This window comes from Rattus norvegicus, chromosome 10 (assembly GCF_036323735.1).
Source record: "Rattus norvegicus strain BN/NHsdMcwi chromosome 10, GRCr8, whole genome shotgun sequence".
NCBI lineage: Eukaryota > Metazoa > Chordata > Mammalia > Rodentia > Muridae > Rattus > Rattus norvegicus.
In genome coordinates this window covers 53,356,391-53,643,719 of record NC_086028.1, presented here as the reverse complement: position 1 = coordinate 53,643,719, position 287,329 = coordinate 53,356,391, and the positions used below count along the sequence as shown (strand labels likewise).

The following is a 287,329-nucleotide window of genomic DNA, read 5'->3' as shown; positions in this document are numbered from 1 at the left end:
TGGGTTACGTTTCCCAGCTGCTCTTGTGTGCCCATTGGAGTGTGAGCAGACACTGACAGATGTGATTTCCAAAGCACACTGTTAAAAGGTTCGCACCCTACCATTCCCTGCCCTCCTCTTGATGGCCCAATGGAAGATGTAATTGCACTACCAAAGCAGCCATCATAGGCCATGGGAGGAAAGCTACATGCAGGGAAAAGAAAGAGGCATAAGATAGAAGGAAGCTTGGTTTCTGACCTGAGAGACTGTCTCTAACATGTGGCTCCCTTATACGTGGCTGTTACCTGAGAAGGAAATGAACCCCTGGCTCGTTTAAGCCACTAGCAGCTAGGGTCTCTTCCTATACAATAAACGAGAACGCGTTAAGGTCAGAAAAGGTCCATGCTGAGTCAGAAAACGGAATGGTTTTGCTTATCTGATACTGTGCCATGTTGATGTAAACAGTGGACTTTCCCAAATTTGTAGTGTATGATTATGGAGTGACCTTAAATGAAGCCCATACTGTGTACCCAAAATTCCCTTGTAGGAGGCCACCTCATAAAGACCTCCAGAAAGGTGGTGGGAACTTTCTAGGTGGTTTGCTGCCTGTGTGTCACCTGTTCTGTAGGCTGTGTAATGAAAGGGACTCTAGGATTTTCAGGCCAACTGCTCCTGGGCACATACGGAGTTGGCCAGGCAGTAAAGCAATTCTCTGTAGAAAGTTCCTGTTTCAGTAACGGAGTAGAGACCGTCTGCAACTGACCAATAAGAAGGCACCACAGAATAAATAACATTTCACAATGACTTTTCCTCCCTCTGAGGCAGCAAATGCTTCAGTGAAACTGATGCCCCCATCTTTATCTTCTGAGCCGATCTTAGGAGCTCAAAGCCCTGGGCAAGGCAATCCCTGTCTTTGAGAGGAGCATGAGAAAGAGAGGCTGAGCTCTAGACCCAAGGTGGAACTATGGTCATCATGCAATGATGACCCCCACCAAGTCCTTCCGCATCCCCCCAGAGGAGCCTGCTGACAGTAGAATTTAGCCTTGGCCTATCAATGCCAGCTACATCCATCTCCAAGGGCCGCTCGGAGCCTTGGGGAAAAGTGGGACATGAGAGGAAGAATGGTAGTTGGTGATGCCTATGAGGTGTCCTTATTTTAAGCATCAATGAGTTGTCCATTGAGGGTTTTGTCTGTCAGCTCCTCCATGTCCCCGCCATCCTGCTCGTCTGGCTCAGTAACTTTTGATGAAACTCCCAATAGTTCCCGTTTGGCCCTGGGCTTAGCCTCACAGGTCAGAACTGTGGGGTTTTGTTGTGGTGGTGGTGGTGGTGGTGGTTTTTGTCTGTTTGGTTTGGTTTTTTCTTTTTTGGGGGGGTTGTTTTGTTTTGTTTTGTTTTTGCATCTGCAGGCTGCTTTGACTCCGATTTTCATCTTTCCCAGTGTCCTCAGGGCAGCCTCTGTCTCTCTCTCAAGGAGGTTGTTTTTTGACACATCTAAAACTCATGGTAATCCTCCTGCCTCAGATTCTCAAGTACTGGGTTCACAGGTATGTGTCATCACAGCCAGTGACCGGATATTTTTATTAACAAGCCCTTTAAAGCCACACCCTTATCACTGCTCCCCCTACCTTTACTGTTCATAGCAAATGTTCTCACATTGTAACCCACAGTCCAGCCCATCACTGTCATAAGGTTTTCACGCCTTAGCCCTGAAGCTGGGTGGGTGGCTCATATATTCCATCCTTTCTCTGGTGGGTTCAGAGAAATAACACACTTCGAAAAACAGCCTCATATCTTTAAAATTGAGTTGTGGTTTGGGTCTCTAGCTTCAGAGAAACATGGGGGGCATTCCTATCCCCTTGGCCAAGAAGACCTAAAGAACCTTCCAAGATCTTTCCGGATACTCATATCTGGGGCCGGTGAGGGGACTCTGGACACATAAGCTCATGTTCTTGCGGATCCAGCAAGGAATCCAGGCAAATGGCTGGGTGCCCCAGAACTTGCTGTGGCCTGTGAGGAGACCAGAAGACCGTAACGGACTCCTCAGGCCACAGAAGCAGGTGTGGAGGCAGCACTCTCCACCTAGATGGACCCCAAATGAGAAAGAGGGGTTTTGTCTGCTGGGTTTTTCCCTTTCCAGAGAGAGCCCTCCTCCCTCTCCAAAGCATAGCTCCCCTTCAGAAAAAGAAAGCCATCTGCTTAGTCTGTGACATGTTGGTCACACACACACAATGACCACAGTTTGGATCCCCGGGACCCACATAAAGAGACTGGGTTCAACAGTGTGGAATCCCAGCTCTGGGGAAGCAGAGACAGGAGGATGTCTGCAGCACATGGGTCAGCTACTCTTGCTGCGCTGATGAAGTTCAGGCTCTGTGGGACACCCTAGCTTAAAGAAAGTAAGGCGGAGAACAATAGACTAACAGAGGAAGACATTGGGCATTGACCTTTGGACTCCAACAGCATGTGAACAGGCACATACGAGCAGACACGCGTGGGCACACATACAAACAGTCTACACGCACATACCACATACAGAAAGAATGAAGGAAAAAAAGAACAAGAAACAGAGAGAAGAAGCAGGGAGGGAAGAAATGTGAGGAGGAGGGAAGGGAGAGGGGGAGAATAAGGAAGCAAAAGATGATGAGAACCTCCTCCTCCTTATGCCGATCCATGGTCCCCTGGAATCAGAGAAGAAGGCTTGCTTTTGCTGGTGTTCTAAAGGATTACCGTCACTCTACAGGGCTACGTCTGTGAAAAATGCTTTCAGGTTTTGCCCTCTAAAACAGGCAGAACGTAAAATATTCATAGTCCTTTATAACTCCCCATTGAAACACACGTATTCTCTATCTCTCTTAACCTGTCCTAGGCCAGGTAGACCAGGCACCCCCAGAGATGTCTGAAGAACCCCCCAAAGTCCCCCCAACCACTTTTTGTCTGACTCCTCCTGGAAGCACTGCTCTCAGTTGCCCCACAGCCTACTTGGTAGGTGGGACAGGAAGGCCCTAGGCCTTGTAAATACTGTGTTGCAAACAGAAACTTCCCCAGCCTCCTGTACCCAAGCTTCACAGACTGGGGCTTGTCAGGGGTTGGGGAGAGGTTCCTCAGGACTTCCCCATCCCACCCACCCTCTGCTGATGTGACTGCAAGAGGATCCTCAGAAGAATCAGCACATGCCTTTTGCCAGAGCGGGGACCTGAAATGGCACCAGAGGACATCTACTTTGTCCTGTTTCCAGAAAGCACAGACACAGGTATCTGAACCTGTCAGAGCCCCCAGGAAGCCAGTGAGATGCTTAGAAGGCATAGCCCCTAAGGGAGTTGCAGTGAAACCCCCAAGAGAGGTCAAATATGGGTGGTTCAGCTTACCAGTCAGCCCTCACGGCTGAGTCTCTGGTCTCCCTGTGCTGGCTGCTTCATGGGCTGTCCGTCTCAGCCACCACTGACAGAACACGGCCAAGTACTGCTTCTCCCAAAGCACTGGGGACTCGGGAATGAAAAAAGGGCTGGAAAACATTCTTTACCAGGAAAGGCTGAGGGGCAAGAACACTTTAGGTCTTGGGGAGGGTCACAAGTTAGAGTCACTTTTGGGGTGGGGAGTGGAATTTGAAAAGACGAGAATTCATAAAGAACACAGTGTCACTTGTACTGTATCTTAAGGAACGCCCAGGACATTAGGTTTTCTCCAAAGTGGGATGCCATCAGAAGGTTCTGGTTGTAGTGATGGAGCTCACTTCCATGGCTCCTGGTAGAGAAAGGAAGAGACTGTGACAGAAGTCCTCCACGGGTCCACAGTGATGAAAATTCATTGACCATCAGAGGAAAGGATGGGAGAGGTCAGAGACAAAAGAGTCGTGGTGTTAGGGAGTATCATCACAGCAGGACAGAGTGGAGAAGGGGAGACATCGTTTGTCAGAGAGGACACCAAGGCTTCAGAGCTGGAGTTGGAGAAGAGACAGCAATGGGGAAGTCCTCAGAGGAAGTGTGTTAGGTTCCAATGCCTGTTTACAGTAAAACAGCGCGTCCAAGGGAAAGCAGCCAGCATGTCCTTAGGAACAAGGACTGGAATGAGAAAGACAAGCACGTCCAGGGAGGGAGGGGACCAAGGACAGAATAGGACAGGTTGACTAGAGGCATGAGTGGGAAGGGGATAGCTCCAGCCAAAAGCAGATGGACTCGGACTTCTGTAGAAACTTCCAAGAAGGAGACCCAGTGGCACATGCTTGCAATGCCAGGAGGGTCACAAGTTAGAGTCACTTTTGAGGGAACTGTCCAGCTTTAGGATCAGAGCTGTATCATCAGTTTCCCACAAGGTCTCATCCAGAGAGAAGCCTAGAAACTTCCAGGTCAGAATCCTGGTGTCAACTGGTCCAGGAGTCATTGGGCTCGGGGACATGAGGACACTATGTACAAAGATTGACTGTCGCATCTTCTGGTTCCTCTAGTGACCTGAGTGTCACACCACAGTGATATACTCCCCCAAACATACACATGGCTCTGAGTACCCAGTTCTCTCAAAATGAATCTCCCAAAATGTCAGTATAGAAACAAAGGCAAATTTCAAAGGCTTACGAAATATTGGCTCGAAAGCCACATATTCCAGAGGCCAGTCACTCCCGGCTCACCATGGAGAGCATGTGGCCGGCTATGAGAGTTTGATGGGTTCTACCCAGATGACTTTTAGCAGGACCGAGTGTGTCAGAGTTAGCGAAGAACAGAGGACCCCAAGCAGAGTCCCACTCCCGAGCTTAGGATGTGAGAAAGATCTAGGTCTCAAGTGGGGGTCGCCATGGGCACTGATGCTTTTTGAAACAGCGAGGAGGAACTCACCGTGAAGCAGATGTGGGACTTTTGAGGTAACTGCCGGGCTCTAGGATTTGTTCTCTCAAGTCCACCAGACTTCTTACTTACTTTTTCAACTTTCAGAACAATCATCTTGAGAAAAAGAATGAGGCATTCTTGCTAGGTAGCTTAGGCTGGCCTCAAACTCCTAGCAATTTTCTTATAGGCATGCACCACCACTCACAGACAGAGTAATCCTGCACAAAGTCAGACACGATCACTGAATAGAAAAGAGCAGGGGTATCTCACACCCTCTCTCACAGCTACCATGGCTGTAGGAGCAGCAGGCATTTTCCCAGAACACTTCCACCAAAAGGGAAATGACTGTCAAAATGCAATCTGCTCTGACTTTCTCTAAGATCTTCCTTGAAGTAAGCTGAATTCTATTTCCTGTTCCTTTTCTCTCACTGACTCCTTTCCTGTCCTGTTTACCTTTTTCAAAGGAAGCTGCCCTTCAGACATCCGAAGACAGGTGGCACCCCTCTCATCTTTTCTGCTTAGAGAAAATAATTTTTAAAATAATTTTTACATCAAGTCCTCACACCCCCCATTGGTTACCTTTCTCTGGGCATAACACGGGCTGTCAGTCAGCATTCCTCTGAAGGTGGCTGGGAGAGTTGAGTTTCACTCAGAGGAATCTGCCTGGCTCTCTGTGGAAATGACTTTTGCCTAAGCTGAAGACGCAGAGGCTGGCCGTCAGAGTCAAGAACCAGAGATGACTCCAGTATTAGCTATGGGTGGCTGGGGATTCTAGGTGTGCAGGTAAGAGAACTGAAAAGCAGAGGAGAGACGATCACAGTGAGATGCCAGGGGTTCAGGAGCAGGGGACCGCAGCATCAGAGCAGCTGACTGCCAAGGGAAGCGCTGGCACTGCCTTGCTCTGCAAGTCACCCCAGGGTGCGAGAGATGAATTGCCTCTAAGTTCACCTTCGAAGCCAGCACTAGAAATTAAGGAGAGCAGTGAGGGCCAACTTGCTTGGGGGTAATTTGAATCCTAAAGATATGTTCCTAAAGATATGTATATGCTAAATGCTTGGTCTCTAGTTCAGTGCTATTTAGATTAGGGGTTAATGGAACCTTTAAGAAGCTGGGGGTGGGGTGCATGCTAATGAGAGGTTGTTAGGTCGTTGGATTATAGTTACATAGGGGACTGCAAGACCCCAGAGTGTTCTCTGTGTCTATCTCTCTCCTACTGCTTTCCTCCCTTCTTCTCTCCTTCTTTCCCTCCCTCCCTCTTGCCCTCCCTCCCTTCTTCCCTCCTCCTCCTTTCCTCCTTCCCTTCTTCCCTCCTTCCCTTCCCCCGCCCTGCTTCCCTTCCCAGCCATGATGTAAGCAGTTTGATTCTATCATATGTTTCAACCACGACCCATTTCTTCACCACAGGTTCAAAACAGTGAAGCCAATCCATTACAGACTGAAAATTCCAAAACATGGAACCCAAGTCAGCCTTTCCTCCTTACCAGGTGATTATCTCAGGTGTCCCACAAGGATGGGAAGCTAGCACCTTAAGTACAGACGCAAAACTGCTAAAGAGGCTCACACTGAACAAACCCAGTTCTGTACTTAAAATAATAATTAAATTCGTCCCAGAAATGCAAGGAAGGCTCAGTGAGAGGAAGTGAATAATATGACGTGTCATATAATCCCATGCCAAGGTGAGAGAATTTTCTAGTGTATGTTTAAAAATGTATTTGATGGCCTTAATATTCAGTCATGCTTTTAACATTCCTTGTAAATGAGCAAGGGAAGGAAGACACTTTCAAACACATTAACGCAAATGTGTCACTATCACATCAAAGAAAGGAAGTCCCAAAACAAGTCAGTCTCCAGGAACACAGGGGTTTGCAGACATAACTGGCAAAGACTCGATAGTGGCCACTTCTCTGTCACCCATTCCTAGCCATAAATCTGGTGCCCTGGCTGGGGAGCCGAGTGGAAGTGCTTCTTATCAGGATGTCCTCCCCAAGGGCAATGCTCATCTGCTATCTTGGAGACAAGTTGGAATCAACTCTTCACAAGAAATCCGGAGATGGTAGATGGACATAGCGGTGCAGGCCTGTAATGCCAGTACTCAGTAGGTCCTCGGTACTCTGAGTGCAAGTTAGAGGGCAGTCTGAGCTACATAGCAAGATTTCACATTAAAAAATAAAATGCAGAAGACATGCTCACGGAGTTCAGTAGGCTCAGGAAGTTTAGCAGTCCCCTACCACACGACTCAGAGTCTCATTAGATAGAAAGTCACTAAGGTGTACCCCCCGACCCTGGTGCCCTCTAAATTATTCACCACTCATCTCCACGTGCAGCTTGTCTCCAATAACAGCTGCCTTTCCTCACTGCATAGAGACGATTTTGTTTCCTGGAACACAGTTTGCTAAACTGGGCTCTTTGTTGGACTAGAGAAATCTAAGAAGACCCTGAGGTTTTATGTACAAGAGACAGTGTATATGTGTGTATGTTTGATTATGTATACATGTGTGCTTACTAACTAGACCTTCCTTCAGTGTTTCAGAGGGACCCACTACCTAGAGCACTGTTTCTCCACCTGTGGGTTGAGACCCCTTGAATGGGCCTTTCACAGGGACACCTAAGACCACAAGCCCATCAGAGAACTGCGATTTGTAACAGCAGCAAAATTAGTTGTGAGGTAGCAACGTAAGTAATTTTATGGCTGGGGCCAGTACCACATAAAGAACTGTATTAAAGGCATGTTGAATTAAAAGCATTAAGAAGGTTGAGAGCTGCTGACCTAGAGAGTGTTTGAAACTCTTCTGGAAGAGCTGTAGGTGAGGCTGACGTGACCTAACTGAGGCAGAAAATCCCCAGAGGAGGTTGGCCACGTCGACCAGGTTGGGTGGAAGTGGTTGTATAAAGATTTGCCTGACAAGAGCCCACACCACAGAGCCACACAGGAACAAACATTCAACCGTATGTCTGAGTGGATGTTGGGGTTCTTGGAAGACAGCGTTACATGGAGAAGAAGGATCTGGGAGCTGACCAGGAACCATATTACATGATTCAGAGAATCAGGAGCTGGGTTTCTGAACGTGGCCAGAACAGGGTGCCCAAGAGACACCAGCTAGAGGCAGAGCTTCAATGGGTAGAATTTCCCATGGGTACAGATGCCCTGAGCTACTAACAAAAAAACGAGACAATGAAGGATTCTAAGATGGGTGTGTTCTCCAGCAAAGAACAGAGAAGAAGAGGGAGCCTTCCCCCACTGCCACAGTATTTAAGACTTTGATGTCCACAAAACGAACTTTGGAATATGGGAAGAGGGAGGAAGAGTATTAAAAGAGCCCTTGGTCCACATCAGAAATAGAACCAAGTCATTACCATTGATTGTAACATCTCATCTCAGAAGACGGAAACCCCTCATATACCCCAAGTTATTGGGGGACAAACTCATGAGAGAAGATATCCACAAAGCCATAAGCATCTGCCAAATGTCCATTGTATTATTGTCATGAGTATTATTTTCTTTTATTTCATATCTCTCAAGTCTCAAGTAAACTATGGCGTAACCCTCAACCCCAAACTCCCTTCCTGTAACCCCCCCACGGCATCATGCGTTTCTCACACATATAACTAGATGATCTCTGTGCCACGTGTCCTGAACCACTAGACCACATCTCCTTGAGAGCAGGAACCATCTTTGCCTTCCCATGTCTTCTGAGCCTGGACCGTGACTGTACACTGAACATTCTCCATAAGAAACTGCTATGGAAGGTTAGGCCTGGTCAAAGGCCACACTGCTGCCATAGAGTCAGGGGAAATACCACTCAGAGAGGCATCTGATTGTAATCAAGGCTGTGTGGCTAGGAGTGGAGGAGTGAGGTAGAAACAAGCAAGACTCATAGGCTAGAATCCATCTTCAATCTTCACATCCCAGCCCCGCCCACACCCCCATGAAACCACAATGCTCATTTGCCTAGGTCAACACAACAACAAGACTCCAGAGGACATGTTAATGGAAAGCACAACAGTCTCTGGGGGCCACACCCTGTACCCCAACACTCTCCAGCCTCTAAGCAGCTTCTACTGGTGTGGTGCATTGAGGGCTTCTTGTCTGTGATATCCTAGGGAGACTTGTGGTGCCCTGCTGATCACGAACAGGTCATAGCTGTGTCTGTCCCTGATAATTTCCCATGGAACAGGCCAGTCAGTGCTGTGCTGGGAGACCACAGAGGGATGGTAGCTTAGTGTTACCAGGTGAGAGCAGAGGTTGGGGAAGACTCTGGAAGATGGAGCTTAGATCCTTCACCCAAGGAGGAATTTCCAGTCCACTCGGCAGGTAGAGGAAGGGCCGAGCAGTCTGAGGAGATGAAGCAGTGTGTTCAAAGCTGAGGACTTCCTGAGCCTCACAAGAGAAAGCAGGAGGGTGGACCTCGGCTGGGGGCAGGAGGGAGATTCACTTAGACCTGGGACATCTTCCATTACTATAGGAACAGGATGCGGGAGGCTGGGGAGGCCAAGCTCTACTGGCCAGAATCTGGGGCCCAAATGAGAGTTAGGAGACTTATGCTCTGAGCTACAAAAGTTACCTACTTTCTGGTTTATCACCCCCATGTGATATCTATGCCTTCATCACCCAGAACCATAGAATCCCAATTGTCCAACAGCTTCCTGCCAGCCAGACTAGAAGCAAAACCACAGCCCACCACTGGAGCCTTCTCTCCTCTGGCCAAGAAAGAGCAGGTGCTAGAGTCATCCCAGGTCTGGCGCTTTCTGACTGAGTGGCTTCAGCACCCCATTTCCTTTTCTGTAAAGTGGGAGTGGTAGCCACAGCTACCTCAGAGTGTGGATATCAAGATAAAAGAGCATGAAGCCGGCTGGAGAGGTGGATCAGTGGTTAGAGCACTGACTCCTTCCAGAGGTCCTGAGTTCAAGTCCCAGCAACCGCATGGTGGCTCACGACCATCTGTAATGAGATCTGATGCCCTCTTCTGGTGTGTCTGAAGACAGCGACAGCGTGCCCATATAAATAAAAATAAATCCTTCTTAAAAAGAAAAAGAAAAAAGGCATGAAGCACTTTGCACGGTGTCCAATGCACCACAAAAGTGTAACCAAAGGGGTAGAAGTCATGTAGAAGATAAAAGAGATGGAGGGAAACGTATCAGAAGCAGGCCCAAGGTCCAAAGGAGAAGGGTGGGTTCGAACTATCTGATCACATTCTGGGGAAGCTACTAAATCAGATCCGATGTGTACCACTTAACAAAGCAGGCAAAGTCTTTAAACCTAGATCCCAGAGGACTGGGTGTGGAGGTGCATGCCTTTAATCCCCGAGAAAGCAATTCAAAAAAGCACTTGTAAGAAGTAGTCTGTGAGTTCAAGGTCAGCCTGGTCTACACAGTGAGTTTCAGGTCAGCTAGGGGATACACAGTGAGACTGTCTCAAAGGGCAAAACAAAAATCAACAATAACACCAAAAAAAAACCCTCCAAAAACAAACAAACAAAAAACCTAGACACTTCAAGATCTCAGCACTTATGAAGTTCCATTTTTTAAACACATGAAGACTAGAAGACTGACACGATTCAGTGTGTGCCCATGTACCTCTAAAACATTGCCCCTAATCTGTAAATATACCCTGTATTTAACAAGCTGTATGATGCCTTCAGTTGTAAAGATGCGTCGTCATTTTGTGTATTGACAAGAAAGAAACATGGGGGCTAATTATAATTGTAATATGCTAACTTCAACATTGCTACACTATGAGTAGAAAGTGGGACTTTTCACAGGGGCACTGCCTGTATCCTCAGTACTTGGAGCTCAAGGCCAGCCTCAGCTACATACTGAGGTGGAGGCCAGCCTGGGGCACAGGCTGAGACTGTCTCAGAAAAGACTAAACAGAGCAGGTGAGATGGCTTCCTACCATGTTTGACAACCTGAGTTTATTCCCTGGGATTCACAGAGTTGGAAGGACAGACTCCGTCAAGCTGCCCTCTGACCTCTACATGTACCAAGGCAAGCATGCGCATGCACGCTCTCCTCTACAGCCACGCACTAAGTAACAGATGTCTTAAATGGCGATGATATATAGCAAGCAGTAAAGTGTGGGCCACATGCACATCTCCAGATCGAGGCTACATCCTCACATGTAGTATGCATTGCTGTGCCTCTGCGCTCAAACCCCAGGCTACAAACACATGTATACATAGCTCACAGTGGAGGTTCTACTGGGTAGCTCTCATTGCATCGTGTCCTTGCATTTCTGACACGACACTGTAGATCAGACATAGACAGCCAGTGTTACAAATAAGGTTATCCAGGCAGTCGGAAGGATGCCATACGCCAGAACCTGGCTGGAACTCTTGTCTCTGTTTCATCTTACAACGGTTCCTAAGCAACCTCCACCTTACCAAGCGAGTTCCCCCATCCGGGCTTAACAACACTGTGTAAACTTTGTTTCACCTTGGAAAGATGTACGGTACAACTGGTTCCCAGAGATTCGGAAGAGGTGTTAAAGGAGCACAGCTCTGCTCTGGGAACCCGACCTCCCCCAGGCAAAGCAAAGCCCAAAGCAAAGTGGACCGCCATTCAGAAAAGGCCTTCAGGTGAGTTGGCCTGCTTTTAGCCCTCCGGTTGCCTCCTCTCAGCAGGAGGCTTAACTCACTTCATACCACATCCTGCTGCTTTCATCTCGCCTTCCTTTTCCCTCTGAACAGCCTCCTTCCCCCTACTGTCCTGAACTTCTCGTATATTTACTACCACCACCCTCGGAGGGGCCATCACGCCAGCGCTACCGTGCACACACGTGTATACATTCACACGCTCATACTCGCGTGTCTCCAGCGCGTAAACATAGCGCTGGGAGCGCAATTCCCTAGAACAGCAGCAGTGTCTGAGGGTCACTAACTTTAGGCAGCCTGAGGCTCGGGTGGAGGATAACGCCCGGGTCCTGATGCCAAACGACTCCGGTTGGTCCACGTTCCCCCAGAGAGTTCAGAGCCAGAGAAAGGCAGGTTCCTTTACTCCAAAGCACAGGGTGGCCTGTAACCCAGGAGGAGGCTGCGCACACACTTAGCGGCATAACTACTTAAATCTTGATGAACAGCCCTGGGACGCTCCTTCTGCCTCTGGGTTTGTCTCGTGGGTTTGTGGGTCAAGGTCCCCTAGGTGGACCTTAACTGTGGAACTAGGAGATCGCCAACTGTCCAGCCAACCGGCTGCAGTTAGGGCACATTGCTCTGCTCTAGGATGGTCCCAACCTGCTCTGGCTGTGCTTCGAACTCTCATACGTGTCCTCAGCACCCCCTGGCTGCCCAGCTACACACCTGCAGTCTCCGCCGGGCGCCGGGCGCTGAGCCCCTCTCCTGCGGCGACTCTCAGCAGTTGGGGTGAGTCCCCGACCACCGTTCAGTGGCTGGAGCCCGGCAGCAAGTCCCAGCATCTGCCGGGTCGCAATACCCTGGGGGGCGGGGCCTGGGGGCGGGCCTGGGGGCGGGGTCTGGGCAGGGCTAGCCACCTAGCCGAGCTCTCTCGCCCTCTGGTGGCCCGACCGTGTCAAGCCGGAACATCCAGCTCTAGGTAGGGGTCAGGACTCAAAGCAGTTGCCCTGCGCTGGGACCCCATCTGCTCCTGAGAACTACAAACTTTAGCTTGTGTACCAGTACTGAGCATCACAGCTCCCCAAGAGAAAGATTAGGTTCCGTGGGGCGTTTTGTCTGCGCAGGAGAGGTGGGTGGGGGCTTCGGGGAAGGAGAAGAAAGAGGAAGCTTCGATGAGCTGCTTCCTTCTCATATTGAGACCCAGCGCCCCACTTCCTCCTACTACTTCTATTTTTCGGGTGCTCTTAACCCTTAAAAGGACTGCACACCCTGCTGTGATGAGGAGCCCCCTGACTCCTCTATTCCATCTACAGGGACCTTCCTAGAAAATTCCAACCAGTCCAAACTTCCAGCACTGCTTCCGCAGCCTCCGATCCCACAAGCCACCACCTCTTCATCTTACAGAATCTCCCATCAGTTCAGCTGGGTTCCACCTTCCCAGGAGTAGGTCCAGAACCGACCGCAAGGTCATACGTTACTTTTGGTCAAAAGCCACAGCCCTACCTGAAAGCTAATGTTAAAACTCAATGGTTTTTCTTTTCCTGACTCCCTAAATACCAAGAAAAAGTGACTTCCCCAAATAGACAGAAACAGAAAGTACCCTTTGGGCTGGCACAGAAGTTGGAACTAGGTGGGGAAGGGGCTTAATGCCCACCATGGGTCTCCACTTTGTTCACAAAAGTGTTGACATTTGGAGGAGGGGGATGGAGGAAGCAGGCTCCACTGTAAAGAAACAGACAAGATTGACAGTGTGCGGGATGGAGAGGATAGAGGAGGACGTTTAACAATCCAGGAATGTGCTAGAGACGTCATGGAATGTTTGACTTCTTCTGCATTCTTGCTGTTTCCAAAACTGAAGGAAGAAGAAAACTAAAACCCCAGGAAGCTCAGAACCTCAGAAACCCAGCGATGCTGCCCTCCAATGGCACACTCTCTTTCTTATTAGCAGCTGTGGCCCAGATGTTGAGTTTGAAATTGTCCTCCCTTCAACACGGGGATGGGTTGTTGTCCCTGCAGGGCTGACCACCAGCCAGACCTCAAGAGCACCTGGAATCTTCTGGACAGAAATTAAAATGACAGCTACCAGAAAATACAACACCCACCCCACCCCACCCCCACCGCCAATGCAGCTGGCAAGACCCACGGGTGCCTCTGTCACTTGGCGGCACCTGGTCGCATTCCAATCACCGTATGGCTCTGTTGTTTTCTCTTATGAACAAGGCTATGAGTAAATAGCCCTGCTTCCCTTGGTTGCCTGATGTCTTCAAAGAGCACCCTGCCCTGTTTTGACTTCCTCATTTTATATTTATTCCACAATGTTCTAGAAAAAGGTCACCAGGAAAACCTTGAATACCAGATCCAGCATGCCAGTTCATGTGCCTTACTGTTGCTACCTTTCCGAGGAAACTCCCCTGGTCCCTGAAGACTGTTCACCTCAGACCTCTGTTTCTGGCTTCTTTTTTTTTTTCATCTTCCCTTTAGCGTTAGACATTACATTTTTGCATGAGGCTGCTTCTTTTCTACCAGAGCACCCAGGTCCATCTCTCCATCCCATTCATGGTAGCCTAAACTTCTCTCTTGAGTGGAAACCCTGTGATTCTGGTGTCGCTGCACCTCTGCACCTCAGTCATCAGTGCAGAGACACCCTAGGATCTCTCTGCTTCCCCACAGACTCTGGCTCTTAGCACCAGAGGACAACGCTTCCAACACAGGAAGCCTAGACAGCCAGCTCCCATCCAAACTCTCAGCGTGCTTTCCTTAAAGCCAAACGTTCTGCTCATGGTAAACCACACCTCAGCACACAGAACATGAGGCAGATCTCCCCTGGGTTTCCATCCCTCCTTGTCCTTCCACACTCTGATTTCTCTTTAGATTGCCTCGCCTCAGTTATTCAGTCTGTACTCATAGCCAGTCAACAAATCACTTCAGCTGCTATTCATTCCTGGGAAAAAACTGATCCCAGAGGAGCTGGGACACAGAAGACAACCTGGAGGGGCATTCAAGAGAATCTGACTTGAATTCTCTGAAAATGAGAACAGCCGGAATACTCTAGACTATACTTCCAAAGAAAAAAATGGTGGGAAAAATGAAGCATTTCGCATTTGTGTTTACAGTGTCTGGGAGAATATAAGGGTCATAGACTAAATTATTAAGAAATCACCAAGGGTGGGTATGGTGGCACATGTCTCTAATTTAAACTGGAGAGGCAGAAGTAGGTGGGTCTCTGTGAGTTTGAGGCCAGCCTGTTCTACACAGTGAGTTCCAGGACAGTCAGGGATACACGGACAGCCCCTATGTAAAAATAAATAAGTAAACAAACAAACAAACAAAACAAGCAAACAAAAAGAAAGGAAGGAAGGAAGGAAGGAAGGAAGGAAAGATTAGTTATCAGCAGAGGTTGAAAAGAGGGCTCACTGGGTGAAGGAGATCACCTCACAAGCCTGACCACCTGAGCTCTATCTCTAGAACCCATGATGGAAGAGAACAGACTCGGGAAAGTTGTCTTTTGACTTCCATAAGCATGTGCCATGGTACATATGGGCCTGTACCCATATATACACATCACACATGCATGCACTCACACACACATATACTCACATACACACACATGTACTCACATACACACACATGTAGTCACACACATGCAGTCACACACACATGCAGTCACACATACACATGCACACATATGCACTCACACACACATGCACTCACATGTACACACAAAAAATTTAAAAAGGAATTGCCAACAGGCAAATATCATCAGGGGGCCAGGAGGCTGGAAAGATGGCTTTGCAGTTAAAGCACTTGTCACTCTTCTTGAGGACCCTGGTTCAATTCCCAGCACCCACATAGTGACTCACAACCAACTGTAACTCCAATCCTAGGGGATCCGATGTCCTCTTCTGGCCTCCTTGGCTACCAGGCACAGATGCAGTACACAGACATACATGCAGGCAAAATACCTATATACATAAAATGAAATAGAAACTAAAAACTTTAAAAATAAAAAGTAAATGCAGCAGGCCTGCAAATGGTGACAAATGGTGCTGTATCGGGTTCCTTTTACAAACCCAAACCACCGACACGAGGATAATAGGATTCAGCCATCTTGCTCCTCCCTCGAGGGACCCACTGAAACTTTGTCACTTGGCCCCTGTGAGAACACATAGAAGAGCCATCTGTGGAGAACAGGCCCACACCAGGTGCAGAGTCTGCCAACACTTTCTGTCTTAGGCCTCCCCAGCTCCAGAAGTATGAAGAATGCTTGCTGACCTCCAGCCACTTCGTGTGGTGGTGTTTGTGCTACTTCAGCCTGAAGGGACTAAGGAAAATGAACTATTTGCTTTGCTGAGTAACTTCCCATCAGATCTACAAGAGTCACAAAGAGAAAACAGAAACTTAGCAGTGGAGAAACCAGGCAGACACACCCTGTGTCAACCGAACAAAATTGATGACATCATACAGAGTGACATGACTCAAGGGACCGAGAAAGGTGTGTCATTTCTGAGATTTGCCTGCCTAAAATGCTGTGCCTCCATCGAATCATGGGGGCGAAAATCAGACTAACCCAAATCAAGAGTCATTCTACAAAATGCCAGTTTCAAGCTTGAGGCACATAAAGATAGGGGGGCCATTGTCACACAATACTTAAGTGTAAAAAGAGGCTCAATATTGAGTCCTGGACCAACAGAAGGATGTTTAGTGAAACCAGTGGCAAAATTTGAATAAATCCTACTTATAACATCAAACTGGCCATGTTGGTGCATTCCAGCAATCCCAACACTGGACAGGCTAAAGGCAGGGAGGTAATGCATTCAAGGCCACCCTAAACTACACTGCAAGATCCAGTCTCAAAAAAAAATGCTACTGTATTTATACTAATCGTAAAATTTTGAAGGTTTATTTTTATTTCTTATGTGTGGGTATTTTGTCTGCATGCACATCTGTCTGTGTACCACATGAACACAGTGCCCTCCCAGGCCTGAGGAAGGTCTCATGAGAGACCAGAAGAGAGAGTCAGATGCCCTAGAATTTGAATTACCAAGGGTTTTTTTTTTTTTACATGGGGATGCTGGGAAATGTACCAGGGAAGAGCAGCCAGTGCTTTTAACCACTGAGCCATCTCTCCAGTCCCCAGTTCTAATTTCAATTCTAATTTCTTGTTCAATACTAATATTTGAGAGAGTTGCGCAAAGCTTTACAGAGACTATGTATTTACAACTTTCTTTTAACCAGTCCAGATTATTTCTAAATGTAAGCCAACATTTAAAAAAACAATAAAATTTGCAGATCTTAAAAAAAAACTACTTAAAGAGTTCTCACTTTAACCTGATACTAAAACATGGTGAACGGCTGATGAGAATGATAAAGGCACAAAATCTCAAATAACAAAGCAGTTTTAAGTTGTATCCAGCCTTAAATTAGAACAATGTGGGGCAGGGGCTGTAACTCCATGGGTAAAGTACTTGCCTGGCATGCACAAAGGCCTGGGTTTGATCCTTGGCACCACATAAGCCAGGCGCAGTGTACACCTGTGATCCTGGCACTCGAGAGATGGACACAGGAGGGTCAGAAGTTCAAAGTCATTCTCCTATACATGAGTCTGAGGCCAGCCTGGGCTCACAACACCTTGTTTCAATTTTTAAAAACAGGGAAAAGAAAGTAACTTGCTGTGCCAACGCAGTGTTTGTTATGGCTGGAGAGACGGCTAAGAGCAGTCCTTGGGTCTTTGCTGAGGGCCCAAGTTCAGGTCTCAGCCCCCAAACAGTGGCAGCTGACAACCATCGCTAACTCCAGGTCCAGGGGATCTGACACCTGCTTCTGACCTCCTCAGGCATCGAGCCGCAAATGAGGTAATAATACATGCAGGCACACATTCTTCTCACATAAAATAAAATAAGTAAATTCAAAAAGACACATCAAGTAAGCTTTAGGGAATGCTGCCATCCTGGATGAGCTTAAGAAGATGTCCTAAGAGTACTGGGAGGCACCCACCTTGAATGCCAGCACCCAGGATTCGGCAGCAAGCAGGTCTGTCTCTGTAGGCCAGCTAGTGAGGCTCTGTCAAAAACAAACAGCAAAATCAAGTGGACTAGGGGCACAGGAGCCACCCTGAGCACACTCGCCAGGTTGAGTTGAGGATTTGCAAGGACCGGTTTAAGGTTGGCCCTGGGTATGAGATGAGGGGAGGCTCAGGGTCTGACCAGTGTGTCGCCATTTTAAAACTCAGATTGGACTTTGAGGAACTGGTAGATGAGGAGACAAACCGCATCGTCGCTATCTCTCCCTAAATCGACCCCTGGTTGTTGCTTTCTCTATGGGTGTGACCCTTGCCCCAGGTCAGCTTCATAGGTTGATATCTGAACTTTATGGGGAAAGATTTCAAGGGCAGGAAAAAACAAAAGATGTTTCTGTTAGGGCCCCTGAGAGCTGAGGCACCACAGGGCAAGAGTCTAAGATGTCTGGGGAGGAACAGGCCCCAGTTTTGGCCTCTTAGAGAAGAGAGTAAAGTGTAGTTTTGAAATTTCAATGCCTTGTACTCTGGTCTACCCAGAGAGACTGACCCCAGCACTGTCACTGCTGGGAAACTCCTCAGAAATAACCAAGAAGACTCAAGCGGAGATTAGAAGAATAACATCTCTGCGAGCCAGGCAGGTCAAACTCAAGGACAGACTTGGGAGATGGGTTTTCCTTAACACATCATGACATTTCATAACAGCCTGGTTTATACTTTGAAGCTTCCTCAAATGAGGCTTGTGGAAATGTGCGTGTGTGCATGTGTGCCGTGTGTGTTGTGTGTGCCCTGTGTGTGTGTGTGTGTGTGTGTGTGTGCACGCGTGCGTGTGTGTTCTCACATCAATACAGCTTTTAAATATTCTTCTTGTAATGTTTTATTTTCTGGTGGCACTTTTTACATCAAATTCTTTCAACAGACACCCACTGCGTGTTAACCCTCTAGGGATGCTCTTCGCATCCACCACCGAGTATGCTGCCCTCTTCCTCTTGATGCACCAGAGCCCTCTTGGCCTCTTTTATTTCCCCTACATTTTCTAGAGACATCATTACAAGAAATATTTCACTTTTACCTAATTCCATTATAAGAAAAGCAATTGCACAAACACAAAAAAAACGGGTAACTGACCCTTGACCCCGGTGTCTGGCAAACAATTGGATAGGGACACAATAGGGTGCAGAGAGAATGCTAATGAGGTAAATGAAGAGACCTCTCAAGAGGGCCCCTGGGGCTCAGCCTCAGCCTGCTGTGGCCATGTGCAAAGGCAGGAACCAGAATGGCCAGATCTTAAGAGATTTAAAGACAAAAAAGGAAATGGGAATTCTTATCTGAAATTCCCTAATCTTTCAGTGCTGGTGACTAATTCAAAACAGTATTTTAAAATCCCTTCCTTATAAGCCAACTGGATAGGACACGCCGGCACTCGGCCGGTGACATCTGTTCTATATTATACAGGTGGGACCATGTGTCTCTGATCCCTGAGCTATTTCTGCTAATGTGAGCTCATTTGTTCCCACTGGAGGGGAGACAATTAGTTTATAAAAGGGAGAATCAATGTAAAGTTTATTAATGCTGTTCGTCATGTGAATAGGACTCAGGAGACCCAGCAATATAATTACCCTGATGGGATGTCCCCTGATGAGAACTCAGTGACTAGAAATACAAGGTGACTCTGGTGATAAATGGTATTTGTCTCCGTCAAACTGCGGCATGGTGCCTAATGAGGAGGAGGGATGAAGAGGAGATACGGCCTTTAATAATAAAAGCATCCTTATGAAAACAAGGATCATTGTCACTGTGAATGAGGAAAAATAATGGGAGAAGAAAGCAGGGATAAAGTTGGGAAGGGAAAGTCAAGCTTATCATGATGAACAAATTATGTATATATATGTATATATGTATGTATATATGTATGTATGTATGTATGTATGTATGTATGTATGTATGTATGTACGTGATTGTCTACCTAAGAAGCCACAACTAATGGGTTAGAAGAGATTTAGAACCAATAAGGGAATTCAGTAAAGGGGCTGTATTCAAAACAAACATACAATTTCAGTAATTCTCCATACACCAGCAGGGACCAAGTGGAAATGTAATAGGAAAAAATGCAGCTAATTTTATCCACCCTGGGCAACCAAGGTGCCTGCGAGGGAAACAGGACAGGGACTCAGAACAGGTAAAATACCCTGGGGGAAGGTGAAAGGTGGGAAGACTCACATTCTCTGATTCCAGGACTCTGAGGAACACTACAGTAACCAAGACACTGAGGTCATGGCCTAGGGTGACAGATGAGAGGGACAAGGCAGAGAGTCAACATTTAAATCTCACTGTACCACTATTTATCTATTTACTTACTTACTTACCTACTTACTTACTTAGTAGACACAAGTGCCAAGACCATTTGAAAGGGGAATTAACTGCCTTTTCCACTAATAGAGCTGGTATCACTGGATATCGTATGCAAAGCATTGAAGCTGGGTCCCTGACACACACACCACACACCACACACAAAGCTTATTTCAAAACACTCGAAAGACTCAAATGACAGAGCTAAGACGGCAAAACTCATAGAAGAGAACATGGGTATGGCTGGGGACTCTTGGCACAAGCCTTTAACTCCAGCACTCCTGAGGCAGAGGCAGGTGGATCTCTCTGAGTTCCAGGCCAGCCTGGTCTACAGAGTGAAGACTAAGACAGCTAGGGCTACACAAAGAAAACCTGTCCCAGAAAAAAAAAAAAGCCAACATGATCAGAAAGCTGCAAACCAAAATTGCAATGAACGATTACACTCTATTACTGGGAAGACAAATATCAGGTATTGACAAGGACAGGAGAAGCTAGAGCTGGTGGGAGCGTTCAATGGCACAGTCATCCTGGGAAATAGTCTGGTAATCCCTCAAAGTATTAAAAGTAGAGTTTCCACAGGACCTAGCAGTTCTAATCCTAGATATAAGCACAAGAGAACTAAAAACACATGTCCACACACAACTGCACATATGAATATTCATAACAGCATTGTTCGTGGTAGTCAGAAGTAATACATATGTCCACCAGCTGATTGGTGGGTAAATACAGTGTTATTACTTGGCCTCAGGGGAAATGAAGTTGTGAAATTTGCTAGCTGCAGACGAACCTTGTACATATTATAAGTGAGAGCAGCCATTTAAAAGGGGCCCATGCCTTGATTCCATTTCTATGAACTGTCTGGTAAAGACAGAAAGGTCTGGAGAGACAGAAAGTAGATTGATGTTTGATGATCGCCTTGGGGGGGGGAGCGGTGGAGTGATTGTTGAACAGGAAGTAAAAACCAATGGGTATTCGAATTCTTTTGGGAGTGTTGAAATGTTCAAAACTTGACTGTGGTCATGAGTAGATGATTTTGAGCATATTGAAATATACTGAAGTGAGTGAGTATATGTTGGTGTGAGTGCATGGGTGCATGTGTGTGCGTGTGTGTGTGTGTGTGTGTGTGTGTGTGTGTGTGCGCGCGCGCGCGAGTGCGTACGTGCGTGTGTTTTACTGGGGATTAAACCTGTTGTTCCTGGGCTTTGTGCACTCTAGGCTAATGCTCTATCCTGAGCTTGCTTCCTTACTACTCACTTGCTCTCCACCCCTCCACCCCTCTCACTAAGTTCCCAGGCTGACCTTGCCCTCCCTGGGGAACCAAAGGTCTTGTTTCTCCAGACCTGCCTGACTTTGGGTTGGACATTTTAAATGGCTAAGTTATATGATACGTGATATACATCTCCATAAAACTCATAGAAATTATACAGTTGGGCTGGGGGTGTGGTTCAGTTGGTAGAGTACTTACCTAGCCAAGAACGTCGTGGGTTCAATCCCCAGGGCTGCATTGGATGAGACACTTCGGAATTCCCAGCACTCAGGAGAGGGAGGCGGGAAGAGCAGAAATTCACAGTGATCCTCGGTTTCATAGTGAGGTGGAGGGCAGCCTGAGATACGAAAGATGCATAAGAGTTTTTTCTCCATTTATAGCAGGCAAAGTAGCCCTGGTTAGCCTGAAACTCATTATGTAGATCAGGCTGCCCTCAAATTCACAGAGACCTGCCTGCCTCTGCCTCCTAAGTACTGGGATTAAAGCCCAGCAAAAAGACATTGTGTTCTGAATTGTAAGGTGATGTTATGACATAGGCCCACTCTATCTTGAATGAATATATGAATACGGTATCGTTACACTCAAAAGCCAGCTAAGGATTAGGGGATCAAGACAGTTTTACACTCCATCATGAAAAACTATCAGATACGGACGGTCAAGAAACTCTGAGTCTGGGGTCTGGGGATTTAGCTCAGTGGTAGAGCGCTTACCTAGGAAGCGCAAGGCCCTGGGTTCGGTCCCCAGCTCCGAAAAAAAAAGAACCAAAAAAAAAAAAAAAAAAAAAGAAACTCTGAGTCTTAAAAGGAGTCAGGAAGCTGCCATCTGAGATGAAGTGTTCTAGAAGGCCTCAGAATTTAAATACTGTAGCATCAGGCACAGTGGCACATGCACGCGCCTATAATCCCAACAAGGGAGAGGCCAGGGCAGGGAGAGTTCAAGTTTGTGCCGCAGCCTAGAGCTACAGAGCAAGCTCCAGCCTCAAAATGCGCTGGCTTTTGTTGTTTTTTGTGTTGCTGGTTTTCTTTCTTTTTCTGTTTTGATTTTTGTGGTTTTTCTTTTCTTTCCTTTTGGATGGCAGAGAGGGAGAGAAAGAGTACAATATTGGTTGGGTAGAAAGGTAGGAAGGATCTGGGAGGAGATTATGATAAAAACATATTGTATGGAAAGGTTTAAATAAAACCTGAAAAAGGAAAAGCCAAAAATAACAGAATAGCGGGAGAGTGGCTCCAGTGCGGCAGTTCTCCTGTCAACAGTGCGGTCGGCCGGTCAGTGATACTTTGTTTGTCAGTCAGAGTGTTCTGAATGGAGTCAAAATACCTCACAGAGAATAAGATCCACTATTTGGTAAATGGTCTAGGTTGGCAACTAACAAATCAGTAGGAGGAAAACTGAGTATGGGTTGTACATCACATCTTAGACTACTTATAAATCCCTGACTGACTGAGAACTCTGTAGGCCAAAACTCAATTCAAATGAGCAAAGTCTAAAAGGAAAAGAAGAAAGCAGGTATATGATGTTGGAATGGTAACTGACCCCAAAACCAGAAATTATGAAGGAAAAGATTGATTTGAATATATGTGTGTAAAAAACCACCATAAACATTACATTAAAATGCAGGTGACATTCTGTGGAAAAATCTACAAAGAAAAAAAGCAAAGGTTTCCAACCTTAATAGATAGTACATTTGACATGAAATTTACTTATCCAAAATAAAAATGAACAAATAAGAGGACAGATGCCAAGGCCCTGGGTTCGGTCCCCAGCTCCGAAAAAAAGAACCAAAAAAAAAAAAAAAGAAAAGAAAAGACAGATGCCCTAGGTGCTCAAGGATATAGAGATGGGAAAAGGTACAGGTATAGGAAAATGGAAAGATGTTTAATGCTAACCAGAAAAATATAAATCAAAGTAATGGGTGTAAGCGTCCAGCTGACAATAGGTAAAGATAACAGAAATCATATTATGACAGCCTGCTAAACACTTGGAATCTGAAGTTTTCTAGTGGTCACAGGAAGGAAGTATAACTGTGGGGTTGCACATGTAGTCATGGATGCACATGCAATCATGGATGCACTTACAATCATAGATACACATGCAATCATAGATGCACATGCAATCATGGATGCACATGCAATCATGGATGCACTTACAATCATGGATGCACATGCAATCATGGATGCACTTACAATCATGGATGTACATGTAATCATGGATGTACATGTAATCATGGATGTACATGCAATCATTGATGTACATGCAATCATGGATGCACATGTAATCGTGGATGCACATGTAATCGTGGATGCACATGCAATCATGGATGCATATGCAATCATGGTTAGTATCTATGATCCTAAGTCCAGTAATTCCACTTTTAGCAAATTTTATGAAGGAAAAATTATTCTTGAATGCACAAGAACTTTAAAATTTTAATTGTCATCTTTTAAATACTTATTTTATTTTTAATTGTGTGTGTTTGTGGGGAGGGGGGCGGGTATGTGCACATGAGATCAGCTGCTCTTGGAGGTCTAAAGAGAAGCTGGGATCTCCTGAAGCTAGAGTTACAGGCAGCTAGGCACCTCCTAAGGGAGCAGCTGAACACTTCTTTTCTCTGTAGCCCTGGTTATCCTGGAACTCACTCTGAAGACCAGGTTGGCCTCGAACTCAGAGATTCACCTTCCTCTGCCACATAATTGCTGGGATTAAATCTGTCCACCACCAATGCCTGATGAACAGTAAGCTTTCTTTCTTTCTTTCTCTCTCTCTTTCTTTCTTTCTTTCTTTCTTTCTTTCTTTCTTTCTTTCTCTCTCTCTCTCTTTCTTTCTTCCTTCCTTCCTTTCTTTCTTCCTTAACTTTTTATTGGTTCTTTGTGAATTTCATATCATACACGCCAATCTCACTTATCTCTCCTTCCTCTTGTACCTGCCCTCTACCTTTGCAACCTACTCCCCAACAGAGAAAGAAATTTTGTCGTGGAAGCTGTAGGATGTCACAGTGCTTCACAGTATTCCCTTTTGTCCACACTTCTTTGCTTGCAAACGTTCATTGCAATGGGTCATTGGTCTGGTTCGAGACCTCTGGCTTCTGCTACAATATCATTACTGAATCCTCACTGGGACTCCTCTCAGATATCCTGTTGTTGCTCTGTGTAATGGAGATCCTGTAGTTTTAGATCTGTAGGACTGGCTTCTTCATGCACTCCAGCAGTTCATCAGTGGGATAGATATTGGTGTGGACCAACTCAAAGCCCTGGATCTTGGCCTGAGAGGTATCTGAGCTGGTTAGCCTGCAGGGTGAGCTCTCCTGCCCTACCCCAGATAGTCCATCCAATGCTGCAGCCAGCAAGGGACAGAGCCAGCTCTCCTGTGCTCATACCCTTGGGGCTGGCTGACTGTTGCCCATGCCATCAGAGCCAGCTCTACTGTGCTGCCCCTGTGAGGTGCAGGGCCCACTCTCCCAAATGTTGCAGCGGTGAGTAACATGAGCTCTCCACTCATGAGCCCAGGGCCTGCCCTCCTGTCTGCCGTAGGCGCTAAGGGACAAGAAAGAGGAGGGGGACATCTCTCCCTTGTCTGTCACTGCACAGCAGACAAGTGGCAGGGCCGACTCTCCTGTGCTCATGCCCTGGAGGCCAGCTTACCAGCAGCCCCCATGTCCAGGGCCAGCGCTACTGTGCTGCAAAGGTGACATGCTGTGCAGGTGAGGGGCAAGGCCAGCTCTCCTATTCTTATGACCCCAGGGTCAGCTCTCCCACCTGCTATAGATGGCAAGAGGCAAGGATAGAGGAGCAGTAGACATTCTTAACCACTGAGCCATCTCTCCAGCCCCAAGAACCTAATCGCCAGTTTATTGTCATTATAAGCTGTGAAATTGTAAACAGCATCAGTGTTTATAACTGGGGTTGAGATAGGAATGGTGGCCCCGCCTGTAATCCCAGCATTTGCGAGGCACAGGCAGATGGATCTCTGAGTTCAATCTCTCAACTGAGACCCCCTTCTCTGCTGACTCTAGGTTTGTGGTAAGGTGACAGTTAAAGCTAACTAGGACAGAGAGGTGAATCTTAGGCATGAAGATACAGACAGATTGGAAATAAAAGGATGGGAAAAGACACACCCTGCAGATTCTAACTGCACCGAAAGCCATGAGTCAAGTCGACTGCAGACTCACATAGGCAAGCCATGTATTTTGAACATGAGATGCTCAGGTGTGGGGTTGGGGATTTAGCTCAGTGGTAGAGCGCTTGCCTAGCAAGTGAGAGGCCCTGGGTTCGGTCCTCAGCTCCAAAAAAAAAAAAAAAAAAAAAGACAAAATAACAAAAAGAGATGCTTGGGTGTTGAACACTTGGTCCTGCTAGTAACAGGACATACAGCAACCTTAGGAGGTGAAGCCTAACTGGAGGAAATACAGCACTGGTCCCCAGCTCCTTCCTTATTCTCTTCTCCCTGACCACTGTGAACAGCCTCCCCCTCCCCCTGCACACAGCACCATGTTGCTGGGCCTCTTCACAGTGCCTGAATCAGCAGAGCCAAGGACTGTGGGCTAGACTGTAACCATTACCCCAAATTGATCTTTCCTCTAAGTTGTTATTTCCAGTATTTCTGCCATAGTAAGAGAAAACGACAGGTACAGCAAATCTTATGACAAGCAGAGATAGAGTTGGTGCACTGGCATACGTTCCTGTAGTCCAAGCCACTCCAGAGACCGAGGCAGGAAGACTGCTGGTCAGGAGTTCAAAGCCCGCCTGTGAAGCATAGCAAGATCCCCTTTTGTCTCTGTCTCAGTCAGTCAGTCTGTCTGACTGACTGTCTGTCTGCCTCTCTCTCTCTGCTCCCCCCAACTGGTTTTGTATGTCAACTTGACACAAGCTAGAGTCACCAGAGAGGAAGGAGCTTCAGTTGAGGATGCGTCCATGAGATCCAGCTGTAGGCACTTTCTCAATTAGTTATCAGTGGGGAAGGGCTCAGCTCATTGTGGGTGGCGCCATCCCTGGGCTGGTGGTCCTGGGTTCTATAAGAAAGCAAGCTGAGCAAGCCAGGGGAAGCAAGCCAGTAAGAAACATCCCTCCATGGCCTCTGCATCAGCTCCTGCCTTCAGCCTCCTGCCCTGCTTGAGTTCCTGTCCTGATTTCCTTTGATGGTGAACAGCAAAGTGGAAATGTAAGCCAAATAAACCCTTTCCTCCACCAATTGCTTTTTGGTCATGGTGTTCGTTTTTATACATTTTTTATAAAACTTCCCTCATCTAGAACACATCTAAAGCAATAATTAATAGCTCTCTCTATGGCAAAAGTATGTTAATCACCATTGTCGGTGGTTTCAATGAACGATCTCTCAATTATTTACTCTTCATAAGAGAAATCACATGAGCATGGTGGCTTATGTCTTTAATTCCAGTCCTTGGGAGTCAGAGACAGACCTCTCTGCCTTTGAGGCTAGCCTGATCTACATAGGGTACACAGGGAGCTCCAGATGGAGCTACATAATGAGATCCTGTCTCCAAAAACAGAAAAAGAAGAATTCCAAAAGGAAAAAAGAAAAGCAGCAGTAACACTTTAGGTTCGGTTTTTTTAACTAAAATGGATTTGATGAAAAAAATGTATATATATATGCAGAGATAGAGGGAACCCCAAACACAATATTTCTCTCAAATACACACAAAACATTGACTGAAATGAACCCTGTACAAGCCACAAGAAATGTTGCAAAACCTTTCAGAGGACTGGTGTCGTGTAGACTACATTTCTGACCATAGTGCGATTAAAGTAGGTGCAAAAACCAAAACCCAAAAGATTTCAAAGTACCACAGAACCGGACACTTCTAAATAGTGCCCCGTCAAAGAGCTTTGAAACACAATGGAAAAATGTTAAGTATTTTCAACTAAATGATAATGAAAGTATCAAAACCGTAGGGCACTGGAAAAGTTGTATTAAGTCCCCACCCAAGAGACAGTAGGGCTAGCATGTATGTAGCTAGGGGTAGAACCTGTATGTAACATGTCTGAGGGTCTAGGTTCAATCGCTAACACTACATCTAAAGACATAAAAGGGGGCCGGGCAGTGAAGTTACAGCTTTTATCCCAGCACTTAGGAGGCAGAGGTAGAGGCAAGCGGATCTCTACATTGAAGGCCAGCCTGGTCTACAGAGGGGAGTTCTAGGATAGCCAGGGGTACACAGAGAAGCCCTGTCTCAAAAAAAAAAAAGAAAGAAAGAAAAAAGACCAACTGTGGTGGGACTCGCCTTTGATCCTAGCTCTTGGGAAGCAGAAAGATCTCTGTGAGTTCAAGGTCAGCTTGGTCTCCATTAGCAAGTATCAGGTCAGCCATGCCTATAGAGTGAAACCCTATTCCAAAAACAATCAACCCTCTCCCCAGAAACCAAACCAAAAAGAAAAGAAAAGAAAGAAAAGAAAAGAAAAGAAAAGAAAAGAAAGAAAAAAAATTCTCGTAAAACCAAAAAGTCGGGGGAAGGGGGGGGGACATCGTCGAGATGGCTCAGTGGGTAAGGGTACTTGCCACCCAGATTGACCACCCGAGAACCAATAAAACTAGAAGATAGGGGTTGGGGATTTAGCTCAGTGGTAGAGTGCTTGCCTAGCAATCGCAAGGCCCTGGGTTCGATCCCCAGCTCCGAAAAATAGAAAAGGAAAAAAAAATCAAAACAAAACAAAAAAAAACCCCTAGAAGATAATTACTTGAAAACATAATCATACGTCTGGGAAGCTAGATAAGAGGTAGAGCGCACAAATAAATGCCATCCCAGCTGAGAAAGAAGACTCGACTACAGACGATGTGGAGGCTATGAAAGGGAATGAAGAAACGACAGCACACGTATGGAAAAGCTGGCTTTGGGCGGGCTGTGCGCCCTCTGGTGGAGGACGGCTGCTATGCAACCACGGTAAGTTTGATGGGTCTATTGTGAGGGTGCAGGAGGCGAATCAGCAGATCTTAGCGGGGAGTCTTGGGTTGCAGTCATATGGGAGCAGGAAGCTGTGGTTGCTAGTTTTTGCACACACTGTCAACATCCTCACATGGACCAGAGGAAGGCTTTACCAATTCCCACGGGTTAGGGATTGCGGTTCTTGACACGGCCAGGCTTATGTCAACAAAACACAGTCACTCAGGACTTCAACAGCTCTCTGAAGTACTGTGATTAACTTCACAGCAATAAATTTCAAAACAAGTGAAATGAGGATTTTGTTTAAAAAAAAAAAAGACAAACCAGAACTAAGAAGAAATGGAGCCTCTCTGTGTAAAGTTGTTTAACATGTCCAAGTACTGGACTGAGACTGAGGTCCGGTGGTTAGCACAAAAGCTCTCGCCTAGCAGGAAGCCCTGAGTGCCATTCCCAGCACTGCTTAAATGGGATGTGCAGACTCATGCCTGTAAGTTCAGAAGTTCAAGGTCACCCTCTACTACACTGGGACTCTAAGGCCAGAGACTGACTCACAACAAACCTTCATAATAATTTTAAATGCCATTTTCTTTACTTTTTTCTTTTTTGGTCCAATTGATAAGATATAATTGCCCACCTAAACATACAAAGCCCAGTACCATCCATCCCTTAAGAACATTAATAACAACCTGTAAATACACAGAGTGGAATCTTTTTTTCTCCATCTTTATTAAATTGGGTATTTCTTATTTACATTTCAATTGTTATTACCTTTCCCAGTTTCCAGGCCAACATCCCCCTAACCCCTCCCCTTCCCTTCTATATGGGTGTTCCCCTCCCCATCCTCCCCATCCTCCCCATCCTCCCCCCATTACCACCCTCCCCCCAACAATCACGTTCACTGGGGATTCAGTCTTGGCAGGACCAAAGGCTTCCCCTTCCACTGGAGCCTCTACTAGACTATTCATTGCTACCTATGCAGTTGGAGCCCAGGGTCAGTCCATGTATAGTCTTTGGGTAGTGGCTTAGTCCCTGGAAGCTCTGGTTGGTTGGCGTTGTTGTTCATATGGGGTCTCAAGCCCCTTCAGCTCTTTCAGTCTTTCCCTGATTCCTTCAACAGGGGTCCCGTTATTTGCTGTATTCTGGCTGTGTCAGGAGAGATCTACATTCGGTTCCTGTCAGTCTGCACTTCTTTGCTTCATCCATCTTTTCTTTTTTTTCGGAGCTGGGGATCGAACCCAGGGCCTTTTGGTTGCTAGGCAAGTGCTCTACCACTGAGTAAATCCCCAACCCCCATCCATCTTATCTAATTGGGTGGCTGTATATGTATGGGCCACATGTGGGGCAGGCTCTGAATGGGCGTTCCTTCAGTCTCTGTTCTAAACTTTGCCTCCCTAACCCCTCCTAAGGGTATTCTTGTTCCCCTTTTAAAGAAGGAGTGAAGCATTTGCATTTTCGTCATCCTTCTTGAGTTTCATGTGTTCTGTGCATCTTGGGTAATTCAAGCATTTGGGCTAATATCCACTTATCAATGAATGCATACCATGTGTGTTTTTCTGTGTTTGGGTTACCTCACTCAGGATGATATTTTCCAGTTCCATTCATTTGCCTATGAATTTCATAAAGTCATTGTTTTTGATAGCTGAGTAGAATTCCATTGTGTAGATGCACCACATTTTCTGTACCCATTCCTCTGTTGAAGGGCATCTGGGTTCTTTCCAGCTTCTGGCTATTATAAATAAGGCTGCTATGAACATAGTGGAGCATGTGTCTTTGTTGTATGTTGGAGCATCTTTTGGGTATATGCCCAAGAGAGGTATAGCTGGGTCCTCAGGTAGTGCAATGTCCAATTTTTTGAGGAACCTCCAGACTGATTTCCAGAATGATTGTACCAGTCTGCAATCCCACCAACAATGGAGGAGTGTTCCTCTTTCTCCACATCCTCACCAGCATCTGCTGTCGCTGGAGTTTTTGATCTTGGCCATTCTGACTGGTGTGAGGTGGAATCTCAGGGTTGTTTTGATTTGCATTTCCCTGATGACTAAGGATGTTGAACATTTCTTTAGGTGCTTCTCAGCTATTCGATATTCCTCAGCTATGAATTCTTTGTTTAGCTCTGAACCCCATTTTTAATAGGGTTATTTGTCTCCCTTTGGATATAAGCCCTCTATCAGTTGTAGGATTGGTAAAGATCTTTTCCCAACCTATTGGTTGCCATTTTATCCTAATGACAGTGTCCTTTGCCCTACAGAAGCTTTGCAGTTTTATGAGATCCCATTTGTCGATTCTTGATCTTAGAGCGTAAGCCACTGGTGTTTTGTCACAGAGTGGAATCTTAGCGTCACCTTCCATGTCGTCTACCGGCTTCTCTCTCCGCCTTTTTCTTTTTTAATGGCTTAGACTATTTTGCAGGTGAATTCTACAAAATTTCCAAGAATGGATCATTTTAGTTATGTGCAAACTTCAAAGAGAAGCAAAAGTCCCCAGGTTTATTTTGTTTTGTTTTGTTGGTTTGCTTTTTTGTTTTAGAGACAGGGTTCTGATTGCTCTGGAACTCTCTAAGGAGACCAGGCTGGCCTCAACTCAAAGATCTGTCTATTCCTGCCTCCCAAATACTGGGATTAAAAGCAAATGTGTGTAACCACACCAAGTCACCCCCAGCTCATTACAGCCTTAATATCTAAAGTAGATCAAGATAATGGAAGGGCTGGGTATGGTAGCACCCAGCACTCAGGAGGCTATAAGTTGAGGCCAGCCTGGTCTACACAGAGAGTTCCAGGCAAGCCAGGGTTGCATAGAAAGACCCTGTCTTTTAAAGAAAGGAATAATAATAATAATAATAATAATAATAATAATAATAATAATAAATAGCAGGCTTACTCGTCAGCCTACAGGCACCGACACTAACAGAAGTGAAGGCACACTATGACCACTCCAGTTTACCCCAGGAATACAAGGGTAATTAAAAGTCCACAGTTGTCATTCATTATACCGTGTGAAAGGAAAAACACCTTGTAATTATCTGACTGGATGCTGAGAAGGCATTGATAAAATTACCAGTTTGTGAAACAACAAAAACCTCTTAGAAAAGGAACACTAGAACTCCCTTAACCACAAATAAGGTATCTACGAAACACCTGAGACAATCTCACAGGAAGACCTTAGGGTGGGACACATAGCGTGATTGGTAGGATGCTGGTCTATCTAGAATACACCAAGCACAGGCTTCAATCCCCAGCACTCCGTGAATTGGGCGTGGGCATGACAGTGGCAGACCTGCAATCCCAGCTCAGGAGGAACAGAGCTTCACAATCACTCTTAGCTCCCCCAAGAGTTCATGGCCAGTCTAGACTCTAGGAGACCCTGTCATGAAAACAAAAACATTAGAGCATCCTCTTTAAAATCCAAAACAACAGGCTGGAGAGATGGCTCAGTGGTTAAGAGCATTGGTTGTCCTTCCAGAGGATGTAGGTTCAATTCCCAGCACCTATATGGCAGTTCATCACTGTCTGTAACTCCAGTTCCAGAGCACTGATGCCCTCTGGCCTCTGGGGGCACCAGGATTAGTGCACATATTAAATATTCATATGCATAAAATGAAAAACAATAATGAAATAAAAACATCTTCAGAAAATAAAACCAGGACCCAGGTAGTGGTGTCACATGCCCTAAGTCTCAGCACTTGGGAGGCAGACCCAGGATTTCCATTTGAGATGCTGAAAATGTTGATTCTGGTGATGGCTACACACGTCTAAATAGAACAAACCCACTGTGAACACACACATACCACATACATACCATACACACACACATACACCTGCACACACATACACCTGCATACATGCACACATGCACACAAGCATATACACCAGGCACTACCACACACATGCACACCAGCACGGCATGCACACATACATACATATACACACACATACACCACACACACACACTTCCTTTAGATACACCAGGCAACACACACACACACACACACACACACACACACACACACACACACACACACCAGACACAAGACAAGAACATACAATAGTCATGCTTCTGGTCAGCATTGCATTAGAGATCCCAGTGGGAGCACTGAGGCAACAAAACAAACAGTATATTTTAAAGGCATTGCAAAGAAAGAATTAAAAGGTTATTATGTTATTTTATGATTGCCTACAGAGAAAACAAAAAAAAAGAGGCAGAGAAATTATTAAAAGTAAAAACAGAAATTAACAAGATGTCTGGCCATAGGAAGGACCCCTGAGCAACAAAGAATCCATCACTGCGGACCAGCAACTAATAAAAAAAAATTTAAAAATTTACAACAATCCAAAAAAGTGAAAAAAACCAACAACTATAAAACATGGGCAAGGCAGTAAACGGAATACTGCAAAACTTCACCAGAAAACATTGAAAGGTTGAATTTTGACAAGGCATTCCACAGTCATGAATAAGCTATATTATAAAAATATCAGCTCTGCCCAAATGGATCTGAAAGATTCAAGTGCTTTCAAAATGTCTGGAGCTTCCAAAATGCATTCCTCCATGAAAGCAATGAGAACAGCTAAAAACCAGCTACAACGACCAACAAAACCCCCTGTGGAATCTATTTAACCACAACGGTTTAGTGACAGGAGAGCATTTACTCAAGGCAAATAGCTGACTTTCAGAACAGTGAGTTTTATGGGGTTTTTAAGCTCTCCCCATTTCTGGCAAAGACTTGAAGTGCAGGAAACCCCCTTCCTAAAAAAACTGGTACCTTTCAACCTGTTTCGGCAGCTCCCTGGAAAAGCCCCATTTACAGATACTGGGAGGTTTTTGTTTGTTTGTTTTCTTTTGTCTTCTTTTTTTTCTCCCCATTTTCTTCTTTTCTGTACTTCTTAGGTCTTATTTTGATTTGACCTGACTGGGAGCTTACTCTGTAAGCCAAATTCTACTAGTAGGGCCTTTGTGGGAAGCCATCAGTGGTAACTGTTTAACAGTGCAGATGCCCAAGGCAGCAAAAGCAGCTAGAACAGAAAAAACAAAACAAAACAAAACAACAACAAAAACCCTGGAAAATCCAGGGAATACACTAGCATAAGGGACACCTGGAAGCACATATGAACATGCTAGGTTGTGTGCATGCCCAGAAAGGTCTCCACATGTGTATTACTCTCCTCACTGTGATCATGGATATTGACAAGAAGCAACTTAAAGAGGAAAGGATTTATCTGGGCTGATATCAGTCAGTCCATCAGGACAAAGGCAGTATAATGGTAGGATAGTCAAGCAGCTAGTTACATTGTATCCAAGTAAGGAGACAGCTGTTTTAGGGTTTCATTGTTGTGAAAAGACACCATGACTAAGGCAACTCTTTTAAAGGCAAACATTTAATTGGGGCTGGCTTACAGTTTCAGAGGTTCAATCCATTATCATTATGGTGGGAAGCAGGGCAGTGTCCATGCCGACATGGGGCTCTCTTCTGCACTGGGTGGAACTTGAACGTTAAGAGACCTTGAAGCCCAACTACACACTTTCTCTAAGAAGGCCACACCTACTTTAGCCAGACCACATCTTCTAATAGTGCCACTTCCCATGGGCCAAGAGTATACAAACCACCACACTGCATGAGATAAACAATGTTGATCAACTCAGTCTCTTCTTTTCATTTGGACCAGGACACCAGCCCATGGCATAGCGCTGCCCACGTTCCAGGTGGGCCCTCACCCCCGACTTCTTCAATCGTACACTTCTGGAAATACTTTAACAAACACACTCGGTGGTGTGTGTCCTGGGTGATTTTAAGCAGCCAAAGCTGAAGGAAAAGATTAACCATCACAGCCTTTTCCTACCCTCTCACCTGCTGAAGTTCTGCTCCCAAGTGAAGACAGGTGAGGAGGGGCAGTAAACTGTCAGAGCATTGAGGAGCTACCAAGCATGGAAGGAAAGTGCCTCTTAGTCACCAGCTGACCTCTAGGCTAACTGAGCAGGCACTTCCTTGGGCACCTATAACAAAAAATGTAGGCTAAAAAATGAGTTCAAGAATTAGCAGGGCAGCTCACACCTTTAATCCCAGCACTCAGGGAGGCAGAGATAGTCAGATCTCTGTGAGTTCAAGGCCAGCCTGGACACAGTAAGTTCCAGGACAGCCAGAGTTTCATAGTGAGACCTCCTACAAATACATACATACATACATACATACATACATACATACATACATACATAGTTCAAGAAAGTCACAAAACAAATGAGCAATGGAAACAACAAAAACCATCATCAACAACAAAAACCGATGTAGACTGTGAAAGAGGTGTGACTGTTTTATACAACTCTGTTTAAGTTTTATGTTACCTGCTTGTTTGTTTGTGTGACTCATTCACTGAATGGTGCCTGAAGAAGTTAGAAGAAGGTGTCCGATCCCCTAGAACTAGGGCTGTAGACAGTTGTGGATCACTATGTGGGTTCTGAGAATAGAACCTGGGGTCTCTGGAAGAGCAGCCAATGCTCTTAACCACTGAGCCGCCTCTCCATGTCTCATTTCCCATTTTGAATGTCCCGTCGTGAGGGCTGGTGAATGTAGCTCAGTTGACAGAGAACTTGTCTAGCATGCTTGAGGCCCTGGGCTCAGTTCCCAGCACCCAGCACATAAAACGGGGTGCAGTGGTACATAGCTGTAATCCCAGCACTGTGGGGGAGGAGGCAGGAGGATCAGGTGTTTAAGGTCATCCTTGACTACATAGGGAGTGCAAAGCAAGGCTGGGCTATATAAGACCATATTGGGGATGAGGGAAGTTCTGTTACGAGACACTCTAAGAAAGAAATAGGATAGTGTGCTTCTTCTGTGGGAAATAAACGTCAATACAAATTGTCTGAGGAAATCCAGTAGCTAGAATGTTGCACTAACTAGACGGAGGATGTTAAATCAACATGGCTCTGTCTCAGTGGTAGAGTACTGGACTATTGTAAACAAGGTCCTGAATTCAGTCTCCATGTTCATGTATGTGTGTGTATATTCATGTGTGTGTTCATGTACATGTGTGTGCTCATGTGTGTGTGTGTGTTTGTGTGGGTGCATATGTGAGGTGAGTGTGCATGTGTATGGGAGTGAAGGTGGAGGTCAGAAGTCAACCCCAGTCATCATCCATCAGGAGCCATCCATCTTCTTCTTTGTCATTTATTTTGCTGTTGCTTTGAGACAGGATCCCACTACATAGCCCTGGCTAATCTGGAACTTGCTCTGTAGATCAAGTTAATTTTGAATTTACAGAGATCCACCTGCCTCTGCCTCTGCCTCTGCCTCTGCCTCTGCCTCTGCCTCTGCCTCTGCCTCTGCCTCTGCCTCTGCCTCTGCCTCTGCCTCTGCCTCTGCCTCTGCCTCTGCCTCTGCCTCTGCCTCTGCCTCTGCCTCTGCCTCTGCCTCTGCCACCATGCTGGGATTAAGAGTACACACCAACACACCTATTTGAATATTGCCTTTCTATCCCTGAAACCCTATTAAACTGACTTATTTTAAAAATATAATAATACTTGTATTAATTCTTTGAGAATTCCATGCGTGGTAAACTCATTGACTCGAGTAATAGAATCTCCTAGATTTTTAGAATATCTAAGACAATCATGTTGCCCCCCCCCAAAAAAAGAAAGACAGTTTTACTTTCTTTCTGGGCCTTTTGCCTTCTGTGCTGTGGTTTGTACAGACAGAAGCCTACTCGGGAGTACCAGTCCTGCCTTACACTGTCAACTCTACGAGGTCTCCACCCCAAATATAATTTTTGTTCCAAGATGCCTACTTGATGATTGTTAGCATCAAGCTCTCCACTGAAATCTTATTCATTTTGCCTTTTCCTATTTTCCCACAGCCATTTTAAAGTTCTTATCTACTTATTCCAACATTTGGATCACTGCAAGGTTACCACTGCTATCTGTTTCTTTCTCTCCGCTATTGGTGATGTGTTCCTCTCCCCATACATGCTATATTTCCTTATTGAATCCCAGAGAGTGTTTATGAAAGAACCTTAGAGATGCATTTCAGTTTGTTTTCCCTTCATGAGGGTTTGTCCTCTCCTCAGAGACATTTAACATGAGAGGTGATCACCTCAGTCCATTCAAGAATGAGGTAGGTGGGACGGAATTGGAACACCTCTGCTGTGAGACTTTGCTGGGCATGTAGCTCAGACATAGGGCATTTGCCTCATGTACACACACAGGGTTTGATCCCTAGCAACACATGTATACACACACACACACACACATCATACACACACACACACATACATACACCCACACATACACACACATGCACACATACACATACACACACACACACACACACACACACACACACACACACACACACACACTCGAGTTATTGTGACTTAACCAGTTGTTTTGGTTGATGTAACAGAAGCCTCCACTTCTTACTATATTCTGTTTGGAAGGAGTCTCCCAGATAGTGTGGTGGTTTAAATAAGAATGGCCCCCGTGGCAGGCTTTGGTGGCACACATCTTTAATTCCAATACTTGGGAAGCAGATACAGGATCCCTGTGAATTCAAGGCCAGCCTGGTCTACAGAGTACCAGGACAGCCAGGGCAGTTACACAGAGAAACCCTGTTTACAAAACAAAACAAAGAACGACCCTCATGGACTCATGTATTTGAATGCTTAGCCACCAGGGAGCAGCATGATTTGAGAAGGATTAGAAGGTGGGGTCTTAATGGAAAAGGTGTGGCCTCCACTGGAGGAGGCGTGGCCTTGCTGGAGGAAGTGTGTCACTGAGGATGTGCTTTTCAAAAGCCCAGGCCTCTCGGCCCCTCTCTCTCTCTCTCTCTCTCTCTCTCTCTCTCTCTCTCTCTCTCTCTCTGCTTGCTGTAAACTCTGCTTGATGTAAACTCTCTGCTACATCTTCAGCACCATGTCTGCTTGCATGCTGCCTTGCTCCCCCCACCAAGATAACATAGTAAACCTCTGAAAACTAGTCCCCAGTTAAATGCTTCCTTTCATAAGAGTTAACTTGGTCATGATGTGTGGCCCTCCCTTCTCCCAGGATCTTGGTCACCAGCTTGCAAGGACAAAGGGAGCAGAGGCAGGAGCAGGGCATGGAAGTGTACCTCTTTAATCCCAGCACTTGGAAGGCAGAGGCAGGTAGAGTTCTATGAGTTTGAGGGCAGTCTGGTCTACATAAGCAAGTCCAGGACAGCCAGGGTTCTGTTACCACAGAAACCCAGCGTTGAAAAACTAAGGTTTTAAAAAAACCAAAACACTATTGTGTAGAGACTTCAAACTTAGAGAACATATGTACAACAGCCACTTAACATTTAGAATATGTAAGATACCTCAGGAAGTTAAATGTGTCAGTTAAAAAAAGGAATGATGGCTCAGGACTCCTGGTGAGCCCCAGTTGAGGGCAGGGGTTGAAAAGAGAATTGGTAAGCAGGGAGTGGCCTGGCTTCCAGGACTTGCAGAGACCTAGGGTCATCCTAAAGCTGGAAGTCTTTCACCTTTGCAGATGCGGGACCTTTTCCCCAGCAGAAGGGACTCAGCCACGCCCAGCCTCTCTCCTCCCCTGTGCTAATTAGGTGATCAGTGAGGAGCCTAGGTGGGCCTGATGCTAATCATCAGGCTTCGTCAGCATTGGGAGGAATCCTGCGGCTGCCCTGCTCGTGGCCAGCAGGATGTGGAGAACCACAGAGACAACAGGACATCAAACTAAGGCTAGGAGTGGTGATGGGCCCCGCCTTCCACTCTCCCTAATCATCACCGGCCTGAATCTCACAGTTGGCCCCAAACTTAGAATCCTCCTGCCTCAGGAAGTTGAGTACTGGGATTACAGCCATCACACACAGTACACTTCTTTATTAATGTATTTAATCACATGATTGAATGACATCTCTAGGAGCCAGTAGTAACAGATATAAATGATACTTCCTGTTGTTTCCAACCAACGTTGTATGATATTTCTTTAAAACATGCTGATTTACTGGGGGCAAAAATCACAAGTACCGTTTTTGTCTAATGAGTGATAAATTCATCACTCAAGGGCGTGTTAAATTTCAGTTGGAGTGGCCAGATCTAATTGTGCAGACAGAGGCAGGTGGAGCTCTAGGAGTTTGAGACCAGCCTGATCTACAGAGCAAATTCCAGCACAGCCAGAGCCACACAGAGAAACCTTGTCTTGAAAAAACCCAAAACCAAAACAAAGCAAAACATTTCAGTTGGAGGTGAGTGAAAAATCTAAGGTTCAGAACCCTGCAGTGTAAATAGAGACTACCCCCACTAGGGGGTGCTAATATTGTAGAAAGAGGAGCGTCTGGCTCTCCTCAGACCTCACAGTTTCAGGCCATTTCTGCCCTTAACCTACCTCCAGGCCTTTCCAGGCACACTGTGCTGAAAGATTTGACTTTGCTGTACTAACGGGTCTGACTTTCAGCCAGCTGGGCTAACCAGAACACCAAAGAACACAAAAGACTCCGGTTCTGAGCCCAGGCTGTGCCCAGCATCTTTTGATAACTTGATGGACAACCAAATCTCAGATGGTGACCTCTGACGAAGTCTGAGAGGGTCACTAGCCTTCTGGAAAGGTCTTTCCACTGTTTATGGAGCCCCTCACCGGGGTCAATGGTGGGCAAGTTGTTTCCACCTTGAGTGTATTGATGTGACAGTCAGAGCTTCTGTAGCTCTCTCAGGAGGCGGGTGGGAAGACTCTCTGGAGCTGAGCACAGCAGCAATGCAGTTCATCCCCAAATGCAGAATGAGGTCAGCCATCCCCACCCACCCCAGCCCCACCTTGCCAGTACCTCAGTCCCCCACCCCACTCCCACCTCCCTTCCTACTTGCAGCTTTGAAAACACTCGAGAGCTCACGTGATAGGGTGGTCACACCCACAAGGCTGGCAGACAGTGCTTCCCTATCAGGTGAGAGCCATGCTTCAGTAGTCTCCACCAAAGCAGAGCCCAGACAAGCTCTGTTGAGAAACCCAGCCTAGTCACCTCCTTAATGCACCATCAGCAAGTCGTGGAACCTCTGTGTCTGTTTCCTAAGTCTAAGATGGACAGCGGGACAGTCCTGACCTTATGAGGTTATTATGTTGACAAGACTTGAAGAACAAAGTGCACTCAAAAGACCGCCCGGTCTACAGGAAGTACCAAATGAGGATCTGCCTGCTGTTGACAACTGTCGGCACACTGTGAAGACGATGAGAATGCGCTTACATCATCCTTCCTCCATGCTTCCTCTTCCCCTCTTCGTGGGTCTCTGCTTTTATCTGAGAAGTTAGCCTCTTTCTCTTTTTTGAAGAGCCTGTCCTCTGGGTGAGGATGTGGCTCAGTGGAAGGGTACTTACCTAGTACGCATCACCCTCTGATCCCATCACCAGCAGAACAACATCCAAACCAGCGGACAAAGAAAACCCCCTTTCGAGCCCAATGCTGTCCTTCCAGGCTCCACAGGTGCAGTGGGAAAGGGACTGTCTTTTTACATGCACCCAACATAGTGTTACCATTGACGCCGTGACTTCCTGTCTTTGTGGAGGGGCTCTGCCAGAGGGCTGAGGATCCAGGCCTGAACTCGATCCCCTGTGTCCAAATGTTGGCTCTGATGCTTTGTCCTGTTGAGACTTCAGAGTTCCTTGACCCCCTTATGACTCAGTTTCCTCCTCTCTGAAATGATACATTAGAGGCACTGTACTGGTGCAGCTCTTAGAACAGGCTGGACACTTAGCCAGGGATCAATGTGTGCTCACTGCTACACTGGCTTCTTGACCACCCCAGGCTGCTTCAGGGTCATAGCCTTTACCTGCCCTGTCCCTCCAAAGGAAAACTCTTCTCTATTCTCTTCACCTGACTAATACCTTCCCAAACCTCATTCCAACTTAAGGGTCTTTTCCCCAGTTGTGCCCAGAGTCCCAGCCCCTATAGTCCCTGTACATCTTTTTTTAAGGCTTACATCTATTTTTATCTTCTGTATATGCGTGAGTGTCTGTGTACATGTATGCATATCATTTGTGTGCCTCCTGGCCGTGGAGGCCAGAAGAGGCCATTCAGTCCCCTGAAACTGGAGCTATAGGAGGTTGTGAGTCACCATGTGGGTGCTGGGGACGGAACCCAGGTCCTCTGCATGAGTATCAAGTGCTCTTCACTGCTGAGCTGTCTCTCCAGCCTCACCTCTCTTCTTGTATTGCTTGTCTGCGTTGCAGTCATACAGATGTTTATGTTGTTGTTTATTAAATGTCTGCCTTTCCCACTGGGCTTATAGCCTGATGTGTCCACAATCGTGTCCGCCCAGTTCTGTGTCTTTGAAGCCCGACATGCCGAAGAAGTCTATAAATGTCTGCAGCCTAAATAGACCACAAAGGCTTACAAACTGCATGAGCCTGGGCGGGAAGCATCTGAAACTGAGGTTTGAATGGCAGCAATGGGGAATGTGGACAGTCCCAGTCACGGTTTTCCAGTCCCTTCCCTTGTGGATGGACTCCGGTCCCTCAGTTGCCCTTTTTAGATCAGAGGGTCTGGGAGAGAATTCTTGAACATCTGACTCCTTGCTCTGGGTGACCAGATGGCTCAGGGATGTCAACTGGCCAACATGATGGAATGCATGAGGAGGATGGGAAACACTCCAGTCTGTGTCTACTAGCACAGTTAAATTCCAGGAATACCAGTGAGGGGATCAGGCCATGTCATACCTGCCTTGCAAGACAAACAAGCCAAAAGTTGAGGGGACGGGGGTGGAGTGGGGGATATGCTATAACTGCACGAGAAAGGAAGGGCCAGATGTACAAACCGGAAAATGCCTCAATGCAGGTGGAGTTGAATGTAGTGAGCTGAGCTCTGTGGACAAGCCTCTGCCTGCCAGCATGTCAGAGCCGTGTCCGTAGGCTCTGGGCTCACTAGGTTTACTCCTCAAAAGACCCGGCAAGAATAGCTTGTGATTGACATACTGAGCAGGTAAAACACAGGTAATTCTCCCAGGCCAGGGCCCTGGTCCCAGTTACTAAAATCAGGACTATGTCTGTGCTGATTTACTTTCCAGCTGGGCTTTGCTAACAGCCTCCAGGAGACCGGCAGAGTGTGTGTGAGATTGACAAGAAAGGCCAGCCTCCTTTGGGTCTCCCTTCTTGGACAAAGGGCAAACAGGAGGGGAAAGATTCAGAGAAAGAAGTCCTCCTTCTTCTGGAACCCTCTTTGAGTGCCAGCTCTAGTCCTAAACAAGTGTATTTGTGTAGGCTAGAAAGAAACTAAATGCCTTTTGCAAGTCCAGCTCTGAGCAGAGCAAATGGCACCCTTGCTAGGAACGCCCAAGCAATTTTAATCCTGGACTACTAGTGCCCAACCGAGAGCCTATTGTTCAACTGGAAATTTGTGGGGAAGTGGTTTTGGCTGCCACAGTATTAGGAGTAGGGGTCACCATGTTTATTTAGTAGCCCTGGACAATAAGTGCCAGGTGCCTACAGTGTGTGGTGTGTAGGACAGTCATGTACAACAGAACTGTACAGGCTTCTCCCCGTATCTCTCTAAATACTTCACTAAACATCATGCAGATAAAAAAGAAAAAAAAATCATCTGTAGGCAAAGCTCAACCTTGCTTCGTCTTGGAACATTTATTTTTATTTGACCAAACACTGTGATCACTTATGTCTGTCTATAAGTGGCACTGTGAGTAGCTTATGGCAATGCTACTCAAGGGGGTTAGATCACATCCCTACCAGACATTGTCGCTGTGGTCTCCCTGGTCATCCCACCCACGGAAGAAAGTATTTACCCACTTTGTTAGGCCATCTTATGTCCTTATGCCCAGGTGCTTACATAAGCTTTCACTGCGTGTGCCTTTTTCTCATACCGATAGCAAGACATTTTAGTTGATATGAAGAGGAAGATAGAAATGTCGGGAGGCTATATCATCTATCAATTTTATTTAAGGATGAACAAGGGGTGTCATAGCTATTTATAAAATGAAAGGTAACTGTGGGAGAACTCCAGTGTGGGCAGCTGCACCATTCTTGCGTGGTAGCACAAGGAAGCCATAGTGGTGAGCTCTATCTATGCTGTAAACTCTTGATCTGTAGACTGGTTTTCTCTGCATTTAACACAACTTTTTCCAGCTAATGACACTTGTTAGAGAAAGTATATTGCTGCTATGTATAACTTACAGATGACCCACAACTACAGCACTGGGAAATCACCCATGTCATTTACCAAAGCCCACAGTTTACTGGTGCAGGACCTGGGTGGGAGGAGAGGGGATGGGGGGGGCATCTTTGTGGCCCGAGGTGGTGCGCCTGCGCCACCTAGTGGATTGTGGGGATGCCGCCTGAGATCTTTGCAGATGACAACCCCACAGCATGATTTTACATATATTAATTCATGTTTTACAACATCTTTAGGGCATAGACACTCCTCTCCTCATGTCTCACGGGAGGAAACTAAGGCACAAAGAAGATGAGTGTTTTGAGTAAGTTCGAGGAGTTAGTGAGAGGCAAGGCTGGGATTTGAAGCCGCACGGCAAGGGTTCCACACTTGCTGGCCACAAACATGACTGTGGGCTTGCACATGGCTGCTGTCCTCGGAATCACTACTGATTCAAAGACAGTACTGAGTCTGCAGAGAGCCCCTCAGCCATCTGTGTCCGTGCAGTAGAAGAGCAAAGACAGAAATAACAAAGACTCAATAGCTGGGTCTTAGGATCTGATTTGGTGGGGAAGTCTCAGCTTTCGTTGGCCCTGGAAATCTTTGCGCTACATTGCACCGAGGTTCTTTCCTTCTTCTAGAGGATCGTGGGACTCTGGGATGGCAAAAACCCACCAATTATGCTGTAGGGTTCATGGGTTCAGAGCCTGCATCCCTTCTGTGTAGCCTGTGCTTATCCTAGGACCTGGTATGGATGAAACAGAGTAAGTATTATTTAACATCTATACTGAGATATAATTCATATACCACCCTACCTATCCACTGAACGTGTTCAATTCACTGGCGTTCAATACAGTCACAGAAAGGTGCAACCATCCTGAAAACTGCTTCAGAGAAAACATCATTCCCATTAGTGACCCTTTCCCATTTCCTTCTATCAGTTCTTTTCCTAAGCAACTGCTAATCCAGTTTCTTTGTCTGTCAATCTGCCTATTCTTTTATAAACGGGACCATATAATATATGTGTGGTCTTCTGTGACCAGCCTCTTCCGCTCAGGGTAAAGTTTCATGTAGCATACATCAACCCTTCATTTTGTTTCGTAGCTGAATAATGCACCATTGTATGGTTATCTGATGCTTTCACTTCATTATTTTCTTGCTGGTTGCTTGAGTTGTGTTGAGGTTATGAATAACACAGTTACAAACATTTGTGTACATGTTCTGTGTGGATGCGTTCTTATTTCTCTTGGGTATATCCCTAACCTGAAACTACTGAGTAACGGGGTACCCTCCCTCCCCCATTTTCTGAGAAACTGCTGGTCTGTTTTGTGGTCCTACTACTCATTAAGGCAGCGGTTCTCAACCTTCCCAATGCTCCAACCCTTTAATACATTTTCTCATGTCGTGGTAACCCCAACCATAACATTATTTTCATTGCTACTTCATAACTGTAATCTTGCTACTGTTAGAATCATAATGTAAATATCTGTGTTTTCCCATGGTCTTAGGCCACCCCTGTGAAAGGATCATTCACCTCCCCCAAGGGGTTGAGACCCACCCATTGAGAACCACCGCATCAAGGGTTTCCAATTTCTTTACATCCTCTCCAAAACTTTCTACTATCTGTTGTTACTTCTTAATTATAACGTACAGATTCCTAGACAGTGTGGGCAGAACAGGGCCACTGCAACCACAGAGAGGGGTGGAGATGAAGGGAGAACAAGGGACTCATTCAAACCATTAGGAATGGAAGTAGCAACAACACTATAAAGTTCTCGAATTTTCTATGTAGGCCAAGCTGGCCTCAAACCCACAGAGATCTACCTGCTTCTGCCTCCTGGATGGGGGATATGTATTCCAACATATTCTGCTCTGCTCTTCTCTTCTCTTCCCTTCCTCCTTCCTCTCCTCCTCCTCCTCCTCCTCTCCCTCCTCTTCCTCCTTCCTCTTTGTCTGTCTCTGTGTCTCTGTCTCTCTCTGTCTCTGTGTCTCTGTCTCTCTCTGTCTCTGTCTCTCTCTGTGTCTCTGTCTCTGTCTCTGTCTCTCTCTGTCTCTCTCTCTCTGACAGGGGTCTGTTTTGTGACTGGAGAAATGGCTCAGTGGTTGCAGCCACTTGTTGTTCTTGCAAAGGACCAGTTTGCGTCCTAGGTGCCACATGGTGGCTCACAAATATCTGTTAACTTCATTTTTTTTCTTTTTTTTTGGAGCTGGGGACCGAACCTAGGGCCTTTCGCTTGCTAGGCAAGCGCTCTACCACTGAGCTAAATCTCCAGCCCCATCTGTTAACTTCAATTCCAGGTGATATGATGCCTTCTTCTGGCCCCATGGGCACCAGGCACATACATGGTGCATATATGTACATGCAGGCAGAACACTCATACACATAAAATAGAAGAATATTTTTTAAGAAGCAAAAAGTGAGGGGGGGGCAGAGAGGTGGCTAAGTAGTTAAAAAGCGGTTACTGCTCTTGAAGAGGACTTGGATTCAGGGCCCAGCATCCACATTTGAACCAGGTCTAGGATTTCCAATACCCTCCCTGGCCTCCAAGAAAACTGCAGGCATGCAGTATACCTACAGACAAGCAGGCACCTTACATACACATAAATTGTGTGTGTGTGTGTGTGTGTGTGTGTGTGTGTGTGTGTGTGTGTGTAACAAAGAAAGCAGCGCTGAGGAGGCTGAGGTAGGAAGAGTCCCACGAGCCTCAGGTCGGCCTGAACTACATAATGAGTTCCAGGCAGGAATGTCTGCAACTAAAGCCGAAGACGGTGATCCAATAACTGGTAACAGAGAACCATGCCTTGTTAAGCTTACTGGTCCCCTGCTATGTTTTAGTCCCAGAGAACAGCAAAGGCGTCAACTTCCGTCTGGTTTGTTGCTAACAGCATCCCTACTGTGTAATGTGAGTGAAAGACTGAGGCTTCAGTATCCTACATCTAACCAGGGGCCTGGGAATAGAGGCCTCAGAACACTTCTGAGAAGTGTGAAGGCTCAAAAAGTCATCAGAGGTACAGTGGTGTGACCTCTGATTCCTCAGCTCTGGGAGCTGAGGCAGGCGGAGTTACAGTCAAACTGGAGCTACATTGCAAGACCTGTTTGGAAAAAGAATAAACACTGGTCTCCGTGATGTGAACCATTAATCCCAGCACTGGGGGGAGGCATAGGTAAGTGGATCTCTGTGAGTCTGAAGCAAGTCTGATTTACATACGTTTGGAGCTCTAAACCAGCCAGGGTTACAAACTGAGAACCTGCCACAAACAAACAAACAAACAAACAAACAAACAAACACGAACAACACAAGGCTCACTACCAAATGCCTCTCACCCAAGGTTAGTCACAGCAGCATTTCAAGGGTATGAGAAACTAATCAAAATACAGGGCTCGGAACAAGAGAGCCTGCTACGCAAAAGGAATGTCAGTCAATAACGAAGACCAAAAAAAAAAAAAAAAAGTTAATAATGCAGTATGAAGTGTCAGTGAATAACTATTGATTAAGAAGGCCCACGATGTAAAATTTTAATAATAGCCTGAACTCAAATTCTAGGTTAGCTCTGCAGCGTTTTTTTTCTGGTGCAAGGGTCCGATGTGAGCCGCCAGAGGTATCCACAGGTCTTAGAGAAAGGTCAGCGGAAAGGTGTGGCGCACTCTAGAGAAAGGTGGAGCGTCTTCCTCCTCCTCTCAGAAGACCTTAAATCCCGCTCTCTGAGGTGTAAATGACCCATTTCCAAGAGTTAATGGAGACAATTCTCCATCTCCTTAGTCAGTTAAATGGTAATTGCTGGAAGAAGATCAGCTAGCCACCTTGCATCAAGGTTCACTTAGCTTCACTTGAAGGGAGGGGGAGGGTACAAATCAGTTGTCCTTGGACAAGACCCTCTGCTCGCCCATGCTTATTCCCAACTCCCGGCCAAACACTAGATTTCTTCAACTCCCAGACCAACCCATAGCTAAGGTGAGTGGCTGGTTTTCTCATGGTTTTCTCTCCGGTCCTCCTTAACTGTCAGAGCTCCTTCATGGCCTTCAATTTGGAGCTAACCTGGCAGGCAACAAGACAGGAGAGAACCATTGAGAGCTGGCATCGTGACCCGTGAGCAAAGAACCGCAAAGGGCCGGGCAGGCGTAACACCACCTGGCGGAACCTGGGGGAAGAGTCTTAAAAGAGGGCGCTCCTCCGCTCCCAGTGCAATCCAGCAGGATCTACCTAGTGCTCGCTTCCCTCCGATGCCCAGCAGTCGCGTCCTCCCAATCCCAACCCTCCCACCTCAGGTAAGTGTCACGGGCAGTGGAGTCTGCTCCGCGCTAGATATCTCTGACTGGGGCTGCGATCGGAGGGTGGCGCCCAAGTTTTTAGAAGGCCGCGGAGGGCAGCTTCAGCACGCACTGCTTGTCTGCGCGGGGTCGGAGGGGGTGGCCCTGGACTGGGGCGGTCTGAAGGCGGCCACCCGGGGCGGTGCATGGAGACAGCCGCCGGAGCGCTGCAGGAAGCACACCCGAGCCACAGCCCGGTGCACTTGGTGCGCTCTGGCAGCAGCAATGCCCGCCAGCCCCAGCCTGCTCCGGGCCGCGACCCCGGCTCTACGCCCGCCCGCCCGCCCGCCCGTTCGTCCCGCGGTCGCTCACGGTCACACCGGCAGGTCGCGCTCGGCGTCTGGCCAAGCCCGCCGGAGTCTCGCCGCGCCCGCCCCTCGGGCCACCCCTCCCGGTCCTCTGCGCGCTGCGCCCCTCTCAGTCCCCATCTCCGGCCGCTCGCTATTTTCACACCTCCCAGTGCCCCGGCCCGGGCGCCTGATTCAGTGCTTAGTAATTAATTTGGCGTTTCAGAATGGTCAGCGGGCTGGATAATGGGCGCATTCATACCCCGGGCTAATCTGAACAGAGGTGGGAAGAAAGGCTTTCACAGACAGAAAATGCCATTCGCCGAGCGCTCAAAGGGGCTGTCACTCCCAGAATAAATCGCCGCCGCGCCCGCCGGCTCCTCTGCCCATTTCCATACAGACCCGGCCCGCGCCTCGGACCCGCCGGCCTCCGCCTGCGCGCCGGGGAATCACTCGCCCAGGGCCTTCGACGGGAAAGTCGGAAAAGAGCTGGACCCAGGCTCAGGCCGAGGCGACTCTGGAAACAGGAAGCCGGGGTTAAGGGCACCGGGGACAAAGAGCTAGATTAGAAAAATCAAGTGCCAAGCTAGAAGGAGGCGCAGTTAATTTAACATGAGGATGTTAAAGCCGGGGCACTAGGATCAAAACTGGTCAAAAGCGTCGGTGGGAGCCCGAGGTCACACCGTGAGATCTTAGCTGTCCCAAATTGCGACTGGAATGAAAAGGTTGTGCAGAAACAGGGCCCGGCTGGTGCAACCCTGACCAGAGCTAGACTTTATTTCGGGGTCTCTGCAATATCTTGTCCTTCCTTCGTCCCTGGGCGGGAGGGAAAATATGAATTCACATGGCCTCTGTACAGCTCGGCCCTTCTACCTGGACCACAGAGTTCTCTCGGGGCTGGGGCTTTTTAAATGGCTTCTTAACTCAAGAGTAGAGGATTAGCCCCCACTTTGAGCCCCCCAAAGCCTTTTGGTTTGAATGTTGGGGCCTTTCCTTGGTGGTGTTCTCTGTCTTCGGGTGCAATTGGGTCCTGCGCTTCAGTGGTAGCCCTAATGCCCACAGCAGAGGTCTTGAGAGGGCTGAGCTGGCTTTCCTCCATCAAGAGAGAAGTTCCTGGGGCTTGACTTTTCTGAAGACAGGGCTGTGAGTGTCCACCAGGCTGGGTAGATTTGGCTCCTTTAGAGGCTGGACCAGCAAAGAAAGGGCTGGGAGGAAGGGGGCGGTTCTGGAAAGGCCCGGGTGTGCCCTGAGATGGAATTCCATGCCACTCACCAACTTCTGACTGGAAGTCACTCCTCCCTTCTGAGGCTCAGTTTCCTCGTTTGCAAAACAAGGGTAAATGAGATCACAGTTGGCCCCAAGTCCTGGAGACTCCGGGTAGAAGGATCCCACACACTACCCACACCTCCAGCCACCAGCCCGGAGAGCACACACCCCTGGCATCTTCCCAAGTCTTCACCAACACCTCCTTGGAGTGTTAGCAACCCCGCATGCTCTTTCAGAATAGCTCCGCCCACCCCTTGCTGCAACTGGGTACTAGACACCGACTCTCCTACAGACTGCTTTCTAAGGATCTCTGGGTCTCGGGGAGGGCATTGTCAGAACGCCACATTAATTTATTTAAATGTTTATACACCTAGGCTTTTGTTTTTATTTTTTCTCTGTGTAGCCTGCACACACTGTGTCCAGAACTTACAGCACAACTCTCGGAAGGCAGTTCTCTCCACTATGTGGTGGCCGGGGAATCAAAATAGGTCATTAGGCTTGGTGACAAGTGTTTTTATCCACTGATCCATCTCACTGGCCCAGAACACTACATTTTAAATGAACAACCCCAAAATATTGATACCAGTGGAACAGGGGTCATATTAAAGAAATGCAACCCACACTGGGCTCTTCTCACACGATCCCTCTCTTCCAGGCTCACACACTCTGATTGCTCTCCATAGCTCTTATTTGGTCAGCAAAAGTAGACTGGTGGCATAATGGTTATAGCCTACTTCTAGAAACTACTGTCAAGTCCCAAGAATTTGCAGCTAAGCAGAGCAGTAATAGATGAGCTCAGCATCCAGCTAGGTGAAAATGGCCTAAGAGGCTGACTGGACACTGAGTCCCCCAAACCAGCATGCTAACCTTACACGGCCAGCATTGCACAGACAGTAGAGCTGTGCTTGGAGGTTCTCTTAGCAAGGGAAACCTGTCCATAGCAGGGTCAGAGCAGCTAACCTCAGTAGGACCTGTGCCAGCAATAGCCCAGGTGTGAGCTATGGCCTAGAAAATGTAGCAACTGACCTTTTACCACAGTGGGCCAGAAAGACACAGGATAAGAGAGGGTTCGAGGTGGCAGAAAGGACTGAAAGAGTAGAAGGCAGTGGGCAGGGGGAGAGAAAAAACCGTTAGGAGTGGAGGGGGGCCAGGGAAGGGACAAGTCCCTATTTGTGTAAGCCATTTGTAGCTGTGGATTGTAAAACCGGGCAGGATCCTCAGGAGTAATTCATAGTGTTTGGACAAGACAAACATTGTTCTGCTTTAAACAAACCTCCAGAAAGGTCAGCTTGGTTCATCCCTTTGCTGGGAGTTGCTGAGACTATCCAGATGATGAGAAAATCAGATCTTAGGGGAGGGGGCCCAGGCAGGAGGCAGTGGTCTCCTGAACCCTTGGTATGCTGGGTGATGCTACCCAGTACAAGAAGGGAACCTTGGCTCCTGGTGAAAGAGCTTGGATCCTACCCTGGAGCCAAGGGACATTGGAGACACATCTGTGCACATCACAGATGCTGAGATTGCCAAGGAACATCCAAGTTCTTCGGCAAAGCCAAAACGTGTCAGGTCAGTGAAGAATTGATGGGAAAATAGTTCCTAGAGGAAGAACTGAATTAGACCCAATAGTCACGGTTCCAGACATGCTCCTGGATACCAAGAAATCCATGTTCCATACATGTAGACATTCTAGCTGGGCCCTTCTAAGGTCACTTAGCAAATAGTGTTTTTTTTTTTTTTTTCTTTTTTTTGTGCCTACTGTGCCAAGTTCTGTGCTAGGAGTTTAGGGTACACTAATAAGCGGCCATTCCTGGAGACTGCAGCCCAATTTATGGTCTCCAGCTCTGTCTTCCCTAAGACAATTTCACATCCAACTTCACCACCACCATAACCTTCCAAACACCTAGGTCTCTCAACGGTGAGCAGAGTGTGTCAAAAGTGTTAGCTGCCACTAGAGCCGATGGTTGTGACTGCATGACCAGTCACAGCTGCCGAGGACATTTTTTTCTTATCTACCATGTAGGTTCATTGTCTTATTAATTAATTAATAATTTACTAATTGTGTTGTCCAATATTTCTGTGAGGTCCGTTATCATTTCCCCATACATGATCTCCAATTGTCCAGGGCACTCAAGAGAGATGGTAGTGGTAGTAATGTCTTGCTAACTGGTTCTCCATGAATTAAAATGGTTAGTGCTTCTGACACTTCAAGATATCTTGACTACGATTCTGCTGTATAGGGATGACACTTAGTGCCTTGGGCTTGCTGGGCATATTAGTTACTTCTCCTGTTGCTGTGACAAATTCCCTGACCCCCCAAAAAAAATTTAAGGGAGAAAAGGCTCATTTTGGCTCACAGTTCACAGCTTACAGTTTGGGACAGCAGCAGAAGCTTAAGGAAGCTGGCCACACGGCTTCCATAGTCAAGAAACAGAGAGACAAATGCTTGTGCTCGGCTCACTTTAAAAAACACAGTCCAGGATCTTAGCCTAGGGAATGGTGCCCCTCACAGTGGACACGTCTTCCTGCTTCCATTAATCTAATCAGTATAATCCCTCACACACCTCAGCGGAATCCCTTCTCCCAGGTGATTCTAGTTCTCAACAAGTTGACAATTGAAATTAATCAACCTTCTAGGCGAGAACTTTGTCACTGAGCTTTACCCCTCAGCCTCTTGATACCCATAGAAGAAAGGGAACAAGGAAGGACCGAAAAGGGGGTTTCTATCCTTATTTTTTCTAGAGGAAGCCTGTGCTTAGGAAGGTGAAGTGCTTTGCCCAGAATCACAGGATGTTAATGCAGGTGCACAATTGTGGGTCAGCTGACCACCCACGGAGTCCCTGTGAGACCCCATAAGCCAGGTGCTCAGCCTCAGGCGTGGCAGTGGCCTTCTAGGCTGAGCTAGAGCCATCAGCTGTGTGTAGTCTCTGGCATCATTCTGGGGCTGGCATGGTGGTCTTGCTGATGTCAGCTTCTGTCGTGAGGAAAGGGCTCCCTCCTGCCCCTCCACCAATCCTAGTTTCCTTTGACACCTTATTATGGTTGAAATGTCCATGTACTTACCCAATCTGTTTGGAATCAGTGATCCGTGTCTGTTCTCCTGTACTGCCTGCTGGAGTCAAGTCTCTAGATTTTTCTCCATGTGATGTATAAACCCGTAATACCTCATTTTACTGACGTTTGGGAAAAGTTAAGTGGTTCCATATAATTGAATTTTGTGGCTAACAGAAGCTTACACCTTTAAGCATAGTGACTTTCTAATGTCATCATTCTTCAATAAAAAGAACTAGTTTCCCCATCAAAATCATGATCTACCCCCTTCCTCCCCCACCATGCCTATATTAGCAGTGTAGAGAGGAGCAGGTGTTCTCAGGGTGGGGTTGGATGGGTAACCCACAAGCCATTCAATGACTTAGAGTCACCTTTTAGGAATATCAGTGTTGAACTCATTTGCTCAGTCTCCTTGGCCTTAGTTTCCTTCTTTGTAATCTGGGGAGCAGGCAGGGACAGGGTGGGGACACTAGAAGAGGCACTAAAGCCTGCCACTGACTTGACACAGTGACACTCTTGGGAACTCTGGCCTGCATCCCCAGGTTGGCCTGTGATATATTCTCCTGTTTGCTCAGTGTATCGCCAGCCCAGCAGTTACTAGTCATCAAGGATCCTCCTCCGGGAGTTCTCTGACCCCTGGAAGAATAGAGGGTTTCTGACCCCAGATTATAAACACTCAAAGTCCCTCCTAACCAGAGTCTCTTGCAGAGTTCTTTCTCCTCCCCCACACCCCCCACCCCCGGAGCTGGGGACCGAACCCAGGGCCTTGCGCTTGCTAGGCAAGCGCTCTACCACTGAGCTAAATCCCCCACCCCGTAGAGTTCTTTCTAATGCCAAAGTCACCATTCATTCACTTGGGAAAGGGTTCCGGATCAGGAAGGATGCAACAACCCAGAAGCTCAAAAGAACTCAGCACTGAGAGGAGATTAGGCACAGTAAGAGGAGACCACTGCCTAGACAGTCATGTGTGAACACCTGAGTGGTACCGGTTCCTTTTTGTTTCTTGTCTTTACCACAAGCCTTGCTTTCTTTTAAATTGGGATGGGGGGGGGGCACTTATGTCACATAGGTCTAAATTTCAAGTAGATGAGAATAGGGGTGGGTAGTGATGCAGCATGTATGTGTGCATGTGTGCATGTGTGCATTCGTGGAGGGAACCCACTGGCATTTAGAGGCCAGGGGCCAGAGACACTAAATGCTTTGTAGAGGGCAAGACTACAGGCACCTGTGGGTGAAGTCTGTTCTTAAGAAAACAGTTTGTATTGAACCTTGAAGAAATACTTTCCCCATCTTAGCTAATAACCTTCCATTCTTTTCCAAATTACTTGTGCCCCAATACACCTGTCTGTGTCCTGTGTCCACCCCCACAGGATGTTTGTCTAGGCATCATCTCTGAGGTGGCATCGCTCCAGGGTCATCTCTAAGCCAGCAGGTCTCAGCCAGGGCACCTTCTCCTTCCGCCGTAAATGTTAATGAGTGGAATCCCAGCCCTAAGCTCACCGCCCCCCCACAAGTTTCTCCACCCTGGACCTGTCCTTTCATTTGCACCCTTTGTTTCCTTCCTCAGGGAGGATCTCCCATCCATGACAAAGCCTCCCCCACTGTGACCCAGTTTCTTTATTTTAGGAGGACCTAGGGTGGGATCTTGTCAAAAGTGTTTTTGCAAATGAAAATAAATGGCATCTGCTGGCTTCTCTTATCCACATGCACTTCCCTCCTTCAAAGAGCCCTGGTAGATGAAAGGATTGGGTGGATTTGGGATTTGTACTGATTTCTGTGCCCAACTTAACTCCAGAATCCTCAACCAAGAAGCCTGCACAAGGTGGGGCTTGACCTAGAGATGCAAGCAAAGGACCCTGAGTAAAGGAGGAATCCCCAGAACCCTGAACATCACACAGGCCTGTTGCTTATGTTCTAACTTCCTCCCCAGCACCCTCCAGGGACCTGCAAGTCCCTTGAGCAGTACCCATGTAGTCAGACTGGTAAGCCAGACTCCAGAAGGCTCAACATGAAAGGACACCCCCAATTCTTCCAGGCTGAGAGATCTGGCAAGTAGATCTGAGGGTTGCAATTATTAAAAACAAGACAGGCTGGGGCTTGGGTGTAGCACTATTCTAGCATGTGTGAGTCCTTACATTAGATCCCAAACACACACACACACACACACACACACACACACACACACACACACACAATCACATGAACACACTCTCACATGAACACACTCTCACATGAACACACTCTCACATGAACACACTCTCACATGAACACACTCACACACACACTCTCACACACACACTCACATACACACACACTCACATACACACACAAACACACTCACACACACAAACACACACTCACACACACACACACATACACACACACACAAAAAGCCTATCATATATGAAACGTCCTCACTTTTCAAAGCCCTATATTAGGCCTATAAAAACCAGGTGTGGTTCCTTTCATTTCGAAGTGATTAATTAAAGTGATTCTCCTATGGGTAGAGCAACTTGTTTAAAATTACACCAAATGCAAATTGGTGAGCAGGAATCAAGCCTTAGCCTAAACCAACTTCTTTGAATTTTTCAAGGGAACATGATGAGTTTAGAGAGGCCAGATGCCTCACATTGCCTCTGATTACAATTTCTGATCCCTGTTGGGGTCCCAGGAGCCAGGTCCCCTAGGTCTGTCTTCTTACCTGCAGCAGAGAGGTGCTCAAAAGTCCAGTGGATTCAGGCCAAAACTCACACTTCTGGTAGACCTCAAGCTCTTCTCTCTTCTCTCAGAATTGAGGCCTTGATAGTCTCACCTTGTCCATAGGTGCTAACAGCTCCACACTCTGGTATCAGGCTTTTTCCTTTTTGAGACAGGGTTTCCTCTATGTAGTCTTGGCTGTCCTGGAACTCACTCTGTAAGTAGACCAGGTCAACCTCTAACTCACAGGGATCCTCCTGCCTCTGCCTCCCACACACTGGGATTAAAGGCATGAGTCACCACTGTCCAACTCAGACTTTTTAAATTAAAATTTATTTAGTTAATTTTGTGTGTATGAAGGTTTTGCCTGCATGCATGTCAATGTCCCATGTGTGTGCCTGGTGCCCATGGAGTTCAGAAGTGGGAGATGGATCTCTTAGAGCTGGGGTTACAGATGGTTGTAAGCTATCATGTGGGTGCTGGGGACTGAACCTGGGTTCTCTGGAAGAGCATCAAGGGCCCTTAACCACCAAGGCATCTCTCCAGCACCAATAAAACTATTTTAGTTCCAACATCTGCTCCTGTCCTTACCCACGATGGGTTAGTTATAGCCCTTTAAAGTAGAAATAATGAAACCCTAACTTACATCTACAAAGATGACAAACTCGAGACTGCCCATGGGCTCATGAGAGAACTGTGCACCCAGTAGGCAATGGCATATGCTTGGCTTCAAGTAGGGCTGTGTGCTGGGGTGGATAGCTCAGTGGTAGAGTGCTGACTTAGCATGCATAAGATCCTGGGCTTTATCCCAAACACTGAAATAAAAAACTATTATGAAGTGATAAACGCATAAGACAGAGAGAGCTCTTGGGCATTTAGGAGATGGAGGCCACTCAGCTCCCTCCTCTAGGGTCTGTTCTGCCTCCTGGCCCTTTTCCTCCTAGGCCCTTAGCCCTGGCTCTCTGTGCCCCATCTCTTGGCGATATCCTTTGAGTTTTCATCCTGCGCACTAACTGATCTTCCCAGTCAGATGCTGCTCCACAGCCCATCCTCCTTGGGGACCCCACTCCTGCAGTATTCTTTCTGCTCCAAACTACATATGGTTGATGCTCAAGGCAGGGCCAGCTACACTCCCTCCGTCTTTATTAGAGCAACATCAGGAACAAACCCCAAAGGTGCCTGCTTCTTTAAAACCAGCATCACAAGGCTGTCCTGTTTCTAACACTTCTTCCAAAGCCACTCTAGGCCTGTACCAATTCTTACCTGCTTCTAAGGCACTTATGGAGACACTTGAGATTCCCTCAGCCTGATGCTGGCCGTGGGTGTCTTTCTAACATAAATAACACCTTGACCTCCTTGTCTTTAAGTCATTGTTCCTTCCAGGCATTCCCCCACCCCTTGCTAGTCCTCCTGGGCCTTATCATCCCCCAGGGGCCGTGTCCACCTGTGGAGCCCTGAGCTCTGGCATCCAATTTTGGATTTCGGCCTTCTCAGTAACCTCCCACCATGTTTCTTCTTTGTCTTCCCGAATCCTCTCCTTAGCTCTGTCCAGAAGAAGTCTCAGAGAGGGCAGAATGAGCCTTAGCAGCCCTTTTTCGAAGCGGAGGTAACCGGGCAACCGCTTTAAATGTCATTGCTTCGAATTCCTTGATGCTGCAATTGAAATAACTACATATAGTTCTTGGCCAAGTCATCGTGCAGCACAGCTGTCTTTTAAGGTTTACGGGGTGGTGGGGTGGTGGGGGTGGGGCTGCAGAAGCTGCATTTACGTATGTGTCCCAGGACTGTGGGGGCTATTATCTACTGCCTCTCTTAAAAATGATCCACAAGCTCAGTGGGCTCTTTATTCTTCCCAGCAAGCCATTGTCTTTATCTTGGGGAACAAGAACATAATGCAGTCCCAGTGCCCTCAAACCTCCGGTGTGATGGCCCTTCCCCCACTCTCAGCTGATGCTGTCACTTCCTATTTCATTGAAACCTGGGAAGCTTTCGGGCCACCTGACTGATCACAATGCCACCTCTCCTGCGGGCTCCTTTCTGTCATGTAAGGCATGCTCCGAATAGCCCTATCTTATAAACAATGAAGCCCCAGGCCTGCCCTCCTCCCATATCACCTTCCTGCTAGGCCCTGCTCTCTTTCCTACCGCTTGTCAACACGCTTACTGGAAGCTGTCCGCACTCCGCTATCTCTCCTTTCTCACCTCGCTTTCACTCCACAACCTAAGCGGACTGGCTTGTGTCCTCACCACTCCACAGCAATGCCCTGTCAAGGTCACCATCGGCTTTTCCCCTCCAGAGCTATCGTGACCTTCAAGGCGAGGGACGGTGATCACTGCACCTCATTCCTTTACAGCACCCTTGCTCATCAGTTGCTGGGACACCTGAGTCCCCAGATTCTTCTCCTCAGCCCACTCCTAAGTTTCCACGTTGTCCCCTTCTCCCTTTCCTAGCTTGTTTCATCTTTGAGCTTTTGCAGGTAGGGCAGGCCGTAAGCCCGGGATGGTGGCTCCTCCCTCCTAATGCATTCCTTGCAGAAACACCTGGGAATTTGCTTTCTCACCCAAGAGCTCCTCTGTTGTTTTGAACTCATTTGTACCCTGGATCCCGCTGCTCAGAGCCCGACATGCCTTCCTGGGGTGTATTTATAACCCCCACTTGGAGAAGGAACACTTGGACATCTGTTTTGTTCATTTGTCTCCTCAAAAGGCAGCAAGCTTCAGAAAGGGACATTGACAACTGAAGAGTGCACTGGGAGAGACTGCAGGCTGGTCAGAAATCCAAGTTCCATGAAATCACGGAAAGAAAGAAATGGGACCATTTTGCCTAGGAGAGGTGGGGGTGGGGATGGGGATGGGGGTGGATTTTTGAATAAAGGTAAAGAAAGAAGTTTTGGTATATTCCAGAAGATGCAGACCTCTTAGATTGCAGCTTGAGGACTGTCTTACCTAGTAGGAAAAACTAAAGATCAAGTTAAGCTTTAAATGACCATGGTATATATAAGTAAAAAGCACTGTCTCCCCGCTCCCTGCTAAAGCCCACTAGTCTAGCACTGCAGAAAAACCACACACCGTGGAGGGTAATTTCAAACTCACTGTCTCTCAGACTTGCTGTCTCACAAGCTCTACCGAAAGCTCTCTGCAGAAACAGCGAGGCAAAAACTCTGAACTTTCGTCTTTTGGCTACTCCAAGATGTACCGAGTTCGGGGAGCTGAGCACCCCAATTTGTCCCTTTTCAACCCCCACACCCGCACAGAATGTGTTTTCCTGGCTTGTTTTGGTGCGGTGCCATCCACCAATATGCAGGGGCGATCAGAGCGTCTGCCCCAGGAGCTCACTGCTCTGACTATTACGGGGACGTTTGCTCATTACCTCATACTGTGTTCCCTTTATGAGGCCCCCCAGGAGAAATTCCTGTCTGATTTTAGTACCAAGCAGAGTTGTAATTCTCTTGAGCAATAGCTCTGTTTTTATCTCGCGGACACTGGGAATTGTGTGAGGGACATGGTCTTCTTTTCATTTTGGCTGCAGGAAAGCTTAGAAACAAATTGGTCGCCCACCCACAGGAGGCGAATAGGCCATCCCAGGGTGAGTTTTGGCATCATTCCCTCGTCTACTTCGTCTCCCCCTTGCCTTTTTCTCTACTAGCTTCCCTTCCTATTGTACTATAGAAAATTGAGAGCATATCAGCAGAGATAAGTCAAAATCACGAGTCATTTCCCTTTCAGGACATAACCACCATTAACAATGTCTCCTAAGGAACACTTAGAAAAATAGAAATGACATTGGATTGTGCATGTTTTTTCAATTTGCTTTTCCAAGGCCACAAAACTCTTTCCACGGAATTAAACGTTCTTGAAGTAATTAAAATTTTCTGTGTCTCTTCAACAATTTAGTACTGATAAACTCATGCTTTTTTTTTTTAACCTACCATATGGCTGGCTCTCTGCATATGTGTTTATTCATTCATGGAGTATTAGCAATTGAATCAGGGGCCTTCTGCATGCTAGGCAAGCATCTCCCAGAAAGCTACACCCCGGCCCTGGGTCGATGTGTATTTACAGCAGGTTGTTTGAGTTGCTATGTAATGGCACTGTGTAAGCATATGTACTGTAAGTTGCAATATTCCTGTGTGTCAACTCATTTGATGCTCATGGTCCTATGAGGTAGAGACATTGGTATCCCCCTTTTATAGGCTGAGGAAGATGCAAAGACTTGCCAGGGCCACACGGCAGAGGCATTAGTTGGATCTAGTCACTCTGGCTCCAAACTGTGTTCTTCCAAGTGCTCTGTCTCCTCCCAGCATGACTGGGATGTCAAAGTCCACGATGGTTAAACATTTCTTTCAGTCCCTTCCACCTCATTTCTGATTTATGTTATTTTGCCATGTTTTAAGTACCCTTGTAACTCACCTGCAGTCCTTTCTACCACAAAGGCAAGGCATAAATAAACAGCACAAAGTGGTAAACGACGTAAACAGGCAAAGCTAAAACACAACCCCAGGGACCAAGGGTGAGTCCAGACTGTCCCTACAGTGACATGGATTTATTTCCTTGGGCTGTGGCTGGCTTGCCTCCCTGGAAGAGCTGGCTTGGGTGGCCAGCTCTCAGGAAGACCAGGAAGAAGGGCCTTCGTCCAAGCAGAATGAGCTGGGCCAGCCCATCCCTGAGGCCCTTTCTTAGGTTCTCAGAGTCTATGAAAGTGGAAGGAGCAGAATGAGGCAGGCGATAGAGCTAACAATTGAAGCAAGGAAGCCATTGGGCCAGAACCTGGAGTGGAGTTTTTTTCATCCAGGTCTGTTACTGAATCACATTTTAAATGAGAAAGAAACTTAACAGAAACTATGTTTCAAGCTCAAAGCTCGGTAGATTCTCACCTCTGAACTCTGGCTGTGGCTGCAAGACAGCCAGAGGTTACCATTCTGGCCCACAGTCCTTTTGTTAAGGCAATAGAGACCGGGGCCAGAGGCTGGGTGGCCTGAGGACACCTCATGAGACTGTAATTGGGTGAGATTATCCATTAGACAAATGTGGCAAGAAAGCTCAGGTTTCTTTGAGATGGGTTATGTTCCCCATGCTGGCCTTGAACCCCTGGGCTTAAGATAGCTCAAGCCTTGGCCTCCAGTGTAGCTGAAATGGCAAGAAGACACCACCCACAGGGGAACACTACTGCCTCAGGCTATGAGCCTAGATTTGATTTTTCTAGTAGCCAGGAGATTTGGGGAAGTTATCCCTAGCTCCTGAGACCTCAACGTCCTTAACTGAAAAGTGGAGTCAATTGGTACTATGTAAAGCAATTGTGAGACTCTCCCTAGGGATACTTAAACAAAAACACAGGATCTAAGAGGTGCCAAGTCAGCTTCAGGGGACCTAGGGAGGACTGAAGAGGCCCCATCTCTGAAGTTCAGGACAGACCTGAGAAGGCTACCATCCAGGTGCATCCAAGCTTCTTGGCCTTTAGCCTCGAGTCTACACCACAGCTTCCAGGCCTAAGAGGAAATTTTGTTTCTTACAGATGGGCCTAAGGCAGTGGCATCTCTGTGAGGTTTAGGCGCTGTCTCTTGTCACCACCATCCCCCTAGAGCCTAGGGGCAAGAGTAAACAGCAGAGAGTTCACATCCCTTTCCAGTTCCCCTTCCTCATGCCTCCGGGGCCGAGTGCCCATAGGGGCAAGGCCCTGTGCGCGGTGCCACCGGGGCCACCAGGCTGGGTTAGGGGAAGGCTGGACCTCGGCGAAGAAAAGAAAACAAACACAGATGTGTTTGGCTGGGACCGGGAGGGAGAAAGCCGTTCTCGCCCCCACCCCACCCCCACAGGGTGCGCGCCGGCCCTGCCCCCTCTCCGGGGTTTTCCCGGGCGCTCCTCTCGCTTTCTCTTTGTCTCTGCTGTTCTTTCTCTGGCTCCCAGGTTCCCACCCGCTCGCTCTCGCCCTCTGGAGCATCCCGGGCCCGTTGGCTTTAACTTTCTTCTTCTCGGGGTTAAAACTTTGCTCGCGAGCGGGCGGCTGCTTGCCGACGTTATTGGCCGGCGCCCCGCCCGGCGGCCCCGCCCCCGCGCTCCCCTCCGCCCCCCACTCCTAGCGCGAGTGGTGGCGGCGGCGGCAGCGGCAGCGGCGGGCGGCGGCGGCGGAGCCTTCAGGGGCGTGCGTGCGTGTGTGAGTGCGCGCCAGCGAGCGTGAGTGTGTGTGTGCGCCCCGGGCGCGGGCAGGGCAACACTCGGACCGCGGCGGGAGCCGGGCGGCTGCGTCGTCACTCAGTAGGAAGAGGCGGCGGCGGTGGCGGCCGGGGCCGGGGCTAGGGCAGCGGCGGCCGTGCGGGGCATGGAGCTGGCAAGCCCGCGTTGAGACAGGACGCTCCTGCTAGCGGCCAGCGAGAGGCTCTCTGCGGTCCGGCGCGCGGGCTCCCCGGCTGGGGCCAGGCAAACTTTTCTTTCTCTTTTGCCATCACTTAGAGGTAAAGTCTCCAACGCGGAGTGCCAAGCTGGGACGCGACTGGGGAGGGGGTATTTATGAAGGACCCCAGGTGGCGGGAGAAAGGGACCCCATGCGGGATTGGGGAACCTGGATCCCTGCTGCGCCGGAGACTTAGGGGCATAGCTGCGGATGAGCAGACGGGCGCGGGCATACTCCTTGGTTGGCCGGGAGGCCAAGGAAGCCGGGAGGAAGGGGCGCGTGCGGTACAGGCTTGGAGGCCCCTGCGCTCGGGATATCCCGGGATTTTGGGGTAGTGAAGCGGGTAATCTCGGGGTTGGTGTCCCGGGGAGCGGGACACACGCCCGTCACTCTACCGAGGGTTGTTGGGCGCGGGGCGGGCTGGCTGCTGGCTGGCTGAGCGCAGCTCCTCTTTCTCCGCAGGCGTCTGGTGCGGCGGGCGAACCGACTCCTCGGCGCGGCGCGGCCGGGGCAAGCTGGCCACGGCATGATGCGCGCTGTGTGGGAGGCGCTGGCGGCGCTGGCGGCGGTGGCGTGCCTGGTGGGCGCGGTGCGCGGCGGGCCCGGGCTTAGCATGTTCGCCGGCCAGGCGGCGCAGCCTGATCCTTGCTCGGATGAGAACGGGCACCCACGCCGCTGCATCCCGGACTTTGTCAACGCGGCTTTCGGCAAGGACGTGCGCGTGTCCAGCACCTGCGGCCGGCCCCCGGCGCGCTACTGCGTGGTGAGCGAGCGTGGCGAGGAGCGGCTGCGCTCCTGTCACCTCTGCAACTCTTCCGATCCCAAGAAAGCGCATCCGCCCGCCTTCCTCACCGACCTCAACAATCCGCACAACCTGACGTGCTGGCAGTCTGAGAACTACCTGCAGTTCCCGCACAACGTTACGCTCACTCTGTCGCTCGGCAAGAAGTTTGAGGTGACCTATGTGAGCCTGCAATTCTGCTCGCCCCGGCCAGAGTCCATGGCCATCTACAAGTCCATGGACTACGGGCGCACGTGGGTGCCCTTCCAATTCTATTCCACTCAGTGCCGCAAAATGTACAACCGGCCGCACCGCGCGCCCATCACTAAGCAGAACGAGCAGGAGGCGGTGTGCACCGACTCGCACACCGACATGCGCCCGCTCTCCGGCGGGCTGATCGCTTTCAGCACGCTGGACGGGCGGCCCTCGGCGCACGACTTCGACAACTCGCCGGTGCTGCAGGACTGGGTCACCGCCACAGACATCCGCGTGGCTTTCAGCCGCCTGCACACGTTTGGCGACGAGAACGAAGATGACTCGGAGCTGGCTCGCGACTCCTATTACTATGCAGTATCTGACCTGCAGGTTGGCGGCCGCTGCAAGTGCAATGGCCACGCGGCGCGTTGCGTGCGCGACCGAGACGACAGTCTGGTGTGTGACTGTAGGCACAACACGGCCGGCCCTGAATGCGACCGTTGCAAGCCCTTCCACTACGATCGGCCCTGGCAGCGCGCCACGGCTCGCGAGGCCAACGAGTGCGTGGGTGAGTGGGGCGCCGCGGCGCCGGGGGCGGTGGGTGGAGACGCGGGCGGGGGCTCCTGGACCTTGCAGCAGCGGATTCTCCCGAATTCGAGCATCGCGGGATTGTGGGTTTCGGGGACCTTAAAATTGCTACGGGACGCGCGTTCCGAGACGTATGGGACCTGGGAGGGGTGAGATTAGAGCGGTCTGCTCGGTCGGCCAACACTAGTGTGTTGCATCCTCTCACCCACTTCGAAGCCAAGAGGCGGCTGGTGAAGTGCCCCCGGAGGTCGGGGGTGGAGGGAGTGGTTTGGAGAAAATTTGCCGACAGGTCTTTCTAATCCCAGATCCAAACGGAAACACATTCACTGCCTTCCTCTCAGTTTGCTTAGTGCCTGGGGTTCACCTCCGCCCATCCCCCTTTCCTAAACTGCAGCTGGGCGCGCGGTTGGGGACCAGGGACGTTCCAGAGCTTCTCCCACGAATCCCTTGGGAGAAGGCAGAGAGCTCTTTGCAGCTTGGGACCAATTGGGTACCAAGCAAATGCCACTCTTGCACCTTCCAATTCTCTTTTTATGGTTTGATTTTCTTTTTTTTTTTTTCTCGTTTGAGCAGCGTGTTCGTGTTAGCAAAAAGAGAGTGATGTGATTTCAATTAATTACTATCTACAGATTACAAAGGAGACCTCAGTGACTATTTTAAACTAACTCAATCCTAGTCCAAAAAAGAAGTCTACCAGATTTTTTTTTTTTTGTTAGCTCCGGGGTTTCGTGAAATTGAGCAGTTTTGAATTAACTAAGGATCCCGCGTCTCGATTTTTAATGGCGTTTCAATTCCTGAAAGAGAAATCTGACAAAACCGGCGTTGGTGAATACGCCTGGGTCATAATGGAGGATGAGAAAGGATATGTTCAACTTCTAAGTTGTTGAATTGTACAACTTTGTTGATGCAGAAACTCCCAGGCACATCAGTTTTTCCAGAGAGAGAGAGAGAGAGAGAGAGAGAGAGAGAGAGAGAGAGAGAGAGAGAGAACGAACACACGTTTTCAGCATTAGATGTAAATGTCTAAATCTGACAGTAATTGTAAAGAAAATCACTTAGTCTATAATGTGCCATTTGGTGTGCATCTTTTGTGAACACACAGATTTCCCCCCCTCTCCCTCCCAACCCCAGAGAGCCATTGCAAGTCTCTTCAATCACTTCACCCTCGGAGGCACATTGCAGAGTTCGCTGGTCCCCACAAACACACGTTTTAAAGTCTGGTTCTGATTAATTGTGTCATGTTGTTGTCGAATAGTTTGTGCCTCGTGACTGTGGATGCAGGCTTTTGAGCGAGCGAATGGAAAGCATGTCTCGGAGGGTCGGTGCACAGAGGCCCAGGCTGCAGCCCTGGTCTGCAGACGCCTGTGCCTCCTGTTGCACTGCAGGGCCTCTCATTTAAAACTGCAGTGTGTCCCAGCCTTTGCAGACCAAACTGTAAGTCCCCTAACCTTCCAGGGATGGAAGAACTAGCTTCCAGTGAGAAAGAGACTTTTCAGGCATCTGTAAAGTGGTGGCACGGAGACTTAGTGGTCTTGGAGAAGAAAGTGTCTTTGATCTGTTCAGTTCCCTGAGAAATGTTAGTTTTTCCCCTGGTCTCTTCTTTGCCTTTCCTCTTTTCTTTTCTTCCTTTTGTGTGGAAAAAAAAAACCCTTTATTGGCACTTAAAGGGATTCCCAGGGTTTCGCTATCAGTTTTAGTTTGTATGTGCATATGAAAGATTCGGTCTCCAGCAGGGTTTAATTGGACAAACGTGAGTGGGTATATTGGTGTGAATAATCTGGATCTGTGCTATAAAAGTATTACGAGTGTGAAGGGTCCCTTGTCCCGGGTATTGATCACCCTCGCTCCCCTCCCCCTCTTAGGATTTGAAAGCACAACCTGCTATCTGTTATAAATGATGGCCCTAGACTTGGAATAATCTCCCCAGTTTAGGGTATTTTGTATTTCCACCAAAGCACTAACAACACACAAATTGGATTGACCCCCTCCCTCCCCCTTTTTGTGCCAAGTTGAGCAATCAACATATTAACTAATGTAATTAGCAAGTGGTTTTTGTTCAAAAAGTTTAATTAGGCCTAGTAAGTACATAATCTACATGACAAACGATCGGCTAACGATATTTTTTTCAGGGTTCTCACTGAAGTTATTTTAATTCTTCGCAGTTAAAGCATCTCTAAATCTTGCCAATTATTCAGTCACTTCATACGAGCCAAGCCCACTAAACCCCGTTGGAGTTATTTATAGTTTCCTTGCTGAATAGATGTTCTGATACCTGGCGGATAGAACTGGGAACATCAGATTGAAGTTGCCGTAAAGTCTTAATTGGAGTTCTAGTGATTCCCCCCCCCCCCATCACTTTGTTAGAAAGAAAGCCAACGAGGACAATTTAGGAGTGATTTACAGCTAAAGGTCCAACTTTTTTGGTGACAAGGCCCTAGAGTGGAGATATAGGGATGTGTTAGTGTTTGACAGGTGTTCTGAGATGCTGAAGGGCACCCAGCAAAATAAGTCCTTCACAGAGTAACTTTGTACCTCCAGCTACTCAGATTCCCGCCCCCTCAACATGAGCCCATTTCGTGAATTTCACACTGTAGAAGCGCCCAGTCTGTAGGCTATTTACAGTGAAGGCGGAGGATTGCATTTTTTTTTAATAAAAAAAAATAAGTCTTGATGAAATCAAGCTGCATCACTGTGCTTTTCCGACTCTCCTTTAAGGAGTAATAAGATATAGGCCTAGATGGGGCATTTCCCTGGGTTAGCCTCCACTCCTTCCTCAACAGAGTCCCTAAGAATTGAGACTACTGAGTGTCAAGGCCTTAGAGATTTCTAAGCAGTGTATGTATCTCACATGTTTTCTCAGGCCAGGCTCTCATTTCAGGATTACTTCAAAGCAAGTTTCTCTGCGGGGTTAACATGAACTGTCGTGAAGGCCAATGTTTTAAACGCAATTTTGGATTTCTTCTGGACAGGAAGAGTTCTTGAAGTAATATGAAAGAGGAGACTAGTATACCCTTACCTCTTGGATAGCTCTCGGAGAAATAACCATATGCTTCCTTCCACCCATGTGTGTTAGCAGTGTTCACGTGCTTTTATACACATGGGCATTTACACTAACTGTAAAGAAGCACTCATGCATGGTGTGTGTGTGTTTTGAGTGTGTATGTGTGTGAGTGTGTGTTTTGAGTGTGTATGTGTGTGAGTGTGTGTTTTGAGTGTGTATGTGTGTGTGAGTGTGTGCGCGTGTGTGAGTGTATGTGTGTGTGAAGGTGTGAGAGTGTGTGTACGAGTGTGTGTGAGTGTGTGCATGTGTGTGAATGTGTGAATGTGTGAGAGTGTGTGTATGAGTGTGTGTGAGTGTGTGAGTGTGTGTGAGTGTGTATGTGTGTGAGTGTGTGTATGTGAGTGTGTGTGTGTGAGTGTGTGTGTGAGTGTGTGTGAGTGTGTGTGTACACCGAAGGGAAAATGCGTGTACAGTTTTAAACCACCTGGATGTCTGGACCCTCCTTCTCCCTCTTCCTTTCTCTCTTTTTCCAAAAGAGCATCTAAAGACCGTATTGTGTTTCGTAAGTTATTGACATCGGTTTTAATCAGTGTCTCCCTGACATGGGAGCTGTGTTAGTATTTAGTGTCTGACGAAGCATGATGTTTAATCTTACTGTGGGGATGTCAAAGTGAGCCTCTGCTTGGTTTGTGACAGGTTGAGATTATGAAAACTCGTTTTGCGACTCACTCTATGGCTTTGCATTGCCTAGCTGTAACCCAAAACCCACACAAAAGACGTCTTTGCAAGATGAGCGCTGTGCTGGCCTGGCCTCCTATGGTCATGGGTGCCTGCAATATAATGCTTTTAATTGTTTAAACATGGCTTTGAGGAGGGGTGCAGTCCAAATGCTGCAAGGAGCCCTGGTGCTTGGGGCACCCTTAGCGTTCCTCAAGCAAGGGAGGTTATGTTGGAGGAGTTGCCATGAAAAAATCCAATGCCCTGCTAAAGACCCTTGCTATATCAGAAGGCCAAAAATATTTGCTGGCTCGTCCTGAGCCTGGCACCTCGCTCTGGAAGAGTGTATATTTTTAATACTCATAGTAATTATTATAATTACTGTCATTATGATGATTAACTCTTGAGGGCTTATTCTTTGCCAAGCACTCACATTAATTTAGTTATTTGATCGTTGTGACTCGGCAAATAATGGGCACTATTATTGTCCTTATTTTAGAGATGAGGAAACCATGGCCTGGAGACATTGCATGGTTTACTCTAAGCCCAGGGCTGGTAGGTGGCAAAGCTGGGCCTCCGGCCCTTGGATTACACTTCATTTTATTGCATGTGCTGAGCTGCATCCACATGGACTGGCTGGACGGACGATTGAAGGAATGAATAAGTGTGTGCTATTTACACACAGGGGGAAAGGCAGAACAACCTGTTACTTCTTGCTTGAGCTGGAGGTTGTTTCCTTAGGTATGTTGGCTTGTGATATACCATACTGTTATTGTATTGTATTAACCCATACTTAAACATGAAGTTGCAGATAACTTCTCCTCTGCCATAACCAGTGGACCTGGTGGGAGCTGGGAGAGCTATAATTGGAGAGGGTCCATATCTATCTGTCAAGCTGCCTGTCTATCTATCTATTTACTTATCTATCTATCTATTTATCCATCCATCCATCCATCCATCCATCCATCCATCCATCCATCCTCCATCCATCCTCCATCCATCTATCTACCTATTGTTATTTGTTAGCATTGCTTGACCCTGCATCTCGGTGCAAGCTTAGTAAGTGCCCATTACCAAGCTGAGCTAAGTTGATCCGTGTGTGGAGGTCAGAGGACAACTTGTTGAGTTCATTATCTTCACACCATGTGCTTCCTAGGTTTTTCCCCCTTCTCTCATCAGGATAGGAGGCAGGTTCCTCTGCTCTCTTAACCACTTCCTGGTTGGCCCTATTTTTGTTTTTATTTTGGTTTTTAGAGACAGGGTCTCTGTGTCTCTGTAGTCCTGGCTGTCCTGGACCTTGTTGTGTAAACCAGGCTGGCCTCGAACTTGGAGATCCACCTGCCTCTGTCTCCTAAGCTCTGGGAAAGGCATCTGCCACTATGTCGAGGCCAATCTTATTTACTTATTTATTTAGACAGTCTTGCTAAATTGCCCAAGCTGACCTTAAACTTAAATTTTTTAAAGGTTTATTTTTATGACTATGAGCAGTTTTTTGGTTTTTTGTTTTTTTGTTTTTGTTTTTTGCCTGCATGTTTACAGTGCTTTGGAACCATCTGGGCGCTGGGAATCGAACCATGCCCTCTGCAAGAACAAGTACTCTTAACTACTGAGCTACCTCTTCAGAACAATGGCCCTGAACCTTTGATTATCCTGCTTTAGCCTCCTAGATACCTGGGATGCTAAAAGTTGTGTGTCACCATGCCCACAGCTACCAAGGCTTGAACTCAGCACCTGTGTTAGTTCTCAAAGGTCCAGGGGAAGCAGAGCCGGTAGTCTGAAAATCCTCTTTAAAAAACCTTTCTCAGGCTGGAGAGATGGCTCAGCCGTTAACAGCACTGACTGCTCTTCCAGAGGTCCTGAGTTCAATTCCCAGCAACCACATGGTGGCTCACGGCCATCTGTAATGAGATCTGATGCCCTCGTCTGGTGTGTCTGAAGACAGCTACAGTGTACTTATATATAATAAATAAATCTTAAAAAAAAAAAAACAAACAGAGCTTATCACTCTATTACTTCTATCTGATATGGTGAAAAACAGACAAACCAGGAAGTGGCTGAAGGTGTTGCTAAAAAAGGGGACTTTGATGGAGGATGTGGTGTTCTAATTGTTAGTCTGATCCAGTCAGGACAGTCTACAGCACAAGGCTGTCACTGTCACTGAACTCTCTGGGCCCTAGGCAGCCAGAGTGAGGTCTCAGCTGGGGTCCTCATTAGCGCCTGGTGCGTGAGGAGGCTGCCCCCAGCTCTGTGCAGGGAAGGGAGGCGGGAAGTCAGGGCCAACCCCCTGGGGTCCTCGGGCCTGCATTTTCAGGCTCTGCCAAGCTCTCCTTTTAGCCCTGCCCAGCCTTCTCCCTGACCTCCTCCTCCTCCTGGAGAAAAATGAGATCCTCGGAAAAGTATTTGAGACTTTATGTCCAGAGTAAATATTGGAGAGGCAGTGGGTTGCAATGCAGACGTTCCCTGGAAGGAATCCCCCCTCCCCCGTTTGCTGCCCACAGCTGGTATCGATATTTCCTTCTTGAGATGAGTTGTGCTTTTCATTAAGTAAATTTTTTGTCTTGGGATTAAACCAACATTGTATTCTTAATAGACTTTTATGTTTACACTTCAAACGTCCACTGGGTTGTTATTCGTGTTATCTTGATGGCTTCTACAGCGTCTGCTATGCACACTGGCTGCACCAAAATAAATGGCTCTCTGGGGAACTGGATTATAAAACAGCTTTATCTGTGGGTGCACAAGGATGGATATTTTTTGTGAGCCAGTATTTTTTCTTCCTTCCTTCCTTCCTTCCTTCCTTCCTTCCTTCCTTCCTTCCTTCTTTTCTCCCTCCCTCCCTCCCTCCTTCCCTTCCTCCCTCCCTCCCTTCCTTCCTTCCTTCCTTCCTTCCTTCCTTCCTTCCTTCCTTCCTTCTTTCTTTTAGAAGCAACTACCATGCCTTGGGTTGCTGTAGCACCTTTTATTATGGAGAGACAAGAGGTCTTGAGGTGCTTTTGAACCGTTCAAGACTTAAGCCTTATACTTAAGAGAGTAGTAGCATGTAGCATTTCGCCTGTCTTCTAGAAGCCTCAGAAGGCAAGCACTGGTTTGGGTGGCCCTGGAACCGCAGTTTAGACCGCCATTCACAGGTGGTTGTCAGGTTGAGTCCTGAAGACAGACCACAAACCCCCACCGAGAACCAGTCATTGTCCGAGGTACTCTCTGTGCGCTTTGTTCAATTAATCAGATTGCCACAAGGAACAGAAGCCTTTCAAAAACAGATGTTGCTGCCACCAAAGGGCAGTTTGTATACACAGGGACCAAGTGGGGACTCGTCTGCAGGGCACATCGGAGAGAGCAGGGGGTATCAGAGGCATTTGTTTCTGAGGCTGATCACATAAAAGCCGTGTCCTATTATAAATGACTCCCGGGGACTGTTGCTCTGAATGGAGCTTGGAATAAGTGAACTTCCCAGGCCAGCGTGCTAGACTGGGACAGTTGTCTCAAAGCTGTCTGCTGTCCTGACACTGGACTGCTGGGCTGGAATGACCTTACTAGTCCCATGTTCTTACTCTTATTTCAAAGTGTATCTTTACTGTAAACCCAGAATTAGGTTTTCCATTTATTTGTTTACTTTTGGTTTTTGATACAAGGTCACCCCCAGGGAACAGGGCAGCCTGAAACTTCTGTGTAATCTATGTACCTTCTGAGTGCTGGGATTGTAAACGTGAACCAGTCACAAATGGATTAGAAATAAATTTTAATTTGCTTTTTTTTTTTTTTTTGGTTCTTTTTTTCGGAGCTGGGGACCGAACCCAGGGCCTTGCGCTTCCTAGGCAAGCGCTCTACCACTGAGCTAAATCCCCAACCCCTTAATTTGCTCTTGTTCTTAAAAAAAAATTTTTTTTTTTTTGAGCTGGGTGGTGGTGCAGGCCTTTAATCCCAGCACTTGGGAGGCAGAGGCAGGTGAACTCTATGAGTTCGAGGTCAGCCTGCTCTACAGAGGAAGTTTCAGGACAGCCAGGGCTGCACAAAGAAACTCTGTCTCAAAAAACAGACAAGTGTGTGTGTGTGTGTGTGTGTGTGTGTGTGTTTGTGTGTGTGTGCGCGCACATGTGCATGTGCGTGTGCATGCGTACAGGCCCGCATGCCTGTAGAGGCCAGAGGCATTGGAGCTCCTTGGAACTGGAGTTACAGGTGGCTGTGAACTGCTTGGGAGTATGGGTGCTGGGAGTCAAACTCGGGTATGTGCTCCTAACCACAGAGCCATCTCTACTGGCCGCCCCCCATTTGCTTTTAAATTTTTTATGGGACTGGAGAATGGACTCAGTGGTTAAGAGGATTTTTTTGCTTCCCCAGAGGACTCGAGTTCCATTTCTAGCACCCACACGGAGTATCTTACAACTGTCTGTAAGTGACTCCAGCTTCAGGGAGTTCTCTTCTGGTCTCCATGGTCGCCCACATACATGTGGCATACATTCACACAGACACCCAGACACAAATAACCCCTCTATAGACAGTAGACAGACAGACAGACAGACAGACAGACAGACAGACAGACACACACACACACACACACACACACACACACACACACACACACACACACCCCTGGGGAACTTGGAAGAAAAGTTAAGTTGATAAGATGCCTGCCATACAAACTGAGGACCCGTGTGAACTCTGGGCAAGGGCGCCCTTGTGTTCCCAGGACTGGGGAGGTGGAAACAGGAGGGTCCCCAGAGTCCACTGGCCAGCCTGTCGAGTAGACTTGGTACGCTCCAGAAATGCTGTCTAAAAACAGGTGGAGAGCTGTTGAGAAAGACATCCAGCATTCCACCTCTGGCTTCCAGATGTGTATGCACACACATAGACATGTCTCTACACCTGCATATACATATATACAGTTTATGAACAGGTCCTGGGTTTGAGTCTAGCCCTGCAATAAACCAAAAGAACTTTATATAAACTTTATGAAAAATTGCCCTGATGTCTAGAGCCAGAGACTCATTCAATGGTGAATTCTTTTTATTTGTTTTTTTAATTTTCCTTTTTAGCAGGGAGAAAGGTCTGGGGACTAAACATTAGGCAAATGCTCTACCACTCTATCATGGTCAGATGGTAGAAATATCAGTCCTGGGCTGTGAGGTAATTTACTGGGTAAAGTGCTGGACTGACCTCAGTCTGCCAACTTGAGGTCAGATTCCCAGAACCCTCGTGAAGAAGGTAGCTGTGGAAGAACAGGTCTAATGCCCGTGCACACCCATGAGGAGACAGAAGTGACAGGGAAGCCTGGTGCATGGGGGGAGGTAAAGAAAATTGCGATCCTCTGCCTCAAGCAAAATGGAAGGCGAGGCCTGGTAAGTTTGCCCTCTGACCTCCATCTGTGTGCCCTGGGACATGTGTGCCTGTGCTCTACACATGCAGCACATACATCACACACACACACACCACACACACCCATACCCAACCCACTTCCACACATAGTCTCTCTCAAAGAAACATTAGTCCTTTCCCATGTTCAGCTTCTGGGAGGCTCTGGCTGGGCATAGGTTCAAACCTGCATATGTTACTTGTGCCAGTTCTGTCTTCTGATGGAGAGGGACCTATGGCCATGGATTGGTGAGATGTGGAATGTCTCTTGTTGGAGCCTTTCTCCCTCTGTGTCTAAACTCCTATCCTTAGCCTCCCTCATGATGAGGCAGCTGCTGGTGTGTCATGTGTAAAAGGAAATGCCGTCTGAAGGGACAGGAGTACCAGCAGGAAGTAGAAAAGGTTCCTTCACCGTGGTCTCTGGGAACTCCTTGGGTCATCTGCCTGTGGGATTCATGCACTAGCTAGGTAGGCTGAAACGAATTCCACATTGTAGCACACAGGGGCTTATGATGAAGATGCAGGAGGAAGAAGAGTCCTAAATGGAGGAGACTTGTAAGGTTTCACACAGGTCACAGTAGACTGGTTGGGTAAGAAACTTTTAAGGCAGAACTCGATGCCCGATACATCCCAACATGGGTAGAGCTCAGCCAGAAGAAGGCTTGAGAATCTGTCTCTTGGAGGATGCAGAACCCACTCCTGTGAGGTCTCACTTTGCCGTGTGTGTGGCCACATCTTAGCTGGGGGAGGGGGGCAGTAGTGGCCCATTTCTGCCCGCCCCCCCCCCCCGTTGTTGCTGAAGCTTCTAGATTTCCCCCCTTGAGATACTTTGTTTTCTGCTACAGATAAGAGAGGTTATTAGCTGTCACATTCGATTTTCACGCATTCCTGAGGCCCCACACTTAAGTTTGACAATCTGTAGGACCACAGGCATCTTGAAAGGGGATGGCTTTGGGTAACTGAGTTCTAAAAAAGGAAATGAGACAGATCTCGTAATCTCTGGCGGCCCTTGTGTTCTGCAGCATTCCATATTTGAAGTCCCAAAGTGATGAACACTTCCTGCCTTCTAGGCTTCTGGTTTCATCGGTTCCTGTGTGGGATGGCTGTGGTGAGTTCCGGTCTCTCCCCGTAGGCACAGGGAACGTGTTCCAAGCCACCCATTTTAGATTCCTGTAATGGTGGATAATACTGAACTGTATATGTATTTTTGCCCACATCTACCGTGCCTCTTATGAAGTTTGAGGTATGCGTTGAAGTAGGCATGCTATGATGAGCAAAAATGAAAAGTAGTATGCATCTTTAACTATACGATTTAATCAAAAAATGAAAACTGAAATATGCTCTCTTACTATTGAGACATCGTACTATGGGTCTTATTGACCTCAGCATGCAATTCTCTCCTTCTATATTTGAAGACTTTTCTCCTTTTAATTTAAAGGAAGTGATTTAGGACATCTCTCTGACATATCTGGATTGTAAACACCACTCCTCTTGTGGTCTGGGGCCATTATTAAGCAGAGCAAGTCCTTGAACATGCACCCTGTGGTGTTCGACAGTAGACCTGTAACTGAGATAGAGCCAAGCGATCCACCGAGGGCTGGAATAGGCAGCCTGGTTGCGTCGGGTAAAGACCTGGTTCACATTCTCAACACCGTGAGACCCCATCGTAGTGCACGGTTCACAAGTCACGGTTGTCCGTTTCTGGACTATTTAATCATTTGAGACTGAAACCCCAGAGAGCAAATCCTCGGGAGATGGGAGATGACTGTGCCTAGTGAATGCATCCCCAGCCCTATCTGTAGCCAGGGCGGGCATTGCTCATTAATTGCTGTAGACTCTTCTTCTAAGTCCAGAACGCATCTAACGGTACCAGAGCTATATGGGGTGAACAATCACTTGCCACTTTTCATTGTAGACTATTTTCTGTGACCTCGCCCTTCCCCATGAGTACACAGATGTGTTCAGGAGCATTTAATGTTGAGGTAGTGCTGTTGGGTCTGGGCATGTAAGGAAATATTAAAAGATGCTCTTTTCATCACGGATACTGTGCACATAAGAGAGAAAACACTCGTCCACAGGCATGGGCCGCTGGGGACAAGCGGGGTTCAGATTTGGCTTCTTTACCAGGGAAGGATTGGATGGATGTCCACGTAATTTTCTCCTCCCAAATTTGTTCTGATGTAGTTCTTTTATTTTTGATCTTACAAGACTTTGAGAAACTACAGCTTCCTGCAAAGTGCGGTCTTTCCAGAGCGTCGGCTTGGAAATTCCCAAGCAGGTGCTCGAAGCTGTAGAGGGTGTTTTTGGACAAAAACTTGTCCCTGCCTAGCCCCGGGTTAGACCCAGGTGGTTGAGCGTCCCTGGAACATGTCCCAAAAGTTGTTGCCTCTAGTCAGGACCAAGTCTTGTGCAATGTAAAGGGGAATGGACTCTTCAGTGGTCACACTCTTAGCTCTGCTTACGTACAGGCCAGTGCAGAAAGTGTGGAACAATAATAACACCAAGCCCAGCATGAAAAAGGAAACACACTGTTTTTACAGATACAGAATCTGGCATCGGAAGCAGGGAAGTACCTTGGGGTTGGGCGGCCTCCGGCAGGAGTGTTGAACCCAGGCCTCCAGCCCACGGCCTTGTGGCCGACTTGCTTTCTCCTGGAAGTCAGACCTCAGAGGTGGGCAGATTGATCTCAGTCAGCTCTTTCTTCCCAGACACAACCCCGTCTCACTTAGTGGCTCAGTTCTGGAGAAAATTCACTGTGAGAAAGAGCTTGGCCTCTCAAGCTGCCACGAGGAAGGAAATTGGATCTCCTTCCAAGCCACAGAAATCAGCCCTTCGGAAACCACGGGTTTGGGCAGATTGGTCATCACGGGACCCAGATATACTAGGGGAGGAAGAGCAGGCAGGGCTGAGTGGTCCTATGCGTGTCTTAGCCTGGTTTATTTGACTGAATCGAGGGTAGGGAGCCGTTTTTGTTTTAAATGAAAGCTGTCTGCCTGGAAAGCAAAACTTCATTCTTCCTGACCCACGGAACATTCCCGTTCTGAACCAAGGTCAGGGCACACATTGTTCCGTTTAATAATGTGAGAGATCTCAAGGTGGATGTGGGGATTTTGATAAGGGAAACCCTTTCTGGCTTTAGGTGCCTGGATCTAGATCTCAGCCAGCACCAGGATTAGCACTTCTGCCTATCAACTGTGTCAGTTGCCTATCAGCTTGGAGGCCCAGCTTAAGACCACTGCATGCTAAGCCTCGAGAGGGGCTCTGAGGAGGGCTGTAGAAGAGGGCGTCGATTGCAGACTCAGGGCAGGGTTGCTCTGACCTTGTTCTAAGCACCTTGTAAATAATCACCTTAGTAAGTGCTCTACCAACCCAAGGAGGTTGCTTCTGTAATTAATGAGTAAACCTCTTTGTGGCAGTGCAGCACATGACCCCTCAATGCTCAGCCCAGTGACCTGTCAGGCAGTGCTCACACACTTGCATAACCAGTGCCCCTGTCAGGAACAGACCAGCACCCTGAGAGCTGGTCTCCAGTCCCTGCAGCCCACAAAGCATGGATCTTGGTTTTTGACTCTGTGTAGACAGGATTGCCCTCTGGGTTTTTAATTCTGATTAAAATACTGCCATCGAGGTGGTTGTCCATGTGTGGTCATGACTCACGAGTTTTATTTCCGTCCCAGAATTCTGTGATATAAGAGCATCACGGTATATTTCTCCATTCTACATAGAACAGTGGGTATTTTCTTTCCTGAGTTTGGTCTATTGGGAAAAAAAAAAGCACAGCTGTGACCACACTTATTCATACTTTTTGAGGCATATAAGAATGAATTTCTGCCAGGGATATATGAAAAAAAAGGGACTTCTGGGCCCTAGGGCATGAGCGTCTGGTCAGCTTGCATGGACAGTGGCAGTTCGTCTGGTGGAAAGCAATTGACCACTTGACATCGGAAGCTGAGGCTAGGCGACTTGTCCAAGGTCATAAAATTTGGGGGATTTAGAAACCTGACCTTGTGGCTCTGGAGTCTTGCTTTCCCTCTCTGGGCCTCTGGCCCCTCACCTTTATTCTGTGTCCAATCTGGCGGGAGAAAATGCTCATACCGGGAAGCAAGGGAGACTTGCTGGGGCCTCGATCCCCTGACTGGTGACCTACACAATTGGACGGCTGAGACCTTGTATAGCTCTGCATAACTGGTGTGAACAGTACCTGAGCCACACTGCATCCCCACTGCTCACTGCCTGCCTCCTTGTTCCCCACATCTCTGCATCATAATGCATTTTCTGTCCACTCCCCGTGGGAGTTCCCTCAATAGACTGCTGTGTCCCTGTTTGAACGACCTCCTTGGCCTTCCCTCCAAGAGTTTTCTTCCCTCAGACTCAACTCATGGTGCCTCCTATTTCTTGGGATGACGTGGGCCTTGTTCCTTCTTTGCTCTCCCATGTGTTGGCTAACCTGACATCTCTCCAGATTTGTGTGTTCAGCTGGATGAATTGTCACAAAGTGGACACACCTGAGTATCTGTGCTGAAATCAGGAAATAAGATATTTCCAAAAGGCCCTTAGTTTCCTCCCAGCCACTGGGACCCCAGTGTAGCCAGAGTTTAGACTTCTCACACCACAGAGCTTTGCTCATTTTCTGTTTTGGAGGGAGGGCCCCACTCTGTGGGTAGCTCAGGCTCCCCTCAAACTCCAGACCCTCTTGCTGCAGCCTCTCAAGTGTTGGGATTCTAGGCGTGCGTTGCTGTGCCAGGCTCTTGAGTCTCGCCTGCTTTTGAACTTTCTATAAATGAAATCATACCGTGTGTTCTCTTCAATATCGATGCCTTGTGTTCCGTGTTTTTCCTGTAAGTGCCGTCAGCGAGGCTTCTCCTATGGTCCTGGTTAGTTTGATGGATGATCTCAGGTTCCTGGGAGCACGGACGGATCGTCCTCATTTTCTCTGCTGACCTTTGCTCACAGTGAATGATTTCCTTATGTGTTTTGGACTTTCTGACTGTGAGCTTATTTTTATTTCAGATTTTGTGGAAATCCCTCTGGTCTCAGTTATGGAAATGACCCAGTGGTTTTTTTTTTTTTTTTTTTTTTGCACTGATTCTGCCAAAAATTGGACTGGGACCAAATTTTTCATTTATTAATTAATCACCACGGAAATTATTATTTCAAACAGGGAAGAGTATGCGTGTAATCTCCAAAACCGCCCAGGCCTGATGCCTCATTTCTTCCTTACCGAAGGGCCTCGACAACACAGAGACTGAGGGATAGGGACGTTCAGTGCCCTGTACTCAGAGTGCTTTGGGAAGGCCCAGCTGTTTGTCGTCTGCTCTATTGCTACAGTATTCAAGCCCTCCCGATACAGTCTATTCCCAACAGCGGCCACTGGGAACCGTGCCTGCATGCCAGTTGCCTGCTCATTGCAGAGAGCGCCTGGAGCTCTGACAGGGGCTGTAGAGCCTAGCCTAGTCAACGGCCCTGTTTCTCTGCCACTCTGGTCTGCTCTTCTCCAGCCAGACTCTCGATGTGCCAGGTCATACACTCCTTACATTCCTGCTGCTGGAACTTTTTTCCCTGTGGGCATTAGGTGTCTGTAGATGTCATGTCTTCAGTCAAATACCACCTTGGGGTCACCATGGGGATGACATTTCCCCCATCTTACTCAGTATTTCCAACAGTGGACCCATCCATGGCTGTCTATCACCCTCCCCACCAGATACCACCGCTATCCTGATCTTTCTTCCTGTAACTCTTACCTCACCTTCTAACATACATGTTAGATGACTCAGCACGTTTTGGGTTTTGTTTTTATTTGTTTTATTTACACGAGTACACTGTTGCTGTCTTCAGACACACCAGAAGAGGGCAATGGATCCCATTACCGATGATCATGAGGCACCATGTAGTTGCTGGGAATTGAACTCATGACCTCTGGAAGAGCGGCCAGCCCTCTTAACCACTGAGTCCTACCCAGCATGGTTATTGTTTTCCCATCCTTCCACTTGCTCTTTTTTTCTTTAAAACTGTGTGTGTGTGTGTGTGTGTGTGTGTGTGTGTGTGTGTGTATGCATGTATGCATGTATGTGTCTGTATGATTGTATACACATGGTGTGCAGGTGTGTGTACACACCACACAGAGACAGCACGCACACAGAGGCACACTGAAGCCAGAAGAAGGCATCGGGTATCCTCCATCATACTCAGCCTAGTCTCTTGAGGCAGGATCGCTTCCTGAGTCTGGGTCATACATTTTCTTGGGTCAGCAAGCATAGCGATCCTAGGATGCCTGGCTTGTTGCACAGGACTAGGATCTACAAGTGCAGTAAGCACCCTCAGCCCCTCACCCGTCCTTACTCGTCCCCTGCCCACCTGTTTTCAAGACAGAGTTTTCCGATGAAGCCCAGGATGGCCTGGAACTTGTGTAGACAAGGCTGGCTTGGGTCTCCTAGTGCATCACCCTGCTCCCGCCTCTGCCCCTCAGTGCTGGGATGAAGGAATAGGTACTGGGAACTGAACTCAGCTCCCCTGGAAGAGCAGGGATTGCTTTTCCCTGCTGAGCCGGATCTCTGGATCTCCCACCTGCTTCACTATAACACCTGAGTGTAAATTCACAGGAGAGCAGAAATCCTTGGCTATTTAATTTATAAGGCATACTGTTCATCAGGTGATCTCAGCACTATGGAGGGCGAGGCAGGAGGATTGTTGTAAACCTGAGGCCAACCTGGGCAACATAGTGAGTTCCAGGCAAGTCTGTACTTTAGAGTCTCAAACACACACACACACACACACACACACACACACACACACACGGGGGGGGGGGGGAGAGAGAGAGAGAGAGAGAGAGAGAGAGAGAGAGAGAGAGAGAGAAGGTCCTTTCTCATTTGCAAGGGTGTCTCTCCTAGCTTGTTTGCATGCTAAAACCCAAGGCCCACAGCATTAAGGCCTATTTCCAGATCTAATAACCAGTCCTTTCCCGTGTCTCTCTCCTTCCTCCTCCCCAGCTACTCACCCATGCCTCATGACCTCTGGGGACTCAGTGGTTCCCTGGATTTTCAGGCCTTCAGAGTCTCTTTGCCTCTGCCCTCTGAGGATTTCCTTTTATTTTACCCTCACGAGGTCTGCTGTGCATCACATGTATTTGGAAATTACATTCTGTTTAGCATTTCTCCTTGCTTGCAGTGGTCGGGGTTCTGCATTACCTCAGTCTACTTCGCTGCCAGAGCCTAAGATCATATATTTTCATCTCCTCTGCATCTGGAGTTATTTATGACATGCGGTGTGAGGTAAGGACGGCCATTGTTTTTGTCAGATAGTTAGCCAGCTGTTCCGTGACAGCTCTTGAAAAAAACCTTTCTTTGTCACTGCCTTGAGACACTGCATTTGCTAAATGCTGACGCATTGCATAGACTTGGACCCGTTCTCTGGAGTCTCCTCTTGGTTTGACAGCTCTATCTATTTTCCTGTCACTTCCTATCTGGACCGTGCATCCCGATATCTGGCTCGGCGTCCGTCCATTATTTTCTAGTTGTTCTCGTTGTTATTACCTAAGAGGTTCTACATTCATTTATGTGTGTGTGTGCATGTGTGTGCATGAGTGCGTGTCTCAGCAGGTATGTGGAAGTCAGGCGAATTTGCTCAGTTTTCCAAATATTAATTATCTTATATATGCATCCCACAATTACCCAAACCAAGAAAATTGATGCTGATGTTAGTGTCTAACCTGTAGACCTTCTTTAGCTCTCAATGACTGTTCTTTTTGTGTTCTTTTTGGGTCCAGGATGGAACCCACCCAGATCTTCTGTATCCTTGGACTTCAGGCTGGGGCAGTCCCTCAGACCTGCAAGGCCTTCCTACTCTTTAATAAAGAGAACTAACTGGACATTATTTCCTAAACTGTCTCTCTTTTGAGGCTGTCTGGTGTTTCCTCATGACCAAACTCAGATAATGTGCTTTAGTCAAGATCCTATAGAAGTGACATTATACTCTTGGGTCCCCTTTTCAGTGGCCGAAGGAGATCCAAGGACTGAGAGTCTCTTCTTTCTTTCTACCATGTGGGTCTCTGGGATTAAACTTGAGTCCTCAGATTCATCAGCAAAGGCCTTTATTTGACTACGCCATCTTGCATTCTTTTTGCTTGACTCTTCAAAAAAGTATTTATTAAAAAAAATTATCTCCCCCAAAAGAGCTAGGCAGAGTGGTGCTTGCCTTTAATCTCAGCACATGGGAGGCAGAGGCAGAGGCAGATGGATCTCTATGGGTTTGAGGCTAGCCTGGTCTACATAGCTCTAGGACAGCCAGGACTACATAGTGAGACCCTGTCTCAAACAAACAACAGACAAACAAACTAACACTGTCTGAGTGTTTTGCCCACATGTATGTGCACCACGTGCTTGCATGGTCCAAGGAGGCCAAAGGAAGGTATCGGAAGCTTTAGAATCGGAGCAAGTTGCCATGTGTGTCCTGGAAACCAAACACTAGTTCTCTACACGAGCAGTAAGTGTTCTTAGAGGCTGAGGCATCTCTCCAGCCCTTGGCTTGGCTTTTGTCTTTTTGTTCATTGGCCTTAGGTGAGTTTGCCATTTATTGTTTTTTTTTCTTCAGCTATTGTTCTGGCTTGGCTGTGTTTGCTGGCCAGATGAGTTGGTCAAGTTTCATTACAAGCGCCGTTGATTATCTGGTGAAGGTGTTGCTGAGGTGGACTTGGTTATAGTCAATAACTCTATAATTTTAAGTTATCACTGCACCAACACAATCCTGTATAATAACTCAATGACTTAAATGTCTCCGTTGGGGTCGTTAGAGCTTCTGCTCTATCCAGATAGATTTAAAAACAGACTTGAGATATAACTGCTGTTCAATGAATCACACATAATTTGAGAGTGTGATTTGATAAGTTTGGCCTGTGTGTGTCCTACCACCAGCATCATGAAGACAAAGGAATCAGCCCCAAACAGTTCCCCGTGTTCCTTGGTTGGCCCTCCTACCCCTCCCTACTCCTGTGCTTTTTGTTGTATTAGCGTCTTCTCTTAGGAATTAAAGGATGTATTAGCTGTGTTTGTGTGCAGACTGTGTGTGGTGGAGGTGCACTTGGGCCATGGACATGCGCAGAGGCCAGACTTACAGGAGTCGGCTCTCTCCTTCCACGGTTCTGTGGGTTCTGTGGATTTGCTCAGACCCCCACCTTTGATGGCAAGTCCCTTAACCCAGGAAGCCACCTTCTGGGCCCCAGTTTGCCTTTTCTTAACTTTTACATAAATGGAAGCCCATACTTTGTAGTTATGCGTGTTCACTTGTGCAGGCGTGTATGGAGGCCAGAAGCTTGACATCACTGAGAAGTCTTCCTCGGTTACTCAATGCCTCTTTTCTCCCTCTCTAGTTGTGTCTCCTTGACTCTCCATCTCTGTGATAACGCTCTTCTTCCTCCCTCCCTCTCTTCCTCGACCATACCCTAGGGTCATAGGTGCATTCTGCAGTACCTGGCTTTTGATGTGGGTGTCAGCCGCTCGCACTCTGGTCTTCACACTCGTGCTTGGGCCGTCTCCAGCTCTGCTTTGTTCTTCGTTCTTCCGCCCTGTGTGGTTGTTTGGGCTACTTATCCATCACTGCTGTGTGTGCATTGATGATACAGGATATGGCTACAGTACACAGTCTGCCTGTTGACGTTCCGATGGGCATCTAAGTTGTTTGCAGTTTGGGGCTAGTTTCACAGATGACGTAGCTGTGGACATTCCTGTGTGAGCTGTTCCGTCGACGTACGCTTTCATCTCTTTGGGGTAAATGTCTAAGAATGGGGCTGCAAGCCGATGCAATAGATGCATGTCCAACTTTCTTTAAAAAAATGTATGTGTCTTATGCATAGGAATGCTCAGTTCACATGTGTGCCTACAGGCCAAAAGAAGGCATCAGAACTCATTACAGATGGTTGTGAGCCACCATGCCTTTGCTGGGAATCAAACTCAGGACCTCTGGAAGAGCAGCCAGCGCTCTTAACTGCTGAGCCATCTCTCCAGCCTCACATGGTCAACTTTTTTTTTTTTCTTTTCTTTTTTTTGGAGCTGGGGACCGAACCTAGGGCCTTGCGCTTGCTAGGCAAGCGCTCTACCACTGAGCTAAATCCCCAACCCCGGTCAACTTTTAAGTAAGAAGTTGCAAACTATTTTCTGGATGCTAAGCCAGCAGTCTGTGAGAGTCCTAGTTTCTTTGCTTCTGTTTTCTGATGGCATTTGAAATGACCAGTCCTGTACAGTCATTCCTCTAGTTATACAGTAGATGGCTTTACAGCTTTGTCTAAAAGCAGAAGCATGGAACAAAGACATTTATTGGTGTTTTGTGTATACCTCTCAGGAGAATTGATGGATTTATTTATAATTGACTCATACATTAAAAAAAAAAGTTTGTTCCTGGTTGGGCATGGTGGCCATGTACTGAGTAATGCTGTCATCGGCTGTGAATGACAGCGTGAGGTTTTCCTGTGGATCTGTGTTGCTGTGGTTTGGAAGAATAAAGTCCCCTGTAGGCTCATGGCTTTGAACACTTGGTCCCCACTTGGTGACACTTTTAGACAACATTACTGAACCTGTAGGAGGTGGAACTGTGATGGAGGAAGTTTGAGGTCTTATAGCCTGGTCCCACTCCCCTTTCCCTTCCTCCCTCTCTGCTTCCTGTGTGCGGATGAAATATGATCACTCCAGACACCGGGCTGGCCTCACACTCCTGCTTCCATACTCTTACTGCCACAATAGATGGTGTGCCCTGAAACTGTGAGCCCAGATAAACCCTTCCTCTCTAAAGTTGCTTTTGTCAGAATATTCTATCATAGCAACAGCAAAATAAATAATACCTGTGTATTTAATTCCCCAGTCTGTACCCAAGAGTGGAATTTCTGGGTCATAAAAAAATCTCAGAGCCTTTTGAAGAACAGCCAAACCGATTTCTCCACAGCTGCACTGTTCCACACCCCCACACGCATCACAGAGGTGTGTGTCTTTTCTTAGGCATTACAGCATTGTGAAGTGGCATCTTACTGGGGTTTTGTGATTGCCCGAGTTTGAATTAGTCATCGCAAATTGTATGATTCTTTGCTAATATTTTGTTTGGGATATTTAGATCTATGCTTGAAAGCCAGAGGTGTTTCTGAACTTTCTTTCTGTCAGCCTTTGTATTAAGGCTGTTCTAACTTTAGGAAACAAAGCAGGGAGTTTCCACTCTTCCCAGTCCTCTGATGGTGTAAGTGGCATAGAAATAGCGGTTCTGGTAGTCTTGATAGAATGAGCCCATCTGGGCCCCTCCACTTTTGGAAGTAGTTATTTGATGACCATTTCAATTCATTCAATACTTCAGCGTTGGTTCAGGAATTTTCAACTGCTCTTCTAGTCAAATCTGGCCATTTATTTTCCAAGAAAATAATCCTTACCCAGATTTTCATTTTTAAGCAGAGTTATATATAGTAATCACAAAAATATATTAAAAATTTCCATATGTGGCCCTGTCATTTATGTACTGTCTAATAGTAACATTTGCTCTCACTCCTTGCCTGCGTTTGCTTGCCTTCCTGACATTCGTGAGAGGGGTAATGGTGGCATCAGATCATACTTGCTGTATGTATATTCCTGTGTGCTGGGCTCCCCTGTGCTTAATTAAAGTACCATGAATACATCGTTCAACGAATCTTTACCACTCTGTGAATCAGTAGTGCTTTTCCATGCTGGGTAATGAAGACATTGAACTTGTCTGAAGCCACACAGCTACAAAGTGTAGATCTGGAATTCAAATAGGACCTGTCTGTCCTCAGAGCGAGCGCTCCTACCTGCTAGAATTCTATTCCTGGCTGCCACTTCTACTGTTATTTCAAATCTTCGTACAGTTGGTGATTGAGTGCGTTTATGAGTGTGCATACATGCATGCCTCTGTGTGTGTGTATATATATATATATATTTTTTTTTTCAGAGAACAGCATGGGGGGCCTGGTTTTGTCCTTTGACCTGGTAGATCTTGGGGATCAGAACTTGTGTCGTCAGGCTAGGCAGCAGGTGCAGAGTATGCCGCGAGCCTTCCTGCTTTTGACCACAGTTCGTTTTCTAAGTTTCTGCTTTTTTATCTTTGCTAATTTATTACTTGGGCTATTTGTGGCTCCTGACTTTTGTTTAACTCTCAGCCCAATCATCGTCTTATCTGTGTATATCAAAAAACCGTTTAAAGCAAGGACTTTACCTCTCCACCATGGCTTTTATCACTCTTGACCACTTTCCATATATACATTTTGGTTTATACAGTTTTATTGACACTGGTTTTCTATAAGGATAAGTTATTATAATGTGTGTGTGTGTGTGTGTGTGTGTGTGTGTGTGTGTGTATACATATGTGTGTTTTCCTGGAGTTATTTATAAAAAATGTGTTCTTTTTTTTCTTTTTCACATAGGTCCTCGGTCTGTATTTTGGTCTGGCCTTGAACTCTCGATCTCCTGCTTCTGTGGGAATTATAGGTGTGTCTCACCATGCCTGATTCCAGTTTGTTTTACTGAAGCTGGCAGAGAGATTTCTTTTTTCAGTTTTGAGGACCTGAGGTTTGAACACAGGGCCTAACACATGCCTGACGAGCATTATGTGCTGCGCCGTATTCTGGCCTTTTTACTTTTATTCAGACGGGCTGGCCTCGAATTTGTTGTCTTAACCTGCATCTGCCATCAGGTCTGGAGGTTTGAAAAATACATATTTCTCTTAGTGTTCTTAAAATTTTCTTTTGTGTGTGTGGATATTTTGCTGGCCTGTATGCATGTGTATCACACGTGCCAGTCGGTGCCCACCAAAGTTAGAAGAGTCATCAGATCCCCGAGACGGGAGTTACAGGCAGTTTTAAGTCATCGAGGAACTGAGCCTGGATCCCCTGCAAGAGCAGCAAGTGCTTTAACAGCTGAGCTGCCCCTCCTGCCTGCTGGAAGGCTTCGTTTGTCTTGTTTTTTTCTCAGAATAACCCCATGAGTCTATACGATCATCTTCTCGGTGTCAGAGGGAACCAAAGAGCTGGTTTATTGTAGCAGTTCAGTATGTTGATGTAATCAATCATAACAGTGAATGTATTCTTCACATACCCTGTGACTTTTCTTTTTGTGGCCCAGGGCCAAAGCCCTTGTAGTGGAATACTCCAACATATACCAACTTGGCATGCTTCACGGATAAGTTGACAGAATCCTTTGACCTTTGGAGAATTTGGAGCTGTGCAAAAGCATCTACCCACAAAGTCAAGGCAGGGAGTAGTACTAGGAGAGAGAATTCGAAGCACAGGGCCTCTTGCACAAACCTGGTGCTGGGGCTGGAGCCTTAAGACTCATGTGTGTGCTCCACCATGGTGCTCCACCCAAGCCCAAAGCTGCTTATTTCCCACTGACACCACCATAATGGACTTTGTCCTGGGCTTGGGTGTAGCCTGACGGACGGCAGGACTAGTGCCTGACACAGTGGAGTTGGGTAGCCCCTCTTGCATCCTCCCTTGGTGGTTTTCAGATTTATTACTGCCTGCTTCCAGGGCTGCAGTGAACTGGGAGTGAGGGTTGGAAGCAGAAGAAACAGACCGGACAAGATGGTTAGAGTGAAGCTGGAGCCTTCTGAACTGACAGCTGGCTGAGTTCGTTGCTTTGGCGAGCTCCTGACTTTACATGAGTGTCTCCCCCGTTGCCTTCTGGCCTGGCAAATAGAATTCATTCTGTACAGAACAAGATGGTGGAGCCACTAGGACTCTCCATCATGGGATGTCACCTTGGAGTGAAATATGACCCCAAATGACTTGGTTTGGCTGGGGAAGTGCTTAGTTCCCGTGGCTCTGTGGAAGAGCGTTTCCACAGTCAGCTAGCTTCCTGTGGAACAGGCCAATTCCGTGCCTGCCTCTGTTTCCCCTCAGCCTCTTGCCAAGGAGTGATTGATTCATGGAAGGAAAGATGGGATGCTACAGAAAGGAGTGTGCTTCCCCCAGCACCATAAGCAAGGACAGGGATGAAAATGAATGAGCTAAGTATCTAATTTAAGAAATTAGAAGAAAAAAATTGAACAGAATAAGACAGAAAAGGGGTGGGGGAGGGAGAAGGAAGAGATAAAAAGTAGAAGCCAATGAACTAGAAGACAAATATTCAACAGAGAAGACCCACCGAAGAAAGCCAAGAGAGGGTGGTTTGGAAAGAGTAATACAAATAAACAAACATCTGCAGAGAGTAGTCAAAGAGAGAAAAAAAAGAGAAAAAAAAATACCATTGGGAATGAAAAGGAGCCCTAAGTACAGAGCTGGCCCAGAGGGTTTTTTTTTTTTTTTTTTTTTTTTTTTTTTTTTTTTTTATGAAGGTTAAGTTGGTTTTAGAATGCTTGCCTAGGATACCCAAAGCATAGGTTCAAGTCCCAGGCCATCTTTGAAGGGGAGATGAACATATACAAATCACATATGCTCTGTGGAGCCCTGGCTGTCCTGGAACTTGCTTGTAGACCAAGCTGTCCTTGAGCTCAGAGACCTACCGCTGCCTCTGGAGTGCCGGGATTAAAGATCTGTGCCACTGTACCAGTGCCACTGTGCCTGGCCATGCTAACACATTTCGAAAGTATAGCTCCTGTACTTATTAAGTCCTTGGAACACTTCCGTAGATCAGTCTATTGACCACTTGAGTAAAAAGTGTTATATGGAAACCAGGTAGAAACAGCTTAACTTGGATGTTATTGAAATTCCAGGCTTGTATTTAAAAGGACAGTGTCAGGGACATGCACGGTGGCCTGCAGTAGGAGAACGTAGTTGCAACTCATATAAAGACGATGTAAATAAAATTTAGAAATGTCCTTAAAAAGACAATGGCATTTATAACTAGGGTAAAAACCCCTATATAGTTCTCTAAAGAAGGTCTACAAGTGGCAAATCAGCATATGAAAAGGTGTCCAACTTCATGGACCATCAGGGAAATACAGAGAAGAAACGCCAGGACTAAAATCAAAAGAATGGATAAGGGGCTGGAGATGGCTCAGAGGTTCAGAGCTCTTGCTGCTCTTCAGAGGACTGGGGTTTGGTTCCCAGCGCCCCTAGGATAGACACATGCCAGTTATAGCGCCACCTACAATGCCAGCTCCAGGAGAGCCAACGAGGCATTCTTCTGGACTCCATGCGACCCTCACACATGGCACACGACATACATGTGTGTGTGCACACACCCACATGCACACCAAGAAAGGACATAAATAAATAAAAATAAATCTTATTTTTGAAAGGGCCATTTAGTAAGTAACAAGCTGTTTTAGTTCCTTTTCTCATCGCTGTGGCAAAATAGTTGACAAAAGCCACTTAAGGAAGAAGGCTTATTTTAGCTTGTGTTTAATAAGGCATGGTGGTGGGAACAGGGGTGGGCTGCTCATATCTGCATGGGCATGAGCTAGAAATACCTCAAGGGCTCCTCTGAGGGACCCAGGTTCAATTCCCAGCACCTGCACGGCAGCCCACAACCACTGTGTGTAACCAGTTCTAGGGGATTTGACATCCTTTTCTGCTCTCTGTGTGCACCAGGTGTGCATGTCATACATAGACACATATGTAGGCAAAACACTCATGAATATGAAAATAAAATTCAAAACAAAACAAAACCCTCAAGGCCCAACCCCAATACCTACTTCTTCCTGTGACGCTCCACCTCCTCAAGGTTCCATAGCCTTCCGAAACCATAACCAACCGTGGACCCTGTGTTCAGATATGTGAGCCTGTCTTTCAATCCATAGCAAAAGTATGATGAATATGTGGAGAGAGATTCTTATACATCGATGGGAATGTAAAATAGTGTGGCCATTTTGGAAAATAATTCCCCAAAAGGAATTAAATCTGCTATTGTATGACCCAACTATTCCAGAAGTACTGTTAGAAACAAAATACATACCTCAGTTTATCTACAAATGTTCATGGCCACAAAGCTCATATAGTTAGTCCAAATGTCTATCTGCCCATGAATGGATAAACAGGACATGGTAGGCGTATAATGTCTATATAGTGAAAACATACTTAGCCCTAATGAGGAAAGGACTTACATATGGCAAGGCAAGGATAGCCTTTGTGAACATAATTGTAACTGAAAGAAACTGGTCACAACTGTATACCAGTATGCTATATAGTCTACTTATAAAGTGGCCAGGCTAGACCCACAAAAGTAGAAAACAGATCACTAGTAGCCAGAGACTGAGGGAGCAGGGAGTGATGGCTAACGGGTGTGGCTTTCCCTTTTAGGGTGATGAGAATGTCCTAGAATTAGATAATGGTATGGTATGGAACTGTGCATTTTAAGTGACTATGTTTTATGTGAATTGCATCTTCATTTTATTTTTTAAAAAGCTAGAGAATGAGAAGTGCTGATTATAGTGTGAACTCTGAGCCCTTGCCGGGATCCCTGAAGTCCATGTTTGGACGTGGGCTAGCAACCTGCTGTGACGAATGCTGTAGAGGGAACGAATGCACACGGAGGTGTAGGACTCAGTGCCTGCTTCCTTCCAGCAGAATTCTGGATAGGAAGGAAGGACAAGATGATGACTGCGGAAGAAGTTTGTCAGGAGTTCCTAGTGATGGTGGTCGTGAGCAAGAACCATGAGTTCTGCTGGTGTTAAAGGGTAAGGCGTGAGCAGAAACATCTGCAGGGCTACAGCAGAGCCATAGCTGAGAACAGGAGAAAATGCTGTGGAGGGACCTGGTACCCTGACCCTGCAGTCTGCATTAACATGGCTGCTGATGGGTTCTATGACATGGAGACTCCCAGATAGGAGAGCTGAGGACACCTTAGTTCTCTGAGATTTCAGCTAAAACCACAGAATTTTAATTTGATAATGATCAGACAATCCCCAGTGAGAAATATTTTAGAAAATAACTGTCCACACTCTTTAGGAGTCTGAAGGCCAGGGCTGGAGAGATAACTCAGTCACGAAGAGCTCTTGTTGCTCTGCTGGAGGACTGTGATTTGTTCCTAGCACCCACATGGTGGCTCACAACCATTTGTACTTCAGTTCCCGGGTGTCTGCTGCCCTCTTCTGAGTTCTTTGGACACTGCATGCATATACCACACTTACATACACACAGGCAACACACACACACACACACACACACACACATACACACACACACACACACGCACGCAGAAAGAGAGAGAGAGAGAGAGAGAGAGAGAGAGAGAGAGAAAGAGAGAAATACATTTAAGAATATGATATTTGAGAAACTGAGCAGAGCAGTAGCAGTTGAACCATTCTGCAACTTTTTGCAAATCTCAAATTATTTAGAGTTGAAAGTTATTTTTGGAAGTGACTGTCCTTGAGTGTCTTGAGGCCCACTTTGAAGGGTGTAGTGTGCAAAGCTTGGGTTTGGAGTCTTGTAGGCCTTAGTTTCCTCTTCTGTGAACTGAGGGTTACCGGGTCTGTGTCAGAGCATTGCTCAGGTGGGGTAAAGGTGAAGGGATGAGATTCCAAAGCTCAGAACCTGCATTACAGTTGCTTGGTAAGTAAGTGCCAGCATTTCCCAGTCGTCCAGGAACTCAAGAGATTGTCAGCCTCAGTCCCCACTTCCCCTCTCTTGAGAGAAGGGGATGGGGGTGGGGGGACAGAGAGAGAGAGGGAGAGGGAGATGAATGGATGAATGAATGAATGAATGAATGAGAATACTCTCTTCTGTGCTGGTTCAGCCTGGCAAGGAGCCCTCTCAACATCCTGGCCTAGTATCTAAGAGAAGGTGTATTCTGGGAGAGGTGGGATTTTGCCTGGGGTTGATGGTGCAGTTGCCCTGGCAAGGGCAGAGAGCACCGTGGGGCCTCGGGAAAGTGGCCTGGCCTAGAGGCTTTCTCACAGGCTGCTTGGCAGGCTGCTTAACTTTGCACCAGCTTTCAAACAAAAAGAGTTTTTAGACACAAAGGAAGGCTCAACCTGGCCACTGGCAGGCCTGGCTTGGCGTTTGAGTCCAGAAATTCAACTCGTCGGAGTTCACAGACAGCCCAGGCCAGCCTGGGAGCTCTCCTGCCCTCACTCAGGATTGCCAGAAACCTGTGTTGGAGCCCCAGCCTGCTCCGTTGCTGACCTGGGTCCTTTTCATCAGAGGTAGATTGGAGCCAGCGCCTGGAGTGTGGGTTTGCTGACCGCTGTGCTTAGGCTGCAGGCCCGGGTGGTGGTCCTCGCACCTGTCCTGAGAGACAGCCTCTCTCTGCTTTGCAGAATGGGGGTGTTTGTGCGGGAGTGGTTTTCTTAGTGTATTACCCTTCCTCTAGCTTTACTGAAGTGCATTAATTACATATATTTACCATATACAATAAGGCATTTTGAAAAGCACACATGTTTTGTTCTCTGTCTGGGGGCACTGAATCCAAACACCAACCAGCTGAGGACAGAAAATGTTGATGAGTGTAGCGAGCATGGAGAGATGTCTTTTTTTGTCATTGTCCCCTAAACAGTACAGTGTACCAAATGTTTATGCTCAGCATTTATACTGTATCAGGTCTGTGTCCTTTAGTTAGGACTTAAAGTAATGGGACAACATGTGTCGTTTCTACACGAGCACTTCACCATTCTGCCCGAGGTGTGTGCTCCTCTGAGGGGTAGCGAAGGGAATCATGAAGCTGGTGCCCGGGAATACCGAGGAGACTCATTACATGTGTCGCCAAGCTTCACTGAGATATAACTGACAAAGAGAAATTATATATATTTAAGATATAAAAATGTTGTTTTGATGGGTCAATATATTATAGAGTGATTAATTAACATAGCCATTACCTTACATAATTATTGTCATATGTGGTAAGAACATTTAAGGCCTACTCTCATACTGATAGTGTTCTTTTCTGTTTGTTTTTGTTTTTGTTTTTGACAAGGTCTCAGTATGTAGCTCTGGCTGTGCTGGAATTCACTATGTAGCCCAGGCTAGCCTTGAACTCCGAGTTCTGGGATTAAAGGTATACACCACCATGCCTGGTCTCATAGCAGCCTTCAAGTATTCTAAATATTATCATTATTATTATTTCTGCAAAGTCAGGCCTCACACTAGGTAAGTACTAGTACATCTCTATCTAGTCCCCCCGCCCCCATATATTATCAAGCATTTTCAAATAAGGCAAAATAGGTAGCTAATTTTTTTCAGCTTTTGAACATGGGTTTTTCTGGCTCCTTTCTTAAGCCCTTCTCCCAGACCAGATGCTCACTCGGTACATAGACATCAGGCAATATATCATGGAAAAGCCCCTGGGCAGCCTGGAGAACACTCACCAGCCATGAAGGGAAGCTATTAACCAGCGAAATAGCCAGGTGTATGAAGAGGCAGTGACTGGGCAGCCTCATGTTAACTTGGCGGAGATCCCAATGGGGGCCTGGCACATGGTGTTTTAGGCTGTATGCAACATGTTAGGTTGTCATGGAAAGGAGGGCACCACAGAACGTTGGGGATGAAGGGTAGACAGTCCATGGAACTGCCTCTCCCAGAAAAAGAACTTAGCAAACGCGTTCGCATTTCCAGAGAGGGGTTTCTGTCTGGCTGCAGGCTGATGTAGGAGATGATTGGTGGAGCCGTAGCACTCGCAGAGTGGATTCCTGATGAGCTGAGATGCTGTTATCTTTCAGGGTAGTCACTTAAACCTCTCTGAGCATGAAAGCTCATGCTGTGACTATCACCCCATGTAGGTTTGTACAACCTGTTTCACTGGGATCATGGCTTGGGGGGGGGCTTCTGAGATAAAGAGGGTGAAGGGGAAGGGAGTGAGGGAAGAATTAATTTCCCTGTTTGTTCTGTAGTGGGGGGGGATATTCATCTTGAAGGGTGGGAGCCTTTCTTTGGGATGAAATCATTTTCAAATAAGGCAGAATAGATAACTATGTTCAGCTTTCGAACGTACGTTCTCTGGCTCTTTTTAAAGAGTCACGCAGGCTTTATCAACAGGTGTCTACAGGAGGTGGGGTTTACACGAACAAGAGTTGAAGAAAGAGAACTAAGTATCTGCAGTGAGCGGGCAGTTTGAGTTTGGCCAGCTAGCAGGGCCACCATGCCAAGTGACTGGGGCATGGAGGGGATGGGGGTTCAGTGCTGTGTCTCTGCAGAGCCCAGCTGTCCATCAGGAACACAAGCTTCCAGCAGGGCAGCACAGCCAGGGCTTTGGGATGCTAATGGATCTTTGGGGAAGCTAAACAGAGCATTTCTGTCACCACAAAGGGGAGAAAGGACGGGCAGAAAGGAATTTCAGTTCTGAAGTTTCCTTAGGGGGAAGGCCAGACAAAGGTGGTTTAAATGGACACTGTAAAGTTTTATCTGTTGTGACAAAGGGGAATTGGGCAGACATGCTGCCTTGGCAGCTTCCTGGAGGGGTTAAATGGCTACCAGGGTGGATCGGTAAACTGGGGTTCAGGTCCCGTGGCTAAGGGCAGCCAGTTGATTTGAGGACTCTGGCTGGTGCCCATTTAATAGGAGACACTCTGCTCCCTTTATTGCATTCATTCATGCATCCATTCAGTCACTCACTAACTCATTCGTTCATTCATCCATCCGTCCATCCATCTATCCATTCATTTATTCACTCACTGATTCATTCATTCATCCACCTAACCTTTAGTCACTATGTCCTGGAGCATTCCAGAAGGTACAAACACAACAGTTCTCGTGGAGTTTATGCTCATGTGAACAGGTGTTAAGGAAGGATGGAGAAAAGGAAGGAAGGAGGGAAGGAAGGGAGGGAGGGAGCTCATTTGATCAGAACACACCTTAGACAAGGTGGAGATGGCCTTGCCCAGGAGGCCATCTCTGCAGAAATTGGAGGCAAGACCATTCCAGGTCTGGAGAACAAGTGTGAAGTCTGGAGGTAGGAGGGCGCTTGCCTTGGTAGTGTGGGGAGGGAGAAGAAGGACAGGGAGACAAGAGGGTTGACATCCTGTGGGCACCAGGAAGAGCTAAGATTGCTTCTGAGGGATGCAGGGACTTGTTGGGGGTTTTCAGGTCAGACGATCTGGCTGGAAGATAACAGGAACCAAGGAAAAGTGGGGAAGGGTCCCTGGGTTGGTTAATCTGAGATCCCGGCCTGCAGGTCTGGTCCAATGCTACGGGCTCTCCCTGGAGGCTGGTGTCCAAGCCAAAATGCAACTCTCACTTCAAAGAGGATAAGAGGTCATTTATTCTAGAGCCAAATACGAGTGGCCGTAGCCTTGAAACACAGATTCAGGTTTCGACAAACTCCATGTTACAACACTGTAATGGTTTTGCCAAGTTTTATATTAACATAACAGAGATAAACCAAAACACTTCAAATACACTGGTGGGAACATCAGGTGGGCGGGGTACAGTGAAGCAGAGAAATCTCTTGCTATAGGCCCTAGATGCTGTCTGATACTTTTTTTTTCCCCCTTTGGAGCTGGGGACCGAACCCAGGGCCTTCCGCTTGCTAGGCAAGCGCTCTACCACTGCGCTAAATCCCCAACCTCTGATACCACTCTTAGCCTGATGTTTGTTGGTAGAAGCCAGTGGTCAGTTAAGTTAAACTCTAAAAGGTTTCACCTAAAGTTAGGTCAGGCACAGATGTGGGCAAGGAATGGCTAATCAGGGGCTAAAAATGGACAAAGATAAATTATGGTCAGTCTCTGGACCTGCAACATTTGTGCTCTCCACAACCATTGCAATTCTAACCGGCTAATCAGCCTTCCAGGTACTTTCGATTTTGTCTGTAATCCTGAGGGTGGCTCAGAGCAGGTGGAGGCTGAGGTGCGCACTGCTGTGGTAGGAGCCACTGTCCATGATGAACATGGCCATTAAGTCAGCTCACTGGGAACGAGTTTGTGGCCCTGGGGTGCGATACGTGTGCATTTGACCCAGCTTGCCCATGCTCTGCCCTGTGAGACGTGTTGAGGACAGAGTGCTCAGCGCCCATAGGGAAGACTTGGCATTGATGAAGAGGAGCCTCTTGCTAGGGTCCATAGGAAGGGATCCACACCCCGGCAGCTGGCTGTAGCTTTGCTTTCCTATAGGTATGTTCCCACCCCAGGTGGTTTTCCTTTTTGAAGTCAATCCCTCTCCCCTACAGGACGTCTCCTCTGTGTCTCAGTCTTGTGACTTGAGCACATTACCTTAGGTTTAAGCAGATATAGCAGGGAACCAGGAGAAGTAAAACAGTGACATCACAGAGGTGGAGAGCACCTCGCCTCTTTGGAAGCCTAGAAGGCTGGCTATGGCTTGGGTATAGTTTGAATGTGTTCCCCAAAGATTTATGGGTTGGAAACTCCTTCCCTGGGTGGCAGTATTAGGAGGCAGTACTTTAAGGACCTATGGAAGGTCCTTAGTGTGTGTGTGTGTGTGTGTGTGTGTGTGTGTGTGTGTGTGTGTGTGTATATGTGTATATATATATATATATATATACATATTCATTCTTCGAAGGGATTGTAGGATCCTATCCTCTCTCTGGTGTTCTGGTTTGAGAAATGATGCTATCCTCATGAGGCCTTCCCAGAAGCCAAAACCATGGAGCCAACTGCATTTGTTTGGACATTTAACCTCCAGAACTGTGATCTAAACAAATCTCTTTCCTTTATAAAGTATCTAGGCTCAACTCTCTCATTAGGGTAGTATGAACTGGACTCATACAGAGCTGCTAATGAGTGCGAGCCTAGTCAGAGTGCCCTGAGATAATTCTCTGACGCCAGTGAGAATGAATGCTTTCAGCTTTCCGAAGATGGTTTAGCAGTGCGGACAAACCCCTGGGGGTGGGGGTGTGTGGGTAGAAGCAGTACACAGGCTGACAGCAGGAAGCCAATTGGAAGATAAGTGTAGTTCAGTGGAGGGATGCTCTGGCCTGAATTGGCAGAAGAGGGCTGTGTTGTCTATCTTGAGGGGAAAGGGAGAGGCTTGGGGGACTGGTTCAGCGAAAGGTTGAAGAGAACTGGAGGCAAGAAAGAGTAAAGAGTGTTTAGTGGTTCAACCGTGAGCTCCACCTCCCTTCAGGGAGGCAGAAGGAGACCCCTCTGTTGTAGGGTGTGGGCTGTTTCTGGCCTCACTTGGGTTTCCAGTGCCTCCTAGCTGCAGGATTATTTTTATGAACAGACTCATATAGAAACACAGTTGGCAAACCAGGTAAAGGTTGAATGAGCTGCTACAGCTGAAGGAGATGTTGAAGGGGGCAGGGCCTCTGTGTGTCAGCCATTTTCCTTTTGTGAGGCTCTACCATCTACTTCTTCCCCTTCCTCCACTTCTAAAAGGACCAGAAGACCCCAAGGCTCCCCAAAGAGAACTTATACAACCTAGTTTTTGACATCACTGAATCAACAACAGTAGGTGATGGTCCTGTTTGCTAGCGATTCCGGATACTTGCTTGCTTCTCCTGGTAACTGCTCTCCAGGAGCAGTGGTGTGACTCTAGGCCACCCTCCTGGTTCTCAGGTTGGCAATACCCACACACCCCTGTTTGCATTGCATTCTCAGGCACCTTGCATTCTGCCTAGCCTTGGCTGTGGTGTTTCTTCTTTGTTTTTATAGTGCCTCTGGGTATTCATGTTCCTCAAACATGTCCTTTAAATCTCCAGTGGGAAGGCTGAATTTTTGACCCACATTGAAGCCACACAATTGGATTTGAGAGCCTGTGTAAGGAAATCCGTTTTCCAGAGCATTCTACCTGACTCCTGGAGGTGTAGCCTTTTTATTCGGAAGTTGTGCTAAAGGTGAAACTCATGAATGCTGGCCATGTTCTTACCACTGAGCCACATGGCCAGCCCCTTAAGCACAGCATTTATTTCATCTCAATCCTTTTCAATAATGGTTCACTTTACTGAAAACTGCACTTTTTACCAACCTGTCTTTTAATACGGAGTTCCTGAGACACCCTTCGGTCTTTTCTCAGTGACTCATGGTCATGTGTGAATATTAATCATTGAGGCAGGGTCTCACTGTGCAGCCCTGGCTGCCGTGGAACTTGATATACAGATCAGACTGGTCTCTGACTCACAGTGGTCCTCCTGCCTCTGCCTCTTGAGTGGTGGGATTAAAGGCGTGTACTATCCTGCTTGTCCTAGCTATCGTATTATATCCAATGTGGTACTATCTGGGAGGGCGCAGGGCCCTGTGTTCTGCCCCTAAATGCCCCCAAGTTAGCTGAGCTTTAAGGGTTGCCAGTGCCTTATTTTTCTTATCTATAAGAAGGGATAGTCGTATCTATCTGCCTTGAAGGATTTTTATAAGCATCTGGGCCTACATAAGATTACATAAGATAGTTGGTTCATGGAAGGGATTTTTTCCCCCCAATGCTCCCATAAGGTACCCTTAAGGAAAACCTCAGAAATAATGACATCGGGTTGAAGTAGGCTGGACATTTTCCATCCTGAATTCTTCTTCTGCATCTGACCGTTTTCACTCGGGAGCAGGCACAGGTATTAGTAAACTTTCCTCTCAGCCTTACTCTTTGAGGTGTGAGGGAAACGGTTATGAGATTGATGGTACAGCTTTTGAAGAGACCACATCTTGGAGCCAGATTGCTCAGAGTTCATGCATGCACAATGCTGGGTTTGCTAAGAAGTTATCTGAGGTGCAATTCTGCCCATAAATAATCCCTGGGAGAGAGCAGAACGGTATCAATTGAGTTTAGATCTGTCCTCAAAAAAAAAAAAAAAAAAAATCCAACATAGAGCGTGTTAGATAGATGCAAAGTATCATAAGAAAAGAAGACCTAATTATATGCAATGTAGGCGCTAAAGAAAAGCCACATCAGGGCTGGGGGTGTAGATCCGTTGCTAGGGTGCTTCCCTGGGATATCCCAGCACTCTTCAGAAGTTAGAGGCTAGCCTGGCTATGAGAGCCTTTGCCTCAGACAACAGCAGCAACAAAAACCACAAACTAAGCATAGAGTTGTTGTAGGATCCAGCAATTCGACTTCTAGATTTATCCCCTCAAAGACTCGGAAGCTGATATGCAAAACAAGTAGCTTGCCCAAGAATGGTCATAGTACCACACTCAAAGTGGAAAAGACTCAAATGCCTACCAACAATTGGGGGAGGTGGGGGAGAGGCGGGAAAGAAAGCAGAAGGAAATGTATTTACCAGCAAAATACCATCCAGCTACAGCAGAGATGAACAACAAGAGCATTGCACTAAGCACTGAAACCAACACAAAAGGGCACATATATGAATGTGTTTATGGTAAGAGTCCAGAAGAGGCAAAGATGAATGGTGGCCAGGGATTGGAGGAAGAGGAAAACAAGTACAAGTTATTCTTTGGAGTCGATGAAACTGTTTTGGACAGGAGTGGTAGTTGTGGGATATCATGAGTGTTCTAAATGCCACTGAATCTGTGTCTCAAATGGTAATCTTAGTGTTAGACACATTTTACGTTGGCTTAGAAGGAACTCACGTAGCTGAGAAGACCTAAGAGGGTGTCTCAGGTTTCTATTGCTCTGACAAAACACCACAACCAAAATCAATGTGGGGAGGAAAGAGTTCATCTTATCTGACAACTCTCAGGTCACACTCTATCACCGAGGGAGGTCAGGACAGGAACTCAAGGCAGGAACCTGGAGGCAGGAACTGAGACAGAGGCTCCACTGAGCAGTGCTGTTTACTGGCCTGCATCTCATGGTTTGCTCAGCCTGCTTTCTTTTACAACTCCAAGCAATCCGCTTGGGGTTGGCACCACCCTCCATGGGCTGTACCCTCCCACATCAACCACCCACTAAGAAAATATCTCATAGGCTTGCTTACAAAGAAAGTCTTAGGGAGGCATTTTCTCAACTGTGAATTCCTCTTCTCAGATCACTCTAGCTTGTGTCAGGTTGACTAACCCAGGACAACTGATCCCTTGCCATCTTGACACAGCAGTATAATACCATCAAACGATAACCTTTCATTTCTTGCTTATCCCCAAGATCTCATATTAATATCTCAATAAAGAACACAGAAGGCAAGTCTAACTACCAAGCTGTGTGTGGTGGTGTGAGCCTACCTGTGAATACTCAAGGATGAAGGGTGAGTGTCAAGGCAGCCAGGATGATAGGTGTCAGAGGAAGCTCGATACAACACACAGTGTGTGAATGTGTATGTGAATATTGATACAGACCATGCACTTCTTATTAGTGTAGCTTACTTGAGGATTAACGAAGAAGACCAGCAGTCTGGGGTGAGCGTGCTCACAACCTCATGAGTAGACAAGCAGTGAGCTTCAGGACATGGAGGTCAGGAAGCTGTAACACTTTCAGCAGAATGCCAGATTCTTTATCCATGTTGTAAGTAGCCATCAGGGTTTGAGAAAGATAACAAGGACTATCCAACCAAGGTTTGCAGGAAAGGTATTTTAAGAAGGATTAAATGGAGAAAAATAACCCCACCACAATAGTCTTGGGTGAGTGTTACTGCTTTGTTCCGCTGTGTTCTCCTGGACTGATCAAACACTCCCACTCTCCAGCGATGCCCACAGTTCCTCCATGGAACTAGTGGAAGAGGCATGGGAGGGGTTATTCCACAGAGCTTTTTTTTCAAAGTAGAGGACTAAGTGGCAGGAGAAAAATGGTGTGAAGAAGGGGCCTGATTTCTCGGCATGTGCACAGGATGAGGAGGATCGTCTAAAGGGATGGGTGAGGCTGGACTTTCTAGGGAACATTCATCCAGGAGACAGTTGGGCTAGAAGTCGGGCACGGGGTCTGGGGGATGGAGGAGTGTTATGACAGATGGCAGGCAGGTGGGGCATGTCCACTGTGTCTAGGGAGCCGTTAACTCATTTTGGCTTCACCAGAGGCACAGATTGGTGAGCCCTTCTCTGGGATAGTCTGGGGCAGGGCCCATGAGTGTCTGCACCCTGCTGGCTTCAGTAGGGATCCAGAATCAGCTCTTAGTATAGCAAAGAGGTGTCACATAGTGGCTGTGGTATACTGTTGGGAGAGCGATGAGTCTGGTGGTTCTGCCCCTTAATCAATCTTGTATCTCAGTTGAGTCTTAGGCCTCGACACTGACTGCTACTAAAGAATCTTTAAAGTTATCTTTGTGTTTTGATAACCCCAGACTTTTCTTGGAATGAAGTTGTCCCAACTCTAAATGAGAGGTCATGGCCCAACAAAAGACTTTTATACTTCTTCCTGGCTGGAGCAACAAACTAGAAGAATGTTGTTTCTGTGTCAGACCCAACAAATGGGGTCTTTCAGAGGCCATGAGGAGTTCACAGATTCTGGACAAAATGTTTGAACTTAGGCCCTTCCTGGAAATTTTAGGCTGAGTGAATTGTTAAGGGAGATTGTGTCTCAGGGTTTTTGGACACATTGTCTGAGACCCCTGTCCAATATTCTGCTGACGAGCTATGACTTCCCCAGGTGTGCACTTAACTCTTGCTTCTTTGCAGCCTGGGGAACCTTCCACCACGAGAAAGAGCCCTCCTACCCTCATTTGAAAAGGTTTTGAAATGCTAATTCTCAGCCTTGAAGCATTCTGACAGCCAGGAATGTTATTCAGGGCAATCAGGCACCTTGATGATTACCCGGTGTGAGAGGTAAATTGCTGCTACCCAAGAAGTCACCTGCTTTTCAAGGGAAAGCTCCGGAAAAATGGCACAGCAAATTGCACTCCAGGATGGCTACATTTCATGTATCATGAGATGGGGCCATCTGACACTCAGTGTGTCTGTGGGGTGTGACAGTGTCAGCTTGTAGCAGAAATTTAACAGCATTCACCGGCTTGTCCTTATGTTTAAAAAAAAAAAAAAGGGAAAAGAAAGACCAAGATTGTAGCGAAGGTTTCCAGGATTTGTTATAAGCTTATTTAAAATCGGAAAGCACATCTTGGCTACTTACTTTCCTCTCAGAAATCCTGTCCCAGGGAAGAAACTGGCAGTGCTATGGCTTCCCCCACCTCTACCCGCCGTGCTGAGAGGGTGGAAGCCGCGCTAGGCAAATGCTCTGCTTCTCAACCTCATACTTAGCCTTTCATTCATCTTTTTCTAAGTATCCCTCAGAAAGCTTTGTATTTTTGCCACAATCAGCACAAAGTGGCATTTCTTTTTGGTCCAAAGTTCAGGCAGGGTTTAGTCCCCATCCCAAAAGTCCACACTCAGTTCTGAGAGGCTAGGTTGGACAACAAAGGCAGGCTGGTGCGTCTCATGGAAAGAGCCCTTGACAAGCCAGATGAGCACAGGAGTGAATTTTCATACTGGGCTTTGCCTTGGGTCCTATTTCTTCAGTCCTTAAATAAGAGCACCCTGGCCACCAGGGCCCTGCCTCCCTCATTTGTTGCTTGACTGTTCAAGGTTGATCATATTTGGTTTTTCACTGTAGTGCAGTGGGAAAGAAGTTCATGTTACATTTTAGGTGTATGGAAGCCAGTTGGCCGAGTGGACCCTATGAGTTCATGGTGTGTAGTCCTGATTGTTGGTTAGGGCTGTGTGCATATAAGTCTTTATGTGCTTGTGTGTGTGTGTGTGTGTGTGTGTGTGTGTGTGTGTGTGTGTCCAATTCTCTGTCCACCCACCCATCCGTCCATCCATCCATCTCCCCATCTTATCCATCACAGCCTTCTCTCTGGTGTGGTCCTCCTCTATCTTCCTCTATATGATCCGCACCTGTTAGAACTCTCCCCCGGGTTTTCTTGACTGACTCTATAGTCATCCACGATTCACTTTACATGAAGACATGTGGCAGCTCACAGTTTTACTTCTGGTTCTAGTCTGTCATCTGGGCTAGACCCCACCAAGTCCCTACTCTTTACCTCCTCTTGGATGTCTGTCTAATGGATATCTCAAGCTGTCCAGATCAGCTAGGAGGGCCAGTGTAATCCCACTTCCACCTCCCATCAGCTCATTCCTGAATCTGGTTAGTACTCTCATACTCAGTCTGTTTCTTGTCTCTCGAAGTGCCACCATGGTGGTCTACCTGGATCACTGTGGGCCCCTCCTTGGGCTCCTGTGTCCATAAGCACCCCAGTTTGGTCCATTTTAAAAAGATCGTGATATACTGTAATTTAAAAAAATAGCATCTGTGCCTTTTCCTGCTCCCATCATGCCATGCAGTAGCCATACTACCCTCCTGCGGCCATTCTTCCCATTCTCCCTACTCCCTGAGCTTCTGCCTGTGCCTCTCCTCTCTTTCTTTGGATGGCCCTTCTTGTTCCTTGGGTTTTGATTGAAATGCCTCACTCAGACAGACCTCTCCTGACCCTGTACCTGCTATGTTCATAGCCTTTGAGTGTATGTATATTACATGTTCATGTGTGTGCATGTGTGTTCAGGTGCTGCACACTATGCTTGAGGGGGCCAGGAGTTTACAGTGGGTGTCTTCCTCTCTATATTTGCTTGTTTATTGATAGGGTCTCTGTGTAACCCTGACTGGCTTGGAACGTGGTGTAAAGTACGCTGACTGGCCTTGAACTTGCAGAGAGCCTGGGATTAATGGTGTGTGCCATCATGCCCAACCTTCCCTCTTGTTTTTTAAGACAGTATCTCTCACTGACCCTTGAGCTTAACTGATTCTCAGAAAAATAAGCTAGGCAGAGGGCTTCTGGGACCCTCCTGTCTCTGATGCTTGCACATGCATGCATGCACATGTATGCATACACATGTAAGGACCATGGAAGACAGGTGTGTGTGTGTGTGTGTGTGTGTGTGTGTGTGTGTGTGTGATTATTTTATCTTACATTGTCAGTTCAAAGAAAAGCAGGAAAGCTTTATTTATTTACCAGAGACAGGGTTTTAGATTGGCTTGGAACTCATGGCAATTCTCCTGCCTTGGCTTCCTGAATGCTGGGAACACAGAGTGAGGTCCCTCTAATGGCTAGGGAAACTTAATTTATACAGATCATTATAATTATCAGAACTTATCATAAATGCACAAACTCTTTATTTACCCTGTGCTAATCCTAGAGTCTCTGCTAGAATGTACCTTCAACCCTGATGGTGGTGGTGGGGGCTACAGTAACATTTAAACTCAGCAACAATGTAACATGGAGGAGAATGCAGAAGAATGGACACTCCAGTGTGGGTTAGTAATACATGGAACACAGATAAAATGTAACAGTATAGATTATTGGGCTAAGACGATCAAGGCTAGTGATATGAAAGACATCATAAGCTTGTATTGTTGCTTTCTGCAGAAATAAAACAGGAATCTCTACAACAGATGTACAGAAGGTAAGAATTGAACCCACGGGTGGCAGAAGTGGTTGTGGATGGTGGGAAGGTGCTCGGTATGACTGCTACTGTGCAGAACTGAGGTGAGCAAATAATGCATATTGAGTTTTAGAGAGACATAGAAGGACGATGAATATTTTAATTGAGGCTCTTGCTACCACGGAGCTATTTTTCATTGTGCTAAAAGTGTCAGTGATAATGTACATTTTCTTTAAATACATTCTGGATGCATCCATCTGCATACCCATCTTGTATATATACTGCCGCCATCTTTATGATTCTTTCTCTTATAGGCTCAAGCCCAAGTCCTTTGGCACAGAAGTTAAGATCTCGATTTGTCTCCAGCTGCCCATTTCCCTACCCATATCATCAATTTCCCCTCCCTTCTTTAAGTTTGTGCTGCCCAAGGGTCCAGGATTCTTCAAGACATTTCTGCCTGTCTGTCCCTCACCAGTGAGATAGGGGTTGAGACTCCAGACTTGATGCCAAGAGCCAAGCCATCGCTTACTGTTCCGGTACTAAAGCTACCAAGTCACTCCTGCCCCCAGAGCTTGGGCTATGTGGGGACACTTCATAAGTGTTTATTAACTGTATGAGTAAGTAGACAAGTTGAAAAGGGTTTGTACTTCTTTGGTGTGAATAGAGGTCAGGTTATGTTCTGTTTTTGTTTTTTTTTAATAGCTTATGTTTCATTTGAGACCTTTGGAGGGAGCTATGCCTTTGACTCTGGCTATGCCTTAGACTCTGGACACATTTCCAGCCCTCTATGTTTATATGAATAAACCCACCTGTGTTCCAAAATCAGAAGCTGGATTTTCCTCTCCTCGCTTCTGGCTTTCCAGCAGCTTCCTCCAGCCTGTGTGGATACTCTGTCCCTGGGGGCTGTGTGGATGGGCTTCACAATTCCATGGGAATACGGAGGTTGCTAAAGCACTTCACTCACTATTGAGTTGGAACCTCTTAGGCACCAGGATCCCACTTCCCCTCCTAGGGATTTTCCTATTAAAACATTGGAAAAGGTCTCTTCTGCTAGTTTATAGTTTTGGGAATTAAAAAAAGTGAATGGAAATTAAGTTTTAAGGACATTTCTTTTTGGTCTTCTGTAATGATCAGTTTAATTCCCACTTTATTGACTTTTTGTTATTCTAAAGCAGAAGGAGGAACACTTTTTTCCCTTCCGATTTCGTAATTAGGAAACCTCCACAGTCTCTGCGCACAGGCTATTTTGGTGACCTGGATTAATCACTTTCACTGTGTTATAAACAAAACAGTGGAGCCAGCGAGGTCATTTCCTTTTCCAGGCGCTTGGATTCTGAGCATCCTCCTCCCTTCTACTTCCCATATTCTTCAGCTTGGAGGCCTGGCCCTGCCGAAAGCTCAGAGATCGGACGTCTCTTGTTCCCAACTGGGATCTGAGGACAGAGTCTAGTCAAAAAGCAGGAGTGACTTGAAATAAGAACAATGAAGACTGAGCCTGGAGAGATGGCTCAGTTGTTAAAGGCACTGGCTGTCCTTGCAGTGGACTAGGGTTTGGTTCCCAGCACCCACATTGGACAATTTACATTTCCTATCATTCCAGTTCCAGAGGTCCTGACACCCTCTTCTGGCCTCCTGGGACACCTCCATATAGGTAGTACATGCATGAATGCATGCACATGCAAACACACACACACACACACACACACACACACACACACACACACACACACACAAAACAGAAGAATATGAAAACCAGGAGAAAACTTGCTAGGATTCTCAGTTGCTTCCAAGAAAAGGGCTGGTGAGACAGGCCTCCATTTAGCCAAGTACATGAACTTTTAATGTCCTTATAGCCTGCTATATCCCGCCTTTGCCTCTCTGGGAGATGCCAGAGTTATGCTATAGACCAAAGGAACCAGACTCAAGTCAGATAAAACCATCTCCCAGGAAGTTGGAGGGGCATCAGGGACACTAAACACCCTTCCTTTTTGGAGACTATAATCTGGTGGGGTCAGAAGTTGACTCTCAACCCCAGTCTGGTTTGAAGGCCTCAACTTAACTCTGTGACTCTGGACAAGCGTCTCAGCCACTCTGTGACTTAGTTTCTCCTAGCTGTTGGGAATATTATTATGCAGTCTTGTGATTGCTGGTGAGTTAACATTGAAGTGCTTGGAGCAGCAGGGCCCGAGTGAGTGTGATGTAAGCTGTGAGCCCTGTGGGGTAGTTTTCATGTGAAGTTTGACAGAAAGAGGGAGTTAAAACTGCTGAGTCTTTGGCCCAATGTTTCCACAGAGTTAAGCTGCCATTGATTTAGAGTTCAGTTTAATATTATTTATTTATTTGTGTTTTGAGTCAGCCTCTGTCTCTTTGTGTCTCTCTGTGTGTGTGAGTCAGCCTCTGTCTCTCTGTCTCTCTCTGTCTCTCTCTGTCTCTCTCTGTCTCTCTCTGTCTCTCTCTGTCTCTCTCTGTCTCTCTCTGTCTCTCTCTGTCTCTCTCTGTCTCTCTCTGTCTCTCTCTGTCTCTGTCTCTCTCTCTCTCTCTCTCTCTCTCTGTGTGTGTGTGTGTGTGTGTGTGTGTGTGTGTGTGTGTGTGTTGCTGGAGAGAGAATCCAGGGCCTTGAGTCTGTAAGGCCAGTGCTCCGCCCCTTAGTCACATTCCCAGCCCCTGAATTTCACCTTTAAATCAGGATGTACTTCAAGCTGCAAAACTATCATTTGGTTGTTGTCTGGCATCTGGTCTCTCATTTGATCCTATCCAGAATTTTGGAGTAGCTACTTTACCTCGTTCTGCTCCTATCCACTGTACCCTCCTGCCATGATGCCTCCCACCAGGCCTTTTTTGTGTCCTGGACTCTCCACTTATTTCTCCCTCATGAGAACTTTCTAGATTGGGAGAATAGCCAGAGAAGGGTATAGTATGATGAGCCCAGCTCCCCATTTTCTCCCTCCGTTGAGGAAACCTGCTTGAGATCTCTGGTAGCACATCCATTTTGGATGTGCCACGGTGGAGTGAGCACTGGTCAGAGTGAATTTCTTTCGAAATTCTCAGGCATCCGCAGGCAGTCCCTGGAACCACCATGCTAAGCTCCTGACACGGTCCAAGGCTCTCTCTAAGCCTGTTTTGATCACTTTCCTAATCTAATGATATTTCTTCACATTCTTAGTAATTAGACTCTGTAATCCCTTCATTCGACACTGTTTGACCTTTATCTTAAATTAAAATTTTAGAATGACTTTAAAAGAATCCCACGAGACATGTTTGCAGAAGAAAACCAGTGTATTAAAAGGAATTACAGTTTCTAAGTCCCAGACCGACTCATGCCAGCCTTGAAGGTGGTATGGCTTCAGGTGGCTAATGTGCCTACCTGCCTGCCCAGGGCAGTTCAGAAACCATCCATAAGCCTTTTGGCTGAAGCCTTGAATGGAGTCTTGGAGTAAGAGGAAAATAATACCGCACATTGGTCAATGCCACATGGTGTTTCCCTGGGCTTTAGAAATGGATTAAAGTCACATTCGGGGTCCATTTCCCTCCAGGATTCCTGAGACACTCCTGAGTCCCACATGAAATCTGAATGGCTGCTGGGGTTTGATCAAGGGAAGAGGGCATGAGAAGTGGCCGTCTATAGCGCCATGGCACCTACCTGTTCTAGCTCCTTTACGTGGTGCAGGATCAGATCCCTGCAGGGGCAGGAGAAGCTGCAAGACTTCAGGAAGTCTAAGCAAACAGGCAGGCCTGGGAGATGGGGAGGAATCTGGGCTAGAAAACAGCTTTGCTCTTCTTGTAGCTGAGGGCTGACAAGATGCTTCTGAGGCCAGAACCTCATGGGGGAGCGCCTTCCCCCTAGAAGCCATCATTTTCTTGGGGTCCCCATGTAGTCCCTCACCCCAGCTTTCTAGCTTCATGCCAGCACCCGCCCTGGTGGCCGTGGAGCCTGGGTTATTTGCTGTTTTTTCAAGTGTACACCACACCCTTGAACTGTCTGCCAAGAAGGCGCATTGTTCGTGAGAATTCCTCCCTGGCTCCAACTAACCCTTAGATGCACTATTCTGGGCTTATGGTCCTAAATTGTTTGCCTTTCTTTTCTTTTCCCCTTTCTTCCTTTCTTTTAAAGTCTTCCCAGCACTCCCCTCCCTTACTCTTGCCTTCTCCTAGCATAGTCTTCTCACCAAGTTTCATCTTATTGTCTAAAAGGCTTTGAGAAATGGGCAGGGCTGCAGGAACTGTGCTATAATCAGAGAGGCCCCTTGACCTGGTCTGCACAGCAGTTCTTCCTCCTGGCCCTGGAGAGGAGGCCCGGAGACCCCTGAGCTGACGGAGGAGGATGGGCAGGTCCCCTGGTGTGTGTGTGTGTGTGTGTGTGTGTGTGTGTGTGTGTGTGTGTGTGTGTATAAGCAGCTGATGGGAGGTGACTGGGAGGCGGAATGGCATGGAAGAGGGCAGAGAAAGTAGGCTGAAGAATGAAAATCAGTATTTCCCTCAGAACAGAGCAGATTAACCTGTAGAATAGAGGTCCTGCCAAACCCAACTTCCTTGTTCCCAGAAACCTTGGCACAGGGGCCCCCGCTCTCTGGCAGAGGCCCATCCTCATCAGAGGAACCAGCAAGGCAGCGGCTGTGAGTTTCTTTTGCCTGTCTTTTCTGGCAACCCCAGATGCTTACTTTTTCCTTCCTTTTTCCTTCCCCACCCTCCTGTAGCAGGGAGTTGGTTCTGGTTAATGTTGAAGATCATAACATGATTACCCTAAAGTCTCATGAAATTAAATCACTTTTCTTCAAAGAGAAAGGGCTTGGGGAGGGGACTGTCTGGCTGGTAGGCCAGTGAGGGGCGAGCGGATATTGAAAGCAGGCTGGCAGCTGCCTGGAGCTCTGCTTAGTGGAGGCCAACAGAGCCAGGGCAGCCACACATGGGGGACGGGTTTGCCAGCAGTGGCTCTGAGGCCTTGGGTTGCCCACCTGTGCCCTAGACACCTGTCTCCTGAGTGTAGGGTCCTGGGGGCTGGGAGGTGAGAAACAGAGGTAGGAGGGAGATGAACATAAGGATGAGTCACAGGAAAAAACAAACAAACAAGCAAGCAAGCAAACAAACAAACAAACAACCTCTAACTAAATACCCTAGAGAGTTCTTTATTAGCAACTGTCTGGGAATTTGTAGGGCCACAGCCTGGATTTAAGGACAGTTTTCCTACCAGACCAGCCTGCGATTGAACCCTTGTAGGCAGAGCACTGCTGCAGAGGTAGGCTGGGGTAGGCATGTTCCCTTTGTCATCAGACGTCCTGGATTTATGATATGTTAGTAGATGGTCCAACATCAGACATCTCACAAAGTACATTATCCTCCTGTGTACTTAGCCCCACAAAGGATACCCAGCTTCCATTCCCACTGGGTACGACTTCTCTCTCAAAGTCCATTTCTTGGGGGAGATTCTGGGAATTGTACCTGTTAATCCAGATTTTACCTCTTGAAGACAGAAAACAGTGACCTGGCTTAGGCAATGACTGGTTTGGAAAGGGCTGGCTGCAAATGTGGCTTTGTCTTTCACATATTCGCATCCTGTGGAGGGTCTCACAACGGGTATACTGGATCTCTTTGAGTGTTTCCCACCTCCCTTTCTAGGCTAGGTTTTCAAGGGGAACACAAAGGAGTGAAGTTATTTCAAGACAAGACCAAAAAGATACTTTATTCTTGTTCTGTTGACCCAACCCCCTGGGCTCTTTGTTGTGGAATAGATAGTATGTATCCCAGGAGGCTAGGACTCAGTAGATCTGTGAGTCACAATGAGGTAGCAAGTGAAAAGTGCTGGAAGGCCGAGCCAGTGCTCCCGATTGCAGGCAGTGAGGTAACGGTCCACCGAGAAGGCTGTGGAGTTGGTCAACGTGAGTTAGAAATCTAATGGTCACAGCAAGGAGCCTTGACATCTGTGGGGTGACTTCCTATGAAGAGTTCAGCAAGTGCATATTTCTGAGGGTTTAGGGATGGGAGGTGGCCAGCTCCGGTTGGAGCTCAGTGCTGTGACTCATTCTCATCAAGGGTCACTGAGCATCTTTCTGCGCTTGGCCTTGGGCTGAACTCCTCACCTGGCCAGCCTTCTCGAAAATGTGTGTCATTCCTTGCGAGGCAGAGCCTTGGAGCGGGCGAGCGAGTGTGCGCATCAGTGGAAACTCAAACAACTCCCGAGTTCCCCGAGTCGTTGCCTTCAGAGGTGTGAGTGTGAAGGATGGAACTGACTCTTTTTTGTTTTTGTTTTTCACAAAACAGACCCAGAAGGATAGGTCCAAATGAACATCCCATCCACGTTAGTAGCCACCTTGGGAGCCGAAACACTTCTTCCACTGGCTTGGAGCTCTGTTTTATCAGCTCCCTGGGGAAAGCTGGTCTTGTTACTTTATAGCCACAGTTCATTTTTATCCAAAAATAACATCACCCAAGCCCGATCCTGAAGTCTGCTCACCAGATTTGACACCCAAGGGTTGAAGCTGGATGTTAAATCCCTGTTCAGGTCCAGGGCCCATGAGCAACCACCATCTGGAACATTCAGAAGTCCCTGAGGACAGCTCCCCAAAACAAGTCTCAGAAAGGCTTTTGGCAGCAGTGACATTGTTGGGATCAGTGAGCATTCCTTATTCTGCCTTCCCAACATGCAATGATCTTTCCTAAAGGACTGTGTAGGTGTGGATAGGCATGATTGGGCTCGTTATCGAGGCAGCCCCACCTTGCTGTGATTGGGCCTAGTTGTCCAAGGACCCACCACACATTTGCAGAATCATACAACTCGTCCTGCGGTGATGGCGATTGTCCTGGCGATGATCTGATTTTCACAGTCATCTCTTGTTTAACTTACCTGCCACCATCCTGGGTAGGGTATCCCTGAGAACCCGAGTGGCCTGGGTCTGGGTTCCATGCTTTTGGAGGGACACTCTTGCCATGTGTCTTCCCTTGCCCTTTCTCCTCCTGAGGATAGCCAGCCTAGAGTGTTCTCACCTCCCTGAACTCGGGTGTCTGACTGGAGCATCTTGGCTCCCAGTTTAGAGTCACCAGCACTATATCAATACACCACGGAGCAGTCAGAGGGGAGGACTGGGCTCTGAAGCACTCCTCTCTTTGTCCATTGCTCTTGTCTGTGGAAGGCGTGGTTGGGCAGTTGGGTGAAGGTTGGCATGGCTGGGCTGTCCAGTACTTTCCTATGTGGAGCATCTTGGGATTAACAGAGAACAGGAAAGACTTGACAACAGCTAGAGATACAGGGTCTCCTAAGTGCAGACAGCTGGGCCCACATCTCCAGCTGAAAGTGGAAAGATTCAGAAGACAGAAATGGAAGTAACGATGTAGATTTTGGCCAGAAAGAGGGACAAGGCTGGGGCTGCATGTTTTTTGAGGAGCCAACCCAGGAGGACAGGAGTTCAGATAAATGGGAGGTGAGCGGGAGGGCTGCCAGAAGCAACAGGATAGCGGAGGTGGGGCAGTGGGCAGACAGTCAGAAGGCTTGGTTTCCATTCATACCATACCATCAGCTCATTTTAGCACTTGGAGCAAATCCTGTCAACTGTAGGAGCCTCCTTGTCCTTGTCTGGGAAATGCAGACAGTCACCCCAGCTCACAGGTTCACAAGATGGTTGTGAAAATAAGACAGGACTCAACTCATTGGCTACCTTCTATCCTGGCCATTGTGCTACATTGCCTCTTAAGGAGAGCCTGTGGAGCATACAACTAGACCTGACCACAGTCAGTGTGGAGAGCTGACTTTTTTAAAGATTTATTTATTTATTATATATAAGTACACTGTAGCTGTCTTCAGATACACCAGAAGAGGGCATCGAATCTCTTTACAGATGGTTGTGAGCCACCATGTGGTTGCTGGGAATTGAACTCATGACCTCTGGAAGAGCAGTCGGGTGCTCTTAACCGCCGAGCCATCTCTCCAGCCCATAGCTGACTTTTTAATAAACCAGAACATCCCATAGTCATACATCCCTTTTGAATAAAAATCCTCAAGTGGCTGGGCAGCAGTGGCTCATGTCTTTAATCCCAGCACTCCAGAGGCAGACACAGGCAGGATCTCTTGAGTTCCGAGTTCCAGGCCAGCCTGGTCTACAGAGGGAGTTCTAGAACAGCTTAGGCTACACGGAGAAACCCTGTCTCAAAGAAAAACAAAACAACAACAACAACAAACAAAGAAAAAAAACACACAACCCCCTCCCCCCATCAAACCAAAAAACAAAAGCAAAAAGCCAAACAAACAAACAAAACCCTTGAGTGTTGGTAATGCAGTGTGGGGGCTACTCATTGTTGCAATGAGGTTACCATGATCCAAGGTAAATTCAGAAGATCCATTGTTAGTCATATTATTAGAATAAAACGTAGTTTGGGGACGGAACCATCCAGGAGTGTCAGTCAGAGAGGCCCCATTTTAGCCATAGGCAGGACCAAGAGCTGGGGTGTGTATTTGGCCATCCATCATTCTGTATCAGCAGAATTCCTTGGTAACTCTATGTTCCAGCAGTGTCTTATTTTGAGTATTTCTTTGGGGTCCACAGGAGCTGATTTAGGGGGTTTGTGACAAATTCAGATGGGAAGAGGTGGAGCTCAGGTGATGCTTCTGGTGACTTCCTGCACCCTGCACAAGGGTTCTGTGAGGGGCGCACTCTAATAGAGAGCAGGGTCAGAAGCTTCATGGTTTGGGGGCTCCTGAGCCCTGTATAGCTCAGGACAGAGGTCATGGTGGAAGGGTGTCTTCTACATCCACTTCCTGTGCGTGGGGATAGAACCTCGCCGGAGGATGGTGGAGCAACAGGTATGTACGGAGAGCCACAGTGACTGGCGGTGTGTCATCTCCACTTCACTCTTTGTAATTTTCTTTCTCAGTTTTGTGGTCTCCTCCTCATTTCTCTTGAAAGATGTCTTGTGCCGTGAGATGGAGTTGACGGAGTTCTGCATCTTACCGATGCCGTTGTCAGCTGTGAGCATTGTTTCTTTGATTTTTCCTCTTCATCATCACCTTGTTTTGAAACAGAGTTCCACATGTAACCGAGATTGGCTTAGAACTCATGATTCTCCTGCCTTAGGCTCCATGCCTGGCTCAGCGTCCCTCCCTACCTCCAGCCCCCATTGAAAAACCCTTGTCTTCCTCTAGTACCTTCTGGCTTCTACAGCTTCTGTAAGGAATAGTCCCCCCGGGCAGCCATGCTTTCTGGCTCCAACCCACTCATCTTTAGTCTTCCCACAAGTAACTCCTGGAACCGTTTATCTGAGAGTTTTAATGACCTCCACAGCTAATCCACTGCCCTGTTGCCGATCCTTCCTCTCTGAACTTCTGTCTTCTGGGGCTTTAGGAGCATGCCCTTTATGTCTCCACTGAGGCCTTAGCTAGCTCCCTCCTTGATGTGTCCACCTTTTCTAACTCCCGGAATGTTTTGAAGTGGCCTACGCCAAACACCGAGTCCTCTGTTTGGTCTCTGTTGTGGTAGGTGGTGCCGATCATCCATCTACGTTCTAGTCTTTCTTGGAACATTAAAATGATTATCTTTGGGGGTGGGCAACATTTGGGATGTAAATAAATAAAACAATTAAAAATAAACAAATTGTTTTATTTAACTTAGAACCCTTGAAATTACATCTCATTAACCAAAATATACTTAATTTGACATCTCCTCTCCTTACACCCATGAGTGTAACCAAGGCGTCCCCTCTTGGCCTGATTTGACATCTCAGCCCGTTGCCTAGTATTACTGACTATGCTTTCATGGTATCTCATTTGCACCTTCCCGTTTAAATTGCCAACACCCAAGGCCTGTTCAGATAGGCCTTATCTTCTGTACTGGTCACTCTGTACCTCACCTCCCAGGCCCACCTCCTCTACAGATACACACTTGGTGACAGTATAACATGTTTACTTTTCGGTGAGGAAAATGGTGACGGCTGGATAGTTTATTAAGAAGGGTCAAGGGGCTGGGGATTTAGCTCAGTGGTAGAGCGCTTACCTAGGAAGCGCAAGGCCCTGGGTTCGGTCCCCAGCTCCGAAAAAAAAGAACCAAAAAAAAAAAAAAAAAAAAAAAAAAAAGAACGGTCACTTCCTCTACTCGCTAGCCAAGTGTGCTACCACTCCGCCTAATTCCCAGCCCCAAGGTAGGCACTTCTGCAGCTCATATTTAGGAGCTCAGGAAGTTTAAAACCATGGTGCCTGCACCTGCTGCGGTGTCTGGTGAGGTCTCTCTTTGCTGTATTACAACACAGTGGAGGGCAGCCCCCCATGGCAAGAACCAGCAAGGAAGCATTCGACTCTCTAAAGCAACTCATGCCTCCACTCTCATAACCCCATATAATCTTAATTACCCTCAAAGCTCCCCTTTCACATACCATTAGTATAGGGATTTGGGGACTAAATTTCTAATGTAAGAAGGGGGCACATTTAAATCAGAGCATAGGGCAGTAAGGAAACAAACCTGCTTGTTCACAGCTCTGGTGGTCAGGCCTGCCTCTGTCAACATAAACATATTTACTCCTTTGTGGCGTGGGGACCATTGATGGCAGAAGATAGACTTATGAGTGACAGGGAGCTAGCTGCCTACAGGGCAACAGGGCCTCCCAGTTGGAAGTCTTAGCTGGTTAGATAATTGAATAGGCCAGGGAAACATCTGAATCTTCAGTTTTAACTTCAGGCCTGGAAATGCATTTGCCAAGTTTTTCATTCAGAGCCACCCTCTTTCTTTCCCTTTGGGTCCAGTGACCAGGGTCTGTCTTGTCTTTCCTGTCTCCAGTTTACTTCCTTAAAGTGAAGTGATTCCTTAGAAAAAGCTCAAGAGGTTTCTGAGTCTGGAATCTTCTATGTCTTTGTTTTTATAAACCTCCAAGTCTTTTCTCGTTGCTGCCTCTGCACCCCATCTGACAACTCTATGCAGTCTTTCCTGCTAGGTTTTCACAGGAACAATGGCATTTCCTGTACTGTTTTTGTTCATTGAGAAGGGTCTCATTATGTAATACTGGCTGGCTCTGGAACTCACTAAGTAGACTAGGCTGGCCTAGAACTCACAGAGATCCACTTGTCTCTGGCCCCCCAGCCCTGGGATTAAAGGTATGCAATTCATCTTAGCCTTTGGAGGGTTGTCAATGATTTGTGTAATCCAGTGACGAGGGGTCATGTTCCTTGGTAGATGGCTGATCAACACAGCCTTTCTTGCCTGAAGAAACAGATGTAGGAATGGATGGGGCCCAGTTTGGTATGATGAGGCATGAGGGGACATTGTAAAATAACTCTTCTAGGGGGATTCTGGAAGCCAGCTCTCCATCCTGTTCTTTTACGGGTCTAGAGTCTGAAACTGGTGCACTCCTTTTGTCTATGAGGGACACCCACTCTGATGACACTCCGAGTGCAAAAGCCTAGAGAGGAAGGTGAGGGGAAACTAAGCCGGAGCTGCCTGCAATGATCTCACGTGCTTCTGGGCCCTGTCCTTTGAGACGCTCATGGAGCCACCACTGGGTTGCTCATAAAGACCCTTTGTGTGGAATGACGTGGAAGCCAGGGTCAGAAGTCCCTGGGATTGGGGTGATGGCTCTCTTATGACAATACTTTAAACACTAAGATCGCTGAGCATGTTTCTAAAAGGGTCAATGTAGCAATGAAGAATTGTCATCTTTCAGGAACAGTATAGCACATGAGAAAAACACAAATACAGCCCCCACAGACATATTCAGATAGGGAGAGAATGTTTCTGCAAAGGCATGGAAGGGTTTGAAAGGAAACAGTAACAGCAATAAAATAAACAAAAACCGAAACAGACTTAAACAACAACAATAACAACAACAACAACAACAAAACTCAACACAGCTGTTCTGTCTAGTCACTTTGTGGGAGGGAAACCCGAGCCCCCAAATGGTCACCATTCCGCTTTAGAAACAAGACACTGTCCCGGGATGGTCCTCGGAGGGTGTGGGAATCTGCCACAGATTTCCAGCTGGGGAACAATACTTTAAGAGCTGTGGCTTCGGGGCTGGGGATTTAGCTCAGTGGTAGAGCGCTTACCTAGGAAACGCAAGGCCCTGGGTTCGGTCCCCAGCTCCGAAAAAAAAAGAACCAAAAAAAAAAAAAAAAAAAAAAAGAGCTGTGGCTTCTTTGCTCTGCCACACTCTGGGGAGACCTCTGAACATTGCTGCTTGCCTTCGGGGTTCTCTAGCTTCAGCTCAGTTCTGGAGCTCTGAGCGACGGGATGCACCAGTCTGTAGCCTTGACCAGAAGGCTACAGAAACAGATACAAGTACTGAGCATGGGCCTCGGTCAGCTGCAGCTTAGTTACTGTGACCTAGTGTCCCCAAAGACACTGGCTCACGCAGAGGATGTGTCTCTCCCTTAATGACGGGGAGGTGGGAGGTGACTCTGTCACAGGGAGCTGTGTTCCATGATGTCATGCAGGACAGACGTCCTATCCGCCCAAAGGCAGCCATCTTTTTTTTCCTATTGTCCACCCATCCTCTGGGGTGTGATCCTCATCTTCCTGGTACAAACCCCTTCATCACTGCCCGGCTTTTACTCTTCCGGTGCAGACAAGAGAGGAGCAGAGAGCGGTTTTCCCTGAGCGAGTGACATTGCAGTGGTGCGCATCATTTCAGCTTAGTTCCCAGCACCTCAGACTTGAACCCCAGTCTGTGGCTGAAGCTAGCTGGACAGTGCCCTACCTGCATGGCCTCTCTGTCATGAAGCCGTGCGAGGTTCCTGCTTCTAAAGAACAAGGTTCCCAGGTTCCTAACAGTTCTCAGCCACACCCTGCCCACACTAAACCTCCACATAGTGGAGAAAGTTAAAATGCCTGTCACAGTGACAGACGGGCGAGGGCTCTCCCTGCATGGTGCACTCATGGCAGAGATGGCACTCAGGTGGTAGATGAGTCAGCCAGTGAACAGATAGACTGTGAAGGGTTACCTGGGAGCTCACGTTCTAGTGGGAGTCTGCAGGGGCCCGCTGACCCTCCCATCTGACCTCTCTTTCCAGGTCATGTTCTAGTGGGGATGCAGGTGTCTGCTGACCCTCCCATCTGACCTCTCTTTCCAGGCTGTCTCTCCTGCTGCACATAGGTGTCAAGCCAGGTCTCTTTGTAAGAAGCAAGGGCTCTTGCAGAAAGTAGTAGAACGAAAGTAAGGCCCCCTCCTTCTCCACACGGTAATTTATAAAGGTCACTGAATAAAAACGAGGAGATTCCATTCATTACTCATAGAAAAAAATCACTTGTTTTCTTTGTTCTTTTTATGAAGTTTTTCTTTGCCTCAGAGCAGCAGGTGAAAGTAGGGGAAGGCAGACAGGATGCCATGCCATAAATACAAACTAATAAATATACCGGAGAGACAGCTCGGTGGTCACAGCACTCGTGGCTCTTGCGGAAGGCCTGGGCTTGAGTCCTAGCCCCCGAGTGGTGGTGCACCGTCATTCACAACCCCAGTTCCAGAGGACGTCTTCTCTTCTTCTGGACTCTGCAGGCGTGAGGCACACATCCCTACGTGCAGGCAAAGCACACACACGAAATTGGATAAACATAAAACAAAAGCTGACAAGCAAACATTGAAATCATTTAACTAGTCAGTGTGTTGGTTGGTGAGGGACCACACGATGATCTCAGGGAGTCGTACCCTCCAGTGAGGACGCAAACATCTTAGTGTGCCAAGGTCACCCGTGATGTCTGTACAGTGATGAAATTGCCTAATGAAGTAGTTTTCTAAATGCATCCTCTGCGGTTGAGCAATACGTGACTACTTATCCCTGGTCTGATGCATTTTGGAACAGAGTAGAGAGCACTGCAGTCCTCAGAGGAATCCCATACAGAGGGGAACACATGCCAGAGGTTACAGTGTTGGGGACAGGTACACCAGAGACTACTCAAACAGGTGCCGGGGAGCTGGAGAAAGGGAAACCAGAGGCAGTCGTGAAATCGAGAGGCTTCCTGGAGGAAGTGGCATCAGCGTAGACACATTGTTAAACACTGTAATTGTCATGTGCACCACTGCCATCCCCATCACCATTATTGTCATTGATTATCACTATTCATCAATACCACCAATATGATCTTCACTCTCACCGTGGTCACCTACCCTGTGGTCACTGAGCACTTTCTAAATGCTGGGCACTGTCTTCTTTAGTCCTTACCATGACCTTAGGGAATCAAGTAGAAGTGAGAGCGAGGCTCATAAATGTTAGGCACCCAGCGTCATACGGTGATCATCTCAGTGGGCCTGAAGTAAGAGGTAAGGGCTGAAGCTAGAGGGTATGGGGGATGTCCTGGGAGAGGTCTCGACGGTGGAAGGTAGGATCGGTCTGAGCCTGAGAGCCAGGTTGGCCTTTGGATACATCTTGGTGACAACAGAGAGAAGCTACTGAGGGTTTCCAGAGGGAGGGGCCAAGACTGTTGAAGAATTAACCTGGTTGCTCAGTGACCGGCGGGAGCTGAGGACAGGGAAACTTAAGCAGGAGACAGTAGTTGTAGTATTTGGGACAGTGGCTCTGAAGCCCCCATTGCTTCCTCTGGATGGGAGTCCTGGGTGGGGCTGAGAGGAGACTGCACCTGACCTTCTGTATGTGGAACCATCTTTAAAGCTCTCTCCATGTGTTCATTTTCAGAAACACCCAGAGGATAAGCAGATCTACCCGGATCATAGATCAAGATGGTTATAGACTGGGTCTTCCCTTGAGTGTTCCTAGCCTGCAGCCACCAAACCCAGGCTTCTGGTCCAGGGGTAGCACAGTCTATCTGAACATGCCTCTAAGGGCTGAGAGTCTGCCCTTAATGTGTCAGGGTGGCAGAGATGAGGCCTTGTGACTCTTGCCTCCTGGGAGCTCACATGCTACTTGTAACACAAGTCCCAGCTCTACCAGTAGACCAACTGAAGCTACTTTGCCCCAAGCTTTCTGCTGTTGTCTGCCTCCACAGGATTGAACAGGCTTTCCTGGAGCACAAAGCTTCCGTGTCCAGCGCTAAGGGGCACTCAATAGTGCTCAGTGAGTAGGCCAAAATTGCAGCTCCTCTAAACTGGCCTTTGGGAGCAGACCACTCTGTAGGGAAAGGCAAGAGTGGGAGAAATAAATAGCTTAGGGAAGTCTGTGGGTGCCCCAGTGGGCATCTATCTCTATTCAGCCTCCAGGGTCTTCTGGCTACTTCTGTGACTTAAGTGACTCTTGACAATTCTGAGGGTTTCCTAATGAATTGGGACACAGGATTCTAGGCCCTGGGCCAGGCAGGGGTACAAGCTCACCTGGCAGCACTGGGCCAGTCTTCTGTCTCTGGGTCCCACTCTCCTTTAGGTGAGTGGCACCTAGCACCCCGGTGGCATGCGCTGCATAGGGGCGAGCCCCAGGCAGATGAGTGGCTGACCTCGGCACCACTCCGGATAGGTCGTACATTTGAGGACTGAGGCCTTGGGGCAGACCCGGGATCTGGAACAAGTTCAAATGTCACAGATGGGGGATTTTTCTGCATCAATTATCTTCTTTGCGGGCTGTGGGTTTTCAGACAGGGTTGGCAGCTTGGCCGAGTCACAGTAACTGTTTCCGAGCTGGCTGGAGACATGGAGCGGAGGACCTCGGGGTGGGAAAAATCTGTCTTCTCCCTTCTAGTATCAGGAGTCTAAATGGTTCCAAGCACAGAGAAACAGGCGCTCCCCGAGTTCCTTATGGCGGGGCACCATGGAACCCTTGCACCTGTTCACCCTGCGAAGCATGACGGGTCTGGACCATTTAAATGGCTGCCTTTGCTGATTAATTTCTCTCAGCACCATGCTGGACCATTAGTGTGGTGGTGACAGTCTTTGTGGTGGGAAGCTGAGAGACCAGGCCGAGGAACCCACACTATGTGCTACCTTTATTATTAAGGTAGCAGCATGCACTTTGGCTCCTTCCCAGTTCCCACCTCTTTATACCTTCACATACCCATTAGAGCCATGTCCCGAATGGCCTATTTCTTGTTAATAAGACACAGAATGTTTTTACCAGAAGATGCTCTCAGGTGCGCCCCCCTTCTTAACCCCCCACTGAGTTCCTCACTGCTGGACAGACGCATTTCAGTCACCCCTTTGAAGAACTGTTCTATGCACCCACTAAGTGCTCTTGCCTTCTCTAGAACCTTCCGCTGCTCTCCAGCTTGAACCTCCCGGCATAGGAGACAGGCCTCCCGCTCCCGGCTGCTGACATATGCTTATATCAATCTTGTCCAAGCAGAGGTCTCATCCCCCTGACCTGCCGCCAGCCTCCTGCAGTTTACAAGGAGTCTCAACTGAGCGTCAAGGAGAATTTTTCAGAAGCACTGTAGGCTGTGTGGTCACGGCAGTGGAATGACCAACCCACGCTACTCCCTCTGTGCCCTGAAGCATCCTCTCCTGGACATTTGAGGACAAGGCAGGATACTGAGGCCCAGGGGCAGGCCTGGCTGTGCTGGCAGAGATGGTGTCAATGCTGGACTCCTCCCACTGTTCAGCACTTATCACCTTGCTGTAGGAACCAGGCCACCAAACCTAATTTGCCTTACTTGGCAAAGTAGGTAAGGACTGGCTGAGTGAGGAAAGTCATTTAGTGCCTCTGGTAATTTGTAAGTGAAAGGGTGGGAACATCCCCTTCTCTTCGTCCCAAAGCAGTTTCTGGGGGCCTTGGTGTGGCTGGCTTCCTGTGGCCTGCCTTTGCTGGCCCTCTCTCTGCCTGGGTACAGAAACGAGGCCAAGTGCCTGGGGAACATTTCTCTTTCTGTTGTGAGGAGGGGAGAATTAGAAAGTCAAATTCTGCTCTCATCCCGGAGCCAAGAGAAGGGAGCGAGGAGCAAGGGACCCAAGTGGGCTCAGCTGTGCCTTGGGGTCTTGCCCATCCTGAGGCCCTTGTGGACCAGGAAAGGAGTGGCTGGGAGCTAGGCAGTCTCTCTGTCCCTTCTTGCTTCTCCTGAAGGATGGGACCTTCTGTCCCCATCTGTCATGAGCCTGGGGTATGTAAAGTTGACCAGAGGGAGATGAACTGAAAAAGAGCCAGCCTAAGAAAGGCTTTGGATGCCAGGTTGAGACTGCTGTGCCAAAGGAAAGGTCCCAGGAGCGCAGGTCATGTCTCACTTGCTACAGTGGGACGCCCCCAGAGAATGAGTTGCCTCTCACAAGTGCCTTAATCTGGAGCCCTCTCTCTTCCCGGACCTGAAAAGCAGAGCTACTCCTTCTGTCAAGCTTCCAGTTATATACTGCTGTGTGTGTGTGTGTGTGTGTGTGTGTGTGTGTGTGTGTGTGTGTGTGTGTGTGCGTGCGTGCGTGTACAGAAATTAGAAAAGGTTGTTGGATCTGCTGGAGTTACAGGTGATTGTGAGCTGCTGGAAGTGGATGCTGGGAACCAAACTCTGGTCCTGTGGGCTAAGCCATCTCTACAGCTGTTATGGTTTTTGTTTAGTTTTGGTTTTGAGCCAAACTCTTACTATGTAGCCCTGGCTAGCCTGAAACTTACCGTGTAGAGCAGGCTGACCTCAAACTCATAGAGATCTGCCTACCTTTTGCCTCCTGGGTGCTGGGATTGAAGATGTGTGCCAGTATGCCCAGCTTGTATTCTTTTTAATTGTAGTAACACACACACACACACACACACACACACACACACACACACACACACTTTTGCTTCTCTATTCTTGGATGTGTGTCTCAGCAGTTAGTACTTTGACATTGCTATACAACCACCCCTACCACCACCCGCCATGGAGGTTTTCATCCTCACAGAGTAGGAAGAGCCCTGTCCTCAGCAGACCCTCATCGCCCAGCCTCCGGGCCCTAACCACCATTCTCCTCTCCCCATCTGAAGCTGACTCTCTGGTTACCTCTGTAAATGAGTGTCCAGTGTTTCCCTTTGGAGAATGGCTTATTTCACTGAGCACAGTTTCTTCTTGGCTCATCTGTGTTACACATGGTATGTTGTCAGAATTCCCTTTTCAAAGCCAAATAAGACGCGATTGTACGGATAACCCATGTTTTGTTTATTCATTCATCTCTCTGTGGACATTGACTACTGTGAGCAATGCGGCTATGAATATAGATGGACCCAGACTTTCTTTTAAAAATAACGTTTTAAGAAGTATTTTCTTGTTTCAGAAATACATTTATTTGAAAACATTTAGAAATGCGGGCAAGTCAAAAGAAAAAAAAATCACACCTTAGTTTATTACTTGGAGACACATAATATATATTCTGCTGACATTTTGGTAAACAGATTGAACATTCCAAAAATCTGAAATCTGACACGCTCCCCAGTCTGCAGATGTTTGAATGTTGACATGCTACCACAAGTGGAAAATTCCACACCTGACTTCACTCTACAGGTCAAAGTCCAATGCAGGTGTGCGGGCATGGTGATGGTGTGTTTCCATAATTTCAGCACTTTGCGAGGCAGGAGGATCAGGAGTTCAAGACCATCCTCAGCTACTTAGTGAATTGGAAGCCAGCCTGGGCTATGTGAAACCCTACCTGGAAAAAAAATCAAACCAAGGACCTGAGACTGGATCTGCAGTTAAGAGCGCTTGCTGTTCTTGCATAGGATCAGAGTTCAGTTCCCAGCATACGCTTCACGTGGCTCACAACTGCCTGTAACTCCAGCACCAGTGGATCCAACACCTTCCTCTGGCCTCGTATGCATATAAGTAAAAACCAATCTTTAAGGAAGAAATCAAACCAAAACAAGACAAAGTTCAGGTGCCCTAAATATGTTGTAAGCAATTATGTTAGCACTTGATAAGATAATACATATGAAAAAAAGAAAAATCAATTTTATATTTCGACTTGAGTCAGATCTTCAAGATTATGTATTTGCAAACATTTTAAAATTGGTGTCACTTCTAGCCCCAAGCATTTTGGATATAGGATACTCTGTCAAAATATGCATGCATGCAAATTTATTTTCTCTCTGTCTCTGTCTCTCTGTCTCTGTCTGTCTGTCTGTCTGTCTGTCTCTGTCTCTCTCTCTTTGTGTCTGTCTGTGTACATGTATATTTGGAGGCCAAAGGCTAATGTCAGTTGTCTTCCCCTGACCATCTTGTTTTTTGAGACACTTCATCTGACTAGCAGTCACCAACTGAGTCCAGGGAGATCTGTTTGTCCCCAGCCACGTCCCTGGCACTAGGGTTACAGCTGTTTGAGAGCACCTGCCTGTCTCTGTCTCTGTCTCTCTCTCTCTGTGTCTGTCTGTCTCTGTCTCTCTCTCTTTGTGTCTGTCTGTCTCTGTCTCTCTCTCTTTGTGTCTGTCTGTCTCTATCTCTCTCTCTGTCTCTCCCTGTCTCTCTGTCTCTCCCTGTCTCTGTCTTTCTCTTGTTTTGATGATTTTTTTTTATTTAAGAGCCTCAATTGTGCTGTCCTAGAACTCAGTCTCTAGACCAGGCTGACCTCAAACTCACAGAGATCCCAACCTGCCTCTTCATCTTGTGTGCTGGGATTAAAGGTGTGCACCACCACATCTGGCTCGATTTGTTTCAATCCAAAAAAATACACACTTGTAATTTGGATATATATTATTAAGTAACTTAATTGTTTTTTTTTATTTTTTTAATTCTTTGCATGTAGCCAAGGCTGGCCTTGAACTCATGATCCTCCTGCCTCCACTCCTACATGCTGAGATTAGAACATGCTTTTTAAAAAAAATTTCCAATAACTTAATTCTCTTGCTGTAGGTTAGTTTTTCTGACTTTCTAGCATTTCAGTACATCATGCACTTCACATTGTAACATGTGCTGGGTCTGAAGATTGCTTCCAGTTTACTCATGACTGACAGTTCAGGGAGAAATAGCTTAAGAGTTAGATCACGGTGTTACATGTATATGGCTCTTTCCCTGTGATAGATTCCTAGAACCATGGTTGGTGAGTCTGTGAAATTATTACCACCCCCCCACTTTTTTCTCCCTACCCCCCACTTTTGGTTTAAAGAGAGGATTTCATTCTATCTATATCCTGAGTAGCCCAAGTTGATCTGTAATTGTCAACAATCTTCATGTTTTATCCTCCCCAATCCTGAGAACAGTTATGAGCTACACTAGGCAAAACCTTTCCAGACTTTTACATGTGTGGGTGAGTTGCTAGGTGGGCAGGTTTCACATCTTTGTCAGCAACACCAGAGGAGAGCGGTTCCCTGCTAATCTCTAGCTGATACCGTATGTTATCATTTAAAGATGTTGATTGGTAAGAAAAGATTGGTGTGTATTTCTTTGAATTTGAGCAACTAGGACACACCTCAAAATAACTTAACAAGCTGGGCGTAGTGGTGCATGCCTTTAATCCCAGCACACAGGAGACAGAGGCAGGAGAATCTTCGTGAGTTCGAGGCCAGCCTGGTCCATAGTGAGTTCCAGGACAGCCAGAGCTATGCAGTAAGACCCTGTCTCAGGTTACAGCCTTCATGTTGTTATTTCCATGGAGGGTTAATGTTTTGTTGTTATTTGTGTGAATTGCCTTTTGAGGCTAGAAATGATTTTCCCAGTTTATCCCTTGCCTCTGAAGCTTGCTTCGTGTGCTGTTGATATATAAATACATTTTACCAGTCAGTTGCGCTGGCACAAACTTAAAATGGAGAGGCAGGAAGATCCGATATTCAAGGCCAGCCTCAGCTTCATGGCAAGTCTAAGGCCAGAATGGGCTACATGAAACTACATCTCAAAACAAACCCACCAGGAAAAGCAAGCATTTTTATTTTTTAGTCTTTTCCAGGCTTTCCTCTTAAATGTCTCTCTCTGGTGTCATCCTTTGCATCCACGTTTTCCTTTACTCTAGGCACTGTACTTCATTTTTCACAGTTATATTTTGAATCCATTCCTAAAATGACCTAAAACCTATTATGGGCTGGAAGTCTAACCTGTTCTTTCCTTATCTGTTCTTCCCTGCTGCTGAATGCTTGGGTTTGTCTCTGGAATTCTTTCTGTCTAACGATAGAAATCTTTGTTCTTTCACCAGTACCACACTGTTTTAATATTTTAATTAGTTATGAATAATCATGGCATGAATCCCATGATTACAAAATTACTTGGCTTGGTCTCTTGCATTTTATTTCCAAATGAAGTTTAAAATGATCTGGTTAGCTTAAAAACAAAACAAAACAAAACAACTCCTCCATGATTCTGTTTGAAATTGCATTGTGTACATAAGAATTCTGAAGGAATTGGAATATTTATGGTTTTCAATTTTCTCTGGAGAGTCAAGGTCCACATGGTTTTCTGAGGTTGCTTTCTGTGTGCTTTGATACACTCTCATTTGAAGAATGGTAGTTTCCAGATGTCAACCTAGGAAAGAAGAAATTGTTATAGTTTTCATTTAGTAACTGATCTGCTTGCTGTACTTAGGGGCAGTCTTGGGTTTCACATTCAGCAATGACAATACCACCTCTCTCTTTCCAACATTTCTGTCACGCATTATCTTTTCTTGTCTTATTGCATTGGCAACATCGGCTAGAATGATTTTCAATACTAGGATGATACCAGGCCTCCTTGTCTTGATTTTGATTTTAACTGTAGTATCTCCAGGGCTTCTATTTTTTCCCCCAGCCTTACATTGATTTGTTTCAGAGACATTATTAATACTTGGTCTAATTCTGCCTTACAGTCATGTGGTCAGGAACCAATGGATTTTCCACATGTATTTGATTTGCGGGGGCCCCCAACCTCTCTCTCCCTTTCATCCTCTCTACTTTCATTTGCATCGTTGACTGACACATCCTCGTGTCTCTCCTCTCACCCCCAAGCTGTCTGTTATCAATTACTTCTACTTCCAAGAGTTATCCTCCCCCCTTTTTTCTTTTCTCTAAACTATTGTGTTAATTGAAGCCATAATTCACGGACGTGGAAAACATTTCAAACACCACAGAAGTGAAAACGCAGAGGCACCCAGACTCCAAACACTGCTGTACAGCGTTCGCCCTCCGGTGCCGTGCGCTTTTCGCCCTGGAAAAGGCAACCTTTGGTCTTCTTTCAGCTGTGTTCCATGAACGCACACAGAACGAATGGGTTTCGCAGCTCCTGACATTGCAGGCCTGGGATGAGGTTGGTACCAGTTGTCTGGCCTGCATGTGTTGCAATTACTTCCTATTCTCGGTTAGTCTCATCAGCCTCTGGTGTAGGTTTATGGAGCCTTGGGACCCTTGGCCATGCTACCCAGGTGTCTGTACAGGTAAGAACTCAGTCCTCTCAGAGTAAACTGAGGGGGCTGAGAAGAGACAGGTGCATGGGTTAAGCATCCATGAAGGGTAGGTAGGAGAAGGACTTGTTGTGGTGTGTTCTGTACCATGCAGAAACTGGCAACAGAAGCTGCTGGAGCCGCAGTAACAGGCAAGAACCTTGTTCTCCAGGCTCCATGACACGAGCTTCAGGGAGCAACTATGTCCACAGGACATGGGCTAAGGTGAGGGGACTTTCTGGGAGGAGGCTGAGCCTTCTCAGACACTCCTGCACAGGGGGAATCGTCACCCCTAGTGACTAGGATATAGGAGAGGCTAGTGAACTGCTTGCTAAAGACTACCATTGACTTTGACAGTACATAGATGAGGAATTTTTCTCTCTTCCCCCCAGGCAGTGTTTGCTTTTAACCTTTGATGCTCATTTTTTTCTGTTTCTAAGAGCAATGTGTTGATTCGGGGGATTTAAGAAAATACAGAAAGAAAAAGTAAATATGAAATCTTCCCACCCAGGGAAAATATTGATAACCTTCCAGCATGTTATTCCTAGTATTTTTCCCCACTTTTTGTACATGATTTCTTAAATGGAATTACATACATTATTTTATGTATCTCCTCAGGAGCCCTGGGGGTGGGGCTGGGGATCTGAATTCAAAATGCAAAGAGTGCTTCATTTTCTGCCCAACACCAAGCTGAAAAAGCCGTAATCCACTCACCGTAAGTTGGGACTGTATGGATTTCTTTTTTAACCAATGTGGCATTTGCCCTTTTGTTTGTATTTGTGGGTTTTGGTGGTTATGGTTTTGTTTATTTGTTTGGAGACAGGATCTCATGTAACCTGGGCTGACCTCTAACTAATCAAACTGTTGCTCCCATGTTCTGGGATTAAGGCACGTGCTGTCATACCTGGCTTTCAGTTATTTTCACTTTTTAAGGCAAGGTCTCATTGTAGCTCGGGTGTCTTAGTTACTGTCCAATTGGTGTGATGAAACACCATGACCAAAGCAAATTATAAAAGAAAGCATTTGATTGGAGGCTTGCTTACAGTTAGTTTCATCATGGGGGGGAGCATTGCGGCAGGCAGGCAGTCACTGAACAAGTAGCTAGAGGTCACATCTTGCCCTGCAAGTTGTAGGCAGAGAGAGAAAAGAGGGAGCCAGTCTGGCACAGGCCTTTGAAACCTCAAAACCTACCTCTTAGTGACACATTTTCTCTAACAAGGCCACACCTCCTCCAAGGCCACACCTCCTCCAACAAGGCCACACCTCCTAATCATTCCCTTACACTTCCAGTAACTGGGAAGTAAACTTTCAAACATATGAGCCTACGGGGTCCATCCTTTCTCAAACCACCACTCCAAGCCTACCTCAGAGTCTCTTTGTAATTGAGGGTGACCTGCAGCTCCTAAAAGCCTTCTGTTTTCACTTACAGAGTGCTGGGATTACAGCATATCCCACCATATCTCTTAATATTGTTTTGCTTTGTTTTAATCTGAAGAGTGTCGTTGTTTTTAAATCCAGAGGTGAATTTTTTTTTTCTCCCTGTGATCCTATGAATTAGTGTCTGTGGTGGTTTGAATATGCTTGGTCCAGGGAGTGGCACTATAAGGAGGTGTGGGCTTATTGAAGTGGGTGTGGCCTTGTTGGAGAAAGTATGTCATTGTGGGAGTGGGCTTTGAGACCCTTCTCCTACCTGTCTTGAAGAGAGTCTTCTCCTGTTTGTTTGCCTTTGGAACAAGATATGGAACTCTCAGATCCTTCTTCAGTACCATGGCTGCCTGGCTGCTGCCATATGTCCTGCTTTGATGTTAATGGACTGAACCTCTGAACCTGTAAGCCAGCCCCAATTAAATGTTGTCGCTTATAAGAGTTGTCTTGGTCATGGTACCTCTTTTTTTTTTTTTCCTGGAGCTGAGGACCGAACCCAGGGCCTTGAGCTTGCTAGGCAAGTGCTCTACCACTGAGCTAAATCCCCAACCCGTCATGGTACCTCTTTACACCAGTGGAAACCCTAAGACAGCATCTTTCTCCACAGGCTTTTCTTTTGCCGTTCTATTGTGAGGTTGCAACTTTTCCAGACAGTTCTTTTCAGTGCATTTGCTCTCCCTGCCAGCTGTTGCTTAGAGCCCTCCCATCAGCCATGAAGCTTCCCAGATCCTCCATAACTCAGCATTTGCTCTCCATGTGCTGTGGACTGCCTGCATTGGGTTTAGATGTTATTGAAGGTGTTTGTAGCATCCTCACTGTGTTCATGGACTATACAAGCTGCCTGAGGTCTAGAACTGGCTTTTATGAGAGTGAGCATTAATCTCAATGCTTACTACATAGTAGGACCTCAGGAGGTCTTGCTGGGTGGAGTCTGATTGAGTTTGAGTGGACTAAAGGATTGAGGAGCCTCAGAACAAGCCCAGACATGGGTGTCTGTTCCTTCACTGACGGCAGAATTCTCTGAATTGTTTGTGGTGTGTGTTCTGAAGAGGAACTTGTTGTTCTAAAGAAGTGCACATTTGTGTTTATGGCATTGTTGGTTTTTTACATCAGTCATTGCCAACCCAGTGATATCTGACACTCTTGGCAAAAGGCTTGGTCCCCGGGACACTGTTATAAGTAAGTACGGTGAGTGAAGAGCAGGCCAGCTGTGTCTGATCCATTCCAGGGGCCCTGGCAGCAACCTGGTCAGGTGGGTGGGGGAATGAGCCTCATCTTACGTAACATCTTGAGTCCATAGGAGCCATAGCTGGACTGCAGGAGGAGTTAACACCGCTGCTCTTTGTCATCCTGTTGGGATTTTACAACCTGTACCTAAATCACAGAAGGGAGTAACAAACCCGACCAAGTGAGCAGGCTTGAGCAGTCGTCTGGCAAACTCAAATAGAAGCCACAAGGTACTGCAGTGTACCCGAGATGGAGTACTTTTGATGTCGGATATCAAGTGCAGGTGAAATGCATCTCGGGAAGGGTATAAACCGGCCAGGCCAGTTTGGGGAAACAGCCTGGCACTATCTTCTAATGACCCCACTCCTAGATGTGTGTCCTTCAGGAATGTAGATATAGGCTTTCCAAAGACATGTGCTGCAGTGTTTGAGACAATACTATGTGTGACACTATGTATAAATGCCTTTAAAGACTCAGCAGGAAAACAAGTAGTAGCATAGCATATAGCAATGCTGTACAGGATGAACAAGTGTATAATTCATAAGGACACACAACCCTTGGTTAACCTAGCCCGACAGGGCTGTGTGAAGACAGGCAAAGCTCATGCATGCTGGAAGGGGCTGGATTTTGGCTACTCAAGTTGGATGGTGGATGATGTTAGAGGTTCATCTTGGCCTCATACATACGGGCAAGTGTTGTATCACTGAGCTACACTTCTCCGTCCGTCAGTCTGGGGCTCTGGTCTTATCTGGATGCTAATCCCTATGAATGGGCTCCGTTTATGAAACATCCCCCAGTAGTACCCTGTATGAGTAACTTTCTGACAAATTTTAAATGTTAATAAAAAGTTGAAAGGTAGAGGCTGGAGAGATGGCTCATTAGATAAGAGCAAATACTGATTCTGCAGAGGACCTGAGTTCAGTTCCTAACATCCTCATCAGACAGCTCTAAGGGATCTGGTACCCTACTGTGATTTCCATGGGTATCTGCCCTATCTTTCTCCCCTTCAATCCCCCCTCCCCCAGTCTGTCTCTCCCACACACACTTAAAGAGTTGAAAGACAAAGGTCCATGCCCTCCCCTAGTCAAAGCCTCATGCATGTGTACCCTTCTGCCCAGAGCATCCTATTCATGATACCAGGGGCAGAAGCAACCCCAGTGTCCATCGACAGTGAGCGAATAATCAAAATCTGTTATCAATCCATAGTGTGCTTAAGACTCTAGAAGGACGCTATGCTGACCCATGCTACAGTAAGAATAAACCACAAGCCATTCTGCTAAGCGAAAGAAGCTGGTCACAAGAGAACAGAAGCCTTGTGAGTCCACTTTCGTGAGGTCTTCCAAAGACAGAAAGTAGACCTTCTAGGTTGATGGGATTGCTGGTGGGGTGGGGAAATGGTGGGTTAGTGTGTCACAGGACTGGGTTTTGTTTGCAGGAAGACAAGAGTTCTATGCACGGATTCAGGTGACTGGATCCAAGTGTCAGTGTAGGTAATGCCACTGAAATAGACACAGAGAAATGGTTAAGATGGTCAATGGTTTGCTTGTTTGTTTTTGCTTTGTTTTTCGAGACAGGGTTTCTCTGTGTAGCCGTGGTTGTCCAAGAACTCACTCTCTAGACAAACAAGGCTGGCCTTGAACTCACAGGGATCTGCATGCCTCTGCCTTCCTAGTGCTGGGATTAAAGGTGTGTACCACTACCACCCGGCAAGTGTTCTTGTATATACTTGACCATAATAAAATATCTATGGTCACAAATGATAATGTGCACAAGGGTCTAGGACAGCCCGGAACAAGAGAGGCTCCAATAGCAGGTGTACCAGGGGAACCCAGGACAGAAGCTCTGAAGACGAGGGACCCAGTAGTAGCCTGGGAAGTAGCCATTCGGCCAAACCTGCCAGGCCAGCGGACTGGCATGTGGAACCTGATGCTCTGGCGTGGAATGCCATACACAGTGAGTGTGTAACCCGTACTGACTTTGGAGTCTAAGGAGCCTGGCCTTTCTGGCTGGCTAGATGTTTCATACCAGGACGTTCAGCTCTGCCTGTGTTCTGAACTCAAACAGCACCCCTGCCAGCTGCTGGAGCTGGAGAGGTGGCTTGGCCAGTGGAAGGGCAGGACTTCCCCCCTGGGCTTTGTCTTGCTCAGGGAAGAGGCTGGGACCACAGCCCTGAGCTGGCAGCCAGGGCTTGTTGCCCGCTGGACATTGCAGAGTTGAATTCCTGTATAGTGAGGGCATTCTTGTGCCAGATTTCTAAGTGGGGAGGGTGGGGGGTGAGGTTGGGAGCAGAAACTTGACTTGGTGGGGTCAACCAGAGACCATATTAGAAGAAGGAAAGCTTTACTGTCTGGTCACCAGGGACATGCCCAGACAGCTGCCTTAGTGCCTGACCTTTAGGGAGAGCCTAAAAAACAGCACAGCACCTGGACACAAGCTTCCAGGGCCAAGCATCGGGTCAGCCCTGGCCACTCTGGCTGCACTGTCCTAGGAAATCTGGCTTCCTTCCTCACCTCACTGGCCATCCACTGCTTGTTCCTTTGGGCAGCCAGTCGCCTCTGTGTGCCCATTCTCTCTTGCTCTCCCCACCCCTCTTCTCTCTCCAGGGTCTCTTGTAGCCCAAGTAGAATTCAGACTTCTGAAGATGGCCTGGAACTTCTGATCTTTTTGCCTCTACCTCCTGAGTGCTGGATTTGCAGGTGTATGCCATCACACTTAACATATGGTGCTGGGGATTGAACCCAGGGCTTTGTGCACGCTATGCAAATACTTGGCCCACTGGATTACATTCCTAGTCCTTATTCCCCGCTATGCTTCCTCCCCTAAACCCCCAAGGCATTTAGAGCTGATGTCTGTGAATGATGGCCCTGGAAACTTAGGAACATTTAGGAACTGAGGGAAAAACGTTTCCAGATAGATGTGAGAGGAAGCATTAATCCAGAATCATCCTTCCTGGTGAGATGGTTTTGTGAGACACCTATTGAGGTGTGGGAATTCTTCAGTGTTTGTGATACTGTGCCCAGTTTCTGTGGGGATGAAGGAACGTGAGCTGATGAAGCCATGCTGAGACATGGGTTTGCTGGGGGAGCTGCTCTCCTCCAGTTTATTCTTTCTTGTGTTATCTCTCCATGCTGTTGGTAGAGAATGGCCACTATCTCTAGGACTGGGAGCCTTGTCCTCTAACGTGTAGGATAGAAAAAGAGGCAGCCCAAAGATGAAGATGGGGGTGAGTGAGGAAGAAAAAACAGGCACGGGAATCACAGATCCTGTTTTGGTCGAAGCAGGCTCTTCTAGGCGGGTTGAGGTACCGAACAGATCATCTCCATCCAAAGCGGTCAACTGGACCAACTACGACCTCATTGCCTGGAGTAGGTTGACTATGTGGATTCTTGGGTCCACCCAGCCTGTGTCAGAGTCTGCATCTCAGCAGGATCCTCCATTGATTTCTGTGTGCATTGAAGGTAGAAGAAGCCTGTGTGGGCCACACTTCCTGGTCCAGAGCCAGCAAGTGACTTACCTGTGGTTGTGTAGATGGTTCATTGAGCAGACGGAACTCTTAGCACACGGTCTCAGCCGACCTATAGATTTATGCCTGGGTGAATTTTTGTTTTCAGTTTGTATCTTTGGGGAATGTCTTAGGGTTTTGACTGCTGAGATGAAACACCCTGACTAAAAACAGCCTGAGCATGAAAGAGTTTATTTCATCTGACAGCTTGTACATCCCAGAAGCCAGAGCAGGAACTCAAGCAAGGCAGGACCTGGAGGCAGGCACTGGTACAGAGGCTGTGAGGGATGTGGCTTACTGGCTTTCCCCCATGGTTTTCTCAGCATGATTTCTCACAGCACCAGGACCACCAGCACAAGGGCAGCACCATCCACTGTGAGCTGGGCCCTCCCACATTAATCTCAGTAAAGAAAATGGCCTATAGACTTGCCTACAGACCAGGCCTATGGGAGAATTTTCTCAGTAAGATGCCCTCTTCCAGGATGACCCTCAGTTGTGCTAAGTGACAAACGTGCTAATAAGCAAATGACATTTTTATAGAAGAACACTGCCTCTGAGCTGGCACTCTTGAGTACAATAGTCTAAGGTGGTGGTTCTCAACCTTCCTAAGGCTGTGTCCCTTTTAACATGTTTAACATGTTCCTCATGTTGTGGTGACCCCACATAAAATTACTTCCTTGCTACTTCATAAGAATTTTGCTACTGTTATGAATCATAATGTAAATATCTGATATGCAGGATATCTGATATACTTTCTCTGTAAAAGGGTCATTGAACACCCAAAGGAGGTCACGACCCACAGGTCGGGAACTGCTGACCTGAAGCTCTGGGTTTGGTTTTGACCACTGAGCATGGTCTTTCTCACTTCTAAACAATGTATTGTTCTGTTGTCACCTACTCAGTGCTACCCCTTTAAGGAAATCATGTCCCATGACACTCATGTCACCTCATTCTTACCTCTATACACTAGTCCCTAAAAGCCAAGGAAATGGAGACACAGAAAGAGAAGTGCTGGCCGATTACTAATCGAAAGAAAGAATGGCTTTTGGGAGGGTGGCCACATGATGTTAGCCTCCCACATATTTGTGCTTAAGCTTGCTGGGTAAAATGCTATATAGTTTGTATTTATGACACTCCAGATTCTATGATTCTTGGGCAGAAGTTATCTTCTAAGTGCCAAATTTGTCCAGCTATTATTACCACATGTCGGAGTGTTTCAAGACATCTTATAGCGCAAACACTAGAATCTGCGTCCATTTAAGCTTCCATTTGCATTTTAATTGTATTTTAATTGAAGACTGAAGTGGAAATTCTTTGTCTCAGCCAGTTGAGAGAAAAGAATTTTAGATGCACAGATAAAATGTGACGTTGGCTGTTTCAAAATACATGTGGGTGCCCACTCCCCAGTTAGAACCAAGAGCAAGCTGAGAAGGAAAGTTACATGTAAACATGGAGCCCCTGTTAGAACCCCAGAGCTTTCAGCCTAGAACTGGGCATAGAGGTCTGGGAGGTGGCTGACTTCTGTGAAGATCTTCATAGGTGGAGATCATTTGGTGAATGGTTTATTAGACTTCTAGTCTAGGGTGGGAGAGGGCGGCAAACTCCGGTTCCTGAGCAAAATCAAGCGGAATTCACACTACTATGCAGTGTTGAGACATTGTGACAAAAACATGTCGGCCTCCAAAGCTAAAAATATCTATGTATTCCTTTAGGAGAAAACCTTTGACAAACTGGCTTAATATCTCTTTGAGTAGTGTCCCCTAATATTATTTTTTTTACATGTTGCAAATGGTTAGAACTTATTAATTCACTGGTGCGCTCACTCACTGAATATGGTTTCATCATCGTAACAAGGAATCTTAGCTCAGAAGCTATGGATTCATGTGAGAAAAATATAATAGTGGATGTGGTAGCAGGTTCTGTGGGGTCTTGGTGCAAATAACAAAATCTGCTAATTCAAGTTGAAAAGGCTGTGTTTAAGGGTTTAGATGGTTTAGAGAATTACTGAAGCAGAGACACTGGACTGAGCTTTCAGAAAGAAGCATTCCCAATCACTATAGAACAAGCCACCAAGGACTGCAGAGCCAAGAGGTTACAGGCAATGGGGCCATGGTTTACAGCTCCAAGACCCCGGTTCCTAATGCATCGCTCTCCCCCATGAGATGGTAACTCACATTTTGACTCTCTCCCCATTGAGCCACCATCAAAACAAAATTAGAATCTAAATTAAAGCACGTAGATCCTAGCTGCAAGGGAGTCAGGATAAGATTTTCTATCTTCTAACTCATGGGGGTCTTAATCAAAATCCGCAGCTGCTTCCTGGGTTGTTTTGTCTTGAAAGATAGATTTAAAACATTCAAGTCATCCATTTTACATTAATTTTGGGGGTACTTAAAATGTTGTTCTGAAAAAAAACATAATCCATGAGGTTGATCAAAATGTCCAAGGAAGTAGTGGTATGAAAGATACTTCCAGACTTGTCTTTAAGATCTGTCCGTCATGCCCCAAGTTACCTCCTCTGGGAAGCCTTCTCAAGGTGGATTTGGTGTTCACCTGTAGTCCACATCCTCAGAGTGGTTTGTCCTATCTAAGGAGTTATGCCTTTCATTCAGTGGTTATGTCTCACGTTTATCTTCCATGTCTTTGTGCATGTGTGTCTATGTTCTAACAGGTTATCTGTTTTATTTCTGTTGTTGTTGGAGTTCTTGGTATATGCTGTTTTAAAATCCTTCTAAATGTGATGCCAGAATCGTCTCCCAGTCTGTCTTGGTCTTTTCCCTGTAGTTATTCTCCTCTTCTGACATGTTCTTTGCTTCATGTGAATGCTTAGGGAGGCAAAGGAATGCTCTGTGTCTGGACCCTTAGGTCTGTCTATGCTAGTGAAACCCCTGTTTCCTCATGGGAAGAGCAGAACTTCCCTCTCCTTTCCAAACCCAGGTGGGTTTGCTTTCTTAGGCTATGACAACCAATTGCCACAAACTGGGTGGCTTTTAAAAATGACAGCAGTTCAGTCTCTCACAGCTCAGGAGGTTTGAGGTCAGAATTGAATGTGTTAGGCTCCAAAGGAGACTCTGTAGTCCCATCGGCTAGCAGCATCGGTTTAATGGCAGGTCACCAGAGCCTTTGCCTCCTGCTCTGAATATCATGCCACGCCCGTCTGTCTCTGCCATTGGCTATCAGTTTAATGTCCACCTGAGATCTAAGATTATCTTCAGTCAAGAGCCACAGGTATATCTGTAAGATTGTTATTTTTAAAGAAAGTCCCATTTATAGGAACTGGATGTTAGTTCATGGGCCCACTTTTGAGGGAGAGTTAAAGTGACATATTCTTACACAAAACACTGCAAGTCTCAGGGGCAGCCAAACTAAAAGCCTGGCAGATGTATTGGGGGGATGGGTATGAGCTATGGATAAGGGAAAATGAATTTGGGGAAGGGCAATATATTCTGAGGTGCAGGTCCCCAGAGATGAGAGGTTGTACTTGGTGGACATTGCATGTTTTCACATTTTATTTTATTTTATTTTATATCAAGCCTGCATCTTGAGCAGGAACTAAAGGTAATTGCCTCCTTATGGCCACCAACCTGTCACCTATTATGGAGCTGTGCATGTGGTTGTCCCTGTGAGAAGGTAACCTCAGTAGGATTGAGGACTGGCTGCTGGTAAGCAAGTAGGTCAGTTTGTAAGGCCCCTAGAAATCAGCAGAACAGAGGGCCGGGGAGGAAGAAGGTTATTGGCCTTCACCATCTGTCAATATCACATTGGCACATTCATCTACTTGCGAAAATTTATTGTGTAGCCCCCTCCCAAATAAATATGCCCTCTCACGCTTATTTACCACAACTTGTGCCAAGAGGCGAAAGATTTGAGTCATGGCATGTTCACGTCCCCAGGCAAGGTCAGCCGAGGAGATGCTCTTGTCTCTAGTTCAAACTGTAAACAAGTTTGAGCTCTCAGACTGTAAGCAAGAGCCCTCTTCACAGTCTCTTTGCGGCTGTGTTTTCACATTTTGCTGCCTTCCCCCTTGGTGGTTTTGTTGTTTTAGATGGCACTCGAGCACAGCGCTGACATGCTGTCTAGTGTGCTGAAGTGGTGTGCCTTTCAGACAAAACGTAGGTGTTAGAGCCACTTTGTTTTAGGCATAGCTTACAATGCTAAGGGCCATGAGTTCAGTGCTTAGGAATCAGCTACGTGTATTAAGTAGGCGCCTTTTAACACAAGCTCAGTGGACGAGATTATGTATCAACCAATCTGCAAGAATGTTGCAACCAGAGGCTCACAGGAACTTAACCCGGTGTTTCCCTTTGGAGCGATGGGTGGATATTCTGTAACTCGGTGTTCACAGGAACTTTATGAACTGTCACTACAGCAAATAATGAAAGCCAGCTGTATCTTAAAGAACCCACTTCTGAAAGTGATTATAGAGCAGGATTGGGGAGAAAATGCCCTGAGATTGACAGCCTCCTGTTGCATGAAGAAGCTTTGTGCAATAGAAGCAGAGGTTGCTCTGTAGAGGCCCAAGACCAAAGGCAGCCAGGCAAGATAGAGGTAGAGGTTGGCAAGAATACAACAGATTTGAGATGGTAAAAACGCAGTCAAACCCTGTGGAGCACACAGCAAGGGGGCAGATCGTCAGGGATATTGGACTGGGCAATTCAGTAACCTATGACTTGCCTGGTATGCACAAGATCTTGCGTTCCATCCCCAGTAACATAAAAAAGAAAAGAATCTTCACTGAGGCATGGTTTATATAATAGCAAAAGTGTCCAACAATGGGGATGTACTTAAGTCGACTCTAATGTAGCCATAAAATGAAATATGTGTGATTCAGCTATTCAGATGTTGTAAATTATTTCTTGACTTAAAAGGAGTAAGACAGGAAAGGCGGGATTTAAAATAGTGTTTTTTATTTCTTATAAAAATGCATGTGTATTTATTTAGAAGAGATCTGGGTGACTCTACTAAGGCATTTACAGATGGAGTGAAAGTCACTTTAAAGGTTAGGGGTGTGGCTCACTGAGAGAGTGCTTGCTTAGCTTGTATGAGGTCCTGGGTTCAAACCATAGCATGGAGATATATATATATATATATATATATATATATATATATATGTATGTATAGACATATAATGTGTGTGTACGTGTGTGTATATACATATGTATGTATATATGTGTATATATGATATACGTATATATGTATATGTGTATATATATGGCTCTCTACAGTGGCTCAGTAGGTTAAAGCCTTTTCACTAAGTCTGACAACCCAAGTTTGATCCCCAGCATCAGAGAATTGACTCCCATAAATTGTTCTCTGACCTCCACATGTGCATTATGGCATATACCAAATAAATACCCAAATAAATATAATTTAAAAAATATAGGGGTTGGGGATTTAGCTCAGGAGTTGGGGATTTAGCTCAGTGGTAGAGCGCTTGCCTAGCAAGCGCAAGGCCCTGGGTTTGGTCCCCAGCTCCGAAAAAAAAATATAGATGCATATGTTTGAATAGTATCTGGTGTTATAAGTCAAAGAAAAAGTAGAGACAAATGGTGCTTTCTTGGGGCCCTTCTTCCTCCCCAGTTCTCTCATAATTACTAGTTTCATCTGTCTTGTTGTTTTAAAAATTAAATCATGGTGCCCCCCTGAAGGGCATCTGAAGGTAGACTTTGCATTTTCTAGAACTTGACACCTTAGGAAGTGTGTGGGAAGTGCTCCCTGCATTTTTCTTGGGTAGATGAACCGTGAGGGTGGAACCCTGTAGGGCTCTACGATGGAGCCCCAACTTGACATCCATCTGACAAGTTTGAGGTGCCCAGAAGGTAGAGGAAGGAGCCATTGCACATTCACAGTGGCACTTCAAGAGGCAGCTTGAAGGCTTGAGTTTGAGGTGAGCCAAAAGGAAAAGAAGCTCATCTAGATGTATTCTCTGAGCCTCATAATGCATGGTGCACACCCCCAGGGTTCTCAAGATAGGCGGGCATCACAATGACCAGCTATCTGTTTTCTACCTTAGAGCTCCTTGTCTGGAGAGTTTGCTGCCCTGTCCATATGTCCAGTCCCAGGAGCTGGACAGACCCCAGCAAAGGAGAAGTGTAGGATCATTGATGTGTATGCTGTCACCCTCGTGTGCCATGCTGGCGCTGATTCCAAAGCCAGCTTCAGACATGTGTCTGTGGCCTCAGAAGGAAAACAGCAAACAGGCAGGAGCTGAGATCAGTGCCCTGACTCATTCTTCCACTCGGGGGCTGGTGACACAAAGCTCTGACATTTCCTGCAGCAACAGCCCCCAGAAACAACCAGCAGGCCTGGGGTTGAGGTCTGTCTGCCCTGCAGAGAGAGCTCGAAGCTCTTGTTCTGCCCCAGTGTTCTGGAAGCCTGCAAGGTTATCAGAGCCTAGTTCTTACATCTCCCAAGCTTGGGAGGAAGGACTATGTGTGACCCTTTCTTGGTGAACAGCGGGAGAATTTTCCTCTCATAAACAAAACAAACATGAGCTGGAGGGGTGGCGGCCCCAGGGGCAGGCTGGGTGGCCCTTTCCTTCAACCTCTGCATTTGTTTCTCCATGGGGTAGATTGTGGAAGCCTCTGAGAGGCCCGAAAGCCACCCCGTGAGTCTCGTCATCATCACTGTGTTTGGTTAACTGAGCATACTGCCTCTTGTTGTTGGCCAGGGCTCTGTTACACCCACATCTAGGAGGCAGGTGTCTCTGAAGAACACCCAAGGGGGCAGGCACTCCTTGGTAGGCAGGCGGGGTAGTATGAGCAGAGAGCCCTTACACTACCATGAGGAGTGGAGTTGTGGCCCGCACCCTGCCAGCCAGGCTTCTGGGGGCCTTCCTAGCTGTTTTCAAGCTGTTGAGATAGCTGTGATGGTGGGGTACTCCTCTCTAGCTCCTACCCTCTCCTGTCCCATTCTTTTCTCATCTTGGTGATTGCTCCTGTCTCCTTTACAAAGCCTTTCCAAGCTTGCTGGAGAGCACGGGCCTCCACTAGGGACCCAGCAAAGGCTCTCATCCATCACATGCCATTGTCACTCTGGAAGGCCCCAAGAGGTCAGCTTCCAATGGCCTCTCAGCACTGTCTGGATTGTGCTGTTTGGGGCCTGAGTGCCCTTTCCCAGAGATGATATAGCTGCTTTTCCCTTCAGATAATATGCTGGGAAAGGTATTCTAAAGGCAGTCAAGAGGTAGAAGGCGGGAGCGATCTTGCTATTCAAATACGTGGGTCAGAGTTAAATACTTTAAGTAATGAGTACATCCTATTTATCTGCTGTGGGATGTCTTGTCTGCTGTTGGGGAGGGTCTTTGGGGCTCAGGAACTGGGATGTTGTTATGAAAGTGTACACTGTGACCCTTTGGATGGGGGCTGGGTGGAGGAAACTCGGCAGAGTGAAGGAGTGCTTTTTAGGACCTCCTGGATCAGACATGATGTTATAGGAAAATATGCTTTGGATGAGAAAATAGCATGTGAATAGAGAGAAAGCTGGGGAACAGAGCAGGAGGCCGAGGACATAAAATAAATTGTTATCAGGGGATAAGCTAAGATGCTGCCCCCCAACCCCAGGGTGATGGCAGGGTGGGGTGGTGGTCCAGGGGTGGAGGAAGATGATGGAGGTTGGTCTGTATCTAAGGGAAGGGCCAAGTGTTAGAGGACTGGTGTGCTGGTGATGGGGTGGCTGGGGATACTGTGAGCCTCCAGCACAAGGGCGGTCATTCGGGCATTAAGCCACTGGCCTCTGGCCTCTCCTTTGGCTGACTAAGGGAGTTGTTGCCTGGAGGCCCCAGCCATGAGGGGGGCTGTGTCCCCATGGTTTCTACCCAAAGTTCACAGTGAGGAAGAGGGCGTCTTGCATGGTAATAGCCAAGAGGGGAACCATAGCCTATGTCTATGGACAGAGGATCCATAGACATAGCCTATGTCTATGGACAGGGGATCCATAGACCATAGGGCCACACTCCCCAGCCACTCCAGGTATGTATGTGATTTGGCCCTCTGTGCCTCAGTTTGCTTGCCTATAAAAGGGATGCAATTTGTAGTTTACACAGTAATTAACTGTGTAAAATAGGCATTTCAGTGGTGTTTCCTATGTTCAGAGTTATGTAACCAATTTCCACCACCCTCAAATAAGCCCTGTATGTATTAACAGTTTTTCCCCATGGCCCCTGCCCTGTCTCAGCTCTTGGCAACCACTAATCTACTTCTGTCGTTATGGATGAGGACACTTCATAATACTGTGATCTTCTGTGACTGGTGATTTCTAAAGTCACATCTTCAAGGTCCATCCACATGTAACATACAAGTGCCTTATTCATTTTCACGACAGAGTAATATTCCATTGTAGGGATGTACCATATTGCATTTTTATCCATTTATCAGCCATGGAACGCTTGGGTTTGTGTTGGGGGCGTTGACGAATGAGGCTGCTCTGAACATTTGTGTGCATGCCCTTTGGGTAGACACGTGTTTTCAGTTTTCCTCGGGACTCATCCAGGAATCACTTGGTATTTATTTAACCTTATGTGGATCTGCCAGACTGCTTTCCTAAGTGGCTCGACTGCTTTATTATATTCCTACTGGTAAGGCACCAGGGTTCCAGTTTCTCCCCACCCTCAGCAGCATTGTGGCTGCTTGTTTTCCTCACACCATTCTGCAAGGCATGAAGGGGCTTCACTGACACTCTGATTTGTTTCCCCGTTGGCCAAGGAGACTAAACTATGGTTACATGTTTCCTCCTCCCTCTGCTCCTCCGGATCCTCCCATCTTCCCTCCTTTTTGTTCTTTTCCAAACTAACAGGCTCTTTCCCTTTAATGGTTGTTACTTGTGTATGTATACACATGTATATTCCTACCTGTACTCTGCTCTGTCTGTATAACGCCACTCCTTTATTTTCACCACTGAGCATTTGGCACTGGGAGACCCCACCCCCATCAGCATTTCTTAATCGCCTGTAGTTCTTTGTCTCAGGTTGAAAACTCACGAATCCCTCCTCCCCCACCCACCTCAGCAAGTCTATTGGTGCCGTCCTGTTCCAGGTTGTGTTTAAGCAGCCATGTTATGGAGACCTGACTGTAGTCTCTGACATTTCTAGGAGGCACACTCTCACAGCACGCTTCCTGTTCCTTTGGCCCTTACGGTCTTTGTGTGCCCTCTTCTGCAATGATCCCTGAACCTCAGGTGAGGGAGTCATTGTGGTATTCTGTAATGGTGTCTACTTGCTGCAGAGGTTAAACACCTTGTCTAATGTTTGGTGACTATTCAGGTGGCTTCCTTGGAGGTAGGTCTTAGAAGTGCTAGTAAGCAGAGCCCACACGCGATATCTTGCAAGTTGCCATTAGACTCCCTGGGATTGGCAGGCTAGCCTTTCCTTTCTGAGTGGGGGTTATGGGTGGCCAAACATGGCAGGGAGTGTGGTGGTGGCTCACATTTCCCTGACCTTTCTTCAAATAGTCCCATTTGGGGAGCGAATGGACCACTTGCCATCCTACCTCAGGCTGACTCCCATCTGACCCTTTTGAGTGTACTTTCAAATGCCAGGAGTGGGGCACACTTGCAGTGCATGCCTGGCAGCTGAGGGCAGCCCAGGGTCACTGCAGTGCCGCCCAGAGTAGCCAGGTACGGGTTAGTGAGAAGACAGCTGAGGAGTACAGGTGAGGCCATTTCTCTGACGTGTTGGCACTGTAGAGTATGCTTGCCCAAACCTGGACAGTGTAGATCAACACCATACAATCAAGAGATGGTAAACACCAGGTATTAGGCTGCTGCCTGCACAACACAGCCCAGTACTTATGGTGAACTGCTTTTTAATAACCAGTTGGAATTAACTTTACAATCGTGACAAAGGTGTGGCCAACTAGAGCCATGTACAGGTAACTGTTAAATATGTCATTAGCTAACATATTGTATTAAACCCTGGAGTATGTGCTCTGCTTTGTATGCTAGGGTGGAATATGTTTATTGACGCCAGTGTCCTCACACACAGGGACTGCCACCATACGTTACAGTGTTGACTTATTTTGTTGTACTGCATTATTTTGCACATGGACTAGATTTGGATTCTGGACATCAGCAGGCACTCCCAAGAGGCAGGCGGCTCCAGAGAGTGTTGGCTGATGTGTCCATTTCTTAGGGACATTGAGAATCCCCAAGTTCTGCCCAGCATAATCCTCCTAGCACCACCCACATGGTGTCATGGGGATGCCTTTGGTCCTTTGTCACTTTCATGTCCTTTGCTCGGGCTGGGCAGGGCATGAGCTTTGTTTTCCACTTGCCTTTTTATAACTAAACCAGATCCCTTGGTATTTCCAAAGGTGGCTGTGGGCTTTGGTGTCGAATGCCTGTAGGTCCAGCTTGATCCTTAGGCTTTCACGTGAGCCTTGCTGTCTCTCCATTCCTCCTCTTATTCTGGAGAAAGCCATCAGAATTTGAAGGGTTTGAGAGGAGCTGATTCCTGATAATGTGGTTATAGAAAAAGAAGAAAGCCTATGGCCCAGTGACTGAGTCAATGGAGAACCGGATGTGAGTTCAAATCCCCACAAGGGCAGAGCTGGCTATAGTGTGAAGCTGTTCCCACAACCAGCTGTCAATGGCACCCTTCCAGTGGCTACATTCCCTCCTCCTGCACAGTTCTCTCCCTAGGCCAGTGCACTGAAGTCCTAGTGCCTGCTGTTCTGATGGTTTCCCCTTTTTCAGAAATCTTGCCATGCCACGCCCTCTCCTCACAAGCGGGGGAAGTTCATGTTTCCTTCAGCCAAATGTCTGGCAACTGTGTCTCATCCGATTTTCGGTTTCCTCCCCCATCTTTACTGCGACTCCAGGCGTGCTTCCTTTGTGATTTCCCCCACCCAGCCCTATGCTCACTCTCTCTCTCTCTGTGGGGCCTCCCTGCAGCTCTCTGCATACCTGGCTTATTATTATTCTGGCTCTGAGATAATTTGTGCTCTCTCACGCACTCCGCTGAGGCCCCTCTGCTTCCTTCTATCCCTTTTTGTGCCTGTGAGCCATTTAGCCATCCCCCATCCCACCCCATCCCATAGGAATGTGGTCAGCAGAATGGTCCAGCTGGCCAGCTGGTCAGCCACACCAAGGTCTCAGCTCAGGGCTGGCAGCTGTGGTCATCAACTCATTTTTCCCTGGCAGTGGCTACTCCCTGGGTGCTAGGGAGCAGCTGCCCTTTCACCCAGCAGCCCCCAGCATCCTTTCTTCTCTAGGAGGTCTCACATCCTCCTATGACTTCTTCACAGGTAGCTCACCGCTACAGTCACTTCTCTTGACACCCTCCAGTTTGTCAGTGTCCCTCTGCATGTGAAAGGGCTGGAATATGCTCCAGTTGGTGCCAGGAGGACATTATCCTTCTCTGTCTACATGCGTTTTGAGGTTTAGGGAGTATGTTTTAAAATCTATCATCTATCTATCTATCTATCTATCTATCTATCTATCTATCTATCTATCATCTTTTTGAAATGTATCTCATACTGTCACTAGTGGACTTGAATTTACTCTTTATCCTAAGATGATCTTTAACTTTTGATCCTCTTGCCTCCACCTTGCCTAAACCAGTGCTGGGTTTAGGATTAGGAGTGTGCACCGCCAAACTTTTGTTTTCTTTTGAGCTCTGGGGACAGAACCCAAGGCTTTATGCACATTAACCTTGCACACAAACATTGAACTGAATGAACTGAACTACATGGCTAGCCCCGGAGTTGCTGCTTTAAACCAACGCCACTACCCTCAAACCCTGAAGTTTTGAACACTTTGGCTCAAAGACTGGCTTGGATTGGAATTTTAGGGGTTGGACAGTGGCTTTTATTTCTTAACAACACTCCCAAGCAGACAAAGGAAGGCAGCAGAAAGTTTGATCTGGGGAGGTTGGATCTGGGGGAGCACTAGGTACCACTTGACAGTGGGTGATACTCTAAAGTTGAGCTTTCGTTTGTGATCAAACTGTGACATAGTATCTCTTTGTTGCAAAGGCAAAGCTGTTCTGAGCAGAAGCAAGGAGGGTAAAATCCAATGAAAAAGGATAGAAAGACGTAGTGGGCTTAAGCCTGTTAACATCTCTGGCCCATCTACTGCAGGAATGACCAGACTCTGTGCACTTCCAGCCTGCGCAGGCCCGCTAATCTGTCCTTAGCACATGCATACTGGATTTCATCTTGCAGAACTGTCTGCTCTGCAGATTGCTGGGGCTGTATAGCACTTTGTTTCATGAAAGTATTTTTTTTTTCATTAAAGTATTCTTATACCAGTTAACTGGTTAGATTTGGAGTGGAATGCGTTTGTAGCCCCCACCCCCACTCCCCACTGCAGGCTTTGTGTTATTCTCAGAGTTCCCCTAGAATAAAGCCCTAGAATGGAATTGGGGGCCAAACAGAATGCCAATTAAAAAACTTTTTGCATGGCTGTTTATCTGCATGCAGGTATGCATGCCATGTGAGCACTCGGTGCCCTTTCAGATTAGAAGAAGATGTTAGAGGAACTGGTGTTAGGGATGGTATAAACCCTTTCAGATCAGAAGAGGGTGTCAGACTCCCTGGAACTGGTGTTAGGGATGGTGTGGACCATCATATGGATGTTAGGACTTGAACCCCGGTCCTCTGGAAGAACAGCCAGTGCTCTTAACTGGGGAGTCATCCTTCCAGCCTGTCCTGTCTATGTATTTAGACAAGTCATGTTTTCTGTGACTGGTATAATATTTTATACTTATTCCCAAGATGATATAAACATTTACTTGCATCTTCCTCCAGTAGATTTGTACTTTAAAAAAATTTATTCCAATCCATGTAAACACAAGGTGTGAAGTGATCCTGGTTATTCTCACCGGTTACATAGTTGCCTTGTCTCCTCTTTTTATAAATTCTGTTGTCTTTCTCTCCAGTTGTTTCATTTGGGACCTAGTATTTGACACAGTATTTTCTCTCTTTCTCTCTCTCTCTCTCTCTCTCTCTCTCTCTCTCTCTCTCTCTCTCTCTGTGTGTGTGTGTGTGTGTGTATGTGTGTGGGGGTGTCTCACAATGAAGCCATGGCTGGCCTGGAACTCTGAAGACCAGGCTGGCCTTGAACTTGGAGATCTATCTGCCTCTGCCTCTGCCTCCGGAGTGCTGGGACTAAAGGTGTTCAGGTGGGCCTCAGGATACGTTTTAGGATTTTGGAGCTGGGTGTGGTGACTTGTATCTGTGATGCTAGCACAGGGGAGGCAGAAACAGGCAGATCAGTGAGTTTGAGGTCAGACTGAACTACGTAGCAAGATTCTGTTTCAAAAAACCTAACTAGGCATGTAGCTTGGTGCGAGAGCTTCTTCTGGAATGTTCAAGGCCCTAGGTTCTATCCCAGCCTTGGGGGAGTTGGAGGAGGGCTTTGGGAAGCTTTCTGAATGGCACGCCATCAACAGAGAGGCAAAGGATGATTGTCCCTGTCAGGGTAAACCTTTGAGAGACATTTAAGATGCCTGGCCTCCATGACAAAGGCCAATCGGTCCGCTTCAGAGCTGTTTTACAGCAGTGAGCACAGTGACTTCATCTCCATGTGGAAGAACACTCAGATCTACTTGGCAACCTGTGACATATCCCCCCCTCCCCCCGACCTCAAGCTTTGTGAAGTGCATGCCCCCCAGGAAAGTACCCTTCTGTGGCAAACTATGTCCCTTGGTTCCACACCCAATCTCCTTCATGTCCATTTTTCATAAAAAGCAAAACAAACAAACAAACAAAACAAAACAGTGTCTCTGCTCTGCCAGCTGCCTGCCTCTCCTCCCGGATGCTTTTCTTTCTTCACTGGGTTTGCCAGGCCCAGTCCTTTGCTCTTCCCTCCTAAGGTGACGACTGTAAGGTGGAAGTTATTCAAACCGGGTCCCGATTTCTTCAGTGCATCCCTGGGCTGTTGCCATGGCAGCAGGGTGGATATACATGTCTTGCCTGGGCCCCCCTTCCTCCAGCTTCTCTCTGGATTCCACTTCCTGCCTTCTGAGTGAGTGTGTGGGTGGGAAACCTGCTGGGTGGTCTGCCCAGATTTCCAAGAGATTGGTGGCCACACCTTGTACACTGCCCTAATATGGGCCGAGGCCAGGCTCAGACCACACTCAGCTGTGCTTTCTTTTCCAACGATGCTGACGACAATGATGGTGGTGGTGACGAGAATGGAGGATGAGCAGTTCCCATCATGACCAGACAGCAGCCGGAGGATGAGCTGAAAATCCTACTCGGGCTTCCTCCCATGACTGAGCACCAACCTACTTCTTGCCCTAAAAGACAGATGTGTGTGTGTGTGTGTGTGTGTGTGTGTGTGTGTGTGTGTGTCTGTGTCACTTTTTGTCCCTTTGGTCATGGGGGTAGAGTCAAATGGTTGAGCTTCTGAACCCCAAGACCTGACTCTGGGCTTTGATCATTGCCCATATACCTTCTAGGCTATGTGGACAAATTATTGAACTTCTTCTGTGCTTTGTTCCTCTTAAATGGGGATAACACTTAATAGGTTGAACATAAGGAACGAATAAATGATTTTGTAACTAGATGTGTGCACTTTGCAATGCCTGGCACACACTGTGTTCACAGTTATTGTTGCTGTGTTTGTTGTGTATGTGTGTAGCTTTGGATGGCCTTGACTATGCTGTCCTCCTGCCTCAGGTCTTAGACTTACAAGTATGCCCCACTGTGCCACCTGACTTTATGTTTTTATAAAAAGATAGCTTCTTGTGTATTAAGGCCTTGAACTTGCTATATAGCGAAGGATGAACTTGAAGCTACTTCTGAGCTGCCTGCCTCTACCTGCTATTTGCCGAGATAACAGACACGAACCATCACATGCAGTTTTATGCAGCGTTAGGGATCAAACCCAGAGTTTTGAGTATGTTAGTCAAGCACTCGAGCAACAGAGCGATCTCCTCTCCAATCCCCAACTCCCTGCCTCTTTTTTTGTTTGTTTTGTTTTATTTTTGTTTACAGACAAGGTCTCCATGTATAGCCCAGTTTACGCTCTCCAGTCTCCTGCTGTAGCCTCCTGGATGCTGAGATAACCGGCGTCTACCGCCATGCCTGGCTAATGTGTGTGTGTCTGTTTTCTTCTTGTGGCATACCAGAAGCTCATGAGAGGCTTTTTTCCCCCCTGTCTGTTTTGTGTTCATCTTCACACACCCTTCCTCAGAATGGAGCTCTGGTGAGCCTTTTGCATTCTATCAGACATGACCGAATTGTCAGATCTAACCTACTTACAGCCTTGAAGGAAAGGTGTTAGGTCCATTTTATAGGTAAGAAACACAAAGCTTTGGGCTTCTGAGGTACTTGGCAGCATTGTGTAGCTGCCAGGTGACAGAGTCAGGAACTACCCCACCCTCAACAAGCTGCCTGCAAAGCAGAGTTGAGATGGAGGGGTGAGTGAGAGGAGAGCCGTTGGAAAGAGGACAGCGGAGCATTCCACAGACCGAAGAGAGACCATGGTGTGGGTGACACAGAGCTAGTTCAGTGACATTTCATTTGTAAGGGGAATGAAAAGACAGGCTTGGGGTATTGAAAGTCCTTTGCCCAAGGAAGAGGCTTAAATATTCCAGGCAGGAGGAGGAAGAGGAGGAGGAGGATGGGGGGAGGAGGAGGAGGGCAGGAGGAGGAAGAGGAGGAAGAGGAAGAGGAGGAAGAGGAAGAGGAGGAAGAGGAAGAGGAGGAGAAGAGGATGGGGGAGGAGGAGGAAGAGGAGGAAGAAGAGGAGGAGAGGAGGGTGGGGGAGGAGGAGGAGGAGGAGGAAGAGGAGGAGCTGTCACCAGGTCTTGATGAGTGGCTGGTGAGAAGAAAGGGAAGAGAGATGTGACACATGAATCCCTGTCAAATACTGGTATGGATCTGGAGTTTGATGTCACTGGATTGAGGACACAGGAGTAGGGGGCATGGTGTAGGGGGTAGCAGAGGTAGACCAGGCTCAGTGTTGAGATCCTTGGAAGCCCTCAATTCCCTTAGATATCCTTGGTCTTGGGAATCCTTGGAGTCATGAGGGGCAGAGGAGGCCAAGATCAGGCACCTCAGACTTCCTGCAGCCTGCTTTGGGATCTGGAAAGGCATCTGAAAAGGCCTTTGCGGGTGACCTAATTAATGAGTGGCTATGAGGAGCTTGGGTGAGTGACTTCTGGCATCCAGGAGGAGAGTGCAGGTTCATGCAAGGGCATCTCCTCATGCAAAACCTCTGCTGTTTCCCTGGCTCATCAGGGAAGTCTGGAGCTGTGGGAAGTGAGGGGGTAAGGACAGGGCGGGAGGTGATGACAGTGGTGCTCGTGTCCTAGAGCCTTCACCTAATAGCCAACTGGCCTGACACAAGGCCTGGTGTCCCTAAGCTGGTTGCCATCTTAAGCCTGTGGCCTCCTTGTTGTCTAGTGTAACAGGAGTGCCCCCATCACCTTCCACATCTCCTTGTATCAGGCTACTGTTTTAGCTGACTGTGGTGATTTGAATACGCTTAGCTCAGGGAGCGGCAACTATTTGGTGGTGTGGCCTTGTTGGAGTAGGTGTGAGCTTGATGGATGAAGTGTGTCACTCTGGGTTAAGATCCTCATCCTAGGGGCTGGGGATTTAGCTCAGTGGTAGAGCGCTTACCTAGGAAGCACAAGGCCCTGGGTTCGGTCCCCAGCTCCGAAAAAAAGAACCAAAAAAAAAAAAAAAAAAAAAAAAAAGATCCTCATCCTAGCTGACTGGAAGCCAGTCTTCTCTTGGCTGTCTTCAGAACAAGGGGTGAAATTCTCAGCTCCTGTAGCCCCATTTCTGCCTGGGTGCTGCCATGCTCCCACCTTGATGATAATGGACTGAACCTCTGATCCTGTAAGCCAGCCTCAACAGTAAATGTTGTCCTTTTTAATGTAGAGTTGCCTTGGTCATTCACATCAGTAAACCTCTAAGACACTGACTTTATCCATTAGAACCTAAGGCACCTAGATGTTTTCTGTTGACTTAGATTGTGAGAGGAGGACATCTGTATTGTTGCTATGCCTGGTCTCTTAGTGTCCACCAGGAAGACCTTAGTCACTTCGTGGGACCTTATAGAGGATTCTCTCCCAGCCCAGTTCACAGGGCCATCTGGCTGGAGTTCACTTAACCCAATTACAGAGTGACAAAGGTCAGAATTGCTTATGAGCTTCAGGGACTAATGGGACAGAATAGAAGCCAGTTAGTCAAGAAGCCCATTGACTGTACGTTCATCCACAGTGCTGAGACAGAAGGAAGCGGGTCAGAGAATGAATCAAAGAGCTCACAGCAACGTTACCAATGTGTGACCCTGTAATGCATTCCCCTCTCTCCTTGCAAGATAAGGGGTGCCGTGTGATCCTCCAAGTCTCTCCCTGCAAGAACACTCCCAGTTGTGGGGCTGATAAAAATGCAAGGCAGAAATGAGCACTCTCGCTTCACTGTTGCAGATTTACAACTGGGAATGTGAAAAGCACCACGCTAGTGTGGGTGGGCTTACTACAGGACTTTGGGGGTCATCATTCAGGGATCACAATTTGTCAGACCCGATTCTTACCGTCCAGGTCTTCATTACTTAAAAGGCTCTGTTCTGGCAAAGGGCCAGGGAGCTCAAGCTTCATGAAATCTCCAGAGAGCCAGGTCCATGTGGCTGAGCAGCCTGAGGTGGAGACCCTGAGTTGGGTATGGAGGAGGGTGCTGCAGAAGGTCTCAGGACTGGCTTCCAGCCTGAGTACCCTGGCTTGTTCATTCTCTAGCTTGCCTCTCTTCAGAAGGAATGTCTGCTCGGCAATCTAAGTGAGGTATTGCATTCCATTCTGCCTTAAGGGTCTACTGGGACCTAGATTGATTGCATGTGTCAAGAGAAAAAATAGATTAAATCAAGACCCCTCCCACAAGTACATCATATCCAGTGTCTTTGACCCCAAATCTCTGTTTGACACTGTCACCAATGCCTGTGGTGTTCCCTAGCCTGCCACTTCCTGAATGTTTTGGAGTGTGTTCTCTCTGGACCTTCTGGCTAACATCTCCCATTATCCAGATAGGACTTTCGTTGAGCATCTTGCTAACACAGTATGGGAAGGTATGCATCCCAGCATGGATGAACTATGGAAAATCTGTATCTAATGAAGGCATCGGAAATCTGTGACCTCACAGGGTGAGTGATGGCGTCCAGACCTCCTCTCCTTGCCACCTGCCTGGATACTGGGTCTGGAAGAGGGCACCGTGTTCAGACAGGCACCTGGAGTGTCGGTGCTTATGGTCCCTGAGAAGTTATATCTTGGTGCTTGAGAGCCATTGAGAGCTTGTTCAAATACCTGTGGCAGGAGTCTGGTGACTCCTGGGTTAGTGGTGGCCAGCTGCCGTCTAGCTCTATCTGCTAAGGGTAGCCTGTAGTCTTGGGTTCTCAGCAGCCCATGCTCTGGGCCCCTCTTTGTTAACCAGCCATGCGCTTTTGGGGAGCATTGTGCCTTTCCTCCTCCAGACTTCTGCTTTTGCCCTTCTAGCTGCCAAGCAGGCCCTTGCTTTTGACCTCCTGGAAACCATTTGTCACCCCTCACCTGCATTGAACCATTCTCTGGTGTATCTTAAATACCTTTGGTTAAGAGTTCTGGCTAAATCTGGGTACACTTGAGGCTGGGTATGAGGTCTCCCCAACCTATCATCATCGCTGATCATACACATCATGGGTCCCCAAGTGCTCTGCCACCTTCTTCCAAACCTGGGACAACTGTTAAATCTCTCCTTCCTGCCCAAGACATACATGTCCCTCAGAAGAGTCAGCTGCTGTGGACAAGTCTGTATGTAGCTCATTGCCTGGGCCAGTGAAGTACTCAGGGAGGCCTCTAGAAAGGCAATTCCACACCTCTCCTGTCTTGGCTTCTGGGGGGTCATTTGGTTGTTGTTCTCTGAAGGCTTATCTTACAGGGTTCTGGGCAGCCACCAGAGCCACCTTTCTTACTCTCAAGTGACTTATGTGGATGAGTCCAGCCCTCAGGTTTTCTCAGTGGTTAAGAGAGCTTCCTGCTCTTCCAGAGGACCTGAGTTACAGCTCTCAGCCCCCCACATCAGGTGGCTCACAACATTCTGCCCATAGCTCCATTTCCAGGGCATCAGATGCCCTCTTCTGCCCTCAGTAGGTGCCTGTGCATTCACTCTTAGACACACATGCAACACATAAATAAAATGGAGCCTTTAAAAAAAATAGAGATTAAAAAGTCCTACCAAACATGGAAACGAATGTTTCTCTCTAAACTGCTTGTGAGCCCTTCCCTTATTCAAGGGCTGTCTAATAGCTTGACTCGGGCCCCAGGGTGAATGGCTTCTCACCAGTGTGCCCAGTGCTCACTGGGTACTCACCTGCCCCCTTCCCTTCTCAATGTTCTTTGTATTGCCCAGATCTCTAGATCTCATTAGACAAAATGAATCTTTCTATTGCTACGAAATATACTTAAGCTAATGATGTTTAAAGAAAAAAAAGTCACTTAGTTAAGTTTTAGAGGTTTCAGCCCATGGTGGGTGGTCCATTGGGCTGGTGACGGGGAACAGAAGTGCTTGTCCATGGTTAGGCAGTAGAGCAAGAAGAGGCTGGGGCTCCACTGTCCCCTCCATGAGTATTCTCTTAATACCCAGAAGTCCTCTCAGGAAGTCTCTTTTGTGTTTCTACCACTTCCCAGTCATGCTAAGCTGAGGACAAAGATTTTAATGCATGGGCCTGTGGGAGACTTAAGAGCCAAACTACAGTAGTTGGCTAGATTAGGGCTTGGGTTCATGTTTTTCTGCAGCCTAAAAAAAATTGTGTATTTGTATGTCCATTTGTGTGTGTGTGTGTGTGTGTGTGTGTGTGTGTGTGTGTGTGTGTGCGCGCATGAGCACACACGCATTTTACACATGTATAGAGGCTAGAGGACAACCTCAGATGTCAATCCTTGTTGTCTCCCTTGTCTGAGACAACGTCTGTTGGGTGTTCTCTGCAGTATGTCCCAGGCTGGCCCCAAACCTTCCAGGGCTTCTGCTCCCATCTTCCATCTTGCTGTAGGACCGCTGCGATTTTACACGCACACTACCATGTCTTGTTTTTTGTGTAGATTCTGGGGATTCAAACAGAGATCCTCGTGCTTTCCTGGCAAGCCGTTTACCCACTGAGCATCTGGCCAGCTCCCCTTGGAATGTTTCAAAACTGTGGCACAAGGCTCAGCAGTCAAGAGCACTGGCTGCTCTTCCGCAGGACCTGAGTCTATCCCCAGCATCTATCTACATGGCGGCTCACAGCCATCAATAACTCCAGTTCCAGGGATTCTGGTGTCCTCTTCTGACTTGCGTGGGTGCCGCCTGTGGTCTACATACATAAACTCAGAATCATACACATGAAATCAAGTATTACTATTTAAAAATAAAGCTACATGGGGTTGGGGATTTAGCTCAGTGGTAGAGCGCTTGCCTAGGAAGTGCAAGGCCCTGGGTTCGGTCCCCAGCTCCGAAAAAAAAAAATAAATAAAGCTACATGTGTCAGATCTTTCCAGGCTAGTTAATGAAAACCTCAGAGGCTTTCCGGGTGAGCATACCATGCAGTAGAGAACCTTCAGAGCTAATAGCTTCTCTGCTCTGAAAACGACTTACTTTTCTGACCCTTGCCCTCGGGTTACACACGCATGGACACTGTCTTGCACCATGAAGGTGCAAGATGAGTGTGTGGATTTGATTGCTTTAGCCTGGAGTTCACAGATCCGCTGTGGAGACCCGGGCTGGGGTCTGCTTCATGGTGGCTGCTGGCTGGGAATCGGCAGGCCTGGAGTGAACCTTTCCACAGTGCCCTTTCCCCCACCTCTGCTTACCATGATGTGCTAGGTTAGGAGAGGAATAAGGCTTGTTCTTGGGATTGGCATTTCAAGTCAGGAGACCTTCCCGCAGTCCAGATTTATCTCCCCCCCCAATGCATACCTCCATCATGACCGTCACCCCCCATTGCACACATCCATGTTTCTATCCTCCAAATTCTGAGCCAAACAGTCTTTGAATGAACAATGAGGACTCAAGGACCCAATGCCCTTCAGCTTCTGACGATCTCTGGTTCCTCCTGTCTCTTCAGTGCCAGCTCTTCACCTTACCTTGAGGCCCTTGTTCTCCTTTTCCGAGTCTTTGAATTTCTGTTCTCATCTCTCCCTGATCCTGTGGCTAATCCCTATGCGAGGTCACCATTCTGTCGTGAAGGGTTTGAGGTCAGCTGCTGCCTGGGTCTGAATGTGTCCCTCTTCCAGCCCTCCCTTGCTCACTCCTTACCTGTGTTCAGAGGCTGCTCTAGACAGCTGTCCAGCCAGTGAGACCGCACCCGTGTTCTCATGGGCCACTCCTTCAGGTCTCTGAGTCTTTGTATATCTTCCCCCTATTCCTGGAAGACTTGGCCCCATTAGACATTGTTATGGGCTGCCTACCTTCAGGCTCTGCCAATCCTGGCTTCAGTGCCATACCCTCCAAGCCCCTGAAAGCTTTTCCCAAGTTGGTGGTCCAACACACTTGGGTGAGCCTGTGCATGTAGAGCTTCTCTCTCTTTTGATACAGGCTGGGCTTTCATTTTTCTGGAGGGCTTGAGGCCCGGAGCTCCTGCTGTGGGCACAGTGCATTGTTTACCCTTGAAGTCCTGTCTTACCCTTGCCTTCTAGCATTTACAGGGCATGTTGGGGACCTGAGGTCCAGTATGGGACCACCATTTGCCCTCTGAACACTGTCTCACACTTGGGTACTGAGCTAAGCCATACTGAGGGCATTAAGAACATCCCTGGGCCCTGCACCCTACACTGGTGAGATTATATTTTTGGTTGTGAGCCTAGCCTTTAACGGCTGAGCCATCTCTCCAGCCCCACTGGTGAGATTATGAATACCCACCACCCTCCCGCCCTCGCTCACAGCACCTGTCCTCAGCACCTCAGAGTGTTCTAGCTTTCTTCCTCTCCTCCCCCTGGTGTCCGGTTTATCCTGCTTTCTGGAATCCCCCTAGAGTCAATCAGCCCTCTCCTAGTTTTTGAGATCATCTTACGCTCTAGCTTAGGCTAGCCTGGGATTACAGGTGTGGGCTGTCCCATTTGATGTGTTTATTTCCAAAGAAATTAGTCTTGAGTTTAGGATGTAATGCATATTAGAATACTTGCCTCACATGTTTGAGATCCTGGGTTCAAATCCCCAGCATGGCATAAACAGAGTGTGGAGCCACTCACCTGAAATTCCAGCACTCAGGAGGAGGAGGTAGAAAGACCAGAAGTTCAGGGTTATCCTTGAGCACAAAGGAGTTCAGTTTCAACTGTCATGTAGCCAACCTGGCCTACATGAGACCCCCATGTTAATAAAAAGAAAAGGGAAGGGAAATAAATTGATTTGGATGCCCTTTCTTCCTACCCTAGTCTACTGGGAACACACACCATGACTCGGGCAAAATCAGGGAAGTGAAGGCCACGCTCTTCTTCCTGGAACTTAAGACTCATTCTCTAACTCCTCTGTCACCCCACTGTGGCAGAGAGAGGGAGGCAAGGAATGTATGAGGATGTCAGAAAAACATCCAGTCACTCCCACCAAGCTTGCCCCCTCTTTGAGGTCTGGAGAGTGGCCCATAGCCCATAGTTCCCCCCAAGAGCTGTTTTTCCTGTGTCATTTTCTTCTCCTAGAATTTCTGGTCGTCTGTCACCCAGCACCCATCTGTTCTCCAGGGCCTCAGTCAGATGATACCTTCTACAGGAAGACCCTTCAGATGCCACCATAGAAACGACCCGTTTTCTCCCACAGTGTTGAGGGCTGGAGTTTGGAATTTACTTATTCACTACCCTTCTCCCACCAGACTCTCAGCCTCTGGGAGCTTCGGTGCCGTTGCTGTTTCTTTTGCCACCGAGCCTGCCCTCCTAGGTCAGTTATGTGAAACCACTGAGCAGAGCTGGGTGAAAGAGGACTGTTTCCGGCTGTGTCCCTAGCACCTCTGTGGAACTGGCATGTGGCAGGCACTAGGGAGATTTTTCAAGGAAACAAATAATGAACAAAGGAACAAACAGATGCAGAGAGTATACTCTTCTTGGGGCTGACGTCCCAACCATTAAGAGTTGGTCACCACTTCAAGCTTCCTCGGTGTGTGATTTGGGGAGTGAGACAGATGCTTCTGGATGTCGATATCCCTGCAGTGAGTCAGGCAGGATCTACAGAAGTCAGTCACCCGCTTCCCCACCTCTCATGGGACACACGCCGCCAGATTTGCTAATGTTTCCTCCCCTGTCCTGCCTCAACCTTCCCCACTATAAGTCCAACAGATGTCCTGACCTGCTGGCCTGTATGAACTCTGTGTGTCTATGTGTCTGTCTGTCTTTGTCTCTTTGTGTCTCTGTCTCTGTATGTGTGTCTATGTGTGTTTGTGTGTCTTGTCTGTGTCTCTGTATGTCTGTCTGTGTCTGTGTATGTGTGTCTATGTGTGTTTGTGTGTCTTGTCTATGTCTGTATGTGTGTGTTTGTGTCTCTTTGTTCCTGTATGTCTGTGTATGTGTTTGTGTGTCTGTGTGTCTGTGTATATTTGTCTGTGTGTCTCTCTCCATGTGTTTGTGTGTCTATGTGCATTTGTATGTGTGTTTGTTGTCTCTCTGTATCTGTTTGTGTTTCTGTCTCTTTCTGTATATCTGTCTCTGTGTCTGTGTGTCTTGTGTGTGTGTATGTGTGTGTCTGTGTTTCTTTCTGTGTGTATGTGTGTTTGTGTGTGTCTGTGTGTTTGTCTCTGTGTGTGCGTATATATATGTGTGTTTCTCTCTGTGTGTGTGTGTGTGTGTGTGTGTGTGTGTGTGTGTGTGTGTGTGTGTGTGTGTTTCTATTCTAGCAGTGACTTTAAACTGTCTTTAAATGATTGCTCAACTTGAAAACCCCTGCAGGCTGGTGTCTGGGGTGGTTTGGATCACTGTTCAGCATTTCATTCCTTTCTCCCAAATTGCTTGTTATTTCATTTGCATAAATTTTAGTGGTAAGATAGTGCCCCAGGCCGAGGAAGCTCAAATAGACCTCTTAACGGGGCAACCGAGACCAGTGGTTGGGACGTAGTCTTGCCCCGCACACGCGTCTGCAATTTTCTTAGACTGTCCTGTACCAGAGCTCTGACAACTGTGAGCTCTGGGGGAGACAAGAATGTCCTACTTCCAGAAGACTAACAGAGGGCTTCACAGCTGCACCCCAGACACTGCCTCTCCCTGACCTCAGCCTGTCCCCTTCTCTCTGCACCTTATCACCATGTGGTTAGGAGACAGAGGCCAGATGGACCCTTGCTCCCACCTGGATTCTGGCATCTCCTGCTGTCAATCAATCTGTCTGCGCCTCCTCATTGGGCAAGGGTCTGGTGCCCCTCCCGGTCATGTGTAGGTTGATGTTAGGGTGAAATAGGGATGGGATAGCTAGGCGGCTGGCTGTATGGGCATAGCTAGGGGGCAGGTTGGTAGAGTGTGAGTGTGGGATGTGCAAGGGGCACTCAGGACTTGTGGGCTGAGGGTGGGGATCTGTAGAGGATCATGGAGGCTGCTCTTGACCCTTTCTCAAGAACTTTGCAAAAGGTGTGTTCTGAATGATGCTATGAGCAGACATATTCAGGGCTCCGATCTCCCCTTGGGTGGTAATCCAGTGGTTCAAATATTGCCAATTTTGACATGGGAATGGCAGAGGAGGCTGGGAAAGCTGAGCGGGGGTGCTTCTATGGCTGCCACAGGGCAAGAGCTTGGCCAAACAGAGCTGAAGTGTTTAGTAATCAAATTAAACTTTTAGGCTGTTTCCTAATGCATCATGACTTTGTTCATTTATCCATCTGCACCTGCTCACATACCTCATCCATCCCTCCCTCCCAGCCATCCAAGATCCATCTAACCATTCATCCATCTGTCCATCCATCCATCCATCCAGAATGGGTTTACTGCATTCCAAAATTTGTGGCAATATACCAGTAAGAGCTTCTGGTGACTTGGCTTAGAAATGGGATCCAGGAGAGACTACAGGTAAAATACAGGTGGACAGGAGTTAGTGATGGAGCAGATAATTGGACTGGGGTTTAGAGGGTGGGCAGGAGGTAGCAAAGGTGACTTTCAGGTTTCTAGTTCAAATGTGTGGGTAGATGAAAGACAATGGTGGAAGACCCCTGGCTTTGGGAGGGGATGCCATGACTTTGATCTTGGTCTGAGGAGAGCTGGAAAAGCCTTTGAGTGATTTAAGATATGGAGAAGGCATTTGGATAAAAGCGCCAGAAGCTCAAAGATATCTGGACCGGATACATAAACATGGGAGTCATCACTCCTCAAAACGATAATAATTGAGTTAGGTGAGATTACCAAGGAAGATAGTGCAGTGAGAGGAGAGGAGGCACCATCTCTCCTAGAAGCAGTTTAGCATTAGCTACAGGATGGAGCAGGTTAAGCCCGAAAGGGAGTCAGCACTACGGGGATGAAAAGACTTGGGTGCTATTAGGAAAATTAAAGGAAGAGAGTTAGGTCATCCCTGGGTATCTGAGGGACTGATTCCAACACTCCTGTGCTAACAAAGCCCTCAAAGTCCATTAAATAAAATGGCACTGGTTTTGCATGTAACTGCACATCCTCCTGTGTGGTTTACCTCATCCCTAGATGACTTGTAACACCTAATACAGTTACATGAACCCTTGTCTGTGTGTGCTCAGTCCAGGCACACCTTTTCTTCTTCCTCCTTCTCTTCCTCTTCTTCTTCCCCTCCTCTCTTCCTCCTCCTCTTCCTCCTCCTCTTCCTCCTCCCCTCCTCTTCCTCCTCTTCCTCCTCTTCCTCCTCTTCCTCCTCTTCCTCCTCTTCCTCCTCTTCCTCCTCTTCCTCCTCTTCCTCCTCCTCCTCCTCCTCTTCTTCTTCTTTTTCTTCTTCTTCTTCTTCTTCTTCTTCTTCTTCTTCTTCTTCTTCTTCTTCTTTTTCTTCTTCTTCTGCTTCTTCAATAATTTCACTCTGATGAAGCTGTTGTATTGGAATGCAGAGTAGCAGAAGCTGAGCTGACTGCGTTGGTGAAGAGATGAGCAGCCACTGTCTAAACTGCCCAGTGATCTAGTCAGAGATACAAAGCTATCTGGTAACTTACACTATAGCGCATACAGGTAACCTGAGATTGGGAGCAAGGAAGGTGGACAGTTGTGGATTGGAGTAAGTTAGTAGACACTGAGGGGATCAGTGAAGGCGGATGTCCTGTAGGGAGGAGAACAGCCTGAGCATCTAGATAGGATGAGAGTTGGGACCGAGGGGAAGAAGTTGATCCAAGGTACAACTGACAAACTGGCTGTAAGTAGGGAGAAGAAGGTGTTAGCCTTAATGGATATAATCTTGGGGGTGACTGGCCACTTAGTAGGGCTTCCTTTTATCCTGAAAACAAACATTGAGGGCGCAGATTCGCAGGAGGGACTTGATAGGAAGAGAAAGTTGACATTTCTCCAGGACAGACCCTTTTGTTCATTCAGTGACTCAGTTCTTACTGTGTACCTACTTCGTTCTAGGCTGTGTTCCAGATCCCAGGCAGACATCAGTGAGCGGGGATCAGTAAGAAAATCCCTGGAGCTTCCTGCTAGGTCAGGAAGCAGAGTGAATGAGTCTGTATGTAAAGTGTAGTTGGCCTTTTACGTTCTGGGGTTCTGCCTATGTAGATGAAACCAACTCCAGATTGAGACCAGTCTTGAAGAAAACTAAAGGCTGGGGGACAGTATGTAGGTCAGTGGTAGAGCATGTCCTTAGCATGAGCTGAGTTGTGGGTTAAGTTGTCTGCACCTCCATGCCAACAGCAGCAGCAGCAGCAGCTAGATATGTGTCTGTGGGCAGGACATAGTGGCGGACATCTTTAATTCCAGCACAGGGAAGGCAGAGGCAGTGGAACTTTATGAGTTCAAGGCTAGCCTGGTCTACATCCAAGTTTCTGTCTAGCTAGAGCTACCCATACAGTGAGACCCTGTCTCAAAAAAGACAAGTTCCATCTGTAGTGAACAGGCACAGAGAGTTTTCTTCCCATGGTTCCCCAGACAATAGGATATAGCAGATGATACAAGAAGCTGTGTGTGATTTCTGTGACAATCCTATGCCCTCTTACGAGACTTTGACTCGAACATTCTCAGGTTTTGTTGTCTCCAGGGTCTTGGCACTAATCTCCCATGGATACAGAGGGATGATTGCGCATGCTATACGGCTGCGACCAATAGAGTTGTCGTGTAAAGCCTACCGAGGTGCTAGGCTGATAGTAAAATCAGGGCGTGACTGTTGGTCGATGACACATAAGCACACTGTTATGCATGCTCTGGAGGAAGAGTGCCAGCCAGAGGACTGGGGTGGTGGGCTTAGTGTTCTAAGCTAGAAGGTTGGGGCGGGACCAGGAGGAGGGGGAAGCTGCGTTAAGACTGGAACCAGGTGGTCATAGACTGATGCGTGTGTCCATCTTCCTGGGACGGGCTTTGTGCAGGACTGGCAAGGCATGGGGCAGATGAGAGAGGAAGTCATGGAGAATCACTCACAGACTAAGGGCCCAGGGCTGCCACTTCTTTCCTAAAGTAGGCATGCATGACTCAGGATGGCGGCAAGGTGTAGAGTGGAGAGGCTGGGGGCTGCTGCTGGGCTATAGCTCATGAAGACATTTCTCTCTGGATCTACTTTCTTCTGCTGGAGCTCGAGGGGCACCAGCATCCTCCTGGGGACTCTGTCAGTCCCACTGCTCAGACGCCAGTCATTTTCATATGCGGGCAGCAGAGAATACGGAGGTAGGTGTGTGTTGGTGGCATGTCCCCGTCTGACACCTGGTGCCACCATGCTCCTTTCCGTCCTTGATTTAGCTTCTCTGTCTTCCTTCTTGCTGTTAAGTCTTGGCTCTCCCTTCTCGAAAGGCATTACATTCTGTGTAATCAGCTAGCAGGGAAGATCTTCGTTTGCGTGCTTGGAGAGGTGGCTCGCCCTCAGTGTTGCTCTCACGGATGTTCTAGGTGCTTTGAGTTCTGGGAAGGGTGGTAGTGACATAGCCTTAAACCTAGGGGTATGGGCACAAACCATGTCAGGCCGGTACAGGGAGCACCATACGAAAACCAGGAGCTCCTTGAAGACAAGCTGGTCGCACCTGAGGACTCAGAGATGCTGAGGCTCCACTGTGACCTGTTTGTGACCTTCCCCTGGTGTGGTGTCCTAAGCAGACTGCTTTTTTCTTTTATTCATTCTCCTGTGATGAACTCTAGTCCCTGGACCACCTCAGCACCCGGCGTCTCAGGCATCTCTGATGGAGATGTTGGGGATGCCTAAAATAAGTCCTGTCCATCATGGTCATAGTAATGTCAGCTGCTGTTGGCAGGTGGGCATCATCACTGCCCTCACTCCTAGATAAGGAAGCTAACGGATGAGAGGTTAACAGACAGCCAAGTTCAAGTGTCTTGCTCTAGCCTGTGACAGATAGGATCTAAACCTGTACGTCTGGCCCCAGACTCACCTCATGAAGACAAAGCTGAGGCTAAGGACCTCCGCTCATCTGATAAAGGGGGCTATAATTAGTCTTCTTTTCTGGTCCAGCAAGGAGGAACAGACAGCTCAGGTGACTGGCCCAGCTCACAGGGGGGGAAGTGAGGAAGGCTCAGAGTGCCTCGCTTTCTTTGCACCTGCTGCCTTGCCTCAGTGGCATTTGCCAGTGATCCCCACGAATGCACCGCAGTGATCAGGCCCATACTCCGGCCCAGGGAATCTACTTTGCAGCTTGTTTGCATTTGTGCAGTTAATTTGCTTTCCAGACAGAACCACAGACCAGTGTCCCAACCTCCTCAAGAACGCCCCTCCCTTAAGGGTCCTAATGTTTGCCCCATGGCTCCCAGTATGCAACTGCTGGCCAAGGGAGGGTCAGAGTGAGAAGCAGCCAGGCTGGTCAGGGCCAGGGGCCAGAGATGAGGCCAGCACTGCCTCCCCCTGAGGCCGGCCTGCTCCTCGCCTGGTGCTGGCGCATGAAATCCGAACTCTGGAGGGAAATTTACTGCACAATAAAGGAAGAATGGCCCACTTTGGGGACAATTAAAACCACATTACTGTGGAATTATAGAGGACGCCGGGGGAATTAGCCACATGCAAAGCAGCCAGGAGTGCCAAAGCCAAGAAATGTGGGCGATCACACAGGGCTCCCCTCCCCCCAGACTTGTACGAGGGACCTGTCTGGCTTTCAAACCCTGGGAAAACATTTGCAAAGACTACCAAAAGGTAGTCTGAAGATAACCTGGCCTGGGCTAGCATGTAGCCTCAGTACTTCTATTCTGGTTAGAGAACCAACCAAGTCACTGGGTTGAGTCTAATATGGACAGCTCACAGGGACTTGGAGGTTGTACTGGGTGGCTTCCAGGGTCTCCACATCTTTAGTTGTAGGATGGGGACAATAAGACCTCTCCCACCTGATTCTGTGGGCATGTTAGATGAATACGATATACAAAATCAGGCCCAGGATCTCCGTCTTTTTAAGATTTGTGGCTTCCTTTAATAGAATGACAGTCTGGTCAGGCCTTCATATACTTGGGTTCAATACTGGAAGAATCAACCAACCTCAGATCAAAGATATCTGAAAAACATATGCATCTGTATTTAAAAAATTCTTATTTTTTTCTTTCAAGCACTTCCTTAACTATCCAGTGTGATCACAGTACCTGTTGTAACAGGTGTTGGGGTCAGTCGGGGGGTGATAGGAGGATGTGTAGATGCTAAGTAAACACTGTGTCATTTCATATATGGGGCACAAGCATTCTTGGATTTCAATAGTCATGGGGTTCAGCTTGTCTTGGAACCTATTCCCCAGGGACACCAAGGGACTGTTGTGAAGATATTATGTGGTGTATTTGGCACTGTCTTTCCCTCCCAGCCTCCCAGTAGATGAGAGAAGGTAAGTTTTGCTTCTAAAGTCATGAATTGGATAACCTGATCCTCTTAGGGCTTAGGAATCCCTCAGAAACCTCTGACCTCTCTCACATATATCCCTCACTGATTTTCATGGCTCTCCTTCAAGGTGGTGTGTGTGTTTATGGTGAAAATATACAGGAAACAGTGGGTGGAGAGAGAGGCCTTACAAGGTGCAGGGTAGCAGTGAAGATCAAATGGCTCCAGGGTGCACAGAACCACTCCGGGCACATCATCTAGTCATGTGCTAGTGGACGGAGTTAGCAGCAGTGGCAGGTGTTGGCTGTGACTACCCATTCCAAGTGCTACCTGGTACCTGCTTCTCCCAGTTGTCCACTTCATCTTCCTGGTTGTGGCTTAGTCTGTGTTCTCTGTCTTCTCTTTTATAGACTTCCCATAAGCTCCCCCTCCTTTTGGACTTTCAGAGTTCTAGCATGGAGCTCCCTTCCAGTTTGGGGACAGGGCCTCAAGGAGGGGGACAGCCTTTCTTATTGACATGCACAGGTCCTATGCCTAAAGCAAGAAGCCAAGGAATTTGGTACCCTCTGTTTCTTGACACAGGCTCTCTTTCCTGAAAGTGTCTGTGCCCTTAGGGGTTCTTGCCTAGACTCTAGGATGGTGTATTATCCTGAAATCCAGGGGAGACGTTCAGAGTACCTAGCCGGTAACACTCCACAGTGCCCATCTTGAATAGAGATGCCAACTATGGGCTGTTACATTGGTGCAGTCCTATTGGCTTTGAATCCCCCAGAGGTGGCTGCATTTCTTTGTTTGTCTGTTGTCTGTGTGTGCCAGAGCACACGCGTGGAGGGCAGAGGTCAACTGGCAGGAACTGAGTCTCTTCCTTCTGTCACATGAGTTCCAGGGGTGAAACTCAGGTTGACTGACAGCAAGCGCCTTTACCTGCTGAGCTCTAACTCGGCGCCTCTACCGCTCAGTTACTGCGCTGCATCCGTAGCCGGTGCAGTACAGAGATGCCCTTGTACTCCAGCAGGAAGAGCTACCGCTTCCATGGGCCGTGTCCCGCCATAGTGAGACCCTTCCAGGAGGACCACAGGGATCCATTTTCTTTTTTTTTTATTTTAATATTAACGTTTTCTTTTTTTAAGATTTATTTATTATATATAAGTACACTGTAGCTGTCTTCAGATACACCAGATCTCTTTACAGATGGTTGTGAGCCACCATGTGGTTGCTGGGAATTGAACTCATGACCTCTGGAAGAGCAGTCGGGTGCTCTTAACCGCTGAGCCATCTCTCCAGCCCCAGGGATCCATTTTCTACAGATAAAGTCCCTATGTTGGCTTGCATGCTCTTCTATCTCTTTCTCACATGCGCAGTGCTCACTGTAAGGGACCAGCGGCCATTTCCAGATATTCACAGGGCCAGACCTAGTTGTAAACCTGTAACAGCCACTCAGCCCCAAGGCCCAAGAGGTATCTGTTTGAAGGCTCCCTGAGTCGGAAGGTTTTAACCTCCTCTCCAGAGCGCACCCTCCTGTATCTTGTGTCTCTAGGGATGGTTAGGCCACTCACTCCCTTGGTCAGTTGGAATTTGCTGTCCTCTGTCATTCTGTCTGTGTGGCACCTCATCTACTTTCTCTTCCAGGACATGATTTTTAATTAAAGTCTTTAATTATAATCCCATAAGCCCTTTACTGACCTCTAAATAAATCTTACCTACTGATTTGATTAAAACAACCAGATCCGGAACTGGGGCTCAGAGTTTGGTGAGTTCCATCACAAAGCAAGCCCAGATGAAAAGCTCTTTTGTTAACTTGTTTTGAGCCACTTAGATGGTATTTGCTTTCCTCCACCCTGCCCCGGGATAGGGAGATCTTTGCACGTCGAGGAGTTAAGGCCCTCTGGGGAAGAAGTAAGCTTCCTGGGTGCCTGGGCGGGGCAGAATGGTGTGTTCGTCATTTCTGTATGTCACACAGTGGGCAAGCTCCAGTTTCTTATCCATCTCCATGTGGCCTTAAGATGTCTCAGGATGCGCCAGGCAAGTGGTGCATGCGTTAATTCCAACACTGAGAGGCAGAGGCAGGCGGATCTCTGTGAATTTGAGGCCAGTGAGTTCTAGGACATCGAGAGCTACACAGGAAAACCCTATTTAGAAAACAAACAAACAAACAAACAAACAAACAAGGGGCCATAGGATTTCTGTTCCTTTTCGGCAGTGGACACAGGTACAGGGAGGAACAAGTTGGCCCAGAGCCCACAAGCACTACAGAACCAGACAACCCTTTGATTCCCTCAAAGCCTAGTGGGACTGTCCACTCGGAGGGACCCCTTTAACTTCTGGGACTCATCAGCTTTAAAAGTATGAGCTTAGGAGGGACCTGTTGGGAATAGAGGACTGCCAAGCAAACCTTGGGATATTATGACACTAAACTTCCTGCAGTTCATGCTGAAGTAGGCATCCTTTGCCTTGACTTGTGAAATTTAGCAACCGAAGAGTTGTCAAGTGAATTAGGAAAATGAGCGTTGGCCTACAGTGGCTCACCAGAACCCTGGTGTCAGCCTGTGTTCTTCATGATTAGGGCCCATGTCAGTGAAGCCAAGAGCTATGTGCAGTACAGAGTCCTGTAACACCGGAGGCTGACTTGTCTCTGGAGCTTCAGACCCAGGTCAGAGTTAACCAGAGGGTTGGCTTAGCTAGCTGGTCCAGTAGAGCGGGATACAGCCTGGGAGCTGCAGTGAAAGGAGAGCTGTGTCCCTACAATTGCACGTTGCTCCCCACTGGGGTAGAATAGAGTAGCTGCAAGTCATTAAGCCCTTGATGCCAGCCTCCCCCACCACTACTGGAGTCCCGCATGTGCCAGCCTCAGTGATGGGACACATTACAGATGGGAAATGACTCCAGGGAGCTGGGAGCCAGGCTTGGCCCATTCCCCTGGCAAGTCAACTGTCATATGTCCAGTGCATGGAGCCTGTGCACCACCTCTGGGGAAAGCCATTGGAAGGAAGCCTCCATGCTGCAAGCAGGCATCTGGCAGAGCATGTGAGTCACAAGGCAGAGGACTTCATAGCAGTGCCTTCCCCTCCAGCAGAAGGGGCAAGTTTTTCTCAGACCTTTGCTTTGAATATTAGATGCCCTTACAGTCCAACAGGCAAGGGGTGGGGTTATCAAGTTCGGATCAGCGAGCCTTTGCCAGGCGTGAGATGTGGAAAGTGCCCTGAACCAGTTAGGTGAAAGGTTAGCTATCACTAACCATTGCCAGGTTCTTGGCAAAGTCTCTGTCACATTCTTCCCATCTCTTCCATAAGAGGGTAACTTGGAAGGCCACTCCTGTCCCAAGCTCTGGGTTGCCCTGGGTGAACAACATCCTCTTTCCTGTTTAGCTCTGTCATGTGTGGGGATGGGGTAATGTCTTTCTGCTGGAAGTCAACCCCTGGACCTTTCTGGTTTTAAATGTATATGGGTGATTTGTCTGTTTGTATGTGTGTACCATGTGCATGCCTGTTGCCCACAGAGGCCAGAAGAGGGTGTTGGGTTCCGTGGATGTTGGGAATTGAACCTGGGTTTTCTGGAAGAACAGCCTGTGGGTTGGTTTTAGCTGCTGAGCCACCTCTCCAGTCCCTTGGACCTACATTTTTTAAACCAGTTTTTTTCCCCCTTCAGAAATGGGCAACTGTGGAAGGTTCCAGAACAGAGCAGCAACAAGTTGAGAAGACTGTTCAGAGATTTGGAGTGAAGGATTGCTTAGAGGTAGGGAAGGTCTAGAGTTGGGAATAGAACATAGTAGGCCAGGGATGACCTCTCTGGGTCAAGGAGGTGACTGGGACCAGGCTCTGGAGAGGATAGATCTGAGGAAGAGACGAAGAATTGAGGACTGCTCAGGGCTCACCCAGACTTCCGAATTTCCTCCACAGAGAGGGTCTGGGAGGGGTGTTTGTGTAGTACGCACTCTTGAGTTGTCCTGCACAGGCAAGGCCTGCGACTGTTAGGAGAGGATCATTTCAAAGCCTTAGGGGGAGGCGGAGCAGCCAAAAAAGGGCAGGGGAAAGAAAAGGCTAACATGTTTACAGAGAAAAGGAGTCAGTGGAAAAAATGACGGCAAGGTCAAGTAGATTTGGGAGATGGCCCTGCAGTCAACAGAGGGGAGGGGACAGTGGCCGTGTACAGGGGTGAGAATGAACCTCCAAGCCTTGGCTGTACTCTCAGGAATGCTCCAACTCTGGGGCCTTAATACTGCCTGTGGGTCCGGCTGGGCCTCAGAATCATCCTTTGCTGCCCATTCACAGGGACTCTGTTCGCTGGAGGGTCTCCCTGTCTGGCAGGAGGTGTTTCTGCTCGAAGAGGGAGACAGGGCTGGCCAGATTTCAAGCTGTCTGTCTTGACCCCAGGCCTTTCTCCAGATGCCCAGAGGCTCTGCTGGGTGGGGGCCCAGGCTTTCCTGGAAGCTTCTTTGTCTGCCTGTGGACAAAGGGGCCGAACATTTCCCAAGCCCCACAGGTGTGAAGAACTTGTTACTGTAGTGTTTGTTCAGCCCTATTAGTGGCCTGAAGGACTGTTGACAGAGGTCTGCTTTGTGATCAGACTTGGCTAAAGCTCCCTAAGCCCTCAACAAACACTGGCCACTTATCTCAGAGACTTTATCAGAAACCATCTAAAGCCCTCTTTGGCAGGCAGGCCTCCCTGACCCATTCACTCGGGACGCTGGGTTTCCAAAGCACTCTCCACATTTTTTTCTTCTTCTTTCTCCTATCACCACAGCATCCTTGCTATAAGAATAAAGCCTTGGTAGGGAAGAGGTAGTTAGGTTTTATTTTCAAATTGGAATCTTAGGATAAAGGACTTTTAAACCCGTCTTCTAAGAGGACACACTGAGAGGCAAGGAGCTACTTTGGGAGAATTTAGCTTCAGGGGCTTCCGGGCTGACAGGAGTGGAACCCTATTCACTTACCACTCTTTAGTCTTCTCATAAAGTTCTTCAGCCTGCTCCGACCTCTCTCAGAGGAAACTACAGTTCTCATGTGTTCTCTCTCTCTCTCTCTCTGTGTGTGTGTGTGTGCGCACGTGTGTGTCTGTCTCTGTTTCTCTCTGTCTCTCTCTGTCTCTCTTTGTCTCTCTCTGTCTCTCTCTCTGTCTCTCTCTGTCTCTCTCTCTGTCTCTCTCTCTGTGTGTGTGTGTGCGTGTGCGTCTGTCTCTGTCTCTCTGTCTCTCTGTCTCTCTCTCTGTCTCTGTCTCTCTCTCTCTCTCTCTCTCTCTCTCTCTCTCTGTATGTATGTGTGTGTGTTGCTTTCCAATATGTCCGCAGCTACATTAAACCACCATGGTAGCAGACACTGTGAATATGTATATAATACTCTCCTATGCCTGAGATTAGTAATAATAGTAAAACTGAACAGACTGTAATAAAAGCTATGTGCCCATTCTTTCAAAATATCTTAGCTCTGTGCTCTCCACATCTTATGGTGGTGTGTGTGTGGGGGGGGGCGTTGTGAGCTGAATGACCTGGTGTTGTGATGTATGGGTGGACTATTGACCCGATAAAGAGTCAGAAGGCGCATCATTTGCTCAGGTGATCCCAGATGACTGACCCAGGACAGAGAGATGGGAAACCTCTCCCTAAAGACCCCCCCCCAAAGCAGCAGGGGACTCGCTTTGTTGTTGCTAAAATAGCTTTCTTTGCCCAAGACTCTGAAGAGTGACCCACCATTCACTGTCCCCCGCCCCCAGGACCCAAGCACTTGGCATTTGCCACACCCTTCCTCCCAGCCCTGTATGAGGACCATGCTTGCCCAGTCGTTTTATTACATTGGAGTTGGAAAGTGGCGTCTTCAATGATTGAGTCTCAGGAACTTTGACTGGGGCCAGACTCCTCCTGTTTTGTGTCCCCTTTGTCCTCTTAGTGGTTACCCATGCCCTTGAGTTTACTCTGACTGGTCTCCACTACACTGTCTCTGGTTACAATCTAATCCTTGCTTTAGCAGTATGCCTTGGGCTGAACCAATGGAGACAACAGCATCAGCTGACCACACCTGGGCAGGTCCTGCTCCTTTCTGCACCCCAGTTCCTTGTGTAGCTCTGGAATTATAGTAGCATTCAATAAGTAATCACTGACCACCGAAGTGTGCCTGCAGCTGACTTCCCAGTTATAGAGACGCCTACAGTCTGCTGTATAAAGGGGCTGGCCATCAGGGTCAACCTGATCTAGTTTACCTTTAAACACAAATACAAGCTCCTGAGGGTAGCAGAACTGTTTGGGCCCAGCTTGCTTCAGCCTCTGCTCCAAAGAGAGGCCTCTCAGAGCTCAGCTCGGCATGAATTCCCCGGTGCAGACAGGAGCCAGATGTGTGCTGCCATGGCCGCTCAGCAGGGCCTTTTCACAAGTTGCCACAAACTAGGCGCAGAAGACACTTACTGAGGGAGGAATATTTACAATTAATAAACAAGAGACAGACAATTTCTAAATAAATAGTGTACCAAATAGAGTAGCAAGGTCATAAATAAAAGAAAATAGGAGTAGCCTCCAACTCTTAAAAATAGCTCTCAAATATTTTCATGACTGTGTGCCAATTGTTTAAGAAGGTTTTTTATTTATTTATTTATTTTTAATGAAGCCGGAACTCTTTCCAGCTCCTTATAGGCTCCTTGCTGTAAATGCCACCCTCATCTTGATGCAAGGCACTTTCTCTACAGGTTTGGTTCCATCATTCAACCTAAGTCTGCAGGCCAGCAGCAACAACATCACCCGGAAGCTTGTTAGGCACAAATCTGGAGGGGCTGGATCTGTTGCTCAATCTGTAAGGCCGGTGCTTGTCCAGCATGCATGCAGCTCTGGGTCCTGTCCCCTGACACTGCTTCTTGAACTGTGTATGGCGGCAGACATAATCTTAGAAGGGGAGGCAAGATCAGAAGTTTGAAGGATATCTTTGGCTACATAGTGAATTTGAGGCCAGCTTAGGCCAAATTAGACTATCTGAGAGAGAAGCAGGGGACATACATCCGGGACTTGGCTTAGTGGTACATGCCTGTACTCTCAGCACTTGGGAGGCTGTGGCAGGAGGATCACAAGTTCAAGGCCAGCCTGGGCTATACAGCCATACTCTGTCTCAGAGGAAGAGAAGCTTCTACATGGATCCCCAGCTGAACCAGTATGCAGATGCAATTGTATTGGTGAAGGTAGGCCATTCTGGCCCCTCTCTGGCTTTCTTTACAGGTCCTGTTCTCTCTATCTGGTCCCAGAAGGACCCAGAAAGATGGTCATCTGTCTTTGGTCTGCCCCAGCAACTCTGCTCATAGCTGGGAGACCCCAGGTCTTTCAAGGACCTATCTCCGCTCTGGGAATAGAAGCGGCACGAGGCAGGACTCTGACTTGCTTCTGAACTTCCTGAAATTAAACCAGAGTAGGTCTCTTTTTCTTTACACATAATTCCAGAAACAAGGAGAGGATCCAGAAGAGCTGATCATGTTCATGGAATCTGTGTGCTTCTGTAGTGCGCCTCTGAGAGGGAGCACAGAGAGTCTCGGGTGAGGGACCAGCTTCTTTGATAGAGAGCATCCAGTCTGGCTGGGCCTGGTGGCTCATGTCTGAATCTCTCTACTCAGGAAGCAGAGGATGATGGATTTCTGTGTGTTCAAGGCCAGCCTGATCTTCATAGTGAGTTGTAGAACAGCCAGAACTGTATAGTGAGTGAGCCCTGTCATTAAAAACAAGAGAAAAGAGTTGGGGATTTAGCTCAGTGGTAGAACGCTTGCCTAGCAAGCGCAAGGCCCTGGGTTTGGTCCCCAGCTCTGAAAAAAAGGAAAAAAAAAAAAAACACGAGAAAAAATAAAAAGAAAGACAAAATATATACCCATCTTGCAGAAAGTGTTTTGTGAGTTAATTTTGTCAGCCCAAAAGCAGGCATGTAAATCTAGAATTCTCTTAGCAATTGTATAAAGAACACAGGCAAGTTACTCAAAAGAACTGCTCCAGAGAGGAAGGAAAAAAATGAAGCCAACTGCCTGTTGGTCCGTCCACTCATCCACTCACCCATCCATCCATCCATCCATCCATCCATCCAATCTCATAGTAGCTGAAGGACACAGGAGGGGATCTGGAACTAAGACCAGGGCTTATGACAGGACCACGACCAGATGGCCTTCCTGTTTTCATGAACGGGCTGGAGCCCTGGGAATTTTGGAGTGGCAGGGTCAGGATTAAGTGCTACTGGGTGCTTTCTAGACTGGGATAGACTTGGTAGGCGTGTGGCTTAGTTTTTGAGGTGTTTTCAGCAGAGAATCAATACATCTGTTTTTGTAAACTCATTGAATTGCTGAGATTCAGGTCTCTGTGTTCAGAGCTCTGGAGAGAGGCTGTGGCATCTTCTCAAAGTACAGACGTCTATTTAAATGGGATTAAATTGCTTAATCAAAGCACAAAGATGAATTTACATTAGTTCAGAGTAAGAACACAGGAGAACTACAAGACTATGCTTTTAGGATGAGGGCCAGGCAGCAGATCCTCTTGGATCTATCAACCGATCTACTTTCTGACCTTCCTATCTGCCTGCCTATGCATGTACCCATCCATTTAGCCACCTCACCTAGCAATCCTCTTACCCATCTCTCAACCCATCCTACATCTACCTTTCCCTCTATCTATTTCATCCACCAATTCATCTCAGTCATTCATCCCATGGGTCCATCCATCAACCTGTTCCTCTATCTCCCTATCTACGCCATCCATCCATCTGATCACCAATCAATTAATCTTCCCACCCATATCAATTCATTATCCCTCAGCCCACTTGTTCTATACATGTACTTACTCTTGAGTGTTTGCTTTCTCTCAGTTGTACAACGAAAATGTAATCAAGGCTCGCTGTGGGCTTCTCCGTGTCGTCTTTAGTGAAGCAATAATGTTGATTAAGAGCATCTGGTCCATTGATCAGCATGAATTCTGAAGGGTCTACTCCTCGGTTCGGCCATTTCCTCTGTTAAAGGAGGAGTCCCTTGGGCAGTTAAAAGTACATCATGTCTCTGTATATCTCACACAATTCAAGCATAGACTAGCATGTAGCTAGAGAAGTTGTGTGTGTGTGTGTGTGTGTGTGTGTGTGTGTGTGTGTGTGTGTACATGTGCTGTCTATAACTCGGCTGCAGGTGCCAAATGGCTGGGCAAGTTCCAATTGACAGGAGACATGAATGAAATGGCTTAAAGTTGGAATTTAACAATGCAGAGGACATTTGGGTGGGGCAGGGAAATGGGAATTGGCTCTTGGTGCCCTTTTTGCTTTCCTGTCAGGTTTCTGGTTGAGGAGTGGAGTTGGGGAGTCCTTGCTCCCCATGCCCCACCGTTCCTCCTGAGCCTAAGACACAGCTATAGGGAATGAGGCTGGCTTATCCCAACATGCTAGCTAGCGGGCACACAGTTTACAGTCTTTATGAGAGACCAGGGGACCCCTAGATAGACTACCAAGTCACACCAGTGGTGTGGGACTCCTTGATCTGGGCCAAGCTGATTCCCCCAGGAGGGTCTCTGCTTCCCCACCCCCATCCCTCCTGGGTTGACCTCTGTTCTAACAAAGTTGCCCTTTCCTTCCCGCCTTGAAATCTGATAATGAAACTAATACCCAATATTTTTGCCTGGGAGAGAAGCAGGAGATAAACAGGAAGGCCCAGGGATTAGGGTGTCTCTCGGAGGCAGGGCCCACGGGTGGTGGGAGTTGGGTGACACCTCTTTGTGGACCTGAGAGATCCAGATGTGAGCCACTTTGCCCAATGCATTTTTCCCTCTGTGCAGAGAAAATAAAACAAAGAGAAAAGAAAACAAGCTATAAATACTTTGCAGAAGTCTGAGCGTGGGTAATTATCACTTGATGCTCCTTGACAGCCCCAAGGAGGGGCGGGGGTGCTTTTTGATGTTGGCCTCGGAGTTTTCTTTTGTATGACCAGTTGTTTGGAAAGAACCTTTTGTTGGTGTGAGGTGTGCATAGTAGGAGATCTGTCCTGAGCTTTCCCAAGGATGCTGGGCAGCTAGAGCCCCCTTTACAGAAGGGGACGTGAGTGTGTGTCCACCTCCATGAAGGATCTAAAGGTGCTTCTGTGAGGCCATCCTGTTGGCCGAGGAGAGCAGCGACACCCTAGCGATCCTTGTAGATTCCCGGTCCTGGGCAGGTGCACCAGGTCTTGGGGTTTCTGTTCTTGCAGGAAAGATCCAAGTTCTGGCCTGTAGTTCAGGTTCAACTGTTCTGTGTGGTGATGCTGGTCATCTCTGGGGGCAGTCTAGCAGCAGGGCGACCTGCCTGCTGCTGGCCATGACTGTCCTCACTGACTCTGGTGCTGGGCTGGCTGGCTGGTCACTGAGCCTCTCCGAGTAAGTCCTATTCCTTGTCTTTCTGAGTGAGTCCAAAGAGACAGTGTAAATGTGGCAACCCTCCATGTAGAGGGTGGGGCAGAGAGGCAGCTTCTGTGTGTCTGGTTGAATTCAGTCACCTGGGGACACCTGCTCAGGGACATTTCCAAGGTTCTTGGGAATCAGAGCTGTTGTCCAGTCCAAACTGGCTTCTAGCTGCTTCTGGACTGCAGGACAGGCACTGTCTTAACTCCACCTCTGCTTGTCAGTTGAGTGACTAATGGGCACATGGTTTGGGGACTGATTCCTGGAAGAACATTTAAAGAAGCTTGTAACACCAGAGAGCAAAAATCCAGAATTTCACAAGTAAAAATAGCATCCCAATCAGAAACCAGTAAAAAGCATTTACAGCTTATATAGTAGAAAAGACAAATGCCAATCACGGAGAGAGAGAATTTGGGCCCTGGCCTGAACATGCAAGGCATGCGTGGAGATGGAGGTGTAGACACAGGAAGACGGACCCCCTCTTCTGTAGTCACAGACAAAGACGGGTGTCCTCCAGCCTTTCCCTGTGACAAGTTGTAAACGTTTTTGTTTTTAAATGTTGATACCAAATGTTCGTTGTTATTCTTTTCAGGGGTGTGGTGAAATGAGAGCTATCACTTCCTGCTAGTAGGAGGCAAAGCCAGTTTGGCCTTCCTTGAGGGTAACTTGATGTTTTCTGATCCAAAGTTAAAAATCTGGAGATCCAAAACTTAACTGAATTCAGCCATGGGGAATGTACTTACCCATCATTAGTCAGAGCAGGGCCCTGATGCGCATGCTCAAAGCTGGTTCAGGGTTTATAACATGGCCAGCAGGGAACAACCTAGTGGATCAGCCTTGCAAGATCCTGCTTGCTCAGTGTGCCTGTCTCAGGCTAACAATGTCCAAGCACCAGACGTTCTTTAAAGATCATATTGACACTAAAAAATGATTGTTCTGAGAAAAAGGCTACAAAGCTTGAGGCAAATGGGTATGATCTATATTTATAAAGCACACTCAATAGTCCCATAGCTGGGCCCCACAGGAAGCCACTATGTTCCCAATGGTTGGTGGAAACAGGAGTGCACTTCCCCCTTTTCTCCTTTGGTTTTTAAGTGTACGGCATTAGACGCCATGTCTCTAGAAGTTCCATAAAATGTGTAGAGAACATGCAGCCTAAAGAGAGGACAGTGAACATGAGTAGCCCTTTGGAGGATGTCCTGGGGGCCTCATTCAAGTAAGGGCTAGATATGGGCTTGGAAATGACATTGAAATCACGCCCAGATGGTAAGATGGCTGCGGCCAGACTAAGGTGTTACCTGCAGGAAACGGAGACAAGCTAGCCTTAGAATGGGAGGGGCACTCCTACACTCGGCATGCTTTAGAAATTGACCAGAGTTCAGAGTAAATGAAGCAGAGGGGTTGGGAGGCTGGGGAGTAGAGCTGAGGCTGGGGAGTGAGTAGGTCTGGCTTGTTAACAGCCCCCAGGGATGTGCTGAGTGACTTTGACTTTATCCTTGTGAACACCCTCAGGCTGGTGCTTAGACTCTGGTCACAGCTGTCTCTATGAAGTGACTCCGGGACTACCGAAGATGCAAACATTCCATCCCTTCTGTAAAGTGGCATCATGATTGCACAGAGCCTACACACATCTTCCTATGTCTACATAAAAACCCTTATTAAGACAAATCCCTAGCTGAGCAGTGGTGGCACACACCTTTAATCTCAGCCCTTGGGAGGCAGAAGCAGGTGGATCTCTAATCTCGAGGCCAGTTCCAGGACAGCCAGGGCCATACAGAGAAACCGTCTTGAAAAACCAACCGGAGACACTGCCGGAACCTGAAGGAAACAGACCGGATAAACAGTTCTCTGCACCCAAATCCCGTGGGAGGGAGAGCTGAACCTTCAGAGAGGCGGACACGCCTGGGAAACCAGAAGAGACTGCACTCTGTGCACATCCAGGCGCCAGAGGAAAACACCAAACATCATCTGAAACCCTGGTGCACAGAGGCTCCCGGAAGGAGCGGCACAGATTTTCCCGGTTGCTGCCACAGCGGAGAGGACTTAGGCAGTACCCCACGAGCAAACTTGAGCCTTGGAACCACAGGTAGGACCAATTTTTCCCCTGCAAGAAACCTGCCTGGTGAACTCAAGACACAGGCCCACAGGAACAGCTGAAGACCTGTAGAGAGGAAAAACTACACGCCCGAAAGCAGAACACTCTGTCCCCATAACTGGCTGAAAGAAAACAGGAAAACAGGTCTACAGCACTCCTGACACACAGGTTATAGGACAGTCTAGCCACTGTCAGAAATAGCAGAACAAAGTAACACTAGAGATAATCTGATGGCGAGAGGCAAGCACAGGAACCCAAGCAACAGAAACCAAGACTACATGGCATCATCGGAGCCCAATTCTCCCACCAAAGCAAACACGGAATATTCAAACACACCAGAAAAGCAAGACCTAGTTTCAAAATCATATTTGATCATGATGCTGGAGGACTTCAAGAAAGACATAAAGAACTCCCTTAGAGAACAAGTAGAAGCCTACAGAGAGGAATCGCAAAAATCCCTGAAAGAATTCCAGGAAAACACAATCAAACAGTTGAAGGAATTAAAAATGGAAATAGAAGCAATCAAGAAAGAACACATGGAAACAACCCTGGACATAGAAAATCAAAAGAAAAGACAAGGAGCTGTAGATACAAGCTTCACCAACAGAATTCAAGAGATGGAAGAGAGAATCTCGGGAGCAGAAGATTCCATAGAAATCATTGACTCAACTGTCAAAGATAATGTAAAGCGGAAAAAGCTACTGGTCCAAAACATACAGGAAATCCAGGACTCAATGAGAAGATCAAACCTAAGGATAATAGGTATAGAAGAGAGTGAAGACTCCCAGCTCAAAGGACCAGTAAATATCTTCAACAAAATCATAGAAGAAAACTTCCCTAACCTAAAAAAAGAGATACCCATAGGCATACAAGAAGCCTACAGAACTCCAAATAGATTGGACCAGAAAAGAAACACCTCCCGTCACATAATTGTCAAAACACCAAACGCACAAAATAAAGAAAGAATATTAAAAGCAGTAAGGGAAAAAGGTCAAGTAACATATAAAGGCAGACCTATTAGAATCACACCAGACTTCTCGCCAGAAACTATGAAGGCCAGAAGATCCTGGACAGATGTCATACAGACCCTAAGAGAACACAAATGCCAGCCCAGGTTACTGTATCCTGCAAAACTCTCAATTAACATAGATGGAGAAACCAAGATATTCCATGACAAAACCAAATTTACACAATATCTTTCTACAAGTCCAGCACTACAAAGGATAATAAAGGGTAAAGCCCAACATAAGGAGGCAAGCTATACCCTAGAAGCAAGAAACTAATCATCTTGGCAACAAAACAAAGAGAATGAAAGCACACAAACATAACCTCACTTCCAAATATGAATATAACGGGAAGCAATAATCACTATTCCTTAATATCTCTCAATATCAATGGCCTCAACTCCCCAATAAAAAGACATAGATTAACAAACTGGATACGCAACGAGGACCCTGCATTCTGCTGCCTACAGGAAACACACCTCAGAGACAAAGACAGACATTACCTCAGAGTGAAAGGCTGGAAAACAATTTTCCAAGCAAACGGTCAGAAGAAGCAAGCTGGAGTAGCCATTCTAATATCAAATAAAATCAATTTTCAACTAAAAGTCATCAAAAAAGATAAGGAAGGACACTTCATATTCATTGAAGGAAAAATCCACCAAGATGAAGTCTCAATCCTAAATATCTATGCCCCAAATACAAGGGCACCTACATATGTAAAAGAAACCTTACTAAAGCTCAAAACACACATTGCACCTCACACAATAATAGTGGGAGATTTCAACACCCCACTCTCATCAATGGACAGATATATGGAAACAGAAATTAAACAGAGATGTAGACAGACTAAGAGAAGTCATGAGCCAAATGGACTTAACGGATATTTATAGAACATTCTATCCTAAAGCAAAAGGATATACCTTCTTCTCAGCTCCTCATGGTACTTTCTCCAAAGTTGACCATATAATTGGTCAAAAAACGGGCCTCAACAGGTACAGAAAGATAGAAATAATCCCATGCGTGCTATCGGACCACCACGGCCTAAAACTGGTCTTCAATAACAATAAGGGAAGAATGCCCACATATACGTGGAAATTGAACAATGCTCTACTCAATGATAACCTGGTCAAGGAAGAAATAAAGAAAGAAATTAAAAACTTTTTAGAATTTAATGAAAATGAAGGTACAACATACCCAAACTTATGGGACACAATGAAAGCTGTGCTAAGAGGAAAACTCATAGCGCTGAGTGCCTGCAGAAAGAAACAGGAAAGAGCATATGTCAGCAGCTTGACAGCACACCTAAAAGCTCTAGAACAAAAAGAAGCAAATACACCCAGGAGGAGTAGAAGGCAGGAAATAATCAAACTCAGAGCTGAAATCAACCAAGTAGAAACAAAAAGGACCATAGAAAGAATCAACAGAACCAAAAGTTGGTTCTTTGAGAAAATCAACAAGATAGATAAACCCTTAGCCAGACTAACGAGAGGACACAGAGAGTGCGTCCAAATTAACAAAATCAAAAATGAAAAGGGAGACATAACTACAGATTCAGAGGAAATTCAAAAAATCATCAGATCTTACTATAAAAACCTATATTCAACAAAACTTGAAAATCTTCAGGAAATGGACAATTTCCTAGACAGATACCAGGTATCGAAGTTAAATCAGGAACAGATAAACCAGTTAAACAACCCCATAACTCCTAAGGAAATAGAAGCAGTCATTAAAGGTCTCCCAACCAAAAAGAGCCCAGGTCCAGACGGGTTTAGTGCAGAATACTATCAAACCTTCATAGAAGACCTTATACCAATATTATCCAAACTATTCCACAAAATTGAAACAGATGGAGCCCTACCGAATTCCTTCTATGAAGCCACAATTACTCTTATACCTAAACCACACAAAGACCCAACAAAGAAAGAGAACTTCAGACCAATTTCCCTTATGAATATCGACGCAAAAATACTCAATAAAATTCTGGCAAACCGAATTCAAGAGCACATCAAAACAATCATCCACCATGATCAAGTAGGCTTCATCCCAGGCATGCAGGGATGGTTTAATATAAGGAAAACCATCAACGTGATCCATCATATAAACAAACTGAAAGAACAGAACCACATGATCATTTCATTAGATGCTGAGAAAGCATTTGACAAAATTCAACACCCCTTCATGATAAAAGTCCTGGAAAGAATAGGTATTCAAGGCCCATACCTAAACATAGTAAAAGCCATATACAGCAAACCAGTTGCTAACATTAAACTAAATGGAGAGAAACTTGAAGCAATCCCACTAAAATCAGGGACTAGACAAGGCTGCCCACTCTCTCCCTACTTATTCAATATAGTTCTTGAAGTTCTAGCCAGAGCAATCAGACAACAAAAGGAGATCAAGGGGATACAGATCGGAAAAGAAGAGGTCAAAATATCACTATTTGCAGATGATATGATAGTATATTTAAGTGATCCCAAAAGTTCCACCAGAGAACTACTAAAGCTGATAAACAACTTCAGCAAAGTGGCTGGGTATAAAATTAACTCAAATAAATCAGTTGCCTTCCTCTATACAAAAGAGAAACAAGCCGAGAAAGAAATTAGGGAAACGACACCCTTCATAATAGACCCAAATAATATAAAGTACCTCGGTGTGACTTTAACCAAGCAAGTAAAAGATCTGTACAATAAGAACTTCAAGACACTGAGGAAAGAAATTGAAGAAGACCTCAGAAGATGGAAAGATCTCCCATGCTCATGGATTGGCAGGATTAATATAGTAAAAATGGCCATTTTACCAAAAGCAATCTACAGATTCAATGCAATCCCCATCAAAATACCAATCCAATTCTTCAAAGAGTTAGACAGAACAATTTGCAAATTCATCTGGAATAACAAAAAACCCAGGATAGCTAAAGCTATCCTCAACAATAAGAGGACTTCAGGGGGAATCACTATCCCTGAACTCAAGCAGTATTACAGAGCAATAGTGATAAAAACTGCATGGTATTGGTACAGAGACAGACAGATAGACCAATGGAATAGAATTGAAGACCCAGAAATGAACCCACACACCTATGGTCACTTGATTTTTGACAAAGGAGCCAAAACCATCCAATGGAAAAAAGATAGCATTTTCAGCAAATGGTGCTGGTTCAACTGGAGGGCAACATGTAGAAGAATGCAGATCGATCCATGCTTATCACCCTGTACAAAGCTTAAGTCCAAGTGGATCAAGGACCTCCACATCAAACCAGACACACTCAAACTAATAGAAGAAAAACTAGGGAAGCATCTGGAACACATGGGCACTGGAAAAAATTTCCTGAACAAAACACCAATGGCTTATGCTCTAAGATCAAGAATCGACAAATGGGATCTCATAAAACTGCAAAGCTTCTGTAAGGCAAAGGACACTGTGGTTAGGACAAAACGGCAACCAACAGATTGGGAAAAGATCTTTACCAATCCTATAACAGATAGAGGCCTTATATCCAAAATATACAAAGAACTCAAGAAGTTAGACCGCAGGGAAACAAATAACCCTATTAAAAAATGGGGTTCAGAGCTAAACAAAGAATTCACAGCTGAGGAATGCCGAATGGCTGAGAAACACCTAAAGAAATGTTCAACATCTTTAGTCATAAGGGAAATGCAAATCAAAACAACCCTGAGATTTCACCTCACACCAGTGAGAATGGCTAAGATCAAAAACTCAGGTGACAGCAGATGCTGGCGAGGATGTGGCGAAAGAGGAACATCCTCCATTGTTGGTGGGATTGCAGACTGGTAAAACCATTCTGGAAATCAGTCTGGAGGTTCCTCAGAAAATTGGACATTGAACTGCCTGAGGATCCAGCCATACCTCTCTTGGGCATATACCCAAAAGATGCCTCAACATATAAAAGAGACACGTGCTCCACTATGTTCATCGCAGCCTTATTTATAATAGCCAGAAACTGGAAAGAACCCAGATGCCCTTCAACAGAGGAATGGATACAGAAAATGTGGTACATCTACACAATGGAATATTACTCAGCTATCAAAAACAACGAGTTTATGAAATTCGTAGGCAAATGGTTGGAACTGGAAAATATCATCCTGAGTGAGCTAACCCACTCACAGAAAGACATACATGGTATGCACTCATTGATAAGTGGCTATTAGCCCAAATGCTTGAATTACCCTAGATCCCTAGAACAAAGGAAACTCAAGACGGATGATCAAAATGTGAATGCTTCACTCCTTCTTTAAATGAGGAAAAAGAATACCCTTGGCAGGGAAGGGAGAGGCAAAGATTAAAACAGAGACTGAAGGAACACCCATTCAGAGCCTGCCCCACAGGTGGCCCATACATATACAGCCACCCAATTAGACAAGATGGATGAAGCAAAGAAGTGCAGACCGACAGGAGCCGGATGTAGATCGCTCCTGAGAGACACAGCCAGAATACAGCAAATACAGAGGCGAATGCCAGCAGCAAACCACTGAACTGAGAATAGGTCCCCCGTTGAAGGAATCAGAGAAAGAACTGGAAGAGCTTGAAGGTGCTCGAGACCCCAAAAGTACAACAATGTCAAGCAACCAGAGCTTCCAGGGACTAAGCCACTACCTAAAGACTATACATGGACTGACCCTGGACTCTGTCCCCATAGGTAGCAATGAATATCCTAGTAAGAGCACCAGTGGAAGGGGAAGCCCTGGGTCCTGCTAAGACTGAACCCCCAGTGAACTAGACTATGCGGGGAGGGTGGCAATGGGGGGAGGTTTGGGAGGGGAACACCCATAAGGAAGGGGAGGGGGGAGGGTGATGTCTGTCCGGAAACCGGGAAAGGGAATAACACTTGAAATGTATATAAGAAATACTCAAGTTAATAAAAAATAAATAAATAAATAAATAAATAAATAAATAAATAAATAAATAGAAAAACCAACCAACACAAACCTCATTTCTAAATGGTTTACACTGCCTCTTACTATACAAATGTATGTAAATGAATGCACTATAACTTTTAGGGACTAATGACAAGAAAAACAATGCATTCTAGTGTAGGTACAATATTTCCCCCAGATATTTTGGATCCACACAGTTGTCCGAATCCTACAGAATCAGGCAGACAGAGGCAGAATGGAGGAGAGGAAAGGGCAATGTGCCTCTGGGTCCAAGTAGAGACCTCAGACTCGAAGCTGGAAGTGAGGGTTTGTGGGTCATGAGCAGAGAGGTGATGTGAGATGCAGGAGTTAGATCCCCAGGGCATCAGGGAAGGTGGGGTAAGAACTGACCTCTGAGCATAGATCAGGGAAGTGAGAGGGAGAGCAACTGACAAGGAGGAGAGCCACAGAGAAGAAAGCTAAGGGTCCTGTGTGGTGCTGAGTGGTGGGAAGGAGAGGGGGCAGTTGGCTCCAGAGTCCCTGGTGGCGGGAAGAGGAGTAGAAGAAAGGAAGGTGCAGGTGGATGGTGCACACAGAAGCCTGGGCAGCTGGGTATGGCCCGTTTCTGCTGAGAGACTTAAACACATTTATTTCTCCTAGCTCAGGAGGCTGCAAGTCCAAGGCGGTGGTGTGGGAGGCCTTAGCCATGGTCAACCTAGCATTTATAAGTGTGCTCTAAAAAGCAAGGAAAGGCTCCCAGAGCAAGACTCCCCTGCCTGGAGATGGAGGGGGACCTGGGATGGGCCTCTCTGCAGGGTGTCTACCATCCCACCATGCCCTTGTGCTGATGGTTTCCGCTCTGCTCTGTTCCCCCCGCAGCCTGCAACTGCAACCTTCATGCTCGGCGCTGCAGATTCAACATGGAGCTTTACAAGCTATCAGGGCGCAAGAGCGGGGGTGTCTGTCTCAACTGCCGCCACAACACTGCCGGCCGCCACTGCCACTACTGCAAGGAGGGCTTCTACCGAGACATGGGCAAGCCTATCACCCACCGGAAGGCTTGCAAAGGTAGGTCATCCTGGGGGTCAGAGAGCAGGGGTTTTCAGGGACACGAGGATCCCTCTCTCCCCCCTCCCTTTCTTTTCTTTCTTCTTGTTCCCCCACAAAGGGGAGTAGACCGAGGTGTGCACCCATAGCCCACCCCCATCTCTCTTCTCTCAAGGCCTCCCTGGTATTTGGAGGTGAAAGGCAAAACAAAGGGCCGATGGAGACGCGGCTCAAAGAAGAAAGCAGTAGGTGTGAGCCCTTATGAGAGTCCAGGGCCAGGCTCCCGCCACCTCCCCCTTTGCCTCCCTCTTCCTCAGCGTCTCTGCAGCACAGGTGCGCTGCATACCAGAGGAAAGAGAGTCATGTTCACCAGGCTTACTGCGGGGACAAAGGACCCTCTTTTTCTAGCCCCTCGCAGACATGCTTCTTTGGATGTGCTCGAACTGCCTCCTGTCCCACCCCCATCACACACACAGAGACACACACAGTCACAGGGAGGTTGGCAGTTTCAGGATCAGGGTTTTAGAAGGAACATTTAATCCATCTGCAAATAGCTTTACTTTTCAGGACCGAGGGGGGCTTGGAGGGAAGAGGATGGGAGACTAGTTTTGTTCACCGGAGCAAGCACTAACGTTTGAGCTTTCTGGTGTTTGTTTTCTCCTGTCACCGACAAAATGAAGCAAGCAATGGCCAGAGACTCCGGGAGTGAAACGTAGCGCCTCCCACCCCCCATTATCCACATTAGCCTTTGGGGATTGCTGGGACTAAGAGTTTCTTGCTCCTTTGTTGGGGTCTAGGGCCAGAGTATGCCTGCACATGAAATGTTTACATTAGAGGGCTCCTGGAAGACAATGGGGAACCTTGACTCAGGAAGGTGCAAAATCCTGTCAGATAGCTTGGGTGAGGAACTGTAATGGATGACCTTTCTGGATGCTGCTTAGCCTCTGAATGAAGCAGAGGTGTTTTTCTAACCACAGATACACCACAGGTTGGGTGTCTATGTGCCCACTGACTGTATGTGACTGTATGTGACTGTAGGTGACTGTAGGTGACTGTATGTGACTGTATGTGACTGTATGTGACTGTAGGTGACTGTATGTGACTGTAGGTGACTGTAGGTGACTGTAGGTGACTGTATGTGACTGTATGTGACTGTAGGTGACTGTATGTGACTGTAGGTGACTGTATGTGACTGTAGGTGACTGTAGGTGACTGTAGGTGACTGTAGGTGACTGTAGGTGACTGTATGTGACTGTAGGTGACTGTAGGTGACTGTATGTGACTGTAGGTGACTGTATGTGACTGTAGGTGACTGTAGGTGACTGTAGGTGACTGTATGTGACTGTATGTGACTGTATGTGACTGTAGGTGACTGTATGTGACTGTAGGTGACTGTAGGTGACTGTATGTGACTGTATGTGACTGTAGGTGACTGTAGGTGACTGTAGGTGACTGTATGTGACTTGAGGGATCTGGTGCAAGATGAAAATACAGGGCTCCCTATGCAAAGATGACAATGAGCTTCAGTTAAGCCTGTGCCTTTCTGAGCAGGGAGCCACTTCTGCTCGTGCAGATGCTTCCTTAATAACCAAACAACAGCAACCAAAACCCCACTGGCTCTTCAGACTCCTCTCTGAGAGAAACTCTTGGATTCCTCATGTGCAGATGAGCCAAGTATCTCTCGGGATGTAGAGCCCCTCCTCCTTCCATATCTTTGGCCATTGGCTACCTTTGCTGGTTGCCAAGGGAATTTGAACATAAAGGAGGTGGTGGGGCTATTTCCAAATCAGAGAGAAAAGCAGATTCAGGAAAGACTGCTCCAGGAGACCCTGAGGATGGGCAGGAGGCCCAGGCAATGAAGTCCAAGGATATTCTCCATTGTCTGGAAGCAAGAGCAGGGCAAGGCTAGGGAGAGGTTGTGGGGTCTTCAGAGAACAGAGATGAAAGCTGTCCAACTCCTTTGCCTTTATCCAAAGTGGCTGCTGCCTCTTTTTACAGAAGAAATGAAAGCTAGGATCTCATAAACAGTTGACCAACCCATATTTATTGGCCATTTGGCCAAGAGATTTAACCTGTGTTAGCCACTTCAGTGGGCAGTCCTGTACCTGGGAGCAGGAAGGTCCAGGGTCTCCCTGAGGAAGGATGCTGTCTACTTCCTACCCTGGTTGGTTTTTCGCCTCCGGGGTAGAGGTGCTCAGCTTCCTTTGCCAGCTGGGGCTATGGGTGGGCAGGTACAGAGCAGGAAGAGGGGTTCTGTGCCTTCAAAAGCTGGAGCCAGCCCTGGTGGCTGTCTTCAGTTGCAGTCCTGGATATCAGCTGTCCCCAGCCTTGGTGGGAACCCAAGAATAACTTGGAGAGGGAAAACTGGGATGGATTCTGGTCAGGGAGAGAATGGAAAGAGTGTGGGGAAGAACGGCAGTGATTTAGGAGTCCCACCCCTTGATGAGGAAAGAGGGCGAGATCCTACACCTTGATTGGTGAGGAGGGGTATGGTGTGAATAAAGGCCTTGCCTCAAGATTGGTGAGAGAAGGCTCTCCTCTGATTAAGGGGTAAAAAATGTGACAGAAGTAGCCATCTGATTGGTGGAGAAGGAATCCCTAGAGAGGTCTAGGTCTCTACCTCGTGCCCTTTCCTCCCCAAGTGTCTTCCCCTTAGGAGATGTGAGAACTCTGAATTATCCTCTTGCCAAAAATTACCCTGGTGATCCTGGCAGGAAGTACCTTTAGGAGCAGTTCACAGGCTGTGTCGGGAGAGAGAGGTGTGTCTTTGTATCTCTTGGTGAAAACACCTACCCCTCTTCCACCACCTGTCCTCCAGGGCCACATGGTTTAAGCAATGGTTCCTTGCATGCAAGCTGTTTTGTACTCTTCTGACAGCTTGTTCTTCGAAGAGTCAGGATCTCTTTCCCCAGCCTCTGATGTACCCTGGAGGAGCCCCATACTAGGCCCTCACAGGAAGAGCTTCACTTCTTTGCTTTACCCTAATTTCACAGAGGAATTAGGACAACTGGCGCTCAACTCCCAAGTTGGCTTGGGAATGGCCGTGGGGCCCTCTTTACCCCTTGACTTCTCAGAGCCGAGGAGGGGCCCGGGCAGGGGGCCCGAGGCCACCCATACACTGCTGGCGATTGGCTGGCTCAAGACCTTGTTCAGTGTCGGGCAGGGGTGGACCCAGACAAGAAGAGCTTGGAGCAAGGGCATTTGATTCCAAACATTACTGTGCAGTCTCCCCATTTGGGAAGTTTCATAGCAACAAATTTGTTGGGGTCTTTCTCCCCTCCCCTAGCTGAGGAGCAAACCGGGCCTGGCAGGGTTGGTGCATACAAAGGGCTGTAATAAACATGCCCAGGGATCAGGCCGCTGCACTCTCAGCTATTCAGCACGATTTCACAGCGCTGGGCCAGCCTCATTATGGTGTGGTCTGTTGTCCTATACAAAGTCAGATGAGATGAATTTCCCCCCTTTCTCCGCAAAATGGTTTGTGAATGATACTCGTCCTGGAATCTGTCAGAAGATAGGAGTTTTTGTTTACCATCTGACTTCTTTATGGACTTAGCAGGCACTTTCTTTTTTTTAGAGCCTGCAAAGAAGACGTGGCTATTTAACCATCTCAGCCGTGCCTCCATTGATAACAATATTAATTTATCATTTTCCCAAACCATCTGTGATGGATAAAGACATTCCAGGAGGCTCCCGTGAACCGAATTGTGATGAGAATTAAGAAATTAACCACCACATCCAGCTTCCCCACCACAAAGGGCCCTCGTTCCATCTCACTGAGCAGCAGCCTGCTCTTCCTGCTCACTGCCCTGCCCCCTTCTCTTCTTCGCTGAATGTGGCTGAAAGAAGGCTGCTAAGGCAGTTGGGGAGCCTCAGGAAGATGCAATCATTAGTGGGACGGAAGCACAAGACAGCGCCCACCAACCCTGCAGTTCAGTCTTGAAGCAAAGCTCCCACCGATCTTTATTCCTGCAGCTCTGCCAAGGGTTGGGGGGAGGGGGAGAATGGAGAACCCCAGTCCAGCCTCCTCTGGCTTCTTGGGGCCACTGTATGGAATTCTCCTCCCCCTCTCCTGTCAGTTATTTATCTTTTGGATTTTTACCCCCTTCCTGTCATCATAGGCATGTTTTTCCCAACTCATCACTCTTGGGGGGGACGTGTGAGAATTACCTGGGATGTTGTAAAATGCCACTTGGGCCCCACCCCGGGGATTCTGGTTTCATTAATGTGTCTGTGTGAGATGGAGACAAACTGGCCTTGGAAAAGCTCTCCAAGGCTGAGAACTGCCAGGGCAGGGGTTGGCATATATGAGATAAAGGTGGCAGATTGCTTTTGCGGTGGATTCAGGAAGTCCTCAAGGGAGGTCTAGGCCCTACAGTTCATTCCTTTGAGGGGAGAGATTACTAATTGATGGATTCAGATGTTTTAAGATTCTTTTGATGAACACTTGGAGGGGCACTTAAAGTTCTTTTCATTTTAAATCTTGCCGGGTGAGACATGTATGTCATTTGTGTGCATGTGTGTTTAGACCTGGCCCTCTGAGTCTCAGCAGAGCGAAGACCCTCCCACACCCCTCTTCCCAACTCGATGGCAGTGTCCCTTCTCCCACTTTCTGGGTCCCTTGTGACAGGTCCACTTCCTGCCATAATTTGGGGGGTTCAGGGAGAAGAATTTTTACCTGAGGCAAGAAGATAGTCAATGGCTATTCCCTGCAGCTCTCCCTAAGGCACAAAGGTCCCTGAACACCAAGTGGCCTCCAGTTTGCAAGGAGAGAAAGAGGCAGCTCTGATCCTGCAGGCGGGAAGAGCTTACCTCAGCACGACCTTGTTGCCCTAGCTTTGCTATGCTCTCGTGGAGACATGAGAGTCAAGGCTCCAGCTCTGGGTGTGGCTCATGTAAACAGTCTGCACATCTCAGCCATCTTACCTGTGGAGTCCTTTTCAGGTTTCTGGCCACTGAGTCCCATTCAACTTTGATATTCCACACTCTACCTGCTACTCTTCAGGAGCCAAAAATCTTAACCTCTCCTTGATTCGACAGAGGTCATTCTTTAGAGCAGCGTGTTTGTGATTAGGAAGGGCCAGGAAATAAGGCAGGGTAACTTTGTTCAGACGTCTGGACAAATGACAAGTGTCCTTGATCCTGTGACTCATACTCACCCCGTGCAGTGTACCATGGGGAAACGGTATCCCTCAGCCTAGCGCTGGTGTGCACTCCCTAAAAGTCTTTGCTAGTTAGCTCTACCACTCTGGGTGTGAGTGTCCCTATCCTGCCTTTTCTCATTCCTAGACTCTCTCTACATGGACATTCCAGGGGTTCTCAGTGCTTGACTAGAAAAGACCCTGATCTTTGAGTTCCCTAAGTTCTTGGTGCTTCTGGGCACGGCAGTCAGAGTGTTGAGGGTATTTGACTTGGGAAACAGTCTTTCCTTGGGGTTTCTGCTACAGAACATCAGGTGCACCTGGTGTCCAGGCTCCAGTCAGGACTCAGGTTTCACTTCTGGGTGAAGCATGTTTCACAGTTTCAGCCTTTGTGCTTGCAAATCCATTATGGACAGTGTGCAACCATAGTACCAGGACCCATCCCTAGGACCCAGCTTCCTGTCTGGAGCTGGGCAGAAGGATCCCTCTTGTCTCTTAGAGTCACCATGCGGATTACATGAGGCACATAGCATACATTCTGTACATGTTCACCACTGTGAACAGACACAAGACACAAGAACCCTCACAGTCGTCAGTAAGCACCCAAAGCAGCTCTTTTGCTATTTGTTTTCTGTCCTTATTTATTGATTTTCATGACCCAATGAGTTTCATTAGGGCTGCTTATAGGGTTCAGTATGAGGGGTATTTACAGGAGCCTAGGGTCCTTACCAATGGCTGTACTGCTGAAGAAAATTTCTCTCCCTTCCCTGACAACCATTAATTATGTATAACTCAGGGAAGGGTGGAGCCTTGTGAGCCCCTCCCCTTAGTTACTGAAGTTGCCTGTATGTCTTGGGTGGGGGGAGAAGTGGGGTGGTTCAGGAACATCCTGACTTCTCCCGGTGATGGGATGTTGACAGGCCCAATCTTGGGTTTTGAGCCATAAATCCCAACCATTGTGGAATCAAAGGTGCAGTCTCAGTGGCACACTCTAAAGACAGCATTCTGTCCTACTTCCCTCCCTCCTTCAGCTCTTAATGTTCTCTCTGCTGCATCTTTGATGGAGATCCCTGAGCCACGGAGAGGGTGATAGAGAAGTCCCACCCACGGCTGAGAATTTAACAGTTCTTATTCTCAGCACTAAGGCCAGATAGGTGTCTCTGCAGTCCTCGGTACCAGCTGCAAAAAGATCCTCTCTGACCAAAGCTCACTAATCTACGGGTACAAATATAATTATTTAGGTGATAATTTGACGGGCATGTCCTATCCATTTAGGCTTGCCCAGCTCTTGATGTGGAATGTAGCATTTGGTAACTAGCCTCTCAGCCAAAGGCCTCAGCCCTTGTATAGACTCTCTGGCTGATTCCCACAGGATTGGACAGGATCCTAGGGATGTGCCCTGGCACTGGGGTTGCACACTGTCCATAAAGGATTTGCATGCTTTGGAAGCGCAAATGACAAACGAGCCCAGAGGAAGGAGGTGCCCAGCAGCTGCTTGTGGAGGCTCAGCGCAAAGGTGGGGACAGCTGTATACGGCCAGACACAGTTCTGAAAGCACCACTTGGAAGACTAGGCTGCATCTGAGGGCTGCCCACCTGGCCACACTCCAGCATGCAGTTCACCCAAAGCCTAGGCTGCTCCTCACTATACTTCTTGTAGCTGTCCTAGGTCGAGTGCCTGGGCTGGACCTTCCTTCCCATCTGCTGTCCTCCCAATCTAAGCCTATGTGTGCCCTTGAGGCAACAGTGGCACTCTGGGAATATGCTAAGGACCCGTGTGTTTCTCCTCCTCTGCAGAACAGGTGCAGGAAGACTACTGTTCAGTAGATCACAGCGGGTTGCATAATCCAGTTTAGAATTGTGGGCGTCCCCTCCCCCTGCCCCTGCCTCGTGTGCTTCCTGCCGTCTGCACCTTGATCTGAGAGTGTCAGAGAAAAAGCAAGGCCCTCTACCCTAAACCATTTATCCCTCAGTGCCTTTGTGAGCAACTGTTTCGAGGAGAGGAACGCTTGGCTTGAAGGAGGTTGGCACAGACAGCTGAAGTGAAGACTGGGGATTATCTGTGGGCATCCACCACGGTCTCCCCACACCCCATTAGCATGGAGTATGTGGCCTTTGAGCTTGCTGAGACCCAGGATGCGAGTGGATTGGCATTCCCATCCCCTGCCTCATTCTTTCTTCCTGATGCAGAGAACGGATGAAACGAGAAAAAGAAGCTAATTATAAGATAAGCTGAGTTATGTGGAAGAAGTAAACAGTTGGAAGAGAGGGTCAGGGAAGGGAAGCTTTTTATGAGACCCTGGGGTGGGACGTTTAGAGGAGACTGGGGTGTGAGGAGAAAGCCTAAGGAGAGAACAACAGTGCAGGCAGCCCTAAAGTCAAGAAGCAGCCGAGCTCTTGCTGAGCCCTTGGTCAGGAGGAAGGGAGAGAATGTGGGTCAGGGCCTTCTTACTGGCATCTGGTAGGTCCTATCCCCAAAGCACAGAAGGCTAACGCAAAACCAAGGATGAGAGTGACAAGGGGTTTGCAGTTACAGAAGCTCCTTCTGCAAGGAGAGCCACAATGGAGAAACAGTATTCATAGGTTCCCTATCTGGTCAAGGGTGAGCATCGTGGTGGGAAGAGCTCTCGAAGCCCAACAACCAGAAGGCGAATGACCCAATTCAAAGTGGGTAGGATATTTGAACAGACACTTCCTCGAGGATGGACCGGTGGCAAATAAATCCGTGAAACATTAGCTGTCGCTGGGGAAATGCAAATTGAAACCACACTCAGATTCCTCTCATTGATAATAAGAAATATAAGCCACTTAAGAATTCAAAATGCCTGTCGAGGACAAGGACCTAGCAGAGCCACCACACACTGCTGGTGGGAATCCCACATGGTGGAGCTGCCCAGTGCTTCCCTGAACAGTGAGACCCAGACCAGGATCCTGCTCACAGGCATTCCTCCAGGAGAAATGAAAATGTGGGTCCTACAAAAACCAGCCAAACAAAACAACCTGTGCAGACATTTATAACGGTCTTATGTCAGTTGCTCCTAACTAGAGACAGCCTCAGGGTGTGTCAGGGGATATACGGATAAAGTAGGTACATCCCCACTGAAGAAGACTGTTCAGTGTTACAGCAGAGAAACGAATTGATTCTCATGCTGCCACAGACAAACCTCAAACTCAGTTGGCGACATGCAAGAGGTTAGGCTCAACGGACGACGTACCCAGCAATCCCATTTGCATTGTAAATACTGTATAATTTTGGGATAAGACATTTTGCAAAAGGTGAAGCTGGCCGGATGGGGGCTGAGGGCAGAGGAAGAGACCCTATCTGTCTCCATGGACCCTTCTCCTTCCTTTCCTGATCTTGAAACAGCAAGAGGTCAGTTGATCCACAAGTCCACAGAACCCTCCCTACCTCTCTGTCCTTTGGGAACACATCCAGGTATACAGCCCAGTCTTGCTCTAGAATGATATACCCCTGTCCTAGTGAGGTTTCTAATGCTGGGATGAACGCTATGAACCAAAGCAACTTGGGCAAGAGTCTTTCATTCTACAGCTTATAGTCCTTGTGAAGGGAAGGCAGAGCAGAAACGCCAGTAGAACAGGAACCTGGAGCAGGGACTGAAGTAGAGACCATGGAGTAGTGTTGTCTACTAGCTTGCTCTCCATGGCTTGCTCAGCTTGCTTTTTTTTATACAACACAGGAACACCTGTGGCACCACTCAGATTGGACTCCCCTCCCCCATAAGTAATGAAAATGTCCTAGGGTTTGCCTGCAGGCTAATCTGATGGAGGCAATTTCTCAGGTCTCTCTTCCTATATGGTCCACTCTTGTACCAAGGCTGATAAAAAGCTAACAGTGCAACCCCTAGTGAATGAGCCTTGTGTATGAGCCTTGCAGGTCTTGGAAGCCCTGTGGTCTCCTGATTGACTCTGCCATCAAACAATTCCTTGGGGAATCTTGGAGATTCCTCATGTTCTCTGATGGGCCAGGGTTCTGATGTTCCAGATAAAATAGCTTCTCTGCCTAGCATATGGCTTTATGCTCTGGGAGGCTTGAGAGGTGGAAAAAAGGTTCTACCAGGCTCCTGAATTGGTGAAAGGTTCTACTAGCCCTTGGCTTTCTAGCACCTTCTATTTCTAGGACAAGAGTAGAGAATACTCCACCACAAATACAACACACACACACACACACACACACACACACACACACACACACACACACACACACATATACTGTGTGGGTCAAGGTTCTGCGACTGGGTCCATTAAAATCTCTTGCTTGAAGGTTTTACTTCCTGGCCTCGCCTGGCCTCTGATGGGCCTTGACACTCCAACTGCCCTCTACTCAGGCCTTTACTGGCCACTTCTTTAGAAATGGCTGCTAATATCCCTAGGTTTGTAGGAAATTGGAACTGGCAGGGACCCTAGGGATTATGGAAGCCCTAGTAAGTACCCAGTCAGTTTGCTACAGTCTCAGATCGCCCAGAGATATGACCTGCCACAGAGAAGGTTTCTCCCCATAGCAAAGGTGGTTAGTGACTTCACCAGGGGAGCTGGGCTACAAGAAGCTCTGTGGGCTGATGAAAGGCACTTCTTTAAAGTGGCTTGGGTGAGAGAGAGCTCGTATGGGGTGTAGCACAGGTGTGCTAGTCACCTTGAAACACCAGAACAAAGTGCTGTGCACCTGCCGACTTAGACAACAGATAGTTAATCTCTCCCAGCTCTCGAGGCTGGAAATCCAAGGTCAAGGTGCCAGCTGGGCAGATTCCCTTTGAGGGCCAGGAGGGAGGGAGAGATCTGCTTCAGGCCTTTCTCCTGGGCTTACAGATGGTCACCCTCATCCTGTGCGTTCACACAGACTTTTCCTCTATGGCCGCCTCATACCTCATCTTGTGCGAGGACACCTGTCATTGATTAGAACCTACTCCAGTGACCTATTTTTGCCATAATTACCTCTTTAAAGGATTCATATTTGTCTGATGCATGGGCACTTGGGGTTAGGACTTCAGGGTATGCATCCCAGGGGCTTGGCATGTGAGTCAATCCTTAACATGAGGCCAAAGTAGTAAGTTTTCTCTGCTCCTGGGGGCATAGGGGACAGCCTGGGCATGTCTGGATTGGGGACAGAGGCTGTGCTTGTTCTGTTTCCCAATTACAAAGGGACCAGTGCTCAGCCGGCCCCTCTCTTTCCCACAAGCCTGTGTGTAGATCGATGCCTCTTGAGGCTCCACTTGATCTCATTCCCTGGGGCCAGGGTACCCAGGAAAAGTAGACAGATTTCTCCATAGGAGCCCCAGAAGACTCCCAGCTGGCTCCGTGAGCTGCTGGAGGGGCCTGGTCTCTGCTTATGCACACCCAGTAGAAGGTGAGGGTCATGCTTGGGTGTGGGAAGCCATTGGTCAGTACCAGGCACTTCTCATCCCACTATACCAGAGTTCTTGGAAGTCCCCTCCATTGGTAAGATCCAGGCACAGTACTAGTGGGTGCTTGGATAGGACACCCTGCAACACAATCCCAGCTCCCCGCCCCCGCATAGGACACTGTGATAAACAGCAGTCATGAGGTTAAGGTCTACACTCTAGATCCATGGAGACAAAATCCTTAGAGAGGTGTAGACTGCTGCCCTTACAGAGAAGCCACCTGTAGTCCAGGGAGAAGGGGTACTAATTCAGAGTCTCTGGCAGGGACAGGCGAGGCCTGGGTCCTCTGTCATCTATCTGTCTGTCCCTGTCTGCTGACCCAGCACAAACACAGGCCTCGGTTCTCTGCAGCCAGCTACACTCGTGGGAAACCTGATCCTGCCATGTTCTCAGGGACCCACACTTCCTTCACATTCTCTCCTCATGGAAAAACTTCTGGTCCTATTTCCCATGAGCAGGTGCTGCCTGCCCCATGTAGACTGCATGGAAGGGGTTGACTTCCCTATAAAAACCATGGCTAGCTTCCAGGGAAACGGGAGTCACCAGGAGGGCTTCCTGTGACAGAGGATGTTCCAGCCTGGGTCATGTTCTCAGAAAAATTAGGAAAGCTTTCTGTTCACCCCTCATTGGAGCCCCAAAGTAAAAGGTCCCTTCCCCCTGCCTCATTCTGCACTTAAACCAACCTGCTGTGTGCTAGTCACTGTGTGAGTGTAGGTATGTGTGAATCTGTGTGTTGTGCATGTACCCACGTGTATGACCTTGTGCCTGTGTTTACAGGCTAAGGAGTTACAGCCTCTGACTTTCTCTTCCTAAGGTTCCAAGGCTTCCCTGGGTCCTGGCTCTCTCTCTCTTTGACAAAGGCTGTTGGAAGTCTGTTTTCCCTATTGTATTCTTCAGGGTTCTCTAGAGGCACAGAACTTACAGAATGAGTGTGTGTGTGTGTGTGTGTGTGTGTGTGTGTGTGTCTTTGTGTCTTTGTGTGTGTGTCTGTGTGCATCTATGTGTATGTGTCTCTGTGTGTGTGTGATTTATTAGAATGGAATTGCAGGCTATAGCCCAGCTACTCCAACAATAGCTGTGTGATCTACCTAGGGAAGGTCCAAGAATCCAGCCATTACTGGATCCATGAGGCTGGATGCCCCAGATGGTCTTCAGTATATCTCATCTCAGCTGCATGCATGCATGCATATATATATATCCCAAAGAAGTGGTAGGCTCTAATGCCAGTAAAGGGATGGACCTGCCCATGAGAATGAAGGCAAGCAGGGAGGGAGGGAGGGAGAGAGAGAGAGCTGGGGGAAGAGAGGAAGGGAGGGAGGGAGGGAAGGGGGGAAAGAGAGAGAGAGAGAGAGAGAGAGAGAGAGAGAGAGAGAGAGAGAGAGAGAGAGAGAGAGCAAGCTCATTTCCTTCTTCCATTTCCTTTAAATAGATTGGGAGCAGAAGATACAGCCCAGATTAAAGGTGGTCTGGGCTGGAAGCGGGTCTTCCCACATTAAATGATTTAATGAAGAAATGAAATCCCTCACCGGTGTACCCAGCTGTTTGGGTTTTAGTTAATCCCAGAGGTAGTCAAGTTGACAGACAAGAATAGCCACCACACCCCTGTAGAGGACCTTACCACAAGGGCACTGCCTCTTGTTGGCTTTTCTTCTCACACTTAAAACCCACCCTTTGCTCAGAGGGTGCAATTTGGGCCATTCTTCCCCCCCACCCCCAGTCTGTGGGGAAAAGTCTTACCCTGGGGCCATTTGCCTGGGCATCGGGAATGAGTGAAGGGTGGATCTCTATTGGGTTGCACTTGGCTGCATTTGGTGTTGGGCCATACAATGGCCTTACAGTGCCTGAAATAGGGCAGAGTTCATTTCCCTACTGAAGAGACAGAACTTCAGAGGGGTGTCCTGAGAGGCTGAGGGGTCTGGACATTCTCTGTCCTCAGGGCTCCAGATCCTTCCAGGTCTCACTAGCCTGTTGCCCTGTCCTCTGACAATCACACTGTTTCCACGGGGTATGTGTAAGAGGATGCCGGTGTGCTGGCATGGTCTGTAGGAGCCTTCATTGGTGTACCTCTGCTGGCAGATGCTCTGACAGTGGCGTGGCTTGGATGTGACCCTTTAGTGACTCCTGTGCATAGATAATGACTGGTATGGACATATACACCACACTGCTGCCTCAGTTAGACCAGATGCATGGCTTTGCTTCCCACAGAATCTTGGGAGAAAGATTTGGAACCCAGCAGCAAGTTTTACCTTACACCCAAGCTAAGGATGAACCCTTAGGATGAGCTGACCTTACAGAATCCATCTAGTCCCTGGCCTTGCCAGCACTGGGCCAGCCAAAGTGGATGCGGTCTCAGCTTACAGGGCTTCATGTATAGTCTTCCATGCTCCTCCATCCAGAGCTTGTGCTGGGCCAGCTCCTACCAATGTGGAAGACACTCTGGGCCAGTGCTGGTGTCTAGGTGTGATCTGGCTTATAATCTTGGGTTCCTTCTTCCAAGGAACCACGAGTTACTGTCACACAGTTGAATCCCATCGGCATCCCAGGAGGATGGTCACGGTGTGAATTTGATTGCCAGTGGGCTGGCAGAGCAGGCCAGGAGAGGTCAGCTGGCCCGAGAACCTGGTGTCCCCATATGCCTGTGTCCACATCTGTGGCTCATGCCTTCAATCCCATGCTGTGGTCCCCTGTTCACACATGGCCAACTGAGAGGCACGTCCATATCACTCCTACCGCAGGGAAAGGTCAAAGGTCCTTTGCAGCCAGCTCTTCCTCCCTGTCACCCTTTCTACAGGCCATCAAGACTGGATCTTACTACTCACTTTTAAAAAGGCTACAGACTTGGATCTAGGGTACACTGATGAAGACAATGTCGCCGCCAAGACATTTTCCCATCTACAGTGATGTATTAACTATTTATTTTCATGCTGGTGACAAAGGTAGCCCAAGGGAAGACTGAGTTTGGCTCATGTTCTCCGAGGGTTTTCCTCCATGAAGGCAAAAGCGACCATGCTGTGCAGGATGCATTTGAACTTGAGATAGCTTGTTTATGAGGAATGAGCCAAGAAGCGGAGAAAACCGGAACCAAGAGCAGATATAGCTGTATAAATCCCATCCCTGGTGACCTAATTTTCACCATCCACAGCCTTCAGAATCACACCACAATCCACACATAACAAATGCTCAAAAACACTGGAGATCTATAAGGGATATTTCAGAGTTGAACTCCAAGAAAGGGCAAGATGGGGAACAGCCCCAGGGCTTCTCAGAGATACCAAGTCAGGAGTCAGCAAGCTGCCAGCCCTCCAGGCCCCTCTGTCCTCCATCCTGTCAGGCCCAGATCCCTCCTCATCCTGGTGCTTCCCCATGGTTTCACATATTCTGACACCACTGGGCGAACATGAGTTCATATTACTCTCCTTCCTGAGCATTGGGGGCAGGCGGGCTCTAATGCACACATTTTCCTGATGCACCTCACAGCCACTCCCAGACTGGAGGCCTAGGGAGAGGCTGCCTTCTCAGGGCCAGCTGTACCGAGGAGGGGACTTTTACTTTAGCTCTTTTGGGATCTCACGTCTCACTTATATTCCTAGATATTTTTGTCCCCTTTGGGGACAGCAACAAAGCAGTTTGTGGCATGAGTTGAAATGACTGAAGATTGTGTTTCAGGGGCGCCCTGCCCTCCTGGGCTTCCTGAAGCAAGGACAGGCATAACACTGCCTCCTTTACCCTGTTCCTTCCCCAGCAAAGCCACTGCTCAGGCACAGGTGGTGGGCAGAACTTGGCAAGATGCCTTGACGGCCTCTGCCTGCGGGGGTAGATGTTGCTTGTAGCCTCGTGGTGGTGGCAGAGATCTTCCCTAAAGGTCAAGCTGTGTTATGACTGGAACACAGTGAGGGAGCTTTAGGATGCTGTCGGATGTGGGGCTACCCACCAGAGCTCACTCTTTAAAACCAGGAGGGTCCTAATGTTCATGCAGTGGCCTCTGGCCTTGCTTCACTCCCAGCTTGACCGTTCCATTCCTGGGAGGCCCCTAGGCAGTTCACCAGTTCAGTGGTTACTCTTTTAAGGTAAAGTGCTCTAGTGACCTAGAAGCTTGGCTTCTGGACATCTGGCTGTTGAGCAATTGGGGACAGCATCCCAGGTACCTCCTCCCTTTGCCTCCCTCTGGCCAGCATCCCTGAACTTCATCAGCTCCAGAGTCTTTTCCACCCAGGAACCTACAGAGAAATCTGGAAGAGAAGCCTTTTACCCTTCAGCACTGCCCCCCACTTCCACTCCTTGATATCATAATTGAGTACCCACCCTCCTTCAGGGCTTTGAAGGGGTTCCCTGGCTCCCCTCTTCTATTCCTCAAGCAACCCTTTGCCGTAGGTCCATTTTGATTTTGGTTCCCCACTTCTTGGTAGGTAGGCAATCCATCTCAGAACTTCTAGAACATGTGTGAGCTTGGTTAGGCCAACCTGTTCTTTTTCATTTTTCTTCTCTCTGGGGTAGGGTGCATGGGACAGGCCTGGGTGGAAAGGGCACTCAGTGCCCCTCTGATCCTTCTGTTTTATGTTCCTCACAGCCTGTGATTGCCACCCTGTGGGTGCTGCTGGTAAGACCTGCAATCAAACCACCGGCCAGTGTCCCTGCAAGGACGGCGTGACAGGCATCACCTGCAACCGCTGTGCCAAAGGCTACCAGCAGAGCCGCTCCCCCATCGCCCCTTGCATTAGTATGTGTGTCCCCTCGTGTCTGCTTGAGTGGGATGGGGGACCCTGTGGGGATGGGCTGCTCATGTCCAGTGAGTGGGTTTAGTCATTGCCAATGGACATCTCTTTGTTCATTGGTTCTCAGTAAGATCTGGTGAGAGACTCCAAGCCATAAATTTCTTCAGAAGTAACTATGTGTGTTAAAGCCAGACTGCCCATAGCTCTCAGTCCTACAAGTACTGAGTGGGTTACTGGCTCCAGGCTGGACAGCAAGACTCCTCTCCAGCATGAGCCTGACCCCTCTGTGGTACTTTCACCCTAGACCCAGTGGGGGTGGGGGCCTGACACAGCTGCAGATTCAGAAAAGAGCAGACCAAAGCCTTGGGCCTTTGAGAGAAGCTACTTAGGTTCTTGTGCATGGTCCCTGTGGTCCCTATGAAGGGTTAATAGAGCAGTGGGGTAGAGGTCCCAAAGAGGCATTACATAGAGAGGGTCAGTCATTCAGGCCTTGGCTCTGAGGGGTCTCTGTATTTTGCATCTGGCGGGTCATGCTACTGTGACCCTGGGCAGAAAGTGAGCTCTGGCTGGCAAGAAAGGCCTAACCCAGGTTCAGCCTCATTCTGGTGATTCCTTGGCTGGGGCTGTCCAAGCCAAGAAGGGACGTCCAAGGCAGAGGAGTAGGAGAGAGTCTCAGCAAACAAGCTAGAATCCAAGGAACCAAGTGGATTCTCTAGAGAGCAGGCTTGGCCAGCTCCGCCCAGGGAGCTGGCTGCCGACTGCTTTTTGCATGGCACGGTGCCTTGTACCTTTTTAATGATTTAAACACAAATCAGAGGAAGAATACTATTTCAAGGCACAATAAAAAAGCATACCAAGTCGCCAGGCATGGCGGTGTAAGCTTGCAATTCCAACACTTGGGAGGCAGAGGCTAGAAGACAGAAGGTTTGAAGCTAGCCTAGGCTACATACTGAGACCCCTGTATTGATTTCTTAAAAAAGAAGAAAAAGAAAAAGACATATTGTCTGCAGCTGCTTTCGTTTAATAGCCTAGCTGCAGCATAGACTATAACCCACACAGCCTGAAATGTTTACTACTTGGCCCCTTTCAGAAGTCAGTCAATCTCCGTTTCTGAGATTCTCAGAGTCCCTTGGTAGTCTCTATGACTGATTAGCGATGGGGTCTCAGAACAGCCCGAGAGGCATGGGGCCAGTGCCTGGAGTCACTTCATGCCAGGAGCCACCTCCGAGTCCTAGAGTTTCTTCATAGAAGTCACACTCATCCTGCCTCAAGTAGGTGGGAACCTTAGACAGCCCACGTCTCTCCTGTCCCTCTGCCTGTGCTTATCTGTCCTACTCTGTGTGGCCTTCGCTTTCAGAACAGGTCAGCTCTGTTGGTTCTGACAGCGATTCTGACCAGTTTATGAATCAGGAGTCTCTGTCAGAGTGTCCCTGTAGGTGTACTGTCAGCAGATGACCCAGTGCTAGCATAAGGCACTCCTGATGTCCTTTCAGGGTATGGCGGGTGGAAAGGGTGTGTAGACCGGATGTTGTTCAGTAGAAGTGCGCATGCCTAGAATACCCCAAGCCTCGGGTTCACCCCAGCATTCAAAGGAAGGAGTGGAAAGAAATCCCTTCCCACTATGGCATCCAATCACGAGTCTCACAGCCTATAGAAACCCCCTTTTCGGGGTTGGGGATTTAGCTCAGTGGTAGAGCGCTTGCCTAGGAAGCGCAAGGCCCTGGGTTCGGTCCCCAGCTCCGAAAAAAAGAACCCCCAAAAAAAGAAACCCCCTTTTCTGCACACCCATAAAGCTATGATACAAACATTTAGAAAGCCAGGCATATTTGGGCCTCTGGGAACCTGTTCTGTTGGTGAGTAGTGTCTCTCCCTCTCTCTCTCTCTATCTTTCTCTCTCTCTGTCTCTCTCTGTGTCTCTCTCTCTGTCTCTCTGTCTGTCTCTGTCTCTCTGTCTCTCTCTCTCAGCTGTCAGGTTGCTCAGAATGACAAGAACTAATCCCCCAGGGGAAAGAACATCATGAAGTGATCTTTCAAAGCCAGCGCCTGGGCCCTCTTACATGCTCTGCTCATTCTGACTTGCTTTGGAAAAGGAAGGGCTGATGTTCAGTACAACCCTCCTCTGCCTGCCCCACCCCCAACCCCGCAGAAACAGTTGATCTGGGCTCCATTCTAGGATGCCCCAGGGGCTTACATGGCCAGTGCTTAGAAAGCTTGTGCTCTGTTTTGTCCGAGCTAGGGGAGCCATGGGCCGTGTGTGGGCCTCTCCACTTTAGACAACTAGTTTGGCTGTCCAGTGTGCACCTTGGCCATTACTGTGAATACCAATTTGCAGACCCTCCGTTTCAGACTAGGTCATTCAGATATTGCTTCCTGAGAGTTTCTGCCCGGACCAACCTAGCCTCTTAGGGCTAAGGAAGGGCCTAGGTCCAGCTTCCTAATGAGCTGCTGTGACTGAGCACCTGAGATGTGTGAGTAAAGTCACTGAGAGCAAATCTGCCCTGCACTGTGGACTGTTGTCTGCCTTTGCTCCTAAGATACAAAGCCAGGATCCTCTAGGAGACACAGATCCTAGAGGGACAAGCCTCAGATTCTAGGTGTCTAGAATCTAAGGTCAGAGGAAAGACACCACAGTCAGATGCTGGCAACAGACAGGATTGGAGGTCACTCACCAACAGTTGTGTGCTCCTTCCCCTAGAGCAGGGGTTCTCAACCTTCCTAAGACTGTGACCCTTTAATACACCTCCTCATGTTGGGATGACCCCAACCATAAACTTATCTTCATTGCTACTTCACAACTGCACTTTTGCTGCTATTATGAATCATGATCTGACATGCAGGATATCATAATGTAATATGATATGATAATGTAACCCCTGTGGGGTCACAACCCACAAATTGAGAACTGCTGCCCTAGAGGGACTTTGGATCCATGGTTTGGTCTTGTCTAGAAAGAGGAAGCCCAAACTTTTGATAGCTGGTGGTTGAATCAATGGAGCTGACTGGCTGAACTTCCTCAGCTTGCGGGAACGCAGGGAAGAGTACAAGACGTACAAGGGATGAGCTGCTATTTTAGGTAGAAGAGGACAGTCAAAATGAAGGCCATGCCTTTATGAGCCACACCTCCTTCAGTCACATCCAAGCCTGCAGACTACAAAAGGCCTTAGCTGATGTGAGAGGATCCCTGGGGAGCTAGGACCAGGCTGCAGATACCAAGGGTAGGCTCCCTAGCCCCTCACATACCATCTCGGCTTCTAGACCCTTCTCACCTATACAGTTAATGTTGTAGATGACCAAGACCCAGGCAGTCATACTATGATGAACAGAGAGCCTGAGGAACCCCAGAGCAGGACCAAGTTGAGGACCCTTGGACAGCAGCACTGAGATGAACATCATGTCAGGTCCTGGGTACAAGATAATTGTGTGGACTGCCAGACCCCTACTCCTGACCCTTCTTACAGACAGGGCTCATGATATTCCTTCCCAGAGGACAGGAGAACACATTGATGTGCCCAGGGTCCCTGGGATCCTGCTGCCAGCTTCTCCTTCTCCCTTTCTCTCCCTTTTTGCTCCTTTGAGCTGTGCTGTGGAGTGGGTATGGGGGAGGAAGCTAAATACCGGGAAGCGTCTTCTCTGAGACCCTTATCTTTCCCAGGACAAAAATAATGACTCTATCTCCCCATTTGTCTCTCTTCCCTTTTCTGAACCTCATGAAGAGATTCCTGTAGCGCCACCCACCACTGCAGCCAGCAGCATGGAAGAACCTGAAGGTGAGACAATCCCCTTAACCTTTTGAGGGTTACATTGGCTGTGTAGTAGGGACATGACTGGGGATTTGGGGTTGGGGGTAGAGAGGCCCAGGCCCTTCTGTGACCTCTTCCCACTGCCAGCTAGGCTCTGTTTTGTATTCGTGGTCCCCTCAGCTGTTCTGAAGAAGAAGGAACCACCAGGCCCTTATATAACTCATTATAACTCTTCTCCTAAGAATAAAGGTAGAGGATGCTTTAAGAGAGCCAAGAGCCAAGAACCCTGAAAGTGGAATTCTCCCTCCTTGCCCTTGGAAGTTAAGAAGTTGCCAGAACCTCACAAATACTGGGCCAAGGACTCCTTGCCTTCCAGGGTTTGGGGAGAGCAAGGGTCTAGTGTGGGGGTTGAGAGGGAGTACCTGGGTACTGGGCCACAGTCAGAATTAAGGAGCTCTGAGACTCAACGTGGGAAAATAACCTCATTTTCACATCCACCTATTACCTGAAGACCCAGCCTCTCCTTCGTGACAAAGGTAGGTGCCAGCCATCACTGCTGGCAGTGTCTGCGATGTATTTACCATAGTTGGCCATACCTGTGTTCACAGTGCCGATGCCACAAGATGCAGTGTGTGCCCCTGGCTGCTACCTGAATTCCTATACCCACTGATAGATGCTCTTCTGCTGTCATTAAGAAAGCACACGTGTGAAAGGTTACACCGCCAAGTTGGGAGAGCTCAGATAACTGGACTTCCGTAGTATCTTCCTATGCACTGTTAGATGCTCCTTGCCTTAGGATGGGTTGACATCCTGGATAGGATTATTGTGAGTGAGAAAGGCTGTAAAATGTAGCAAATATAGCACCCAGTCCTCACACAGCTGAGCCATGATCTATCCTGGGGTGAGTGGGCGGAGCTCCCTGCTGCTGCCCAGCATCACAAGAGAAGGAGCAGATCCAACCTCCTCTGTTCACAACACATTCAGAGCATGGCTGGTACTCGAGGCCTGCTGTTTTCACACCATAGAAAATCAAGACTGTTTTAGCCTCAAGAAAAAAAAAATGCTATTCTGAGAAAAGGTCCACTGGACTTCTTGGTAGAGGAGAGGTTTCATATCCCTGGTTCAGGGTACACAGGGAGCTTAGAGCCCCACGGGATGTGTGCTGTGTTAGGGCCACGCCTGGAGACCCTGGTCCCAGGGTAGGAGTGGTAATGAGTGACATGAAGGTCCTCATGTCGGTCTGGGAACTTTGCCTTCTCTAGGTGGCTCTATAGAGAGCTGCGAGTGAGCATGGGCACTCAGGTGGTCACCCGATTCTGGATCTAGGGGAGAACTGGCTGTATCCTGGGAGCTTGAGGGAAAACAGACTCAGGACTTGACATATCTGCGGGAGCTTCCACTTATGAAGACACATGCTGGAAAGTCCTGGAGGCACACTGGGAATAGTCCAAGATAACTCAGTCCTGGGCTGTTATTGAGGCTTCTAGTACCCTTGGTTGAACCCCTGGCAGGAGAAGGGTAATAAGGGCCAGGGACGCCATCGTGAGTGCCTGGGTGCTAGATGCCAGACTGGAAGTATAAAGACTGAAATCCCCAAGTCACCACCCTTGACAGCCTTGTTCCAGAGGCCAGAAGCTGTTGTTTTCTATACTGAGCTTTTAAAATTGAAAATCTGTTCTCCCCAGCTTCTTGAGAGGCAGGAAGATCATGTGTTTACAAGTCTGAGGACAAGATGGGCAGTCCAGAGAGACCCTGTCTCATGAAAACCACAAACAAAAGAACTCCTCTCTCTTGCTGAGGACAAGGATACTTTAAAAAAATAAAAACACAACAAACCACAGGGGTTTTCCCTCCCTCTTTTTTTGGATTAAAAATTAAGTCAGATACTGAGTTCACTTGAGCACATGATCTGCCTGCTGGTTTAATCTCCAGCACCAACTAATTAATTAATTAAAATAAAAATTAGGGGATAATAGTTTTGAACTTGGAAGATGTTATAGTGGACACTGGATTATTTTTATGTTTGTTGTATATTTGGGTGTTTGTGTGTGTGCGTATGCATGTATTACCATGAGGCTTGAATGGCTACAGGTGTCTTTTTAACTGCTCTGCACTTTAATTAATTAATGAATTTAGAGACAGGGTCTCTTGTTGCACTCAAAGCTCTCCACTTCTGGCTGGTCTAGTGAACCAGCTTTCCTGAGCATCCCCCATCTCTGCCTTCTGAGGGCTGGCATGACAGGCAGTTGCCATGTCTGCCCGCTTTTCACATGGTTCTGGGTATCTGAACTCTAAGGCTGTTCTCCATTGAGCCATCTCCTCAGCTCCAGAATTTCAGTTCTTCTTTTTAAAAAGGAATTTTGCCTATGTGTGTATGTGCTGTGTATGGCAGAGTCTAGAGCAAGGCACTGATTGGACTCTGTGGCCTTGGTTGTAAATTGCCTAAAGTGGGTGCCTGCATTCAACTTGGGCCCTCTGGAAGAGTGCCCCATGCTTTTAACCACTGAGACATTTCTTCAGCCCCCAAATCTGATTCTTTATACCGTGATCATCTGACCTGATACACCTGAGTCGACTCACTGGATGGACTGTGCAGAGGCAGGATACACAGTTTGCCCAAGGATGAGATAACTCTAACGGTCTGTCTCCCGGAAGTTTTTCTAGACCTTGCAACTTGACTTTGGGTTTCTTGTAATTTTTTTTTTAACCTCCTAATACAAATGGACCCAGTAAAGCATCGGAAGGTTCTTGGCTTTAAGGGACAAGAGATGAAAACACCTGTGATGTTGGGGGATCAAGCCTGAGGCCAGGGGAATGCTCCACTCCAGCCTCACTTCCGAGCCACGCCTCCGAGCCACGCCCCACCGCTAAAACCTCTGAGCCACGCCCACTCCAGCCCTGCTTCTGAGCCACGTCCCACCCCCAAACTCCCGTAGACGTCTTAGCAGTCTTCCTTAACTAATTACCTTTTCTGGCTCCTTTGGTTTTGCGACTGTGGTTTCTTCATTTAAAGCCATAGCAAACAATGGCTGAAAGTGAACCACTCCAGTGCTTCTCTTGAAGAGAGAGTGGGAAAGCAGGTCTTCTGGGACTTGGGGCAATGCCTGAAGCCTCAGCCTAGTCTTTGCAGCCTGCCCTGCATGCTCTGCCAAGCAGGCGCCATTGCTAAGACTCTGGAGCTGGCCTTTGCGTTGACCTAGGTGACCTACCGCACAGAGACTGGCTGGCCAAGCTGAGAGTTGAGCTGGAGGCTGGGAGGCACTTCAGAAGTGAGGTCCTGTGCATGCGCACACCGAGTGGAAACTAAGATCACCTGTGGAAACTAAGTCACATCAAAGAGAATTAATAAGCCGTGGATTTATTCTCTAAGCTGAGGGATGAAACTTCACCCTGAACTCTAGCCCTTGGAGAGCCAGCTTCCTTGGAGAATGTTCTTTACTGCTCCCAGGCAAGGTGATAGGGGTGACCTGGGACACATCTAGTAACTGGGTAGAGGGACCTCCATCCTGGTGGCTGGAAGAGGAGAGCTGCTCTGTGGGAGCTCTGGGTGTTTTTGACCTGCTGTGATTTACTTTTTATGGGGTCACTTGGGTGAGTGGGAGGAGCTTGGGTTTGGAGTTAGGCATCTGCCAGCGTCCTCAGTGGCTCTGAGAGTATTGCTGGAAGTACAGCTTCTCCCCCATTAAACAGGAAGGGGCGGGCCGTGTGTTCCTTCCCTAGTGCCCCTGGGCAGGAAGGAGCCTTTGCTCCCGCTAGAACTTCCTCTTCTGCAGAAACACCTGTTGTCTCTCCTGCTGCCTCAGACAGCAGCTCCACCTGTAATTCTTCTTGAGGCACGTGGGCCACGATGGTAGACACGCCTTACCTTGGCTCATTTGCAGGACGAGTTGCTTTCCTTGGAGGACCCTCCTGCCTGTGGCTAGTCAGGATACCCCATTTGGAATCCTTGAGGCTTGAGTAGGGAAGAGACATGCGGGGCTGGCTCAAGAGACCACGAGAGTCCACCACAGCAGAGCCACTAAAACCCATGACATCAAAGAGCAACCTTTGCTGACCTCCCTCATTCCCAAGGCTCAGACAGCTTGTGACAGCTAGCCCTGGGTTAAGGTCCACCACCTCCCCCACCCCTGATTCCCTAGCTGCCTTTTCATAGCTTCCACTTAGGGTCCTCTGTGGGCTTTCTGCTGCAGTTAAGTGGCTCTGGGGTGGAGCCAAGTGGCTTTCTAGGGTACCAGGTAGCCTTTCAGGAGAGCCCAGAGAGACCTCATAGCTGGAGTGCTGGAGGACACTGCCGGAAATGCCAATAGGTATGCACTGGGGGAGGGGTGGCCTCTAGTTTTTACTAAAGAAACTGAGTTGAGATTTGCAGAGTGGGCCAGCCTGGGCTCAGAGCCACAGGACCCCACTGATCTGATCTCTTGACATTTCTTTCTCTATGTAACTTATACTAAATCTCCTGTTGCAAGGGGTTGTGGTGGGATTATACTTCAGGCACCGTTGGTTCAAGGGTGGACACCTAATAGGAATTAAAACCACAAAAGCAGCTGGGTTTGGAGGCATAGGCCTGCAGTCCTGCTACCTGGAGGCCTGAGGTGGGAGGATCACAATTCAAGTTCTGTTTGGTTCATAGAGCAAGGTCAAAGCCAATCTGAACAAATGAGGGAGACCCTGTCTCGGAGTACGAATGTGAACGGTGAACCAAGCGTAAAGCACAGTGGTAGGACACTTGCACGAGGCCCTGGATCCCTCCCACTGTAAACAGAAGCAAGGATTCCAGGGCAATGGAGGTGGAGGTGAGGCTGCTCAGCTCCTGTCAGCTTTTCTGTCCAGCCTGGTGAAATTGGGGCAGAACTCGTCATTTTTGTAATACCGGAACAGAATTTTAATCGGAGTAGTGAAGGAATGCCAGGCAAAAATAAGTGAAGCAGTAAAAGTATGGATGGATGTTTGGAATGGACACTGAGGAGCAGAAGGAAGTGGAGGTTCCCGCCATGTTAGGGAGAGCAAGACCCAAACTGTCAAAATGTCAGTTCTCCCACAAGTGAACCGTAGACTTAGCATAACTCTGGCCACAACCTCCATTAGATGGGGCAGGATTCTAAAGTTCAGCCAGGAAAAAAAAAGTCAATGTGTTGTAAGAAAAGCCAAAATGTTTTTTTAAAGGTAACTAATGAGGGTGATTAACTCTACTGGATATTCTAAGATATTGTAAGTGGGGCGTTTAAATGAGTGTGGCCGAGGAATGGGGAGGTGCCCAGAGGGACGTGGTACCAGGGCATTGTGTGACTAAGGAGAAGCTAGCAAATGCTGCTGGGAACACTGGCTGCTTACGGTGCCCACAAGCTTAGAGTCCCAGATCCTGCAGGATGTCTGCAGAGGGATAGAGAGCTGCAAATCATTAATGAGTGTATAATAATCTAAAATAAAGTATATGTATGTATGAATGGCATATCTACATGTCTGTATGACATCCACACCTATGTACATTTTCATCAATGTGATCTCAGGGTAAATAAGAAATCTGAATAGGACGTAAAAACCCAGGAATCATAAAAGGAAAGGTTTTGTGGATATAGATGGAAACTCTCGTACTCTAAGCAAGAATAAAAAGCAAACTTGAAGCTCAGAAAGCTATTGTGATGTGGCTGGCAAAAGGTCAAAATCCTCAATAAATGAAAAGCATTTACAACTCAACAAGAAATCCTAATGTGAAATTGAGTTGTAGAAGTGAACTAGAAACACAGAGAATTTGTACAAATGGCAATGAGTACCAGAAGTATTCTGCTTATATGACAGCGTTACCAAGAGTACAATCTTAAAACTTTCTAGATTTAGTACCCGTGTGCATGGGATACTAGGGATTCGAATCCAGGACCCCACACAGTAGAGGGGAATGCTCTGCCAGTAAGCTATCTCCATAGCCTTTTTTTTCTTTTTAAAAACTTTTTTTAAGATTTAATTTTTAAAATAATTTACACGGGTATGTGTGAACTTATATGCACCATGTGTGTGCGGGAACCTCCTGAATCCAGAAGAAGGCATCAGATCCCTCGGGGTATGGTTGTTAGCCACTATGTGGCTGCTGGTTTCCCGGTACTCTATGAGAGTAGCAAGTACATTTAACTCCAGACACTAGCCCGTTTTTAGTTTGAGGTAGGCTCTGACTAAATCACCCAGTCTGGCCTTGAACATTTTTATTCTCCTGACTTCACCAGCTGAGTAGATGGCATTATAGGCCCACCATACCAGATCTGGGAACTCTGTCAGTATTTAGGAGATAAAAAGCAATCCCCAGTGTTGAAAAGGATTGGAGAGGAAGGTACTCAAACGCTTAGTACTGGGGGAGTAACCTGTACCTTTTAGGAAGGGAGATTGAACATCATGTGATCCTTGTGACATACCTATGTGGGCTCACTTCTGCCTAAGGAAACACTGGTGATTAGTAAAGTTGGCGCCAAAGAGGATGATTACCACATTGTTGGTAGTAACCAAAGAGTGGCCTACATGTGTATTGTGATTTTGCTGTGTGTCCCGGACTGTCCTGGGACTCAACTGGATACATGGATGGGGTTGGCCTTGAACTTGGAGTAGTCTTTCTGTATCTGCCTTAGCACTGGGACTGCAGTGCACTCAGCTTGAAGCAGCCAGCAGTAATTCAGTGCCTGCAGGACACTCGAATGGAGAGATACTTGTGTCTGCTGCAAGGGACAGAGGCAGGCTGCACAGCCGACTGCATGTAGAGAGCCATCCTTAGTGCAGAGGTTGGTTTATAGAGTGTTTTGATTAAATCGTTTCATTATGTCTGTGTACTTCACTGCTTCTCAACCAGGGGCTCTTCTGTCCCCAGGGGACATTTGGCACTGTCTGGAGACATTTTCAATTGTCACAACTGGGGGTAGGGCGCCACAGGCATCTCACGGATGGAGGCTGCCAGACACCCCACATGCGTGGGACAGCCCCACAACAAAGAGTTAGCCGTCCCTCAAGGCTGACAGCACCAGGCTTCAGAAAGCCTGGTATATTTATACAGTATAAGTCCCATGTGTTCTCTGCAAATTTGTTGAGAGAGGCCAGTCTTCCCGGACGGACCGCTCACTCATTAGCTATACAGCCCACTCCATGGATGGGGCTGAGGAGTGGCAAAGACCAGGCTGTTAAGCCAGCAGACATTTTTGTGGGATTCTGTTTAGCTGTTTGCCTGATCTGGGTTTTTCCATGCTAAAATTCATCTTTAAGAAAAGTTGTCTTGGGTTTCACTATAAATTGATGTACCTCAAATTAATGTGATTTAACTCATAAAACATGTTTTACATGCATTTATTTATTTGCCGTGGCAAGAGTGCAGAGGTCAAAGGACAGTCTGCAGGAGTTAGCTCTCTCCTTCTGCCAGGTGGGTCCCTGGGGATTGAACTCAGGTCATCAAGCTGTACCCTCTCCCTAGCCTTTGCTAACCTTTTAATTCTGAGAAATTTCACGGAAGTAGCAGGAATGGCGAAGAGCAGCATTCTCATTGCCTAGATAACAACCCCGTCCCGTTGTGTTTGTTTCAGCCTCTCTATGCTTTAATGTTCTTTTTAAAGAAGTCTATTTGTACTCCTGGGATCACCCAAGGTCTTGTGCACGCATGCCAAGCAGATGCTCTCCCCCTGGGCTACACCCGCAGCCGTACCTAAAAGCCTTTAAAGAAAAATGCAGACATTACACCGGTCCACCCCTGAACGTTTCAGAACCCACCTCTGAAAAGCAAGTGGCTGGCGTGCGGTCCACGTTCGGGAATTTCTTGGTTGTTCCCCAATGTGTCGTGCAGCTGGGTTGCTTATGGATTCTTTATTAAGTCATTCTGTGATGATGCGACCCACTAAGCATTGTATTTAGAAAGGGTCCTGGGATGCTTTTGAGAATGTGATGAATGGGAAGTGTCACTGACAGTGAACAGTGCTGCCTATGTGGTGCCTGCTGTCACTAGTGACCCCATGAGCCCTTGAAGAGGAGGCCATGCTGTGTTCAGCCTGAGCTCAGGCCAACCCCTGGCTTTGGGGATGTGTGAGTTCTGAGTTTCCCTCTCCAGAGCTGCCTGGTGTCATCCTGGTGAGTGTTTTTGGGTTTAGAAGCTGAAAGATGATGAACAATTTAAAAGGGTATTAGCCATGCTTTTTAAATTGTGTGGTTTGTTTGTTTGCTTGTTTGTTTGTTTTGAGGTGCTAGGAGTAGAGTCCAGGGTTTCTTACACTCTGGGCAGGTTCTCTAACCCCATCGTGCTAGGGTTTCAGCTAGAGTTTCCACCCTCAGCAGTAACTGGCTTTGGGCTGGGGTGCTTGTGGTAGTGGTGGGGGCTGTCCACAATGGAACGTGTGGAGCTCCTCAGGCAAGTGATGATAATTGCTGTCCCCTTGGACAAAGCAGCCCCTAGTTGAACATCACTTGAGGCCAGACTGATCCCATATGTATTGTGGGATGTATTAGACCAGACCGATCCCATATGTATTATGGGATGTATTAGACCAGACTGATCCCGTATGTATTATGGGATGTATTATATATTAGTTTGAACTTTGCAGACTTTATTGCAACTACAGGTCACTGTTGGGGATCCCCAAGTGGCATTTTGATGTGGTGGGACTGTTTTGGGGTGGCTTGAATGGGGTCTTTTTTCTTTTCTTCTCCCACTCTAGATTCCCTTTCTAATTATTCTCTCTTCTGTTCTCTCTCACACGCTCTCCTTCCCTCCTCTCCTCCCTTCCTCCCTTTCCCTCTTCCTTCCCTCCACCCTTCCACATCTCCCTGTCTACTGCCTTCCATGTTCTCTTTGCTTTCCCTGGTGCCCTCCCCTCCCCCTCCCTACTCTCCCCTTCTTGAGCCTGCACAGAGGGCAGAGTGGAGGTCAGGCTGGGTGTAAGCAAGGTTAGAAAGCATCTGGCCCCACCCCTGCTGCCAGGGCTCCCTGTCACCCTATTGTTCCTCTGTCTCTGGTGGTTGCAGGTGGAGCCATCCCCAGCCTGGAGAAGGACAAAGGGATGAGTTGGGAGGTCAGAGGAGCAAGTGGGATAGAATGTTAGCCCTTTGTGGGCGTTCTCCCCTCTAGGACCCGAGGGGGGTGCTGATGGGCCAAATGACAGGTGTCAGGGGAAGAAAGAAGAAAGGAGGCTCTGGTACCACATCCCAGGGATCTCACTGGCAGGGGCTGGTGGGATGATGTGCAGGCTTGGCTGACCTGTGGAAGGTGATAGGGCATCTCAGGCTATGCCAGCCCGTACCTCTACCTTGAACTCCCAGACTTCTCATAAATACTGGGCTAGGCTGCTGCTGTCAGTGTTGCCCCTCAAAACCCCAACAGCCAGTAAAGTGGAGTGGGTGAGCAAAACCCCCTCCAGCCCCGAGGCTGGAGCATAGCACCCATGTTGGCCCCTTTGACTAACTACACTATCAGATGTCAAAGCATCTGTCTTCGATCTTTATTGCTGTGAAGAGACATCGTGATCATAAAGACTCTTATAGAGGAAAACATTTAATTGGGGCTGGCTTATAGCGTCAGAGGTTTAGTCGTTATCATCGTGGTGGGAAGCAACATCCAGGCAGAGAAGGTGCTGGAGGAGCCAAGAGTTCTCAATCTTGATGTGGAGGCATCTAGGAGGAGACTGTCTCCTACGGGCAGCAGAAGGGGACTGTGCCCTATAGGCAGCCAGGAGGAGTCTCATTCCACATTGGGCAGAGCTTGCTTGAGCACTAGGAGACCTCAAGCTCATGCCTACAGTGACACACTTTCTCCAACAAGGCTGCATCTACTCCAATAAGGACACACCTAATAGCACCACTCCCTATGGCCAAGCATTGAAATACATGAATCTATGGGGGTCAAACCTATTCAAACCTCCACACCTCCCCAGACTTAATGGTTGTAACAACCACCATTAGAGCCATCAAATCCACCCTTATCTAGGAACATACTTGCCCTGGCCCTGTGGAAGATTCTGCACACACTCCAGCCCTGGGCACAGTCCTCATAGACGCCACAGAGGTGGCCTAAAGGACCTACTAAGTCCCCTTTCAGCTCAAAATCCTGGGGCAGTGTCAGAGATGGTGGCATACACCTGTTAGCTCAGCCCTTGGGTGGACAGGGCAGGAGGACCAAGAATTCAAATTGGAGGCAAGACTGGGCTACACAGTGAGTTCCAGGTTAGCCTGGGCTATATATCAAGACCTTGGGGCCTTGTTGGAAGCCAACTGTGGATACTCTGAACTTCTGTCTCCCATTCTACGGTCAGCAGTTGGGCAGGGTCTGGCAGGCCAATGCTGGCCTTATGTTCCTAGACAAAGTATCTGGAAGTAGCCTGTGAGGCCCTTTTGGGGTTATGTGGAGGTGAGTGTGGGGGATTTGCAAAGTGGGCAGACAGCAAGGAGACAATGAGAAGGACAGGCTTTGCCTAGTTATCATGTGGCCTTCCTCTGGTTTGCACAGCACTTCACACTGCAGAGGACAACGGTGCCTGAGGTCGGAAGGCTACAAACGCTCCACTCAGTTACATGAGACCTACTTAGGCTGTCCCTGGCCCACCCCACCTCCTCTAAATTTTGAGGTGGCGAGGGAAGGGGAATGGTGAGGAAAGAGAATCTGCTGGTATGTCTGTGCCTCGGAGTGCATGTGGGGCCAGAGGACAAGTCTGGTGAGCTGGTTCTTACCTTCCCTCTACTGCAGAATTTCTCTCATTCATGCCATGCTAGCTGACCCACGAGCTTCCAGGATGTTCTCTTGTCCTCACTTCCCATCCTGTGGAAGTAGTGCTGGGATTCCAGGGTTGTGGTGTAGCATCTGCTTTTGTACCTGGGCTCTGGGATGGGAGCTAAGCTGAGGCTTGCACAGCAAATGCCTTTATCTGCTGTGCCATTTTGCCAGCCACTTAGCTCCCCTCCATCAGGACATCTTCTCTGCTGCTCTTCCTTGGCTCTCGAAGTTCTGGGTGTGACCATGTGAAAGCAGTTCCTTACTTCTGTTGCCAGCTTGCTTCTAGATGTGGCCAAACAGATCACAGATCTGTGTTAGTCCTGCACTTTAGATCACTGAGTGTCGTGACCCCCCCTCCCTGATCCCTCCTTCAGAGAAGGCAGAAGTTCCCAGAGTCTGGGACAAATGCTACCTATACTGTTTGATGGTCTCCGCTTAGGAGCAGGGTCCAGTTGGGTATGGTGGCACACACCTGTGATCCCAGGAGGTAGGAGGATCCAAAATTCCAGGCCAGCCTAGGCTAGGTAGTGAGACTTAAAAACAGAAGTACATTTTGGGATCGAGAAAGGAGAAACAACCCATCTTGCATGGAGAGACACCTGAAGTGGATGTGTGGCCATTGGGCGCACCTGTCCACTCTGGCACTCCAGAGCGCACACCCTTTCCTAATCCTGACCTCAAAGCACCATGCTGGCAGTTTGGGATTTAATACGCTGGGTTTATTCACTCTTTGGAAATGAGCAAACTGTACAGAGGTTTTCCTTTCCCTCTCAGAGTGTTGCTAGCCACTCTCTGCATCCTGTTGCTCCATCAGTACCCAGGGGGAGCAGAACTCAGGAAGCTCATAGTAGGAGAAGCCAAGAGACAGACAGGTCAGTGATATGGCTTCCACACTTGATAGATGGAAGGCTGTGTCCTAGAGGAGGGCAGAGACTTGTTCTAGGTCACATGGGAGATTGACAGTTTACAGTCAGCCTGGTTTCCTTGCAGGGAGAGATGGAAGCAGTGAAAGACAGACAGACAGACAGACAGACACACACACACACACACACACATACACACACACATGCACACACACACACACACACACACACGGGGGGAGGGGACAGACAGACAGACACACACACACAGAGGAGGGGGAGGGAGCTCTGTAATTCAAGGACCATTTGAGATAATGAGTTTTCTAGATTTTTTTAAAGTTGTACTTTATGTGTTTTTCTTATTTCTATCTTATGTTTGCATGTATGCCTGTGCCAAATGCCTGGTTGGAAGAGAGCATTGGATCCTCTGGAACTGAAATTGTAGGTAATTGTGAGCTGGCATGTGGGTGCTAGGAACTGAACCCTGGTCTTCTGCAGTAGCAGCTAGTGTTCTTGACTACTGAGTCTTCTCTCCAGTATATACTTTAAGGTTTTCTTTAAAAGCCCACACTGGGCTGGGCTCCACAAGGCAGAACCTCTTTTCCTTCCTACCTTAGCAGGTGGTAGAACCCATAGTCTCCATAGCCATCTCCTTCAGCTGCAGGGATGGGAGCTTCACCTGGCCATCTGAAGCTTCATAGGAGACTCCATCATCACCAGACGGAGAAGCCTCAAGGACTCTTTTTGGGGCCAGATAATCCACACTGTCTTCACTCTGGACTTTATGCCAGCCCTTTGTCCTGTATGTGGTAGTTTTATTGTGTGTTCAAAAGGTAAAAGGATGCCAGCCATTTTTTAGGTTATTTGGGGTAAAGTATCTTGAGTTTAGGTTCTCTAGAACCTCGGGACCCAAGACAGGGGTTGTTATGGAGGTAGTTTACTGAGGGGTACTCCCAGACAAGGAAGACAAGAGTGTAGGGCTAAAACCCCATCCAGAACTCTGAGGAGGAAGTCCTGTGGGAGAAGCTGACGTAGATAAGGCAGAAGCCAGGGCATCACACTTCTAACATCAGTTGATGATTGGCTGTGGACTCCCTACTGGAACTGGACTGGAGCTTGTGACTGCTTAGCAAGCAAAGCAGGGTGCATCAGCCAAAGGCTGCGAGCCTGTGTGATGAGCAGCCAGCACCTGCGGCAGCTGGGATGGGTGTGGTGGGCTAGTAAGGAGGTCAGAGGAGGACATCCGCCACATCTGCTACCTCAGGCCTCTGTGACCGTGGGTTTGGAGTGTGTGGATTCAGCCAACCATAGATGTTAAAAAACAAAACAAAACAAAACCAAAAAACCCCAAACTGCACCTGTACAGAACTTGTCTTTCCATGAATACAGTCTAATAGCCGTTCAACATTTGCGTTGCATCAGGCATTAAAAGCTAGAGATGGTTTAAAGTATGTGTGTGGATGTGGGTAGGTCCTCTCTGTTACTACACCAAAAGCTGAAGTTGCGTATCCTCAGCTTTTGGTCTGTGTCAGGGGTCCTGGACCCCTCCAGTTTTGAGGGCCAATGGTAGCAATTAATTTAGAAGGTTTTGTTAGGGCTCATGCATGGGTTTCTCTTTTGCCAGGCCCTAGCAGTTCTCTACTGCAGAAAGTCTTGGCTGTTCTCTAGGTTCCTCATGCCCTTCTCACGGCTAACTGGTCACTCAGATATCTCACAGCTCATCTCTGCCGTGCACGCCGCTGCCGCTGCTGCTGCAGTTAAAAATTTCTTAACTTCCTGTATTGATTAGGTATGCGCTGTAATAAACCTCTTGCAGTCGAGGGGTTGCTTCCTTGTGCAACAGCCACCACCCACAGGTGTCCCTAGTCAGATGATCTCTTCCCAACTCTGCCATCCCATGGAGCCACGGAGTCACTGCTGGGAAACCCTTGGGTGATTTCCACAGCCTAGAAGTGTTCAGAACCACCTGTGCTCGGGTCTCTTTAGTTAGAACCCTGTCACATGACCATAACTAACCGCAAGGGGTGCTGGGTAGTGCAGGCCATATTCATGCAAACATGGAGAATGACATAGTGGTTGGTTTCCATGTATAGTTTGCACATAAATCATTTGGACCATACCGATGACTTCTGGTGCATCTGTGGCCACCTGTCACTGTGATGCTGTAGTTATTGGCGTCAGGAAGCAGGGCCATTTTTCTCTGTAGGGAGCAGTTTAGCCCACTCTTAGCCAGCAGTGTGCTTCCTGCCTGACAGCTGCCTGGATTTTAGGTACAGGGAAACGGAGCAAGGGTGCTACCAGGTTCCAAGGCATGACCTCATCTATACTGGCTTAACCAGCTGAGATGGCCAGCCAGCCAGCCAGCCAGCCAGCCAGCCGAGGTGATGCTCTGGGGCTATTGACCATCCTCTTCTTTGACAGATTCCCAGGGAGCCCAGCTCAGCTCATCTGAATCCCCTTTTGGCATTGACAGCAATTCCAGTTTGTGTCCACCGTTGGCTCTCGCTGGAGAAATGTGCAGAGCCAACTGGATCCCTGTGGGGACAGCTTTGTTTTCCCCACTGAACACAAAATCCCCTGTTCACTAGGAGATCCGACAAGGAGACCCTGCGGGGCAGGCCTGTGGGAGCAGATACCAGTGAATACAGTGCCCCGAATAGCTTCAGCTTATTAAAGGCAAATACATGGGATAACTCTGCCCGCCGAGTGGGAGATAGAATGGGGGCACAGAGCTGTTACAGTGGATTAGCAGCCGCAGACAGACGGAGGCAGGTGCAGCCCTTCCCGCTATTTGGAAAGGCTTAGGAGACGCAGAGCCTGCGCTGTGAATCCTCCTCTTGGCCTCATTTGGACTACAGGCTGAAAGTGTGGGGTTTCTTGTTCAGCCTGGCTTGGGAGAAGGTTTTTTTTTTTTTTTTTAAATATATATTTCTCCTTGTTCACTCACCAACTCCCAGAATTCCTTGGGGATTCTGAGGAGGTTGTGCACTTGTCCACTCATTCATTTTCTGCCTGTTCATCCCTCCACCATGCATTTTTAGGGCCTGTCGTGGGTTCTGGGTTACAGAGCTGGGTAGACACAGCACTGTGGCTTCCAGGGACCCTTTGAGTTGTACTGTATGAGGAGGACATGTAAGTACAGTGAATGGTTCCATTTCCGGTTTTTAACTGCTAGCCAAACCCCAGATCCACAGATACCGACGTCACCTCCTGTGGCCTGACAGGCATTGCGGCAAGCCTGCTGGGTCCTTGCTGCTTAACGAATAAAGCCTTGGGTTCAGGGAGGCTTGCTGGTCTTCCAGATGGGCTGCTGTTTCCCAGTAGCACAGATGGTAGAGAAGAGAGGATGATATACTGGTCTCTGGGTATCCAGGACCTCAGGGTATTGGAGTCTGCAAATGCTCAAGTCCTTTCCCCAAGCTAGTGTAGTGTTTACATGGGATTGTCCTCCATCTTTCCATAGACTTTAACTCATCTCTTAATGGCCCATGTCTAGAATGACACAATGCTGTATAGACACAGGTTTTTTTTTAAATTTAATTTTTAAACTATAACTGTATATGTGCCTGTGTGTACATATGTGTCTAGGTGTATGCACATGTGAGTGCAGTACTAGCAAAGGCCAGCAGAGGGCATTGGATACCCTAAAGCTAGAGTTAACAGCCAAGGTGGGTGCTGGGAACTGAGCTTAGGTCCTCCAGAGTAGTCGCAAGCACTCTTACCCACTGAGCCATCTCTTTAAATAATGATCTTCTTTAGAGAATGATGATAAGAAAATGCCAATATTTGATACACATACTTTTTTTTTCTAAAATATCTTTTTATCTATGGTTTGTTGAGTTTTCTACAAGCAAAGCCCATGGTTATAGGGGGTTGATTGAATTAAGATTAGTGATATAACTGGAATTTGGAGTCTTCAAGCAAAAAAAAAAAGAAAGAAAGTCAACCTCTAAAACAGCGGTTCGAGACCCCTTTGGTGATTGAATAACACTTTCACAGGAATTGCCTAAGACCATCAGAAAACACAGATATTTACATTACAATCCATAATAGTAACAAAATTCGTTATGAAGTAGCAACAGTAATAATTTTATGGTTGGGGTCACCACAGCATGAGGAAGTGCATAAAGGGTCACCGCATTAGGAAGGTTGAGGACCACTGCTCTAAAAGACTGACCGTGGGAGACAGAATTGAAATCTTGGAAAAGTCTTAGGAGGCTTCGGAGTTTGTATGCAGTTTTTTGTCTCTGTGTCGTTTCCTCCTGTGACAGGTACCTATCTGCATCTCTCCTAGCGGACACCCTCACCAGCTGGGTAGCTCATCACAAGCAGAGGGAAGCTCTGTGTGCACCTCCAGGGTTGCAGAACTGTTAAGGTGGTGAGAGTTTTGGACTTTGATGGTTTCTGAATGCATGAGTGTGTTTCTGAGAGGAAAGAGAGAGGATGTGTGTGGATCAATCCTTAGAAATTCCAGAAAGTTCAGCTACCACGTGGGGAGGTACCTGAGACTAGACAGCTCTGGGGGAGCCTTGTGAATGCATCCCAGGGGACGTGGGTAGTTGCTTCCCAGCTCCCGATAGAAGCTGGTGTTTGTGGGTACCAGCATCTGCCATCCATATCCCCCCTCCAGGGTAAGTTAAAAGTGTTTTCTCCACCAGAACTGTTCTGGATTCTCTCTAAGAGGCCTGTCCAGGAACTTCCCAGCAGAGTTTAAGTGTGTTCATAGCCACACACTTCTGAAGCCAACTGTGGCAAAACCTGTTTTAAAGTGAGATATCAAAGGATTTGGTTGAAGTTTGGTGGTCAAGCACTTTCCTAGCTCATATGAGAGCTGGGTTGGATGAGAGGAGTTGGGGAGGGGCAAAGGGAGAGAGAATGACTATGAATGAATATTGCTCTGTGGTTTGCTTGTTTGTTTTGAGTGAGGGTCTTGAGCATCTGTGGATCTTGGTACCTGAAGATGTTCTTGGAGCCTTTGAGTCTTCCCTAGATACTGGGGTAACTTTGTATAGACCCCAGGATACTATGATGACAATATGGCAGTAAAGTTAGTTTAGTGTTTGTGAGACTAATTAATTAATGTTTCATTCATAATTATAACTATGATAACCTGAGGGGCTTCCCTTGTGGGTGGCAGCTCTGGCTCTTAGAAAGCTTTTTACCATTCACTGCTCCTCTCCAGAGAACTGAGGAAAACAGCTGAGTGGCTCCCAGTGTGCGCTGGCTTCCAGTGACACTTTTCCAGGAATCTGAGGCTGTTTCTGCCCAGCTCAGCTCACCACCAAGTGAAGAGGAGGGAGGGCTTTGTCCCATCCTCACAGAAACAGCTGGGTGAACCTAGACAGACACTACTTGGGTTCTAACTGCAGAGCTGGGTGTATAGGGGTCCACGCTGAGTCTGAATCAATGGTACCAGAAGCAAAAGGAGTAGGCTCTTCCTATAGCAGCCTGGAGGGCTCTCCTGTTGGCTCAGCGCATGGGTTGGTGTAGGCTATTCCAAAAGGTGGACAAGAGCACCTGGAGGGCTACAGAAGTCAGGTGAGGCTCAGCCAAGAACAATCCTAGCCTACCCTTGGACCAGTTGTAAACATCAGCTTGCACCAGAGGCAACAGGAAAGTGAGGATGAGTCTGCTGCTGGTATCACGAGAGCTCCTTTAACTCTGCCAGAGTGTGTTCTGTGTCCCGTGTCCATTCCCGCAGTCAGCAGAAAGTTACAGAATGGGTCACTGATGGCCAGAATCTGTCTGCTTACCCCCTGAACATCAAAGAGTAGCTTATCGAGTTCCAGGTCCCAGGTGGTGCTCTGGGTAGGGATGAGGTCCAGGCAGGGGCGTGGTCTGGATGACACATATTATCACCTGTGTTCCCTCTGTCACCCCTCATCCTATTTCCTGGAGATGCACTGTTTATCACAAGCCTTTCAACCGGGGAACCCCAAGTATCTTGTCTTCCCTCCTCGCTTCTTTCTGTCATTTTCTTTCTTTTTCTTTTCCTGTCTGAGCTCTCTTTCAGCCCTGGGGCCAGAAGTCATTTGTCATTTTGATAGAGGATTTTAGAAATAGTTTGGGGAAAAGGAATTTCCTCCCTGAGACCAACAACGCTTCAATTGCAGCGGGCTGTGAGTGTGGCTTGATTTCCCACAGGCATGGCTGGGGGTTGGAAGGGCAGGGGCGTCATGCACAGAGGTGGCAGTATTTAGGGAAGGGTATGACAGAGGGAATGAACGATACAACGGCAGAGCAGCCACATGAAGGTTCTTCTCAGGTCCCTTAAGAATGGGCATGCACTGGACGGGGACACTCAGGGGTCCGTGTCTTTGGACAGAGAGATCTGCCTTGGTTCTGGGGGTGGCTTGACACAGAGCTTTTTTGGCCTCTATCTCCTTGCAGGTGACAGCCAATACTGGCTCCTCTACTTCTTGGTGGTGCAGGTCGAATGGAGAGCAAGTTGCAGGGTCTTGCCATCCTGGTTTTGCCTACCACGTCCAGGTGTTCCTACTACCTGGATTGGACACCATTGCCCCCCAAGGCTGAGGCAGTATCTGCAGGTGGGGTGCAGGGCAGCGCTGAGGTCTCCAGAGGTCTTCATGCCATCTCCTTTGCATAATTGACATTGGCCGGGGACCTGCAGGAGGACAGCGGAGGGTCAAGAGAAAATTCTGGATGTCTGGGAGCTGGTTTAGCCAGCCAAGGTGTCCTTTCTCCAGTCGGGAGGGCGTTTTTGCAACCCCAGAGGCTCTGGGCGAGAGGCTCTAATCTAATTACATGCTTTATTTGAGCCAATTTGTTTTCCAATCCATCTTGTTCAGCAAGAAGAAAGAGCATGCTGAGGACTCATTTGCACCCTCTTGTTCCAAGGGAAGAGAGGGGCTGCTCCCTCCTGCGGTCAGTACAGCCCCTGACCTTTTCTAGCCCGGAACCCCATCCCCCAGTCAGGCCGCAGAACTTACAGGGAGAGGCCTGGGGCAGCCCTAAAACTGCCATCAGCCACAAGCAGAAGGGCCTGTTTGTTCCACTTCATGAAGATCAGCGTAGCTCTGTCTTTCCCTTTGGGGGGGATCCCAGTGTGTTAGGAAAGACTGAGGCAGGATGGGCCTTGGGCCCGAGTAGCCTGGACTGGAGCTGCTCACCCCTCAGGGCTTCCCCTACACAGACCTCCCATCTCTGGAGTGAGAGTCCAAGGGCTGGTATTTAGAATCTGCAAATATATTTTCATAAGAAGGTGGTGGATTTTGGATCCGAGTTATTAAAGTCCAAATAAAACACCAAAGCCCATCCAAGCTCCCAGGAGAGGGAAGATTTATCGGCTCCCACCCTCCTCCTCAGGCAAGGCTCCATGTGAGTCGAGCCTCACTTTTTATGTACTGTGTGCGGTGTTTCCCAAATTGCCTTTTCCCACCCTTTAGAATCTCGTTTTCCAGCCTTTGCTTTTCTGTGCTGACCCAGACTGGCTGCTTCCTGTGGGTTCTGATACTGAGCCTAGTGACTCCGCCCTTGGACTAAGGCAAGCAGGACCTAGGGTCTTGGCCTACCACACGCAGTGGCAGCCTGGCCTGTTCAGCAAATACCTGCTGAGAGCCTGTGGAGTTTCCTGGTCCTAGGGACCCAGCACACGGGCCTCTGACTTCAGATAGGAACAGGGACAACAAACAGATAAGCTGACAGTCCTTTCGTTGCAGTGTGAAGTGTGCCCTGAGGAAACCAATTCTCTAAAGACAGGTCGAGGTCAGCCATAACTCAGAGAATCGAAGGCATATTTGAGTGAGACACATCTTTGGATTTAAACAGAAATTGGATGTGACAGAAATACAGTAACATTGGGTTTCTCTCACCGGTCTTTGTGGTAGGGTAAGAATCATGAGAGCTTCCATGATCCTGGTGCTGATTACATGTCAAACCTCATCTTACCAGGATTGCAAGAGATGACAGTCGTTGCTCCATAGACCTAAGTCAGGAATCCGGAGCTGCAAGACACAGTGCTGTGCTCAAGGACACACAGTTGTGTGGGGCCCCAGTGCCAGCATCTCTATGCTTGGTAGCCTCCCTACCATCCAGGCTGTCATCTGCTTCGCACTCTCCCCAGCATCCTGTTCCTTGCAGGGTCCCTAGCATCTAAGACTGAAGGGACCAGTTGCCTTCTGAAGTCATCTGCTCCCCTCTCCTACCCCAACACACCACACCCTAAAGACACCACAGTACCCTGTACAGAGGCTAGTGGCGTTCTTTCTAGATGATAGTCCAGACCTTTGAAAGCGTCTAGGCCTCCTGACTTCTGTGTATCCTCTCTCACCTCTATCCCAGTGCCAGTGTGCACACATTATGATCAGAGTTCTCACAAGGCTGGAGAACTAGGCAGGTCCCTTGTGAGCAGCCGGCCATATCAGTATCATGGGGCCTATGTTAGCAGGTCTGCTTGTCACTGCAGCTAGCATCTTTTATACTTCCCTGGATTGTTGGTCATGAACCCCATGCCAAGTTCTGGGGCACTAAGGTCTGCTTTCTAGGAATAGACCATTCCAGACTGTGAAGTACACACTAAGAATGAAGAAAGCTCTCTGCTGAGCTCAGAGGAAGGCTGTCTAGCATGTGAGTGGGAACAGGCCCATTTGCGTCCCAAAGGGAAAGACACTGGACATGCAGGGGTAGAACCTGTGAAGGCCAGTTGCATGGTTGGTTGCCTCATACCCACGGGCATTGTTCACCCCACACTTCCAGGTGGGTCCCCCAGGTCGCCTCTAGTCCAACAGTCCCATCCAATGGTCTGTCTTTTCTCTCCACCCTATCATCCCTGCCTGAATCCTGCAATGTGTTGCTGACCTGTCATAGCTGCTACCTCTGTTCACTGTTGGGGACATGGATGTTCAGAATGGTCAAGGGCCACAGACCAGAAGTCATACTTGTAGGATTATTTTAACTGACAGTGATGGCTTTGGCTAGAGCCCCAACTCAGTTGCTTCCACTCAAAGCCTTGGTCTCAGAGTGAGTACCTGGCATGGTAAACCATATGGACAGCCTGGGAGAGGGGCCCTTACTGTTTGGAACATAGGTTTTAGGAAGAGGGGAGCTTAGATACCCAGGAGATTATGGCTGATCTGTGGGATCCTTGCCTGATGTATGATAAGGTTCTACTACATGGCTTTCCATGCAGAGTACAAAGGCCAGGTCCTGGGCACCTTACACAGTTGCATGTGTTCTCTAGCTGCTGCCTCTGCCCCTCTTGGCACATTAAGGGTTCTGTCAGATGGTGGCCACTTCTGGGGAAGAGGCAGAAGGAGAGGGCAGGGCTCTCCTGGGAGTTATCAGGTTGGGGTAATATACCAGCCTGTCTCAACCAGCTGATTCCCCATGTTCAGTGTGTGACGGGGCAGGGAGTGCATCCTTGTTCTTGGGTGCCCTTCTCCACCAGGGCACCCACCTACTGTCCTGAAGGAAGAAATAGGCTTTGGCAACAAGTGACTCTATTGGAAGTACAATACAGAGCAAAGATCACCCTCAAAGGTGCTGAGCTAGGCCAGGACCCACTCCTAAGAGGGAAAAAGAGCAGACCTGTCTCCTTGTGACTAAAGATCTGATGACAGGCTAGGTTTGAACCCTATGGTGGCTTTGCACCAGCCTTGAAATGGAAAGCAAGCCTTTTTTATTGTTTTTAGTCTCACATGCTGTCGGAGGCCTCACAGGATAGCCCCGTGCCCTCTTCTTGCTCATTCTCCGCAGGACACCCCAGTGGGCTATGCTAGGCTGGATCCTGCCTCAAGGCCTTGTGCATGCCAACCCCTCCACTCTGCTCTCCTCCCCCAGATGACCCTTTACACAGTTCAGGTCTCTGTAAGATGTCTGCAGCAAGCTCTTCCCAGCCACCCTGCCTATGACAGCGCCCTCGCTCTCAACACCATGTTCTTGTCATGTCCACAGTGGGTATCTGGTTAGCTAGTGGTACACTCCCTCTTGATCTCTTGGTATCATCTGTGTAGGTGGGAAAGGTGCCAGCCTCACATAAGAAGGCACCAGCCAGTACAGGGGTTAGCGAGGGTTCGAGGGTTCTTATCCTACAGGGAAACGACATTTTTAATGTTTTGGTTTTTGCAGTGTGGCGCTTGAAGCTAGGGCCTCATGCATGCTGCTACTGAGTTACATTCCCAGTCCTTTCACCCTTAAAATTCTGTGATAGAGTCTCAATAAATTGCCTAAGTTGGTGTTGACTTGTTCAGTAGTCCAGGCAGGCCTTGAACTTGTGGTCCCCCTGCTTCCCAAGTAGCTGGGATTATGGGCCCATAATGGTGTCAAGGGTTTTGTTTGTTTGTTTGTTTTTTGATTTTTGATTTTCCTTTCTGTTTTGAGACAAGATCTCCCTTCCTGTTGGCAAGGTGTCGGTCTTTGACATTGAAACTTTTGTATCTTTTTATGGACTTTTCCAGTTTACTTTGGTGAATCACCTGGTCACCTCCTTGAAGTTTTTCTAGTCTGTCTTATTGTCACAAGAGTTCTTTGCGTGTTAAGGACTCAATCATTAGCTTTCTTTGTTTAAACATTTTGGGACTTTCTCCTTTTAATTATTACCTGTGTGTGTGTGTGTTGTGTATAGTCTGGAAATATTCTCCTAGACTGGTGGTTCTTAGTGCTGCCTCACCAGGATGATCTTCATGTTTCTGTGGAGGTCAGAGAACCACGTGCCAAAGTAGCTCTTTCCTTCTCCCCTGTGGATACCAGGGATTGAACTCAGGCCATCACGCTTGGGAGCAGGGACTGTGTACCTACTAAGCATCTAGTTGGCTCCACATTTGGGGGCCTTCTTCAACTCGATTGTCACAGAGGTTGCCAAGCACATCCCCTTCAGGCCCTATGTTAGTCTGTCGCTAGGAGTGGCTTCAGTTTAGGGACCCCAGGACCCAAAGCGGACATTTTATTGTTGAGGCTATGGGTGTTGGATCAGTGAGTCAGACTAGCGCACACTAGGGAGATAGTTGCATGGAGGTTAAGGAACTGCATGAAGCTCGGATCTTTTGGAGAAGTGGCTTGATGCCTGGCCCAGTGCTTGGTGAAGGGCTGAGAAGGTGGTCTGACCTGACAAGAAGGAACCACCTGCAGCCAGTGACCAGAAGCCAGAGTAGTGTATTTTTTGCTACTTTATTGAGTTTTTATATCTACCCCCCCAACTTCACCCTTCTCCCTTCCAATTCCCCAACACTAGGTAGGAGAGAAAGAAGGTTAGAGGGAAAGGGGGTGCTGATGTCGCTAGCTTACTGATCAGGGGAATCCTTCCTGGGGGCAAGTCCCATCTTTGTCATTAGAAGATCTCCAACTAGCAATCCAGCAATAGGAAAAGCAGCGGCTGCCACAGGCCCTCTCAGGGCTCTTGCATTTATACCTTCTCGAGACTCTCTAGAATTCCAAACGTAGACTATCTGCAGCTGGCAAAAATCACACCCCTGCCAGTGCAGGAGAAATCATGGTTAGAGGCTGTGGACAATCTGAAGCAGCCCCATAGCCCACACCTGGGACTAACACCAAACCGTATTCCCAGAATTGTATTTAAAAGAAACCAAAAATTCTCACCACAAGTAAGAATTGTGCTTGCGGGAGTTGTTACCCCATTTCCCCCACGATAGCTGTTGTGAACGCCCCTGGTTTACCCTGGGTACCCTGGATGCTAACTAAACACATTCAAGTTGGGCTTGCTGACCTTGGCAGAGTCTTTGCAGCCTACAGCTGTGGGTCAGACAAACTGGTTCCACTTGTCTTCTATCACTTAAGGCAGACAGACAGACGGCAGCCGAGTGTACTCCCTTCCCTTGATCCATTTTCCTCTAGTTCAGAGGGACCCCCAAACTTTTCCCCCCGCACCTAGTCATTGGAGCCAAAGCTCACCCAAGTCCTTAGGATTTTCTGTGCAGTGTGGAGGACCACACTGACTGGGTGTTCCTTAGTTAGCTGCCCAGCCCACAGCTTCCCCACGGCAGTAGCCCAGGAGCAGCGGCAGAGGCATGGCTGAAGAGTGTGCCAGGGCTGTAGGAGCGAGACCTTTGCCAGCTCTCCGCCTTGCTCCGAGGGGAGGTACCAGCTGCGGTACCCCAGGCTCCTACCATAGGCCACCAGGTTCTGCTTGCCATATGCTTGGAGATGAGCCTGGAGCAGCGAGCAGGCTGGCCCAGCAGGGTTTTGGCACCTAGGTGCAGGAGGCAGAACAGGGGGGCCAGCTTCCCAAGGTGCAGGAGAGGCCTGAAGGGGCTCAGCCTGCGGGGCACCTCTTGGCTCTTAGCTGTGGGTTGGTCAGGAGAGCAGGTGGGAGGAATGAAAAGGAGGTAGGCTGCTCCCAAGAGGGGCTAGGATGCCAGCCAGACGGGATGAGCCGTCCCAGGCCAGGCAGATGGCCCCTTCTGGGTCCCAGCAGCCCTCTCCCGGACGGAGAATGTCCAAGTGGAGACCAGGCAGCACTGGGGCCAAGTCTGGCAGGCCTCGTCTTTGGTGGGGGAGGAGAGTAGAAGGAGCACCTTGTAGCAGGTGCCCCTTCAGAGCTGCCTGCATGTACCTGAACACTGTCGGAGACCTACAGGGTTAGCAGGAGTGTGATGGGGACCACTGGGGAGAGCGGGTGGGTTTCTAGATGATCACTGGTCCATGGGATCTTCTGTGTCTAGTCTGGGGTCTAGCAGTTTTGAGACATGTAGAACTTACGTTTTGTTGGTTTTGCTTGCTTGTTTCACACTGGGAAATGGTTCGATTTCAGTGCTTTTATGCAGTCTGTCATTTAATAATATTCCATATTTTTTCTATTTCTAAATAAGTCAAGTAGCATGAACTGGCTGTGCCCATCACAGGCTCCCGTGGTCCTGTCTCCGAACCCGACTCGTTCTAGACATCTCAAGTCTGTCTATTCAGTTCGGTCATTTCAGTTCTCCAGAAAATATGCATCTCAGCCAGATTCCAGGATTCTCGCCTAGAGTCATCACACAATAGCCTTCTAATTCACAACATTTCTCTAGGTCATGCTTTCCTCATTCTTCCGAGTCTGTCTGTTTTCTTTCTTTTATTCATAATTAGACATGACAGTGTTTTGTCTGGTCTTTTTTTTTTTTTTTTAAGTTAGTTTGGAGGCATTTCAGAGAGTCAAGCTTTGTGTTTGTGTAATTCCCCCCCCCCCCGTTCTACTCTTTTCTGCTTCTGCTGTTATTAATTCTCCCCCCCCCCACCTCTGAGTTTGGTTTTTACTCATTTTTTCTAAGTTTCTAGGGCTGAGTCTAGCCTATTTATTTTGATCTTCCTTTCTTCCGTCATAACAAGCATTATTAATTATAGTGTGGTCAGGAAGGGCGGTGTGTACAATTTCAGCTTCTTCAAATTAGCTTAATATTTTTCTACTTATATGTCTCTCTCTTTCTCCCCTTGATATATTTCAGTGAAATATTATACATAGAAAATAGTTAAAACACGTTTACATTTGTGTGTTTATTTATGGTGTGCATCTGTGTGGGTATAGTATATCATGGTGCGTGTATGGAGGTCAGAAGACAACTTACAGGGGTTGATCCTCTCCTTCCACTGTGTGGGTCCTGGGGATTGAACTCAGGTTGTCAGGCTTGGCCGCAATCTTCTTTACCCTCTGAGCCATCTTGCTGGCTACATAAACTAATTTTACTTGGTTTTTTTATTGTGTGTATTTTAAGCATGTTTGTTTTGAATTCTGTCTTCTCTGATATTAAGATTTCTACTTCTTGATTCGTTTTTGTCAGCATTTGCTGATAGACAATACCTTCGTCTCTATTTAAATTGGCTTTTAAAATTCCACTTATATCCCTGTGTATAAGTTACCTCTCTTGTCAATATTACAACTTAAAAGGAGGAAGAGTATATTTTAGCCCAGGACCTCGGGGATCAGTGCATAAGGGCATGGTAAGGCAATTGGTCCAGGGAGTGTCAGGTCATGGACCACAGGAGGGGGCGTGAGCACTCTTTGACTTTTTTCTTTCCTCCTTCTGTTGTCTCTGAGTCCCTGGCTGCTGGCCAGTGATAACACATTCATGTTGGGTCTTCTCCTGTCTGCCATTCCTCTGGAAATACCCTCATATGCAAACTTGCAGGTGTGACTTTGTGTCTCTGTGCGTGTGCCACTTGAGTGCAATGCTGGTGGAGGCCAGAAGAGCATGTCAGATCTTCTGGAGCAGGAGTTACAGGTGGTTGTGAGCTGTCAATGTAGGTATTGAGAAGGTAGGCAAGCACACATGACCTCTGTATCTAACCAGCGTGCGCGAGTGCGCGCGCGCGCACACACACACACACACACACACACACACACACACACTGCTAGGTGATTCTATGTGCAGTTAAATTGACTGAATAACTTGTCCTCATCTTCTTAGACAGTAATTGAGTATTGTGAAATAAGGATTGGCATAAGAGCATTCAATCCTAACTTTACTTTTAACATTTTATCATCAAATAATTGTGAGGTTTTTGTGATTTTTTTCTTTAAATTTTTATATAAATTATAGTGAGCCATCTTGCCCATCCCTCTTTTATGATCTTACTGTACCAAAGGCTGCCTGTTTATATTTTCTATTTTCTCTGGCTTACTGTTTTGTGGTATTTCAAAAGAATTATCTTACTTGGCAGAGTCAAGCATCAAATAACACCCTCGACATTTTTATTCAAGCTGTTTGCTTCCCTGCCTTATTCTGTTGCTTTTTGTTAATATGATCTACATTTTCAACTAAATTCTTATAATCAGATATTTCTAATGCTCCTCTGTAAGCATTTTAACGCTGTTTTGATGTTGCCTTAAGTTTTAGAACCAAATTTCAAACTTTTATGTTTAATGGTATCAGGCTACACTGTGTTATAGCATAACTTTCCTCTTTCAAAGCCCTTTTTAAAAGTTCATTTTATGGCTGGAAAACAAATATTGAATTATTTTCTGAGCTCTACCTATGCATTTGAGAGTGCTCTTCTTGTATGTATGTATGTATGTATGTGTGTATGTATGTATGTATGAATTTGGCCAGTGTGTATGAGAAGACTGTCTAGCTAGGTATAAAATTATTGTGTTGGAAATTTTCTCCCTAAAGACACTATAGACATCACTCAGTGAACATCTGCCCATTTTTATTGTTATTTTTTCAATCTGTAGTATATTTTATATGAAATATATAGTCATTTCCTGTGTATTACAGGCATATCTAGGCATTGAGTTATTTTCCCAGCTTTTGAAAAAAAGTGTACCAAAACCTTTCCTTCTGCACACGTGGTTTTTGTCTTGGGCTTAGGGGTCCTACCTACCCTTGATTCCATTTCTGTTTGGCCACTGCTGAAGCACAATCATGTGTCAGCTCTCCAGTCTCTTATATACCCATATTCCCTCTGGTTTTCCCACCCGTATCCTTTCCCTCGGCATATTGAGAGTTTCTGCAGCATATTCTCCATGCCGAATCACTTTCTACTGTATCATCTCCCCTGATGCTTCAGAAATGACTTTTAACTGTGCTACTGTGGCTTTAGTTTTTACTTTCCCAACTCTTATGCATCCCATGGCCTTTGAGTTCAGCCTTGTCACTTCCCCAGTTTCGTGGAAGCCATGTTCGTTTAGAAATACTTGAGCAAGTGGTTGCTTCTGAGCTGCCATGGGAGAGTTAAGTATACGTGAGGGTTTATGGTCCCCATGTGTTTATGGCTTGGCCCTTTGCAGATCCCTGCCTGCATGGCCCTGATGACTGGATCCCCATGTCAGGCAGGTAAAGCTCTACTCCCTCACCACCTAGCCTTTCCTTGGACTTCTGTTCTGTGGAGTTGGTGCCTTCTCCGTTACCACTGCCTGACTGCCTGACTTTCTGATTCTCTGCACCGGTGATATAGATAACAAGTTCAGAGAGTCCCTACAAATGGCTTACAGCCTTCCCTAAACTTTCCCTCCCTGCCCATGCTTTCTGTCTGTCTGTTTTCTGCTCATTGTCTTCCTGTCATCTCCTTCCCCCTTCCTCCTTCTCTTCTTCCTCCCCCTCCTCCTCCTTTTTTTTTGTGTGATCTTTCTGTTTGTCAGACAAAGAACTGTTTCTGGAGGTAAAAGCCGGATAGGCCTTGATTCATCCACCACCACCATCTGCCTTTAATTAATTGAGATTGCTCCCAGATTCCGGCATTGGGTCATCTATCAGCTTCATTCTTGGCGTCCGTGTGAATTTTCATTTTTTCACTCTCTTTATAGCTGTTTTGGAACAAAACAAGGAGAGGCCCTGTGAGTAGCTGCCAAGTAGATACCATGTTGTAGGAGTCAGAGCTGGGCTTTGAGCTCGGATTTGCCCATGTGTATGCAGTGTCTGGAGCTGTGTGGTGGTAGAGAAGGAAGCAGGTACAGCAGCAATTTCCTTACCCAGGGACCACTTGTCCAGTGACCTCAGTGATCTGGACCTAACACAGAAGCCACAGGCAGCCAAAGAGCTCTTGCTGCATCTCTGTGCTAAAGGTTACTCACTTTCTCCAGAGAAAGCTGTTTCGCCCTGTCCCTCCCAGCCTTGTTTACCTGTATTCTATACACAGCTCTAACAGGCTTGGTGTGTTTCCCTAGCTCAGTATTGAACTGGGACCTGAAGGAGTAAAGGATATTCTGCAGAGGAGACTGGCTTTTTTTCTTCTGAGTTTGACTTAAGCCCTTGTCTGGATTTCCCTCTGCTGAGCCAGGTGCTGGGTGCAGAAACCGTCAGCTCTTACATTCTGGAACCACCAGAGCATTCCGAATCCAGACACCCAGTGAAGGAAATTAGAACATGTCATGGGCAGATCAGATCTCAGACCTTAGTGGTATTTGAAACTCAAGGGAATTTTACTACAGGGCTGGCTGGAGGCCAGAGGTTAGGCTCACAGGCTGCCTCGGTGAGATTTTTCTGAACCATAGATTCTTTTTCCTACAATATACCGGGTACAGGTGGAAAGGAAGTTCACTAAGCCGCAGAACATTGCCAAGGCCTCCTGCGAGCTGGTCGTGATACCATGGTGAGATATACAGAGACGGCTGAGCCCTGGAAACCAGGTTCTGAGAGCACCATGATGTCAGGCCATGGTAGCCACTGCCCACTCTTGGATAATGTCTGTCCAGGGTTTGGCTCTAGAACTTTGGCTATTCCAAGGGTGTGGGCAGTTAAGGGGGTGGTTTGTTCCTTGGATTTGAATGTCTTCCTTCTAACCCTAAAGGATAGGGCTCCCTTGGGCAGCTCCAAACTCCGCTTTTCCAGTATTATAAGTAGGGCACCATATCTCTCTCCTACAAAGCTGACATGGCCAGAGTGTCTTCACCTGGGTCACCGACTGCGTATGACATACTGAGCCTGTGTGGAGGACTCGGGGCACCATGGTTTCTTCCTGATTGGACATGAAAGCACTCACTTGGACTAATAACTTCACATACTCACACACTACACAAAACTTCCAAGTAAACTCCAAGCGACTCCAAGTGGAGCCCACAGTGACGTCATTTGGCTCCGCTTGCTTTCTAGTTACCTCAAGTGGAGAGTGCCATTCAGGAGACCCACCAGCCAGCTCACAAACACCAGAACATATGCACAACCTGGTGGGTTCAGCCTCGGAGCGGCTGCTGCCAGTGAGATGGCATAGCCACTTGGCACAGATGTTCCCTGGCACAGCTCCTACCACATAGAAGAGCAGCTATGATGGGTGATGTGTAGCGGACATCTATCTAAGGGATGCACTCTTTCCAGCTTCACTTTGGGCTTCGCCACACACAGTAAAGCCTACACTCTGGATAGCCTGACCTTTGCTCTTCCAAAAGCTCCGTACTCCTAAAACTAACCGCCGGCCCAGCTGGGAGAACAGTCTGATGCTGCAGCCTCTACTGTCCCTGGTAGGCAGGGCTATCCCAAAGTGGATCCTAAAGGACAGACCACAGGGCAATGATTTTTTTTTTCATTTCTTGAAACTGGTTCCTGAAATTGGGCCCCAAGAGGCTGGCCCCAAATCATGGAGTTTGACTCCTGATGGTAGAATGAGCTGTGCTTGGCTAAGGGAGGCATCCATCAAAGCATCTGGTGCCTTGAGAGGAGAGCTGCGTGCTCAGGGCTAGAGGCAAGTTCTGGAGAGATGGCCACTGAATATCTCCTGCCGATCTTAGCCACAGGCCGGTGACAGTCACACAGTACTGAAATACTGCCCTTCCTGCTTGTATTCACAGACATCCTTCCTTTCTCCAATGTTGACCATGTAGATAGATAGCTTACCTAACTTTGCACCTCAGTGCCTCAGTTTTCTTACCTGCCCAATGGGAATAACACTGTTTACCCCAAAGACTAAGACTTGCTGGAGATCCAGCATGAACAGCGATGCAGGCGGGGTGGGTGGCTGGCAGTTTCCCTTCAGGCGAGCTTACAGACCTCAGGAAGAGATGCCATCATCCTGTGTCCAGTAGGCAGAAACCGCTGGCAGGAAAGGGCAAGGTTAGGCTGGAGCCTTAACTGTGGGGGGCTGCATTCGCGGGGAGTCGACCAGGCCACTTTCAGGAGATGTGAACTTTGCATCTACGGAATGCCTGGCTCTCTCAGAGCCTGGAACCCCCAAAGCTGTGGCCAGCAGGTATGGCCGGCAGCCAGTGGCCAGCAGTACTTCCTCTCAGCAGTGGGGCCCATTAGGGCTAACCTCCTTTCGTGGGCATTTTATTTGCACACTTCACTGGAGTGGACACCAAAGAGGTTTTCAAATGTTTCATGGGCTGCTAATTTCCCCTGTGACCTCTTTTGTTGGGGCCTAACCTCAGCCAGAGGCTTCATGCCATGAAAGCCAGCGCCTGACACGGACTCCGACGGCAGGGTGACAATGAGGCCTCTATCGGCTTTAATCAGGCTCCTGTTGAATCTTAAGGCCGAAGGAATCGGTGTGGTACTCAGAAACCCTGGGTGGCGTGATACAGTGGTCCCAGAGGCTCTCGTGGAGGCTGAAATATTCCACCGGGCTGAGGGAAGAGGGGTGGCCTTTGTCCCACTGGCCTCTTTAGAAAGCCAGCCTGCCCTGAATGGCCACCCACTTGGCCTGGCCCATGGATACCACTGGGTATCTAGGGAGGTGGCCCACTCGGCTACCAGCCTGTTCTTTAGTGGCCTAATGAGTTTCTATCTGTGTTCTCCCCTGCAGACTGTGACTCCTACTGCAAGGCTTCCAAAGGAAAACTGAAGATGAACATGAAGAAATACTGCAGGAAGGACTATGGTAAGCGGGGGAGACTCCTCAGGGGTGACTTGCAAGTGACTCGTGTCACCGAGTTCCTGGGATCCATGAAATCTCTTTTCTGAGAGAATACCAGTCCCTCTGTGTCAGAGAAGCCACAGGAGCCTGGATTCTCCCAACTGCCCTGCAAAGGGCATCTGGATCAGTGGGGGCCATCGAGGCTGGGATTTCTATCCTGGACTCTGTTAGCTCTGCCCAAAGGGCTATGTGGCTGCACAGCACTTGTTTGCCCTCTGGTCTTCTGTGCCCTTGTCTCTCACTCAGTGAGGTTCTTCAGCATTGCAGTGGGTGGGAGCTGTAGGGTGCTTAGAGATGCCCATGGGCCAAGGGGAGATGAGGAGTCTGCACCGTAAGACTGTCCATCCTATTCTGACCTTGAGGACCCTGAGCGGTTCCTGGGGACTTTCAAGGGGAACACATACATGGGAGGCCACACTAGGCAAGCTGCTTGAGCCAGACTTGAAGTTCTCCCCTTAGGTTCATAGCCAGGGCTTCTCCGCATATAAAAATGAATCATTAGGCTCAAAGAGATTTTGAGAACCTCTGAAACATCATTTTACTGTGAGCATGGGCACACACACACACACACACACACACACACACACACACACACACACACACGCATGCACGCACACATGCACGCGTACCCCTTACACTGAAGCCAGAGAAGACTCTCAGCATCCAGACAGCCCCACTTGTCACAGGCCACGTGGCTTCCTCAGAACCAAAGACAGCAACAGGCAGGTGTTAGATAGCAATTCACAAGTTGCCAGGCTATGGGCATCCAGGTTCAGGCCCCACCTTCTACTAGGGGTCCATGGTCAACTTCCCAAAGAAAGGGCCCCTTAAGGAATGATACCCCAGAGCAATGCAGAAGCTTGCAGCTCCCACTGAGGAACAAACCTGGGTTTCCACAACAAGCTTGTTGTCCTTGAGAAATAAAGGAAAGACTTGCCTCTTTCAAGCTGGGATAGTGGGTACAAGGGAGACCTCTCAGGTCTCGCCCCCACCTCTGCCAGAGACTAATGAAGGCAGGCCCAAAAAATGGCCTCTCCAAACCTCTATTGATTGAGAACTTGGGGCTCCTGTACTTTCCCAGCATTGGCCTTGAAACCTAATGAATGCTCTTGTTAAAGCAAAAGGCACAGTGCAGTGAATGTGACCGCTACCACCCCTCCCATCCCATCCTTAGCACCGGCAGGAATGGGAGTGGACAGGCCTGCCTGAGGAAGAGTGGGTTGGGGTGGGTAGCCTGCTTGAAGAAGAGTAGGTTGGGGTGGGCTGGGATTGAGTTATCTCTGAAAAGTGCTGGTCCACGGTGTCAATCTGTTCCTTGGATTCAAGGGGAGAAATCGTAACATTACTCAAATGGATCCCATGGTCCTGCCACCTGACTTAGCCTGGTTTTGTTCTCTCCCATCTATTATTCCAGAGCTACCCTGCCCTTTCCTTTATGGACTCAAGACTTGGGTTCTCTGACCCTGAATCCTGGGTGTTCCTATACTCAGCAGGAGAGGTCGGGCATCTTTCTTGGATGGGGAAGGGTTGGGTATGGTCTCTGGGGTCCATGCTGGCTTCTCTCTTTTTTTTTTTTTTTTGGTTCTTTTTTTCGGAGCTGGGGACCGAACCCAGGGCCTTGCGCTTCCTAGGCAAGTGCTCTACCACTGAGCTAAATCCCCAGCCCCCATGCTGGCTTCTCTTTTCTGGTACATCTATCTTCTCAGGTCTGACAAGGCCTGGGTCTACAGTGTCCCCCATCCCCAGCTGTCACTACCTGGCTCTGTTTTTTGTTGTTGTTGTTGTTTTGTTTTGTTTTGTTTTCCTCCTTCTGCAGCAGCCCTGGAAGTTTCCCCAAATTAGTCCATTTTCTGTTTCTCTAACAAAATATCTGAGCTCATGTTGGCTCATGGTTTCTGAAGTCCAAGAGTGTTTAGGCCCACTCAGCTTCTAGTGAGGGCCTTGTGCTGTGCCAACCCATGGTACCGTGTGACGTAGAAGAGGAGACACGGGGAGCCAGGTGCATGCTCGTAAGCTCCTAACTACCTTTCATGGGGTTGCTCCTCCTGACCCAGCACACCCCTAGAGGGCCCTACCCCTTCTTAGCCCTGCTCTGCTGGGGACCTTCACACAGGTTCTGGTAGAGACATACCATGTTCTAAGCACTGCAGGGCTTTCTGGTTTCAGGGCTTCCCCGGTTCAGTAAGGTCATATTGAAGCTCACGTAGTTCAGTCTACCGTGCTGCAAGGCGGGGTCACATGAGTTCCACAGAGGGCTCAGAGGAGCTAGGTACCATGGGATGTGTTGAGCCTTGGAGCCTGGTTTGGGAAGGTGGAAAGTGGCCTAGGCAGGGTGGTGGCACCTACAGGTTCGTGAGTGCTGCAGAGGGTTACAGTATTAGCCTTGCTCTGAGCCTGAGGCTTCTCCTTGGGCTTGGCTGGGCTGTGGAACTCTTTGATGTATCCTTGGTTGGACAGACACAGCCTAGGTGAAGTGTGGCTAGGTGGCTCTCCCATGCTCAGAAGACCCGGCCAGCCCAGAGGAAGATGGGCTGAAGGATGACAGGAGAGAACCTGCCTAGATACAGAGGAGGTGAGGCTAGGCCAAGCGGAGGAAGGGAGCTGGCTCAGAGATGGTCTAATCCCTGCTTGTTTGCTGACTGACACTCCGGCAGGGGGCCAATTAGGAAACACATTTCCTTCACATCCCAGGCACTTGGATGTTCCAGAAGTTGCTAATTAGAACCTAGGTTTTGCCACCCCTGCTGAGAGAGGAGCCCCTTCCTCTTCTAGCACAGAGATAGGCCTGACCTGGAGCAGCTAGTGAACTCTCTTTCAGGCTCCACTGACCCTGAGTGGTAGCCAGTAGGCAGAAACCAAGAGGCCTATGGGAAGAGACTGGCTGGCCAGCCCAATGTGTGTCAGCCCTGAACCCAGACCAAGCTTGGGTGGTGGGTGGATTTTAGGTAAGGCAAGGAAGAATAGAGATCAGGGAGAGCCTTATGCCAGGACCTTGCTGGGCTGCTGGCCCCCATATAGAGAGGACCCTACCCATCCAGTGGGGAAGAAGTGCAATCCTTTCCCATGTGTAAGCTTCACCAGTCTGGGCTTCCATTTCTTCACGTTTCAGATCAAGGAGATATAATATCCAAGTGCTAGGCACCATGTCTAAAGAGGCTATAAGTACCCCATGGAGGTCAGGTCATCCATCACCTAACCACCCCTCTGCTGAGCCACCTCTGTTCTCTGTTGCCCTCTAGGGGAATCCAGCTTACCTCACAAATGTTCCAAAATGTCAAAGCCCAGCCCAGTGTGGAACCCCTGCTTTATTCTTTGCAAGAGTTCTCAGAACACCTCACTCTGAAGAAACCCTTCTTTTGGGGGACAAGATGGGGGATATGTACACATGCTCCCCCTCACAACATGATTGCACCCCTGTCAGCCCAGACATAGGTGGCTAAGTCTGAGGCTACCGCCTGCCCTGAGCTTCCTTCACTTGGTGTCCCATAGCTCCAAAGACTTCTGCTCCTGAGGTCAAGTGCTCTGGCCTGGCACAGTAACGGGGGTGTCGTTGGCTGTGGCCATCTATTTCCTGGGTGTCTCCTTTCCCTTGTTTCTCTGCTTTTTGGGGAAAAGTTTCCTCTGTCTCATCTCATATCTTTAACTTTGTATTGTACAGTGCCACACACACACACACGATTGCATTGAGCTGTGGTTCATAGATCCCACCCATGTACAACACACATGTGCGTGCACACACATGTACAGGTGCACATGCATGTGGTAGTTCTGCCATAGGAACCTGGGGAGTCCTGGTACTTTATCCCATTCTCACCCTTGAGATTTTCCCTCTACATGCATTCACTAAAAGCCCTAGGCCCTGTCCTGGGTGCTGCACTCACAGATCTGCATGACACCGGAGGTTGGCCCTCAGGGGGTACACATTTGGAAGAGACACAATGAGAGCCGCAGAAGACGCCTGAGTGGGGTTGCCCGGGGCCCGGTAGCCTGTACCCACAAAGCAGGGTTCTCTAGTAATGGGAAAAGTCTCCATGCCCAGAAGCTGGAAACTGACTGGTAGGGCCTGAGAACAAGGAGGGCAAAGGCGCTGGATGCCGGGGGTGGGGGGTGGGGGGTGGGGGGTGGGTAGGGTTGGACACAGCCTCCTGGGCTGCTTACATTTACATGCAGGAAATATCATGACCCTACTATTGAGCGTGGTGCCTGTGCCCCTAGCAGCTGCCCAGAGAGCCTTAAGTGTCCTCTTCCTTCTCCCTAGGATGCGCATGAGCCCTTGTTGTGAAAGGTGAGATCATCTCTCACTAATTCTTGGAAAAATGCTTCATTCCCAGAAATGTTTATTAGTCCACCCCCTGTAGAAAGACATCTTGGCACTACTGGATGGAAAACTGAAGATGCTTTCACATGAGCCTCAAGTGTTCTACCTGACAGCCCTGCCAGTGATTTCCAAGGACTCGGCTTGAGGGGAAGTGCTGTAGACATCCTGGCCCTGTGTGGTGTCCATGCCAGTGTGCTGTGGCCCAGGCGGCTGAGCAGTGAAGGGCTCTGATAGATCTCGGCATGCCTTTGTGCCTAGGAACCTCCAGAGTCAGTGGCAATGCTGGGTGACCATAGCTGAGCCAGGACTGGGCTTCTCGGTGGCCCTTGTGAATATCTAGTGGCCCTGCTTTATCCTCAGCTGTGTGGGAGGGAGGGAGGTGGCGTTCTTTCTTATTCCTGTGGCTCACCGAGACCCGACAAGGTAAAACAACAAGCTGGGTATCAATGCTGTGGGATCCCAGGCCTGAGCTTCCTCCTTCCCCATGTCACTGATTTAGCATTTGACAGCCTGGAGTAGACATAGCAGCCCTCAGATGGCTCACAAATCCATACTGTAGGGGAACACTGGCTCTGGGCTTCAGATCAGACTTGGAAGAAAAGCCACACAAACATGCTGATGGGTAAGGAAGGAGGCATGGTTCCCCCAGGGGGGAGCCCCTGAGCTGGCAGGCAGAGGGGATGGCATAGTGAGTGATGGCCGTGGTGGTGGTAGAGATGGAGGAGGGCTGTGAGGAGGTGGACTTGTGGTGGTGAGCAGGGAGAGAGGCAGATGTGGAAGGGGGTGGATTACAGGGTGATGGAACCGAGCGGATAGTTGGCCATGGTAGCACTACTGTCACGGTGGAAGTTCTGCTTCGAGCGGCAGACAGAGCCCAGCCTAGCCCTTGTCTCAGACTGGGAAGAAAGGAGTCTCATAGCTGTGGGCCTGGAGCTTTGCCACCTTGTGAGCATTCTCTCTCCTCCTCCTCCTCAGTGGCCCTGGGATCGATGGTGACTGTCAGCAACCTCACTCTCTTCAGAGAGCCAGGTATCTTAGCAGCCAAGTCATAGAAGTGAACTTACCATATCTACTCCAGTGACCCTGGGTATGGACGCTGGTATTAGACTGATGTCAGGCTGCTGCCTTTTCAAGGCAAGGTTCTGATGTGAGCCGCAGGCTGCCGGTAGTAATTTCTGGGAAGAGCCATGTCACCCGGACATCCTCTGGTTGAGAGGATGGGGCACAGACAAGGCAGCAGCGTGCAGCACGGTGCTTCAGAGGCTTGCTGATCCTCCCTAGGGTCACTGGCCCCCTGAGGATCCACCCGTTTCTCCAGCCAGATGTGACCCCCCCCCCTTACTGAAGAGTGCCAACTACATATGGATGCCAGATGTGGAACTGGATCTACATGAGTCAGTCTGAGGTCGTGGAATGCGGGTGACCACCAGGTTGGGCAGGAAAGGCCAGGCAGCCCCAGTGACAGCTGGACAGCAAAGATTCTGTGCCCACAAGAAAGTGGCTCCCCTGGGGAGCCAGGTGGGGGGCTGGTAGGAGCAGCCCTCCCCAGCCTTGAGCCTGGCCTCCTGCCACTATTGCTCCAGCCAGCCCAGGAAGGAGAGATGGCTGTCCTCAGTCTGGGCAGCGCCAGGCTCTCATCTGCCTGTGTTCTGGTCTGCCATGTTCCTTTTTGCTCCCCATAGTTTCCTGTGTTTTTTAGGAAGCAGTGGTGGCTCAGTGGCTCAGAGAAACCACAGAGATTATCCAGTAAAGGATGTCTTTCTCCATTTTACAGAAGCTCAGGGAAGATGGTCTAGCCAGTGTCTAGTGATGCAGGGCAGAGTTGGGGTACACATCCCCAGGGACTGTAGTCTCTGTTGCAGAGGACCCCAGCATGCCAGGCTTTGATCCTGGGCTTCCTATCCAGCAGTCTCTGTAGACACACCAGTTCCTCCCTCCAGAGACATGGCCTGAGGTAACCGTATGTCCCAAGCTATCACACTTGAACTGCTTAATCCAGGGAGACCAGCTGCCAGGCATGGCAGCGCCCAGCCCTCCACAGGGGTCAGTATATAGCACCTATGTGGTTCCTGAAGTAGAGTTCAGATGATTTGTGTCTCCTGGGAGAAGCAAGTTTGGAGGGGGTTGGACTTCAAGGAACTTGTGGGATTTCAGAGCCAGGCCTGTTATGGATAGGGCACATTGGTTCTGCTCCAGCATGGGACAGAACTCCAGATGTAGGTATCTTGGGGAAGCTTGGTAGTGCCATTCCAGCCAAGGCATCTGGGAGGAAGGAGCTGTTCTTTGCTCCAGTTTCCTGGAGTTGGAGCCTCATGGGGGAAATGGAGGTTAGCAACACTAGACTTTCTTTGAATCCTGGAGGGGGGTAGGGGTGCTGGGACTTGGGCCTAAGTCACACAGAGGAGGTTGTTTGTTACCTCCTCTTCTTCAGAGGCCAGAACTCCGTCTCTGCCAAGACCCTGGCCTGGGGCTCACTCATCATCTACTTCCCTATGGGCAGGTTCTGAATCAATACCCAGAAGGCTTTGCTCTTCCCAGTGTCTAATTTGGATATAGTTGTATAGGTTGGGGGTCTAGCCAGTATGGGAAGCAGGTATGGATGGCTGGAGCAGCTCATGAGATCGTGCAAGGTGTTCGGAGGTAGGGTGTCCTTTTAGCAGCTCAGTTTATCTCGAGAGGTAAGCAGAGGAGCAAGGCCTGGCAGGGGCACTGCACAACAGAGGCCAGTCCTCCAGATTAGGCCACCACAGCCTAACACTTGTGGATCTGAGTGACGTGGGTGTTATGGTTTGCATAGGAAATGCCTCCCAAAGGTTGGGAACTTGGCAGGTGAGAGACCTGGTTGAAGAGAGTGGGTCTTGGGACTGTGTCCATGCAAACTTCACCTTGTCCCCAGTCCCTTGCTTGCTTTCTGCTTCCTGGCTGTCAGGAACTAAGCAATCCTGTTCAGCATATTCTCGCCACCATGCTTGGCTTTACCATCGGGACTTAAGCAGTTGAGCTCACTGGGAACATATCATACCACCTCTGAATCTGTGGCCCAGATAGAGTGTCTCTTTTATGTTGACTGCTCATTTTGTCACAGTGAAGCAAAGGTTGTTGACACACTGGGTTGAACCAGTGTGGCTGCCTATTGCTCAGGGCCAGGACTAATACCTTCTTCCAAGATGGTTCTCTGATGTCCCTTAACTCCAGGAGATGGTTTCTCCTCTCTCAAGATTAGAGTAGCTGGAGGCAGCAGCCAGGATTTCAAGGTTGTGCTGCTGGCTGCTAGGTCTGTCATGGTAGACAGGACTGATATACATATAGGTCTTACCATGTGTGCCCACCCCAGGTCTGTACTCTGACGGGTGCCACACTTTCCATATAGAAGCCCTGGGAGCAGGGCCTGACCTGGGCTGGCCTGGAAGTGCACAGTCAAGGCTACATTTCATGAAAGCAGCTGAGGATCATGACACACTCTTTCCACCTGGAGATTTACAGGGCTTTTGAGTTTAATGGTTTCTGTGGGATTCGTGTCCTCCCCCATCTTTCCTGGCTGCTGTCTCTAAGGCAAATGGGTGACAAACCTTCCTTTGCTGGTCTGGCCCAACAGGAAAGTATAGATGGGTAGGGAGGGGAGGGGGAAGAGAGGGGCAGCGGCCCTTAGGAGGGGCAGCTGTGGGTGGCCCCCAGGGCCCACTTTGAGCAACCTATAAATCCTGGAAGGCTCTAGAAGGGCAAGAAGCTTCCCCCACAGAAGCGCTAGAGAGAGGGGAGTGGCCATGGGGAAAAGCTGTTGCCCACCCAGTCTCTGCTCTCTCATGGCTAGCCCAGCAGGTGGCTTCTGCCCTACTGCACCTTCCTCTATGGCTGTGGGCTCTCAGCAAGCCATGAGTTAGCCGGCAGGGCATCTGCCTTGCTTTCATAGGTCAGGCAGCTTCCCCAGAACCCAGCCTCACTTAGATCTCAGGGGCAGGCCCTTTAAACCTTCGTGCAGGGCTATCTACTCCTGTTCCTACCTGCTGATGCCAGGTTCTTAGAAGGCATAGAGCTCCCTGTAGCCCTTGATGGCCCCTGGTCCAGAGCTGGAGTAGGGCTGTAAGGGAGGTGGGTTTTGAGGGAACTGGCTCTGGGCAGAAACAGCAATTTCCCCTGTGGAGGCATTAAGCACAGGATAATGGCCAGGGGCTCCCCTTGCTGCAGGTTGCCTTTAATGGCCTAAGAATTCCCCTGGCACTGGACTTAAGGGAGAGGTTGAGACCACTGGGAAGGGTGGCCACTCCCTTACTTCCTTGGTAAGGCGAACCTGGAGCTGCAGCTAGGGATATGTGTAGGCAGCAGATTGAATTCTGCACTCTGCGACTGAGAGAGACTGGCTGCCCTTGTGCTGCCTCAAGACACTCCTCCACACTTGGCCTTCCACTTCGCCCCTACACCAGGAGCAGCATAGGTGGCCCTTGTTAAATCTGAGTCTTGTGGGGTTGGCCCTCAGAGTCCTCACCTCCCTCTTCCCCCTAGAGACACAGCTGGGCTCTGCCACTGGTCTCAGTGGGCAGGGCACACAAGCTCGCTGGAGATGCTAGAGAATTCAGGTAGGGATGATAGGCTTTGTGGTTTACCCTGCTCTGGTAGCTGAGAAACGTCCTTAGCATTGTGAACTGGAAAATTGCTGAAGGGAGCTGACCACGCCCCGTGCAGTTACAAGGTGCTGAGTTCTGGGCTGCTCTTAGAAGCCCAAGTTTCCTGCCCAAGTTTCAAGCTCTCCCCCCACCCCCATTAGATTTTTCCCTAAGGATCTGTTCCATCCCATAGCTGGTTCCTCCCCAAAGAGCTCAGCTGGGGTTGCAGACAGCCTGGAAGAGCTCTTCCCAGCCCTGATTTTGTCTGCCACCAAGCGTTTTGAAGGCACAGAAGGTAGGAACAAAGATGCTGGCTCACCTCACCTGTTACCATTGAGCAGGAGACAAGGGAGGGAAGGAGGGAGGGAGGATAGGTATGTGGTGTGGAGCCAGTGTCTGTCTCGCTCATGGGCTCTTGTCTTTGCCCCCAGCACTGGCCCACTCTCAGAACTGAGGACTTCCATTCCACCAGCAACCTGTAATTTCAGGCCTCCCAGCATGCTCCCTGTGCCCATGACCACCTTGCTGGGAACCATCTCATCACCCTCCTTTCTGAATGGGAGAAACCTCACCTGAACCCCAACAGAGGATAACATCAAGACATAAGCCTAAAGATGGGGGGTTAGCACTCAGGCGGGTAGGTGGGCGGGTTTCGCTGCAAAGCTATTTGTCCTGCTCTAGCAAAGTGCAGTTGACTGTAGAGAAGTCTTCGGATTGCAGTCTAGGTGGCGAAGAAGTCTAAGATCAAGGTACCACCCCTTCTCTCCTTCTAAAATGCCACCTTGTTGCTGTGACACCACATGATGGGGGCGGCAGGGGCTCACTGAAGCCTCTTAGAGGACCACTGCTCTGTGTGTGTGTGTGTGTGTGTGTGTGTGTGTGTGTGTGTGTGTGTGTGTGTGTAGCCCACATACTGCTGAGTTCACTTTTTAAGGGCTCCCAACTCCTAAATACTGCCATTCGGGCGGGACACCCACACGAAGCAGGGTGTAAGAGTTCTGTGTGGCCCTAAGACTGGCAGAGCTGTTGCTCCACTTCCCTCAGTCGCCTGGCCAAGTGATGTCATGTATCACCAAGTGCTATCTAGGTGTAGTCTGGAGACCTTGGTCCTTCCTCATCAGAAGCAGCAGCCAGTTAGAGGTGACAGCAGCCCTGGTGTGTGCCACGAGGCTGCCAAAGTGTGCTCTCCCTAAGTGCACAGAGCAGGTCTGTTTGAGGTCACGTCTTCGATGTGTATTTTGAATCTTTTTAGTGGTGTGTGCACTGCGGGGACTTGGCCCATGCACTGTGTGTGCAGCTCATACGTGGTGGGCTTTGTAATGTGCGGAGACGTTGCCAAGGGCAGCGGAAATGTGGATTTTTTTTTTCCCAGCATAATCATATGAATCCCGATGTCACCCTCCCTGCTTCTGGGCCTGCTGTCTCAGCCTGTAGTTAGGAAGGTCCCTACCACAGAATTAGTTAGATCTTTTGGGGACAGAAGGAACACAAATGCTTTCTTTAACTTCTTAATTCTTGAACATAGCAGCGTCCTGTGGGGACCTTCAGGGCTCAGGTGAAGCAGGCCTCTTGAGGCCTGTGGTAGTTTCTAGGGAGTAGAGCCTGCCTCCACAGAATAACTCACTGAGAGGTCTGAGGTAAGCCAGTGATGCTTATCTTCAGAGCCACAGTTGCAGGACCATGAGAGGGAAAGTCTCCAGGGGAATCTTGGGGCACAGCCCAAGGCTAGACCATGTCCAGCCAGCTCTTCTCCTGAGTTCTTTTCTGTAAAGCTGAGACCCTCTCAAGCCTGTCCATCAGGCTGAGGGCCAAGACCTCTCTAGTTATACTGGAATGGGGCCCACACTCATGACCTCACCATAATTGCCTCTGGAAAGGCCCTGTCTCCAGATTGTTATTCTCTGAGTACAGGGATGTTAGGGCTCCAACAAGGGAGCTTGGGGCATCAATGCTCCGAGTCGGGATTAGACTACATCATCAAGGGCCCAGCCAGAGGGGCCTCCACGCAGCCAGCCCATTCCTCGTCAGGCAACACTGACTGGCCAAGGATTGCCACACAGGGAAACTGCTGTGTCCTGAGAGGTTCATTCTGTATTCAGCTCAGTCCCCGGGAAAGGAAACCACAGCTCTCCTGATCACTTAGCTGAGGGGGCACTCAGTTGCCACGGTGACCTCTGTCTGCAGAGTCACTTCTCTAGGCTGGAGGGTTTCCCCACCCCCCATCCTCAGAGTTCACACTGAGTGTTGAATCCCTTGGTGACAAAAACATGGAAACGGTTGCCATGGCAACCATTCTTTGGAGCCCTCAGACTGAAGTGCAAAGTTCAGGATACCCAGGAACAGCTGAAATGAAAATATGGGAAAATCCACCACTTCTCTCACCCAGGAGGGCAGGTTGGAGCATCCAGTGCTGCTCTGCCCCCAGCTGTCCACTCTCCAATCTTGGCCAGCCAATGTGGGCACAGGAAGGGAGCAGGGAGGCCCCCTCCAGAGACCCAGGCCAGCTTTCTGATTGTGGAAGAACCAGGGAAATTATAAGCTGGGCTTCCCCTGGGGTCTCCAAGTCACTGCTGCTCTTTGTCAGGGGGTGCTCAGCATAGTCCAGGGGTAGTGCTTCTCTGCCCTGTGGGGATGAAGTGTACACTCTGTGACATATGACATACTGGGTCAGCACAGGAAATCAGCCCTGGCTGCGGGGATGGAAACGATGTCTGCTTCCCTCAAATGGGGCTGAGCGTAGCTGAGGGCTTCCCTAGGAACCTTCTGGACTTTAGAGGGTGTGTGTTCCTTTCTCCCCGGCAATTCCTAAGTAAGCTCCAAGAGGCTCCTACAGCCACTAATGTTCAGGAAGCCAATGCATACACACTACTTACCACTTACAGCCTCTCAAAAGCCCCGCACCAAGGAAATTCTTGACGGGAACCTGGTGCTCCATACACTTATTTGAACAAAGTTCCTCCATCTTTTTTTGTTGTTTATGTGTACACAAGTGGGGTGTTTGTATGTGCATGTGTGTAGGTCAGAAGTTGAGTTTGGGTATGTTCCTGTTGTTCTCTACCTTGTTTGGGGATAGTCTCTCATTGAATCTGGAACATGCCAGTCCCCAAGGATCTGCCTGTCATCCCCAATGCTGTAGTTATACGTGCTGCTTTGTCCGTGAGTTCTGAACTCATGTCCCCAGTGTTTGCCTGGCAAATACTTTGCTGACCCAGCCTCTCCCTCATGAACATGCCCTTCTACTTTAAAGTGCCTTCCATGGGAGCGTCTTCTCACATATCTGCTGTTTATCCTCAGTGTCTCTCAGACCAGCAGCATCGGCACTCCTGGGGGAGCATGTGCAGTGGGGACTCTGGGCTTCACCTGGTTCTGTTGAGTCAGAAGCTCAAGGGTGGAGTCAGCAATAATTGCAGAAGCTCTCCAGGGGTGTCTGGCACAGTCTGGTTTGAGAACCCCTATAGCAGAAGACTAGGGGCAGGAGATGGAGGGATGGAGGGAGAGATAGGGCTGAACCCGAGAGGCTCCAAGGGAGGTAGCAGCCTGGTGGGGAGTGTTTGAGGACCCTGGCCCACCCTGGAAAAGGACTGGCCAACTGGCAGGCTCTTTTGATACTGCTGTACTGAGATTCCCTGATGGGCTGTTTCAGTTTGGTTGAAGTCAGGATGATTTGGGGGGCAGTGGGGGTACATCCTAAGGCTTTGTGTGAAGTGACTGGAGCCTTTGGAAGTATAGACATATGAGGTGCTCCTTGTTTCCAGAGTGGTCAGCACTGCTGTCATCAAGGCCACTAAAGTCTAAAGGTAGACTTTACCCAGAGAGCTAAGGGCACGCTTAATCTGTCTAACATACTTGCCTGGAGTCTCTATAAGAGATCTCAAATCTCTTCCAAGAGGCAGTGTTAGGGGGCACCTTCAACAAAGGCAGGAGCAACATTTCTTGGAATAGGGGTCTTGGCCCAGGTATTAGCTCAGATTCTGGGATCAGATTTACTACAGCTCACCTATTGCCCATGGGAAGCCTTTCCAGATCCCATTCCAGGTTCTTGTAAGACACGGTGCAAGTAGGGCCCATCCCATCACAGGACCTGGGCACCTGGCTGCACTTGCCAACTGTGGCCCACAACACCCATTTGCTTCCCTGCAGCTGTCCAGATCCACATTCTGAAGGCGGACAAAGCAGGGGACTGGTGGAAGTTCACAGTGAACATCATCTCCGTGTACAAGCAGGGCACAAGTCGTATACGCCGTGGTGACCAGAGTTTGTGGATCCGTTCGCGAGACATCGCTTGCAAGTGTCCCAAAATCAAGCCCCTCAAGAAGTACCTGCTGCTGGGCAATGCTGAGGACTCGCCTGACCAGAGTGGCATCGTGGCAGACAAGAGCAGCCTGGTGATCCAGTGGCGGGACACATGGGCACGACGGCTGCGCAAGTTCCAGCAGCGGGAGAAGAAGGGCAAGTGCAAGAAGGCCTAGCGTGGAGGTGGCGCAGGCTCCAGGAGGGCGGGCAGGGCGCTGGCAGGGGCTGGCAGCCTTGGACTTGGCCCGCCAGGGTTTTTCCGGGAGGGTGGGGGCGGGGCGAAGTCAAAGTGGGGCGGGGCCCTCAGTGGCTCCGCCCCAGCCCCACCCTCACACCCCTGGCTGTTCAAAAGTACCCTGTATTGACAGGCCAGGCCCTGGAGAAATGAGGACAAGACATAGCTACCTCACGGCGCTCCTTCCAGAATAGAGATGCGCTTCCCTAGGGCTAGGTGGGGGTCGCCGTGGAGGGGTTGGGGGTCCCGAGAGGCGGGAACAGAATGGCGCAGTGGACCACAGCCACTGTATTTGATGGTTATTGAAGGGGATGTGAGAACTGTGAATTTTCGGGCCTGCAGCCTGGGTAGGGGCAACCAATCCACCACCAGACACTAGTCATGCCCCCCTCCTTTCTCCATCACCTGCTGTCTAGGAATTCCCACAGGACTCCAGACTCTGACAACAGGTCCCTATGTCAAAGGGCCAGATGACACTGGGATCAGCCAGCTTCGGGTCTCCACTGCCACCTGCTGGGCTGGTCTCCTGGGCGGAGTTCACCATCTGTAGGGAGGAGAGGCTCCTCCTGGGGTCCGCCCTTCCCCAGTGAGGCTGGCCCAGGCTTCTGGCCCATCAGAGGGCCTAGGGCCTAAGGACCCTGAAGTCAAGCCGGGTGGTCACTGCCTCTGCTGGAGCTGCCTGTGGAAGGAGGCATTGCAAACCAAAACCTCCCAGAGAGTTTCCTTGCTGGAAACTTGGAAACAGCCCTTTTTATGACATTTTCCAGGGGAGGGGGAGGGGTACTGGCGGGGTTTAGGGCAATGACACTATTTGTGTAATGACATCAGCTCCCACAAGGCCTCACAGCAATGTCAACAGCTGGAAAGGGTCTGGTCAGGCCTGGAATGCCAGCGGCTGTACAGGCAGTTTGAACCGGGCTTGAGGGAAGGGGCTTGCCTGCGTCAGGACAGGGTTGCTGTTCAGCGAGGTGCCTGGTGTCCAAGCTGTAGGTAGGCAAGGCCAGGAGTGGTCAGGTTCCTGGGGCCCAAGGATGCTGTGACTACTTCCTGTTGCTACCCTCACTGCTGGCTCCCAAGGAAAGGGACAGGCTCCTAGGTTAAGAAACCCATTCTAGCCGCTAGCTGTCTTGGTCTAGCCTGGGCAGTCTGGTCCATTCCTTTCTGGCTGCCTTCTTTGTGGAGGTCCCCAGGCCTTCCTGTATGCCTAGCCCTCTTTTCTCTTAGAGATTTAATGTCCTCATGCAGGCAGCTCCAAGCTTCCCTTCTGGTTGCTTCCCAGGCCCCTTTAGCCTTTCTCTGCATCCCTGCACTTGGGCCTCTAGCCTCACGCCCCGCACACTGGATGAGAGGCCTGGGCCTCTCAGTCAGGAAATTTGTTTCATTTCCCCTGTCCATTTGGCTGCCCTGGAGGGCCATATGAGGGCTGAAGCTCAGCCCCTTAGTGACACGGCTCCCTCTGCTTCTCTCACTTCTGCCCACATCACCACTGCCACTTACTGAGCACCCTCTTGGTGCCAGGCACTTTACCCATTAGCTCCTGGCCTGTTTTCATTACAAACCCACGAGACAGGGATTCATTCTTGTCCTCATGTCTGCCAGTAAAAAGATGTGTCCACATGCCCAAGGTCACGCCAGCACTCTGACCTTACCACAGTTGCACATCAGCTATTAGCCCACTTGACACTCCCGCAGCAGCCGGAGAGAGTGGGGTGGGGTAGTGGTTATCACTGAGACCCAGGCAGCTTGTCTCTTGAGAACCTTGAGGCTATAAGCCTGGAGTATGGTCTGGGACAGATACAGTAACACCTCCAGAAGTGACATGGAGAGTGATAGGGCACGAGGAATGGACTCCCTAGAGGAAAGCCTCAGGTGTGGTCATAGAGAGAGCCTAGAAAGACGGCTTGGCTGCATCACAAGCAGGAGGAAGACTATAGGGTTTCAGAGAGAGGCTAGCACATAGACCTACCCTGGCAAGGGTCTTGTGGCTTCCCTGGTCCAAGCCTGAGACTGAGGGCAAGGGCCATTATCCAGGACAGCCACTGTGGTTTGTTGGGTGCCATCTGCAGTAAATAACATCCCAACTGCCTGGCAGCTCTTACTTCTGTACCAGCATGGCGTCTGCCCTGGCCAGCTTCCACCCATGGACCTTGGCTTCCAGTCTCACCCGGTGTCCAGTGAAGCCCTCCCCCAGCCAGCCCCCTGCGAAGCAATGAGACATCTTGTTAGAAATCCACCAAGGCCTCTTGCCCTGCCCACTGTGGCTATTAAATAGCCAAGATTGGCCAAGTTATGGATAAGGTCATTGCTGAGAAAGCAGAGTTTGTCACAGCTGCCACCTCTGTTCTGGGCTTAAATCCAGCCCACCTCTCCTCTGCCTGAGAGCCAGCCTTAGGAAGGCAGCTGTCTCCTGCCCACCCTGGGCCCCACCCTAGGGAGGAGATGGGGAAGGAGAGGAGACATCCTATTTGTACAGTTAGGAAGGCGTGCAAGATGGAGGTAGGTGTTTGAGTTTGCAAGTGTATTAACAGAGTTGTGATATGTAGGTCTTTGAAGAAAACCATACCACACTAGTCACTTACCAGTCAACCCTCCCCAGCTGTCCCTCTGCTTACCGTTTGAGTAGTCTGATCCCCTGCCACCAGAAGGCCTCCTTTGCTGACACACAGTGGCACAAAGGCGTAGGGTATGGAGATGGGGTGCTCCCGGGAACACCTGTGAGCCTCTCTGGCCTCTGTGGCCAGGGCTTCTGGCCTGGAAAGCAGGGCAGGAGGCAGGACCATCAGGCTCCTTCAGATGGGAGGGAGGGTCAGAAGCCTAGGGCAAAGCCCAGGGAGGCTGAGTGGCCTCTCCGAGGGCCTTGGGGACTTTCTAGAACTTTGCCTCAGTGGTTACATTCAGGCTCTCTTAGAATTGCCCCTGAGCTGGAACAGGACTGAAATGGAGACCCTTTGGGACTGACCTGGGAGATGGTTCCTTTAGGGTCTCAACACTGAAGGGCTCTATCCAGGAAACCTAGAGAGTGGGCAAGTTAGGCTCACGAATGGGCTGTGGTTCACAGACAGACATTCCTGTGGACCAGAGCCATGCCATACCCCAGGGGTATCAAAATTCTCTTTGTGGGGCCCTGCCCCAGCCAAAAACTAAGCCAGCCTCACCTCTTGTGTCAGTGGACATCTTTCCCCTTTCCCTGACCTGGGTACACCCCCGGCCTCCCTCCTGTGTCGCCGATTCTGCTCACACAGAATTGTAAATGTTTAGTTGTGACCATGACATACTGTTTGGGCCAGTGTCCCTTTCCAATGCGTACTAATATATTATGGTTATTATATATGAATATATTTAATGACATGGAGAAAGTTGTGGATTTTCTTTTTTTTTTAAGGTTTTTTTGTTGTTAGAGTTGTAATGGGCCCAGACGGAACTTGTAACGTGGCCCTACGTGATGGAGCTAAATTCATATCATTAAATAAACTCTTGTATACTGTTCTGTGTCCCAGCCTTTCTTGGTGGCCAGAGCCTTGGTGGTGTGGCATGTGGGGAGGTAGAAGGGCGGAGGCTAACAGTGACTTAAGGAATATGGCGTCTTGCCCTAGGACACCCCAGCAAGACAGAATCTTGTGTGTTTTAAACAAAGAGCCCTAACTACCCAAAAAAGGCAGGAAAAGTGTAGCCTTGTTTGGGAGGTCCTAGGGCTTGCTGGCTCTGACGGCTGCTCTAACAGGCTCTCAGATGGGGCAGTCCACAGTGCGATTCCAAAGTCACCACTGGGGCAGATCCCTCCCATTCCCTGGAGTTCCCAGGCAAGGGTATAAGAGAAAGGAGGTTCCTCCCACCTTGCCCTACCCTCACCTCTAGGTTCAGAGCCTGCAAGCCCCTTTCGACTTCTCTAACTGTCTCCTCTTTCCTCTATTCAAGATGAAGTATAGATGACAGAGGTTGATAAAACTCAAGAGATTGTGCAAAAAAATCCCCGCCACTGCCCAGCCCCCAGCCCACTGAGGCTTAGCGCTGAGCAGGGCCTGGGCCTGTGCCAGCACCATGCAGCCACCAGGAGCTGAGCTCAGTAGTTTTGGAGAGGCTATGTTTAAACTTCCAAATGGTTGTGATTTCTTGACTGAACAAAAAGCCAGCCCCCTGGGAGGATGTGCTGCCAGGGCCTGTGGACCAGACGCTTTCCTGTACCCAGTGGTTTTGAAGACAAGACTCACCTGCTGGCCTGCTCCAGCCCCTCAGCAATGTGGGCTTTGGAGTGCCCTGACTTTCAAGGCATGGAAGTCTCCCCCTGCTGCAGAGCGGATAGGTAGTTGGGAGTATGACACTGTTGGGTCAACCTCCACTGAACCAGCTCTGAGGAGCAGGGTTCCCAGCCAGGTCAGGCAGGAACACACTTGGACTCTTGTCCCCCAAACAATTTCAGAAATGGGTGCTTGCTGAACACCAATGCCTGGTGGTGGGTAGTTGAGGACAGAAAGCAGTTCCTGGTTGGCTATGCAGACTAAGGAAAGAGCAAGGCCTTGTCTGTGGTATCAGGCTCCAGGGGCCAGCTGGGGCTGAGTTCTGTGACTGTTTGGCAGTTTGACGTTCATCTTTGGTCATTTTAAGGTAAGAGTTCAGTTCTCAAGGACTTTCCATGATACAGCTTTTTTTTTTTCCCTCTCCACAAAGCTGTCTGTGTCTGACCCCCTCCCAGCCGGGCTCTGTGCTGGCAGGAAACACACGGTTGATCGGAGGCATGAACATGGACTGAACAGCACACTTGCCTCTTAGGGCCTTTCACCTGGCTGGGAAGACAAGGCACTGACATCTGTCCAGTGCTAAGAAAATATTACAAGCAGGGCCTCTGCTAAGCACTGGCCCAATGTGGAGGGGAAAGCTGGAAGAAGATGGGAGGAAGCCCCAAGGAAGCCGAATAGACCTTATCAGGACCCGGGGACTGGTTCAGTGCAAAGACCAGAGGCCTACCTGGGAGGGTTCATGCACTGAAGAGGCACCCTCATTCCATCTCTGCATTTCTCAGGAACAGTGCCTTGAATGGGGATGCCCACCCAGAATAGACACACCCTGTGGTCTCAGACTAAATATAGACATATAGTAACTTCTCCAAGAAAAGCTGGAGTAGAATAGCAGCCAGTGAGAAATACTGAACAGATTAACTCATTGCTCTTATCAACCTGGAGGCATGGTGGGACAGCAAAGCATTCTGGGAGGAGATCGGGGCCTTTAGTTGGCATACAGTTGGGAGGGAGCTTGGGAATCCTATGGTACAGTAAGAGGATGGCTAGTTTGGTCTTATATTTTAAGAGGTGAGAGGATACCCACTTAGCTTCAGCAGGAGCCATACAAAAGCTGCCAATGTCATTACCTGAGGGAACAGCTGTTTGGCCGGCTGCTGGTGGTTCTGACTAGTCAGGAAGGGCAGCTCTTGAAACTGAGGATCAGTTGAGAACTCTGTGGCAGCCCCGTGGTAGGAGAGTTCCAAGGATCCAGATTCATGGAGCTGATGCACAACCCCAGCAGGCTGGCTGGCAGCAGGCACCAGATTAAAAAGGTGCAGGAGTTTCTGTGTCAGATCTGCGAAAGACTGGTGGATGCTATGTCTCCATCCAGGCACTGCAGACCCGCTGAGAAGGTTTTCTTGGGGTTGACAGCTAGGGTTCGATATAATTATTAATAATCATAACACTTAAATGGAGCAAAACTGTGGTGGTGTCCCAGTATCTGGACTTCTTTAAGGTGCATATATTAATAGTCAGTTAAGTTAAACAATTCATATGCTGTTGTTTTAATAAGGTTTACTTTCATTGACAAAGTCCCTGAAGAGAGCGGTACTCTGGCTGCCCTGCCTCTCTGTGTTCTGTGAGTGGTGCAAGACCTAGTCGACCAGTTCCAGAGTGCTCACTGCAGGTCTACAGACCTGACATATTGAAGCTGGACAGGAGCTGTCACCTGGGGTTTGAGGCAGCAGGCTCTCTGGTACACCTCACTCAGTTGGTTATGCCTAGCTGCTTTTGATGGAGTGAGAAAGCTATCTTTGAGGAAGACTGACGGATGAGTCTCCCTGCCTGCAGTGCCTATGGCTGGGACCTCAGGTCCTCAGACCAGAACGTCCCAGGCAGCTTTCTCCCTACTCTCTGCTGCCCATGGGTGTACAGAAGTGAAGTAACTTGTCCGGGGTCACACAATGCCCTGACTGGGCCTACAGCCCACTCAGCCAGAACAGAAGCTACTGTGTGGCAGACATGGGCCAGTGTCTTCCTGAAAAGGGCTTTCAGTGCAACTGAGCCAGGCCTTCGTGGCTCTGGTTCAAAGTGTCCCACGAGTTGCCGGGGCTTCGTGCTGAGCAAGTCAAGAGGAGGTGAGAAAGTTAAACAGACTATCAATGCTGCCTCTTCTGAGCCCCAAAGTGGGGGGCTCCCAGGAGACACTGTTTGTACAGATTTGGGGTTTCCCACAAGACAGGATGGCAGAATCTGCAGATTCCTGGTCTTACATCGGATGATCCATTAGCAACCACCCTGCCCTGACAAATGTCTCTCAGGGCATACTGCATCTAAAGCCTTGGCCTACAGTCCAGCAAGGCTGCTGTCTTCCCAGTCACAGGCCCCTGACACAAGCCCACTCTTCTTCACCTCCAGTCTGTTCCTCACAGCCTGCTTCACACCCTCTCTACCTCCTGGCATACCATGCCCACTGACATCCTGCTAAGTCAGTTCCTGGGGCCTTTGTAGCCTCAGGAACCTGGATATCATTGGCTAAATCAGTAGAAACTTGGCTTGCTCTCACAGTTCATGTACAGTGAAGAGTGTACAGGGTCCTGAGCCCGCTGGACACCTGGGCTTAGACTGGTGTGACAGGAAGAGGCCTTTTCCACCTGAGCCACGTAGCACGCTGTGCTTCAGTTCCCTACCCAGTCCTCCCAGCAGTCCTATAAGGTGGGGCAGCGGAGGTGGCGGTGGGGGTGGGGTCACCTTTTTCTATATGAGGCCGCTGGCACAGAAAGGGGACCTGTCTGTGGTCACAGAACTGGTAAGTGGTGTGGCAACCCCTGGGGTGTCTGCAGCATGATCCTTGCTCTCTTGTCTTCTGTTCCTGTTGTCTGGTGGTAGAACGGGGTAAGTAGTTTGGCCAGAGCTGTGAGCTGAGGTGATGTGGTCTTGAGGTGAACATTTCACTGCTGACCTGAAAGCTCCCAGAGACCCTTTCCTCTGCCAAAGAGACCCCAGTGCTGTCCTGCCTGCCTGCATTTTGGTGTGAGTCAGCGTCAAGCAGGGGCCTAGACTTCCCAGAACACTTAGAATCCTTGGTCTCAGGGTCCCAGGAAAGGGCACCAGTCTAGGTGACACTGGGGCTTTCTTCCTGGTGCCTGACTCTGTCCAGCGAAGGCTTTGGGTTATGTTCTCTTGAGGAATGTTGCAGGACCTACCACAGGCCTCCTCACGGAAACCAATGCTATGGCAAGAGTTCTGTCATTAGCTTTAGCTCTTCCTTGTTCCTCTGTGATAAAGCCAGGCTAGCTGTCCACCCTGCTTTCTGTACAGAGAGGAGAGAGAGCATGTTGCCGGGGCCCTGCATTCACCTGTGGTCCCGGTATCTTTCAGTCAGGCTCACTCTGGGTCCACTCTCTCTGAAGTGAATATGCACCGCCCTCACTCTGGATGCACATGACTTCAGAGCCCGCGGAGAGGCTGGGAGAGGCTGGATGGAGGCAGCACGCTCCTGCTTTATCACCAGGCTTCCCTCTCACTGCTCCCTACCTCAAGCTCTAAGACTGCTTAAGGTGTCAAATTTGTCTTTTGTTGTTGTTTTTTGAGACATAGTCTCTCTGTGATTGTCCTCAAACTCAGAGATTCACCTGCCTCTGACTCCTGAGTGCTGGGGTTAAAGGCGTGGGCCTCCACATCCCGATTTTATTTTAGGAGGGTGTCAACCTTGAAGAATGAGCTTATTATCACTGCAAAATGGAAAAGGGTGCGTATCCAAATACGAAGGTGGTCCAGGAACTCTTCAGAGCAGATTAGCCAGCACTGCTAGGTGCTAGCTTTGTGGGCAATCACACATGGTGGCTGAAAGAGTGGCTGTTGTCCAAGTGGTTACGCCTTCTGTGTGGCTCTTGCCTTACTTAGGTCCTGCTATCTGGAGACCCAGACACATGATCACCCATTTATTTGCACAAGGGCACGTGACTTCCCTGGTAGAACCAGCCACCAAGGTCACACACTGCATATTAACATGATAGCCCTCAGGATGCCCAGCATACAGAGGGTGCCTGGAATCCACTGGCAGCTGTGGGGCAATGGCCACCTGAGGGACTTCTGGCTACTGACAATCATTGACAGAAGACAAGGGACACAACTGGGCCAGTGCTCTAAAAAGGTCTCCAGAGCCACTCTGCTCTGTTCTCTACCCAAGCAATGTACACCAAGAGCCGGGAGCGTGGAGAATTTATTGAGAGGAGGTGTTGTGTACCAAAAGGGTGCTGGGCTTTCACTCATTGTTGGCTGTGTCACTGCGGGTGGTCCCCTTATTGCCATCAGTTGGTTGGCCACACTGCAACCACCACAATAGCCACGAGCAGCAATAAGATCACCATTATCATCCCTGCAAGAGAGAAGCAGAACACGCCCCTTTTAATGAGCCGCACCAGAAAAAAAGCATCACACTCTAGAAGTACCTGGAGAGGGCGGTGAGCTCGGCTCAGGCTTTACAGGTCAGTGGGCACAGCAGACTCCACAGAGCCTGTAAACAGCCATTGCCACCTCGAGAGCTGTGCCAGTACTCCTGGGTTGCAAGACAGAATCCTGGGAGGGCAGGGCCAGGCCTCAGCATGTGGCTCTCCCGTGCACACCAAGCTCCTCGCTCCAGCTTCCCAATGTTCCCTAAGTGACAAGCATGGGGACTGTAGATAGTGGCCATCTTCCTTACACGGTTTAAAACTGCTGAAGCATCGGTATTGCAAATGCCCGATGTTAGTAGGTCATTTTTGGCTGTGGTCTATTTTTGTGCAAAGAGTAGTTTGGATTGTTTATTTTTTTAAGGCGGGATCTCGAGTGTCCCAGGCTGATCTTGAGCTCACTTTGTAGCCAAGGATAACTTTGATCTCCTGATCTTTATGCCTCCACTTTCCAAGTGTTGGCATTCTAGACATGTGTCACCACCTCTGGTTCGTGTGGTGCTAGACACTGTAATCCAGGGTCCCTTTTTTTTTTGTTTTGTTTTGGTTTGGTTTGCTTTTTGTTCTTCAAGACAGGATTTCCCTGTGTAACAGAGCCCTGGACTCACTTTGAAAACCAGGCCAGCCTCAAACTCACAGAGATCTGCCTGCTCTGCCTCCTGAGTATTGGGGTTAAAGGTGTGAGCCACCATGCCCAACCAATCCAGGGTCTTGTACATACTCAGCAACCATTGTGCCAACTGAGCACACCCTCAGGCCCCCTTGACATTTTAGTCACCCCCAAAAGTGAACAGAGGAGTCATAATATCCTGTCCTCAGTCTCTAAAGCTGACATTATTTCTTATCTATTCTCTTGCAGAAGGGAACCCCTGTTATGTTACTGAATTCTGGCTTTCAGTCTCCATTTCTTTCATCTAGGGAGCTCCTCCCTTTCTTTCTTGTAAACTCTGCTGTGCACAATATGTCAGGGTGGGTCCTAGTATGTTTTTTTTTTTCCAGCTACTGCTTAGATATTGCAGTGAGAAGGTGTGTGCACGTGGGTTAACATTATCATATCTTGGAGACTCGGGATATTATCTTTTCATTCACTTCTGTCTTGGGAAGCGCTCTTGCTTGCCTGACTGCTCCCTGTAAGCAGGGCAGGAGTCCCACTGCCCACTAAGTAGTTCTTCTTCAGCTCTTGGATAGCTGCTCCTGGCTAGGGTGAGAGGTTTACATCAAGCAGTATCAGGAGAAGAAAAACACAGCAGGCCTGCCTAGTGGCCAGGCTGAGGTAGTCAGGCAAATTCTTGCAACTCCAAGGCCTGGAACTTGCCTGGGAAGAGGGACTGATTGGGAACTACGTAGACAAGCCAGAGGGGAGCAAGGCCACTACAGCTCAGGCAGGTTGCTGGTGACAAACTCTAGCTGCTCAGCTGGGTACAGCAAAGGCTTCTTTAGAGGTTGGGTTGGCCAATGTCTAGTAGAGATGCCATAGGTCTTGAATTTTCAAGTCATGGTGACAATGAAAATGGTGGAATGAGCAGAGGAGGGAGATACAGAAGGGTTGATTCTCAAGGCAAAAGCACCCATGCTTATATGCACTATGGGAAGAAGCCTTGAGCTGATTCAAAGCATTGTAACACCAGCCTAAACCTCTTGCCTCTGCCTCAAAGGTCTATAGTGACTCCAGCTGAGGGCCAGACTCTACCGTAGCCTACAAGGCCATGCACGATGTGACTCACTGTCCTGCAGCCCCTCTGAGCTCTGGCCATCAGGCTTCCTTCACTTCCCCAACATGGCACACCTCTGCTTTTGCACATGCTGAACTTTCTGCCTGGTGGCTCTCTCTGGGGTCACTTCCTGGAGATCTCCTTGGTAACTTGCAGTCACTTGGTGCTTTCTATAGATTCGCATCGCCAGGTAGGACTTAGCAACATCACTTCTGAGGTGCTAGCTCTCATGTGTCCCCTCCCCTGGAAGGTCGGTGCCCACAGAAGGAACTGTGCCTTCCCATTCATTACTGTTCGCGGGACCTAATGCAGAGCTGGCCCACAGAGACACCATAGATATGTAATAGACGAAGAAGCACACTGACCATTTGGAAGGGCAAGAAGAAACAGGAAGAAACAGGGAGAGTGATGAATAGGGAGAAAGAAACTGGGAAAATGTGTCAAGTAGAAAATTAAAAAATGGTCCAAGCAACCAACAAATATCACAGGGACATGGAGCCAATGTCTTAGGTTCTAGAAGTTTGAAGAGGATGGAGGTTTCAGCTAAAGGTGTGGGGCCTATGAGAACGATTATCAGTATAGTGTTGCCTTTAAAAGTGCTCATGTGTCTACCACAGAAACTGAGTCAGATGCAAGGCACCTCAGCAGCAGCATGATGGGACACACACACTCACACTCACGCACACGTGTCCCCTCGAAGGGAAGCATACTTCCCTCTTGACACCTTAGACAGTGAGTTGATAGCATTCGATAAAGTAGGGGTGTATCCAAAGACAGAAGGGGAACTTCAACAGCAAAGACAAATAAGACTTTTATATTTTAAATGCTTTCAGGCAAACACAGTCCACTGAGAGGTCATTTTCAACATTGTGAAGTGAACACAGTGCTGGGTGCACTGAGGAAGTCAGTTCTAGGTGAGAAGAAAGGGGTAAGCAAAGGCCAGCTGCGGCTTTCGGATCCTTTGGGCCAAGAAGACTTGACTTAGTGACCTAATCACAGCGACTGTGCTTGGTCTGGGATGGCAACTCCAACGCCTTTCTGGAGATGTCCTGGAAGTGTGGATCCTTTCAAAGGCACTAAGGCTCAGCCCGGTTTGAGGTCAAAGCCAGTCCAAGGTTCAGGGCTCAGGACAAGAGGGGTAGTACCACGTCACCACTCCATTGGCCACTCTATGTTCTGTATACAAGGAAGCAGAGGTTCTGGAAGGCTGCGTGGGAACCAGACAGGTCTGTTCTCATCTGTGCTTTTAACCCCTTCCTAAACCCTCCCTCTATTTTTTATGGTGGAAATACACCACACACACACACACACACACACACACACACACACACACACACACTTAGTAAAAGCACCCAGGAGCACCACTGTCATGAACCCTGACTTTAACAAGGACTGGTTCTTGGCCAGTCTGCTTCCATGTGCACCTCTACTTGGCCCTATGGCCAGAAATAGGTCCCTGGTGTATGTCACCCCCAGGCTCACAGTAAGAGTCACAGACAGAAGACACACTGCCACATAACCACAGCAGGCTTGAGCTCCCATCTTTCTGACATGGAAAGAGGGTCTAAGTCTGCAGAGTGGCCCCTGGAACAACCTGAGCCATACATACTGAATCAACTCTCAAAGACAGAAATTGGGGTGTTTTCTTTTTCCTCCTAACAGGGTTCCAGCCTCAGGGAGTCTCACCATCCGTCCCCAGCTAAGGAAATGTTTGACATTTCAGAACGAAACTGACAGTTGAACTCCTGGGAGCCTGCCAACTTCTAAACAATGAGCACTCTGGGCCCAGCCCTAGCCCAGAACACCTGTGAGGCTCGGCTTTGGGTCACTTCCTCTGCATTTCACTCAGCTCCTGCCATGGCACTGCTGGCACCTGGCCAGGCAGATGTTTGCTCCCAAGACTCAAGAGTCCCTTTCAGGGGCAGGCACGAGGTGCCAAGGGTTAGGTTACAAGAGTGGGGGTGGGGATGTCCATTTCCTTTGGTCAGTTTACTAGATGACTACCCAACACTTGGGATATTTACCAGTCTAGCACATGGCAACTTAAGGAGATGTAAGAAAGCAAACTCCCTTTCAGATCAGGAAGGGACATTAATTAACACCGGGGCGTTGGAATAGGGCATGTTTTTGAAGAGTATTTGTCCGGATTAGTGGCCCATGCTTTTTTTCCCCAGTGAAACACTGGAAACCACTGAGTGATGGACAGCGTGTGCTGCCAACACCCCTACCACAGCAGAGAGCAGGTAACCGTTCTCAGTGTTCACTGGAGAGGTGGAAAAAGAAAGAAAATTTGGAGGCCAGTTCTTCTAAGGAATGCTAGCCATGTTCACCCTGTAGCTGCAGGGTCATGTTGGAGGGACGCCAACAGAAGAATGGAGCCATGCAGTCGGGAGGCATCTGGGAGACGCAGGGCATCTGGGTCCAAAAGTTTTTCTTATCCAGGTTTGTCACATGACAAACCATCCTGACCCCCTGCTACTTGTTTTGAACCAAAATACTCATTCTCATTGCTTGCCTCATGTGTCACACTGTGAAGAGTCAGGGCCAACAGGCAGCCCCACACAGCCAACCACCTGTGAGGATGAGACATGCGTGACTAACGCCTGTAGTGGGTGAGTTTCCTCTCACAGTTGTGCTGTCAAAGGTGACATTTGCTTAAGCATTAACCAGTTGGTTCTTGCAGATCAAACATAGATTTTTGAAATATTTTATTTTAGTTTTGCAGCAGACGCCAGAGCCAAAGGTGGGGATTGAGCAGGACAAAAGACAGAACTGGGATATTTGTTTTCAAAAGTTCATGTAAATGTCCCCTTGAATCCCATTACTAGGTAAATAAAAGCCAGAAAGAAGAGAACCATGGGCCAAGGTGAATGTGTTTGCTCTTTGCTTTCTTGGATTAATTGACAGCTGGAAAATGCAGCCTACTCTGACGCAGTCTATGCTACCCGCCTGCTCATGGTGTGGACACCACAGCTTTCTACAAACCGACTTCAGAGCTCCTCGGGCCACACAGCCAGACACTGTTGGGCAGAATAGCACCTCCCGTCCCTGGTCTCATCTTTCCTGAGGATACTTTACCTCACAGGTGTACGAGTTGGTTGCCCTTAGTAATGTTTTCATTACCAGGCAAAAGGCAAGAAGAGCCTCCCATGAGTTTGGTCTTGTTCTTGTCTGACATGCAAACCATTGCTTTGAGCTTTCCTTTCTCTTTCATGGCTGAGGTGGGGTAGCATCCCTATCCATTGTCAGCATGTACGCATGTTTATGTGCATTCGTGTATATGTGCAGGACAGAGGACAGCTTCGGATGTCACTCCACAGGAGATACCCGGCTTCAGTGCTCCAGAGAGGGTCTCTTACAAGCATGGGACTTTACAGATCCGCTAGGCTGGTTGGCTCGTGATCCCCACTAGTGAGACCCTAGGACTCATTTGTCCCCTGTCCCTATTGTTAAGATTACAGGCCTGCACTCCTGTTGGCTCTGGGGATCGAGCTCGTGGTGCTGGTGCTTGCAAGCTTTTGTCAGCTGAGCTTTCCCCTCAGCCCACCCTCAGTCCTTATGGAGGCCACATCTTCCACCTGCTCTTTCTACCCACTGCCTTCTTCTATTCTCAGATGACTCCAGAGCCACAGACTCAATGCTCAGCTTAGACATGCTGTCTCCATCAAGGCTGCTCGGTCCCATACATCCTGCCTCTCCAGGAGATCAAGAAAACATCTTCAAGGCCACATCTATTCATGGCCATGCTCAGGAAGGAGAGTCCTTTATCTCTAAGCTCTTATAGATCTCCCCCCCACCCCCAACACCCAGGTCATAGGATCTCTGAGAAAAGAGATCACGCATAGTCTGATGTAGTAGAAGGACAGGTTTTATAATCAGCGACATGGGACTTCAAGTTCACCACTGAGTAGCTAAGATTCCTGGGGAAACAGTCTCAACTCGGAGTTTGGTTCTGCCAGTTGTAAGATGAGCCTACCTAGCAGCACTGCAGGCACTGTGAGGACTTGATATGAACAAGGACATAGGGTAACGGCTCTCGATGCCTACCTACCACCAAGGACAGTGCAGAGGAGATGCCCCATGGCTGTGAATGTCCCAGGAGGCAGCCCATGTCAGGAAAGGCACAATCATGTCACTTCTTCCAAAGAAGAGGAGGAGCAAAGGCAGAGGAACACCAGGGTGGCATTTGGTAGAAACAGAGACCAATTCTAACTGGGCCGGGCCACAATGACGGAGTCCAGGAAAAGGTTGGAAGTTCACTGTGGAATAGCTGGCAGCATCCACCTTGGTTATTAGCTACAGGAAGGGCAGCTGTGCTAGTTCATGCCAGCTGGAGTCAAAAGGCAGGCAGAGCTCAGCCAAGTGGACGCCAGGTGAGAGAAGCTGTGAGAAGCTGAACTGTAAAAGCCTTGGAGGAGGTGGAGGTCAGAGCCAGGGCATGGGCTGAGGACAGAGGCACAGCAAGAGAAGAAGGTTAAAATAAACCGAAAGGGGACTTACTGCTAGACCCTGGGCAGTTGGGGAGGAGGGAAGTACAAGGAGGAAGCCATGGACTAGGGAGCTTGGAGTTGTGGCTATTTCGGCATAAACAGGAGTATTACTAACACCAGGAAAACTGAGAATGACAATAGACACACACGGAGAACAGAAGTCACATGTAAGAATAATAAATAAACATATACGTGTACCCAGGCATTTAATCCCAGCACTTGGGGAGTGGCAGAAACAGGTGGATTTCTGTAAGTTCAAAGTCTACATAGGGAGTTCCAGGTCAGCTAGGGCTATATAGCAAAACTTGTCTAAAATGAAATGAAAAATGTTTACAGTGCCCAAATCTTGCCACAGGCACAGAGTAGAGACTGCTACTCTCTAAGGGAGCCACACCACAGTAGCTGGCCAGCAGTGGAGCTGGCTTTAGGCAGAAGGCCCACATCTCTGGGTGGGAGTGTCATGGAGCTGGGCTCAGCAAGCTAGGGAGTCCCTGTGGGAGAGGGCAGGCTGGACTGGTCACTCGGGTCCCTGGAGAATGAAGGTAGCACAGCAGGCCCCTCAGAGGACCACACAGCACGGCAAAATTCTGGCTAACATATAGGACCTGTGCTTGTTTGGGTTCTGACTGAAAACAGAAATGCCAGGATAAACAGTGTTTAATCTTCATTTTATCCCCTTGTTGTGTCATGCTGGGTAACAAACAGGCCTTGCCTTTAGATAGCACCATGGTCTGCAGACCATGCAGAGGAAAGAAGGCAGCCTTCAGAGACCCTCCTGGTCCTTCTCCAGCCTCTGCAGGCAAACTACCTACTCCCTCTACATGCCGCTCCCTCAGGGTAATGTGGGACACATGCGCAGTTCTTGGGGCTGCATGTGGTTTTGCCAGGATCTGGGATCTGGCACACTGTTGGTGTTGATTGATGGCGACTTTACTTGCAGAAGAGCATCAGCCTCCTGAAGGCACCCAGCGCACTCCTTCCTTAGCTCAGTCTTTAGAAAGGCCAGGCCAGCGCTACCCAGGCATGGCTGCCCTTGCTAGATTTGTGCTGAGGTGACTTTGAGAGGTTAGAGGCAACTTGCCCTCTCTTCTGGAGGCCCAGCCACACCTGGAGCAAAGCCCCAATTGCTGGCACCACAGTAGCCCAGCAGCAGTGCTGGCAACAGTAGGGAAAGCTGTGGCAACATGGAAACAGAAATAGAAGGGGAAGCAACAGCAGTTCCAGAGACACATCTGGGGGCCAGAGGGAGCAACCGCTCTCAGCAGGAAATGGGAAGCAATGAGGCCACCTGAAGTGGGGGAGGGGGAGGAGAACTAGCTTAGAAACAGGAAATTAAAAGGAATTAAGACAGTGAAGGAGGTGGAGCAGAGGAGCTGGAGGGCAGCCTAATAACGGAAGGCAGGCTCTGGACCCAGGGCCCAGCACTTAGCCCAGCATCAGGTGACTGTGGAGTGGCAGTGTAAGCCCCAGGCCATGGACTGGCCAGCAGCTAGAGACCCTGTGTGAGCACTGGTCTCACTGGCCAGATGATGGGTCACAACAAGAGGTGAGACTTGGTCAAGTGGTTCTAATGTGGAACAAGAGCAGCGTTGAGAAGCCACATGTGACGGCACATGCTCATAGTGCTAGTCCTGCACTGGGGAGGCTGAGGCAGGGGATCATGAATTTGAGGTTATCCTGGGTTATGCAGGAGACTTCATTACGGATTTTTTCAGGACTACCCTAGGATGGATTTACTCAGGAGCTTGACGTGCATCTATAATGTTCACTAAATGTGGACGTCGTGCCGAGATGCAGCTTGCTCTTCATGGATCTGCCAGTCTTATGAGGGCGGCGGGAAACCAACCGCAATTGTACTCACCTCCCAAAAGAAAGCAAACTCTGAAACGACAATGCTCCCTAAAGGGAATGAGCAGAAACTTGGCCATTACAGTATAGTCGCTTCCTGTACAGAAAGTGCTGAAGCTCCTAGGCCCTATCTGTGTGCTGAATGTGTTGAGCATTTCCCATCTCTGAAATAAGCTCGTCTCGGCACTCGCCACAGTTCAACAGCAGAATCCAATTGCGAATAGATAATCCTTCCCATCGGCAATCAAAAGCAGCACATTAGGGGTTGTCAAGGCAATAATTTAAACTCAGTTCTCTGGCGCATCAATACTTGCTAAGAAACATCCCCTGGCCGTGCTGTTCCTTTACCCCTGGGAATGCGAATCTATCTGGCAGGAATTCAACTGCCTTGGAAAAGCCAGGCAGGAACACTGTTATGGATATCTTGTTTTGACAATTCCCTCTGGACTGCGTGTCAAAAGACTTCTGGATGCTTCCAGCCAGGCGATGGATTCACTATAACAAACTCCTTCGTTGTCCTGCTTTGACCAGGCTGTGCCACCTGGCATTAATTAGGGACACCTGGCAAGGTGACCCAGAGGCTCAGGATTGTCACCCATCAGTGGTGAAAAGTGAAGCACCTGGACAGGGTCAAAGGTTATGAGATCTGAGGAGAGTCTCTGAGCTCCAGACCCCAGGGCAGCATGTGAGAGGTGGCCTAGTGGCCTTGGCTCTTCACCCTGACCCTGCCTCTGTGCACACAGCTGACACAATGGTGTCCAGAAGGGGTCACCAGGTACCTTTTGTCAGAATTCTGTGCACTGAGTGGAGCACAGCCTGGGCTCTCAGGGTATAGTCCTGGCTACATTCAAGCAACAACAGACAGACACTTAGTCCTGAAGGTCCCTTAAACCTGGCCGGACAAGCCATCCCTTCTGTAAGTAACCCCAATCATCATCAGAATGCATTTCATGGTTTTCTTGTTTTGTTTTGAACCTAAATGAACCATTTCGTCTTGCTTGCAGCCATGGCCCCCAACCCCCAACAGACAGACCAACAACAGCAATAATTCTCTGGAAAAGTCTGAGTGCAGCATGTAAGTGTTACCAGTTTAGCCTCAAAAGGGCAGCTGGGACGTGCTGCTCCTCGGAGCACATGGTCTTGGGCCGCATCTCCTGACTCGGAAGGAGTCCAGCTCCAAATAGAAATCACTCTCACAAGTACAGTGGCACCTTCCCACCAACAACTCCTTTTCTTTCATAGTCACATATCCTGTGATTCTATGAAGTGATCTCCAATCAATGCCGTAGATGCTGTTTGAAAAGTCAAGATGTAAGAAGAGATAGGCTCCAGCTTGGGAGCAATAGGTACTTGGAGTAAATATCAGGGCATTATAGCTCAACCTCTATACACACGGCCAACAAGAAGATGCTGGATGAATGGATTAATCGCTTAGATCCTTTCTTCTCCAGGACATTCTGAGTGTCTGGTTCAGGCAGGTCGCAGGCAACTGCATGAGGTCCCTGCCAACTACTGTGCTTTCAGTGAAGGCTACATCCATTAACTTCATTAGTGCTGGGAGCTTTGTATGCATCTCGTATATGCTATATACACATCCACGGAGCTGTTCAATAAATACTTAAGCGAATGATAAAGATCCTCACTGCAGACATGGCTTGGTAGGTAAACACTGCGTAGCTAGTCTCTGAAAGTCTGCATCCTGCACCTACAGCAATGAACAGAGCAGACCGGCCAGCCGCTCCCCTCATGACCTGATGCTGGATGAGGCAGAGACGACAAGAGACAAGGCAGGTAGATAACTCAGTGTAATGGAAGAAAAGGAGAGCTTCTTTCTTCCCGGTGGGAATCTAGGTGGTAGCTCAAAGCTGTCTCCTTTCTTCAGGTTTGAGGGGCACACAAGGAGGAGATGCTAATATATTTTAGAAATTAACCACCCGACATGGAATGCAGTTGTGGGAGCATACTGCAGGTAAGAGGAGGGTGTCTTCCCATGTGGCATTAGGAAACTTCCAATTTTAAATGTTAATAGCATGGAAGCTTAGAAATAACCCATTACGAGAGTTTCTTGGAATGAAGGGTGACGTAATGACAACTGGAAGCAGACAGGGAACTTATTATAGAAGGCAGCAAAGGGAGAGCTGGAGGGAAGGCCTCGGCCGTGGATTCTAGCACTTTGCAGGATGGGAGTAGTCAGGCAGGGAGCCGGTTCCTGCCTGGTCTGTGGGGGACGTGGGATCTCATACAGAGCGGAGTGGGAAGTAGTGTGCTGTTCCTTGTATGGCTGCTATTCATCAAGTGGCCCACTCTGACTGTTCTATGCCTAAATGAAAACTATACTTCTTAAGTTGATGGCTGCTTTTATTAGGGGCCGTTTCACTTCATCACAGCGCTGGCAGAGAGCTGCAGAGTCCTGGCCACCAGCTGGTCTCTGAAATTGAGAGGAAGCCAGGTTGAGGTTGTAGAAGTAAGACACTATAATAGATGCAAGATGTCACCCTGTACTAGGAAGACCTGGGGTACATGCATGCCGGTAATGGTGGGGTTGCTAGACCATTTCAAGAGCTCTGTCATCCTGCAGGCCACATCTGCCCCAGCTAGCCTCAGCATCCCTTTGCTCTAAGGTGACATGAATTACATTTGGAACCAAGGGCTACAGTGGCAAGAAGGACAGCTGTTAAGGGATAGGGGAGGAAAGAGAAGAGAAAGGCCAGCAAGAGAACAGCCAGACACCTTTTATGTTAAAAGTTAAGTCTCTTCTCAAATACCTGGAATGTAAGGTCTAACTTTTTGTTTTTGTTCCCATCACAGAAGAAAAAAGTTCAAAGGCCACTAGCATTTAAGTAGACATGGTGAGGTAGTCTGAGCTCTCTTACCCTTCATCTTCATGATGTCATAGAATGTCACTTTCCACATGTACAGCAACGGGGGGTCCATGACATATGTGCATGCACATGAATGCGAGGCCTCCCTCTGTGCACCAAGGCAGCATGGCAGAGGTCTCTGGTCAGTGCTGGGCCTCTCACCCTTGGGCCTGACCATTCTCAGCAAAACTAGAGCTGGCTGTCAGGCTTTTCTTGAAAACTTTCTCTCCCTCACTTTTCCTCAGCTGTATTATGAAAACAGATTTCAAAATGTATGTTCACAAAATCCTCCAACACTCTGCCTGTGTATCAAAATGACCAAATAAGAAGCCCACAGATAAAGGAGAATTCATATTTGGTCTGTGGGAAATATGATGGCTTAATCCTCATCTTCGACATGAATGGATTTAGAATCACCTAGGAAATATGTATCTTTGAGCATTTCCAGAGATAATTAACTGTGGGGGTATAAAAAGGGGAAGACCCACCCTAAGGTGGGGTGCTGGCATCCTGTGGGCTGTGGTCTCGGACTGAAGATATAGGAGGAAGACAGGTGAGTGTTGGCATCCCATTCCTGCCTCCTGAGATGCCCAGATGTGACCGAGCAGCCTCTGCCTTCGTCACCAGGATGGACTGCACACTCTTAGACTGTGAGCCACAGTACATCTGTCTTCCTCAGGCCGCTTTCTGTTAGTCAGTTCATTGCAGCAACAGGACAAATAGCTAATAAGGAAAGGGCATGCATCTCACTGGTCTCCAAGTGCTCTTCTCCCTGAGATTCGGTTGGCAACTGTAATGCTAAAGCTACAATGAGAAGCTTGGCAGCAGAAATGGGATGAAGACTACCCCTGGCGAACTTCTCATTAGCAGGATGAAAGCTGTTGGAGTTGTGGGTTCTGTGGGACCCAGCACGGCTGGTACAATGAGAACAAGAAGAGACATTCCATCTGTGTGCCACGTTGGCTCCTTTACTCAGAGCAGCATTAGAGCTTACAGGCAAGTCTAGGAAACCACCAGAGAAATAGGCCAGCTAGGCTGCAGGGCTCTCCAATGAGCATGTGGCACAAATACCGGCTTTTCACATTATTGAGGAAAGGAACCTGTGCGGTCACCATGGGGGACTTGTAATGATGCACCTCCCTCCATTCACTACTATCCTCAAACATTCTTCACTACTCCTAAAGATGCCCTCCTATGAACAGCATGTCATCTGGGATCCCTAAACTTTGCCCTTAATGCAGGGTAGCTTCTAATGATGCTGTAGCAGCAATATGCCAAGTGAAACCTCAGGGCTAGAACTAGGGACCTTCGATCACCTTCATGACCTCAGGCAAGCGTCTGGAGCAGACCAGACAGTGTTTCTATTGAATCTTATAGAAATGCAGACAAGACACCAGATCCTAAGTACTAAGATACGGTGAGCTGAAACACTCACACAGAGATTCTGCCAGCAAAGAGGATGTATGGCGGGAGGGCGCACTGCATCAGAGCTGGAAGACTAAGAACAGCTGTGTTCCCTAAGCAAGAAGTAGGGCTTGAGTCACTTCAGAGGACCTGGCAAACAAGGGGAACTCTTTTCCTCTCTACTTAAGATGTTCAGTGTGGGGGGCTGCAGTTCTTGGTGGCACATGTGCTTAGCATGTGTGAGGCCCTGGGTTTGATCCCCAACACTGGCTAAACGAATTACTAAATGAAGATATTTGGTATGTAAGGGGATGAAATAGGTCAGAAATGTATGGTTACAACAAAGGTCACACTGGTGAAGGACGCTTGACTAAGTGTTATGCCAATACTGGGGATGTGCCCATCATGTGACATGGGGCGACTACAAATGTCTGCTTTCCAAGGCATGCTGTCTGGGCCAATGACAACAGGTGACTGAGAATACTAATTAAGGTGCCATCATCAACTCCATGTCTGTTCTTCTGGAAAGATAGAGTAGCTGATCTAGAATGTCAGATCTGATTTTGAAATGTTTGCTGGCTTTGCTAGATATGACCTGTGAGTTATGTCAGATGTCACTTCATAGGACATCCCCGGCAGAACAATCAGGTTTCCCAGTTACTCTCCCACTCTCCGTATGCCCTGCTTGCCTGCACCTCTGGGCTTGGCATGGATCTTCTCAGCTTATACTGCTCAGAGCTCAAGAACACCCCACCCCACCTCACCCAGCCCAAACACACCCTTCTCTGTATGCTCACTGAATTTTAGATCTGCTTTTCCTATGCTCTGCCTACAGATCATGTACAACGTAAAGTGTTAACTTCCCTGAGCTAACAAGTAGTTGGGCTAGTGAACTGCTATTCGTCACAGTCTCAATTCTTTAAGACCATGGTTTGCTGTGACTGTCCTGCCTGTTACCATTTGTGCACAGAGATCCTATGATCCCATGCTGTAACACTTAGTGAGGATTTTATCATTGTGTGACTTTAGCACTAGGTCACTGGGTAAATGTTATACAGTGTATTTGTGTAGACTAAACATGGCTATATCACTGCATGATAAAATCTTTGGGGGCCAAGTCACACATTTGCTCTTTCATTGACTAAATGTCATTATACAGTGCACGGCTACGTATAGTCCACATTTATTTCTGCTTTGGATGAATGGGCAGACGTGCATAACAGATTCACTCTCTGGAATATTAGGAGTCACAATGGACTTCAAGTGATGTTCTGATTCAGTGGCAGTTCCTAAACAGTACCTGGAACAGAGTAGCTGCTCAATAAACATGTCTTAAATAAGTGACTGAATAAGCAGTGGAACCATGGACAGAGAAGTTATTGAGGTAATTAAGAAGCAAAGTCAGCATGTTCCGCATTTGTGGCCAGTGACCCAGGTGTGAAATTCTAAGCAGACAGAGTCTGTTCTTCCTTTCAAATCTATGACTGTGCTTAGCTTTCGGTAAAATGGGAGGCTGCGGCAGCCACTCACAGGTTTCCTTCTGAGACGATGAAAACTCAAACTTTCCAGCCACTCACACCCTGTTCTGTATTGAACTGGACAGCCCCATTTCACAGTTCATCTGTTCCCAGAACCATTTTATCATTCTTTCTTTGAAGACATTCTTGAGAAAAAGTTACCGAAAATTACCTGTGATTCGGTTATGTCTGGAAGATTTTTCCTGGTCCTGACAACAAATACACACTCATGTGAAAGGAAGGATACTCTCCTTCCTCAGGGCACTAGACAGGAACTAGCCAGAAGCCCTAGCCAGGAGGCAGGTCACTGTGCCAGGGCAGAGGCAAGTACCGAGCCTCTATTGACTGATGGAAAAGTCTCCTGAAAAATAGGTTATCCCAGAATGTGTCCAACATACACTGTCACAAATCAACCCTCACACAACATCCCCCAGCCTCCTCTCCTCCTGAGGAGGTCTGTAGGGCCCAGAGCAGCAGATGGCAGGGCCAAAGGACTGTTCCTATTCACAAGAGATTCAAGGAAACATGGCCGCCAGATTGCTAGACTTGCCATCCAGTATTAGGGAGCCTGCTTGGAGGGCCTACCCTTCCTCCACACAGAGGGCCTAAAAGAGGAAGGGCAGAATAGGGCCCATCAAGCAAAGAGAGCAGGATGCCTTTAGTTCCCAACATGGCCAGGCCAGGGCGACAGTCATTTCTTATACCAGATTCCTCTTTTTGATAACGTTTGCATTTTCAAGCCCTGAAAGAACACATTGAAGAATCAAACTATCCACTAGTCAGGAGAGGAAGGCCCTTCTCACATGGTGAGGCTAACCACCATTGCCTGCCACTCCAGAGGACACCTACAGCTAGCCTCCCATGAGAGGTGGTTGGAAGGCTCAGGCAGCCCCCACCCCGTGAGCTGAGACCTTCTTGAGTACTGTGGTTGAAGAAACTGGAGGGGGAGTGCCTGGTGATTACTTCCTCATGGTGCCCATGTTCTTCACAGGTGTTGCCTGTGCCCCCTGGAACACGTCTGCATTCTTGATAGTGGGACTGCAGTGTGAGTTCTGTCCCCTCTGGACACTCTTTATGGGCACACTGAGACATCCTAGGAGCAAGCTTTGCCTTTCCTCTCTTCGCGCCCCTCCTTCCTACTGCCACGCTCTATGGGCCATTCCTTGTTCTCTTTCTAAGAATGTAATAAACATTTCAGCACGATCTTTTCAATCCACATTATTTATAATATTCCGGACATCCATGGAGCTTGGCTAGAATGCTGAGCAATAAATCAAACTTAACAACAATAACGAGCAAAAAAAAAGGGGGGGGGAGATGGGAGGAGGGGAGGGGCTCGCCCTTGGCGGGCCTGAGCCTGAGATGTTCCATTAATTACCCAAAGGGTTTCGTTACGTTCAGGAAAGTGAGATGGAGAGGATCCTGGGGTTTAGGATGTCATGGAGTCGTGAACTAGAATCCACAGGCATAATCATAACTTTGTATAGACCTCAAACGAGCTCACCTCTCAGGGGTGCTGTGAGGATAAACGAGACACGTGGGAAGTACTCTGAACGCTTCGAAGAAAAGCAACTGAACCCAGTTCTTCTCGCTGAGTCCCACAGGTCATCTTCTCCAAACAGAGGGGGACCAAAGACCCCCTCCTCTCCTGGAGCTGCTGTCACTGCTCATTAATGTCCCTTCGGCTTTCAGTGAGGTTGGAGGGGGAGATAAGGAGGCAGCAGCAAGTTTAGGACAACCTGGTCCCCAGGTCTGGCTCCAGTCCCCACCCTGGAGAGAGGAGTCTTCTCCCACTGCCCGGGAGGGCTGTGCCAGGCCACACACAGTCAGAGGGCTCAGTGCCGAGGATTCTGCTCCTGCTTGGGTGGGACATGGACATAGGAAATCCAAGCCTCGTGGAGCGGACTTGTGTTTACGTGGCTAGACCTCAGCTTGGCAGCTGCAGGGGTGTATAGTCTGCATTCTGGGACCACTCCATGGGGTTCTCTTGTCAGTTTCCTGGATGTGGGGCGATGCTTCTCTTCCATTTCTTCGGATGTGCGGAGTGTAAGATGAGAGTCGTCCAGTTACAGCCCACACATTTAACAAAGGGAGTCTAACGCTGGTTTGGGGAAATGACCATGACTAGTCCTAGGACAGGAGCCTCCACCTGCTTGCTGCCTAGAGTCAAGCAACCTCTAGAAGGGATTTGATACTGGCTTTGCTTTCGTTCAACACTCTACCAATGAGTATCTAAAGCAGCCAATGTGATGTACAGCTTTGTTTAAATGAGGCTGTCAAGACCATGGCAGCTTCTTTGCAGTGTCTAGCAGGTCACAGAAAGCACCCACATCTTCATTACTCAGCCTTAAAGTTGATGCCTGCATGGAAATGCCATTGCTTTTGTTCTGATAGTGCCACATCCTCCTGCTGCAGCCTGTCTGGGCTGAGCCCTTTCCTCAGGCCTCTTGGGTCCCTTTCTTCAGATTCCTACACTCACTCGGTCTGTGAGGACACCTTTCCCTTGGCTGAGGTGTTCTTCCATTCTCACTTCCCATCACCTCTACTCAGAGAACTCATCCAGCTGCTGGAGGGACACCATAGCTGCCCTGTGACCCTGTGACCCTATGACCCCACCATTAGTGCCCTCTTCCTGACAATGGCATTCTTCTTTTCCCTCTTATGACCTACATGCTGCCATCTCTCTGCTTGGACAGTAAGACACAATCAAGCTGTGATTTTAAAGGACTGTTGTGCTCAAATCCTGACCTGTCCCAAACAATAGGACAGCGGTGTGTAGCTATGTGTATACAACATGTATATAATTACTAGGAGTCTGCTCACTTTCTTCCTGAGAAAAACTTTGTCAGTCCTGTGTCATGGCATACCCACAGCCCTCCAAATGGGACATGTTCGGATCCTAACATTGGCAGAAGGGTCAGCCAAGGTGGCAGATGTAGGCCTCATGGTTTATGCATCAAGCCATAGTGACTTGGATATACAAAGTGAAGCTTGCCAACTCATAGCCTGTCACATGAGACTGAGCAGCGAGAGCTCAGATGGAATAGTAAGGAGTCCGTCCGGCAGGGCGACCCCGTGTGCCTCCTCACAGTGAACACAACCTCTGTGAGAAACCTACCATTTGTGTGTGTGTGTGTGTGTGTGTGTGTGTGTGTGTGTGTGTATAGAAATCTCTGGGCCCCCACCCCCAAAGGTTATCAAATAACACTTTTAATTATATACCTATATCTTAAAGCATAAATTGTGACTAAAGAATAAATTTCTTGGGGTAAGATTTTTGGCCATCAGCAGGGGACAGGAACTTTTCCAGCACTTCCGAAATGAGAACTTCTAGGTCACTGGTGAATAAACTTACTTGTAGTTAGGGTTACCTTTCACTACCCATTCCTGGCACATGCCTCGGTTCTAAGCAGGACTTAGTTAGGATGAGCATCTCCATGACATCAGACAACAACAGAGCACCCTCTCTTCTAGTTAAGGTCTCTGAATTGCTGGAGGACATCCCACAATTTTTCTCATACAGATCTGAGGCTCTGTGGAGACAGGCTGAGGACAGAAGGACCAGAGAATGCATGGCAAGGTTGGTGAGGACTGTGGGTGGGGACAAGGCAGAGGAAAGAGAAGCCTACCAGCCTCCATCCCCTACTAATCCACTCTGTCCCAGGCTGGCACCAGCCTAGGGAATAAACAAGGCTCAAGACAGACACCTGTCCCCAGGGAATTTGCAAGGTAGCCAGGGAGACAGACACTCAAATAGTCACACAGTGAAGCAAGTAGGTAAGAGGTAACAGGAAACAAGGATTCCTGAAAAGAACTAAAGCAGTGAGACTGTCAGACTAGAGACCATCCCAGCAGGAGGGAGCAGTAAGTATCCAGAGAGTCACAAAACTGAAAGAGCCTTGTGACTAGAACTGGCTGAGACAAAGAGAGACATCAAGGCAAATCTGGGGAGTCAAGACTGGAGGCCATGATCAGCTCCATTTGGCTCTAAGTAGCAGGGAAGCTGCTGGAGATTAGGTAGGAATGGCTGTATCATATATGTTACGTGGTTATCTGTATGCAAACTAGACAGAGAGAACCGTTCAAGTCTGTAAGACCTGTCTGAGACAACTACTTCAAAGGACTGCTTGAGAGTCTGACCACACGGGAGTGGTGGCAGGAGAGATGTATATCTGAGAGTTGAATACCAGGACCTCCTTTTGGATAAGGCAGGGGACCAGGCTGGAAAAGGGAAAAGCGAGCTCTATTTTAGTAACTGGCTCCATGGTGTGCTACTTACTAGGAACCCAGGGATCTGCTGTGAAGGATCTGGGATGCTGCACATATGAGATGCACAGTCCAGTGGAACTCAGAAGAGAGGTGACAAAAAACAGAGGAGGAGGCGCGAACAATAGCGGGGAGGAGAGGAGTTGCAGCTGGAGGAACTGAGGAGAAAGTACGGATGGGGGAGCTTTGTGAGGACACGGAGATTTACCAAGGATTGGCAAAGGGGACCAAAGAAGCCTATGGCTTTGTCCACCTGGGAAGGATGCCAGCCGCAGCCGCAGCCGCAGCCGCAGCCGCAGCCGCAGCCGCAGCCGCAGCAGGTACTGTGCACCAAGCACTATGCTCTTCCTCTGCTCTGCCTCACCTTTTAGCACACCGCTGCCTGGCAATGCTGGCACTACCAAAGGGTCACTGCTACGCCATCTGAAGTTCAAGAGAGTATTTCCTCTTTTGAGTTGGGCTTGGGATTTGAAGCCAGGTTTGATTAGCTACAAAGAGTTTATGAAATATTCACACTATAGATAAAGAACTAAGGAGATGATCATGGAGGGCCAGGTGGGACCTTTAAGAGGGCATTGGGACCTGTGGGCTCTGCCTTTAAGAATGGGTGAGTAGGTTATCTGGATTGAGTGGTCATAGAAGCCAGTTTGGCTTTCCTTCTTAGACATACTTCTGTTTTCACTCAATGCCCTGTGCTGCCTAGGGCTCCACTGAGTCCCAACCAGCAAGAAGGCTCTCGTTCTATGCAGGTCCTTAGTCATACACATTCAGACTCAAGAAGTGTAAACCGCATAAACCTTTAGAAAAACTAAGGCTTGGAGAAGTTAAGTGTGTGGAATCTCTTCCAAAAGACTCTGGTGGAGCAGAGTAAGGTACAACATAACAACAGTGTCATAGATGCGAGACTCAGAGGTACATATGTAGAGCTTGAGAAAAAACAGAGGCCTGACTGTCAAGATGACTGTGATCTTGGGAAGAGTGATGGTAGAGGTGAAGAGTGGACAGAAGCAAATCTGTATTTTCCAAAGCCCCCATCCCATTGGTTTTAATGCACGAAGAGATAGGACGGAGCAAAGTGATCCAGGAGACAAGTTAAGACATGACAGGAGCAATCTGGTGGAGAGCTACAGTGGGTGAAGAAGGCAAGAGGCAGGGAGGAAAGCAGTGCATGAACCACAGGTACGAGGGATGAGGGACCAACAAGAACCAGCATCAGGGAGGATGTGGAGGCTGAGCAGGGTGGGGAATGGCTTGGAGGGAGTGGCTGGGGGTCTCACTCATTAGCATGGGCGATGAGAAAAAGAAGCGGGGCTGGAGAGGATGGAACCTGGTTCTGGACGTCTCGGGATTGCTACAAGCAGGTGTTGACAGCACACTACTTGCTTTTCTTCCACTACCATTACAGAGAACTTGATTTGAGGCAGTGAGTAACTGGGGAAAGTGTTCATGCCTCACTGGGGTTATATGTAGATCTGCGCCTACCGTGAGCTCCCTAACGCAGAGCCTACTCGGTCCTGCCTGAGTCATCACAAAGGTGTTGAAAGGGCTCAGAGATGAGTCTAGCAGTGACAACTGGCAGAGGACTCTTAGCGATGCCCTACAGGGACCTACTTATCGAAGTAGATGCTGCTCTTGCTCTCTCCTCTCTGCCCTGAGACTCGGACGTATTTTTGATACGGTAACTATTTTCTTTAGTAGTCTGGCATCTTCTTACTATAACCCTTCTTCCTTGGACATCTTGGGATGCACTCCTTCACTCTCCAGTCTTCAAAGCATCGTATGAAAATTTCAGCAGAATATATATCCTCTTCACTTATCGCTTGGGTCTTAGATATGCCCAAGAGGCCTGAGTATTGAAGCTCGGTGCCCAGCCCATGCACTGCTGGGAGGTGGTGGAACCTTTAGGAGGTGGGACCTGGTGGCTTAGGTCACCGGAGGAGGTGCCCTCAAACAGGACCCCAGGACCCCTATGCTCTCTGCTTCCTGTTTGTCATGAGGCAAGCAGCTTTGATCTACCAAAGGCTCCTTCACAAGGATCTTCTGCCTCCCCATGAGTCCTCAAAGAGGGAGCCAACCAATGACAGACTGAGACCCTTTAGAAGCAGAAACCACAGCAAATCCTTTCTGCTACATCAATTTTCTCAGGGAGTTTTGTCAAAGAGGCAGGGAACTAACATGGGCACGGGTCCCGTTGCATTCGTCACTTGTAACTATCGCATCATCTTGTAACCTGAATACGTGTGAGAATAGTTCTATGGACATAAATCTTGGTTTTTCTCTTCCTTCACGGATGAAACTTCCTCCAGACACTCCCCACTCTACCCGCACAGACTGAGCACAATGTAGTAAGATAAAGGGAGTTATGCAGCTGTGGCAGAAGCTAGACAGGAGGCCTAGAGATGACAGGGTCCAGGAAGCCTGGCAGGTGCCCTCAAGAGGAAAAATGGACTACTCACAGCTACAAACCCAAGAAAAAGGTGATCCCAGCTTACTAGAGGCCAAGAGATTCCACTATATAAAGCTCACAGCACCATTCACAGAAGTGCCTGAACCTTGTGACATCAAGAAATATCTCATGTTGTGAGAGAATTAGAAACTACTTTTCTTGGGCAAGGGATGCAGTTCACACACCCAGAATACACTGGGCCTTGTGAGTCCATCTTGGTACCCTCTCCCCCATGTACAGAAAGAAATTATTTTTCTCAACTAAGTCTTTTCTTTCTATGAATATTCTACCATCTTCTATATTTAACGTAGACTTGTCAGAGTTTTCATGTCACTAGATTAAAACAGAAACTCAGGACAAATGTTCCCCGTGACAGCTTGGGCTGTGTAGCACCACAGTGGACGCAAACAATGTTTTCCTAGGCTTAGGATAAAAGCCAGTTTAAGAATGACTGTTTCTGATGCTTCCGGTGTTTATGGGACACAGAGCTTTTTGGCTTTTTTTATTATTATTATTTTTTTTTTTTTTCCGGAGCTGGGGACCAAACCCAGGGCCTTGCGCTTCCTAGGCAAGCGCTCTACCACTGAGCTAAATCCCCAACCCCTACTATTATTATTTTTAATTTTTTTTAAATTAGGTTTTGCTACCTAAACACAAATTTATCACAATCTCTTCAGAAAAGGCTGGTGGAAACCAGAGCCAGATAGTACTTGAGAATTTTTTTTCTGCAGCTGGGAGCTAGCAGCTACAGTACCGGGAAAGGCTATTTTACTGCAGTGCACTTCCTCAGGAGAGGAAATGATTTCTGAGAATACTGAAGCCTTCTTTATGCTAACGCAGACGAGCAACACCTGTACACAATCTTTTGAGACAACAATAAGACTTTTCTGGGGTTTCGTGTCATGACCGTTTAATTTAATAGCTCTGAGAGTTTAGACAGGACACTAATACCCCAGTTAACTGGCATGTTCAGGGAACCGGGGATTCCAGTTAATGTAATTTTTCCATCAACTAACAGCGACCCATTTGTGCAGTGATATTTCCTTAGCAGGGTGAGGGGACTTGGACAGCTCTTTTTAGGGGTCACAACCATACAAGTTGCCTCTCAAGTTTATGCTTTTTAAAAAAACCAACATTTTGCCCTAATAAATCTTAATTAATAAGCCAATACTCAATCATGTAGTGAAAGGCTCACCAATATCAACAAACAATAAGGTTAAGTTTTCTGATAACCTTAGTTAAAGAAAACAGATCCAGAGGCAAGATAAAACACTTCCCTGCTGATGCATGCAGCAGCAACAGTGACGGGCACATCTCTGCTGATGCATGCAGCATATCAGGGATGGGCACTTCCCTGCTGATGCATGCAGCAGCAGCAGTGACAGGCACTTCCCTGCTGATGCATGCAGCAGCAGCAGTGACAGGCACTTCCCTGCTGATGCATGCAGCAGCAGCAGTGACAGGCACTTCCCTGCTGATGCATGCAGCAGCAGCAGTGACAGGCACTTCCCTGCTGATGCATGCAGCACATCAGGGATGGGCACTTCCCTGCTGATGCATGCAGCAGCAGCAGTGACAGGCACTTCCCTGCTGATGCATGCAGCACATCAGGGATGGGCACTTCCCTGCTGATGCATGCAGCAGCAGCAGTGACAGGCACTTCCCTGCTGATGCATGCAGCACATCAGGGATGGGCACTTCCCTGCTGATGCATGCAGCAGCAGCAGTGACAGGCACTTCCCTGCTGATGCATGCAGCAGCAGTGACAGGCCAGGCGCTGGTCTCCCACTGGGGAGGTGGAGATAAACAATGAATACTTTTGGCCTCAGAAGTTTGTAGTTTACATATAGATGATGTAGGAAGCATCAGAAGACATTTGAGATGACAGTTGTTTAAGGAATTCTTTTTTTAAAAGCATATAAAGCTATTCTTGATTTTGAACAGCCCAGACAGATGAAAAATACGTGTTTAAAAAGCCGGACTAGGCATCAAACCCCAGACCTGACACATGCTAGGCTGAAGCATGACTGTTTGAACTCCCAGCTGCTGAAAAGCACTTTGTTGTGATTTTTCAGACATCTTGGCCCCACTATGTGGCCTTTGCTGGCCTGGAAATGACTGGCTAGTCTTGAACTCACAGAGATAATCTACCTCTGCCTCCCTGCACTGAGAAGGCATGTGCCACCACACGCTGTTAAAAATGACTCCCTACAATAGTTTCTGAGAAGAAAACCAATGTAGAATTTTCTCTAAGTCTTTTAATCCAAAGAATAAAAGAACAAAAATAAAGAATAATGGCTGACTCCAAACCTACACTTTTTTCTCATTTACCAGAATGAGAAAGCTTTGAGAGCTAAAAAGAACATCGAATAATTCCTCATTTGACTTTGTAGGACCTAAAGGCCCTGGAGCCTTCTCAGTCTTCTCCTACCCCACACTTGAGCAACTCAGTCTTTCATGGTTATGGGGTAGGCTTGGTTTCCAGCAGGCGATTTTGGCCTTAGAATCTTGTAATTTCTAGGTTCTGTTCTCCAGTTTCCCAGACTCCAGCCTTAGAGATTCCTCTTCACTCATCCAGAACGGGGCCCAGGAATGGGCATTTTTAGCAGGAACACCATGTGCTTTATCATCAAGGAAAGTTTAGACAACCTGGATAATATGGGGTGTTGGCTACTTTTGTGTCAACTTGACACCAGCTAGATTTATCTGAAAGGAGAAAACTTCAATTGAGAAAGTGTCTCCCTAAGATCTGGCTGTGGAGCATTTTATTAATTCGTGATTGATGAGAAAGGGCCCAGCCCATTGTGGGTGGGACCACCCCTGGGCTGGTGGTCTTGGGTTCTATAAGAAAGCAGGCTGAGCAAGACATAAGGAGCAAGCCAGTAAGCAGCATCCCTCCATGGCCTCTGCATCAGCTCCTGCCTCCAGGTTGCTGACCTGTTTGAGTTCCTGCCCTGACTTCCTTCAGTGGTAGACTACCATGTGGAAATGTAAGCCAAACATACAGGTTCCCCCCACCCCTCCAACTTGCTTCACTGCAGCAATAGTAACTCCAACTAGGACATACGCATGCCTACTAAGTTAGGGTGAAACTTGGAGAAAAGAGGAAAAGTATGACATCTCCAGGCTCCGAAGCCTGGAGAATCAGGTGCAGGAAAGGAATCTGCATTTTAAATAAAGACCTGAGCAGTATGTACTTCTCAGAAACATGCTGTTTGGTGCTGACAAACCACTAACCTCCATTTTGCATGTGTTAAATATAAACCACAGAGAACACAGGGAAAGCAACAGAGAGATGTGAAGTCCTGATTTTTAAAAGGGAGTAAAGGCAATTCAGTAGACCTCCCACTCCCCGGACAACACACTGTCTTTGATACAGTAGGTTCTGAGCTGAGGTAAAGTGGTCATTTGTCTGGGACCTCCAGAGTTATTGTCAGCCCAGTGCACTGCCAGGAACAAGGTACCCACATGCAGGCACATAGGGCAGGCAGACTCAGAGTGGCTATGGCACCAATTGTAGTCACCTTAGCTAAGCAACGCTAAGTGGGAAACCATCCGGATAGCATGCCTGAAAACTGCGTATGATACCATCACATGCAGCGTCTACTGCTGGTCTTAAATGAACACACTGTTTGTGACAAATTCTGCTGAAATAAACCTGTCTTCACATACAGTTGCTAAGGCACTTGTGCTTAGGAAAACAAACACTTTAAAGACAAACAATACCTTCCTTTTTTTCCCCTTCCAAAGTGACGAATTTAAATACTTCTGAAAAGCTGTCATAGACTCCTGGAGTTCATGCTAAGCACTTTACACTTGCCAAGAACTATATGGACCTTTTTGTAAAAGCCAAGGGAAATAACCACATTGGTGAGGACTTGTATATGTATGTATGTGTTTATATGTATGTGTGTGTGTATATGTATGTGTGTGTACATATGTATATACACACACATAATATAAACACATACATATACATGTGGCAAGGTCACTGTCGGGGATAGGAATTTGCACTCAGACTCTTCCCAGTGAAGTCAGTGTAGGCTTCACCCAACAGTTGAACTCTTAAAGCACCTTGGCCCTTGGCTGACTTGATCTGGAACCCCTGCCCATGTGGCTCACATTTGCAACTTACATATTCGGTGCAAAAACAAAGCTGTTAAACTGTTAGCATAGGCGTCTTCTCCAAAAGAGAGGGAGAACGGCATACACTTTCCCCCTTCCCCTGCGATTCCCTACTTCTAAACACAACTGCACAGCACATAGCTATTTTGGCTTTGGAAGCCTATCCTGTCTGCTCTGGTGGGGTGGGCAGACAGACAAGAACGCCATCTTTCACGCATCAGACCCATTAGTTTTAGGCATGCGCAGTACAAGCAGTTCTTTGTCATTTGGGGAAGAAAACGTGCTCTCAAAAAGATTTAGGAGGAAGGAGGCTGGCAGAGTATTTCACCCCGTCTTTCAGGTTTGGTGATTTGTAAGCTTGTGGCTTCCATTCCCATCTTCAAACTTCAAACAACACTAAGCTGCCCACAGCAGCTGCAGAGGGGGAGTCTTTAAATGCAGTAAGAAATGATCGATTCAGGGAACAAAGGCAAGAAGACAAATGACGTTAGCTGAACGACGTGGCCCCTCTGGATGGTGTGTGGTACTTCTGTATTCATGATCATGATTGTCTGACATGCAAGAAAGAAGCCCTGAGCCATCCTGAATCTAACTTAAAAGGAGGATGGGGCTCAAACTGCTGTCCTTCCACTCCTCAGCCATGTGACATAGGGACAGGCTTCACCTCCCTGAGTCTCCTTTCTTATCTGGGACAGCACAATAACATTATCTATCCATTGGGTTATAATGGGGGAGGGGGATGTATGTCATATGTTGACTTTCCCATGTCTGCCTACCTACAGTTACCTCTGTCTCTTCCTCAAACCCAATCTACAGGTGAAGAGGAGAAAAAGGATAAATAAATAGCGTAACTAACCAGATATGGCAATGAACTGTGGGAAAATAAAGAGTAGAAGGATACATAGTCAGTGACCCCTGGGAGACACTGAGACCTCAATAACTGACTAAGGGTAAGGCTGGGAATCCAAATCAAGAAGTGACTGGTACACCAGGCCCCTGGAAAGGCTCAGGGATAAGATGATGGTTGGGTTGAAAGTTGAAGGTTAGATTAAATAATACAGCCTGAAGAACTGGCTACCCCATGTACTCTAAATTTCACATGTGTGCAAAAGGAAAAATAAAATGAAAATAGGTCAAAACAAACAAACAAACAAACAAAAAACCCTCAATAACTTAACAGTAACTTTATCACACTACAACTCTCTCAGGGGCAACCAAAAGGACTTTCATTTCTTTTTTTTTTTTTTTTTCTTTTTTTCAGAGCTGGGGACCGAACCCAGGGCCTTGTGCTTGCTAGGCAAGTGCTCTACCACTGAGCTAAATCCCTAACCCAGGACTTTCATTTCTTATTGGGGGTAGATCTCAAACCACAAACTGCTACGATATATAGAAAGAAAAGTAAGGAAGTCTATTAAGAAAAATTTGAGACTAGCTCAACTTAATAGAGTTCACTTGAGCAAAAGAAAGGTTCTAGAACTGGAGAGTACTCTAGACTAAAGATGGTCCTGAATGCTCCCGCCCTGCCAATGTTTTATAACCAGAAAGACAGGAAATGACATATAAAGATATACAAAGATTACTGGCTCGGTGTGGCTGGGCTTTTGCCTTATTTGGGCATGATCTGAGAGGCTTCAGCCTGGGCTAGACTTGGGGGATTGGGTAAATTCAGTTACTTAGCTACAGGAGCACATCTGTGTTAGACTCAACCTGCTTGCGTATCAAGCTAGGTTACAGTAAGTCTGCTGTATGTTACGGCCCCTTTAAGGAGCAAACTCATTGTGTGGCTGGTTTGGGACAATTTACTCCAGCCCAACATGGCTCTGTTGTACACATTTCTGGTTAGTGGACATACGAGCCACATTATAAACACACAGTTTCATTTCCTCCAAAGTATCTGGTATGTACCTGTCTACATACTCCTCTGTTGCTGTGATAAGCACGATGACCAAAAGCAACTCAAGGAAGAGGGAGCTTACCTTGGCTTAGGTTCCAGAGGGACTAGCAGGAAGTGGGGTCTGGCTATACCCACTCAGGGGCTGCCTTCAGTGACACATACTCTCCAAAAGGGCTTCATCTTCTAAACCTCCACAAAATGGCACCATAAACGGGAGACCAAGTGTTCAAATGCCTGAGGCCCGCGGCAGTCATTTCTCAGTCAAATGATTACACTGTCTGTCCATAGAAACCTCAACAGATCTGGGATACTGGGGACAGCAAACAATACTAAGGAGTCAAGACTGTTCTAACTAGGCTGCACTATATTGTTCCCTGGGACACTCTCCTGCTCAGTGTCCTCCAGTGACTAGGACAGTCCTCTGTCAGGGTGAGGGCGGGCTCCTAACTTTATGGCCAGCTTCAGAAAATGAATTTGGCACAGCTATAAGGCACATGGAAACTAACAGTGGTAAGAGATGAGGAACCCATTAGATTTAAAAGTAGGCTCACCACACCCTGGTGTGGTGGCACACCTATATCCCAACACTTGGGAAGTACATGCAGGAGAATGGAAAGTCCAGGGTCATAAATAGTAAATTTAAGGGTCAGCCTGAGCTACATGTGACACTGTCTTGATGATGATGATGATGATGATGATGATGATGGTGGTGGTGGTGGTGGTGGTGGTGGTGGTGATGGTGATGATGATGATGATGATGATAAAGTAGGGTCAACTCAAACAAACGTGGCCACTAACCAAATGGGGATGATTTCCTGTGCGTTCTGTATAGTTCTTAGAGAGTCCCAGGCTTCGCTCACTTTGCTAAATATTTAATACAAGAATAAAAAGCTCACCTTTCTTGAAAAAGCATTCTTTCCCCCATGTTCCTATTAGATACTATCGTTGTGTGCACGTCATATTTTGCTTTTTGCACTGGTTTCCCAGGTCTCCGTTCTTGGCACCAGATTTAATGCTCCAAGAAGGCATCAGCTAAAAGATTTGATCCATTCTATTTATGTCCTTGCCCACATTTAAACATATTCTGTCTGTCTCTCACAGCGTTGAGATTTTACACGTATACACACGTCTTTTATTATAAGCTCCCTGGAGTCTTCTTTGTAATCCATAGGTTACAATTATAAATCAAATCTATCTTGGGCTAAAAGTTGGACTGTCTTTGAGTAGCTCTGCTTTGCAGGATTCTTAGAGACTGAGGTGGGGAAAATGTAGGCTTTGGCTAGTCCTGCAAGGATTGCTGGCCAGTCTTCATTGCTAAGTCTTGTTCTGCAGGCTAACCTCAATGAACTTATCCATTTATTTATGCTTTTGTGTATATTTTGCTTCTGTTTCCAAGGAACAGTACTTTTTGAATCCCTCCAGCCTTGCCTTAGTTGAACTGAGGGGAAGCAGGGTTGTTTTTCTCATGTGTCTATGTGCTTCTGAGCGTTGGATGTGGTAGTGCCAACTAAGGAGAACAGAACTTGAATTCAGGAATAAGGCCTTCCAGCTGAGTGCAGAGGCACAGTGAATCCAGGAGGTACAGAACTGGTTCCTGAGTGGATGGCTGTCCCTCCCCATTATGTAAATCCTTTATTCAGTCAAAGAAGGGCCACAGAAGGCAGGAACCCCATAGGGTGCCGTAAAGTAAGTGATACAAACTCTCACAGGGCCAGCCAGGGCAGCTTTGGTGTTTGCTGGTTGTGGAGGTCCACTCCTGCAGCCCTAAGGATGCCACCCTGTAGGCTGTGGTAGAAGAGAAAGCAACAGGCACACAGAATCAACTGGATTTATACACTTAGAAAGCTTTGTCGAGCTGGAACGTGGAATGAAATTAGAATCTGTTTATTAAACTTGACTCTGACATAACAGAAAGACTTTACAAAGATGGATTTCCAGCAGCCGAACTAAGAGAGCACAATCATGCACTCCCCCCTAGCTCCTGGCTAACAGGCAACCCAGTGCTCTTTATTTTGAGGCCTACAACACAGTTCCTATTCTCATCTCCAACTAGGCCCCTTCCACCCTTGTGCACGGACCCCCTTCCACAGAACAGCTCTTAGCGCTGGCTCACCAGTCCTTGTAGAATCACCTCTCTTAACTACCTCTGACCTAGTCTAGAAACGTCAGACTTCCCCACTAAGTTAGCAAGCTTTCCCCTTCCTGACTACCCTTAGGCTAGTTTTAGAACTTATTGCTTAGTTTCTGTGTCCTAAATGTCAAAAGCAGCTATGTAGATGTCGTGACCTGTCTATTTGCTCTCTCCAAACCCATGGCCTCATGTCTGGCCAGCAAGCAGAGTCACTGGAGGTCACTTGCAAAGATGAATTCATGGAACCGAGAGAGAAGGTAGAACACAGGGAGTATATAAAGGCTTTCATTGGAAGAGTGCTTGGTTAAGCAAATTTAAATTCAATTTATTTAATTATGAGATTGGTTTGTGTGATAGTTAATCTTCATTGTCAACTTGATTGCATTTGCATTAACAATGAGACAGAGCTCTAGGTGTTGCTATGAGGTTTCCAGAGAGATTTCACGAAAATAGGCTTACCCTAAATGTGGGTGCATCATCTCATGGGCTAGGGTCCCAAACTGAATAGAAAGAAAGCCATTTGAGCTGCAGCATCCATCTCCCCACTTCTCAGTTCCTCCTCCTCCTCTTCCCCCTCTCCCTCTTTTTCCTCCCCCTCCCCCTCTCCCTCTTCCTCCTTTCCCCCCTCAACTCCTGAATGCAGATGCTACATGACCAGTGGCCTCATATCCGGCATACATGCCTTCCCTGCCATCCTCAGCTGTATCCCCACAAACCTGAACTAAAATAAACCCTTCCCTGTTGCTTTTCTTAGACATTCTGTCACAGCAGTGAGAAAGGTAACTAAAGCAGAATCCTGGTTCCAGAAGTGGGTTGTCCTTGTGATAAACCCATCTCATGGCGCCTAGGCTTTTGCAATTGGTTTATGTGAAGAAGTGTGTGTGTGTGTATGTGTGTGTGTGTGTGTGTGTGTGTGTGTGTGTGTGTGTGTGGTGGGTGTTGGAGCTGAGGCTAGAGAAGGTCTAGAATGCTGGCAGCAGAGCTTGACTGCCGTTCTGGTAGGAGACTGGAGGGCTGGAATGCTGAGAAAAAATACAGATAGCAAAGGCCATGAGGTTTCAGAGCCCGGAGGGACTCAGGGGCCATTCATAGTACATTCTGGCAAAGAATCTGGCTCTGTGCTAAAAATTTCAGTAACACTGAATTCAAAAGTAAAAGACTAAGTTGTTTGGTGGAGGAAATGTCAAGACAGTGTAACATCTGAGCTGTGGTGTGTTAACTGTGCACCATTCTCTCCTTCCCTTCCTTCCTTCCTCCCCCCTGCTCCCTCCCTCCCTCCCTCCCTCCCTCTTTCTCCTCTAAGACAGTGCCTCACTTTGACTGGCTTAGAACTCTGTGGCTCAGGCTGGGATTAAAGGCATGTGCCACGAAGCCTAACTTACTATTCTTAATCAGATCTATAGTGAGAGGGAACAGACAGCTATGAGTGATATGCAGCTTGGCAAGGAAACAGAGTGGGTTTTAAAGGTGCAGAGAGAGCAGCCGCCATTGTTAAAGAAATCAGCTCTATTTGAGCCAGGGGGATGGCATGGGATGATGGTGGTGGCGGCGACAGGTAGTGCTTGTCTGACAAGCTTGATGGCCCGAGTACAAGCCCTAGAACCCATGTTACACAGCAGGCTTCTTCCATCCCAGCACTCCTATGCCAGGTAGGAGGCAGACACGGAAAAACCACAGAAAGCCCAAGCACGCACGGGTGCAGACACACATGCATGGCGCAGGCACGCAAGGGTGCGTGCATGCACCGAAGCATGGGTGCAAGTGCCAAGTTCGCTTGGAGTATACAGCACAGTAGCAGGAACAGGGAGAGCAGGCTTGAGCATGGTGGGAGCTGAGAACAGACCCTTGAAAGTTACCCTTGGACCTCCATATGCATGCTGGGACACAGACTTGCCTGCGCCTAGATGCATATGCATACAAACAAAATTAACACTAAAAATCATTTAAAAGATAAATTAGTTCTGTTAAAGAAGCCTGGTGCCCTGAAGATTCTACCGAGTGAAAGGTCTACTTTGTGAAAGGTAAAAGGGGAGAGCCTGAATGGAGAGCCACACACTGACAGGGCCCCTCACTGAAAACAACTGACCGTGTTCAGCAGTCGAAGTGCTCTGCATGAGAGGCCATGAGAGGTGCCACAGGAAGGGGTCAGAGAATGTTTCAAGCTGGCAACAGAACTTGGCAGTGTTGACCACCAAGTGTTGGTTTTGCAGGCATGCGAGTTATAGGGTCATGGACGTTTGCACGAATGTTCTAGAAAGTTACTGAAGCCAGGCAAAAGATGGCAGAACTGTGGGGCTCCTTGCAAGCCCTGCGTGCAGCTATGAAGGTGAGGCAGGGAGCCCGGGATGCCAAGTGTGGAACAGAACAGGCCCAAGAGAGAGGCGCCATGGACTGCAGGGGGCAGAATTGGGAAGGTAAGGCTGTATGCGCCTGTTGGAGCCCAGACGATGACACTACGTGCCCCAGATACAAAGAGCTGCAGGGTTTGGTGATTTCCCTCTGTAGTTCTAGTCTGGCTCTGGTATGATCTGTTTTTGCTGCGTCTCCATTGCTCCCCTTTGCAGTGGGTAAATATACCGTTGTATACTGGAAGTTTGTCGTTTATTGTTTTACAGGGGCTAAGCCAGTGTCTTGAATCTCAGAAGAAACTCTGGATATTTTAGGGAGAGCTTTTGGATAGTGTGGGCCTCCTAAGACTCTGGGACTCTCACAGATTATCTTAAATCCATTTTACATCCTGAGATATTCATGAGCCTTTGAGGGCCAAGGGTAGAATGTTCTTGCATAAAGTTGATGAGTTTGAGTGTCAGGTTGACAGGAGGTAGACTCATAAGGCTTCGTTTTCATTGTCAGAGTGACAGCGTTTGGAATCTCCAGTGAGACACACTGTATCCCTGGGAGTACTTTCAGAGAGGTTTAACTGACAAGAGACAAGCCCACCCTGATTGTGGGCAGCCATTATCCCACAGGCTAGGATCCAAGACGCAATAAAAAGGGGTCTGGGGGAGGGGGGAGGGAGGAGGGAGGCAGCTGACCACCAGCATTCTTCTCTCTCTGCTTCCTGATCACAGATGAAATGCAAGCAAGGGCTTCACACTCAGGTGCTTGAGCCTTCCCTGCCCCACTGCACTGTATCCCCTTAAACCATAAGCCACAAACAAGCCCACCCTTCTGTAAGTTCTTGTCAGGTGTTTGATCACAATGATGAGAAAGCTAACTCATACAGGTTGAAACTCCAATTAATACCTGGGAGATAAAGAGCCGTACCCTCCCATGTTTACTGGGCAGGTAAGGAAGACACAAAAACTGAGTTCAGAGTTCTTGCTCTAGAGGCTGGATGTGTTGCAGTCAATTTAATCCTTGTAAATCCAATATTATGTAGCTACCACCAACATCCTTGGTATTGGTAGAGACAGAACAAAGGGATGCCCAGGGCCACATAGCTAGTACATGAAGGACCAGGATTCTAACTTAGAAAGTCAGACTCTGATGGCTACCTTACCCTAATCCCGGGGAAGCCATTGCATCTCCACTCTGTCTGGGAAGGCATGAGGAAGGTCTAGATGTTAGAGACTGTGTTTGTTTTTCTTTTAAAAAATTATTATTAATAGGAGCACAGTGAAAGGATGGCTCATGAAGCAGTTCTGAATTCTCCTGGGCCTGATTAAGGTCCTTCAGGTACATATGGACAGAAAGGAGGCTTGGGGGGAATGAGATGATCGGGTGATCTAACGGGAACACTGGAATAAAGAGGCATCCTAACTGCAGACCATCTTCACATCCAGTATTCACTCTGTGCTTTGGGGTAACCACGGTATTACCTTTAGCTTTCTGGTGGGTTGCAATTTATAGTCATAGTCATATTTGTTTCCATTTTACAGATAAATTAAATGATGAATATTACGTGTCCTGACCCACAGGGGGACTTGGGTTTGGGTCTTCTGACACCTCCTCTGTACCACATTCTGCTAATCTGGCGCTGGGGTCAACGAAAGGTTCCTGGGGCAGGGTGCTATCAAGTAGACCTGCTGGGCTGAAAAGCCTAGTGGTACAGTGGATAACTGAGAAGCCGCTCCTTCTGAGCCCATGCTGCATGAGTGTATGATTCTGTGCCTGCTTGCAGAATTCTATGCAGGACCTACTAGCTCAGGAGGACTTGAAACAGGACAGAATCACAAGAATCACAAGAAGAGAAGACTCTTGCATGGAAGGAAGAATCTTTTCCATCACGACCGCTTTTGTTAGCAATACAGCATCTGAAGCCAGGTGTTTTAAGAGCATTAGCAGCCACATACACTTGAGAACAGACATCACAAGACCAAATGGAAACTCTGAATTGGGAACAGGGTACCTCAGAGATGAGGTATCAGAAAGAACAGGTTCCTATGCACATTGCCCACCAAAACACACACAATGGAGTTCTGTCTATGAGGTCGTATTTGAAGACAGGGTTCTTAAGGAGGGAAAGGTTACATGAGGTCATAGGTTGGGACACTAGTGCAACAGGACAGGTGTCCTTGTAAGAAGAGACTCTTTCTTCAGAACACATAGCAAGAAGACATTCAGATGCAACTCAGGGAGAAAGACCAACCCTGCTGGCAGCCTGGGCTTGGAGTTGCAGTTTCTGAAACTGTAGAAGACAATTAGGCTCGGTTTGGTTTGCTGCTGAGGTTGGGCTCAGGGACGTGGGCGTGTTAACTATGTCCTCTGGTGGAGTTAGGATCCCAGCCCCATTTCTATTGTTTCTAAGCCACCCTCTCTGGCATTTTATAGGCACTCAAGCAGACTAATATCTGGCCTTTATCCATCAACTTGTTCTTTATTTTTAAAAATATCCTATCATATTAATTCTTTAAGAACTTCATGTATTTTTATTATATTTGTCCCCCACTCTTCCCTCTAACTCCTCTAAGATCTGCACCCCCCACCTCCCAAGCCCTCATCACATAACATGGTGCCTTAAAAAAATAACCTATCCAGTCCAATTTATGCAGCCCAGATACTCATGAGTGGAACACACACAGAAACATGGTTGGTTGGACCTACCAGAGGCCACACCCTTAAAGAAAATGGAAACTTCCTCCCTCAATAGTCTATAGCTCCTTGGTTGGGGTGGGGCTCATGGGCCCATCCCTCCTCTGCACTAGAATGTTGACCTGCTTGATTCTGTGCAGTATTTGTTTGTTTGTTTGCTGGCAAGTGTAGCTGCTCTGACTTCATGAGAGCTGCCTTCCCGTGGTATCCAGGAGACAGTTTCCCTCTAGTCCTTCAGCTGCCTCTCCTGTGATTACCCTCATGTACCGTGGCCACTTCCCCCTTCACTCTACAGAGGAAGATGTCAACTGGGGAACCCATAACACTTTCCTGACATAATTTCAAGACCAAATCTGTCTGCCCCGTTGATCTTTGGACTCTGTGAAAGAAGAGAACTCAGTCAGTTTTCTAGGCCTCAAATGGTACTTCCGGAAGCCTACAGCAAGGTACCCAACACTCACCGCACCTCCATGATTGACAGTGTGTGCCTGCCTCACACTCACCTCACTTGATTGCAACTCTGAACCTCATCTGTATTTTCTGTCATTCAGCATAGACCCTGGTTGTGTATGCACCGACTTTTACCAAAAGAAAGTTAATACTGCTCCAAACGCAGTTACATGGCTATGGAAATTCAACTGAGAACAGAACATGGAAGTCTGATTTCTGTTTAATGGAAGGACTCTTCATCTACTTCAAACGCCACGTGAGCTTAACAATAGAAACCTAAAGGAGGCAGTGGACCGAAGGAGACAGGGCAGGAGAGGGAGAGACAGATATTTTTGAGAGAATGCACATGAATGCTTTCCATTTCAGGACCGTGACTGCCCATACAAGCTGAGTAGAGGCCATAGCTACAGGACTGGGCAGCAGCAGGTACTCAGTACATTTCTAGGGACAGAGTCAGAGGCAAAAGATGAGGCTGGCATGATGGCATATTACCTGTAATCTGTGTCTTTAGGCAGTGCCAGCCTGGTCTATACAGAGAGTTCCAGTCCAGCTGGAGCTACATAGCAAGACTTTGTTTCAAAAAAATAAAAAGTGTGTGTGTGTGTGTGTGTGTGTGTGTGTGTGAGAGAGAGAGACAGAGACAGAGAGAGACAGAGAGAGAGAGACAGAGACAGAGAGAGAGAGAGAGAGAGAGAGAGAGAGAGAGAGAGAGAGAGAGAGGGAGAGAGAGAGAGAGAGGTGGGACTCTTCTGTATATTAAGCAGCATGCCTACAAACAAAGCTACCTCTGTGTAGTTAACAAGGCCAGATGGGGCAGTCGCTTAGGTAAGGTTAACCTGACAATACAAAGGAGCCCTTTTTGCTCCCCCGGCTCTGCCCAGCATAGGCCAGTGTGCCCGTCCACAGGTGTGTTACTATTTGAGTCGAGGTTATCTTCACCCTTAGTTCCTGTCCAAACTGGAGCTGTGCCCGGCTAGGAAAACCCTGTCTCCAGCACCTGAGTAGGAATAAACTCCTGGAGTCCTGACCTCGTGAGCAGAGGACACTGGGCAGAGAAGACCCAAAGACTGGAGACAGTGGTGCAAGTGCAGCCTGTGAAGTGGAGGGGACAAAGCAAGCTTTCTCACCTGTGCACTTCCTACCCGAGGCCTGGCACTGGGCACAGGGCAGACTTCCTAGCAGTGTAAAGAGATGAGCCCAGGGTTTCCTGGGGTGCCCTTCCAGCCACTTCCTCCTGCCGGCCACTTGGCCACTCTTGCCTTGCCTTCTTTCAAGTACCTGTAAGCAGATAAACTTTAGGGTCCTGGAGTGGCATGCAGCCCTGTAATCACTCCTCTGAAGGTCCAGATCCCTCCAAGCAGTGAGGGCAGATGTGGTTGGAAGGAAAGATGCTCGAGATTTACAGTCTGTGACCAATTAGCCAGATGTGCTAACTTTACCACCTGGCTTTTCTCTTATTGATGTTCTGTGCATAGCGCTCCCACCCCCACCCCAGCCACTTTCATTCACTCTCTTTTCCTTGAAGAGGGTCATTTTCCTCTGCCCTGAGGCAGGACCACAGTCTGAGGGCCTTCTTGGGTTCACATATGCTTCTGTCTTCACAAGGCACTGGGGATGAGGACCCTCCTTCTCCAGTGTGCACAGGAAGCATGGCCATTTTCTTAGAGCTTTATCTCACTTACCATGGCTTTACACACACACACACACACACACACACACACACACACACACACACACGAGTCTCAACTATAACTGGTGCAAATGTAGTTGGAAGGAATTTTAAACATTCCCTATCCAGACTGATGAGTTTACTTCATCTGTAAAGCAATCTGCAGAGAGAAAACCCCCTGTGTGGGAGGAAAAGGGGGCACCAACTTCTGTCACCTTTTCCTTCCTTCATTTAAGGCTGGTCACAGCAGTTCTTGGCTCTGGTCAACAGAGCAGAATTACTCTAACCCTAGACGCCACCCTTCCCTTTTGGCGCTCTGAATGCAATATAAACTTGGCTACTTTCAGTTTGGGTTTGCCTCTGTGAACCAACTTTCTCTGCTCCTGCAGATGAAGCAGGTAGCTTTGAGCAATTGTCTGAGTCTCTAAACCCAGGCATGGAGTAAACGCAAAGCATACAAGATACACTTTTACCTCACCTATTTTTTCCCTTTACAAATTTCCACATTTAAAAATTCCCCAACTGTTTTAAGGGCCAAAGAATTTTGATGTAACAAGTATTTCAAATCAATGCCATGCCTCACGCATTCTCATTCCTTTACAAGCACACAATGACTTTCCCAAGAATGTGCCATTTGCAAACAAAAAATAAAACCAGGAATGCTACCTTTTTCTTTCTGGGAGAATTTTTTTTCCTCCTTTAAACTGACTTTTCCTGTCTATCTCCCGATTCCTCTTTAGTGTTTATAGCAGACACCCTTGTGCCCAAGTCATCTCTGCCATTCGAACTGTTACACAGATTCAGTATTCTCTACTACCCTACACTCCATAAATATTCACACACTTAAAGCCCAAGTCATCCTTTGAATATGAGCTAAGTTAGCTGACACTGTTCACCTCCCGATCCTTCTGCACGCTGCCAACTTCAGATCAGATCTTCTCTACACTTTCTTTCTGCTCTTTACACTTTGGAAACCTTAGTCCCCCGATCCCAGGCAAGAATGACAAACTTACAATGTCTAAGACCCACCTTTCGGTGGAAAGCAAATATAATAAGCAGTGAGGGAGGCGGGGTTGTCTTTTACATCTGAAGAAACCTCATACGCTCTTGTATGCAGTGAGGGCTCAGATGCTACGAGCGATGGAGGAGTCAGATGCCAGGTCTCTGAACATCTCATCCAGGAAGTTCTCTGGGTTCTAAAAAATAACCCAGCGAGAGAAGCCTGAAACACTGGGCACTGGTATTGGAGATGATAAAGAATCTACCATTTAAGCCTGGGATAAATGATAAAAAATCACACGGAGGATAAAAAACTACAAATACAACAGTTCCCATTTGCTGGGCAGTTTTCTGAGATATTCTCAGTCCATAGGAGTCTGATATTCTCAGTCCATATGGGTCTTCCAGATGACCTTGAGAATCGTGGTG

General features: G+C 48.0%; 4 protein-coding genes across 13 annotated transcripts in view; 2 read left to right on the top strand and 2 right to left on the bottom strand.

The window, feature by feature from the left end:
• Positions 1-12,251, bottom strand: part of Pik3r5 (phosphoinositide-3-kinase, regulatory subunit 5) — a 68,082-nt gene extending 55,831 nt beyond the window's left edge. For 2 of the 4 annotated variants that reach the window (XM_006246770.5, XM_017597454.3), the window contains exon 1: positions 12,095-12,251. The gene's annotated coding sequence lies outside the window, so the exon portion shown is untranslated. Of the gene's footprint in view, positions 1-3,347; positions 6,049-12,094 lie in introns of those variants that run through there. The other 2 variants (XM_039086573.2, XM_063269619.1) reach the window with 2 other exon arrangements.
• Pik3r5l1 (phosphoinositide-3-kinase, regulatory subunit 5 like 1) lies at positions 10,900-13,723 on the top strand. The gene is made up of 3 exons (XM_039087308.2): positions 10,900-11,374; positions 12,017-12,157; positions 13,227-13,723. Exons 1-3 carry the CDS (start codon positions 11,241-11,243, stop codon positions 13,597-13,599), a joined length of 648 nt encoding a protein of 215 aa, XP_038943236.1. The 5' UTR covers positions 10,900-11,240; the 3' UTR covers positions 13,600-13,723.
• Positions 13,724-46,124: 32,401 nt separating this feature from the next.
• On the top strand, positions 46,125-244,868 carry Ntn1 (netrin 1). 2 transcript variants are annotated; one of them, XM_006246568.5, is made up of 7 exons: positions 46,125-46,254; positions 60,441-61,522; positions 177,947-178,135; positions 193,239-193,388; positions 197,097-197,150; positions 227,826-227,900; positions 240,996-244,867. In XM_006246568.5, exons 2-7 carry the CDS (start codon positions 60,505-60,507, stop codon positions 241,322-241,324), a joined length of 1,815 nt encoding a protein of 604 aa, XP_006246630.1. In that variant the 5' UTR covers positions 46,125-46,254; positions 60,441-60,504; the 3' UTR covers positions 241,325-244,867. The 2 variants fall into 2 exon arrangements, with proteins under 2 accessions (XP_006246630.1, NP_446183.2); NM_053731.3 differs by lacking the exon at positions 46,125-46,254 and adding an exon at positions 59,660-60,039 and having other exon boundaries at positions 240,996-244,868.
• A 4,939-nt stretch (positions 244,869-249,807) lies between these two features.
• The window catches only part of Stx8 (syntaxin 8), a 239,341-nt gene continuing 201,819 nt past the window's right edge, over positions 249,808-287,329 (bottom strand). For 4 of the 6 annotated variants that reach the window (XM_039086723.2, XM_039086722.2, NM_031656.2 and 1 more), the window contains one exon: positions 249,808-249,981. In XM_039086723.2, coding sequence (XP_038942651.1) covers positions 249,914-249,981 — 68 coding nt within the window. In that variant the 3' untranslated portion in view covers positions 249,808-249,913. Of the gene's footprint in view, positions 249,982-280,049; positions 287,098-287,329 lie in introns of those variants that run through there. The other 2 variants (XM_063269750.1, XM_063269744.1) reach the window with 2 other exon arrangements.

Bases quoted from the DNA above. Each gene is read 5' to 3' on its own strand.
- Ntn1 (NM_053731.3), top strand. From the start codon at position 60,505: ATGATGCGCGCTGTGTGGGAGGCGCTGGCGGCGCTGGCGGCGGTGGCG. The intron at 193,389-197,096 runs GTATGTGTGTCC...AACCTCATGAAG, and splicing joins CCCCATCGCCCCTTGCATTA to AGATTCCTGTAGCGCCACCC. The intron at 227,901-240,995 runs GTAAGCGGGGGA...GCTTCCCTGCAG, and splicing joins ATACTGCAGGAAGGACTATG to CTGTCCAGATCCACATTCTG.
- Pik3r5l1 (XM_039087308.2), top strand. From the start codon at position 11,241: ATGTACGGTACAACTGGTTCCCAGAGATTCGGAAGAGGTGTTAAAGGA. The intron at 11,375-12,016 runs GTGAGTTGGCCT...GCTCTGCTCTAG, and splicing joins CATTCAGAAAAGGCCTTCAG to GATGGTCCCAACCTGCTCTG. The intron at 12,158-13,226 runs GTGAGTCCCCGA...CCAAAACTGAAG, and splicing joins GGCGACTCTCAGCAGTTGGG to GAAGAAGAAAACTAAAACCC.